The sequence below is a fragment of the Nyctereutes procyonoides genome, unplaced genomic scaffold (assembly GCF_905146905.1).
Source record: "Nyctereutes procyonoides isolate TBG_1078 unplaced genomic scaffold, NYPRO_anot_genome, whole genome shotgun sequence".
NCBI classification, from domain to species: Eukaryota; Metazoa; Chordata; class Mammalia; order Carnivora; family Canidae; genus Nyctereutes; species Nyctereutes procyonoides.
In genome coordinates this window covers 3,499,100-3,765,660 of record NW_026575137.1, presented here as the reverse complement: position 1 = coordinate 3,765,660, position 266,561 = coordinate 3,499,100, and the positions used below count along the sequence as shown (strand labels likewise).

Below are 266,561 nucleotides of genomic sequence, written 5' to 3'. Positions count from 1 at the left end.
TTTTCCCCTGTTGCTTATTTTCCCTCCCAAAATGTTCCTATTTTGGAAACTATCATCTCCACTTTCCTAGTCCCTCAGACTAAAATCTAAGAGTAAGTAGTAGTCCTTCCATTGTTTATTTGGTATCAACAGGTTCTTTTTCTTTCTCTAAATATTTCTAATTATTCTTTCTTTTCCAGTTCCAACGCTACACCTCATATGTATTTTCTGTTCAATTCAAATAAACATTCACTTTTTACTTAAAATCTCTGCTAATCACTGATCTACCTTCTCAATTCTTTTGTCAAGAGAAAAATCAGATCTTTCTACAATACCACTGTCAGTCCATTCAGGTTGTTTATAACAGAGTACCTGGGTAACTTATAAACAACAGAAATTTGTTTCTCGGGATGCCTGGATAGCTCAGCAGTTGAGCATCTCTCTTTGGCTCAGGGCGTGATCCCAGGGTCCCAAGATTGAGTCCCGCATCGGGCTTCTTATATGGAGCCTGTTTCTCCCTCTGCCTGTGTCTCTGCCTCTCTCTGTGTCTCTCATAAGTAAGTAAGTAAATAAATAAATAAATAAATAAATAAATAAATAAATAAATCTTAAAAAAAAAATTTGTTTCTTACAATTCTGGAGGCTAGGAAGTCCAGTATCATGGGCCAACATGGTAAAGTTAGGGCCCTCTTACTGGTTCATAGCAAGCTTCTTCTCACTGTGTCCTCACATGCAGCAAGAGCAAGGGATGCCTCTGGAGCCTCTTTTACAAGGGCACTAATCCCATTCAAGAGGGCAGAGCACCTGCTAAAGGCCCCACCTCCTAATACTTTCATTTTTGGGGTTAACATTTCAATATGTCAGTTGGTGGGGGGGGGGAACCACATTCAAATCATAGCAACCTCTTTTGACCATGTTATTTCTCTACTCAGGGACCTACGAGTCCCTCCTACCAATTAAATCTTTTTTATCCAAATTTAATTACCACTACCCCAAACATACCCTTCACTGCCACTGGTCTTCCTCCTTTTTCTGGATTACCTCCTACCTTTCTTCCTCTGGTATTTGTGCAGGCTGCCTGCCACAGTATGGAATGTTGTCTCTCCTCCATCACTTACCTCTTCCCTATACTTCCAGATCTCTCCCAGTTGCCTCTAAAAACAACCCATGATGGGGGATCCCTGGGTGGCGCAGCGGTTTAGCGCCTGCCTTTGGCCCAGGGCGCGATCCTGGAGACCCGGGATCGAATCCCACGTCGGGCTCCCGGTGCATGGAGCCTGCTTCTCCCTCTGCCTGTGTCTCTGCCTCTCTCTCTCACACTGTGTACCTATCATAAATAAATAAATAAATAAATAAATAAAAATTAAAAAAAAAAACAAAACAACCCATGATGGTGTAGTCTCAAAGGATTATCTTTATCTTTTACACTTTCAGGGAAGTACCACATAGTATAGCCCTCTATTGTTCTCAAATTTCTGCTTAACTATGAATTATTTCTGCTTGAATTATAACAAGGCAAAGACTAGTTCTTATGCTTTATTTGTATAAAGGCAGAAAAGCCCAGTTTTATAAAGGGAGAGAGAATATTGATCAGCAAATCATGGAAGTAAAATAAATACATAATCGACATAGAAAAGATTCTTGACTTCACTTGTGCTCAAAGGAATACAAATCAGAACAAAAATGGAATCACTTTATACCCATCATGAAAACAGATAATAATACCAAGTGCTGGTAGGTCTATCGGTTGGAGCTACTATTCTGGTAGTACTTAGCAAAATTCTGGCAGCAGACCTTGGAATTCGGCAGTACAACTTCAGAAAATGTATCCCAGAAAATTCTCAAGCAGTACCATCAGAGAAAATTCAAGAAGAAATGCATTGTTTATAGTACAAAGAGACTAGAGGCAACTCTGGTGTCTACACTGGGAAACAGATGAAATGAATATGATGTGTGGGCGTGTGGATGTGTTTTTAAGATGAAACTCTATCCAGCCATTAGAAGTAATGCATTAGACTTACACATAACAACACGGATAGCTCTTTAAGGGGGAAAAAAAACTTGCGTTTTTTTTTTTAAAGAAGAAAGAATGAGATCTTAAGTAATATGCGCATGTATTTTTATAAAGCCTATCTGATAAAAATTGTCAGGCACAAACCAGTAGCCCAACAAAGCCAAGTTTACAAACTTGCTACAAGAAGGGAGACTGCTCATCAGAGGAAACATGGGCGTCTAACCAAACTCTGAGAAGGACAGGGTTATTATAGGGTGTTTGGGGAAAGTAGATATTAGGGTAGAGTTTAAATGAAGTAATGTTTCAAATTAAAGCAAAACCGTAAAAAAAAAAAAAAAAAAGCAAAACCGTATGTAAGGGGGGGGTCAGCATCAGACCTGGGCCAACAAGCTGACTCAGGTCCTATTTCCTTGGAAACTACTCAGTTTAAAATAAATACAGACTGTTGTTGTCAGAAAACTCTTATCCGAAGTTATATACCTGACTGCTTTTCTGCATTGGAATTACTCCAATCCTTCAGGCAAAAGTAGAATGTTTCAGTCTTATTGATAAGATTTCAAACACCAACGTTTCTGACAGTTTTTTTTTTATTTTAGAGTATGAAGTTTCTCAACACCCATGTCCTTTTGTTAACAAAAGCAGTGTTTACAGGATCTCATTTAAAACATACACAAAACACTATATATCTTTCAAAAGTATATACATGTGTAAGGAACCATGTGAAATGCATTACAGATACTATTGAGGTGGAGAGAATGAAAGAAGCAATAGGAATATATGATGTAAGAAAAAAATAAAAACCAAAAGCATCAACAAGTAAGGGTAGTGTACAGTGACCTGAGGAGCATGATTCGCTCAATTCTGTGTTAAGTTTCAGTGATGGGTCTAGTAACAAACTAGTAGTGGGAACCCCATCAACACCAGGATCTTTCGTTTAGCCTTGGTTACTCCTGAGCTACACAGGTAGCCACTGTAACACAGCCACTACTTCATCTGCTTAACTAGTACCTTGACCTACCAATGAGACTTTTCTCCTGCCTGTAAGCAGGTCTCCATTAACCATTGCAGAGACTACTTACAAGAAGAGGGGGAGACACCATAGATGCTCATGCACAGAGAAAAAGCCATGTGGGACACAGTGAGAAGACAGCCATCTACAAGCCAAGAAGAGAGGCCTCAAGAGAAACCAAACCATCAGGCATCTTGAACTTGGACTTCCACATTCCAGAACTGTGAGAAAATACATTTCTGTTGTTAACTAACCAGTCTGTGGTATTCTGTTATGGCAGCCCTACCAGGCTAATATAGTACACATGGTTTCATGAACTGTGGTGGTAAAAACTGCTTGTTTGAGAAGTAGAAAAGGCCAGTGAGGGAGCACCTGGCTGGCTCAGTTAGTAGAGCATGTGACTCTTGATATCAGGGTTGTGAGTTCGAGCCCCATGTTGGGTGTAAGGATTACTTAAAAATAAAATCTCACAGGCACCTTGGTTAAGCTTGATGTTTTGATGTCAGGTCATCATGATCTCCAAAGTTGCAAGATTGAGACCTGTATCACACTGGGCATGGAGCCTGCTTCAGATTCTCTCTCTTCCTCTCCCTCTTTCCCTCCCCCCAGCACACATGCTCTATCTCTTTCTCTCTAAAAAAATAATAATAATACAATTAAAAATAAAATTTAAAAAAGGGGGACAGTGAAACAGATGAAGAGTACATTGTGGGGATTTAGAAGCCAGTGATAAGGTCAGTGGAGGTGTAAAATAATGGGTACTTAAGGGGACAATGAAGAAAAATATTGAGTTCCAGTGTTCAATTTTATCAGCTAATTTTTTAGGTTCATCACAAACAAGGAGTTCCTAGCATCTTAACTATGGAGAAGAACAGTAGTTGAAATCTGGATTTGTAACCACCATAGATGTTGGCCACACTTATCTTGACAAGTCTTAATAATTTCATTTTTCTTCATAAAACTCCCAGAGTATTATTATCTTTTAGTTCCTAACAGATACGAGGCCCAGGAACCACTTTTGATAATATAAATACCATACTTGGTTTAAATATGTGAAATATGTGAGGGGGAAGGTAGGCATATGGTAAAATATAGATGGGGAGACATTTTTTCCTATGAATTTCAAATTTTTAAGGTGTTTTCCTTTTCCATGATAGTAAAACGAACAGTGCATGTTCAATAAAAAGTAGCTGAGTGAATGAAATCTCCAAATTATTATTTTTTTATTTATTTATGATAGTCACAGAGAGAGAGAGAGAGGCAGAGACACAGGCAGAGGGAGAAGCAGGCTCCATGCACCGGAAGCCCGATGTGGGATTCGATCCCGGGTCTCCAGGATCGCGCCCTGGGCCAAAGGCAGGCGCCAAACCACTATGCCACCCAGGGATCCCGAAATCTCCAAATTAAATGTGACACTCCCTCCGTCCAGTACTAGAACAAGATCCAGCCTCCTTGAGTTTACCTTTATCACTCTGCCAGGCCTCAGTGTTATTGCTAAGATTTTTGCTTAAATAATTTGGCTTTATAATGCATAAACCTCTTCAGTTCTTCTTTTTTTTAATTAGTTTTTAAAATTTTAATTCCAGCATTGTTAACATACAGTGTTATATTATTTTCAGTTGTACAATATAGTGATTCAACACTTCCATATATTACTCAGTGCTCATCACAACAGGTAATTATTAATTTCCATCACCTACTTCATTCATCTTCCTCCCACCTCCCTTCTGGTAACAAGTTTGTTCTCTATAGTTAAGAATCTGTTTTTTAGGGGGTGCCCCAGGTGGCTCAATTGGTTAAGCATTTGACTTCAGTTTAGGTCATGATCTCAGGCTTCTTGAATTGAGCCCCTGAGTCAGGTTTCCCACTCATTGGGGCATCTGTTTGTCCCTTTCTGCCCCTTCCCCTACCACGTATTCTCTCTCTCTCTCTCTCTCTCTTTTTCTATCAAATAAATAAATAAAATCTTAAAAAAAAAACCAAGAATATGGTTTTTTGGTTTGTCTCTCTCTCTATTTCCTTTACTAATTTGTGTTGTTTCTTAAATTCCACATGAGTGAAATCATATGGTATTTGTCTTTCCCTCATATATTTTGCTTAGCATTATACTCTTGAGCTCCATTCATGTTTTTGCAAATGCAATATTTCATTCTTGTTTATGGCTGAGTAATATTCCACTATGTATATATACCACATTTTCTTTATACATTTATCAGCCAGTGGACACTTGGGCTGTTTCCATAATTTGACTATTGCAAATAATGCTGCAAAGAAACATGAAAGGTACACATATCACTTTGAATTAGCATTTTTTTTTCATTTTTGGGGGAAACACCCAGTAGTATGATTGCTGCATGATAAGGTAGTTCTGTTACTTTTTGAGGGGACTCTGTACTGTTTTTCACAGTGGCTATACCAGTTTGCATTCCCACCAATAACGTACAAAGGTTCTTTTTTCTCCACATCTTGGTCAACGCTTGTTGTTTCTTTTTTTTTATTTTTTTTATTTTTTATTTATTTATGATAGTCACAGAGAGAGAGGCAGAGACATAGGCAGAGGGAGAAGCAGGCTCCATGCACCGGGAGCCCGATATGGGATTCGATCCCGGGTCTCCAGGATTGCGCCCTGGGCCAAAGGCAGGCACCAAGCCGCTGCACCACCCAGGGATCCCAACACTTGTTGTTTCTTGTCAGAATTTTAACTATTCTGACAGGTGTGAGATATCTCATTGTAGTTTTAATTTGCATTTCCTTGCAGCCGAGTGATATTGAGCATTTTTTGCATTTCTATTGACTATATGTATGTCTTCTTGGGAGAAATTGTTCATGTCTTCTGCCCATTTTTAACTGGATTATTCATGTTTTGGGTGTTCAGTTGTATCAGTTCTTTATATATTTTGGATACTAACCCTTTATCAGGGTTGAAAATACCTTCTCCCATCCTCTTGGCAGCCTTTTAGTTTTGTTGACTGTTTCCTTTGTTGTGCAGAAGCTTTTTATTTTGATATAGTCCCAACAATTTATTTTTGCTTTTCTTTCCCTTGCCTCAGGAGACCTACTTAGATAGATGTTGCTATGGCCAATGTCAGAGATATTACTGCCTGTGCTCTCTTCTAGGAATTTTATGGCTTCAGGTCTCACATTTAGGTCTTTGATCCATTTTGAGTTTATTTTTGTGTGTGGTGTAAGAAAGTGATCAAATTTCATTCTTTTGCACGTAGCTGTCGAGCTTTCCCAACACCATTTGTTGAAAATACTTTTTCCCACTGTATGTTCTTTCCTACTTTGTCAGAGATTAATTGAACATATAAGTGTGACTTTATTTCTCGGCTTTATATTCTGTTCCATTGACATATGTGTCTATTTTTGTGACAGCACCATACCGCTTTGATTACTACAGCTTTGTAATATAACTTGAAGTCTGGAATTGTGGTACCTCCAGTTTTGTTTTTCTTTTTCAAGATTGCTTTGGGTCTTTGGGATCTCTTTGGTTCCATACAAATTTTCGGATTGTTTGTTCTAGTTCTGAGAAAAATGCTGTTGATAAAGATTTTATTTATTTATTTATTTATTTATTTATTTATTTATTTATTTATTTGAGACACAGAGACAGGCAGAGACATAGGCAGAGGGAGAAGCAGGTTCTCTGCAAGGAGCCTGATGTGGGACTCGATCCCAGGGTTCTGGGATCATGACCTGAGCCAAAGGCAGATGCTCAACCACTGAGCCACGTAGGTGTCCCTAATATAGACATTTTAACAATATTTGTTCTTCCAATCTAAGAGCATGGAATGTCTTTCCATTTCTTTGTGTCGTCTTCAATTTCTTTTATCCATGTTTTACATTATTCAGAGTACAAGTCATTCATGTCCTTGGTTGTTTATTCCTCGGTATTTTATTACAATCGGTGCAATTGTAAATGGGATTGCTTTCTTAATTTCTCTGCCGCTTCATTATTACTGTATAGAAATGCAGTAGATTTCTGTACATTGATTTTGTATCCTGTAACTTTCCTGAATTCATTTATTAGTTTTAGTAGTTTTTGGAGTTTTTATATAAGGTATCATGTCACCTGCAAATAGTGAAAGTTTTACTTCTTCCTTACCAATTTGGGTGTCTTTTCTTTTTGTTGTTTGACTGCTATAGCTAGGGTTTCCAGTGAATGAAAGTGGTGAGCATAGACATCCTTGTCATCTTCCTGATGTTAGGGGGAAAGCTCTCAGTTTTTCCCCATTGAGTATGATGTTCACTGTGAGTTTTTATACATGACCCTTATAATGTTGAGATATGTTCCCTTTAAACCTACTTTTTTGAGGGTTTTTATTATCAATAAATGTACTTTGTTAAATGCCTTTTCTGCATTTATTGAAATGATCATATGGTTTTTATCCTTTCTCTTATTGACGTGATATATCACGATCGATTTGCAAATACTGAAACACCTTTGCCTCCCAGGAATAAAGTTAACCTAATCATGGTTAATAATTTTTTGATGTATTGTTGGATTTGATTTGCTAATATTTTGTTGAAATTTTTGGATCTGCTGTATGTTCACGAGAAATATTGGCCTGTTGTTCTCTTTTTTGTGGTGTCTTTATCTGATTTTGGGATCAGGGTAATAATGCTGGCTTCATAGAATAAATTTAGAAGTTTTCCTTCCTCTTCTATTTTTTGGAATAGTTTGAGAAGAATAGATATTAACTCTTCATTAAATGTTTGGTAGAATTTGCCTGTGAAGCCATCTGGTCTTGAACTTCTGTTTGTTGGGAGGTTTTTGTTTTGTTTTGTTTTGTTTTTTTATTCAATTTCATTGCTGGCAACCGCTGTGTTCAAACTCTCTGTTTCTTCCTGCTTCAGTTTTGGTAAACTATATGTTTCTAGGAATTTATCCATTTCTTCTAGGTTGTCCACTTTGTTATATAATTTTTCATATTCTCCAATATTCTCCTATAATCTACCATATTTCTGTGGTGTTGGTTGGTTCTTCTGTTTCATCAGTGATTTTGTTTGAGTGCTCTCTCTTTCTCTCTCTCTCTCTCTGATTTGTTTTGTTTTTTGTTTGTTTGAGGAGTCTGGCTAGAGGTTTATCTATTTTGTTGATGTTTTCAAGGAATCAGTTCCTGGTTACTTTTGTTCTATTGTTTTTTTAAGTTTCTATATAATTTATGCTCTAATTTTCATTATTTCCTTCGTTTGGCTGGTTTTGGGTTTTGTTTGTTTGGGTTTTTTTTTTTTTCTATCTCCTTTAGGTGTAAGGTTAGGTTGTTTTGAGATTTTTCGTGCTTCTTGAAGTAGGCCTGTATTGCTATCAACTTTTCTCTTAGAACCATTTTTGCTGCATCCCAAAGATTTCTGACTGTTGTGTTTTTATTTTCATTTGTTTCTATGTAATTTTTTATCTCTTCTTTGATTTTTTTCTTGATCATTCATTGTTTAGTAGCATATTATTTAACCTTCATGTATTTGTGCTCTTTCTAGATTTTTTTTCCTTGTGGTTGATTTCTACTTTTGTAGCATTGTGGTTAGAAAAAGTGCATGGTGGGATGCCTGGGTGGCTCAGCAGTTGAGCGTCTGCCTTCCCAGGAACTGGGATCAGGTCCTGCATCGGGCCCCCTATGAGGAGCCTGCTTCTGCCTCTACCTATGTCTCTGCCTCTCTCGCTCTGTGTCTCTCATGAATAAATAAATAAATCTTTTTTTTTTAAAGTGCATAGTATGACTTAAGTCTTTTTGAATTTATTGAGATTTGTTTCGTGACCTAATATATGATCTATTCTGGATAATTCTGTGTACCTATGAAAAGAATATGTATTCTGCTGGTTTGGGATGAAGTGTTCTAAATATATCTGTTAAATCCGTCTGTCCGGTATGTCACTCAAAGCTACAGTTTTCCCTGTTGACTTTCTGTTAGGATTATCTGTCCATTAATGTAAGTAGAGTGTTAAAGTCCCCTACTATTATTGCATTACCGTCAATTAGTATCCTTATATATATATTTTCTAAAGATTCTATTTGTTTGACAGAGAGAGTATGCACAAGGAGGGTATCTCTGTGGGCTGTTTTTTGTGCTGTCTCTTTAGGGGAGACTTCCTAACACTCTTTGGGCTCTCCCAGAGCCAAGCCCGTTGATTTTTTTTTTTTTTAATTCCAGGCTGTAAGTCCCACTGGTTGTAAAAACTCATGAAATTCCACCTCTCTCACTTTCAAAGACAGTATTATGGACTCTTGTCTTCCCTGTGTGGGATCCCTAATGTGATAGTCTTTTTCTCACACTTCTTTGTACCACCAGCTCCTTCCCATGGCCATGATCCCCTTGGCTCCCAAACCATGCCTCAGCCCATTCTACCTTCTTTGATGTGGCCTCTTCTATGTCTTTAGTTGTGGAGTTTGTTCTGCCAGTTTTAGGGTCATTTTGTCAATTATTTATGCTGATGTAAGTGTTATCTAGTTGTATCTGTGGGATAGGCAAGCTTAGGGTCCTCCTACTCCACCATCTTCCCAGACTCCTAGAACTTCAGGTCTTATTCGTCTATATTCTTTTCACTCGTCTCAGTTGTCTCAGTTGAGGATTTATAAATTCCCAGGAAGTGCTCATTCAGATTTTCTTTTTCTCACCCAGATCCCTTCAAAATGGCAGGGTTTATCCTCTAATATCCTATACTCGATTTCAAGTCACACTAAGTCTCACTACTATTGACAAAACTCTATTGGTACGGAACACCCACTTAACCTCATCCCTGATCTCTCCAAGGGCATGCTGTTTCCTGTGCGTTATCTGTATTTGTAATGCAGCCCAGTTTCCACTTGTTATGATGTGGGTTAGCATTGAAATCCTTCCCTCCCGGACCTCTCTCCCCCACCCGTCTCCTTACCTAAACAGTGTGCTTTCCAGCAAATGTAAACTAAATTTAGCATTAACTTAAACAAAACAGTTGCTCCATTACTATTTTCTGAACACATACTAAGGCATTTGAATATGCCTAATAAAAATTCCAATTTTGAATTTTATGTGTCCTACCACATGGTGACCTTAAAATGAACAAGTAAAAAACAACTATTTAGAACAAGATATTTTTCTTTATAATAGGTGAGTGGACAAGAAACAATTATCGTACACATAAATACCTGCCCCCAACTCCCAAAAATGAAATTAAGATGAAATTTCTCCCATGCTAAGGTACTAAATAGGCTCAAAATAATAATAATAGCTAACACATAGCATTAACTATGTGCCAACTATTGTTCTAAGTCTGGTACCACTACTAAATCATTTAATCTTCTTAACAATCTTACAAAGCCATTATTATTTTATCATTTTCATCATTTTCCAGACAAGGAAAATGAGACTTAGTAATCATTAACTTGCCCTGGGTCACCAAGAGTGCAAAGATTTCCAAAGTCAGGTTATTAGAAAGGACTCCTCATATTCCACAGAGCCATATTCCATATTCATACTCCCATACTAATATTTATACTCACACTCATACTATTTTTTCTTAAAGACAAATGGACACAATACAGCAAGAGAAAGAGCCCATGCAAGCTCTGAGAGGTCTGAATGGCATCCCATGATCAAGGTCCCAGCATCCTTAGTTACATAAGGATCTGACCACATTCTGTTTCAGGATTGAACCATCAATATCTATGCAAGGAATCTAGGTTACAAGAGAGCTCAAAACTGTATTTCCTAGTGGAGGTCATAAGCCCCTCTAGCCACATAATGAAGGCAGGCTGACTAATCATTTAGGCCACTAGAAAACCTTAAGCAAAGACCAACTCCGGGGGTCACCAGAGGAGTTTAGCATTTGAAATATCACATCATAAATCCCACCACCTTTGTCTTTTTTTTTAAAGATTTATTTATTTACTCATGAGAGACACAGACAGAGAGAGAGAGAGGCAGAGACACAGGCAGAGGGAGAAGCAGGCTCCATGCAGGGAGCCCGATATAGGACTCGATCCCAGGTCTCCAGGATCAGGCCCTGAGCTGAATGCAGGCGCTAAACCACTGAGCCACCCAGGCATCCCACCACCCTTATCTTAACCCAAATTCAAAAACCACACATCCAGGGATCCCCAGAGATAAAGATTGAATTTTTCCCTACCACTTTTTCTTTTTTTCCTCTACCACTACTAACCCCCATATCTCTCTTCTCTGGATCCCTGATAGAGCCATGTTCATTAGTCATTTGACTAGTCAACAAGTAGTCTGTTGGCTAATTGATGGTGCATAGAATATGAAAATTCTTCCTCAACTCCCACCCAGGTCTGACCTCAGTAATCGATTGTCAAAGATATGGTCCAAAATGGGCTGGTTAAAAGGGATGTATCCCTAAAAGATCCCCAGAAAAGGAAGAAGAAAGCAAGGAGTCACTCAGCAGAAGCTCTACACTTTATAAACATTACATTGTTAAAGTAGTAAAGCAACATCTTTTTACAAAGGAACTTTTTTCTGTGGGCCCATGTGTTTATTCAACAAGCAGTTTCCTGACTTCCTGAAGCCATCTTCAAGTATGATTTGCTCAAAATTGATTATTTGCTTCAAGTATTATTTGTTCTTATATTATTTTCATTTGTAGCCCTCAAAATTCTGCACAGCCTATAAGGTGTCCACTAGTCCTAAAAAATGCCCAGCTCTGCTTTACATTATTAGGCTGTATCAATGTGTTTCTGCTAACTAAAATTATGTGACTTAAAATAATAATCAAGATTCTGTAGGTTGCCAGTTTGGGCTGGGTTCAACAGGTGGTTTTTCGGGTCTTTAGTCAGCTGCTGAATTGGCTAGGGGCTGCTCGTCTAGAAGTCTCAGATGGGTTGGCTGTGTCATTCAGGTAGTCTCCTATCTTCTGAAAGGCTAGCTGCGGTTCGGAGGCTGCCCAGGGTTTCAAGAGAGAGAAGATCAAAGTAAGCACATTTTTTGAGGTCTAGGCTTAGAATTGGCACATCTGCCATATTCTATTAGCTAAGTCACAAGACCAGATGCAAGGGCCAGAGTAATAAAAACCACCTCTTGGGAAGACTGCAAAGTCACATTGCTGAAGTGGTGGTGGGGACAGAAAGGGGAGGAATTGTGGCCATTTTTACCATCACCCAGACAGGATATTACCAGATAAAATACAGAAATTCCAGGTAATGAGTAATGTTTTATTTATAGGTATGACCCATGTCATATTTAGGACCTATCTATACTAAAAAATTATTTATTATTTATCTGCAATTCAAATTTAATTTGATGCCTGTATTTTTGTTTGCTAAATCTGGCAATCCTACACGTAGAACCATGTCAAAGATAAATAAAACCTTTCTTTACCCAAAAAGAGAGAACTTCGAGATGCCTGGCTGGCTCAGACAATAGAGCATGTGACTTTTAATCTCAGGGTCGTGAGTTTAAGTTCTATGTTGGGTGTGGAGCCTACTTGAAAGAGAGACAGAACTTAGAATTTGAAATTACTGTTAAAGTGTACAACTATGAGCAGCCCAGGTGGCTTAGCCGTTTAGCCCCGCTTTCAGCCCAGGGCCTGATCCTGAAGACCTTGGATCAGGTCCCACGTCAGGCTCCCTGCATGGAGTCTGCTTCCCCCTCTGCCTGTGTCTCTGCCTCTGTGTGTGTGTCTCTCATTAATAAATAAATAAAATCTTTTTAAAAATAAAAATAAAAAAATAAAGTTTACAACTATATCAAATGTATTATAATGAGCCATAAATTCTACATATACCCACATAAAAAGAATAATTTGGCACCCCCTCCATATTCTAGGAACCATCTTTTGTGAAACACTAATAAAGAACCCTAAAAAATATATATAACAAACTGTTTCATTTCAGTTATGCATTAGATGATAAACTGCTACATAGAATACCAACAAGAGAAGAGTCTGTACTTTCTGTAATTTGGGCTGTTCCATATTTATAATAATTATTTTCCTGTCCAAAGAGGAATTTTTTAAAATCTTTGGAAGATATTAATCATTATCCTGTTCTGGAATTTATTATATCTAATCAAAGTAAAGATACCTGAAATTCATGCTTTAAGTACCTTACCCATACACTGTAGTAAAATTTGATGTTTTCCTCCATGAGTTTTTATGACTGGCTATATTTTTCCTACTATAACTTTTGTGACTAAAAATGACAGTGCAAAGGTCAAATAAATGTGCATCGTTAAGCAATACAACCTGACATTTCTAGACAATAACTGCTCAGATGAGGAAAGGGAACCCTACCTGAAAGGTCACAGCCCCTCTTACTGTCCCTTTGTAGCCCTAGTCATCTCTGCCTACTGCACACAATGACTGATACAAATTTACGAGGACTCGATCTGCTGGAAACTCTAAGCAATATGAAATTTAATGCACAGTGCATGCTAAGGGTTATTAACCAGGCTTGTGATGCAGTTTCTTGCATCCAGCTTTAAATAAATCAAGCTCTGTTGTTTATGCTAGAATCTTATTAGACTTGAAAGGGAATTTAGAGATTACTACTCCAAGCCCCATTAATACAAAACACAAAACAAAATCCTGTGCCCAGGATCACACCACAGTGTGACAGAACCCAAGGACAAAGACACCACATTGTTTTTCAAACATGAAGATCATGGACTAATTTGATAAAAGTAGCATCCACCTGAAGAAGGAGTTTTACAAATAAATATATTTCTCAAAATTTCATGGGGCAAAATGACAGTAAAATCTGCCAGTTAAGGGACATATTTATATTCCAAATTTGAGAAGAAAGCTCAAACTTAGCTGACACTTCAGAAAGGGACTAACCACAGATTTCACTAACAAAGGAATGTGAGAAATTAACAGAGTTGGAATTTTGACATCCATTTGTAAGTGTAGAGAGTTGGTTGTGAAATACAAGTGTTACTACAAACGCATAGTCCTCTCCCTGTGCCAACAATGTCCGCAGTCCACACTGCTTTCTGACTTCAAGCCATAGACAATGTCAATTTCTTGATCTGCAGTTTCTTTTTTTTTCTTTCTGCTGCTTTCTCTACATTAGAAAACCCTAAGTAACCTTCAAATCTCAATGAAATTCTAAACCACCTATTAAGCTTTCCAATATCTCCCCAGTGTTCTGACTGCCTCCCACAATGAGATGAAAATCTCCCCACTCAGGGCTCCTGGATGGCTCAGTCGTTTGGGTGTCTGACTTCTTGACTTCAGCTCAGGTCATGTTATCAGGGTCTTGAGATGGAGCCCAGCATTGGACTCCCGACTCAGAGGGGAGCCTGCTTCTCTTTTTCCAACTCCCCTTGGTTGTGCTCTAATAAATATATCAAATCTTTAAAAAAAAAGAAAAAGAAAAAAAAAACCTCCCCACTCTAAACTTCAACATTTTCTCAGGGCAGGGGGGTGGGGGTGAGTGGGTGACGGGCACTGAGGGGGACAATTGATGGGATGAGCACTGGGTGTTATTCTGTATGTTGGTAAATTGAACACCAATAAAAAATTAATTTATTAAAAAAAAAACATTTTCTCATATGAACTAATTTCTATCATTACGTATGCTCTAACACATACCTTATTCATTCGGGGTTTTTTCTATGTCAATTAGGGAGCACCTACGAGATGCCAAGTTTTCCTCCAGGCTCAGGATGCAGCAATGAACAAAAAACAAAAACCCCAACTTCCTGGAACTGACATGATAGTGGGCAAAGACGACAAGAAACACGGTACCTAAAACTTAAGCAGGAAAGAGGAATAGCTGGTATTGGGGAAAGACGTACAATTTTAAACAAAGTGATCAGCAAACATCTGACTTGGGTGATGCTTGAATGAAGACCTGAAGAAGGTGAGGGAGCAAAGCTTACAAGTGACTAGGGAGAGTTCTTCAGGAAGGGGCAAGAGCAAGTGCAGAAGACCTGAGCCAGGGGTATGCCAGGCATATTCATGTAAGAGCAAGAAAACCTGTATGGTTGGAACAGAGTGGCCAAGGCAGACAGCAGTAGAAAAGAAGTCTAGAAAAGGAGCAGGAGCTTTTGAAAATTCATAGGATTAGTAACTTGAAGGTAAATGATGGAGAATGATTTGTTGAAGTGGTGGTACTATATAGGAAGTGAGCTGTAACGTGGGTTGTTATTAGAAAACAGGATACTTGAGATTAGGAAAGGGTTTGTTATGGGTTATAAGGTCTAGGGTATGCCTTTAAGAGTGAGGGCTGAGGTAAAGTGAAGAATAAGATTATTACAGAGGGAAAGTGATCTAATCTAATGATAAGAGATTCAAAGCTGGAGGTTTTTTGTTGTTGTTGTTGTTTTTTAAAGCTAGAGGTTTTTAGGAGGAGGGAAAGGTTATCTAAGGCAGAAGGGAAGACCAAGGAGGATACTTAACCCTGCCTCCAAGCCCCATGGTAGACCAGTAAGAGAAAATAACTACTTGAGAGGACTGCAAAGGAAGGAAGGTCCTTAGAAAGAGCTAGGTTTTAATTAGAATAAAAATGCACTGATATAACACTATGCTAATGAATGACCCGGTTCCTAAGGGCAGAGTGGCAGGGTTTGGGCAGTTGCAGAGAAGTGGGGTGTGGTTAGGATATGGATTGTACAGAGGAGCCAGAGATGGGTTAGAGTGAGGAAGTTCATGATCTAAGCTTCTTATAAGGACTGGCAGGTCCTGGTGGTCCTAGGACAGCAGTGGGGAGAAAGGAGTGCTGTGGAAGGAGGAGAAGGAGGAGCATCTTGCCAGAGATGTTCAGGATCCCCCTCTGTACTCTTGGCTACAGGTGTCTGAGGCATAAGGGACAGTCTTACTTTAAGGACAAAGGGCCGCCTTACCTTGCTTATTCTTTTTTTTTATTATTATTTTAGCATTATATACTCTCCTTTCCCATATTAGATCATAAACTCTTTGAAGTTAAGAAATTTTACTCAATTTGATGTTGCCTGTCGATTGCCATAACTAAGCTACTCAATAAAATATGTTCAAAAACAAGTGAGTACCTCTTACTGGATGGAAGGAGTGGTTGAAAAAGACAAATTATTTCCTACTCAGTTTTCTAAGAACTCTCTAGAGCTCCCCAATTCCTGATATTCTTCCAAGTCCAGTCTTAGAAGTCCAAGTACTGTTGCAAAATCTGGTGTGCTGTGTCTGCTTGCAAAAAGGCCAAAGACATATGCTAAACCACTGAGCCACCCGGGGGTCCCAATGTTGAGTTTTAAATTTACATTTGTATACAAGGAGTTCTTTATAGGGGCACCTGGGTGGCTCAGTGGCTGAATGCTTGCTTTTGGCTCACCTTCCCATCCCAGGGTCCTCCCCCGCAGGGAGCCTGCTTCTCCCTCTGCCTCTCTATTCTGTGCTTCTCATGAATAAATAAATAAAATCTTAAAAAAAAAAAAAGAAACGAAAAGGCCAAAGATATCATGGCCTCCCTTTCTCTGCTGTAAGAAGTAAAAATTCTGCTTATGATGATATTTGTCTCATTGATCACTTCTTTGAGAGGAGATAATAGCCAAGCCAGAGTAAAATTCTCCAGGGATACTACAACCTGCTGTGAGTTTTCTGGGGTATGTGGCCAACACTCACATGGCCATGCTTTGTGACAAATGACACCAGTCATGGTCTTGCTTCAAGCAAGGTTTTAGCAATCCTGGGGATCAACATCACCACAAGGTGCAAGCCAGACTCTAAACCTGATTGATAAGAAACGGGCTTCACAGATGATTTGATGTGGAGTCAGGGTCGTGGCAGGAAAAGCACAGGATTCAGAAACTGACCCAGAATCAGATTTTTAGCAATATGTGACCAAACAGGTGAGTCTCTACCATAAGGTGACCACCACTGACTCCCTCATCAGGGCCTCACCAAGGCAAAGCCACTGTGGCCAGGCCCAAGTTTGACAACAGACATCCACTTGTCTGATCTAAAATACAAGGCCCTCCAGTTTTTCAAGAACATAAATCTGATCACATCATTCTTTTGCTTACATTGATTCAGTGGCATTCCATTACCTTTAGCCTCAGCCTGAACTCCTTTGTATGCCCCAGAGGTCCTGCAGGATATAAACTCAACCAATCACTCCACTTCGTCTCTCCACTCTTCTACCACTTTCCCTACACAATTTATATTCCAGCATACTTTAAGTTCTTTCCATTCCTAAAATATTCAAGTCTATACTTGCTGTTGACCTAACACTTTCATAAATGCTTTTAACTCTCTTCACCCAGCTAACTTTAAGGTCTTAGCTTAAATGGCACATCTTCAGGCAAGTGCTTTTTGCCAGCTACATGGGTTATGTCTCTCTAATTACTCATTTAATGTTTTCTCTCCACCCTCTCCCCCCAGTCCATTATGTCTATGAAGACATCAGCTTTGGGCATCTAGGTTACCACGGTGTTCCCAAGGCCTTGACCAATGACTGCAACATAACAGAAGCAATTTTAAGAACAAACACACAAATAAGGTGGGTATACTACTGTCCTGCTTAACACAACTAATTAAGTGTGAGTGCCTTATTTTTCAGGCCATCCAGCTATAAACTGAGAACCTTTCCCTTACTGCACCTAGAAATATTTCTTGAATGCATTCAGTATGTTTTAAATGAGTAAATCCCACAAAATAATTTTAAAAACCCAAACTGTTCAATTCAGTAAAATATGAACCCAGGCACCCTAAAATACTATATTCACTTTATTTCTATTTTTTTTCTACTGGTTTTGATAACATTTAGAGAAAGGATAAATAAAAACAAGGCACTATCATTTCACATTAAGAAATAACTTTATCTGCCAGGAATTCAAATGGGAGATATATTTAACATGAATTCATATATTAGTAACTTATACACTTATTATCAAGTATGACATTATTAAAGCACAAAACAGTCTCTTGCAATTTCAGTCAAACATCTGGCCTCCCTTATATGTCACTCCCATGACTACCAACCGCACACAAATGAAAGTAGGAAAAATTTATTGAAGATGGCTTCCCAGGAAAGTTATAAAATGAAAAAGGCAAAATATATGAAATAAAGCATAAACAACAATGGGGCCCAGAATTTACTCTGGAAAGGCTGCCTAAGGCACTTTCAAAAAAACAACTGTGGTGGTAAATCCCTGATCTGACTTTGAAAACTTATGATCTTAAAAATTTCATTTCAAAGCACAAGGTGACATGGCCAAGCTAATTGGTTTATTATTTTCTCAGTAAAGGCATATGTGAGAAATATTATGTCTGTCCAGGACACTGTCACCCCAATATGTGTTTGTAATACAGCTGATTATATAAGGTGTGAAAGTCAACTTGTTTTGTTTTTTTAATGCATTTTAAGAACTAATGACACTTGAATGAATGGTGGCACAATAGGGAAAAAGACTATTTTTTTTACATAAAACAATATTAAATCATTATGTGATAAAGTGAAATGGTAAGATTTTAAGAATTTTACAAAATAACTTAGAAATTGTAAATGTTTTTATTCAAAACTGCAAAAAAGGCATCAATTGTCCTCATTTACTGGAATCACAATTCTTATGAATAATAGCATCTACTGATGACCCTGATCAAGAATGAATTTTTTAAAATTAATTTAAAAATTGGAATGTTTCTGGTTAAAACCAGAATACAAAATTATGAAGACCAAAATAATTTGACAATGGAAACAGAAGTACTGTTACTTGGCTAATGAAAACAATGAAGCTCCTGCCCAATGGTTTCCAAGTGCCCAATACAGGTGACTCAGTGCTGTCAGGAGCTGGTTAAGGAGAGTGAGGAGGCCCAGTGAGTAGGGCTCTGGACCCTGCTCTGGACCTAGAGAAGCTCTACTTCTATCTGTTATACCATACATTGAGAATGTGTGTATATCATTTTTTTAAGGCTTCAATGTGTTAAAAAAAAATCCTGAAAACCACAGCTATATATATATACCTATATATATATAAATATATGCTGTTTCCAAGCATACAAAGAGAATTGAAATCAGGACATCTGAGACAACAAAGGTCCAAACTACTGAAAGAATGATCAGTTTTCTTCTCACTTAACTAATGTTAAAATGACTTGTCAACTGAGATATGCCATCGAATAACAGACTCCTAGTTAGGTACCTTCAAGTTAATAGTACATATACAGAGGCTAGCTAGCTAGGTTGGAAAGTGGAAACTGCTCACACAAACGAAGCTAGAACAGCAAGCAGGTCTTCTCTTAGCCTGACCGTGGCAAGTTCCCAAGAAGCCAAAGTTCTTCATGGCTGAGAGCTCATCTCCTTTAGACATTTCAGAGAACAAGCAATATGAGCTGTGATACAAGTTTTCAGTAAGACTGAAAGGCATGTCAGCAAGGCACTGATGCATCCACTTAAGGCTATATATGATAAACACACAATTTTTAACGTTGTTAGAGATGATTGGCCAACATATGAATATGCGTCGTACTTGGCACACAGGTCCTTCGATAAAATTTTAGAAGAGATTTTTTTAAGTTATGACAGGTTTTATGCTTAATACATACATTTTGGGCTTAGGAAATAATATATAATTAAAACGCAAAATTTGATTTTGATTACTACATAACCACTATCATAAGTTTAAAAATCAGACTAAAAATGTTACTTAAAAAAAGGAAGAAAATGTCTAAATGAATGTGTACCAATGTACAAATCAATGTGTGAGAGCTAAGTAAGGAAAATATAAAAATTAGGTTTTTCTTAAATAAGTATTTCATTAGTTAAAAGGAAATAGATTCTGAATTTCCCTTTATATATTTGGTCCTCATAGCTTTCCTGGACAAAGCAGTCCTAACCATTTTAGCAAACTCCAATTAAAATACTCTAATAATGTTGAATCTAGGACAGCCCATCATCTATGCAGATACAGAATCCTGAATGTCACATACAGTAAATGAAAAGGTCAAATCTGACCATGTTTACAGTATTCCAAAATGAAAATAAAAGATCCAGAAAGGCAAATAAAAATGGCTTACTTATATGAGGTTCCTTTTACTTGTTGATTGTACATTTTAAGAACTGGATATGTGCCTTCCCTTCTCATTCAGTATTTTTTAAGAAGTCCTAAGTGAATGCATACTATTTTGTAAACTACAATATCTAAAGTGCAGCAAAATTCAGGCAAAAGGGAACAGTTTCATCCCATGGAAAGGCACTGAATACAGGTATAGGAACAAATTCAATATCATCTAATTTAAGAAGTTCTTGTCATCGAGTATGATTATGTTGGCTTGTAAAACATATATTGCCTAGAACAAAGGACAGCAACCTATAAATCACGTCCCAGCAATTTTCCAGTCTATTGAAAAACATTCAAAAACAGTATTTTCACCATATTAAATAACCACAACTACCAAATCAACTTTTCTCACACGAGTTTCTGATCTCCATAGTGTCACTGCAAGTCACTAAAATCACTGCATTGATTGAGCAAAGATTAACTTAGCACTTTCCTCAAAAAAAAAAAAAAGGAATAAAAATGTTTTAAATAGATATAATCCATAGAGAACTAGGTTTACATAAAAAATGCTGGGAATGAAAAGAAAAGCATGTAAAATAACAGATTCATGATTCAGGGTGGAAGAGGAATCCACTGCTCCATACAAAAGAATTCTGCTCAGGCAGCCATAGCTCCTTTCATTTCTTAGCTGGGTTCTTGGGAGGAAGGAGTTTATATGTGTTGAAGTAGCCCACCACCTGCTGGGGGATCTCTGCCAAGACACACTGAGCAAGTGCTTCTTTTGGAGCCTTATGAAAAACAAAATCAAAATGACTTTATTAGTAACCAAATTTTTACTGGCATTTTGATACCAGACTAAGAATACCTCACCAGTCAGTAAAAAGCAGTAATTCCCAATTCCTAGGCTTGTATCTTGTCTTAGGAACAGTCTATGAAACACAAAATAAGCTAAGTAACTAATATTCCTTATGAGTGTTTTATTACTCCCACTTACATTTATCAAGTCCTTTTTGGTGCCAGCATTTGGGCATTTGATAATTACTTTTTTCTAGTTTTTGAATTTTTAAAATTTTTTATTTAAATTCAATTTACCAACATATAGTATAACATTCAGTGCTCATCTCATCATGTGCCCTCCTTAATGCTTGTCATCTAGTTACCCTATCCCCCACCTACCTCCCCTTCTGCAACCTTTTGTTTCAAGAGTTAGGAGTTTCCCATGGTTTGTCTTCCTCTCTAATATTCTTTTTGTTATTTAACTTTTGAATGTGGGTCTTTCATTCACTTGGTATTAATTTTTTAACTTTTTATTTTGAAATAATTACAGATTCATAGGAAATTGCAAAAATAATAGAGTATTCACACAGTTTCTTCCAAAGGTAATATATAACTATAGTATAATATCAAAACCAAAAAACTGACAATGGGACAGTTCACAGACCTTATTCAGATTTTACCAGTTTTACTTTACATGCACTCACTTGCATGTGTCTATGTATTATTTTATGTAATTTTATCATCTGGGTAGATCTGTATAACCATTACCACAACCAAGATACAGAACTGTTTCATCATCACAAGGATTCCTAACATTAACACTTTTAATCACCTTCCCTCATGTTCATACATTGGCTGGTGGGAATGTAAAAAAGCATAACCATAATGGAAAAGTTCAATAGTTTCTTTAATAACTAAACATGCAGTAATCTTATGTCCCAGCAACTGCACTTCTGGGTATTTATCCTAGGGAAATAAAAATCTATCCTCACACAAAAACCTGTACATGAGTGTTTATAGCAGCTTTGCATATGACAGACAAAAACTGGAAACAATTAAAAGATGTCCTTCAATGGATGAATGGTTAACATCTACACCATGGATTATTCCCCAGGAATAGGAAGAAACACAGGCCACAATCCTGCAGAAAATTATGCTGAGTGGGGGGGGGAGCCAATCCTAACATTTCTATAGTATTCTTAAAATGACAAAATTATAGAAATGAAGAACAGATTAGCAGTTGCCAGGGGTTTAAGGGGGAAGTGGAAGGGAAGTGGGTGTGGCTATAAAAGCGCAACAGGAGGAGTCCTGAGATGATGACCCTTGATTGTATCAATGTCTATATCCTGGTAATGGTTTTGTGCTATAGTTTTACAAGATGTTGCCAGTGGAGCAAACTGGGTGAGACAAAGTCCTGAGAGATTTTCATCAAATCAACTTCCAGTTGGGCAAATTCATCATATACCTATATAGAGTTTTTCTGTTGTTACAGACATAGGTAAAGATAAAAGGTATTTTAAAACATTCATAGCAACACCATTTATAGCAATTTATCATACAGACTGCAAGAGGCATGCAAGTATACAACCTGAAGCAAAACTTCAAAACCTCATCAGGGCTCTTCAAACCCAAACTCCATACATCCTCTAACCCCAGACACCTACTCAACTACTTGGTTATGGATTTAGTAAGGGTGTGTTCAAACTCCTTAGTGTGCATGAAAAATAAGGAGAATGGTACTCACGTTCTGGAACTGTCTGAAAGGCACAAACTGGACGATGTCTCGGATGGCTACCTCCCCTGACGGGGAGCGGAGACTTCCACCATCACCATCCAGAAACTCCATGGCACTGAAGTCAGCACCTCCTACTCCAACAATGATGATTGACATAGGAAGCTTGGCAGCGTTAACTATAGCTTGTCTGGTCTCATCAAGGTCTGTTATCACACCATCAGTAATGATTAAGAGCACAAAATATTGCTGCCAAGAAAGAAAATTATATCCACTGAGCAGGTTGAGCTCCCAAACAATAAAAGTAATTGTTAAAAACACCTCCAGCTTGATGACTCATTCAGTCTCTTTCTTGCTCATTTTCCTTGCTAGTCTCTACCCAGGATACCATCTACATAAAATGTTCTAACATTCTCTAATGACAAGGAAATTTATTAAAACAAAAATTGCAGGTTCATTAAAAGTGCAATAGACCACAAAATGGTATTGGCATAAATATACAGAGGCAAGACACCTAAATGTCAAAGACTAAACTTTTAGTGAGCATAGGAATAAACATTTCAACATAAGTATTAACTATGTTAAAGTATTGATCAAGGAAGTTAGTTGCAATGCTTTCTAAAAAGTCAAATATGGGAGAAGTAAAATTGTTTATCAAACTAAAGTTCACTTCTTAAAAAATGGAGATGGGTTAAGGCAGGGAAATCTTTCTCTCAATTCTGTCATTTCTGATAAACAGTTTTGGAGAACAGTAAAATGTTACATAAGTGACTCCATCTTTTGGGTCATTTGAATCTAGAATGGAAATAAGTTTGATAACAGAGCTAACGTGCTGTTTACTCTGCCCCAGGCACTGTGCACTTATATGAACTCTTATTTTACCTTTCAGCAATCATATGAAGTTACTTTTGGGTATAAAAAGCTATGAGGCTAAGAGAGATTTTGGTATCTGGGTCCAACAGGTAATGGTTATCTAATCCAAATCTTTGTAGTACAGTAAGTAATTTTTCATCAGCAACTGAAACTATAAAAATCCTCAACCTTAATTTGTTAAGTCTACTTTCAAAAAGGAAGATGTTAGTCCTTTCTTTTTAGTAAAACAATAGGTTTTCTTTAATTAATTTAGGTTTTCTTTAATTTCTTTAATTTCTTTAATAGAAAGAAAATTAATTCAGGAGTGCCTGAGTGGCTCAGTCGGTTAAGGGTCTGCCTTCGGCTCAGGTCATGCTCCGGTGTCCTGGAATTGAGCTCCACATTGGGCTCCATGCTCAGTGAGGAGCCTGCTTCTCCTTTCTGCTTGTGCTCTCTCGCACTCTCTCTCACTCTCTCTCTCTTTCTCAAGTAAATAAATAAAATATTTTTTAAAAAAATAATTCAAATGGCTGAAAAAAGACTCATGAGTGTAAGGGTAATTTTTGTTGTCTTGCTTTTAATGATCACTGATTTAACAACATCAGTTGTTACTTCCAAACCAAGGATAGCTTCATTATTACTTCATGTTCTTTGTATCTCAGTAGACCAAATAAATGGAAATATGGCACCAGAAGCAACTACCAATCCACATTTTCTCCTTGTCAACCCCAGCACCAGAGCACTTACAGAAGCTGTTTGTTGTTGGGTGGCTGCAGCAGCAAACCTGGCCACATGATTTATGATTGGAGAAAAATTAGTGGGTCCATAGAGTTTTATCTGAGGAAGGCAGGCCCGATATGCCTCTACAATGCCTTGGATTCCTAGACAGAAAAAGCAGCATTAAAAATTCTCAAACACAATTTAATTGTTCATTGTTTACCACCCAGCCTAATTACATCTTTGTATGTATGTATGTATGTAATAGACATATATGCTCTATGTGTGTATATATATATATATATATTGCTCTAAATAGTTAAAAATTCTATATTCAAGAGTTCCTCTTAAACCATGTATTACAAAACTTCATAGCTATACTCCACTGCAAAAACCTATAAATGCTATCCCTCTTCCAATAAAAAGACATTTATTTTCATCTCAGCCAAATTATTCATTAATCTATAGTAGAGCTGTTATAGTGCTTAATTTTTGTGTTTTAGGCATAAGATTCTAATGGAAAAAAAATCATGAAAAAGATGCCGTATTACACAACTGACAATAAAAGGTAAGAAAAAGTTACTGACTAAATGGAAAAACTTTTGCATATGTGGCCAAAAATCCTACAAAATCAGATGGCTATAAACCTAATGTTAATTGTAGTCAAGAGTTTACTCCATAACTTAGTATGCATGGTATGATAAACTGTATAGTTCTAAACATTCACTTCCAGGCTATGTATTACATCTTGCTGCAGAAATACTAATGTCTTGTTTGTTTATGCCATACAACCTGGGCCCGTGGGGATGTTTTTATGGTACAAGATTGGGCAGGGCCGTTCGACTAGCTTTGACCAAGCTTGTAAACGGACATGACAATGGACATGACACTCATGTCTAAGTTAAGAACCACTTGCCTGTTTTCACCAGCAATCTTGCTCTTTCCCTCTGCAAAGGGAGAAGCACATCCCAGATAAGGTCCTGGATCCCAGAATGAGAAGCATAGACCAGACTAGCCACATGTGAAGGGATATATAGATGAGCAAGAAATAAACTATTGCTGTTATAAATCACTGAGACTTAGACTGTTTATTATATCAGCACAACTTAGTGGAAGTTGAATGGCATTCCTGGTAAAAGCACTGCTGGTGAAGCTTTAATGTGACATATGCACCTGTTGAATCTACCCCTTACATTAGAATGTCCAGGTTGCAGGTAAGACACTAGAAATCCTCAAAAACTTCTTCCATAACACTTGTTGAGATAGTCAAGGCCATCTGCCTCAAAAGATTTTTAATGGGGGCACCTGGGTGGCCCAGTGGCTGAGCATCTGCCTTTGGCTCAGGTGATCCCGGGGTCCTGGGATCGAGTCCCACATCGGGCTCCCCACAGGGAGCCTGCTTCTCCCTCTGCCTATGTCTCTGCCTCTCTTTGTATCTCTAATGAATAAGTAAATAAAATCTTAAAAAGAAAGGTTTTTTAATGTAAACTAAAACAAGTCTCTTACTTAAAACATATCCAACAGAACAGAGATCAACAAGGAAAAGAAGTATATACTTGATTTAAAAGTTTCACAAGACCAACTCTCTTAACATTTAAGAGTTCTAACTAACTCCTCTCACTCATTTTGAACTTAGGAATAAGTCTTTTGGTCAGTCCAGTAGGAACAAAAATAATGTTAACATCAGCCAGCAGCAGGATCTTACTGCAATGATACATACTGTAGAAAATTTGAGTCCCCAGAGCAATAATATCCTTTCATTTTTATCATCTCAGCTTTCTTTTCAATATGAAGATATATAAACTATTAATTAAATTTCTTGATAAACATCACTTGTCTTCAGTCCCTCCACTAAAATTAAGTTATGCCAAAATCCTTCCTTTGCATTAAAGGAACAAGTGAGACATGTTACTTCCGGGCAACTAAACTCAATGCTTAATTAAAAAGGGGGAATTCAGCTTCCTTGCCTTAAAATAAGGTTGTATTTTTTTCAGTACAGTATGTCCCGTCTAAAACCAAACGGATTCTTTTCTTCAGACTATAAACCAAAAGTTGAAAAGCTGCACTTAATGGCAGCCCGAAGATGGGCTCATTTTATTCAGAGTAAATGAACTTCTAAAATGAATTATCATACAATATAAGTTATTCATATTTATTGACAAGAAATGAAATGTAATTACACCAAACTTCAAAAATTATTCCAATTTCATCATAAGCACGAAACACAGTTCTTGAAAAGAAATGCTATTCCCAATTTCAAATGGATAGGGATAAAAAGGTGACAACGGGCCACTGAGGTTACATAAAAGGAATACTGAATTAGTATGGCAAAAGTGTCCTGGAAAAACAAGAAAACTCTAATATAAACTACTCCCAACAAAGTGTTCATGCTCTTCTGTCTTATGAATGTTGTTCATGAATTTTAAAGATAAGAAAAGAGCACCTTCTTTTGTTAGAAATCTAAACATTCTGTAATTGTCAACAGGACCCTTTGTAGAAAATTAGCTTATTGTCTACAATTTTATGCCTCTGCCCCTACTTCCCTGTCCTCCTTCAAACTGTTCAGTTTTCTATCATTTTGTGGGACATCTGGCATTTTAGATTGATTGCTCAATGGAGTAAAAAGGAAAGCGGTCTTGCGTATTTAAGGTATATAATAAAAAAAAAAAAGAAATGAAACAAATGCCAGCCTCCTGCTATCTGTACAGAGGAAAGCCACTGTAGGAGTTTAATTCTTTTTTCCTTTAGCCCACTCAGATGTCATCTGAGTAACAAGTAATTTGATGCTGGACATTTTTTCCCTTGTAGAGAGTGACTGTTACTCTGAGAAAATCTTTATACATCTGATACTGGATTACTCATTTTATTGAAGGTTTGAATTAAAATAAGATGTGAAAATAATGATTATTTTTATTGATCTTTTTCAAGATTGAGAATATTCTTGTTCTATTAAATCTCTTAAAGTAGAACTTAGCCCACAATCATCATGATAGATTTGCACCATTAGTATCTTTACCACTCAAACCACCAACCTCGTATAATTCTTCTACTTTATACAACAGAAAGTTAAATATGTCACGAAAAGAAAACTAGGGAGGGAATCTGAGTAAACCACGAGGAAAAAAAAAAAAAACAAGTAACAACACTATTAAGGTGTTCAGTATAAAATCTTTCTGTTTATTTTTTAGCTTACCATTACAGTAGGGATTGGATGGATTAAAATTCATTGGAAATTCGTGTGAAACCTGTCAAAAGATGAAAGGAGTGATGAAGGCCTGTTTCACTTTTGTGGGAGGCATATTTAAAATGAGATTTCCTCTTACCTGCCACTGAGGAGGTATCTGAGCTCCAAAACCAAAAGCTGGAAACATTTTATCACTAAAAAGAAAATTTGTAAAAACTGAAATATCATTGTTTTGTTTTGTTTTTAGATTATTGTTTTCAAAATAGAAAGTTTTACCTTTACTCTTCATAAAACCAATAGATTTTTTTTTAAATTCAAAATCTTAGGAAAATATAAATATTAAACCCAAAATAACCACCAAAGAGAACCAATGTTAATATTTGGCAATAATCATTCTAAGTATTTTTCTGTGCAAGGAGGGAGAAAAATATCTCTCTACATATATTTATAAAACTGGAGTTTATATTCATATTTTTAACATGCTATTTTCCACTTATATATCATACATCATTTTGCTGAATAAAATGTAGATAAATCCATAAAGCTCTAAAAACCACAAGTTCATTGGCTTATAGCAAACTCATTTGGCAAAAAAGCCTGACCTCAACTGATAAGAAGCTACTTATAGCTTTTATTCATGCCACTGAATATGAATATCCATACATTTGGCCAGAGAAACATGGTACAAATGCCACATATAAAATTCTCACATTTTTTGTATCAAAATGTGTTAATATTTGGCCCCAAAGGATTATGGACCTGAATATATAACATCATGTGTGGCTGCCAAGTACTCTACTGTATGGATATTCTCCCCCAACCTATAAACATCCACTATTTTGCTATTATAAAACTCTGTAATGAACATAATAATTTTTCTGCTAGGATATTCTTTTTATATTAATTCTTAATGATTCTTTTTGCATTGAGGATAGAACCTAAGTCAGACACATCAGGAGTATTTTTTCCCAGGTTGTGGTCTGCCTTTAACTTTGTTTAAAATAAATTTCCTTTTATAGTTTTCAATATTAATGAATGTGAACAAATAAAATTTCTTTCATGATTTCTGCCTCTGCTGCCTTGCTTAGCCTTCTTCACTGCAAGATATAAACATTTCACACATACTTATTCCTAGAACATTTACGGTTTAATTTTTTTTAAGATTTTATTTATTTATTCATGAGAGACACAAAGACAGGCAGACAGGCAGAGGGAGAAGCAGACTCCCTGTGGAGAGCCCGATGTGGGAGTCGATCCCAGTGTCCCAGGGTCATGCCCTGAGCAGAAGACAGAGACTCAACCACTGTACCACCCAGGCGCCCTCAAGGTTTAATTTTGATATCAAACTTCTAATTCATCTGGAAAGTATTTTGGAGTAGAATATGAAACAGAACCTGTTACTCTCCACCTGTATCAATTCTCTCCCTTAATAATGGAACACCCGAGCTGGAGACCACATTAGCTCTATTCCAGCCCCTCTGGGCTGCATGTGGCCAGGTGGCATCTAGATTCTAGTCAAGGAAATTTGAGTAGAACTAGTCACCCAGCAACTTCTGAATCATGCCCCTAGGTGGGAATGCACACGTACTCCCTCCCAGTTGCCTTTCTCCTCCTCCCACTCAACTAGACAAGATGAGAAGCATAGCAGCTGCTGTGGACACAGGGTTGGAATCTGTGAGTTGACAATGATAGAACTGCCCTATCAGTCCTGTACTATCTCTAGACTTGCAACATGAAAGAGAAATAAACTTCTATTTTGATAAATGCACTTTGTTTTTGAGTATCCATTCCAGCAGTTTATCTGTACCATATACAATACAAAATAGTATCCTAACAGGAGCACCTGGCTGGCTCAGTCGGTGCAGCGTGTGACTCTTGATCTCAACTTTGTGAGCTTGAGCCCCATGTTGGGTGTAGAGATTACTTAAAAATAAAATCTTAAAAGAAAAAAATAGTATCTTAACATATACAGGTATGAGTTAGGGATCCAAATTTACTTCTTGTCTAGTTTAGCAGCTGTGACAACTTTTCTCCCCTAAAATGTCATCTCTATCATATACTAAGTTAACTTACACATTAGGGTCTATTTCAAGACTTCTTGCTTTGTTCTACTGGTCAGGTAATATTAATTAATGTAGATTTAAGATAAGTTTTAATTTCTGCTGGGAAAAAACTCCCCTTATTTCTTTTTTCTTTTTCTGAAAAATTTCTTGGCTATTCTAACTCGTTTTTCCCTCTAGAAAATGTTAAAAATCATTTTAGCATGATTTGATTACAATTTTGATTAGAATTGATTAATTCTGGGAGAAATTTTATATCTTACATTATTATGACACTTGCCTACCTAGAATCGTGGTTATCTCTCCATTTAAACGAATCTCCTTCCTTGTCCCTTAGTACAATTTTGTTGTCTTCCCTCAATAAAGATCCTAGACCTCTTATTGAATTCATTCTCATTTTTTATTGCATTATGAATTGAGATATTGTATCTGCCATAATTTCTTGAACTGGTTATTGCTGGCTAGTGAGAAATTGCTGATTTTTTTAAATTTTATGTATCCGACCACCCTTCTGAACTCTCACTACTTTCTAGTATTTTTTTGCTTGATTATTTTAGGTTTTGAATTCATTCCTTATAGGTTTGCTAGAACTTATGTTGAAATTGTCTTGGCCTGCTGCATTTGTGAGGAGTGGCTCTTTGACTAAGCCATTCCATTCCTTCCATTTTTCCAGGTCTATTCAGGCTTCCTGCCTCTTTGAGGCAACTTTGCTAATTTAAGCTTTAAGGCTTAAAAGCTTAAAACTTTAAAGCTTCCCACCCCCCAAAATCATCCTTGAATCCAGGTTTTCCAATGTAATAACAAAGTTTTACATAGTATTAACTTTTAATTAACTGAATTTATGCTTATAATCTCTGTCTCATTACTAATATTCTTTCTATGCATGTTTTCTCTTTCTTGGGGATTGAGGTTCGCAAGATTTGCCTGAGTTTTGTTGAACTTGCAAAGAATCCTCTCTTCATTGAATTTATTAATTTAGTTGGAGGGAGAGGAGGTTAAACTTTTCAAGTTCCTACTTTCAGTGCATAGAGGAAATACAGCACAGTACATCAAGTTCTTTTTTTTTTTTTTTTTTTTAAGATTTTATTTATTCATTCAGGAGAGACACAAAGAGAGAGAGAGAGGCAGAGACACAGGCACAGGGAGAAGCAGGCTCCATGAAGGGAGCCTGACAGGGGACTCCATCCCGGGACTCCAGGATCAGGCCCTGGGCTGAAGGCGGCGCTAAACCACTGAGCCACCCGGGCTGCCCATCAAGTTCATAATAAAGCTTGGAGAGCATGTCTCCAGCAGATAGCCCAGGCTCAATTCTCTGCCAGTTACCAGTTCAGTGCTGGACAAGTTACCTAACTCTCTATCCCTCAATTTTCCCATCTGTACACTATAGAAAATAATGGATGATAATAGTACCTATGTCACAGCAAAGTATGAGGATTACATGAGTGTCACATAAAAACTATATTAAGGGCAGCCCGGGTGGCTCAGCGGTTTAGCACCACCTTCAACCTAGGGTGTGATCCTGGAGTCCCGAGATCCAGTCCCACGTTGGGCTCCCTGCATGGAGCCTTCTTCTCCCTCTCCCTGTGTCTCTGCCTCTCTCTCTGTGTCTCTCATTAATAAATAAATAAAATCTTTTAAAAAAACTATATTAAATTGTGCCTGACACATAATAGCTAATACATAGATAGATCCTGCCATTATTGTTATTTTTCTTCCTATTCTTTTATTTTATTGAAATGCTAGTTCATTTATATTCAATTTTTATTGTTTAAAAATAAAAGCATGTAAAGTCAGAAGTTGTCTTCAATAAAGATAGGACTGCACTGTATATTAACTACCTAAAATTCAAATTAAAAAGAAAAAGATAGGATCATGTATAGTCTCGTTGCTCCTTATTTCTAGATAGTTTGTTATTATACTTCAATTTCCTCTTCAATCAACTTAAGATTTTTTTATGTCCATATGGTAAATTGTATTTAGTTACCCTTTTGTTATTAACTTCTAGGTGGCAGGCTGATAAAGCAACCCTGTAAATTTTTTATTTTTTATATAAGCCCCATTATAATTGATACTTTAAATTTTTAATTATATTTCTATTTTCATTTGAAAATACTCTGTTATCAAACATGTCAATGGTTATATTTTCATTTTGGATTATGTAACAAAGTATTATATAAAATCATTTTTTATTATATTTAATGATTTTGCCTTAAATACTAGGCTGATAATGAAATTACCACCTTTGCTTTAGATTTGTTTGCATTTGCCTGAAAAGTTTACCTTTTTATTTTTTATTTTTATTTTTATTTTTTTTTAAGTTTACCTTTCTAAATGTCATAGCACACTAATGAAAAGCTCCATCAATATCTGAAAGGGCTTTTATCATAAATAGGCAAAGACAAGTGAAAATTCACACTGTGCTCTAAGAGATCCAGAAAATTTTTTTTTTAATTTTTCTTATTTATTAATGAGAGACACACAGAGAGAGGCAGAGACACAGGCAGAGGGAGAAGCAGGCTCCTCACAGGACCCCAGTATCAACCCTGAACCAAGGCAGACATTCAACCACTGAGCCACTCAGGCATCCCCAGAACAAAAATTATTAATGCAACTTTTTTTCTATTGTTTGGCAAACCTTCAAGAGGGCCTATTTAATCTATTCAAAAATCCATACACTGAGAACCTATTCAAAATATTTTACAGCAATTAGGTCAAGTTATCTTTCAGCACTTGTTCAAAGTGGCCATTAAGAAAATAATTTGAAGGGTTCCGGGGTGAATTAGTTGGTTAAGTGTCCAACTCTTGATTTTTGCTCAGGTCATGATCTCAAGGTTGAGACATCCAGTCAGGCATGGTGTTTCATGCTCAGCAGGGAATCTGCTTGGGATTCTCTCCCTTGGCCTCTTCCCCGTCCCTCACCCTGCTTGTGTTCTCTCTCCCTCCCTCTTTCTGTCTCTCAAATAAATAAATCTAAAAAAAAAAAAAGGAGAAAACAAAATAATTTGACAGTGGCTGCCAAAAAATAGACACATTAATAAACAGTGTCTATGAGTATTTACACAATGTGTCATCTGGACTTCAATCACACATATAACTTATCCCTAATAAGTAAACCCCAAGGAAACTAAATCAAAGAAACAAGTCTTGTTGACTCCAGTCAGCTGTTAAATAAACAAGCTATATATAACACATTATAACTGATCACAGCTAAAGATAAGAGGTCAAAAATAAACACTAAGACTGTCACAAAGAGAAAACTAGAAAAGATAACACAAAGGAAATGTTAGGGAGAAAGTTACCCCCACCACACTCCTTCCCCTTCCCCCAGTCAACCCCAGCAGCTTTATCATCACCAACTATATCAGAGTACTAGCAGGTGAAACAGAAACTACCCTTTCTGGGGAGTTAAGAAAACAAGTATTTTAGTCATACTCACGCATCATAATCTTGAATGACCAGTCCCACAGACCAGATAGCAGTCAAATACTCATTAACACCATTGGGGCTGATGTAATGAAGGGAGTCAGGAGACCTTGGGTCACCATTAGAGCCAGTGAAGTCCACTCCCACCTGCCAAATAACAATCACAGCCCTTACTAAGGAGAAGCCCTACACTCAATGTCTAGGAGACAGATAAAAACATTCATTCCAGAGCTGGGTGCTGCCATTTCCTAACAAATGCCTGGGGCTACCAGTATTTCCACAGACAATTAAACAATTGAAGCTACAGTCTGAAACAACCTAATATTCCTATTTTTTGTAGATGTCTCAAATCCATGAATTATTACACCCATGACTTTAGACACAGGGCTTGTTTTGTAGGTTGACTAATGCTTTCTATAATTTAAATTACTCCAGGACATATCTGCTTTCCATCAAAAGGAACAGAATTTATTAACAAAGTTGAAAGCTTCATAATGAACTTAGACAAACTAAGGAGACCATAACTAAACAGACTGTGTAAATTCCAAAGTCAGTTTTACAGGAAAAGAAAGAACACTATAAAATGGTAGGAAAAAGTAACATGTTACAGCCTACTTTGAAAAAGTCAGTATTACTTACAGTGAAATTCAGCTGACATCCTCCCATGATATAGTCAAGGAATGTGCATTCCACTGTGATCTAAAAACAAATAGCAAACTTTAAAATTAAAAAAATCTCTTGCTGGGGGTACCTGGGTGGCTCAGTGGTTGAACATCTGCCTTTGGCTCAGGGTGTGATCCTGGGGTCCTAGGATCAAGTTCCACACTGGGCTCCCCGCAGGGAGCCTGCTTCTCCCTCTGCCTATGTCTCTCCCTCTCTGTGTCTCTCATTAATAGGTAAATAAAATCTTTAAAAAAAAAAAAAATCTCTTACTAGGGTACCTGGGTGGCTCAGTCAGGAACATCTGACACTTGGGTTTTGGCTCAGGTCATACTGGGTCATGGAATCGAGCCCTGCATCTGGCTCTTGCACTTAGCAAGGAGTTTGCTTGGGATTCTCTCTCTCTCTCTCCTTCTGCCTATCCCCCTCCCAATAAATAAATATATCTTTAAAAAAAATACAAATCTCTTACTATACAAGAGATAAAAAGAGCTCTCGGGCATATATTTTTAACAGTTAGAAACTGAAAAGAACATGATATAAACTCATAGAAACTGCCCTACCATTTGAGTTTAAGATACCCCTGCCCCTACTTGTCATGAATCTATAAGATTTACTTTGAGATAATTAAAGATTAGAATTTTTTTAAAAGATTTATTTATTTGAAAGAGAGAGAGCATGAGCTGGGGGAGAGGCAGAGGGAGAGAGAAGCAGACTCACCATCAAACAGGGAACTCAAATCAGGGCTGGATCTCATGACCCCGATATCATGACCTGAGCATAAATCAAGAGTCCGTCAACCACCTGAGCCACCCTAAGATTAGAATATTAATGGATAAAGGTGAAATATACTCACTTTAAGTTTTGAGAAACTAGTAATAATGAGTCTAATATGTTGAGATCTTTAACAAGCAAAATAATCAAGATTTTAAAAAACAAAACAAAACCATTAATTTACTGTAAGAAATCTGAATTTTTCCCTCTATTTATAATATCTTAACTTGAAATTATGACCAGGATAGATGCACTGCATCAGGTCATTTCCACTAATGCCCTGGGAAAATACCATGATGTTTCACATTTCCTAAAATAAGGAAAAAACTTCAATATTCTTTGTCTTTTCCCAAAAAGTTGTCAAACCTTAGAAACAAAGTTATTCACAGATTTCTTTACTCTTCCCGACTATCTTCTTTCCCCTAAAGGTGTCCAGATGGTCATACGATTTTCAACTGCCCAAAATTCAATTTACATTTTCTAAGGAAAAAGCTTTAATATTCTTTGTTGGTTTAATATATACCTATTGAAAAAAAAACTTGAAATATGATCTCATTATACTATAAATGGTTAACATCAACTAACCTCACACTGTTTCACACTGATAACACCTGAATTCTTGTAGCTTTTCTTCTTTTGTCTCTTTTTTTCATTTATGCATTCAAATTCCACCTGTAGGAAGAAAAGACACAATGTTAATTCTTCCTAGTAATATAAAAAATGTGAATTCAAATAAATGGTTTTTTCCTCTTGGAATCAAAACATCTGCTGATGTAAGTCTGTTGGTAAAATACAATTTTGAAACAATTACATAATAGATTAACTATGTGAAATATTTATCACTGAAATTTCCACAAAGCATTCCTAAAATTGTATACATGTTTAAATAGTTCCTAAGTATAAATTTTTGCCTCTATAGATGATTTCCTTGCAAATGTTCCAAGTAGTATTCTTCCTTTTTTATAATAAGGGAAATAAAATATTACTCTGAGCCATTTCTTTCAGAAAGAACAAAAATATGCTGCTTAGAAAAGAAGGAAAAAAACTACCATCATAAAACAGAAATATATGGAGCCTAACTGTATGGTAAAATATGCAAAGATCACCTCTTTCCACTGAGAATATTTTTAGGAATAGAACTACCCCAAATAGAAGGATCTTCTTTTCCACCTCCTAGCCACCTGTCCATCTGTAAGGCTTGGCTCAAGCTGCTCTCCTCTATAACATCAACTATTATTCCAATCTTCTGTGTCCATTCATCTTCTTAAACTTCTACCACCATATAAAATTTAGTTACATACTTTGTGTTATTCTCAATTGTTTCGTTAGTTTTGTTTCACACCTAGGATATAATCACCTACAAATTATACTTTCAAATACTTTGAAATATACTTTCTCTATGTTGCCTAATAACAACATAAGAGATACTCAATGAATACTTGATAAGTCAGTCACCTTTTCTAATTAATAGAAAGTAACTTATATACTTTAGGCAGAGTCATTGTTAATTTTCTAAGAATCAAACATTAAAAGGTATAATAGATATAATGATAAAAAACAAAATTATGTTAAACAATTCTTTGGTAGTTCAGGATCCTGCCAGAGTCTCAGTCATCATCATAGATGTTAACAATTGAATATTTGAGATGCAGGAAAGGCCTAAAGAGAATTCTCATTGGTAAAAGGCTTTATTACTTCATTTCATTTATTCCCAGTTCTACTGAGTGTCTACCAAGTGGCAGGCACTATTCCAGGCACTGAAAACACAGATTATATGGCCCTGCCTTTGAAAAACAAGAATGGGTAAATGTTACTGCAGCAGCAGTAAAAGCCCCATTCTGTCATGGAAAAGGGAAGGATCAAGATAGCTAGATTGAGAAAAACTCTACAGGACCTATAAAGTATTACAAAGTTAGTTGTTCATTCATTATCTTCTAAAAGCAGGTCAGCTCAGGTCATGATCCCAGAAGTCCTGGGATCAAGCCCTACGTAGGCTCCCTGCTCAGCAGGGAATCTGCTTCTCCCTCTCCCTGCTTATGTTCTCTCTCTTTCAAATAAATAAATATCTTATTTTTCTTAAGATTTTATTTATTTATTCATGAGAGACACAGAGAGGCAGAGACATAGGCAGAGGGAGAGGCAGGTTCCTCTCAGGAAGCCTGATACAGGACTTGATCCCCGAACCCAGGATCACACCCTGAGCGCAAGGCAGATGCTCAACCGCTGAGCCACCCAGGTGTCCCAAATAAAATCTTCTAAAAAAATAAAATAAAACTCATTTTCCCCATTACTTAAACTAAATGGCTTGTTTATTTATTTGGTATTTAAATTTTGATCTAAAACTATCATTATCTTGTCTTAGATTACCTCATTTACATGACAAGGTAAAAAAGACCTCATCTAACTATAACTTCTTATCTCTTAAACCCCATGTTTGCATTTGCAAAAGGAAAGGCCGTATACATGAACATTATGCAGGTCTCTAAGCATGTAATAAATAATTCCTATTATCCTATTATAAGCAAGCTATAAAGAGAATTAACAGCTTATCCCATCCAAACTAGAAAGGAAATAAGATGGGAGAAATTGATGTTTTATTCTACTCATAAAATGCTCTGAAATACTTTTTAGCCACCTCAGCTTTAGAGGCAGAAAAGTTTCAGAAGCACCCTTAGGAATATGTTGGGATGCTAAATAATAAACTGAATGTAGTTAAGGCACATGAATGATCTTAACAAAATTAGTGCCACTAAATGGAGGCTTAATATTACATAATTTGAAATACCATAATTATGCTTTTATCCTTCGCCTTGGTGAAAACAGAAGAGCCAGAGGCAGATTGTAAAAGCCTATCCAGAAGGAACATAAATGTACACAGTTCAAGCCCAGGTATATTTACCTAATGTTGTAGAACTTAATTATTATGACCGATGAAATGCCAAATGCTTTATTTTTATTTTTTATTTTTTAAAGATTTTATTTATGTATTCATGAGAGACATAGAGAAAGGGGCAGAGACACAGGCAGAGGGAAAAGAAGGCTCCCTACAGGGAGCCTGATGCGGGACTCAGACCCTGAGATCATATACCCTGACCCTCAACCATTGAGCCACCCAGGTATTCCAATGCCAAATGCTTTAAAACTAGGGATTTTTTCTTTCTTTCTTTCTTTCTTTCTTTCTTTCTTTCTTTCTTTCTTTCTTTTCTTTCTTTCTTTCTTTTTAAGATTTTTATTTATTTATTTGAGAGAGAAAGTGAGCAAGTGAGCATGAGCAGAGGGATGGACAGAGACTGAGGCAGAGGGAAGCAAGACTTTTCACTGAACAGGGAACCCAATGTGGGGCTTGATCCCAGGACCCCGAGATAATGACCCAAATGGAAGGCAGATGCTTAACCAACTGAGCCACCCAAGTGCTCCCAAACTAGAGATTTTCAATCAAACCCTATATATGTTGTCTGAAACCAGAGGAAACCAAACCTCTATTTATAAATGTAAACTTATGCTCCAAGCATGAATTTTGGATCATCCAATTACTACACAAATAAAATCCACAGATTTCAGAAAAGTTTGTAACAGAGTAAAAACACGGCAAGCTGTTTGCTATACCAAGGGGGAAAAAACAAAATAATAAATACATGGCCAAACAGTAAAGTACCTTCAATGACAAAGATGCAACTTACAGGTGAGTTTCTGGAGGCTTCTTTCAGTTTTGTCATGGTGGTTTGAAATGTTCCAATGAGATCATGTGACCCATCATTATCATAATCATAGCACTCTACCTAGATGAAGTATAATAAATATGTATAAAAATCAACATCATTTTGTTTAAAAGGATTGGCTGCAATAAATGGGACTTACCAAGAAATGCCCATTTGATTAAAATTAGTGAAAATGTTGAATATGCAGTTCTACTTGGAGAAGTAGTAACTAACTTCCTGGAGGAGTAATACTGAAACACTTTCAAACCCCAGCTATTTGTGGAGTGGGGCTCTAAGATAGATCACAGGCAGATGAAAAATAAAAATAGTTTAAATTCTATATTAAGCAGTTTCCAGTTCATCTATCATGCTCTTTATAAGAGCTGATAACATCAAGAGCTGATAACATCAAAATGGAATTACACGTTCTTTCTCATCCAATTCTTTACTTGTTATCACTGTCATCATCTGCAGAAAGAAAGGAAGTCACTATCCTAGACAGCTAAAACTTGTATAATTAAATCCTAGATAATTTAGAAATATGGCAAATGTATTTCATTAGTTGCAATCTGGTAAGACTAGGCCTATATTCAGAGTTAGACATGATGAAGTAAGATTTGCATCCTTCTGAGAATCACAGGTTGTAGAATGAAAACTAAAGTTCAAGGAAAAGAGTACTTAATCCAGTGAGGAAGTATCTAGCCTGGGTCATATTAATTTTATTTCCATGTAAGACAGGGTGAATTCTATTCCTTTCTATGGCTCTCATGTAATGATTGTTCTTTCTTAAAGCAGGCATTAGAGAGTTGTCTAATGCACATCAAGTATTTGATGTGCATCTAGTTTTGATATTGCCAAACTGACAGCATAGCCAGAGGGTAAATATTCACAAGAATACCTGATTATTCACTGTTATGAGAATATTAAGGTGGTGTGAACTGTTAGCAAACAGAGGTGTTCACTGTGATCATTTGAATAACCAACCTTTTAATAGGGCTTTGTAATTTCAGAACAGATTATCTCATTTCCACAAACATTTATTATGTGTACTGCACACATTATCTACTTAGGCTTGAGAAGTAGGCAAAGGAATTAAATAGTGTTAGAAGATGATATATTTTATTTGTTAACTAATATAGGTTTTTTTTTTTTAATATAGGTATGTAAAGCTGTGCTAAGGACACTTTTGAACTCTTCTAGAGATTTAAAACAAAAGCCAATAACTGAGAGTATTTGCCAAGAGAGTACCTCTTACAAAGTTATATTAATTGCCAAATTAAAATGCTTAGGGTTTATGTGTTCATCCAGCAGAGTGATTTATTTTCTTCCCACAGTTCTATGAGAAGTGAAATGAGTGCCTATCATAACAGGAAGTGCTTCATTCCTTACTAATATTTTCATTACGATTCCAGGAAGACTAAAATTCAGACAATCAATAAAGATAAGATCTAGAAATTGCAATTTTGAGTAACTTTAAAGATTTTTATTTGTTATAAACACTCTGGTCACTGACCAATTATGACAGTTTGTTTCTTGCCTTATATATCTGATATTTAATTTTTAAACCAAAGCCCCTTTATCTGACTCTTCAGAGAGGAGTGAGGGGAAAAGAAAATTAATGATCTCACTAATTTTTTTCCAGAGAAAGTAAAATTAAGATAAAGCCAAAAGCAATTTTAATATTTTCATGATTTCACTTTTTAATAGATGTTTTTTAATTATGGAAAATAGAACTTGATTTTTTTTTTTTTTTTTAAGTAAGCTCTACAGCCAACATGGGGCTTAAACTCACCACCCTGGAATCAAGAGTAGCATGTTCTATAACTGAGCCAGCCAGGTGCCCCAGAACTGCATTTTAGATTTGCTTTCAGGAAACTCCAACTTATATCTAAGACGAGATCAAGCTTTGATAAGGCCAATTTTATTTTTTAAAGAAGCATATAAACACCTAAATTCTTCATATATTTAGACTGCCTGAGACTTCAGGGAATATAAAAAGATATTTAAGCTGTAATTTCTGATAGCTCACTATAATTAATATATATGAAAAACTCACTGTTGCCACATTGAAGGGAAACATTTGGCACTAAAAGATGTGACATTTATAATGATGGCATATGTTCAGATATAGTTTGAAGTAAATGATATAATGATTTGTGTAATTTAATTTCTCTTCTCAAAAATTCAAAAACTAATACTATTGGCTGTTATAACAAAAGTATCAGCAGTGCTTGTGAAATTGAAATATATGCATATATACATACGCACATATGTATATATGTAAAAGAATGCACACACCACACAATACTATATTCACTAAGGCATTCTCATTTTAGGCAAGGTGGCAGCATGCATGATTATTTCTTTTACTCACTTGATCTTATGGAAATAATAATACATGCTGGAGTGATAACACTGGCACATTCACACAGCAGCAAAGAAATTATTGATGATCCTGACTCTATTCTCCGCTCTAAAACTCATTACCACACCTCTAAACAATTTCCAAACACCAAGAGAATCACACATGTATGACTTTATGATATTGCAAAGAAATATAGAACTAAAGAAATAAAGACAGTCATGATGTGGTAAACCAAGTTGTGTATAGTTAAAAGAAACTGAGAAACTTTTAAGAACAAAAGACATTCATCAGGAAAGCTCAGAAAATCAGTTTACTTACTATAATAAAATAGCCCTGTAAGCATGCCACTGTGTGCAAAAAAAGTTTAAAAAACATTGTTTCATTGTTAACGTATTATTACAAGCAATCAGTTATGGTTTAGGCATTTCTTTTCCCCAGCCTTTCCTGTTTCTCAGATCTATTAAGATTTTCTTTTAATGTGAAAAGCAAAAGTTCTAGATTTAGTTTAACAATAGAAATTAGTTTTTAAAACTATTGTTCTACATTTATTTTTTACCTAAATTTTCACTGCTGTTTGAAATACCACATAAATCATACTTACATTGATCTTTCAAGTTCTCTGCCAACTTAGGACAAATTTTTATGTATCTAAGAAATGAAACCATTGTCAATCTAATAGCATCTATGCTATGTATAATGGCTTATAAAACTTACACTTTAATTTAATCTTTCTCTTTTTTTGTAATATAGACATTATTTTCTCTGTTGTATAAGGGAAGAAGTAGATGATCTGCCCAAGATCCCTTATCTGGTTGAAGGCCTAAGTCAAAACTTGGACAATAGCCTCACATGAAATCATGTGTTCTGTGCCATCACCTTTCCTGTTTTTATTGTATTCATTATCAAAGGGGGTGGGGGGAACACTTTGGTTAGTTGACATCTAAACACAAGAAGACGCTTCTATCTGGAATTTTATGTAAAGAGACTCTAGTATGTGTCTTTAAAATAAGAAATATTTTCCAATAAATGGCTATAAATTAAAACATTAAAAAAAATTCCTAAACACCTGCTACTTCCTGTTCCCATTCTGCTTTCCTAACACTTTATACTAAAGTCATCTAGAAGTATTAAATGAAAAATACCTTGCTCTGAAAATAAGCGATGGAAAATGCCACCACTATTTTCCTCTGCTGCTGAGGGCAGGAAGATGCTCTGGTTTTTAGTTAAAGTAACGTCTGCTTTTATCTTTAAGGGACACTCAAAGGCAAAGAGTGCAGTTAAAGGTTCCTATTTGCAGAGCAAAGAAATCTTATTCAAAGGAGGGAAGATTTAAATTGGACATTTTATTTTTAACAATGAAGAGTAAAATGAAAATCACAATGTTTGATTAAGCATTAGACCAACAGATCAAACATGTCTACCCATTCAAACTGACCATTTACTTACCAGAGACATTTCTTTTAATATTCCTAAATACAAATAAAATTCAATCCTTACAGGTATCTGTTATATCATTTATTTTTATTAAATATTATCTGTTCAACTAGTTTTATGAAAGAAAATGCATATATATATGTTATATATATATGTATATATAGCATATATATAACTTTAAATCACCTTGATCGTTTTATCCATATCTCCGTAACACAGGGAGTTAAGAGAGATTTTAAAAGGTCTCCAAACAGGATTCAAGTTATTTTTAATAACCTGTAAAATGAAGATTCAAAGACTAGTTAGAAAAACATTTAGTTCCTTAACATTTTGCTCTTCCTTTTCCTACATTCTGGATACACTCTTACCAATCATCCTTTACCTTTTTGCCCAATCAACTTTTTCAATGAAAAACTATCTAGAACAATTATTATACAACTGTTAGGAAAAAATGTGATAGATACATTCTGAGAAAAGAAACTATTTGGAAATATATTTCACCCATTACAAGGTACACCTAAAACTACTGATTGTTGATTTTGTTGGAAACCAGGGTTTTCATTGCAGGACACAGAAGATTCAAATTTGGAGTTAGAAAGGATGAGAAAGAACCTGGCTGGGTTGGACTTGAAGAAATAGTCTAAATTCATGATTAAATATTTTCATAAATATATATACACATAATAAACATATACATAAATACACGATTCCCAACTATGTCCACTGAAAAGGCCTAAATGAAACAACATGTCAATACTATTAAGTACATCTAGCACTACTCTCTTACAGGAATAGGGTTCCAAGAGAAAGAGCTCATTCCAGACCTGAGACAAGGTGACTATAAAATGACCTGAGAATATACTTTAACATAAAGTAAGAGACTAAAAAAATAAAATAAAATAATAAAGTAAGAGACTGCGGGGCACCTGGCTGGCCCAAGAGCTGAGCATGTGAGTGAGTAAGTGAAAAAGGAAAAACATGCATACAGATATGACTAGTTGGTAAATCTAGGTGAAGGATACAAGGGTATACATTTTAATGCTTTTTACAGGGTTTTAAATTTTTCAATATAAAAATTTTACTAATAGTTAATCTTGGTATCTCCTTCTCATAAAAAGAAAAAAAAATGAGTATGCTGATCTTGTATCTCTGGCCATATATATCTGAACTCAAGTTGATTTTTTTTTCAAATTGATATTTTTATAAACAATTTTTAAAAATTAAGATTACTACAATTCCAACGGAAATCTCAACCCTACTTTTTCAAATTCAGATATTCACCTCTGTTCGATGAACCATTAGCCAGTTTCCATCAGATGTCTGTTTGTGGAATTCCAGGTATGGATCTGACTTTCCAAATAGATCCTACATTTAAAAAAAGTTAATTATTCTCCTCTGAAACCATGTGAAACCACATATTATTCATGTTACATATCAGCAATACCTGAAGCCTAACTCCGTAGTACAGATATATATGCAGAACAGTAGTAAATACAAATCCCATTACCTTCCTCATGAACTTACAAACTTGCTGAAGCGAGGCATTTGTGATAGATGCTCATAATCCTGTGTATCAGGACTTTACTTCTCAAAAAAAAACCCTGAGAACATGGCTTTTAAATATAGTGAACAATAGGACCCATAATCAATAAAATATGTCTTAGACTTTTTTTTTAGATTCTATTTATTTATTCATGATAGACATAGAGAAAGAGAGAGAGGCAGAGACACAGGCAGAGGGAGAAGCAGGCTCCCTGCAGGGAGCCCGACAAGGGACTCGATCCCGGGTCTCCAGGATTACACCCTGGGCCAAAGGCAGGCACTGAACCACTGAGCCACCCAGGGATCCCCTGGACTTGTTTTCATTATTAACGGTATTCATTTGTATGGCATTGAATAGTTTGATATAAATGACATTTCAAACATTATTTGTACTGACTCCATGAGGGACAGAGCAGTTATCAGCAATAAAATGGATTCAGAGGGGTTAAATCACTTTGCCAAGATCACACATCGAATGAATTCCTGGATCAGAGTCTTGACTTTGTATCTTATCCTTCTATGTCCAATACTCTTCCACCAATTCCACACATTTCTTTACACACACAAGGGAGTAGAGGTAAGTATGTGAAATGCATAACAGAATTATTTGAAGGGTACAAAGTATATCTTCTTTTTCCTCTGTAATTCACACCACACCCGTATAATGCTGCAGCACAGTGAGTGCTCAAAAATGCCCTTATCAGCATCCTCAACACAAACACACACAAATATACACACCTACACACACTTACACGGAAATTAAAATTCTGGAAGAATGACCAAATCAATTCCAAAGGTCAAACTCAAGTAGTGAAATTATAAATGATTTTGTTTTCCCATTTTTGTTTGCCTTCCTTTTGAAATTTCCACACTCCTTAGAATTTTATTTGTCAAAATGAATTCCTGTTACCTGTTAATTCCATAGTAATATATGTAGCTATGCCCCTGAATTGAAGATTTTTTTGAGTCCTAAATTAAACTCAGTATTAAAGTAAGAACTAAGATAATGTTATTTCCCTCCTGAGCAGTTCAATGTCAAGCAAATAATACATTTGGTACAAAAATATAAACACAGGGCAGAGGGGAGGAAGCCGGGGTGGCTCAGTTGGTTAGAAGTCTGACTTTGGTTCAGATTATGATCTCAGAGTCCTGTGATTAAGCCCCATGTCAGGCTCCTCACTCAGTGGGGAGTCTGCTTCTCCCTCTCCCTCTGCCTCTCCTCCTCCTCGTGCTCTCTCTCTCTCAAATAAATAAAATCTTTTAAAAAAAATACATAAACACAGGGGTACCTGGCTAGCTTAGTTAGGAGACCACAGGACTTTTGATATTGGGTCATGAGTTTGAGCTCCATTTGGCTGTAGAGATTATATACACACACACAAAGGCTATGCAGAACTTTACAAAAAAAATTTTTTTTGGAGATTTTATTTGAGAGAGAGAGAGTACAGAAGCAGAAAGAGAAGCAGACTTCCCACTGAGCAGAGAGCTTGACGTAGGGCTCAATCCCAGGACCCTGAGATCATGACCTCAACCGAAGGCAGGTGCTTAACCAACTAAGCCACCCAGGCACCCCAGAACTTAAGAAGAATCTTAAGAATCAAAATAATAAGCCCCTACGTGAACCATTTTATAAAAATAGCAGCACTATACACAGGGAAGTTAACTTTCTAAAAACTAATGTACCCTGTCTGACCTATCTTAGAAATAAACCTATGAAAAAAAAGCAGGATATCATTATTACCATTCTGAAAGGTCACACAACAAATCTTCTCTGAAAGTTCATTAAGAAGTCAGTAGTAGAAATAAAATAAGAATTAAACGTTCCTGGGGTGCCTGCTTGGCTCAGTCAGTTAAGCATCTACCTTTGGCTCGGGTCATGATCCCACAGTCCTGGGATTGATACCTGTGTCAGGCTTTCTGCTTGGAGCCTGCTTCTCCTTCTCATTCGGCCTACTTGTGCTCACTTACTTTCTCTCTCTCTCTCTCTCTCTCTCCCTCTCTCTCTCTCTCTCCCTGTCAAATAAATAAATAAATAAAGTCTTAAAAAAAAAGAATTAAAAGTTCCTGATTCAGACCCCCAGAGCATATTAAGTGAAAGAAGCAAGGTGGAGAAAAGTATATATGTGCATATATAGAGAATATACATATATGTGTGTGTGTGTGTGTGTGTATGAAAGTATATGTCTGGAGGCACACAGGAGGCTTAGGCAGTTAAGCAACAGACTCTTGCTTTCGGCTCAGCTCATGATGTCAGGGTTGTGAGATGGAGCCCCAAGTTGGGCTCCCATTGAATGGAGCCTGCCTAACATTCTCTCTCTGCCTGTCCCTCACCCCTGCACACTCCCCGCCCCACTAGTGCATGCACATGGACACACAGGCACTCTCTCTCCCTCTCTCTTGCTCACTAAAAAAAAGTATATGTATGTAGTATGCTACAGATACCCAAGGGCTGATGGTGGGGAATATAAATACAAATACATACACACATACATATCTATCTATTAGATATATCAATATACACATACATATATGTATAGATACACAGACATACAAATACACATACAAATACATACACAGACATAAAAAATTATTATTATTATTATTATTATTCCTTTTTTTAAGGAAATTGAAAAATTAAACCAGGGATGCCTGGGTGGCTCAGTGGTTGAGCATCTGCCTTCAGCTCAGGGCATGATCCCGGTCTGGGGATCGAGTCCCGCATCGGGCTCCCTGTGAGAAGCCTGCTTCTCCCTCTGTCTATGTCTCTGCCTCTCTCTCTGTTTGTCTCTCATGAATAAATAAATAAAATCTTAAAAAAAAAAAAGAAAAATTAAACCATAAAATATAAATTTTAAAGCATTATTACCTATAGGGGAAAAGGAAGAAAAAACAGAGTGTACAGAGAAAGAAGCTAAATATCTTGAATATATCTTGTTTTATAAATTTGGCTTTGGAACCACATAAATCTTCTACATAATTATAAAACAAAGTTAAATTTTCTAAAATTGCAAACAATCCCTAAATATCAAAAGCAAAATTCAAATGTGTCATTGTGATAGAATAATTACTAAAAGATTTCTTTAAAACACAAGAATTTGAACACACAACCCAAGTGGAACATAAAACCCTAAAGACAAAAAATTTCAAAGAAGGGTGCCTAGCTCGCATAATCAGTAGAGCATGTGACTCTTGATCTCAGAGAAGTGAGTTAGAGCTCCACACTGGATGTAGAGATTGCATAAATGAATAAATAAAACTAAAAAAGAAAAAGAATTTCAAAGAAAGCTCAATCTGTTTTCAGTAAAATTGTTGTTAATTATAATATGGATATTTTTATTGTGAAACTCTGTAAATTGTAAAAGACAAAACAGATAAGTAAATATGTCAACATCCTTAGGAACAGAGATTTTCAGCCTAAGAGAAGGGAGTTAAGGCCCTGTAATTCTATATTTGAACAGGAAATAGTTGTACAAATTTATGATTTAGTTCTTCTTTAAAAAAAAAAAGTCTTTTCTCTAATTGTCTACTAAAAAGCCTTAGAAATAGTAAGTGGCAATAACCAACAATAAGCACCCCTAGCACCAGACTGATCTCTACATAACAATTTCCACTAAAATATAATCAGTCTCTTTTTAATCTGCCAGTCTGGAGCAGAAATTAGATAAAGTAAGCCTGAAACATCTTGTCATGCCACAGAGCAAGGAAGCTATCCAAAGGCTCCTGGAGACGTGCCAATTGTTTTCAGGAACAAACTTAACGAGGTTCCCATAGGCTAAAGTTAAGATAATTTAAGCATCAATAAGAGTTCACTGATAAAGAGCTCATAGCAACACTAAAAATAAAAAACAACAAACGAAAAAAAACCCCACATTGTCACATTTAGAGGATGATAGGCAACCGACTTATTCTGTGAAATGGTGTATATGAAGGAAAATAATCATTTTAATTTGCTTCCTGTACAATCATATCTCAGAAAAATAAATACCTAACATGGGTAAGAATACTTTAATCTATAGAAGTATCCTCATTAATAAATGAAGAAGCAATGATACCATGAGAATCTCATGATTTAACAGACTCTTTAACACATTTAAAAAAATAAAAAATAAAATAAAATAAAATAAAATAACACATTTAGATAGTATAATTATAATTATACTATAATTATCATCAGTGTTCACTAACATCCCAAAAAGAACTCAACAATGTGAGCCTCCTGATGTAAACACATGCCACCACCTACTGAATTGTTGCCTTACCTACAATTCAAAATACCATCAGATCATTTCTCTAAATTCAGTTACCAGCTTACAGAAATCAGGAAATAAAGGTAGAGAGAGGAATATGAATACTTGTGGTATCATTTAACAATCAGCTATATGCAATGTTACAACTTCTATGGGACAACGGAGTCCATTTCTTTATTGAATAAGTTCCATGATGGACGAAAGGATGGATGGGATGAAAGGAGGAAATGTGAGGGAATAAAGGAGAGAGGGAGGGAGGAAGTAAAAGAAAGGAGGGAACTTACGGTTTAAAGAAGACTTGAAACATATTAACCAATTATACTGTTTAAAGAACCTTTGGAGATACACCAAAATATTTACAGAATAAATGATATGATGTCTGGGAGGAGCGAAGGTAGATAGAGGTGGAGATGAAGCAAAATTGGCCATGATTTATAAGTGTTGAAGATGGATGATGGGGACATACAGGGTTTTTTAAAGACTATTCTATTTTTGTATGTTTAAATTTTTCAAAAAAAAAAAAAGTCCCTGGCTACTAATCTGTTTGCAAATTGAATTGTAAGGTAAATGTAAATGACAAAAAAAAAAAAAAATTTGGTTTATGTGATTAAATAAAAAATCAAGGAATTATTCTAATTCATGCTATATACTAAATTGTTGTGTTATTATTGTGTTGTGTTGTGAATTCATTCCTCATTTAAAAAAAATATTGACTTTTGGAAGCAAAGAAGAAAACCCAATAGAGCATGGAATTTCTATTTCTTTCCTTAAGGTAATCCAACAACACTCTCTCAAATGCCTTTTACAATAACAATACTTTTAATAACTCCTCTCTTAAGCTAGACAATCCCTTTGATAACATCTAGAGGAAAGAGGTAAAAGAAGATGGCTTCTGCTTAAACGTACATAGAAAAGAATTTGGAAGTAACTAAATACTCTAAGTGATGCTTAGATGATGGAGTTCATAATACTAATTGCATTATTATTTGTTTCAAAAAGGAATCAAGGTGAGGCAAAACATGATATCCTTGTGGAAATGTGTATCAACTACTCACCTTATTGTCGAGTTTTCTTGCCTCCATTTCAAACAAGACCACTCTGTTATCCTTTATTTCCTCAGCTGAAATCTAAGAGTACATAAGGTAAGTAAAAGACCATATGTTTTAGGAGCTCTGATAAACTCAGAAGTACTGACTTATTCTGTTATCTGATAATAGATACAGTCTGTACTAATATAGATTTTTAAATCTTTGATAAAAAAATAGTACCATCCAGAAAGACTGATCATTATTTATTTTAATTATATAAAATAAATATTTTCTCAAAATATGCCAAATCTGTATTATACAACTTACTTTTCAAATGTTGTTGCCCCAAATGGATCTTCACCATTCCATTGAAAAATCAAAGCCCTGAAAGACTGCATGACCCTACCTAAAGCTCTCCTAAAGTAAATCATACCTAGAGAACACTTTAAATTGAAATAACAGATCGACATTTTTCATCCAATGTAACTGAAAATCTTATTCTACTTAAAAATTCCAGGCTATCATTACCCTAAGGGCAATAAAACTAACTACTGTAATGTTCTGTCTCACAGAAGTCATCACCCCAAAGACACTTAACATTCTTATGCCTCCGGAGATTTAAACTAGGGCAAAATAGTTGCTTAGGGAAATGCCCTGAGAGTGACGATAACCCTCAAACATGACTCTCTCAGGGAGCCAGCCTTCCATTCTCAGACAAAGCTAAAGTTAGTAACTATTGCTCGAGGCAGTGATAATCTGGACAGAAACTCTAGAAGATAATTACTTTATCCTATTATTTAAAGATACTTATTTAAAGTATGGCATTATATAATTTGAAATCTAAAACAGTATAAAGCACATATTCATTTGCCTAGGACCAGTAATTAGCAATTGAAAAATCTGAATGGAAGATGGGCAGGAGAGTGCAAGCACAAAAAAAGATAGTTAAGAGTTGAGAGGTTCAGGGGTGCCTGGTTGGCTCAGTTGCAAGAACATGTGACTCTTGATCTGGGGGTCATGAGTTCTAGCCCCACATTTAAGTTATTATTTAAATAACTAAATTAAAACTTAAAAAAAGAAAGAGTTGAGAGGTTTAGCGGGCATAGCATAATATAAGATCCGTTTGGAATGAAGTCCATTATGCAGTTTCTTTGCTATTGGAGGAACTGTGTTTGTTTTGGAGAGGCTCAAATTAATCCATTCAGATGATTAAGCCATTTCTAACTTGGGAGTTTACAGTTCCGTGTGGAGAGAGAGGCAAGCATCACCAAGGTGCACCTGATTCCAAGGGCAATTTAAAAGACTCAAAGAAGGAATTCCCACATCGCATTTTTCTCCTTCTTTTTGACCCAACACATTTCTCATTTGTTATCATTATAGGTCAAGTACAGATGAAGGGCAGCATTTGGGATCAAATGATAAAGCGTAGCTATATAATATTTGTCTGCTTTGCATAGTTTCAGCATGTCCTATTATGCTAAAATCTTTTCAGGCAAAAGACCAGTATCTTATTGTTTACCGTGATGCTCCCTTTCCCCGCAGGTCTGCCATTTTTAAGCACCAGTGGTCGAGTTAGCTTCTTACTGGAAACAATCTGTTAAAATTGAAAAGTGATACAAAGAGCTATTTCACTTCACCATGTGAATTTTTAAGCTGAATGATTTCAAAAACAGTTGAGAATGAAGTTGATTTAAAGTCATTAGAAATGGAAACATTAAATCCATGCCTTAAGGATTTAGAGATTATAAAACACATCTACATATTTAAAACCCACTGGAGGGACGCCTGGGTGACTCAGTGGTTGAATGACTGCCTTTGTCTCAGGAGCTGATCCCGGGGTCCCCGCATCAAGTCCCGCATCGGGCTCCCCAAGGAGCCTGCTTCTTCCTCTGCCTATGTCTCTGCCTCTCTCTCTGTCTCTCATGAATAAATAATCTTTTAAAAAATAAATTAAATAAATAAATAAATAAAACCCACTGGAAAAGATTTCCAGGGAGCCAGTCCTGGCAGATATTATCTCCCCAACCTCTAGTTTCTTTATCAACTACTTCAAAGTTCAACTTCTTCCCTGTAATGGACAAAGAGGGACAAGTTCTCTTCATATATACCAATCACTGAGCTAAAAAACCCTGTAGGGAAGAGGTGGGCCTGAGAACACTCAATAAATGGGATTCAATTGTTCAACTGACACAGAACTTGAATATATAACCCCCACAAAATATCATTTTATTTTTTTTAAAGATAGATGCATCAAAGTTTTAGAAAACTGATCAGCTTCAGCTTCATATTGTCCTTGAGACATAGGAAATACCCCAAACAATTCACTGAAAAGTAAACAAATCTCAGCAAGAAGTGTCACCCACTGAAAAAACAAGGACTCCTCCTGAGGCCTTCCCAGCTCTATTACAAATGGTCATGACCTCTCTTGATTTTTTTTTTAAGATTTTGTTTATGTATTTATTTGAGAGAGAGAGCACATATGAGCCAGGGGGGTAGGAGGGGTGAGGGGGGGAAAGGAGCGGAGGGAGAGGGACAAGCAGACTCCCGACTGAGCAGGACCTCAGGACCCTGAGACCACAACCTAAGCTGCAATTAGGAGTCTGAGCCACCCAGGTGCTCTACGATTTCTCTTTGGAAGTCAGACTCTGAGAAAGGAGCAAAATGGTAAACCTACAGATACAACTCTCCCCTGATCAAATCTGCCATATAGGAAAAACAGATAATTAAGCAACTATGCATGGACCTTGGATGCGAAGGTAGAAACAGTAGAGACTACCATGGTGAGCACAGGGTGGTTCTCCAAACTACTCAAGGGAGTCAGAGGAGGCTTACTGGGGAGGAAGGCTTACACTGAGGTATCTGAGGTTGAGGAAGAGCAAGCCAGGTAAAGGGGCAGTGCTGGGCCATCAGGGATCTAGAGGGACCAGTCACGTTAGTTAGAATATCAGAGAAGCTACTGTTACTTTGAAAGCATTTATTACTTAAACATAAGAACAAAATTGTAGGGGTGCTTGGGTGGTTCAGTCAGGTAAGCCTCTGACTCTTGATTTTGGCTCAGGTCATGACCTCAGCATCCTGAGACTGAGCCTGGCATCAGTCTGCTTGACCCTCTCCCTTCCCTCTGTCTCTCTGTCACTCTCTGTGCTCTCTCTCTCTCTCTCTCTCTCTCAAATAAATAGTAAATAAAATTTAAAAAAAATTTTTTTTAAAAGAACAAAATTGTACTAAAATCTGTAAATAGTACACAAAGCAGCTAGAACAATAGTATTACTTATTGAAATGTCAAATGAAACACTCCTAACTCAAAAGAATTAATGAGCTTTGCCAAAAATACGTCCTTGCCCTTGTGAAAAATAAGATAAATTCTATAATGTTCAAACCAAACATACTAATATATGATTCAGGTCTTTAAAGTGATTACATACTTTTCAACTCTAAAAATTAATGAGCACTTATAAAAAATCACCCAATTCTCTAGTTAAAATTTAGATACAATATACTGCAGTAGCTAGTTATACTCACTTGTCCAAGGGTACATTCAAATTCTCCTAAGAAGTCATCATCACTCAGCGCTACGGTTTTGTTGTCAATGTCATAAATCCCAAATTTCAATTTCTGAACCACTTCGAAGTAGTAGTCAATAATAAATGTCTTGGAAAATGTGGGATTCAAGCAATTCTTAATCCTTTCTGTGCGATCAACCTATACTCACCCCCAAAACAAAAAATTTATTCAGGTCAAAGTGCATTTACATTTTAGCATCTTTATGTACTACAGGAAACTATATATAAGCATAACAGCTAAAGAAAGTTTCTATATGTAGATGAAAAATTCCACAGTCAAGGAAGACAAACATGCCCCCAAAAAACTGCATTAACAGATGAAATGTTTTCATTATTTTTTAACAGTTTTAACAAGTGCTTCACATTATCAAAAGAGCAATTCAGACTGCTTTTCACCTACAGTATTTAACATTACCTCATACCACTGTTGACCACTTGTATTCAAAAATAACACACATAAAGGGTCCGACTTTGACCCTACATCCATATCCAAAAGATTGTCACAGGAAACATTCAGCTCCACCTTCGTAACGCATTGGGCAGCCATCTCTGGAGCTGTGAGAAAGCCAAGGAAATGAGAAAGCTCATGAAATGGTGCCTTTAAGAAGTACATACGGTCCCACTGAAATAGCTGAATTCTTAGGACAGACTGTCAAAATAGGATCATGGAGTAAACTTGCTAGAATAAGACCGTTAGGATGTGCCTCCTGGCAATTCAGGTGGCTATTACCCCATCCTAGTATTTAGTCAGATTCTCTTGCTGGGATGAAACTCATTTACTGTATAAAAATAAAATGCAGCTTTCAAAATGGCCAATAGAACATATTATTCTTTTTTTCACTTCACTATAAGTTTTACCATTCAGAAAAAGTTCAAGTATATTCTTGATCTTTCACATAAAGGTAAATACTGTATTCAGCTGAATAACAAAATGAATTAAACTTCAACCTTTATTTTATTTTTATCTGTTTATTTAACAAGATACTGAGTGAGATATTTTATTTTCAAAGAATTTCGGGGGCACCTGGCTGGCTTAGTTGGTGGAGCATGAGACTCTTGATCTCAGGTTGTGGGTTCAAGCCCTGCATTGGGTATAGAGATTACTTAAAAATAAAATCTTAAAAAAAAGTTCATCTAAGATTCAAACCTGGGGAATAAAAGACCCGAAGGACTCCCTAATTCCCCCCCACACACACCATCTCCCTACATTTTACAGCCATGGTTCTCAATCTTGGCTGCTTATTGGAATCAACCGCAGAGTTTTCAAAGCCACTGATGCCAGAGTCCCACACAAAGAGATTTAACTGGTTTAGGGTGCAACCTGGGCATCAGCTCCTTGGATGACTCTAATTTGTAGACAAGGTTGGCAAACCCAGTCTCCCAGAGAGCATCTAATGAATAGGCATGGCTCATGCTTCCTGAAGACTTGCTAAGAAATACCACAGTTAGCCTAACTTTCACACATCCCCCCTCACTCCAATCTCCATTCAATATATGAAAACGACCAGGGACAAAGTAGAGTACTTGGGAGCTGGCCTTGAGAGTCGATATATCGAGGGTGAGGGAAAGAAAGGAATTGCACATGTAACCAAAAAGAGGACACAGGCATTGCATTTCTCAGCTGAAAGTCCACTTAGCCAGCTAACAGTCCAGTGGAGGTTGATGGTGGTAGGACAGGTTCTCAAGGTAGGAAGATAACTCCTCCCTTGAGCAGTCAGGGTGGCTTATCACCACCTTCAGCCCAGAGCGTGATCCTGGAGACCGAGGATCGAGTCCTACATCAGGCTCCCTGCATGGAGTCTGCTTCTCCCTCTGCCTGTGTCTCTGCCTCTCTGTCTCTGTCTCTCATAAATAAATAAAATCTTTAAAAGAAGAAGAAGGAGGAGGAGGAGGAGAAGGAGGAAGAGGAGGAGGAGGAGGAGGAGGAGGAGGAGGAGGTAACCCCTCCCCTAGAGCTGCTGGTAACATCCTTAGAATATGGAGTATTTAATGCCCTTGACCTCCACTTTGAGATGAGCTGAAATTCTGGGACAACAGGAACAAATCCATTCATGATCCTGTTATGTTTAAATAGGGTATCTGTGCTGTACAAAATGACTAATCAGGTCTGAAATGACAAGGATTACTATGAGAAGAGCCCTTTGGCAATGTCAATAACAACTCATGTCTCAGGGAAATTCTTTAATTACTCTAATGGACTCTCTAAAAATCATAGCAATACTCAAAGTGTGGCAAAAATCAATACCAGCATTTAATATTCCTAAGTTAAAGGAGAATGAGACATATAAGGTAGGTTTCATACACTTAGTAGCTAGAGATTTCTCTTAAAACCAATGTTACGTGTGTGTATCTCCACTTGGGAAGAGAATTATTCTTTAATAAGCAACAAAATTCACAAATTCCCGATTTGTCTACTAAATATCCTACTCAGGTATTTTGTAAAACTAAAACTACTATAAATTCAGATTTCTTTGTTTTGCCACTTTACATTGTCCAAATTATTAAGTGCCAAAATACACAATGCTGACAATATGTGCCAAAGTTATAAAGATCAAGGAGAAATCACTGAAGCAGACAGAGGAGAATTAGCAGTACTAAGAGTGTGTGGGTGAGACTGACATTCCCTGGGCTTTGAAGGATTCCATTAGGTGAAGAGAGAGCACAGCACAGAGGTAGAAAAACCAAGACATGAGAAGGCATAGAGAGGACACCTCATCATGTGTCTCAGAAGTGAGGATCCACACATTGGGGGAAACCAAACTGGACAGGAAGAGAGACAAGTTTGGAGTCCTAAGAGCCAGGCTGAAGAACTCAGGCGAGTGGGTAAGAAGGTGCTAGGGAAAGTTCTCAAACTGGGAATAGGATGAAATGGCTTCTTTTTAAATGTCACTTGTGTCAGGACACCTGGATGGCTTGGTCAGTTAAGCGTCAAACTCTTGATGTCAGCTCAGGTCTTTGCTCCTTCCTCTTCATCGCCTCATTTGACAAGCTCTGGAATCAGACAGCTGAGTTCTCCTCTGGGCCCCACCACTGACCTAATGATGTGTGACCTCAGGAGAGAGTCTTAACTTCCCTATAACACCTCGGTTTCCTCATCTGCAAAATGAAAATAACCAGAAAGCCCTCAAAGTGCCAAGGATGGGGAGAATTCAACAGAAAATATATATCTATGTGTGAAGTCAGTCTCAAAGCAAAGAGGCACAACACATCAGAGGAGCATTATTTTTTCCCCTAACAATGCCCATACAAGAGCTACAAAAACAACATGCCAGACACACCTCATTATTTAGTAAATTGTTGACAGTTACATTACTACATCACTGTTAAGACACAAATTTCCTCCATTAACAGCATTCCCCCATGAAAATGACTCTGAATGCAACCTCATTTTTTTCTAGAAACTCATTATGGCTGAATGACAAATTGAAGAAATTACATAAACAATCAGGTCTGGAACCTTGTTAATAGCAACATTCATGAAGATGCTCTTTTCATTTCCTCTCATTGTCATCATCCAGCACATGATATACAATTTAAAAAGAGCTTTAGAGTATTCTTTTATGATGGAAGAAACTAAAGCAAATGTTTTGTACCCTTTCAGTATGGAAAATAGGAGATTTGGCTGGGATAAGTGGGCAGAAGAATGTGTGTGCACAACTAAAGAATGATTCTATGTATTTTACTACTCAAAAAGCAGGATGAGAGAGAAGACAGAAAGAGCCTCTAGGAATGGATAGTACCTTATTACTACACAGATTATTTATTGGAGAATTTCTATAATACAAATAACCCCTGGAAATACTAAACCTATCAACCATTCTCCCTAGTCTCCATAGTCACCCTAATTTTCCTGAATCAACATTATATAACACAGACAGTTCAGACGAATTAAAAATTAAGACCCAATCACTGAAGTTGGGCTAAATGTATGAAATTTAAGGCATATATATAGTCACTCCTATGCCAGAGCTGAAAATTCTTGTCTCGTGTGCTTTCTCTTTTCCCATCTTCCCTTAAAGGTATTCCTTACATCTACTCAGTAAAGCAGATTTTGCCTAGAATCTGCAAATCTCTCTCAACTATGGAGGTATAGAACCTTCTCTATACCCATGGTCACAGCTACTTCAGATCTTCTGTAGCTCTACCTGCCTACTTAATGGTCTCCAGATAGGCACTCTCACTGCCAACCTCTCTACTCATATCATGATTTTATCACTTCTGATTAAAAAAAAAAAAATCGGGGAACCTGGGTGGCTCAGTCGATTAAGCATCTGCCTTCCACTCAGGTCATAATCCCAGAGTCCTGGGATGGAGCCCAGCATTGGGCTCCCTGCTCAGTGGGGAATCTGCTTCTCCCTCTGCCCCTCCCCACTTGTGCTCACTTGCATGTGCTCTCTCTCTCAAATAAATAAAATATTTAAAAAAATAAAATAAACAGGGCAGCCTGGGTGGCTCAGCTGTTTAGCTCTGCCTTTAGCCCAAGGCCTGATCCTGGAGACTTGGGAAGAGTCCCACATCGGGCTCCCTGCATGGGGCCTGCTTCTCCTTCTGCCTGTGTCTCTGCCGCTCTCTCTCTCTGTGTGTGTGTGTGTGTGTGTGTCTCATGAATAAATAAATAAAATCTTTAAAAATAAAAATAAAATAAAATAAAATAAATTTTAAAAAATCATTACTGGCTACCCAGGGTCTACATTAGTCCAATGAGCTATACCTGGAATTCATGGCTCTGTCTACATCTGCCCCCAGCCTGCCCATCTAAGTTCCTCAAGATCCACTTTAAATGACACTTTCTCCATAAAGCTGTTGCTGATACTCCCCTGGTGCAGTTATGGTACTAACAATATTTTCTTTAAACTATCGTTACTTGTATGCATGGCTCATCACCCTTTCTATCTACTGTGAGCTGACAGGGACCTGTGCTTTACTGCTTCCTCTTCACCCTGAAGCACAACATCTGGCACAGGTTTTTCATGGCCGGAACAGCAGTAACTCTGGAGTCAGTATGCTTGATTCAAATTTACCTTCTCATCATATATTTGGGTGTGTTAACTTTACCAAATTATCAGTCTGAATCTCAATTTCCTCATCTATAAAATAGGGATAAAAAAATTACCTGACAATTGTAGATTTGTAGGGCACTCAGCATTTTTAGATAGCCTACAAATTGTAGCAATTGTTAATTTATTAACTACTCAAATATTTTAATTGATAGTGCCAGCATCAATGGCTTATTATTCAATATTAAGACAAAAGCACCTTTCTCATTCTTGTTTATAAAGAACTTCTCAGAAAAATAATAAAAGAATGTCTGGAATTTACAAAAATTAATCTGCCAAGCAGGCTGCCTTTACTATAGATAAGTGCTAATTTCCCTAAATCCCCTCAGAAGAGTTTGTTTACCTGAGGTACTGCATAGTTGTTGCATGAGGGAAGGGGGGCCAGAGCCAGTGACGGTGACTCATTATTTGTCATAGAACAATTGGGAGGGAGAAGTCAGTGCCCAGCCACCAAAGTCTTTTTACTAAACTTCACTCTTTAGCAACTAAATGAAGAGGCTGGCAACATTACAAAGTTCTCAAAGGTTCCTTCTGGTTCGTATACCATGATTCACTAACCGCTGCTATTCGTAGTGCATCCTGCATGGCTTTCACTGAATTCGAGCAGGGTAACCTTGGGGCAACTGGAATGGTGCCCAGCAACATCAGCAGTACACACCCTTATGCAGTGTTTCAAACTGTGTGGCTCGGAACAGCAAAGGTGTCCTGCTCGACCTCCCTCCAAAAAAATGGGGGAAGGGTAGTAACAGGGCAGTAAATTTAAGAGCCTCCACTACTTGGAGGTCCCAGGTCAAATCAACAAGTGTTTACATTAAGAGGTTATAGATGGCACCCATTATCATGCTAAGGACAGTGGGGGCATGATACAGCAATAGAAGACCTTGGAACTCATTATAACCACATCGGGGTGATCCATTCATTTAACAATTATTTAATGAGAATCTTCTATTTTTTTTTTAATCTTCTATATGTTCTAAATGGGGTAGGGGAAGAATGCAAAGCAAAAGCAAAATACCTAGGTATCTAAGCATACACAGAAATAACACACAACAATATAAAACTGTGTGGTGCAGAGAGGAAAGAATCAAAGTGCCCTCGGAGCTGGAGAAGAAATCTAGAGCTTTCTTTTTCTTTTTTTTTTTTTTAAGATTTTATTGATTTATTTGACAGAGAGAGAGCACAAGCAGGTGGAGCAGCAGGCAGAGGGAGAGGGAGAAGCAGGCTCCCCATTGAGGAGAGAGAGCCTGAGGTGGGGCTGAATACCAGGACCCTGGGATCATGACCTGAGCCAAAGGCAAAAGCTTAACCAACTGAGCCACCCAGGTGCCCCAAGATTTCTATTTTTACAGAGGATTAAAACTATACTCCATTATAAAGGAATTTTTTTTAAGAATTTATTTATTCATTCATGAGAGAGAGAGAGAGAGAGAGAGAGAGAGAGAGAGAGAGGCAAAGACACAGGCAGAGGGAGAAGCAGGCTCCACGCAGGGAGCCCAATGTGGGACTCGATCCCAGGTCTCCAGGATCATGCCCTGAGCCTAAGGCAGGCACCAAACTGCTGAGTCACCCAGGGATCCCCATTATAAAGGAATTTATATTCATGTTGTCACTTGCTACTGAATTTTTTTTACTTAAACTTAAAGCTAGAGAGTGGGAGAAGGGAAAATGGAAACAAAGAGTTAATAAACATACAAGGCTAGATAATTTCTGGTTTTTGCTTTCTACAATATTCTCAAAATGCTTCCAAACAATATATTATCTTCTGAACTTTACCAAAAAATCCTAGTAAACTGGGCAGGACAAGCATTAATACTATATGGCTAGAGATCAATACACCAGAGCTATGACTATAATATCTGGATTGCCCGAGACTATGTCAAATAATATTCAGCACATTGTTAACTTTCAAAACAATACATAGTGTCTATTAGAAAAAATAACAATAATTGGCCCCAATGTTTAAATTACTTGCCCAAAATAAATAAGTTACTAAGTAGCAAGGCCAGGACAAGAACCCAGATTTGTTTCCTATCATGCCAAAATGTCCCGAGAGCACCAAAGCCTGTACTTAATCATTACTTAGTATAATAGCAACATTCTCTAATTAATTTCCCTATAGCTTTTTAATTAGTATATCAAATGTAAATATTCAGCCTGACACAAATTAATGAATATGATCTCATAAAATTAGAAAATCAATATTGAGGCTACTACTATGATCATCTTTCTTTAAACAAAGGTAACCCAGAATAAACAGTAGTGGCCAAACAAGGACGCCTGCGTGGCTCAGTCGTTGAGCATCTGCCTTCGGCTCAGGTCATGATCCTGGGATCCTGGGATGGAGTCTCTGCATCAGGCTCCCTGCAGGGAGCCTGCTTCTCCCTCTGCCTTTGTCTCTACCTCTCTCTGTATCTCTCATGAATAAATAAATGAAATCTTAAAAAAAAAAAAAAAAAAAAGTAGCAGCCAAACAGTGGAAGAACTGGAATGGTTTGTATTTCTATCACAGCAGTTCCTCTTCAAGACAGCCCATTATACTGTGAATGACTTAAGGCTAAGAAAGCATTTTCTTCCTGCTGGAGTCTCCACATACACAGATCTACATGGGGGCCACAGGATCTCAGGAGGTGGCAACATTAATTCTCAGGAATATACCACACTTAATACCCAGTGAAAACTTAACGTTAAAGGAATGTACAGTAAGCCTGCCTTGTATTTATTAAGAAAGTGATGCCCACATTTTTTTTCTTAATCCCTGCAATGGAATACTAGAAATGGGGATAGAGAATTAGAATTAGGCCAAGCATTAAAGCACACAAACAGAGAAAAGGGCACGTTTTCTTTTTAATGAGCAAAGGGACCAATAGGGTCACTGGACCAGGAGTGGGAAAAATAGTGTAAGTTCTGTGTCAGTCACACCACATGTGAGCAAGGGCTGTATGGCTCTAGGTATCAGGTTTTTCAATTGTTAACTCTAAGAGTTGAGCCAATCCCTTTTTTTTCTCATTAATTTTGTTTTATTTGAGAGAAAGAACATGAGAGAGAGAGTGTGTGTGCATGAGCAGGGGGAGGAGTAGAGGGAGAAGCAGGCTCCCCAATGAGCAGGGAGCCCGATGTGGGACTCGATTCCAGGACCCTGAGATCTTGACCTGAGCCAAGGCAGATGCTTAACTAACTGAGCCACCCAGGCCCCCTGAGCCAATCCCTTTAAGTAACTTCCAAAGCCTCTTCTAGTTAATGTTCTGTGACTAATTTAATTACAGTGAGTACAGAATTTGTTTAGGAAGTAGTACTGAAAGAGTAGAAAAAATTTTTTTTAAAAGTAATAGCAGAAAATGTATAAGAACCAAAAAGAGAAATGGAAGGAAAAGAATAAAATTTCCAAATTCAGCTTCCATCTCCCACTACTGAAGAGCTGTACCCGAAAAAATATATATATTTAGATACTTTCCCACCGGTTAGGTACTTTTCTATCATCATTAAATATTCTATCCTCAGATGACTTGAAAAATAATACACATCAACAAACAAAACACAGGGCCCAATCTATTCGGTACCCGCAGCATAATAAGGAAGCGAGTTTTACTATCATCCATGGAATCACACATTATTTAACTCCCAGCTCATATCACAGAAAATTCCTATGATTATATATTGATCTGTTTTATGATTAATAGCAGGTTATAGGGTTTACTTTACATGTGTTTCAGATTAGACCACTTTACTAATCCCTTGGCTGCTTTATACACATTTTGGAAATGTTGCTGATTATATCATCAAGCCTATCAAATGAACAGTTCACAGTAGGTGCACTGAGTGAGGTGTTAATAAAAGCTAGAAGCAGTTGTAACATCTCAATATTGCTTCGCTTTCGAAGCATGCATCTTGGCAAAATTAGCTACAAAGTAATTATCTACAAAGTGAATCATCTTTTACCAAAAATGGCGTTGATAAAAATCAGAACTATATCCTCTAGCAGGAATTTCCAGGATGCTCAGTTGAAAAATGTTAAATGTGTAAGGACTCAGTAAAGCTTCTGGCAGTTTGGATATTATATAAAGGCATATCAACCTGCTGAGACTGATGTCCCTTGGTGTTTTTAAGAGCTTTAAGAACACCTCACCTTGGGATCCCTGGGTGGCTCAGCGGTTTAGCACCTGCCTTAGGCCCAGGGCGTGATCCTGCAGTCCTGGGACTGAGTCTCATGTCGGGCTCCCTGCATGGAGCCTGCTTCTCCCTCTGCCTGTGTCTGTTCCTCTCTCTCTCTCTCTCTGTCTCTCTTGAATAAATAAATAAAATCTTAAAAAAAAAAAAAAAAAAAAAGAACTCCTCACCTTCCTAGATGTTGGGGCAGCCATCAGAACGTCTCACCTGGCCCTACTATCCAACTATGCCCAAGTCTAAAAGCACGCTTTCTAAAACTCAGCTCCCTTCCTCTCTTCTTAGCTGGACACCTACAATATTGAATTGGGCAAGATGGGCATTTCACATTTTGTCACTGTATGCTCCTTTCTAGCTCATGGTGAACACAGACACAAAAATTCTTTCAGTTTAAAGCTGGAACAACTACAACTACTTCATTCTCAAGATTTAAGCTGGTACGCTAAGCAGGGGCACCTGGCTGGCTCAGTCAAGTAGAGCATGTAACTCTTGATCTTGGGGTTGTGAGTGCAAACTCCGCGATGGATATAGAGATTACTTAAAAATAAAATCTTAAAAAAAAATCCGCATGTTGAGCAAGGATTGTTGAAATGTTTATACATTTCCTGGTTTCAAGAATATTCCGTTTATGGTTACTTGGCACATAAACTTCAACTGGTTTCAACTTTCTGGCAATCCTCTATTTCCCAACCACAAACAGTTTAATGATACTATTCATCCATTCAACACGTATTTATAGAGTATCTACTGTGTGTCAGGTCCTTTCCTGAGGTGTTAAGAGAACAATGAACAAAACAAATATCCGACCCTGAGGTTATACTATAGGGAGAAAGACAATAAAAAAGATAAGAAAAGGAGGGGGGGGGGCCCTGGTTGGATCAGTCGGTAGAGCGTTGGACTCTTGACCTCCGGGTCATGAGTTCAAGTCCCATGTTAGGCATAGAACCTACTTTAAAAAAAAAAAAAAGGTAAGTAAAAAAAAATAAAATAAAATAATAAGGTAAGTAATCAACCTAATGGATTATATAAGCCTGAAATGGTGAATGCCTAAGATGGGGAAGCCAATCTCTTTTGAACAATATATATTATGTGATATTTGATGCACAGAAAAGAATGTATGTAACATGCATGAGTTATAAAGTACAACAATCAATTAAATATCTGTAAAACTACCACTCATCTTAGAATCTTTGAATATCTATGTCAAGAGTCAGTCAAGTTTTTCAGTAAAGGAAAAAACAAGTAAATATGTTAGTTCTGTCTGGTCAAGAGGTCACATTCATGGTCTCGGTCACAACTTACTCAATCTGCTCTGGTAGAATGTAAGTGGTCACAGACTTGATGGGGATAGCAGTATTCTAATAAAACTTAATTTACAAAAACAAGGAGTGGGCTGGATTTGGCCCATAGGCTGGAGTTTGCTGACCCTTAATCTCAGCCAAAGACTCTGAAGTGTTGGAATCACAGACTCTTAGAACATTGGAATCATAGGCTATTTGACCCAAGGAATCCTACAGTGTTAGTTTCAGACTATTTGAATTACAGGATTCTAGAATGTCACACTAGAACCTCAGAGTGTTAGAGGTACAGTGCCTCAGTTGTTAGATGTTACAATTTTGCATATGGTCTGGACATTAGTCAAGGAGTTCCAGCCCTTAGATGACCAGTATGCTACTGAGCATTTGAAATGTGGTACCTCTGAGATGATGTGAGCATGATTTCCAAGACTGGTATGAAAAAGAAATGTGAGATCTCTCAATAACTTTTTAGATTAACCACATATTTAAATGATAATATTTTAAGTATATTTGCTTAAATAAAATATATCACTAAAAATGTTTTTAAAAGATAAGTTAGTGAAATATATAGCATGCTAGGTGTTAAAGTGCTAAAGAAAAAAAATAAGCACGGGAGGGGAGAATTGAAGGTGGGGTATAATTCTAGATATTTTATAAGCTTATCCTGACAACACAATCGGAAATTACTTGCTTTGATTTTCGCTTCTTTTTAAAAAATCCAGACCCCTAAACAGATGAAAATGTGACCAACAAGTTCCTCTTTACAGTTGCAGATACCTATTTTAACATGTACTACCACCTTAGAGGCATAGCAAACTAAAGCTCAGAAAATTGAAGTAGCCTGATGACAATGCATATTGCAATCATGCTGTGCTTTGGTAATTTTCACAGGAACCAGACATTGTACACTCAATTAGTAAGAGGACATTTCAAAATGATTTGCTGAAATGAATATGTATTATCTCTTCTTTTTTTCATGGGAAAACTGTATTAATATGCTATCTATCTAACTTATGTTGGTAAATTTGACCATTACACTGATTTTAATGTTTGTTTGTTTTTTTAAATATGATTGCAATCGGGGCACCTGGGTGGCTCAGTTAGTTAAGTGTCTACCTTCCGCTTAGATCATGATCTCAGGGTCCTGGGATCAAGCCCCTTGTTGGGGGGGGGGGTCCCTGCTCAGCAGGGAACACGCTTCTCCCTCTCCGCCCCACTTGTGCTCTCTCAATAAATAAATAAATAAATAAATAAATAAATAAATAAATAAATAAAATATTTTTTAAAAATATGATTGCAAAAAAAAATGATTGCACACTGATAAGCTGTTATATACTAAAAGAATACAGCTTCTCCAAAAGAACCTCAATATTCTTCTACTAGCTTCTTCAAATTTAAGCCAGCATAATCAACTTAAATGTAGTTATTGTCATTTTACCAAATGTATATATAATGACTGGTTTTGATTATGTCAGAAACTTTAAAAATGTAGTTAAATAAAATCTATGATACTTTTTAGGTGCTCATTTAAACCTCTTCTCAGCCAATCTTTCAACAGATCTTGAATCACATACTCACTACCTAATTATTTGTTGGACTTTAACCTGACTAGCAATCCTTATAATATAAATAAGAACACAAAGGAAAAACACATTGGTAGGAAGGAAGCTAACCTTGTAGGGTAAAGGTAATAGTGGGTACATTAAAGGAATGTCCAAGTTTGGGCTCCTCCAACTTGCTGAGTACTCTCAGTAGATGGTGTCATTGATTTTTGCTAAAAGATACATCTCAGAGAGTATGTTTTTGATGATCAGTGGTGGCTCATTACAGATCTTTGAAGGTCAAAATGTTATTTAGTCATATTTCAGATCCAACACTTTCTTAGTTTTGCTGACAGGCATACTTTCCAGGATAACAAATCACGGACAAAACCAATTTTTTTTTTAAAAAAAAGGTGAAAAGAAAACTCTAAAAATAGTAGAAAAAAAGCATAGCAATAGCAATAGAACTGAGAAAAAAAGGGGGGCAAGGAAAATTATGTCTAAAGCTATCCCAAGAATTGATAGGAGCTAGGATACAGTATGACCTGGGTATCTGAACAGATGCTGCAAAGGAAATATTCAGGACCACAGTGATAGCATTGAAAAGAGAATATAAAACAATATTTGAATGTGTGTAGTTATAAGGTGCCTTAAATTTATGTGGACATCAAGACCATTGTCTATAAAGTGTTTACAGTTATAAATGAAATTAGGACAGGTATCATTATACAACCATTAAAATACAAAGAATCCTTTTGTTTCCTCTATCCTGAAAATTCTTCTCCCTCTCTATTCTTCAGGGGGTAGGTCTGAGAGAAGAAATCCTGAAAGAGAACTGTACACTTCATTCTGAGATTTGTGCCAGCATATTTTAGTCTATGAAGTGCTGAAATTCAGCTCCCCCTCACATCCAAAGTGTCTCCTCATGGTCCAGGCCCAAAAACTTGTTTCCTTGAATATTTTCAGCCCAGAGTGGGATACATTTTCCCAAAACACCAGCCAAAAGGAACTGCCTTTAAAAATATCTCAGAAAGGCAAAAAAAAAAAAAAAAAAAAAGTGGCCCTGGGTACCACACATTCAACTACAGGTTTCACTATAATTGCCATCATATAGGTCTTCTGTCCTCAATTCTCCTTTCTGATCCTTTCCTGCTTCTCTCTACCTGTGCTCTATGCCTACGCAAGTTTAGTTTGGCTCTGACTGGCAGCACTCAGAGCAGGAGTTTGCTGAAACCCAATAAATGACAACAGCAGGATGTACGTAGCTATACCCAGCTTACCACTAACTCTTGTGGCAGGCATTTTGTTGAGTGTTACATAAAAACCCTATGACATAGGATGTATTTTATCTGTATTTCACAAATGCAGAAAACAGGCCCTAAAAGGTTAAGTAACCTGCCCAAGGTCACACAGCTAACAAATGTCAAAGCATAAATTGGAAACCGAGGCATCTGTCTTATCCCAAACAGTAGTGTTCTTTACTTTTAGCCATAAAGCCTCTGCCCTAAAATCATACAGAGACCTGGATTCCAAGACGAATGCTAGCCTAATCAGCACTCGTGTGATTTAGTAAGTCATTTAATCTGAGATCCAGGTGTGCAACAGAAGAACAATGACCACCCAAGTTTGCGGTTGTGAGCATTCAATGAGCTAACCAATATAAAATTTGCCTAGTGCAGTGCCTGTGGGTCATGGTAACCCCAAAATTGCCTTATTGAATCCGGCATTCCCTCTATTTGACTCTCTGATTTGTTGAGGCAGCCACAGACGGGTAGCACCAAGGGTAAGCAGAAGTCGTGGATAACCATCCAAGCGCAACCTTAATGGTCGGTGCTGCGGGGCTCCCAAGGCTCCGGCCCTGCGCACCCGCGCACTGCGCCTCCTCCACGCCCCCGGCTGTAGGGAGCCGGACCGCAATGGGAGCTGTAGATATCCCTCCCCACGCCCTTCTGCCCCGCTACGAAACTGAGCGTTACCCCCCCGCCCCCGAGCTCCTCCTGGAACCCCGGCTGCTCCGAAGCTGCCCGCGCCTCCCCGCGCTCGGTGACCCAGTCCCTCCCCCTCCGGGTGGTGCGGCTCTCGGGGCCCGTCTCCCTCCCCGGGGCCGCAGGCCCGACCCTCCCCGGGCGCCGCCTGCCCAGGTGCGCGGACGCCAGGCCCGAGCTCCGCCTCCCCCGGGCCGCGGACTTTGCAAGCTGGAGCTCGAGCGTCCCGGGCCCGGGGTGCGCGTCCACGCCAGGGCCGAGCGGGCCCAGCCGCCCCGGCGCGGCTCTCTTCCTCCCCCGGGGACCTGAGGGGCGCCGGGCCCCGCCACGCCGGCCCGGAGCAGAAGGACGCCCGCACTCACATCCGGCTCTCAGGGCCGTAGACCAGGGAGGGGTGGAGACCAGCAGCCGGAGTCCACAGGGTGGCCGGGGCGCGGGGACTCAGGAACCCGGGGCCGAACGGGCGGAGGGGCGGGGCCGGCGAGGGGCGGGGCCTGTGGGGGCGAGGGGCGGGGCTGCGGTGTAGCCCCGCCCACCAGGGGGCCAAGGGCCTCCCGGGAACCGCCGACTCTGATCTGCAGCTCGGCCGACTGATGGATGATTATTCAAGGCTCCTAAGGAGATCGCTTGCGTATTCAAAACCCCAAGCTGGTTTTAGGCATTAAAATGAGTTGCTTGGTGCACCAAAATAAATGTAAGAGGGACAAAAGAATTAAAATATTTGAGAAAATGTATGCCACTATCCGACCCAGGGAAATTCAGCAGGAGACTAACTAAAGTGAAATGCAAGCTGCTAACCGTTCTAACTTAGAGCGCTTGCCTTTGGCTCAGGTTATGATCCCGGGATCTGGGATCGAGTCCCCCATGGGGCTCCCTGCATGGAGCCTGCTTCTCCCTCTGCCTGTGTCTCTGCCTCTCTCTCTCTCTGTCTTTCATGAATAAATAAATACATCTTAAAATAAAATAAATAAAATAAAATAAAATAAATATTTGAGAAAATGTATGCCACTATCTGACCCAGGGAAATTCAGCATGAGACTATCTAAAGTGAAAGGCAAGCTGCTAACCGTTCTAACTTAGAGCGCTTTCAGTGTGCACAACTACTCGAATCATTTTACATCCGAGTTTCATTTAATTCTCACAATTTGGGATGCCAGGGTAGCTCAGTGGTTGGCTCTGCCTATGGCCCAGGGCGTGATCCCAGAGTCCCAGGATCCAGTCCCACGTTGGGCTCCTTGCATGGAGCTGACTTCTCCTCCCACTGCCTCTGTGTCTCTCTGCCTCTCTCTGTGTCTCTCATGAATAAATAAATAAAATCTTTTAAAAAAAAATTCTCACAATTTTGTGACGAAGTTAGTGCCATTAACCACATTTCCCAAATAAAACTGATGAACTTGAAATGTGGTAGCTGAGCAATTTGGTCTACTTGCCTGAAGTCACAGATTCTATGTAAAATAACTTCAAAGCCTCCTACTTGACTGCTACTTGATGCTGCCTGCAACTAAGGAAACTACTGATGAAAATATCGCTACACTTGAGTACTGGAAGTTGAAAACTTCTACAAGGAAAACAGGGACAAAATCAATAGGCAAACACATGGGAAAAAGTATTTGCCACAAACCTGAGAGTCAAAGGAAGGGTTAGAATCTTAATCTAAATAGATGTTTAAAACGTAGGTAAATGAGCAAAAGGTATATTCTTTTTTAAATTGCAGAAGACATGAAAAATGAAACAAATGAAGAGATATAGACCTTCTGGAGTTAAAAAAAATACTTTTAATCCAAAAAATTCAAACAAAACACTTCAAAATAATTCTATCAGCACAAGGGAAGATTCATATTTATTGAACACTTTCTGAGTGACTATTATGGGCCAAGCATTGTTCTAGACTTGTGATTAGTGACAGACAGAAGTGTCTATTCTAAAAGGAGAACAAATAATAAGTTATTAAAAACAAATGTGATGATTTCAGATAACCATAAGCACCATGAGGAAAGTAATACAGGGTAAATGATAGAAAAGGGCTTGCGGATAATGGTAGCTTTTGCTTTGGGGTTTTTTTTTTTTTTTTTTAAGATCTTATTTTTAAGATCTTTTCTCACCATGGAATTCAAACTTACAACCTCAAGATCAATAGCCATGTGCTCTACTAACTGAGCCAGCTATTTTCCCAAATGGGCGCTTTTGTAGACTGGGGATGAGGAAGAGTCTCTCTAAGGCAGTGCTATTTGATTAAAACCTGAAAAATAGGGACACCTGTGTGGCTCAGTGGTGGAGCGTCTGCCTTTGGCTCAGGGCATGATCCCAGAGAACCAAGATCGAGTCCCATATTGGGCTTCCTGCATAGAACCTGCTTCTCCCTCTGCCTGTGTCTCTACCCCTCTCTCTCTGTGTCTCTCACGAATAAATAAAACCTTTAAAAAAAAAACTGAAAAATAAGGAAGAGTAAGCCATAAAAGATCTGAGATCAGGGGAATGATAGCAAAGACAAAGACTTAGCAAATTGCAGAGACAGAAACAAGGCCTTTGTGGTTGGAGGACACTGGGGAGAAGTGTGTCTCCGCACTAATAAGTAAAGAGAAGTACTTTATTTTGTTTTTACTAAAGGTTGTAAAAACAACTTTTTGTTTTACTTTTAATTCCGACTTTACATTTAAGTAAAAGTCCGCAGACACCACAAACTTAGTTTCAAGTTTCAGAATTTCAAGACTGCATACCCATATCCATACCTGAATGTTGGTTCCTTTAAAATAGGAAAGAAAGAAGTAGAGACAAGGAATGGTTTTGAACTTTCAGTACCCAGTATACAATCTCTTATTTATTTATTTATTTATTTATTTATTTATTTATTTATTTATTTATTTATTTTGCAATCTCTCATTTAGATACATAGTGCCATAGCTATTCAACATGTTCGTTTATTCTCTTCAAATCACAGTCTAGATTCTATTCTGCTTTTGCTCTTATTCACCCAACCATTTATCAATCATGTATTGAATGCATAGTATGTATCAGGAATAACAAGATTCTATAAACAAAGAACAAATAGGCTGGCTCAGTTGGTTAAGCATCTAACTTCAGCTCACATTATGATCTCCAGGTCCTGGGATGGAGCCCTGGGTTGGGCTCCCTTCTCAGTGGGGAGTCTACTTGTCCTTCTGCCCCTCCTCCAGCTTATGCTTTATCTCTCTCCCATATAAATAAATAAAATATTTAAAGAGAAAAAAAAAGAACAAATAAGTATGGGACTCAACACCAGGTGGATATTTAAAGGATATTAAATGAATGAGATAGTGATAAAATACTCTCCTAGGTGTTCTTCTACTTCACTGGCTGTTCTATTTACTTCTTTTGCTTTTTTGATTCTCATATTCCGAGTTTTTATAATAGAGTGCCCCCGGAGGGCTTAGTTCTTGAACTTTCCTTTTTTCTTTCTTTTTTAAAAAAGATTTTACTTATTTATTTGAGAGAGAGCAAGAAATATCAGGGGGAGGGGCAGAGGAAGGAGAAGCAGACTCCCCGCTGAGCAAGGAGCCCAAGATGGGGCTCAATCCTGAGCCAAAGGCAGATGCTTAATCAACTAAGCCACCCAGGTGCCTTGAACTTTTCTTTTTTCTATCTTCACTCACATCCTTAGTTACCTCATCTGGTATTACAGCTTTGAAATCCATCTACAGGGATGTCTAGGTGGCTCAGCAGTTGAGTGTCTGCCTTCAGCTCAGGGCGTGATCTCAGGGACCTGGGACTGAGTCCCGCATAGGGCTTCCTGTGAGGAGCCTGCTTCTCCCTCTGCCTGTGTCTCTGCCTCTCTCTGTGTGTCTCTCATGAATAAATAAATAAAATCTTAAAAAAAATGAAATCCATCTACATTCTGAAGGCTACCGACCTTCCAAACCCTAAAATACCAGATTCCAACTCCATACTCTAAATAGTTGGATGTTGTATTAGCGATCAACTGCTATTCGATTATACCAAATTTAGTGGCATAAAACTAAACAGTCATTATTATCTGTCATAGCTTCTGTGATTCAAGAAGTTAGGAGTGGCTCAGCTGGGCAATTCTGGCTCCTTATCTCTCATATTGCAGTCAGGTATTAGGCAGGGTAGCAGTCATCTTGAGAATCCATTTCCAAGGTGGCTTACTCACATGAGCACCGATGCCCTTTGTTGGTGGGGGAGCCTCAGGTCCTTTCCATGCAGGCCTCTCAAGAGCATGGCTCTGAGCCAGAGCATGGCTGCTGGCTTCCCCTAGGGCAAACAATCCAAGAAATCAATGCAGAAGCTCAATGAAATTATGCCAGCCTCAGAAATCACACACCATCACTTTTGCAGTATTCTATTGGTCAAACACACCAGCCTAGATTTAATGTAGGAGGGGATTCCACAAAGGAGTAAATCCAGGAGGTAAGGCTCATTGAACCACCTTGGAGGCTGGCTGACATAGATGTCAGATAAGCTTTTCAAGGGGTGCCTGGGTGGCTCAGCAGTTGAGCACCTGCCTTCTGCTGAGGTCCTGAGCCTGGGCCCTGGGATAGAGTCCTGCATGGGGCTCCCCATGGGGAGCCTGCTTCTCCCTCTGCCTATGTCTGTGCCTCTCTCTCTCTCTGTCTCTTATCAATCAATAAAATCTTAAAAAAATAAAAGAGCTTTTCGAATCTTTTTTTTTTTTTTTGGTTTTATTTATTTATTCAGGAGACACGCAGAGAGAGAGAGAGAGGGAGGGAGAGAGAGAGAGAGACAGTACTTAGTATTCATGGAAAATGCCACTTGCCTTACCAATCCAGGCATTTGCACTTTCCTTTATCTCTACATGAAATGCTTGGCCCTCACTTATCTTCCTGGTTCAGTCCTTCTTCCTTGGATCTTTATTCAAATGTCTCCTTCAGGTCTTCTGTGGCCACTCTCTGCTTAAAACTACAGTATCTACACAGAAATATGCCCTGTACCTCTTTCTGTTTTATCTTCCTCATTAACATTTATCATTATCTAGTACATCTTTTACTTATTTATTTTTGCTTACTGTGTTTCCCCAGCTGAAATATATACTCCACTAGGAAGTTGTTCATTCATATCTAGAAGAGTACCAGGTGTGTTATAGACCTGCAACACACACTTGTTGAAGGAATGAAGAAATTGGACTAGGCCCAGAAATAGGCAAAAAACAAACATGTCACTGAGTTTACAGTAGAGCAAAAGCACACATTACCAATTCTTATTGACTCTACCTCCACAATACACTCCAGGGCAGCCTGGGTGGCTCAGCGGTTAAGCCCTGCCTTCAGCCCAGGGTGTGATCCTGGAGACCTGGGACTGAGTCCCACGTCAGGCTCCCTGCATGGAGCCTGCTTCTCCCTCTGCCTGTGTCTCTGCCTCTCTTTCTCTCTGTGTCTCATGAATAAATAAATAAAATCTTAAAAAAAGTACACTCCAGATTAACAAATAATCACAAATATACATATGACATTACAAAACAAACTTAGAGCCATAAAGAAAATGAAAGTATAGTAGGGGGAGTCAAGAAAAGTTTTTCTGAGGAAGACACATTTGGCCTGAGATCTGAAAGATGAATAGAGACGTACCTGGCTGGCTCATCTGGTAGACATGATATTCTTGATGTCAGAGTTGTGAGTTTAAGCCCCACGTTATAGTATTCAATTTCAATTTCCTGAATTTAATAATTGTACTGGTCTAAATAAGAGAATGTCTTTGTTTCTAGACACAAAGAGTCGTGATATATATAATCTACTCTCAAAAGATTTAACAACAAAACATAATAATTGGAGTATAATATAGGTACTACATAAATGCAACCTATTTTTAAAAAAACTATGACGGTCTTCCCTTATTGCCCATAAAAAAAAAAATCACATAATCTAGATAGTGCATACTCCATTTGCAGCTTGTGTTTTCACCCACATCAATCCTGAAGTAGGATTGAAACCTCTTCATTCCTTCTACAAATATTCTGCTCTGGTGGATGGTATCAATCTTACTAAATCTGAGGGGAAGCCAAGGGTTTTGTTCCATACATCCCATGGAAAACAAGGGCATCACCTTTTTCTCAAGAGGCCTCCTCTCCCTGTTTTTGTTTTTGTTTTTGTTTTTGTTTCCCTGATGTGAAATATTGGGGTTTGGAGCAAATAACTAAGAAAGAATTATTGAGATGACTTCAGTGCAAAAAAGGTGGTTTTCTTAAAGCAGGACCTGTGGGCAAAGTGCTCTGGGGTTGTAAGTAGTTGCTGATCATACTTTAAAATTGGGAGGGGGATCCCTGGGTGGCTCAGTGGTTTAGCGCCTGCCTTTGGCTCAGGGCCTGATCCTGGAGACCCGGGATGGAGTCCCACGTGGGGCTCCCTGCATGGAGCCTGCTTCTCCCTCCTCCTGTGTCTCTGCCTCTCTCTCTCTCTCTCTCTCTCTCTCTCTCTCTCTCTCTCTCTCTCTGTGCCTCATGAATGAATAGATAAATGGAACCTTTAAAAATAAAGTTGTGAGGGCGTTTTGGGATAGGGTAAAAGTCTCTAGGGAATTTGGAAGCAAGGTTTCCAAGACCTTGAAGGGCTATCATTATTTAGAAAAAGGTCATTTACGACTGTCCAGTAAAACCTCAGTCATGATGTGTATCAGTGCACTACAAGGAGGATAATTGCTGACATTTATCTTGCAGGGTGGGGAGTAGAGATAAAGGAAATTTCCCCAGGGATTTTTAGTGTCCTAGAGGTTGGGCTAATGTCAAACTACGGTTGCCCGAGGAAGCTAAGGCTTTTTTTTTTTTTTTTTTTTTTTAAGATTTTATTTATTTATTCATGAGAGACACACACAGAGAGAGAGAGAGGCGGAGACACAGGCAGAGGGAGAAGCAGGCCCCACGCAGGGAGCCGGGCGCGGCCTCGATCCCTGGGCCGCTGAGCCGCTGAGCCCCCCCGGGCTGCCCCGCTGAGCCTTCTTTGAGGAAGGTGCTTGTCCATGGGCTGTAGGCTATTATGGGAAATTTTATTATTATTATTTTTTCTTCTGCCTTTTTTTTCCACATCATTCTCTACTAAGGCCAGCCTGGACTTCACTGTCTTTCTCTACTCTGGTTTCTCCGCCCCCCCCCCCCCCGAACGCCTCCTCCAATCTCTCCATCTCTTTCTTTCTATGGAACGGTTAATTGTTCCAAGTCTTTTTTTTTTTTTTCCAAAAAGGACCCTTTATTATTATTATTACTCCGATGTTTGAAGGCGAGCAGAGAATTCTAAATAAACAGGTCATGTTTTTCTTGCACACTCAAATGATCGCATCTGAGAACTTTCCATCCTGGCGGTTGATCCCACGGCAAAGCCACGACAGCGCCGACCCCGCAAGGCAGGAGCAGAACCGGGGCATCCCCGGAGGGAGCGGTCCCCGGGCCCGAGGTCACTGCGCGCTGCGCGCAGGCGCGGAAGAGCCGCCAAGGCCCCGCCCACCGCGTCCGTCCCTCCCCTGAACCTGGGGACCGGAAATTGCGTAGCGGAAGAGGCGTGGCAGGAAGGGGAGGGAGTCGTGGTTTCCTCCGGAAGTGCCTGAGCGGCCTTCGCTGTGCGTCGTTCCACAACGGCCTCGCGTGAGGGCCGCGAGTTGTACGTCATGGCGCTGGCCGCGCGGCTCTGGCGCTTTGTGCCTTTGGCCCGTGGCGTCTTCCCGGGACCGCGGCTCTCGAGGGCTGTTGCTGGCGGCCGCGGACGTGGCTGTGGTCGGCGACTCCGAGGCCCTGAGGTAACTCCGCAGTCCTGACTCCCGCTCCCCTCGCTGCTGACTGGGCCCCGGTCGCGGCCTCCTCAGCCGGGCGGCTCCGTAACGGAGCCAGGAGCTCAGGGCCAGGTGTCCCTGGAGCGCTCCAGGTGGCTGCAGAGGAGTGAGTCCCCCCCCACCCCACCCCCCACCCCCGAGAATCTGGGAATCCTGCTTGTCCTTCCTGTGAGAAAACAGCACCCCAGAGGGAGAAACACCTGGACCGCCGCGAAAATGTTTACTTTCGGCCCCTGCGGCTCTCGGTCTACCAGGCTTTGAAGAGGTTGTGGTGGGATTTTTGGAAATTACTGCGACTTAAAACAGAGATTTTTGTGCTTATTTAGGTTTTTTAAAATTTTTTTTTTTTTTTTTTTAGTTCTTTGTTATATCTGCATAATGTTAAGGAAGGATGCTGGGTTGTCGTCCCAGGTTCGCCTGTCTCTGTTAGACCGTTCGTGGGCCTTGGTTTACCTGTCCAGGAAAGGGCACTGGAGAGAGACGGTGGGCAGTGATGCATAGGGTAATATTATCGGGACTAGGTGTTTATTTTGAACCCTAAAAGACAACATTTTTGACTGCTATATTCGAGGTTGTGGGGGGCTGTTAAGGGTAATAAAAGGTAGTAAGGCTTGATCGTTATCCTCCCAAAATGCTTATAGGCTGATGGGGAGACGTTAAAAGATATAGGCAGAGGGGTGGGAGGAATACTAAGTGTGAAACTAGCCGGGAGCCCTGTGTGGTTCAGTGGTTGAGCGTCAGCCTTCAGCCCAGGGCGTGACCCTGGAGACCTGGGATCGAGTCTCCGGGTCGGGCTCCCTGCATGGAGCCTGCTTCTCCCTCTGCCTGTGTCTCTGCCTCTCTCTCTCTCTGTGTCTCTCATGAATAAATACATAAAATCTTAAAAAAAAAAAAAAAAACAAAAACATTAGCCTCAACTTCCCAACTCAGAGCGTTTGGTGAGGTAAAAGTTCGATTTTATGGAGTCACCGTTGTGTCGATAATAGGCATAACAGACGCCTTAACCATAACCAGGCATTGCATTAAGTGTTATCTAATCTCCATTTTCATCCTACGAAGTGAGAACTGTTACTTTATCTTTTTTTTTTTTTTTTTTACAAAGAAGAAACTGAAGTAGTACGGTTAAACAACGTATCCAAGTCACACAGCTAGCAATACAATCAATACCTTGGATTTGATGGCAGGTAGGGTATCTACAGCGCCCATGTGTTGCATATAGCCAGTCACCTGTGCTACAAACCTGAAAACCAGAGAAGATAGGAAAGGGTAGAAAAATCAGTATCAAGAGGGACTAGAACGATTTTTTTTTAAAAGATTTTATTTACTTACTCCAGAGAAAGAGGCAGAGGCAGAGGGAGGATCAGGCTCCATGCAGGGAGCCCCACATGGGACTCGATCCCGGAATCCGGGGGTCACGCCCTGAGCAGAAGGCAGAGGCTCAACCGCTGAGCCACCCAGGTGTCCCTAGAAAGATTCTTAAGTAATAAAACTCTAAGCCAAAGGCAATAAGAAAAATTCTTCCCTAGATAAATTGAAATGTTTTGGAACTAATTATTACCGATTTTCCAGCTTCTCATGCATTTTTGTAGCCCTCATCGTTTGTTTCTCTTTTTCCTAGACTTTTCTCTTAGCAAGATGTCAGTAAGTTGAGTTGGAGATATTTTCCAGGAGTTTGATGAGATTGGGGGCTACTTCTGAGTGGCTGAGGTTTCACTTTTCTCTTTCTATATGTGATCTATGTTACAAAACACTATTGGGAACACTTATTTTTCAACAGATTTGTACCAGGTGCTTACTGTGAACAAGGCTCTGTTCTAAGCTCTGGAGACAGAAACACTTTTCTTCATTGATCTTACAGATTAGAAGGAAAGGTAGTCAATTGAGTAAATGTAATTAATGCAAAGAGTTGGGGAAAGAAGCAAAGTTATACCTAACCTGATCTTGAAGGAAGGGGAAGAGTGTGAGCCAGAGATGAGATACAAAGAATGATTGGATGTTAACAAGTAATGGGAAAATGAAGACAAAAGATATTCCAGTAGAGAGTAACATGATAGAGACCTTGAGGTAAGAAAAAGTGTTTTTTTTTTTTTTTTTGAGGACCTGAAATTATGACTGGAACTTGAAGTGGGAGAATAAACTGATACAAACCAAGGCTGAAAAATCAGGCAGGTACCAGTTTATTAATCTCTTACTGCATAGCAAAGTATTGCACGACTTAATGGTTTAAAACAGCAGACATAATCTCGTTGTTCCTTTGGGTTATGGAATCCAGGTGACGCTTAGCTGGGTGCCTCTGGCAGCAGGTTTCTCAAATGGATTGAATCAAGGTATTGAGCTGCTGAGGATTCCACTGGAGGGCTCAGTGGAGAGGTAGCTTTGCTGAGGTGGTCGTAGGCAGGCATTTGCATTACCTCGGGAGGCTTCCCCAAAGGGCTGCCCAGAGACACCGCAGCTTCCGCTGGGGCTGGCCGGGCAGTGCAAGGAAACGCGGGGCAGTGCAAGGAAACGCCGGAGAGAATGGGTGTCAAGGAGGTTGCAGTTTTTGTAACCTAAGTAGAAGTAACGACCTTTCACTTTTGCATATTCTGTTTCTTAGCCAGTAAAATCCGCCTTACATCTAAGGGAAGGGGATTACTCAAAAGGAGTGAAGATTAGAAGTACAGAGGGGGAAATCTTTCTTCCCAGGGTCCTTCTAGCTGGTTTAGGAATAAACTGACATGAGGCAACAGGAACAAAAAAACCAAAGATTAATTATGTATGCACGGAGGTCCACTAATGAAATTAAGACTGAAAGAAATGGCCAAGGCAGGCAGTTTTTTATACACTTTTAGACAGATAGATTTGTGAGAAATTGGCAGGATAAAGAAAACAGTTTTGGGAGTTTTAATTAGTAAGGAATTTTAAGCAGAGTTTAGACTGAAATACTAGATTTGCAGTAAGTTTTGTTTCTACTGCTTTTTAGGATTTTTTTTTTAAGATTTTATTTATTTATTCATGACAGACACAGGGAGAGAGAGAGAGGCAGAGACACAGGCAGAGGGAGAAGCAGGCTCCATACAGGGAACCCGACGTGGGACTTGATCCTGGGTCTCCAGGATCACACCCTGGGCTCAAGGTGGCGCTAAACCACTGAGCCACCAGGGCTACCCTGCTTTTTAGGTTTTAAAGCCCCCAACTCTGGTGTGATAAGGATGTTCTTTTAGTTCTTAGTACAGGGAAGGGCACCTGGGTGGCTCAGAGGTTGAGCATCTGCTTTTGGCTCAGGGCGTGATCCCGGAGGCTTGGGATCGAGTTTCACAGGCTCCTAGTGGGGAACCTGCTTCTCCCCCTGCCTGTGTCTCTGCCTCTCTCTCTCTCTCTCTGTGTTTCTCTCATGAGTAAATAAATAAAATCTTAAAAAACAACAACAACCCTATCTCACTTCTTAGTACAGGGAAGGTAATTTTTCATGGGAGAAATTTATTTCTGGGAGATTTATTTCTGTTTTCAGGGGTTCAGAGGAGGGTCTGCATGTCTTTTCACAGCATTTTCCCAAATAGCTGCAATTCAGAATAGTCAGTATACCATTGTGGTACGTTTTGGGCCAAACTGCCCTGGGCCCCAACAGAAGGAAGGAATCATTTGGGACCATTTTAATTAACTTATCTATATCTCTCTATATATTTTTAAAGATTTTATTTATTCTCTCATGAATAAATGAGGCAAGACATAGGAAGAGGGAGAAGCAGGCTCCATGCAGGGAGCCTGATGTGGGACTCAATCCCCAGACTCCAGGATCACATCCTGGGCGGAAGGCAGGTGCTCAGCTGCTGAGCCACCCTGGTGTCCCCTTATTTATATATTTTTAAATTGAGAAATAATTGACATGTAACATAATTTTGGGGTGTACGACACAATGATACAGTATTTGTACATATTGCCAAATGATATGATTTGTTTACTTTACAATAAGTAAACATCCATCTGTTTTTTTCTCCTGATGAGAACTTTTAAGATTTACTCTTAGCAACTTCCAGATATACATACAGTATTATTAACTGCAGTTATCATGCTGTACAGGACATCCTAGGACTTATTTTATAACTGAAAGTTTATACTTTTTGACCACCTTCACCCATTTAACCAACCCCCTTCTCCTCCCTCTCCACCTTTGGCAGCAACCAAAGGGGCTCTATTTATAAGTTTGGATTTTGTTTGATTCCACAATGAGATCATCCTGCATTTGTCTTTCTTGTCAGACATATTTCACTTAGTATAATGCCCTCAAAGTCCCTTCATGTTGTCACAGATGGCAAGATTTCATTCTTTTTATGGCTGAAAAATACTCCATTGTATGTGTATGTACATAGCACTTTGTTTTATGCATTCATGGATGGACACACATGTTGCTTCTGTGCCTTGGAAACTGTAAATCATACTGCAGTGAACATGAGAATGCATATATCTTTCTGAGTTAGTATTTTTATTTCCTTTGGATAAACACCCAGTAGAATTGCTGGGTCATATGTGGTAGTTCTATTTTTAAGTTTTTGATTAACCACCACGTTCTTTTCTGCAGTTTACCTTCCCACCCAACAGTGCACAAGGATTCCTCTTCACATTCTCACCAACATTAGTTATTTCTTGTCTTTTTGGCAATACCATTCTAACAAGTACGAGGCGGTATCTCATTGTGGTTTTGATTTGCCTTTCCCTGATGCTGAGTGATGTTGAGCATCCTTCTGTGTGTCCTTTGGTCATCTGTATGTCATCTGGAGAAATATTTGTTCATGTCTTCTGCCCATATTTAAATTGGATTGTTTTTTGGGTCTAAGTTCTTCATATATTTTAGATACTTTTTATCAGTTAATGTTTGAAATATCTTTTTCCATTCAGTAGATTGTCTTTAGTTGGTTGTTGGTTGTTCCCTTTGCTGTGCAGAAGTTTTATATTTTGATGTAGTCTCAATAGTTTATTTTTGCTTTTGTTTCCCTTGCCTCAGGAGATATATCAGGAAAAATGATGTTATGGCTGATGTCAGAGAAATAGCTGCCTGTGCTCTATTCTAAGATTTTTATGGTTTCAGGTCTCACATTTAGGTCCTTAGTCCATTTTGAGTTTATTTTTTTGTATGGTGCAAGAAAATGGTCCAGTTTCATTCTTTGCATCTATTGAAATGATCATATGGTTTTTGTCCTTTCTCTTATTGATGGATGTATCATGTTGGTTGATTTGCAAATATTGAACAGCCCTTGCATCCCTGGAATACATTTCACTTGATTGCGGTGAATGATTTTTTTTTTAATGTATTTTGTATTTGGATTGCTAATGTTTTGTTGAGGATTTTTGCATCTATGTTCACCAGAAATATTAGCCTGGGGTTTTCTTTGGTGGTGTGTTTATCTAATTTTGGTATCAGGGTAGTAACGCTGGCTTCATGGAATGAATGTGGAAGTTTTCCTTGTATTTTTTGGAAAAGTTTGAGAAAAATATGTGGTAACTCTTCTCTAAATGTTGGGTAGAATTCACCAATGATTCCATCTGGTCTTGGACTCTTTTATTTTGAAAGTTTTTTGATTAGTACTTCAGTTTCATTGCTGGTAATCCATCTGTTTAAATTTCATCCTCATGCAGTTTTGGGAGATTATATCCATTTCTTCTGGGTTGTCCAGTTTGTTGGCATGTGATTTTTCATAATCTTTTATAATCCTTTGTATTTCTAAGATGTCAGTTATTTCTCCTCTTTCATTTTTTTAAAAAAATATTTTATTTATTTATTTATGAGAGAGACACAGAGAGAGGCAGAGACGCAGGCAGAGAGAGAAGCAGGCTTTTTGCAGGGAGCCAGATGTGGGACTCGATCCTGGGACTCCAGGATTACACTCTGTGCCTAAGGCAGGCGCTCAACCCCTTAGCCACACAGGCATCCCATCTCCTCTTTCATTTCTGATTTTGTTTATTTGACTCCTTTCTCTCTTTTGATGAGTCTAGCTAAAGGTTTATCAATTTTGTTGAACTTTGAAAGAAGCAGCTCCTGGTTTCATTGATCTGTTTTTTTTTTTTTTAGTTTCTATATAATTTATTTCTGCTCTGCTTATTCTTTCCTTCCTTCTGAGTTTGTTTCTTTTGTTGTTGTTGTTCTTGTTTTTCTATCTCCTTTAGATGTAAGATTAGGTTGCTTCCTTGAGATTTTTCATACTTTTTGTGGTAGGTCTGTATTGCTATAAACTTCTTCTTAGAATTGCTTTTGCTGCAATCCAAAGATTTTGGACTGTTGTGTTTTCATTTTCATTTGTCCCTACGTGTTTTTAAAAATTTTTCTTTGATTCCCTGGTTGACCCATTCATTGTTTAGTAACATATTATTTTACCTTCACATATTTGTGCTCTTTCCAGAATTATTTGTTCGTTTATTTTTGTGGTTGTTTTCTAGTTTCATAACATTGTGGTCAGAAAAGATGCATGGTGTAACTTTGATATTTTTGAAATTGTTGAGACTTGTTTTGTAACCTAAATGTGATCTGTTCTGGATAATGTTTTGTGTGCCCTTGAAAATAATCTGTATTCTGCTGTTTTAGGATGGAATGTTCTGGATATATCTGTCAAATCTTTGAAGTATGCCATTCAAAGCCACTGTTTTCTTGTTGATTTTCTGTTCGGATAATCTGTCCATTGACATTAGTGGGGTGTTAAAGTCTCCTACCATTATTGCATTACCATCAATTAGTGTGTGTGTGTGTGTGTGTGTGTATATATATATTATATATATGATTCTATTTATTTGACAAAGCACATGCACAAGGAGGGGAAGCAGCAGACAGAGGGAGAAGCAGGCTCCCCATGGAGTGCCTGATCCCAGAACCCTGGAATCATGACCTGAACCAAAGGCAGGTGCTTAACTGATTGAGTTACTCAGGTGCCTCAGTTCCTTTATACTTTTATTAACTGTTTTATGTACTTGGGTGTTCCCATGGTGCATAAATATTTACAGTTGTTATGTCTTGTTGGATTGTCCCTACTGATTATATGGTGTCCATCTTTGTTTCTTGTTATAGTCTTTGTTTTAGTCAATTTTGTTTGATAGATGTATTGCTACTCCATCTTTTTTTTTAACATCCATTTGCCCAATTAGTGTTTTCTCCATCCCCTCACTTTAAATCTGCATGTCTTTAGGTCCGAAATGTGTCCTTTATAGGCAGCATGTAGATGGGTCTTGTTTTTTTATCCATTCTGTCATTCTCTGTCTTTAGATTGGAGTGTTTAAGGCCATTTACACTTTTGATTATTGGTAGGCATGTATTTGTTGCCATTCTGTTACTTGTTTTGTGATTCCTTTTGTAGTTTTTCCCTGATCCTTTCTTCTCTTGCTGTCTTCTTTCATGGTTTTTGTGTTATATTTGGATTTCTTTCTCTTTATATTTTGCATTTCACTGGTTTTTGATTTGTGTTTATCATTGGGTTTGTATATTACATCATCTGTTTACAGAAGTCTAAGTTGATGGTCGTGTGAGGTTGAACCCATTCTTTACTTCTCTTGCCACATTTTAGGTATATGGCATCTTAATTCAGTTCCTTTAATTTTGTGAGTCCCTTGACTGATTTCTACAGATATATGTATTTTTAACTACTTTTGGGCTTCTTACTTACTCATTGTCTTTTCACTCCCAGCTCCCTTTAACATTCCCTGTAGGGCTGGTTTAGTGGTCATGAACTCCTTTAGCTTTTGTATAGGAAACTTTTTTCTCTTCTTGTATTCTGAATGATAGCCTTACTAGATAGAGTGTTCTATGTTGCATATTTGCCCTGTTGAGCACTAACTCTTTTTCAAGCAAAACAGTTTTTACGGTGTTGTTATGGTTGCTGGGGTAATGGGAAGAGATAAATGCATTATTTTATATATTTTTTAAATTAATATTTGTATACGGGATTGCTGAAATGAAGCTTCCTGTTACTGAGATGGATGGAATCAGTCATTCCAAGAACTATAAGCCCAAACCTACTGTAGAAACAAATATTTACTTCTTTAAATGTTTCTTGGTATGGATGCTTAGGTGGCTCAGCGATTGCGCATCTGCCTTTGACTCAGGGCATAATCCTGGGGTTCCAGATCGAGTCCTGCATCAGGCTCCTTGTGGGGAGCCTTCTTCTCCCTCTGCCTGTGTCTCTGCCTCTCTCTGTGTGTCTCTTATGAATAAATGAGATAAATAAATAAATAATAATAAATGAGATAAGTAAATAATCTTTAAAAAAAAAACTGTTTCTTGGCAGACTCTTCATAATGTGAGGTTGCTCCCAAGATTGTATGATTATTTTTTTTCTCTCGTTCCCCCCCCTCCCCCTCTTATTTCCAGTGTGGGCAATACTAGAGAACCTATAGCATCTTCCCATTCCCATGTGGAACAGGAAACCCACATACTAATTAATCTTCAATTTTTTCTTTTTCTTTTCTTTTTTTTTTTTTTAAGATTTTATTTATTCCTGAGAGACACACAGAGAGAGGCAGAGACACAGGCAGAGGGAGAAGCGGGCTCCTTTCAGGGAGCCCAACATGGGACTTGATCCCTGATCCCTGGGATCACGCCCTGAGCCAAAGGCAGATAGATACTCGACACTGAACCACCCAGGCGTCCCAGTTTTTTTTTTTTTTTTTTCAAGCAGGCATGAATCTGATGCCTTTTTCCATGACAGAATATTTTCTTAAAAAAAGTTAGTAGTCTACTTTAAGTTCAGAGCCACTTGAGTTAGAATGTATTCTTTTTTTTTTTTTAATTTTTTTGTTTTTTTATTTATTTATGATAGGCACACAGTGAGAGAGAGAGAGGCAGAGACACAGGCAGAGGGAGAAGCAGGCTCCATACACTGGGAGCCCGACGTGGGATTCGATCCCGGGTCTCCAGGATCACGCCCTGGGCCAAAGGCAGGCGCCAAACCGCTGCGCCACCCAGGGATCCCTAGAATGTATTCTAAAGCTTTTTATTTTATTTTTTTAAAGACTTTATTTATTTATTTATGAGTGACAGAAAGAGGGGGGCAGGGGCAGAGACACAGGCAGAGGGAGAAGCAGGCTCTGTGCAGGGAGCCCGACATGGGACTTGATCCTGGGTCTCCAGGGTCACACCCTGGGCTGCAGGCAGCGCCAAACTGCTGCGCCACCGGGGCTGCCCTCTAAAGCTTTTTAAAGTTTATTTCTTTATTGAAGTAATTTGTACACCCAATGTGGGGCTTGAACTCATGACCCCAAGATCAAGAGTCCCATGCTTCTCTGAGTCAGCCAGGCACCCCTAGAGTTCATTCTAAAGCTTTATATTTTTACACTCCCTTCCACTATTTGTGTTTTTAATGTTATGATTTATTTTTTTTTATTTTATCTATGCATTCACAGATTATTGAACTTATTATTTTTACTTTCATGCTTTAACCTTCTTACTAGCTTTGTAAATGATAAACCCAGCACCTTTGTGTCATTAGCTTATTCTGGATTTTACTATATTTGCCTTTACTAATGAGATTTATACAGTTGACCCTTGAACGATGCAGGAGTTAGGGGCAGCAACTTCCCCATGCAGATGAAAATCTGCATATAACTTTGAGTGTACGAAAACTTGATTACTACTAGCTTATTAGGAAGCCTTAATGATAATATAAAGGATTGATTACCATATAATTTGTATGTGTTCTTATAATTCTTATAACTTTCTTATATTCTTACTATATTTTTTTTAATTTTTTAATTTATGATAGTCACAGAGAGAGAGAGAGAGAGAGGGAGAGGGAGGCAGAGACATAGGCAGAGGGAGAAGCAGGCTCCATGCACCAGGAGCCCGATGTGGGATTCGATCCCTGGTCTCCAGGATCGTGCCCTGGGCCAAAGGCAGGCGCCAAACCACTGTGCCACCCAGGGATCCCTATTTTTACTATATTCTTAAAGTAAGCTGGAGGAAAGAGAATGTTATTAAGGAAATTATAAAGAAGAGAAAATATTGCTGCCTGGGTGGCTCAGTTGAGTGTCCGAATCTTGATTTTGGCTTAGGTCATGATCTTGTGGTTGTGAGATTGAGTCCTGTGTTTGGCTCCACACTCAGAGGGGAGTCTGCTTGAGATTCTCTTTTCCTCTCCCTTTGCCCCTCCCTCCATTCCAGCACTAGCACCTATGTGGTCTCTCTCTTGAAATAAGTAAATCTTTAAAAATATATGTATTTGTGGTACCATACTGTAAAAAAATGTGAGTGTAGGGATGCCTGGTTGGCTCAGTGGTTGAGTGTCTGCCTTTGGCTCAGGTCATGATCCTGAGGTCAGGCTCCCTGATGGGCAAGGAGACTACTTCTCGCTTGCCTCTATCTCTGCCCCTCTCTGTGTGTCTCACATGAATAAATAAAATCTTTAAAAGAAAAAAAAAGTATAGGTGGACCCGTACAGTTGAAACCTATGTTGTTCAAGAATCAGTTGTACTCTCATGTTTTCCTGTTACTAATTAGCACCCTTTTGTTTCAGATTAAAGAAATCTTAAGATTTCCTGTAAGGCTGGTCTTGTGATGAACTTAACTTTGGTTTTGCTTCTCTGGAAAACCCTTTATCTCTCCTTCAATTCTGAAGGTCACCTTTGCTGGGTATTCTTGGTTGGCATTTTTTTTTTCTCCTAGCACTTTGAATACATAGTGCCACTTTCTTCTGGCTTACAGTTTCTTCTGAAATAGTGTTTGCATTCTTGTGTGTAGGGGTTTCCTTTGTATGTAACAAGTTGCTTTCTTCTTGCCATTTTTAAGATTTGTAAATTATAATGTGTCTAACTGTGGTCTCTTTGGGCTCATCTTACTTGTAACTTTCTTGATCTGGTTATCTGTTTCCTTCCCCAGGTTAGTGACATTTTCAGCCTTTTTATTTTCAGGTAAGTTTTCTATCCCTTTCTCTCTCTCCTCCTTCTGGGATACCTGTAATATGAATGTTGGTCTACTTGGTGTTGTCTCATATGTCTCTTAAGCTGTCTTCACTCTTTTTCATTTCTTTTTGCTTTTTTGCTGTGCTGATTGGATGAGTTCCACTGCCCTGTCTTGGAGCTCATGTATGCTTTTGTTCCACTGCATCATCTAGTCTGCTGTTGAATCCCTCACTTATAATTTTCAGTGCAGTTATTGTATTTTTCAGCACTGTGACTTCTGTTTGGTACTTTCTTGTATTTTATGTCTCTTTTTCAAAATTTTTCACTTTCTTCATTCTTCTTAGCTTGGTAAGCATCCTAAGACCATTATTTGGACTCTTAGGTAATTCCTTTATTTCTGTTTCATAAAGATCTTTTTCTGAGGTTCTATCTTGATCTTTTATTTGTAGCATAATTCCTTTTTTTTTCTTGACTCTTTTGAGTTTTTTTTTAATTTTTATTTATTTATGATAGTCACAGAGAGAGAGAGAGAGAGAGAGAGAGAGAGGCAGAGACACAGGCAGAGGGAGAAGCAGGCTCCATGCACCGGGAGCCCGACGTGGGATTCGATCCCGGGTCTCCAGGACCGCGCCCTGGGCCAAAGGCAGGCGCCAAACCGCTGCGCCACTCAGGGATCCCTCTTTTGAGGTTTTTATATGCATTAGTGAAAACAGCTATCTCTCATTCTTGAAGGAATGGCTTCTGTAGGAGAGGAGTCTTATGCTCAACCCTGTCTTAGCTCTTGGCTTTGTCTCAGACCTTTGTGATTGTCCAAGCAGCTTTATTCGTAATGGCTCCCAGTAGGTGAGGGTGTGCCAAGACCAGTCAGTGTCCTAAGGGGGGCAAGGATCTCAGTCAATACTTCTATCCAGACTGATTGGAAGCCAGACACTTAGGCAGCAGGTTTTAAAATACGCAAATATTCCTGAAAAGGGGAAGACTGGGGAGTTGGGCGTTCTCTCTGCTCCCTTCACATTGAACCCTGAGGTGACAGCCTGTTAAGAACTGTACCTTTGTGTACTACCATTCCGTTGAACCCATGAACACAAGGCCTGCCGACCCCCCGGCTATTGCAGGATGTTTGCTCTGTGTTGCAGCCACAGATGCCTGCACAAGCTGGTTTCTTCAAGACACCGACAGATGGGGCCTGGAGCACAGCAGAGGGAAAGAGTGATGATTGCACCCATCCCCTGTGTTTTCTGGAGAGAATTATTGTAGGCACCTAGATGTGTGTTAAATTAGATGCTTGCCCCTCTGGCTGAAGTTTTAAGATAAGTGAATGAGCCTCTTTCACGGGAAGTGTGGGCACTTCTTAATTGGTTGCCTCTGTGCTGGGCTTTGGGATGAGTGAATCTGCACAAACACTTTAAGAACTGATTTGGGGTTCCCTGTAGCCTTGTAGGCCTCATAGACATGGGCCCCAATTATTTTCTGACTCACATGTTTGGAGGCTTGTCTTTTGGGTGCCATTCTTAAAAGTTGGGGTGCCTGAGGTGGGGTTCAAATGCTTTTCTCCTGGGGTACCTGGGTGGCTCAGTTGGTTAGGCATCTGACTCTTAATCTTAGCTCAGGTCTTGACTCAGGGTCATGAGCTACACTGGGCCAGGAGCCTACTGGAAAAAAAAACACACACAAAAACCCTTCACTCTTCAAGGAGAAGCTTGGGGTTTTGAATTCCCTCCTGATTGTGGGTCACCATACCACAGGTGGGGTTTACACCAAGATTTTGTCTCAGTTCTATTCATTTTGCTGTGGTTTTTTTTTTTTTTTTTTCCCCCTGTTGGTGTAATGTGAAGGAATCATTCAGCTAGTTTTGGGGTTTCTTTTAGAGGAAATTGTTTGGCATATAGCTATAGATTTGGTGTGTCCATGAGAAGTTGTGTGTTCAGGATCCTCCCACATTGCCATCTTGAACCAGATCCATTAGAGGCCATTTTAGAGGCTGCTTACCACAACCATAAGATTCAGAAAAACTTACAAACAATGTTAAGTATTTCTGATTTTATTCTAAAGATTACAGGAAAACATGGAAAAGTGTTTTTTTTTCTAAGCTTTTTTAATTTGAGAGAGTGAGAAAATGAGCAAGGGGGAGGATCAGAGGGTGAGGAAGAAGCAGCTCTCTGCTGAGCAACGAGTCTGATGAAGGGCTCGATCCCAGGACCCTGAGATCATGATCTGAGCCGAAGGCAGATGCTTAAGGGATTGAGCCACCCAGGTACCTCGAAAACATGAAAAAGTCTTAAACAGGGAAATCATTTTATCAGATTTATGTTAAAAAAGTAACTTTGGGGTCAAGAATGGATAGATTATAGAGTGGATGCTATTGACCAGATAAGCAGTGATTGGAATAGCACCATAAAAAAATGTGAAATGAAAATATTTATGAATATAAGTGGATGCATTTAAAGTATTAAGGTTGTAAACTGGGACGCCTGGGTGGCTCAGCAGTTGAGCGTCTGCCTTCAGCTCAGGTCGTGATCCCTGGGTCCTGGGATCAAGTCCCACATCAGGCTCCCTGGAGAGTCTCCTTCTCCCTCTGCCTATGTCTCTGCCTTTCTCTCCATGTCTCTCATGAGTAAGTAAATAAAATCTTTAAAATATAAATATTGTAACTGATAACATGGTAGGGGTTGAAAGTACTTTATAGCAGGACTAGAAGAAGGCCTAGTCTTACTGTGGATGAATTCTAACATTTAAGAAGAGAAGGAACTAACAGGGAATTAGAAGGAAAACTAGGAGATGGTAGGGACACATTCCTTTCCATTTAATGATGAGTTTGTATTTTGGAATTCCTTCTGGCTTGAACTTAGTATTATCAGTGTTGAAGAAAAGGCCTAAGAGATAGCTTACTTCTTTGGTTTAACAAATATTTTTTGAGAATTCATTGTTGTAGAGTATTGGAGGTGCAAAGTAAAGCTACTCATTCTAGCTCTCTTGGACAGTTTCACAAGTTGTTAATATTCTTTAAAGGTCACTGAATCCTGATTCTTTCAATTGATTTTTTTAGTTCCAGAAACATGATTTTCTGACAGATGAGCAGAAAGCTGCTTTACATTAACCAAACTAGTAAGAGTTTCACCCTTACTGTCATTTTATTAATTTACAATAAGAAATATAAATGTCAGCTGCCCAACAGTGTATTTTCTCCTCTCTCAGAAAGCCAGAATATTGTTTATTGAGTACATCAGCAAGGAAGTTGAACACTGTGAATGTGTAACTTCTCGAGGTAAAATAGTCTGTGCAAACTTTTCTTTTTTTTTTTTTTATTTTTTTATTTATTCATAAGAGACAGAGAGAGAGAGGCAGAGACAGGCAGAGAGAGAAGTAGGCTCCCTGCAGGGCGTCCAATGTGGGACTGGATCCCAGAACTCCAGGATCATGCTCTGAGCTGAAGGCAGAAGCTTAAACGCTGAGCCACCTAGGCATCCCAGTGTGCCAACTTTTTTACCATGTGATGTGGCCATAAGTCAGGAGACTTATGAAATCTTAGTCTTTTTCTTGTAAGTACCACCATCACTGTTTACCTGCACCCCCGTACCCTCTGCCCTTAACCCCGTATTGCTGCTTCTTGGTAATGTGAATACACTAAAAAAAATGTTAAAGTTATGACTATGTCAGACTCAGTTTTCCTACTTTGCTGTTGGTTTGTTTTGAATCCATTTGTATGGAGTATCTTGAATATTCATGCCCAAGGAAGTAAATAAAGCATTCAGCAAATTGGAATATGTTGGATTCCTCATTCTTTTCCTAGATCCTTATGATAAGTTAAATATGGGTCAGATGTGAGTCCTGAGAGAGAATTGAGAATGGGTACAAGGTTATTTGTTTTTTTTAACTTAAACAACTAGAAGAATAGAGTTGGGAAAATTGTGAGGTTGGAAAATTTGAGGGAAACAGTAGCTGTTTTGGCTAATAAATATGAGAGGCCTGTTGTACTTCATGTAGAGATGGTAATTAAGCTGTTGGATATATGATTCTGAAGTTGAGAGGAGTCATACAGGCTTCATATTAAATTTATGTGTTTTTGGCACATTGATGGTATTTAAAGAAATGAGATCACCAAAATGGTACAAGTAGAGAAAAGGTCTGGGATGAAGGCCAAAACACACCTGGCCAATGAGGAACCAACCAAAGAAAAGGAGCAGTTGTTGAAATCGGAGAAAATAAATGATAGTACTGTTCCAAAAGCCAAGTGAAAAGTGTTTCAAGAGTGAGAGAACACAGCAAGTGCTGAGGAAAGGGGCTGGGTGAATTGCAAAGGAGCATGGGGAAAAGGGGGAAGGGGTTGCAGGTATCTTTGATTGTGGTGATAGTGATGGTTACATGGGTTCATATGCATGCCTTAATGAATTTTACATGCTATGTATGTGCAATTTATAGTATGTCACTTTTGTCTCAATAAAACTTTAAAAGAAATTAACCATCTATTCATAATTTTAAAAAATAAAGAGAAAGTGATCAGCTGTCAAATATTGTCAATAGGTCAAGGAAGCTGAGAATTCAGAATTGACTATAGGAAGTAACTATGTCCTTGGTAACCCTAACTAGAATACCATCAGTGGAGGTGTGGGGATAAAAGTGATTTGTGTGCGTTCAAGAGTGAATGAGAAGAGAGGAGTGAAGACAGTACAGACAACTTTTTAAAAGTTTTGCTTAAAAGACAAGTTAGAAAATGAGACTTAAGGGAGAAGTGAATTAAAGATAAAGCTCTTTGTTTTTAAGAGAAAAACAACTTAAAAGATAGTATGGCTTGTTTTTATACCAGTGGGGATGAAACAAGAGAAAAGAGAATAACTGTTGTAGGAAGGAATTATTGGAGTGATTTCCATATACTTCTCCTTTGCCAGTGGTCTTGAGAATACTGACCATCATAATGAGAACTAATTTATAAGTCTGTTTGGATATGCTCTTTGTTTTATTCATTGTTTATTTAGAAAGCTTGGGTTTTATAAATCACTTTTGAAGATAACTTTAAATCCATGTACATTTTTAATGTGTAGTAATCATAACTGGTATTTTTCATCTTGTCTGTTCATAAGATTAATACTTATTATATATTACTATCTCATATTTTATTTCTAAGTTACAATATGAATGTCTCCTCATAAAATGTTTATCTTACATTCAGCACTTAGTATGACTGTGATTTTTAGATAAGTTACTACTGTTAGCCTTAGCTGTTGTTAAGAATCTTTTAACAGGATATGCTTTCCCTGTAATGTAACTATGTAATGTAACTAGTTTTACTGAAGGATTTGATAAATTTTGAGCCTCCAGTATTCTTAGGATTGATTGTTTTGGGGGGGTAGGAGAAAATCGGTGTGATTTTCTTAATGTAATTTTTGCTTGGAGTAGCTATTCCTTTGCATTTTGTGTTTGATAACTCTGACCATAATTGTTTCCATAGGTGATGGGAAATCTGGGAGCTTTCAAAAGAAGCCTTTTATTCTCAGCCTTACCTTATTTGGGTTTTGAAGCATATCAACTATTTTCCCAGGCTGTGGTGGTTCATGCCACAGCCAAAGGTAAGCCTAAGCTAAACATATGAACTACTTAGAATTACTTATGTTTGTTATATTTGTTGGTAACTTTAAGTTATTTTTGAGTAAGTAATGAAACTAACATAGGCTCTATTCCTACTTTGCTCTGTTTGTCAATGAATCTGATAATACATATCTGTGTATGTGTATATCTCTGTGTGTGGATATAGCTCTGTGTGTAGATATATATCTTTGTGTATGTAATTTCTTCTAGCAGCTAGAGCTCCTTCAGTGAGAAATACTCTGTTCATACTTTATAGTTTTATGGGACCCTTGGGGTAGGAGTTTTTTTTAGATTTTTAAGGGGTTGAGGGATAATGGGAGAGGGTTACACCACAGAGAGTATATCTGTGCCTTATGACATAATAATTCTTTTGTTTCCTTAATTCCGAGGTAATATACTCGTCTTGATATAGTTAAGAAAGGTTCAGTTTCTTTGAGGTAGAAGTATTTTATTTACAAACAAAATGCGATTTAGTACTAAATATCAAATAACAAGGGTGCCTAGGTGGCTCAGTCAGTTAAGCACCTGTCTGCCTTTTGCTCAGGTCATGATGTCAGGTTTCTGGGATTGATGGCTTCCAGCTCCCTGCTCAGTGAGGAGTCTGCCTCTCCTTCTGCCCCTCTCTGCTGTTCGTGCTGTCTCCCACTCTCTCAAAATAAATCTTTAAAACAAAACAAAATGTCAAATAACTGATTAAAAAAGTAGAAAAACTATATCAGATTTCTTATTTGGCATTTTGGCATATTATAGATAAGTAAGTATATCAAGACTTGCCATATTTAAAAAAATTAAACTAATTGTGTGTGTTGACAGAGCCAAAATTTCAGTATATTAAAGAAAAATTTTTAATTTTGGGGTTAAACTTTTTGTTTTTCTTAGTCCCCACCTTTCAGTCATTAAGAAGTGGCTGGAAAAAGAAGCAGAGATTTCATTTTGAGTAGATATTCTTATTAAAATTGTGATAGATGAAGAATTTGAGAGTATTAGGTAAAAATTATTAGTTATTAAAAAACGACATTGATTTCAATTTCCCATGGATATTCTTGTCTTTAAAAGAGCAGATCATTGAGAATTGCTATGTTTTTGTTTTATCTTTCCTTTTTTTTAAATGTATAATTTTTATGAAGGATAAAGTAGAAGAGTTGATTCTTTAGACTTGTCACCTAACTTCAGTTCTCACAGCAACCTTGTAAAGTAAGGACAAACTGTATTATGAAACAATAATAATAAATTTTTAAAATGTATCCCTGAGATATGTGCCCAGTGGTTGTAGTTTTAATATTTTATTTTATTTTTTTTTAAATTTTTATTTATTTATGATAGGCACACAGTGAGAGAGAGAGAGGCAGAGACACAGGCAGAGGGAGAAGCAGGCTCCATGCACCGGAGCCCGACGTGGGATTCGATCCTGGGTCTCCAGGATCGCGCCCTGGGCCAAAGGCAGGCGCCAAACCGCTGCGCCACCCAGGGATCCCTTAATATTTTAATATTTTTCTGTGTGTGTATGTGTGTTCCGTAACAGTGTATACATTATATAGATTTTTTTTAATGTAAACTCTACAGCCAACGGGGGCTGGAACTTAGGACCAGGAGATCCACGAGTTATTGTTTCTTGGCCTCTTGGCTAAGATGAAGTGGGAGATCCCAGAGTTGGGAACTCTAATGACTGAGCCAACTAGGGTCCATCCATTACAGTATTAACTTTTAAAAAGAAGCTCATGGTTTTAATTCTTTAAAGTTAAAGTGTGAGAGCAGAGATTAGAACTCTAACCAATTTTTTTGGTCTGTCACATTTAGTTCCAGTGTGCCTTAGCACCATTTCCTTACAGAAATGAGTGCAAAGGTGTAGGCCCCACTGAGCAACAAAATGTGACACTCTGAAAGGAAAAACTGAAATTAACTTTAGCTTTCATGGTAATAGTCCATTTTTTCAAAAGTGCCTTTATTTAAAATTATTGCATATTCAGTAAATTGAAAAACATTTTAAGATGCTGGACCCTTGGGGGTGGGGTGGCTGCATGAGCTGAGTGTGGTCTCACCTAGCTGCAGTAGTGAGCTGTGTGGGGTAGTGTATTGAACTTTCAACTATTTCCTTACTTTGGGATTCAAATAACTTTAATGTGGCTTTCCTCCATTCCCTTCCTTCACCTGTTGGGTGAGCAGCTATGATCTGAGGTGGGGGAGTCCTGCAGGCAAGCCAGAGACTAGGCCCTCTAGGAGTGAATGTCTTTTGCCTAGGGATGGCTCTGCATTCCTGCCAGGTAACGTGCATCCCCCTCAGGGAGAGTTGATCCTTCATCCCTGTCTCCAAGATGGCAGCTGTGAGGTGCAAACTGATTAAGAATTTCACTTCGAAGGAGACCATTCATCACAATAAGATCTCTCTTATAGGAACTGAATCAGTTGGCATGGCATGTGCTATCAGTATCGTATTAAAAGGCTTGAGTGATGAACTTGCCTTTGTGGATGTTGATGAATGCAAACTGAAGGGTGAGACAAGGGATGTTCAACATGGAAGCTCTTTCATGAAAATGCCAGATATTGTTTTCAACAAAGATGACCATGTCACTGCAAAACCCAGCCTAGTGATTATCACAGCAGGTGCACACTCAGGGAAAGGAGAGACACATCTTGATGTAGTCCAGAGAAATGTGTCCATCTTTAAATTAATGATTTCCAACATTACCCAGTGTAGTCCTCAGTGCAAAATGATAATTGTTCCCAATCCAGTGGATATCTTAACTTATGTAACTTGGAAGTTGAATGCCTTTTCCCAAAACCGTATTATTGGAAGTGACTGTAATCTGGACGCTACCCGTTTCCATTTCTTTGTTGGGCAGAGACTTATTAGTATCCACTCAGAAAGCTGTCATGGTTGGGTCCTTGGAGAGCATAGAGACTCAAGTGTACCTGAGTGGAGTGGAGTTAACATTGCTGGTATCCCCTTGAAGGATCTGAATTCAGATATATGAATGGATAAAGATCCTGAGCCCTGAGAAAATGTCCAGAAAGAAATGATAACCTGTGGCTATGAGATGGTTAAAATGAAAGGGTATACTAATGGGCTGGTGGCCTATCTATAGCTGATTTAACGGAAAGCATTTTGAAGAATCTTAGGAAAATGCATCCAGTTTCCACTATAACTAAGGGCCTCTGTAGAATAAATGAAGTATTCCTTATTGTCCCTTATATGCTGGGATAGAATGGTATTGCAAACCTTACTAAGATAAAGCTGATCCCTGAAGAGGAAGTCTATTTGAGAAAGAGTGCAGAAAGACTTTGGGAAATTCAGGAAGAGATCAAGCTTTAAAGTTGTTTAAAGCCACCATTTTGAAGTTATTGAAGGAGAGTAGATGTAGGATTGTATATTAAACTTTTGAATAAACTTGAATTTGTGTGTGTGTGTAGTAGTTGCTATATGTGTGTGTGTGTTGTAGTAGTAGCAGCAGCTACTTGGTCAAAAAGAATGCATGATGTATGTATTTAATGTGTTATAGAAATTCTGGTTCTTTTCCTTTTCCTTTTTTTTTTTTTTTTAAAAGACTTCATTCATTCATTCTTCAGATACAGAGAGAGAGGCAGAGACAGGCGGAGGGAGAAGCAGGCTCCCTGCAGGAAGCCCAATGTGGGACTTGATCCTGGGACCTGGGATCATGCCCTGTGCCAAAGGCAGATAGATGTTCAGCTGCTGAGCCATCCAGGCATCCCGAAATTCTGATTCTTTTCATCCAGTACATACTAATTCTTTCATTCTGGCTGGCTTATATATATGTTCATTTGTATGCTATTTAAAAAAAAGTTGTAACTTTATAAATGTAAAAATAAAAGTTTATACAATAACTCTAATGTTCCAGTCCTAACTCCAAATGAAACCTTGATCCGGCCTTAAAATATAGCATTTTAATTAATATTCCAAGGTATAACTTAATCTGAAAACTAAATTTTCTTTATTACAGATTTTTTTTAAAATTTTTATTTATTTATGATAGTCACACAGAGAGAGAGAGAGGCAGAGACACAGGCAGAGGGAGAAGCAGGCTCCATGCACCGGAGCCCGACATGGGATTCGATCCCGGGTCTCCAGGATCGCGTCCTGGGCCAAAGGCAGGCGCCAAACCGCTGCGCCACCCAGGGATCCCTATAGATTTTTTTTATTATAGATTTTAATGAAAATTGTCTTATATTGTAGAATCCTTCCTGTGTTTTCAAGCATATTTGGAGCACTTCGAAAGTTAATACAAAGAACAGGGTGTGGATATATGTTTAGCCTCCTTTGATTCTCTTTAGCTTTATTTTCCTAAATGTTGCTTTATAATTAGTTGATTGGCATGTTCATCATAATTTGTGCAGCTAGGCCATAGACCTTGAAAAAACATCAAATTTCTTTTTTAAAAACTTTATTTTTTTGACAGAGGGAGAGCATGCACACAAGAAGGGGCAGCAGGAGAGGAAGGAGCAGTCTTCCCACTGAATAAGGATCCTGATGTGAAACTTGATCCCAGTACTCTGGGACCATGACCTGAGCTGAAGGCAGATGCCCAGCCAACTGAGCCACCTAGATGCCCTGAAAAAACATCAATTATTGATAAAATAGAGAGATGAGGTTTTATTTTAACTTGGAAAATGATCTGTTTCTATAAAACTATAATCAGTCATTACAAGTTTTACTTTGTCATATATCTTTCCCTTCTATTTGCTATACTCTGATCTTTATTTTTCATACTTTTTAGGAAATGGTCTTCAGATAATTCCACTCATCAAAAACTGCTCAATTCTCTTTAGAGCTGCTTCATGCTCATTGAGGCCAGTTTAAAAAATTTTTTCCTCCTCTGTTTGTTTACTGGGATACAATCATATACTAAATCATGTTTTTAGAAATTAAAGGCATTTAATTTATTTTTTGACATTTCAGTTGGAATGGGATTGTGGGACTCTTTTTTAAAATGGTAACATCTGTATTTATCACAGGATAGGACAAATACCTACTTGTCAACCATAATTGAAGAATTCCAGTAAATAGTTTCTCATTATTTCTCTAAAATAGACAAAAGTTAAGGTCCCTCAAGATATGCTAATACAGTCACATTACTGTTTTGTGTGTGTGAAGGTTCACTTGTAAAATGCCTAAAAGATAATTACAAGTGGCCCATCTTAAATAAGGATTCTTCATATAAGCACTTCAGTTGTCTCTTTCATATACTTTGATTCCTCTTTGATGAATCCACAGAACTGAGGTCAGTGCTCCTTCATCTGTATTCCTTTGTATTACTACAGAACATCTTTATCTTTATTTATTTAAGATTTTATTTATTTATTCATGAGAGACAGAGAGAGAGAGAGAGAGAGACAGAGGCAGAGACACAGGCAGAGGGAGAAGTAGGCTCCCTGCAGTGAGCCCGACGTGGGACTGGATCCTGGGTCTCCAGGATCAGGCCCTGGGCTGAAGGCGGTGCTAAATTGCTGAGCCACCCGGGCTGCCCACTACAGAGCATCTTTAGAGGCATTGCTTCCACTGCTGGGACATAGTATTGTTGGTATGAAAAATTTGCCTAAAATGTTGATGATGTTGCTACTCAGCCTTCTAGCATCCAGAAAAATCCTAGAGTATCTGGGAAATCTAGATTCTTCTTCTTCTTTTTTTTAAGATTTTATTTATTTATTCATGAGAGATCCAGAGAGAGAGAGAGAGACATAGGCAGAGGGAGGAGAAGCAGGCTCCATGCAGCAACCCAGTGCGGGACTCGATCCTGGAACTCCAGGACCATGTCTTGGGCCAAAGGCAGATGCTCAACCACTGAGCCACCCACGGGTCCCTAGATACTCGTTTTCTACTTTATAATTTCTGTAAGGAGAAAGTACTTCTACTTCCCAGAAGTAGAACTATTTTGCTTGTTTTGAGGGTAGAGTATTTCGTTTGTCCAGATAGGTCTCACGTGGCAAGAGTATACTTAGCAAGAAAAACTAGAAAACCAAAGTTTACTAGCTTATGTCATATCAATGATATTTTTAAAAATTTCAAGGATTATGATTTTGTACATACTCCTTTTAGGCTAAATTTAGATTTTATTGTACATTTGAGTTAATATCTCATCTTGGGATATTCATTATTAAGTTGAGAAGTAATTGACTTTAAAAGTTTAGTCTATTTCATACAATATGGTCTCTTTATGTTAGTAACAGCTTATTTTTAAATATTTTCAGGAAAAGTACAGAGCATTAAACAAGTAAAAACCCACACAACTGATTTGCAGATATGAGTGGTCTACATGTTTCCAACCTAGTGCCTATGTGAGTCTGTAGTATCAGAGTAAGTGCACTTTTTTCTTGTAAATTGCACACTGCATGATTTTAGAAATGTATCCCTAAGAAACAAGAAAGAAATACATATTTAGAGCCTGGATATGATAGTTAATGGACCTATACTGTGTAATAAAAAAGTAGATAAGTGATTTAAGAAGTTAAGAAAGACTAGTACACACAAAAATGTACACACACTAGTACATTAAATTATTCACTTAATTTCTACAGTTTTCTTTTAATTACATGGGTGATGAGATACAGCATTCCTAGATCATGTTAAGGACAGTAATCCCAGTCTTCTCAGAAAAGGCTGAGCAAAATCATGGATAGAATTAAAAGTAACTTTGTTATTTACACATAGCATGTATACATTCAAATATGCCAGGTCAGTATATTTAATACTATAGAAGTTTTCTGTCACAGAGCTGTCACAGATTACCACAAATTTAGCAGCCTAAAACAACATAAACTTATTGTTTTATAGTTCTGTAGTTCAGAAGTCCAAAATGGGTCCCACTGGATTAAAATCAACACATTGGTAGATCTGTGTTCCAGGCTCTAGGGGAGAATCACTTTCGGAGAATCACTTTCCTTGTTTTCAGCTTCTAGAGGTTTTCTACATTCCTAAGCTGAAGACTCCTTTCCTCGGCTGAAGACCCCTTTTGTCCATATTTCAAGCCAGGAATCATTTCACTCTGCCCTTACTTTCATTGTTAACCTTCTTTGAGTTTATTCTTCTAACTTTGTCTTCCACTTTTAAGGACTCTTACGATTATATTGGGCCCCCTGGCTAATCCGAGGTCATTTCCTGTTTTAAGGTTAGCTGATGAATAGCCTTAGTTCTAGTTACAGACTTAATTCCCTTTTGCCAAATGTACAGATTCTAGGGACTAAGATGTAGACATTTTTATGGCCATTATTCTGCCTACCACACATATTGACTAAGAATGCTAAGGATCACTAATTTTTCTTAAGGATCTTTGAGTTGTTGGGGCACCTGGCCGGCTCAGTTAGTGTAGAGCATGAAACTCTTGATCTCAGAGTTGTAAGTTTGAGCCCCAGGTTGGGTGTAGAAATTACTTAAAAAAAAAAAATTTTTTTTTTTTTTAAAGATAATATTGATTCATGAGAGACACAGAGAGAGGCAGAGACACAGGCAGAGGGAGAAGCAGACTCCATGCGGGGGCCCCGATGTGGGACTTGATCCCGGAGCCCTGGGATCATGCTCTGAGCCGAAGGCAGACGCTCAGCCACTGAGCCACCCAGGCATCTTGAAAAAATAAAATCTTAAAACAAAAATCTTTGGGTTCTTATACCTTAATTTGGAGAATCAGCCACTGGTAAAAATATAGGATAAAATGGAAGCAAACTTAGGAAAATTAAACAGCCATATGTATATTGAACTATGGCATTGAATGATTGAATGAAGTAGGAATAAGGAAGAATTTGCTATTGTCATTCATTTTTTTCTTAAACTATTTTTATAATTACATTATGATGTTAACTTGGTAAAAAATACTTCACTTTACATAGGTGTGTCAAATTCAAGAGATTTTTTTTCTGGTCTAGATTTTAATTTTTCATAAATTAAAAAAAACGCTCAAATATGCTATTATCAATTAAAGCATAGTAAGGTAAATAATAAATTTGATTGTATTGAAATGTTGTTGGCTTGTATGTAAGACTAGGTAATATAGTACCCTTATAGAAGATAATTAAATATGTATGTTCCTTATTAATAATTGGAATATCCTGAAATTCAAGCTTGCTGGTTTTTTTTTTTTTCAGGAAATAGATTTTTTTTTAGAGCAACACACTGTCTATAAGGTTTATATATTTTGTAGTAATGTATAAACTAGTTAATGAATTGATTGGAGCAGATTGGCAGTGAGGTAAGTTTCAGATTCTCTGTATATTTAAATTCATCTAAGGTTTTGATGGCAAATTTGACTTTTTTCCATAACAGTGTCTTTATAAGTTAGGTCATAAAGAGAATCTAGTGAAACAGTGTGGTGTAGTCCATGCAAATTAATAATGTTCAGTGCTGGAAGTGGATGTTCTCATTTTCTGTAATAGATAGTACTTAGCAACAAAGAATTTGTGTGTGTGGAGACTAAGGGTACTATAAATTCCTCACAGGAAATTGCTTTCTTCATTTTAAAAAAATGTATCCTATTTAGTCAGTTCCACAATGTTTTCTAATCTTTTTATTTTCTGTGGTTTCAGTAAATCACTTACTGTGATAGCTTCATACTTACCTCTACTACACTTACATCTAGAAACTTCAGAATTTCTGATCTTCTTTTAGAGATGATTTTTATATCTAATTTGTTTTGCTTAAATATGAAAATGTTTCTTAGAATTGTTGCTGCTGGTTTGGGAAGCCCTACTTTATTTTGTCTTTTTTTCATTTTTAGTTTTCGGAGTTGAAGAAATTCTTGAACAAGCAGACTACCTATATGAGAGTGGAGAAACAGAAAAACTTTATCAATTGCTTACCCAGTATAAGGAAAGGTAGGCAATCTATGATAGGCCTGGGTTTGCAGTTTCCTCAGAATTTTTGTTATTTAACAATTAAAATAATTCATGGTGCTTGAAATTTTTATAATTTTTTAAAGTTTTTATTGCAAAATTATATTTCTTACAGTTTATAGTATGATGTTTCCTTTTTAAAAATTTTATTTTTTTAATTTAATTTTTTTTAAAGATTTTATTTATTCATCAGAGTCACAGAGAGAGAGGGAGAGACATAGGTAGAGGGAGACGTAGGCTTCGTGCAAGGAGCCCAACATGAGACTTGATCCCAGGACCCCAGGATCACACCCTGAGCTGAAGGCAGACACTCAACTGCTGAGCCAAAATTAAATTGGATTCCAATTTAATTTTTTTAAAGATTTTGAGAGAGCGCATACACACAAGCAGGGGGAGCAGCAGGCAGAGGGAAAGGAAGAAGCAGACTCCCCAGTAAGAGAGCCCTATGTGGGGCTCCATCCTAGGACCCTGGGATTATGGGCTAAGCTGGAGGCGGCCTTGACTGACCGCCTCCCAGGTGCCCCTGTACTGTAGTATGATGTTTCTTGCAGTAAATGATTCACAAGTGCTACGTGTATCTCATTGATTTAGAAAAGGTGATTCTCCATACTCATTTTAGTAGAATGTTGAATTATTCCATTTTGTTATTTTGCTTTGGATCATATATGGTAGTCATTGAATATATGGTTGCTTCCTCTATTTGTATACTTCTCATTTTTTAAGTCAGTTTTCTTATTGGCATAAGATGTAAGTGAATTAGGATTTTTGTATGCCATCATTGAATAGTATCTGTGTATCACTTTATTTTTTTAAAAAAAGATTTTACTTATTTATTCACAAGAGACACAGAGGCAGAGACACAGGCAGAGGGAGAAACAGGCTCCATACAGGGAGCCTGACGTGGGACTCGATCCTGGGACTCCAGGATCACGCTCTGGGCCCAAGGCAGGTGCTTAACCGCTGAGCCACCCAGGTGTCCCTGTGTATCACTTTAGAAGCAGTTTTTTAGAGAAACTAAAAATACCTCTTTTTTCTATTTTTAGTATTAGATTACATGTTTAGTTCATAGTATCAATATGCAGTCAGTTTTTGGGAGGATGCTGGAAGGAGATTGTAAAATAGGTTTAATAAAGGCTAAATTGGTATTTTCAGATCACAAAACTATCTAATCTGCTAAACTAAAAATATTGAGTCATTTTCAGCTATCTTTCTTAGATTCCCAAGACCACTTCTCTCTTCACGACCTATCAATTTTACTTCCTAAATATCTATAGAATCCACTTTTTCTTCTCCATTTTCGCTTACTTATTGTAGCATGTTTGACATTTTCTGGTCATTTCAGTAATTACTTGAAAAGTAAACTGTAAGATAGTTACTCCATCTTTATTTAATTATAAATATACTATTGCTACCTTTAATTTCAAAATTTTATGTGAATACTGTTTTTTTGTTAAGAAATACGTAATGGGGAGATGGATTCCTGGGTGGCTCAGCGGTTTGGCACCTGCCTTTGGCCCAGGGCACGATCCTGGAGTCCCGGGATCAAGTCCCACATCGGGCTCCCGGCATGAGCCTGCTTCTCCCTCCTCCTGTGTCTCTGCTTCCCCCCCCCCCCCCGTCATGAATAAATAAAAAAATAAAAATACGTAATGGGCTTAAAGGCAAACATTTAATAAAAAGGATAAAGAGTTTAATCTTTTAAAAATATGTCTAACTCTTAACTGTGATTACTATTTTATTGACCTTTTCTTGTTTTATGTAAGTATATTCATATGGATATTCTTCAAGGAGTCCAGTGCTCTTACTTGAAATATTCCATACTTCATGGCATGGATAACACATTCAAACATGAGATTTATTTTGAGATTCTGTTATATTCAATCATTTATTTATTAACACATACTTATCATATACCTATTGTGTGCCAGATACTATATTTGAGGCTAGGGATATAGCAGTTTTCTTTTTTTAAAGCATGACCTGGTCTCTACAGATTATGTATTTTGTGGTATGGTCTGAACCAGTTAGTGAGTTGTCTGAAGTGCCAGTACACTCAAGCATCAAGTAGATGTTAAATTTTGTAGTGCAAGTGTTTAGAGAATTCAGATACAAAGATACTTTCTAAGGAAGCTAGTATTTTGGAGAATATAGGAAAGTGAATATTTATGTACAATATTGGATATCTTATAGGAAATTTTAGCAAAGAAAGTTTGTATGTGAAAGAATATAACATTATGAATAATGGCTTTTGATACTGCTATATCTTCATTGACCGGAAAGATTATCATGTATTCATTAGTGATGTGACCTTTAACAAATTTTATATGTGAGCTAAAATGGTTATTTTATATTTATTTCAAATTAGTGAAGATGCAGAGTTACTGTGGCGATTGGCACGTGCATCACGTGATATAGCTCAGCTTAGTGAAACCTCAGAAGAGGAGAAAAAACTCTTGGTCTATGAAGCTCTAGAGTATGCAAAAAGAGCACTAGAAAAAAATGAATCCAGTTTTGCAGCTCATAAGGTGAGGTGCTTAAAAGTAATGAAACTTACCATCTGGGGGGTACATTGGTCTGTACTTTACCTGTTATTCCTTTTTACACAGGAAAGAAGAAAATTTGTCTATTTTAAAGAACTAGGGAAGAGATCTATAACATTTTTCAAAAAGATGTTTTTTTCTTTGTATTCTTGAGCATTTATTCTAACTTTATTAATGTGCTGATAAATTCAAAAAGATGTTTTTTTCTTTGTATTCTTGAGCATTTATTCTAACTTTATTAATGTGCTGATAAATTATTTTTGTGAACGCTTATTTTTAAAGTAAAAGCGTTAGTAGTTTCATGAATTACCTATGTCTTTCTTCCTAGTATTATAAGAACTTAACAAATGTTACTCATTTTCCTCACATTATATTTCTGTTTTAGGTAGAGGTGAGGATAGAGCAGCTGGATAGCTGAGACCTAGTATAACTTTCACATGTAACTCTGCTAGTTTCTAAATTTCCTAACTGGTTTAATGTTTTAGTGGACACTGGGGAGACACCTGGGGACATTACTGGTATTTTGGATTAGGACATCACTTTATGATGTTGGACTGTCCTCACTAGAGCTGCTAAGTCATTGTGACAATCAAATTTCACCTCCACCCATTTTCAAATGCTCCTTTTAGAGGGTCCAGTCTCTGTCAACACCCCACTAATACTGATTTATATTAATAAATATGGATTCCTTAACTTTGTTTTCTTTTATAGCCCATCTTTGCCATACATGAAAAGAATGTTCATTTAGCTATTATTGGGAGTCTTATATAATGTCATTCAAATCAAGTTGGTTGATAGTGTTGTTCAAGTCTTTTGTATCCTTAAAAAAGCAGATTTTCTATCTGCAAGTTCTAGAAATTATTGGGAGAGGCACGTTGAAATGTCCAAGTGTAATTGTAGCTTTGTCTCTTTGCAATTTTATTAATTTTACAGCATGTATTTTAAAGTTTATATTAGAATATAAGCATTTTGGATTACTATATTTTCTTGATGCACTGACCTCTTTATCATTGTAAAGTGATCCCGTTTATCTTTGAAATACTCTTGGTTTTATAGTCTTTGTCTGGTATTAACATAGCAACTCTTGTTTTCTTTTGATGAATGCTAGCATGTTATATCCTTTTCTGTCCTTTTATCTCTACACGTAGTTGTAAACAAGTGATTAAGTTTTGCTTTTATTTTTACTTATATATTTCACACTAGGTAAAATTCATCATTAGTACATGTACACTTCAGTGGTTTTAGCATTTTTCCCTGTGTTGTGCAACCATCAGCACTAATTCCAGAATATCTCTGTTACCTCAAAAACAAACCCTTTACCTACTACCAGTTTAGTTTCTTTGATTGCTTGTGCTTTTGGTGTCATATCTAAAAAACACCACGGATTTTCACTTATGTTAGTTTCTAAGAGTTTTCTATTTTTTAGCTGTTATATTTAGGTCTTTTATCTTTAAGAGTTAGCTTTTATACATCGTGAGGTAGGAGTTCAAGGTCATTCTTTTGCATGTAAATATCCAGTTATCCTAGCACTATTTGTTAAAAAATCAGTTGAACATAAATGTATGAGTTTATTTTTGAATTCTCAATTCTATTTCTTTGGTCTGTGTGTAGGACCTGTTGATCTTTGTAATAGTATCCCAATGTCTTGATTATTATAGCTTTGTGGTAAGTTTTGAAATAAGGAACTGAGTCTTCCAGCTGTTCTTTTTCAAGATTGTTTTGACTATTCTGAGGTCCTTTAATTTCCGTATGTATTTTAGGATCAGCTTACAAATTTCTGCAAAGAAGCCAGTTGGGTTTTTGATAAGGATTACATTGAATCTGTAGGTTAGTTTTGGGGAGTATTGCCATCTTAACAGCATTGTATCTTCCAGCCCATAGATACATGTTATGTATCCATTTATTTAGATCTTTTTCTTCTTTCAGCAGTGCTTTATAATTTTCAGTGTTCAAGTCTTGTGCTTCTTTGGCTAAATTTATTCTTTAAGTATTTTATTCTTTTGGATGCTATTGGAATCTTATTTTCATATTGTTCATTGCTAGTGTATAGGAGTGCAACTGATATTTGTATATTGATTTTATATCCTGTAGCTTTGCTGAATTCATTTATTGGTTCTAGTTGTTCTGTAGATTAGTTTTTTTCCCTATATATGATCATGTCATTTATAAATAAACCATCTATTGATAGTTTTTCTTTTCCAATCTGGACACCTATTATTTTTCATCTTGCTCAATTTCCTAAAACTTCAGTACAATGTTGAGTAGAAGTGGCAAGAGTGAATATTTTTGTCTTGTTCCTGTTTATAGGAGGGGAGCTATTAGGCTTTCACCATTTACTGTGATTACTATATGGGTTTTCTATAGATTATCAGATTGAGAAAGTTCTCTTGTATTCCTAGTTTGTTGTTTTTATCATGAAAGGGTGTTGGGTTTTGTAAGATGCTTTTTTCCTGTGTCTGTTGAGATGGTCATGTTGGTTTTCCCCCATTCATCATTGTATTAATGTGGTATCTTATATCAGTTGATTTTCATATGGTTAACCAACCTTATATTTTGGGATAAGTCCCACTTGGTCATGCTGTCTAATCCTATTCATATACTGCTGAATTCAACTTGCTATTATTCTGTTGAGGAATTTTGCATCATAAGAGAAACTACTCTTTAGTTCTCCTTTTTCTTTTTCTCTGGTTTTATTGAGAAAGAATTGATGTACATTGCTGTGTAAGTTTAAGCATACAGCACAGTGGTTTGCTTTGCATACTATTGTGAAATGATTACCACAATAGGTAAAGCTGATATTGGTCTTGTAATATAGATGCGATAAAAAAGGAAAGAGAAAAAAAATTTTTTTTCCTCATGATGAGAACCCTTAGGGTTTATTTACACTCTTACAAACTTTCCTATGTAACATATATCAGTGTTAGCTATAGTCTTCATGTTGTACATTACATCCATAGCACAGTTCACCCTTGAACAACATGAGAAGGGTGTTGACCTCTGGGCAGTTTGAAATCCACATACAACTTTGACTTCCCAAAAACATAGCTACTAAATACCTGGTGACTGGAACCTTTAATGATAACAAATAATCTATACATATTTTGTATGTTATATGGCTTATGTACTGTATTCTTAAATAACAGAAAAGAGAATATTACTAAAAAATGGTAAGGAAGAGAAAGATTTACAGTATATTTTCAAAAATCCATGTATAAATGGATCTGTACAGTTTAAATTTGTGTTGTTCAACTGTATTTATTTATCTTATAACTGGAAGTTTGTACCTCTTGACCACCTTCCTTTAATTCCCCCTTTTCTCACTCTCTGCCTCTGGTAACCACAAGTCTTATGATTGTTTTTATTTTTTTGTTTAAGATTCTACGTGTGAGTGAGATCATACGGTATTTTTATTTCACTTAGCATAATGCCTTTAGAGTCCCTCCATGTTGTTGTAAATGGCAGGATTTCCTTGTTTTTCTATGGTTGAATAATAAATTTTGTTGTGTGTATGTATGCACACCACTACTGCTTTATCATCTGTTGATCTCTACTTAGGTTGTTTCCATTTATGGCTCTTGCAAATGCTGCTATGAACATGGAGGTGCAGGTATCTTTTCAAGTAGGTGTTTTCTTTTTTTTTTTTAATAAATTCCCAAGTGTAACTGCTGGATCATATGGTAACTCTATTTTTAATTTTTTGAGGATTGGCTGTACCAATTTAGAATCCCAACAGTGCATAAGGGTTTCCTTTTTTCCACATCCATTCATCTCTCTTTGATGATGGGCATTCATTCTAACAGGTGTGAGGCGATACTTTGTTGCTGTTTTAATTTGCATTTCCTTAATGACCAGTGATGTTGAGCATCTTTTGTAGGCCTTTCATATATCTTCTTTGGAGAAATGTCTATTTAGGTCCTCTGCCCATTTTTTAGTTGTGTTATTTTGTTTGATTGTTTTGTTTTGTTTTGTTTTTGCTATTCTATGTAATTGTTTGAATTATAATTCAGATATTAATCCTTTATTAGATATAGTGTTTGCAAATACTTTCTCCCATTTGGTAGGCCTTTTCATTTTGTTGATGGTTTCTTTACCTGTGCTGAAGCTTTTTAGTTTGATGTAGTTCCACTTGTTTATTTTTTATTTTGTTGCCTGTGCTTTAGATGTCATATCCAAAAAATTGTTACCAAGAACCATGTCAAGAACCTTTATTCATCTTTTCTTCTAGGAGTTTCATAGTTTTGGATCCTACATTTAAGCCTTTAACTCATTTTGAGTTAATTTTTATGAGCGGTATAAGATGTGTCCAGTTTTATTCCTTTACATGTGAATACCCAATAATCCCAGTGCCATTTTCATAGTTTGTCCTTTCTTATTTTTTTTTTTATAAATTAATTTTTATTGGTGTTCAATTTACCAACATACAGAATAACACCCAGTGCTCATCCCGTCAAGTGTCCCCCTCCGTGCCCGTCACCCATTCACCCCCACCCCCCGCCCTCCTCCCCTTCCACCACCCCTAGTTCATTTCCCAGAGTTAGAAGTCTTTATGTTCTGTGTCCCTTTCTGATATCTCCCACACATTTCTTCTCCCTTCCCTTATATTCCCCTTCACTATTATTCATATTCCCCAAATGAGTGAGAACATACACTGTTTGTCCTTCTCCGATTGACTTACTTCACTCAGCATAATACCCTCCAGTTCCATCCACGTTGAAGCAAATGGTGAGTATTTGTCGTTTCTAATGGCTGAGTAATATTCCATTGTATACATAAACCACATCTTCTTTATCCATTCATCTTTCGATGGGCACCGAGGCTCCTTCCACAGTTTGGCTATTGTGGACATGGCTGCTAGAAACATCGGGGTGCAGGTGCCCCGGCGTTTCATTGCATCTGAATCTTCGGGGTAAATCCCTAACAGTGCAATTGCTGGGTCGTAGGGCAGGTCTATTTTTAACTCTTTGAGGACCCTCCACACAGTTTTCCAGAGTGGCTGCACCAGTTCACATTCCCACCAACAGTGTAAGAGGGTTCCCTTTTCTCCGCATCCTCTCCAACATTTGTTGTTTCCTGCCTTATTAATTTTCCCCATTCTCACTGGTGTGAGGTGGTATCTCATTGTGGTTTTGATTTGTATTTCCCTGATGGCAAGTGATGCAGAGCATTTTCTCATGTGCATGTTGGCCATGTCTATGTCTTCCTCTGTGAGATTTCTCTTCATGTCTTTTGCCCATTTCATGATTGGATTGTTTGTTTCTTTGGTGTTGAGTTTAAGAAGTTCTTTATAGATTTTGGAAACTAGCCCTTTATCTGATGTTATTTGCAAATATCTTCTCCCATTCTGTAGGTTGTCTTTGAGTTTTGTTGACTGTATCTTTTGCTGTGCAAAAGCTTCTTATCTTGATGAAGTCCCAATAGTTCATTTTTGCTTTTGTTTCTTTTGTTTTCGTGGATGTATCTTGCAAGAAGTTACTGTGGCCAAGTTCAAAAAGGGTGTTGCCTGTGTTCTCCTCTAGGATTTTGATGGAGTCTTGTCTCACATTTAAATCTTTCATCCATTTTGAGTTTATCTTTGTGTATGGTGCAAGAGAGTGGTCTAGTTTCATTCTTCTGCATGTGGATGACCAATTTTCCCAGCACCATTTATTGAAGAGACTGTCTTTCTTCCAGTGGATCGTCTTTCCTCCTTTGTCGAATATTAGTTGACCATAAAGTTCAGGGTCCATTTCTGGGTTCTCTATTCTGTTCCATTGGTCTATGTGTCTGTTTTTGTGCCAGTACCACACTGTCTTGATGACCACAGCTTTGTAGTACAACCTGAAATCTGGCATTGTGATGCCCCCAGCTATGGTTTTCTTTTTTAAAATTCCCCTGGCTATTCGGAGTCTTTTCTGATTCCACACAAATCTTAAAATAATTTGTTCTAAGTCTCTGAAGAAAGTCCATGGTATTTTGATAGGGAGTGCATTGAACGTGTAAATTGCCCTGGGTAGCATTGACATTTTCACAATATTAATTCTGCCAATCCATGAGCATGGAATATTTTTCCATCTCTTTGTGTCTTCCTCAATTTCTTTCAGAAGTGTTCTATAGTTTTTAGGGTATAGATCCTTTACCTCTTTGGTTAGGTTTATTCCTAGGTATCTTATGCTTTTGGGTGCAATTGTAAATGGGATTGACTCCTTAATTTCTCTTTCTTCAGTCTCATTGTTAGTGTATAGGAATGCCATTGATTTCTGGGCATTGATTTTGTATCCTGCCACGCTACCAAATTGCTGTATGAGTTCTAGCAATCTTGGGGTGGAGGCTTTTGGGTTTTCTATGTAGAGTATCATGTCATCGGCGAAGAGGGAGAGTTTGACTTCTTCTTTGCCAATTTGAATGCCTTTAATGTCTTTTTGTTGTCTGATTGCTGAGGCTAGGACTTCCAATACTATGTTGAATAGCAGTGGTGAGAGTGGACATCCCTGTCTTGTTCCTGATCTTAGGGGAAAGGCTCCCAGTGCTTCCCCATTGAGAATGATATTTGCTGTGGGCTTTTCGTAGATGGCTTTTAAGATATCGAGGAAAGTTCCCTCTATCCCTACACTCTGAAGAGTTTTGATCAGGAATGGATGCTGTATTTTGTCAAATGCTTTCTCTGCATCTAATGAGAGGATCATATGGTTCTTGGTTTTTCTCTTGCTGATATGATGAATCACATTGATTGTTTTACGAGTGTTGAACCAGCCTTGTGTCCCGGGGATAAATCCTACTTGGTCATGGTGAATAATTTTCTTAATGTGTTGTTGGATCCTATTGGCTAGTATCTTGTTGAGAATTTTTGCATCCATGTTCATCAGGGATATTGGTCTGTAATTCTCCTTTTTGGTGGGGTCTTTGTCTGGTTTTGGAATTAAGGTGATGCTGGCCTCATAGAATGAATTTGGAAGTACTCCATCTCTTTCTATCTTTCCAAACAGCTTTAGTAGAATAGGTATGATTTCTTCTTTAAACGTTGGATAGAATTCCCCTGGGAAGCCATCTGGCCCTGGACTCTTGTGTCTTGGGAGGTTTTTGATGACTTCCTCAATTTCCTCCCTGGTTATTGGCCTGTTCAGGTTTTCTATTTCTTCCTGCTCCAGTTTTGGTAGTTTGTGGCTTTCCAGGAATGCGTCCATTTCTTCTAGATTGCCTAATTTATTGGCGTAGAGCTGTTCATAATATGTTTTTAAAATCGTTTGTATTTCCTTGGTGTTGGTAGTGATCTCTCCTTTCTCATTCATGATTTTATTAATTTGAGTCTTCTCTCCCTTCTTTTTAATAAGGTTGGCTAATGGTTTATCTATCTTATTAATTCTTTCAAAGAACCAACTCCTGGTTCTATTGATCTGTTCCACAGTTCTTCTGGTCTCAATTTCGTTGATTTCTGCTCGAATTTTAATTAACTCTCTTCTTCTGCTGGGCGTCGGGTCGATTTGCTGCTTCTTCTCTAGCTCCTTTATGTGTAAGGTTAGCTTTTGTATTTGAGTTCTTTCCAGTTTTTGAATGGATGCTTGTATTGCGATGTATTTCCCCCTCAGGACTGCTTTTGCTGCATCCCAAAGATTTTGAACAGTTGTATCTTCATTCTCATTAGTTTCCATGAATCTTTTTAATTCTTCCTTAATTTCCTGGTTGACCCTTTTATCTTTTAGCAGGATGGTCCTTAACCTCCACGTGTTTGAGGTCCTTCCAAACTTCTTCTTGTGATTGAGTTCTAATTTCAAGGCTTATGGTCTGAGAATATGCAGGGGAGGATCCCAATCTTTTGGTATCGGTTCAGACCCGATTTGTGACCCAGTATGTGGTCTATTCTGGAAAAAGTTCCATGTGCACTTGAGAAGAATGTGTATTCAGTTGAGTTTGGATGTAAAGTTCTGTAGATATCTGTGAAATCTATCTGGTCCAGTGTATCATTTAAAGCTCTCGTTTCTTTGGAGATGTTGTGTTTAGAAGACCTATCAAGGGTAGAAAGAGCTAGATTGAAGTCACCAAGTATAAGTGTATTATTATCTAAGTATTTCTTCACTTTGGTTAATAATTCGTTTAAGTATTTGGCAGCTCCCACATTCGGGGCATATATATTGAGGATTGTTAAGTCCTCTTGTTGGATAGATCCTTTAAGTATGATATAGTGTCCCTCTTCGTCTCTCACTACTGTCTTCGGAGTGAATTTTAGTTTATCTGATATAAGGATGGCTACCCCTGCTTTCTTTTGAGAACCATTTGAATGGTAAATGGTTCTCCAACCTTTTATTTTCAGGTTGTAGGTGTCCTTCTGTCTAAAATGAGTCTCTTGTAGACAGCAAATAGATGGGTCCTGCTTTTTTATCCAGTCTGAAACCCTGCGCCTTTTGATGGGGTCATTAAGCCCGTTCACGTTCAGAGTTACTATTGACAGATATGAGTTTAGTGTCATCATGATATCTATTTAGTCCTTGTTTTTGTGGATTGTTCCACTGAACTTCTTCTTAAAGGGGAATTTTAAGAGTCCCCCTTAAAATTTCTTGCAGAGCTGGTTTGGAGGTCACATATTCTTTCAGTTCCTGCCTGTCTTGGAAGCTCTTTATCTCTCCTTCCATTTTGAATGAGAGCCTTGCTGGATAAAGTATTCTTGGTTGCATGTTCTTCTCATTTAGGACCCTGAATATATCCTGCCAGCCCTTTCTGGCCTGCCACGTCTCTGTGGAGAGGTCTGCTGTTACCCTAATATTCCTCCCCATGAAAGTCAGGGACTTCTTGTCTCTTGCTGCTTTAAGGATCTTCTCTTTATCTTTGGAATTTGCAAGCTTCACTATTAGATGTCGAGGTGTTGAATGGTTTTTATTGATTTTAGGGGGGGATCTCTCTATTTCCTGGATCTGAATGCCTGTTTCCCTTCCGAGATTGGGAAAGTTTTCAGCTAGGATTTGTTCAAATACATATTCTCCCCTCTGTCCCTTTCGGTGCCCTCGGGAATCCCAATTAAACGTAGGTTTTTCTTCCTTAGGGTGTCATTTAATTCCCTTAATCTGTCTTCATGGTCCTTTAATTGTCTCTTTTTTCCTCAGTTTCCCTCTTTGCCATTAACTTGTCTTCTATGTCACTCACTCGTTCTTCCACCTCGTTAACCCTCGTCGTTAGGACTTCTAGTTTGGATTGCATCTCATTCAGTTGATTTTTAATTTCTGCCTGATTGGATCTAAATTCTGCAGTCATGAAGTCTCGTGAGTCCTTAATGCTTTTTTCTAGAGCCACCAATAGCTGTATAATAGTGCTTCTGAATTGGCTTTCTGACATTGAATTGTAATCCAGATTTTGTAGCTCTGTGGGAGAGAGGGCTGTTTCTGATTCTTTCTTTTGAGGTGAGGTTTTCCTTCTAGTCATTTTGCTCAGTGCGGAGTGGCCAAAAACAAGTTGTATTGGGAAAAGGAGAGAAAGAGAGAGAAGGAAAGAAAAGAGAAAAAGAAAAAAAAAAAAAGAAAAGAAAAAGGAAAGAAGAAAAAGGGAAAGAAAAAGAAAGAAAGGTGAAAAAAAAAGGGGGTGGGGGAAGCAATCAGAAATCAAAAAGAAAAGAAAAAAGAAAAAAAGAAAAAAAAACACGGGGAGTATTTCTGTAGATTTTAAGTCCCTTGACTTCCCCTGGAACTGGTCCGTCCAGCTGGTCTTCTGGGGGAGGGGCCTGTTGGGCTGATTTTCAGGTGTTAGCACTTGGGGGAGCTGCTCTGCCCCTGCCTGCTGCAGGGCTCAGCGGGGGTTGTTTACCCCGTGAGGTCTCAGGAGGAACAGTCGCAGTTGCTATGGCAACTCTGGAAGCCTGGATTCAGCCTCCGCAGGAACTACGGGGCTCGGGTCTCTCGGTTCTCCGTCTGCAGGGCCTGGAGGCTCCGGGGCGGGGCCGCTGATCTGCTCAGCTCGGGGCAGGAGCGTCCTTGCTGTCCTGGGCCCTCCCGGCCTCTGCCTGTCCCGGGGGAGGCCGGATCCTGGGCTGTGTCCCGGCGCCCTGTGCTCCGGGGCCTGCGTTGTTGGATTCGCGCTCCCGCCCTGCAGCTCCCTCCCTGGAGCCGCCGCCCGAGCCCCTCCGAACTGCTCCGGTGCGCGCTGCAGCCCTTAGGGAGCTCGGAGCGGAGCACTCTCCTGCACTCGCAGGTGTCTGTTAGTGTCCCCGGGAGCCCGAGGGCATCCCCGCTCTCCTGGGTCCTGCTCCAACTCCCTGCGGGCCCCTTTCCACCCACCCGGGAAGGTTGGTGCAGCTCCTGCTCCTCCGGGACGGGCTCTCCTGTCCTGGGGACACTCGCCCCGGCCTCAGCCCAGCTCCTCGCGGGGCCCCTCCCCCTCGGAGGCCTTTTGTTCCTTTATTTCTTTTACACCCCCCCCCCCCCCCCCCCCCGTCTTCCTACCTTGATAGAAGCGAGGACTCTTCTCACTGTAGCATTCCAGCTGGTCTCTCTTTAAATCTCAGGCCGAATTCGTAGATTTTCAGGATGATTTGAAGGTTATCTAGGTAATTTGTTGGGGACAGGTGATTTGGGGACCCTACTCTTCCGCCATCTTGCCCCTTCTCCTCAGTTTGTCCTTTCTTAGTTGAATATTCTTAGTTCCCTTGTCAGATATTAGTTGTCTGTATATTCTTGGGTTTACTTCTGGATTCTCGGTTCTGTTCCACTAGTCTTTGTTTTTATGTCACTGTCATGCTGTTTTAATGACTACAGCTTTATAGAATAGCTTGTTCTTCTTTCTCAGGATTTTGTTGACTATTCTGCATCTTTTGTGGTTCCCTATAAATTTTAGGTATGTTTTTTTCTACTTCTGTGAAAAATGCCATTGGTATCTTCATAGGGGTTGCATTGAATCTGTAGATGGCTTTTGGTAGTATTGCTATTGTAGCAATATTAATTCTTCCAGTCCATGAATGTAGGCTTCCTTTCCACTTATTTATATTTGATTTCTTTCATCATTGTCTTGCATTTTTCAGGAGAGAAATTTTCACCTTCTTAAATAACTTACTTCTACTTGATTATTTTTGATCTTTTTAAAAATTGGATGTTTCTTTTTCAGAAAATTTGTTAGAAAAAAAAATTTGTTAGGTTATAGAATTGCTACTGATTTTTGCATGTTAATTTTATATCCTACAGCTTCACTAAATCCATCTAATCAAATGGCTTTTTAGTTGAGTCTTTAGGACATTCTGTATATAAAATCATGTCATGTGCAAATAGACATTTTTTTTCTTGCCTGATTGCTCTCGATAGGACTTCAAGTACTAGGTTGAATAGGAATGGTAAGAGTGAGTACCCTTGTCTTGTTCTTAAAGGAGGTTTTCAACTTTTCATCATTGAGTATGATGGATGTTACCTACGGATTTATCACATATGGTCTTCATTATGTTGAGATATGTTCCTTCCATCTCTAATTCAACTTTTTGGAGTTTTTATCATGAATGAATGTTGAGTTTTGTCTATGTTTAATATTTGCTGAATTTGGTTTAGTATTTTATTGAGAATTTCTGCAACTATATTAGGTTTCTTTTATTGTGATGTTTTGTGATGGTTTTGATATCAGAGTAACACTGGTGTCATAGAACACTTAAGAAATGTTCACTGTTTTTCTATTTTTGGGGGAGAGTTAAGAGAAGTGTGGTGTTAATTCTCTTCTAACATTTGGTAGAATTTGCCATTGAAGCCATCTGGTCCTGGTATTCACTTTGTTGAAAGTTCTTTTGATTACTAACTCTGTAATATTACTTATTATTCATTTATTCAGATTTTTTTTGTTCTTAAGTCAGTTTGTTGTTTCTAGGAATTTTTTCACATTTGCTAGGTCACTTAATCTGTTGCCATACAGTTATTTTGCTATTCCCTTATAATCTTTTATTCCTAGGTTTATTACTGAGGTTAGTAGTAATGTATGTCTTCTTTGATTCATGATTTTAGTAATTTTTCTTTTTATGTCTAGGTAATGGTTCATAAATGTTGATCCTTTCAGAGAATTAACTTGGTTTTGCTACTCTTCTCCATTTTACCTATATTTTATTTAATTCTGGGAATGCCTGAGTGGCTCAGCAGTTTGGCGTCTGCCTTCGGCCCAGGGCATGATCCCAGAGTCCCAGGATCGAGTCCCACATTGGGCTCCCTGCATGAAGCCTGCTTCTCCCTCTGCCTACGTCTCTGCCTCTGTGTGTGTGTGTGTCTTAAGAATAAATAAATCTTTTAAGAAAATTATTTATTTCCACTCTAATCTTTATTATTCCTTGTTTCTACTTACTTGGCTTCGTTTTCTCTTTTTTGTAGTTTCTTAAGGCCAGGTTATTGACGTGATCTTTCTTTAAGGTAGCCATTTATAGTCATAAGTTTCCTTCTGAATACAACTTTGCTGAATCCCACAAATTTTGTTAGGTTGTGCTATTTTTGTTCTTCTCAATGAATTTTTAAATTTTTTGGTGATTTTTAAAAATTTGACTCATTAGTTATTTAGGAATATGTTTTTTTTTTTTTTTTTAAATATTTATTTGAGAGAGCAAAGATAGGGAAGGGGAAGAGGGAGAGAGAGAATCTCAAGCAGACTCTCTGCTGAGCATGAAGGCTGCCTTGGGGCTGGATCTCACAACTTTGAGATTGTGACCTGAGCTGAAACCAAGAGTCAGATGCTTAATCAACTAAGCTACCCTAGGAATGTGTTGTTTTAATTTCCACATAATTGTGAATTATCCAAATTTCCTTCTTTAATAAAATATTTTCATTTCACGGTGGTCAGAACGTACTCTGGTTTCTGTCTTATAAAATTTGAGACTTTTTTACATCTTAATATGTTGTCTTTGAAATTTCCAACTATGTAGTTGAATTGTCTTTTCCTACCTTCAAGTCTGTTAGTTTTTGCTTTATTTATTCTGGGGCTCTGTTGTTAGGTGTATATCTGTTTTTAATTGTTATATGTTAATAATGTGTTTCTTTGTCTCTCATGTAATAATTTTGGCCTTAAAGTGTATTTTGTGTCTGATTACCTAATTCTAATTAATACCTAATACCACTTCAGCTCTCTTGTGAGTATGAAACCATACTCATGATATGATTTATGCATGATAAAATTCCCCCTTTTTACTTTAAATCTGTATACCTCTGAATCTAAATTTTATTATAGACAATATATACTTGAATCATGCATTTTAATACATTCTGCTAATCTCTGCCCCTTAGAGGGTTTAACCCATTCACATGTAATTGACAAAAATAAATTCTTTTGTAATTCTGCTATTTGTTTTCAATCTTTTGTTTCTCGAGCCCTCCATTAGTGTCCTTTAGTATTTTATTTTTAAAGATTTTATTTATTCATGAGAGAGACAGAGGCAGAGACATAGGCAGAGGGAGAAGCAGGCTCCCCATGAGGAATGTGATGTGGGACTTGAACCCAGGACCCTGGAATCCCAACCAGAGCCAAAGACTCAACCACTGAGTCACCCAGGCATCCCTGGGTTTATTTTGTTGTACAATTTTAATTCCCTTGTTATTTTTTGTACTATATAATTTGAGTTATACTCTTGTGGTTATCCTGAGGAAATCTAATAACATAATTTGTAACAACCAAGTTCAAAATTGGATGTCAACTTAATTTCAATAGTATACCAACTTTGCTCTTATGTATCTCTGTTCCCATCCCCTTATTGTGACCAAATCAGCTGGCATTTTGATCTGGACTTCCCAGCCTCCAGAAATTGTGAGTAATACATTTCTATTGTTTTAGCTACCTACCTTAGTATTTTGTTCTAGCAGCAGAAGCCCGCTAAGACAGATGTCTATGGTACTTATTTGGCTGTTAATCTTATTGAGGACCCTTTGTACATGACAAGTCACTTCTTTCCTGCTGCTTTCAAGGTTATCCCTTTGTTTTTATCTTTGAATTTGATTATGCTATTTCTAGTTTGGATCTCTTTGAATTTATCTTACTTGCAGTCGTTTGTTTTCATCAAAGTAGAGAAGCCCTTGGCATTTATGTTTTAAAATATTCATTCTACCTCTTTATCTCGTCTCCTCTCCTAAGAGACTCCTCTTATGTGTATTTTGGTAGGTTCTGAGGTGTGTTCATTTTTCTTCATTCTTTGTACTTTCTGTTCCTCATACTGTGTAATATTAATTGACTATTATCTTCAAGTTAATCTAATTCTTCTGCCTGTTTACAACCACCATGGAGTCCTCAATTCAGTGTGAATTTTTAATTTCATTTATCATACTTTTCAACTCTAAAAACCTCTTTGGTTCCATTTTTTAATTTATGTCTTAATAATTCTCAATTTGATATAATATTGTTCTCATAGTATTCTTTAGCTCTTTAGACGTATTTTTTAGTTGAACATAATAGAAAATCTAGGATGTCCAGCATCTGGGCTTCTTCATGCATAATTTTGATTGATTTTTTTCCTCCCGTGTGTGTTATACTTTATTTTTTGCATACTGTGTAATTTTTTGCCAGAAAACTGGACATGTTGACTATTATAATATGGTAAAAGTGGAAATCAGACTCCCTCCTTTCTCAGAATTTGTTGTTGCTGTGGCTAGTATTTGTTTTTTCTTTTTAAGATTTTATTGTTAAGTAATCATCGTACCCATTGTGGGGCTCAAACTCACAACCCTGAAATCAAGAGTCACATGCTCTACTAAGTCAGACAGGCCCCCTCTATTCTTTTTCTTTAGTGACTTTTCTGAATAAATTCTGTAAAATCTGTATTCTTTGTCATGTATAGCCACTGAAGTTTCTGTTCTATTAGCTTAGTGGTCAGGTAATGATTGGACAGACATTTTATAAAATGCCTGGAACCAAAATCTTTCCCAGTCTTGGTCAAGGGCTCTGTGTCTATGTTGGGACATACCTTTAACACTTAGCTGGGCAGGGTAAACTGTACCTTAGTTTTCACTTCCTGTTTGTGAAGAGACTTAAGGTCAGCAGGTGGTAAGTTTAGGGCGTTCTCAGATCTTTTCTAAGCATGCATGCATTTTTGAGCATATATGTCTTTTGATTTTCAGGGATATTTTGGAGCCCCCCTCCCCCAAATGCTTTGCCATTTAATTTGGTAACAATAATTCACATTTCACTCTGCTTTCAAAGCATGACATTTGAAGTCTTCCTTTGACATGTGCATTGGTAATAAAAAATAAAATGTCAGGGTATGGCAGTATGTGTGGCACTCAAGAAGCTGTCAGGTTATAACTCTATCACTGTGATTCACAGGGTATGGAGTGTCAGTGGGAATCTCTTTCAATATCACATATGATCTCATATCACAATTCAACCCTACCGTTATTGAGCAAAAGCAGCCATAATCAATGCATAAGTGATGAGCATGATTGTGTTCTAGTAAAGCTTTATTTTTGGGCACTGCAATTTGAAATGAACATAATTTTCATGTCATGAAATATTCTTGAAGCTTTTCAGAGCCCTTAGGGACAGCTTTCCCTAGTCTTTTATCTCAAGGTTTTCATTAGTGTATTTGCTGGAGACAGCAGGAGTCTAAGATATTAGTCTGTAGATTATTCAGCAAATGTCCTCTGCCTCCCCCTCTTCCCCTGAAGCAACTTTATCACTAGGGCCTTTTCAAGTTAGGTGTAATGTGTACAAGGCCAGTCTTCCAGGGAGCCACCTAATGGATTAGAACAAATAAATACAGTTCTCCGTGAATGAGATCTGTTCTGTTCCGTCTGGTACTTGGAATGGAGGGCTATTTACACAGCTCCTTCTGAGATTGGGAATGTGGGATAGGACTGAAGTAAGATAAAACAGCACAAAATTCACTCTTCTCACTAGGAATTAATCTGTTGCTTTGAATAAGCATCCCTACCCAGGTCATGGTAAGCTTTAGGTTAATTTTAGACTCCCCAAAAAAAAACATTGATTCTGATAATTGTTGCTCATTTTTATTCATTGCTTTTATGGAGGAGAATTCAGAGTTCTTTACTTGCCTTTTTCACTTATGTCACTCTGAGTCTTGCTTAATTTTAATCCAGTTGGCAATCTGCCTTTCACTTGGGGTGTTTGGAGGACCATTTGCAGTTAATGTGATTAATGTTTTTGGTTTTTAATTTCCTGACTTTCTATTTTCTGTTTGTTTCATCTGTTCTCATTTTCTTCTTTTTCCGCTGCCTTTTGTATTGGTCATTTTTTGGATTACATTTTACTTAGGTGATTGACTAAATGGCTATAACTATATTATGTTGTTTCAGTGGTTGCTTTAACTTTATGTGTTGCTAATAACTGCTCTTTGTGCTGTTACTCTATCTTTGACATATGTTAAAAATCTCAGAATACTGCCAATCTAATCAGGGAAGAATGTTTAGGATTTATGCATAAGCTTATGTTTGCTTTGCATATAGTGAGATATGTAAGAAAAAAGGTGATGTTGTCCGGAGTATGTGGGAGATAATCAGAACACCAAATCTGAAACCCTGTGATCTGGATTTGGCAGCTGGGTAACTCCTAGTGGAGAGTAAGTGGAGCATCACCTATAGAGGTGTGTACGTGGATACACATCTATGTCTGCTTTAAGTTATACTTTTGAAATTTCAATAAACCTAAGATTTTGACGGAGAATAAATTTAAACAGAAGTTTGTTTTAGTTAAAATCTTTCTGGTTATAGTTATTAAAACCCTACACAGATAAACAAAAACAAGGAAGGTGTTTTTTTTATAAGGAACTTACTGTCTTTCACAGAACCTAAAGGGAGGGTGCTTTGGGTGCAGGAAAAACTGGGCCTTATTTCTGAGGCTTCATTATTTTTCTTCTTTGCTGTTACCTGCAAATCTTTCTCTCTACAGATTTTTTTTTTCCTCATTCTGTCTTGTAACTTTCTTTAGCACTTGAGTTTATGAAGCTTGGATATTTTGGATTTAGTGCTTTAGGGATGAAAGAAAGATTGTCTCAGTTTTAGGTGTGTTGTCCCAACTGTAGCTATAGGGACAAAGTCACAGTTAACAAATGTGGCTCTTATTACTCAACAGTGCAGATGGAAAGATGAGGCAGCTTGCAGAAAAGAGGATGAGGAAATAAAATGATATTCAATTGCAAATTTTTCTAAATTTATACTCAGGTCATAAACATGTATCATTATCTCCCCATTGTGTTGATGACTTAGAGATTCTGTTCTTTACCTTGTATTATAGTTTTCTATAAACATGTCCTGTACTTGAGTTCCTTAGGGCCATGTCTACTTTTCTTTGTATATGACAGTATATTTAATACAGTTTTTAGACTAAGTTTTTGTTGAATGAGAATGACTACTGAGGAATATTCATTTTTTACCTTTTATTGAGGGGAATATTAGTAGAGTATTATTCTTATGTGTTTTTTTCTTGTTTTTAGTGGTATGCAATCTGTATTAGTGATGTTGGAGATTATGAAGGCATCAAGGCTAAAATTGCAAATGCCTACGTTATCAAGGAGCATTTTGAGGTACTGATGAATTTTAAAAGTCATTAGTTTAACATATTTCTGTTTCACTTATCTATTGCTGTATAGCAAACCACCTAAAAACTTAGAAGTCTAAAGCAGTGGCAGCTTATTTTTCAAAATTTTGTGGGTTAACTATGTAGTGGTGCTCTGATCTGTCTGGTGTAGCTGAGGTCATTTAGCCTCATTCACCTCTCTTTTTAGCTGGGATGGATGGAACGCACAAGATGGCCTCTTATGTGACGGTTTCTCTCTACTTTTCTTTGTATTATTTAGTAGTCTGGCTCAGGCTTCTTTATAGCATGGTAGCTGGCTTCCAAGAATAAGCATTCCAAGATAAAATTCCAGCGTGCAAACTTTACCAGGCCTCCATTTTGCATTACACTTGGTAACTAAACAAGTCGTGGCCAAGATAAGCGGGAACTATACAAAGTCCTGAATACTCAAGTGGTGTGGTGTAAAATCTAACACAAGTGGCAAACCACTCTCAGTAGTAATGGTATTGTTTACAATTATTATCTCTGTGTATTTTGTTTTAATATTTTCCCCTAAAGTTACTTATAGTAAGCTTTTCTTAAATGCCAGATATTCTCCAGGAGTTTATTTCATGATGTGCCATACACACAAAACTCCTGAAAAAAGGCCACTAAAAATTCAGCATATTTATTTCTCTTTTGATATTGTAGACCATCTCAAAAATACAAAGGAAGAGAATATGATAGAAACATTCATAGGGAGACTGCTAGATAAGCTAATGGCCTTCCTGAATTTTGTGGTTATAGTCTCAGTTCCTATTTTACACAATGGGCTGGGCATCAGGAGACCTTTTAATTCAGGCATCAATAGTATATATACAGATATACAGACACATGTATGTGTGTTTATGTGTATACATATATTTTTTTCAATTTAATATGCAACAATTTTCACATTTTAAGACCTTTGAAATCAGAATGCAGTATAATCAGTAATATCTTATAATAGGCAGTACTTTTTTTCTTTTTAGTGATACATATAATAATGATGTGTAGTAACTTTCATGGTCTTAGATTCTGTGAAATGTCATAATTTGCTCAGTGGGCATTAAATAAATTGCCTAAATTATTCTGTGCCCTAGTATGTAGAAATATATGACAAATATCTTCCAATATAAATAATGAAAAATTGCAGAGGCTATATTAATGGAAACAGGCTATAGATAATTTTTTTAAAATTAGTGTTTTGCAGATTACAAATGTGTATGTGTTGATTATATTTTTTTAAAATGATAATGGTATTTACATACTAAGAAGATCATTTATAATATTATTTCTAATTTGATTATTATGTCTAAACCCATAGGAATTACTATCCTTGGATTGTTGTCAACATTTTAAGTAATCTCTTCACTCAGTGTGGGGCTCGAACACAGTCCACCAACTGGGAACCAGCCAGGCACCTCTAACTTTGGATTGTTTTTGAGAACAAACTAATGGCAGGAAGAACTATAAAAGAAAGGGTTTGCTTGAGAGTAGTCCCTCTCAACCCATCCCATAAGAAAATTAAATTCCCTAAGGCATCCTTGCATGTTATGAATTCTAATTCTCTCCCTTGCATCTAGAATGGTACTAGCTCTATACCATTCTTGGTAGATTGGAGAAAATAGTTATTCATATAATTTTTTTATAGGGCTTAATTTTCTAGTGGAACTCCATTTAAGAAAGGTTTCTTAGTGTCTAAGTTATGTATACTTTAAAACATATTTTGCTATAAATCATATCACTATTATTTGATGGAAAACTAAAATAGTCAGTGCTCTTACCCATACTAATGAAGCAAGATTTCTGCTAAGTCCTATCTAGTTATTAGCCTTATTCTAGCTATTGCCTCTATTATTGCTAACATTAATCAATGTCAATAATAAATTGGTACTTTTGAAAAGTAAAATTAATGATGTCGATTATAGAAGATATTACTGTGTTAAGTACCTCCTATTACTTGCTCATTTAATTTTCACCACTATTCTATAATGTAGGTAATAGTACTCTATCAATTTTATAAAACAGCAAACTCAGGAATGGCAAGAAGAGAGAACTTGCCACACTAAAAAAGTTAGAAGTCACTGGAGCTGTAATTGGAACACTGGTAGTCTGGTTTTTAGGGCCACACTGGTAATTAATACAAATATTTTAAAATGTGTATCTCACACATTACTGACTGAAAGTGAAAATGTAGATTCACAGGAAAACCTAAGATGGGAGGTCTCGATCTTTTTAAAAGGGTCTTTAATTTTTAACATTAATCAGATTTTTCTGAGTGGCTTTCAACAAATAATGGAAAAAGGAGAAGTAGTTGCTTTAAAGTTCTGTAGTTTATGCTTTTTTTATACATTTATACATAGGACTTTCATATAGTAAATAGAAATTAGGGAGACATTATCAATGTATTTTACATTATGCATAGTTATTTTACTAATAAATGCTGTGAATGAGTAATATTTATTTTTCCTTTGTTAAGTACAGATGGTGAAGTTGAACAAAATGTACATATAGGAAGCGACTGTAAAATTATTATGTACTTTGTCCTTTTGGGAAAGAATAGTTTAATCCATTATTCATATAGGTCTTGCCAAAAAAGCATCTCCTTATTTTTCCTCTAATCTAGAAGAAACGTTGAGAAGAGATTATTGTTTTCAAAATTAGATTCATTTACAAATTTCATGTTTTTTTCTCATACTGATAAACCCTTTAGTTGCTGAACTTAACTCTAATACAAGTTATTATCAGTGTACTGAAATGAATTTAACCACATTAAAGAATGAAGAAGAAAAAAGTTGGTACTATATAAGAACTGAAATGCAGAGCTGCCAAAAAATTTTTTTTTAACCCTGACTTTTTTCAGCAAACATAGTACTACTTATTTGTGTTTAGAAAACAATTATGATTGACTTTCTCATTTCTTATTAGAAAGCAATTGAACTGAATCCAAAAGATGCTACCTCAATTCACCTTATGGGTATTTGGTAAGAACATTTCCTTAAATAAGTATTTCAGTGGTAGTATGATCTTATTTTGTTTTGTTTTTTTTTTTTTTTAATCTTATTTTGTAGTATATAAAACCAGATGTACTTAAGAAGTATTTGGTATCATGAGTCTTTACTTCATTTATATTCACTAGCAGCTGTGATATATTGTTAGAGAATACTAAATTTGATTGTGATCATATTATTGTTATTCAGATCTTTTAGAAATATATATTAAAATGAAAAAGGCAGTAAAACTTTTTGCTGGACCTTGAAATTCCCTTTGTTGGGAAAGAATGTTCTAACTTACCAGGCTAACTGAAATTGGATTAATCTAACTATATAGCAATACGGTTCAATGCCCTTAGAGGGTCTTTGCGATCTTCAAGGATTGTCAGATACAGCCTGATTCATCTGAGGAATCATATAATCTGATTTTCAGTATCTTTCCATTTGTCTAGTGTATAACATTGATTTAAGAAGCTTTCTTGAGACAGGTTTGCCACTGTTTTCCTCGGGTATAGTCTGCAGACCTGAATTTTTTTGTCTTGTAAGAGTTGTAAATGGCCTTATATCAGACTCTTTAAAAGGAGTTACATATCCTTTGGGAGAAAGGAGTGTATTAAACTAACAAGATGCTTACTGCGGATTAATAATAATGGGAGACAGTCACTAAGTGAGATGCTAGGGAGTAAAGATAAATAGAGTCAGTGTTTACTTCAGTGAGTTCAGACCCTTGTCAGAGATCCAGCACTTCTTTCCCTCCCTATAGCAGAAAGTTGTCAAGACCTTTGGATGTTAATCATTTGCCTCACTCCTATATAGGCAGACTTAAATTGTTGTTTGCCATTGTTTTTTATATATACATCATGTTTAGTTTTGTCATTTTTTTTTTTTAACTTCTCTGAGTTAGTTTTTCTTACATAAAAAAAACAGGGGTAATGATCTTACCTCATGTAGTCATTGTAAGGAGCGGGTAAGAGATAATCACTGAGCACCTGAAGCAGAGTAAGCACTTAGTGATGAATGATACATATTGTGTTATCATTACTAGTAGTGGTGCTTACTAATGTTTAATCACAGAACACACTGTAATTGATGGATCGATACAAGTCAGTGTCTAGTCATTCAGTGGGAATATTAACCTACTGGCTATTACGCAGAGTGCAAATTGTTTGAACGTACAACAGGAGAAGATAATTTTATATCAGTTAAGATGCTTAGTTTTCTGAAAGAGAAAAAGTACAATTGAGATATGTATGTTATTTCTCTCTAGGTGTTATACATTTGCTGAAATGCCTTGGTATCAAAGAAGAATTGCTAAAATGCTGTTTGCAACTCCTCCTAGTTCCACCTATGAGGAGGTAGTGTGCTGTCCTTTGTTAAGTTAGTACTGATTTCTTAACTGCAGTGCATTCTACAGTGTCAGGATCTGGAGCTCTGATCAGTGAGGCATTTGAGCACATTTCTAACCATCCAGTGCAACTGCCTTATTATCACAAAGGCTTAATACTTATTACCTATGACTGGTGAGTGTTTTTTTTTTTTTTTTTAATTTAGGTTAGTGGCTGATGATTTGGTATATTGTCAGCTATAATACCCCATGGCTAAAATCTACCATTGTTTTCTGTTTGAAATCTGTACCATATAAAAGTCATAAAATAGGATAAGAAATTCAGATATTCCTCAGCTTGTCTTAGGTACATGTTCAACACACTAACAGTCATTTACCTGGAAAATCATGTATTTGTATAGCTAAAGGAAGAATAAGTACAACTTTTTGAGAAAGTGGGGTTGAAGGACTCATAACTCTCATATTTTTTTTTCCCCTTTTTAAAAAAATCTCATTAGAGAGTTCAAGAACGAGCAGAACCAGGGAGAGTGGCAGGCTCCTCACCGAGCAGGGAGCCTGAAGCAGGACTTGATCCCAGGACTCTAGGATCATGACCTGAGCCGAAGGCAGATGCCTAACCAACTGAGCCTCCCAGGTGCCCCTCATATTTTCAAGGCCTTTTGCTTTTCTTGTTGAAAATAAAATTTGAAAGGGATTTCTGGTCAGACACTTTGCGTTAACTTATTGAATTGCTAAAATTTTTAGAGTAAGGAAATAATGCCATTGAAAAAGCTTTCCTATGGGATGCCTGGGTGGCTCAGCAGTTGAGTGTCTGCCTTTGGCTTAGGATGTGATCCTGGGGTCCTGGGATTGAGTTCCATGTCGAGCTCCCAGAACAGAGCCTGCTTCTCCCTCTCTGCCTGTGTCTCTGCCTCTCTCTCTCTCTGTGGCTCTCATGAATACATAAATAAAATGTTAAAAAAAAAAAAAACTTTCCTAGTACTTGTATCATGACAAGGAGCTGTTTTTTCTGCTGGGAGTCTATGGTATAGAATTTGATATAAAAATATTTAGTTGCATTATTAGAACACAGTTGGGAAATATATATTATTATTAAAAAGAATGTATCCTAAGAAAAATCTAGTCAACTCTCCTATAATAAATTAGTTATGTTTCTAGGAAATTGATACAGTATTAAAATGGTTTAAATAGTACAAAAAGAGCTAATAGTTTCAGGTTCACAATAACATTTAATGTTGGAATTCAATAACAAAGGACTTTAAAAAAATGTATTGGTACAACCTATATATTAAATGTAGCTTTTGATTTTATCAAGTTTTTATGGATTATAACTATTATGACTTCAAAAGAGAAAGAACAGAGTAACTGAGTTGCATATAATGTTCTTTCCTCTCTGCACTTGATGCTGGTTTCGTACAAGTTCTAAACAGCAATCAAGTTATTACTAGAAGTGATGCATATACTGTAATCTGTGCTCTGATGATTTCATAATGTTCAATTTTGCTATGTTAACTTTCACTCTTAATAAATTGATCTTTAAGATGTTTTAATTTACTTCCTGACTTTTGAGAAAATGTTTTTTTAGTATTGATTCTGTTCTAACTCATTTCATTATGTTTGGGCTCTTTATGTTTTTAACAGGCCTTAGGCTACTTTCACAGGGCGGAGCAAGGTAACATTTTTCTATTTCACATACTAGTATAGTTAAAATTCTGTGAATGCTTTATGCACGATAGCAATTTTTAAAACAAAAATTTTACTTATTGTGATAACGCTACTTTTTGTGTTAGACATTATCAAGCAGTTTTTAGTCTTTATTCAGTAAAGATCACCAGAATAAGAATTAGGCTGCTACTGAATTGAGAGCTACAGTTCTGGAATGGTTGTTTAATTGATAGGATTCAACTTTCCTTTTTGAGAGGAGGCTTTGATGGGTTAACTGTCTTATTCAAGATTATACAGCTGATTAGAAACATTTATTTAAATGTTTAAAAAATTTTGGAGGTATATTTGACATTAGTTTCGGGTGTACAGCATAAGAATTCAGTATTTGCATATGTTCTAAAATGATTATAATAAGTCTAGCTTATTATAAAATAAGGTTATAGCTTATAATATAAGCTATTATAAAAAAAATCTTTGATTTTTTTTCCAAGATTTACTCTCTCTTCAGAAAGCATTTAAATGAGAAATCTTTTTAAACCAGACCAGTTTTTGTTTTGCTGCAAATACTGTCTTTTATGAAGTGTCCTGTCACTCTTGCTTTGAAGAAATGGCCAGCCTGCAAAACGGACACTAGTCCATCCTAAGTTCATCCTTTTTAATAGTAATCGCACAAACTAGGGGAGTAAAGGACATAAGCTTATGTTACTAGATATACCAGGAAAAAACCATTGCAATTCTATTTCTATAAAATTAGAAAAAAAAATAAAGACAGTGTATTAGAGAGCCTACTCATAGAGACTTGTTCAAATGCTTTTAGGATAGCAAAGCATTTTTTTAAAAAAAATCATTTCTTCTAAAGAATTGTGTCTGAATGTTAGTAATATATTAATTCTGATTTGCTGTTATTGCCTTCACTGATTACCTGTTGTGATAGTAGTTTTGTAGATCAGGAATATGAATCTGGGAATAAAGTTTCCTCAAAGGGACCTAGAAGCACAATTGCAAAGTAAAAATAGAGCCTTAGAGGATTAAGGGTCTGGGTGTTGAGAAAAACATGGTCAGTAACTCCAGTCATCCTCCAGGTTTTACCCTATAGGTCAGTTCCAAATGGCGGCCTTTCTTTATGGGCCATATCTGGTCAGGAGCTCCTCCTAGGTTCTTAAGTACCCGTAACTTCTCCCATCATGACCCTTATATTCCATGGTCTGAGTATTTGTTGACACGTCTAAGACTAAATTCAGGATGATGCAGACTTTGTTGTTTTGCTCACAATTTGTATCCTCATTGCTTAGACGAAAGCTATCAAATTTGTTGAATGACTGGGTAAACAAATTAATGAGTCCCAAGGAAATCTTAAGTACATCTACACAACATCTCATAAATATGTTCAAATAAAAGAAGTAGAACAGTTTTAGGTTAAAGGAGCAAATGGAGTTAACCATAAATTATATCCAGGAAAAAGTATGATTTAAATATGGAAAGTCCCAGGTTGATAGGAGGATCTGTACTAAAGAATTAATGAAGCTAGTGAGACAGTCCCATGCTTTCATTGGCTTTTTGTTGTTTTCCCTCAGCCAAAAATGTTCTCCATTTTTCTGTTAAAATCCTATTCAGTTTCCAAGTCAGCCCAGATGTAACCTATTAAAGTTAGTTGCTTTTCTCTTTGGTTTCTCATAGCACTTTAAAATGTATATACCTGTCAAAGCATTCCTTTCATTCTTCTGTTACATTTAGTTATGCTCATTTGTCTCTCCTCTTCATTATAAATTCCAAAAGAACAAAGTCTTTGTTAAATTTATATCTAAGTATAACTTACATTCAGTAAATGTTAATCAAATGTATGTATGGACACTTGACCCTCGAACGAGGAGGTAAGGGGTGCCTACCCCTTGCATAGTTGAAAATCTGCATATAACTTTTGACTCCCTTAAAAGTCAACTAAATAGTCTTACTATTGACCAGAAGCCAGTCTGATAACAGTTTTTTAAATATATTTTGTATGTTCCAAGTATTATATACTATATTCCAACAATACAATAAGCTTGAGGAAATAAAATGTTAAGAATAAGAGAAAATACCATTACAGTATTTTACTGTATTTATTGAGAAAAATCTTGCATATATTTGGACCTGCGCAGTTCAAAACTGTGTTGTTCAAGGGTCAGCTGTACATATATCATCATGATTTCTTTCATTCATTCATTCATTCATTCAGGAAATATATTGGATGCATGTTATGTTCTAGGTACTATTCTAGGTACCTAGGGTATAGCAGGGAGCCAAAGACATCAATAAAAACATCTGTCTTTATAGAGCATACATTCTATCAAGCACCTCAGTTTCTCATCTATTAAATGGAGTACTTCCTTTACATTTCTCATTTTAGTACAATTTTATAATAGGATGCCTAGCACATAGTGGACACCGAATAAATGTACTTTACCAATATTTCTTTGAGATCAGAATAGTTGAAAAGAGGATTCTAGTTAGCCTAATCTTTTATTGACCACACAAATTTTTTATTGGAATTTAGACTGAAAAAATTAAGCCTTTAAAAATAAGAGCAATTCTGTTTCATCTGAGATAAATTTTTCTTTCTTATGTACAGTGGATCCAAACTTCTACAGCAAAAACTTGCTTCTTTTAGGAAAGACATATTTGAAGTTACACAATAAAAAGCTTGCTGCCTTCTGGCTAATGAAAGCCAAGGACTATCCAGCACACACAGAGGAGGATAAACAGGTAAAATATCGCCAATAAATTAAGGCAGATAAATTAAGGCACTGTTAAATAAAGGTGAATTAAGAACTTATTTAAAAACATAATTTGTCTACATGTATAATGTAGTGTTTGTTTCAAATTGAATTCATTAACGTTTCTATTAATTTCCATATAGCAAGTGGTTAGTTACTATTCAACAGATGTTTTGAATTACTTGCTGTCTTATTCCTGTTTGACACATACGACAGATCAAATAAGTTTCTAAAATAAAAGGCAAGGGATGTGTACTAATTTGGAAGAGCTCTCTAAGAGTCTTACCTATAGTCACTGTTCAGTTTTATTCTTCAAAAGTGCTATCCTGGTTTTTTGGGAACTCTTAGAAACCACAGCCCACTTTATGAACTTAGATTTTGCAAGTTGGTATCAAGGCTGTACTATTTATAACCTGTATTTTTCCATTTTAGATACAGACAGAAGCTGCCCAGTTGCTCACAGGTTTCAGTGACAAGAACTGAGAATTTTTCAGAGAAGAAAGCACATGAAATATCTAAGAAACATTGCCTTTTCATCAAATTACAAAGTTAATACATAAACCATAACTGTTCTATAGCTGTTTCCTCAGTTCCTTTAATGTGACCATTTGACAGATTAAATATACAAAACTCTAAGTTTCTTCACAGACAAGACACAAGAAATAATTACAGTAAGAGTGGTAGAGACCTCTCCCTGGCTCAGAGGCAGAGATATTGCACATTTAGGACACCAGCAGTACAAAGTGGTGTAGGATTTCTAAGGAGGATGGATCACATCAGAATGGGAGATCAAGAAAAGAGAGCTTTGTGGAAGAGGTTTCATTTGGGGAATGCATTGTCAAATTGGACTGATGCAAAGTTGAGATCTTGCAGAGAAGGTGCAGTGAAAATAGGTTAGGATGTTGAGGGTTCTTGGTATAAAGTAGTAAAATGATGGCTCTTGGAAACAACCTGTATAAGGAAAAAACTTAAGTCAGGAGAGGACAGAAAATGGAGTGATTTTTTTTTTTTTTAATGGGACATAGTCTCATAAGTGGAGCACTGATTTTGTCTAGATAAAGCCCAGATTCTCTGCCCTAATATGGTGATAGGAACACGGAACTCAACGGTGAAATAGAAAGTAAGAGGTTTTAAATAGGACAGTATTACTTGAGGCTGGGATGCCACCACTGCAGAACTGTTCTAGAAAAAGGATTGTCTTGGATGTCACTTAGATAAGAGTACATGGCATAGGTGGGTTTTCCCCCAAATGATTTGACAGTTGTTAACAGTGACCTACACGGGTGTGGGCTGTTTCTGTGTCATCATGTATATTTTCAAACAAAAAGGAAAACTGAAAGTCCTGGACTCTATATACCCATCTTCAATTGCTAATCTTGGGCTGTATTTTACTGGTTGTGTGTGTGTGTGTGTGTGTGTGTGTATGTGTATTTCTAAACTTTTGAAATTTATTATAGGCAACATACTTCCTCCCTAAAGACTTCAGCACATGTTATCTCAAAATAAGGGCATCCTTCAAATAAACCCATTATCACAACAAAAAGTTAACAGTAATTCTTTAATATCCTCTTACAATATCCAGCCATATTCATATTTTCTAAAATATCCTAGGATGCCTTACAGTTTTGAAAAACCAGGCTCCAGTTAATCACATATTGTATTTGATTTTCTGCCTTAGTTTTAAGAAATCTAGAGCTGTTCTCCCATTTTTTTTTTCTTACCCCATCATTCATGGACTTTTTGAAGAGGCCAGTCCAGTTGTCTTAGACTAGACTGTCCTTCATTCCACATTTGCCTTACCCTCTTTTGAGAACCACTGTTCCATCTTATATTCAGTGACTTTAATTATATGTATATTAGATCTTCTTTGCCTGATTATTAAATTACTTCTCTGATTTTTCTTTTGACCTTTTTGGTTCATTTCTTGGCTCTTTCAATTTGTTTTCCATGTTCCTTATTTTTGTTTTCTTCTTCATATTTTGTCTTCACTTCTGAGATGTTTTTCTTCCATTTTTTTTCCCCCAATTTCAGTCAGCAAAGATTTCAGTTTGTTTAGTTTGTCCAGTTCTGAGATTCTAAATTTTTTTAAAGATTTTATTTATTTATTAATGAGAGACACACAGAGCGGCAGAGACACAGGTAGAAGGAGAAGTGGGCTTCATGCAGGGAGCCAGAGGCGGGACTCAATCCTGGGTCTCCAGGATCACTTCTTGGGCCGAAGGCGGTACTAACCTGCTAAGCCACCTGGGCTGCCCAGTTTCTAAATTTCTAATTTGGATTTCTCTGGTGTCTGTAGTTACTTACATTTAATTCATATTAGTATATTGTGTTAATGTTTTTTGTTTTGAACATTTTTTATCTGAAATTTTCTCATTTTCAGTTTTCTCTTACAGTGACTTTTAATATTTTCTGGAGGTGTGATTGTGTATGTGTGCGTGTTGTTACCAGTGGTACCAAGGAATCAAATGGGAGGTTAAGGGTTTGGATGTGTTCAAGAATAACCTCTATAAAGTAGTTTTTGTGAAATGATCTTTCAGTAATAAAGCTATCTTCTGATATTTCATAGTGCTTTAAAAGAGGCTTTTTTTTTTTTTTTGCTTTGAAATCATAGATTCATAGGAAGTTCGGGGGGGGGGGGGAAGGTAGAAATCATTTTTCAAAAGGTAGAGGTCCTGGATGTCTACAGTACAGTATCAAAACCAGGTAACTGGTATGGGCCATAGATCTTATTCAGATTTTAATTCTAAATGCTCTCTCTCATTTATGTGTGTTCTATGTAATTTTGTCACATGCAGTTTTTTGTTTTTTTTTTTTAAGATTTTGAGAGAAATGGCACAAGCCAGGGGGAGTGGGGAGGGAGGAGAACCAGACTCCTGGCTGAGCAGGGGGTCTGATGTGCGGCTCCGTCCCAGGACTCCAGGGTCAGGACTTGAGCTGAAGGCAGACTTGACTGAGCCACCCGGGTGCCCCACCTGCAGGTTTCTTTTTTAACTGCCGCTACACTCAAGACAACCATTCCACCAACTGCTCAAACTCCCTGGTCAGTGCTATCCCTGCAGGGTCACACTCTTCCACTCGCCCTCTCTACCACCGTCCCTAGTCCTGGCGTCTGCTCTAGAATGTTATGTAAATGGAAGAGAATATGTAGCCTTTTGAGAACTGGCCTTTTCGTTGGAACAGAATTCCTTTCAGACCCTCTGAATCTCATCAGTAGTTGAGTGGTCTGTACTCCTGACACTATTGCCCTGCGTTCGTGTACCGTTTACTTAACCATTCACTGAAGGGCATTTAGGCTGTTTCCAGTCTTTGATTCCTGTGAACATCAGGTACAAGTTTTACCAACACCTAGGAGTGCAGTTGCCGGGTCCTAATTTTTGGGGCTATTACCTTCCCTTTTTTCCCCTTAAACTAAGGAATAGGTCCCCTCTCCACGACGTACATTCCTAAGATTCTGAGGGTGTGTACTTTGATTCTTGGCATCTCCTCATTCACAGGGAGACCTACTGCTTCTGGGAACGAACCCTAAGGGCCCCATTATTCTCCTTCCTGTGCAGTCCCGTTTAACTGGTGTGTGTTGCGGATGTGACTGCTAGTTTGAGACGCTTACCCCCCCTCGCATGTGAACCGAGTTTATAGCATTCTCTCTTCTAAACATATTACAGACATGGGCTATGGGTGACGGGTGAAGCACCTCACCTTGTGAACAAGTTCCCTTTTCAGGATTGAGAATAAATCTGGATTTGGAAAGTGGCTACTCTAGAAAATCCGAAAGCTTTCCGTTAACTTCTTAGGAAAGTTTTCCCAACCGAATGGTTAAATCATAGCCTGTGAACTAGCTTATGTGGCCTTCATAAAAATGAAGATATTTTCTTATCTGTAAAATAAGCATCATTACAACAGAGGGCAAACCCCAATCTTACAGAGTTGTAAGGATGAAAGAATGCACAGAGGACTTACAGTAAATACTTCTTCTAAATGCTATTATCTGTGTTCTTAGTTGAGATTTGGGGGAGAGAATTTGGAATTCAGGAGATGCCACTTTTTGAGTCGTACGTTTTTGCTACTATATTGCTATTATATTATTTGAGGAATATTCTTTGATTTCCTGTGGTGTTCACCATACAACCTATTTTGGACCGTGTGTGCCTGGGCATTATTGGGAAGAAAAACTAGGAGGAGTGGATTACTCTGGCAAGGGCCATGGGATTATTTTAACAAATGCCCTGGTCTGACCCATTGCACTGCTCAGAACAGTGAACTGTGTTGTCCTAGGAGTGAGGAATATACACTCGGTACAAAGGAGCTTCAAAAAGTAGAAGGCTCCTGATAAGGTCTGGGTTTTCCCCTGGAGACAGACCAATTCCCCATTTTTACCTCATCTGGCTCTTTAAATTCAGAGATTGAGAAAACTGGGGAGTGTTTTTAAGACAACCTTTGTCCTCTCATCTACATGTTTCAGTGAGGAGACTTCGGACTTCTGCAGTATCCGCAGGGTGCAGCAAACCTCCAGACTCAAGTCTAACAGGCTTACGGAGGCGGCGGTAAGAAGGAACCGCAACTGGCCAGCAAGTCCCCGTGAGGACTCCTCACACAGCAGCAGTCTGTAGCGGAGCGTGCACCCAGCTCCCAGCTCAGGGACCTCATAAGGGACATCAGTTATGGGTTTCCTCTGGGAAATCCAAAGGCACGGTTTATTATCCAGAGTCTGGAGAGTTCCCAGTCCAGGGTCATTTTTAACGGAAGCAGTGTTGCTAAACGGTATTTTGACCCTTATCACTAGTTTTCACCCCTATCAGCCCATCTAGTTTTAAAGACAGCAGGCAGGTGATGAACGAGGAGGCGTGGTAAAAGGTTTCCTCAACTCTGCTTTAAACTGCCCAGGAAGCACTCAAAAGCCACGTATAGCTGCTTTCCTGGGAAGACAGACAACTGGTCTGACTGAGCCTGTGTTGTGCCTGTGACCCATTCGCTGGGCTTCCTTTGGTGGTGGTGGCCGTGGGGAGTTGGGTGTCGCTGAAATGAAGGAACAATAAGAGTCTGTTTCCGAGCCTCATTCTCTTGCCTGTGTCTTCGTTTCAGACACAGTGAGCCTGTCTAGCCCAGCACAGGACAAGGATGGGAAAAGCGAGAAGGTGAGAGGTGGCCCACATTTTGGTTTCTCTCATAGCCACTGAATATACGAATCAAGACAATAGACCCTGCCTGGAGGCCTGGATTCTGTCCTTGGGGTGGAAAGGTAGAGGCCCTGGGCTCTTCTGAACAGGCTTCCTCAGGAAGCTGCCTTGGTCTGTGTGGGCTGTGCGTGGCCTCCACGGGCGAACAGCAAGTTCTTACCTGAAGTGAGGAGAGGGGACCAGCAGCCCGAGAGCCTCCCGTCTTCAGGCAGGTCTGCTAAGTGGCATTCTCACACTGTCCCTGCCACTGAATGGTGTTCATCAACAACCTCGGTCATGTCATGGCAAAATGCATTGAGTAGTGGTGCTTTCTACGGTGTAACTTAAGTAGCCTTTTTGAAGGCTGGTCACCTCTATCACATGATGTCATATACGTTAGTATTTGTTTTTAATCCTTTATGCTTCAAAATAGCCCAGTGTCAGATTAGGATTTGGGAAAAGAGTCTATTCAACATAGTGGATCACTGCCTTTATTTCATCTTTACTACGAACTTTGAATAGAAGTGCAGAACACAATCTAATATGTAGAAAAATAAAATTTTGGCAAAACAAAAACTGTTTAGGGAAATTGTATACTAGTATTTTCCACATGTACTTAGTCAAATATGTTACAGAAAACATTTTAAGATGTCTGTTCATGGTTATAAAAATTTTTTTAACTTACCGAAATTTACACTGCATATTGAAATGATATAAATGGAAATTTAAATTTTTGTTATTAACAAGGAAGCCCAATTTGCTAAAATAGCATTAATAACATTCACACCAGATTTTAATTTGTTATATATCTTTGTAATTCAGCAAATGCCCTTGATAATGAAAAATTAAAAAGTTATTAGGACAAAAATAATGATCTATGTAAAAAGGGGGCTGGGACCAAGAGATCTTTTAATATGCTTGTATAATTCAGATCATAAACTTTTCATGAATTTAAGAGGAATGAAGATATATGAACACTAATAGAAAATAAATTTGAGTGTTCAAATGCTTATACAACTCCTCAGTCCATCTGGTTTTATAAAACCAAAACTCAACGCAAAAGCGAAAATGTTCATTCATATTACCTTATTATATGTTCCTAAGTATCAAACTGCGTCAATTTATTCTGAATTAAAGAACATCACAGACTTAAAAGTACATGAGTACCTGATTTTTTGACTCCACAAATACCTAGCATCCCAAAGTAACATGTAAACAAGCCTCTTTGCTGCTTCATGAATTCTTTGCAATCTCTAGAATGAACTAAATGGCATTGGATCTAGTGTACGACTTACATGTGCTTTATGGTTTCATTCATTACTTTGTTAGTGATGTAGCAAAGAGGGAAAATTTTCAACTATTGTATTTATTTAAAACAAATGGACAGGTCCAAATGCCTGTCTTCAGAAAAGCCAGCAGCATTTTTTTTTTTTTAACATACTCAAAGTAAGATGTGGCCTAAGCCCTTAATACCTTCCTGAACAGCCATGCAAAGTAAACACCCGCAGGAGGTGTTACATAAGGGAGAAGGTCATGAAGCAATTTGTACTTTGTCCTCTGGATAATAGAAACAAGGTAAAGCAAATCCAGATTATTTCTGAATGAACGGCTGTCCTGCTTAATATACTCGGAGCTCTATAAAACTAGAGCCACAATCATATATGCTTATATAGATATATACTTATTTTTAATAAAGTCTCTTGCTTGCTTCAAAATTTAAGGATGGTCTTTTTCCTGGTCAGTCACTTCAAGGGAACAATAAATAAAGTAGAAAAGGATGGACTGTTTTGCATATTTCTGTGGAAGAACGGAAAACATTTATACTTTGAGAGGTTCAGAAAATTCACTGTACAGAATGAACAGATTATATACACTATCTGTGCAATTTTTCTTGGCTGGGGTATTTAAATGCAAGAGCTCCTCCAAGACAAGAAGCCACATTCATTCTTGTCCAAATCCCTCTGTCTCTTCTATTGCAAAAAGAAGTTTTTCCTTTAGTTGTTCATAACTCTTATATGGTGGTAGATCCAAGCGATTAAAACTGAACAAAAACAAAAACAGATGTGTTTTCAATAAAACAGACTAAAAATTTCTAATACAATAATTCTTAAAGCACATTTGCAAAACTAAATGGATAGTGGAAGTTACAAAGATTTTGCCAGAAGTATTCTAACCATTCACTACTCTATTACCATATACAGACTTCTTATGGCGAGCTACTGAAATGAAAACATTCATAAAAGTATACTTTTTTTTGACATTTCCCAGAGAAAGTTGTAATTATTAGTTATCACAACTCCCCATAACTTCTGGGTTTTTAAGATTCTTTCATTTCTTTCATTCACTTACCAGTTATTAAGAATCTATTAGATGTATTTCCAGGAGCTGGTGATGCAGAGTGATAAACTACAGTCCCTAATCCTCAGGAGTTTACTTACATTTTGGGGTGGAGAGAGCCAATAAATACACACTTTTTGTCTTTCCATTCCTGCCAGACTCCAAGGAATTCTCTGTGCTGCAGCTGGACTGGACACACTAAATGTCTAGTGAAATAGCTCTAATGTAGTTAAGGCTGTTCTCATGTTCATTTCTCATATGGAAGGTTACCGATTATCCAGGTTCCCTCCTACAGCTCCCATCTGCCCTCACCCCAACTCCCAGGTAAGAGTCCGGAAACCTAATAATCAAGAACCTTTGGAAACAAGGCAGCCAATTAAAATGGTGTTTTCCTCAGACTGTTATTCTCTTAAATATATTAAATGGTAGTCATTTAAGCAGCCCATGTACCCCTCCCTGCTTCACGGTACACTGAGCAGAGCTCAAGAGAAGAATCTTTCAGTGGACTCCTACATACTTAGACCACCTGTTCCTTTCTAGCTCTTAACATCTTTCACGTAGAGTCGTCGTCAGATTCAGTCATCCTCCTGAATCTCTGGCCTTCGTTCACTCCCAGATACTTCCTCTTTGCTGTGCCCGCTTAGCACACATACTAAAAATGGAACAATGAGATTAGCGGGGCCCCTGCATAGGGATGACAGGCAAACTCGTTAAGTGTTTCATTTAAAAAACGAAAACAAAAAAGGCCAATCATGCTTCTGATTAGTATGGATTAAAGGTACGGGGCCAGGAAGCTGCCTGGGCTCTGGGAGTTCATGTTCTCCAAGCGCCACACACTCCTCTGTCTTGTGACATGTTCTTACGGCTCTCATGATCTGGAATACTTTTTCTGCCCGTGAAAATAATATGCACTAAGAATCAGTCCAGATGCTACAACTTTTGGACTACAAATAATTCTCCTTGAGCATCTTAGACATAATTTACTCTGTATTATGATTGATTGATTTCTTCCATTAGATTCTAAAACCCATGAGGGGCAGTCTGCTCTGCTCTCCTAACATTGACGCATTTAGTAAAATGAGGAGTTGAACTACCTAAGACAGTGGATTACTTGAAAACGTCCCAAACATGGTTCTGTTTAAGACATTAGCCAAAGGATGAGACTATACCAAAATCTATTTGTCTTTTATTGAGCACTTATTACGTGGATTTCAGAATAATGTTTTACATTTAGCTTTGTTCTAGTTCCAGCTTTGAGTCAAATTTCTACTTCTATTGATCGATAAGAAGGGAAGACACTGATAACTTAGTTCCACTGGACTAAGGGAACAGTACCCCGCTGGCTTGTACCACTTGACAGCCCGAGGAACCCCTGCTCCAAAAGTCGCCACCTCAGTAAGTAAAGCTTTGGGCGTGAGAGCAGCACTCCACCTGAGGATCAACACCACTTTCACCACAGACAGTAGCACTGCTTACCTTAGTCACTACTAAAAACGATTATCTCTGGATCAACTGCGTTCCGCTGACCTGAATTAAATCCCCACCTCTTCCCTGTCCTCCACCTCAGATCTTCTAAACTTCTGTTTTCTGATTTGCAGTTTTCTACGGTCTGAAGAACTCCTCTCTTGCCTTAACTACAAATCCAGCTAGTCTGAAACATACCATTTCCCTGTGGCCAATCAACAAAACTTCTCTCCTCTGAGGCACACACGATCTAGCCAAACAACCTTCTTTCTCAACTTTTTTATCCTCTGTTGACCTCATGGTCCTATTCGTTAGTCACTGAAAGCTTTGGCACCTGGTTTGTGTCTTCCTCCCATTCACTTGGATGATACCCAACACCCATGCATGGCCTCCCAGTTCTCCGTTTCAGCGACCTGTTCTTCTACTGGTTACTGACTTCAAGATAACACTTTGAACCTTGTCATCACCAGGAAAGAAAATTTCTAATTAAAAACTCTTATTTTGTTTTTCCAGCTTCCTTCAATTGAAATGGCAATCTGTTAGCCCCTATGTTTCTCACCACCCGTGCCTGTCCTCACTCTTCTATCCTTACTTTGTACTTAATCCACAGCCCAGCCCTGTAACATAGGACTACCTTGCAAATACTTTTAAATCCTTGTCTCTCCCACTTTAGAACCTACTAATCAAAGCTCGAACACTTCATGAATTCAGCCCTCTAGTTTTTCATTCCTTGGGCCTTAACAGCTGAAAATTACTGGAAGGAAGACTCCTACAGTGAGACAGACTGGCGTTACTTTATAAAGATCCTAGAGGGCAATCCAATATTGCGCAGCATTCTCAGCCATATTTCTCTGGTAAATACTTGCCTACTCTGACAGCTCATTCTTTCTCCTCAAAAGTTTTTACTTTTTTTCATTCTTAGCCAGTGACCTCACCCTGTACCTCGAGAAAACAGAAACCAATAGTGATTAACTCTATAGTTTCTATATGTCGGCAAATCGAACTCCAATAAAAAAAATGCAAAAAAAAAAAAAAACCCTCTACAGTTTAAAGTCCACCTTTTCTTTTTCTATTACAATAAAGGAAGTGTTTGCTTTTATTAGAGGCCAATTCCTTAATTCGTACTCAGCATTCCAATTCTTTTCATCTTTCTTGAACTATCTCCTTTGGTTATGAACTCTCCCCTGCCTCAACAATTCTCTTTTGGATTCATCAATTTAGGCTGGTGTTCTCAAATTTTTTTAGTTTATGATCCCTTTTCACACTTTAAAATATTGAGAATCCCAAAGAGCTTTGTTTATATCAATTATGTTTGATATTTACTGTAATAGAAGTTAAAATTGAGAAAATCCTTTTGAAATAAACTTATTTTTATGAAAGGAAAAAGACTTTTCAAAAAATAATACAAAGAGTGACCTTGTTTTATATTTTTGCACATCTTTTTAATGTCTAGCTTAATGGAAGATACTCAGTTTCTGCTATGTGTGCATTTATTTTGTTGCACTATATGAAGTTTATGAAAATTTGTCCCTAAACAGATATGCAGTTAGAAAACAGAGATGTACTCCAGTCATCTCATTTTTTTCAGGTAGCTGCTATTATTCTTAGATATTACGTTTGACAAAGTAACACATAATATGGGCTCTGACATCATATCAGAGAACTTTTTCCACCTTTTTATGTAAAATCCAGTGGTTTATCTTGTACTTTGAATAGATCTTTTACCCATGCATGGGTTTGTAACATCATGCATTGGTCATTTCAAAATAATGGTTCACCAAGTTATAAAGTATTTCCAAATGTTGACAGTTAATTACGTAATAGAAAGAAAAGATCACATTTGTTAATAATACCACCAATATCAGATAAGTCCGGGAAGCTTTCAAGCTCATGGTGGTTGGTCTATACAGGTTTTCCCAAATTTTAATTTTTGCTTGAAACCTCAACTTTCATCGTTGCCTACAAATGCTATCAGTTGTTTTCCCTGAAGTGATAAGCTACTAATAACTTCACTACTTTTCAAGAAAATGTCTGCCAGGTAAACAGTTTTTACTTGAAAGGTAGGACTGGCAAACAATGTTTCATTAAAAAAGCAAGCTGGTTCAGCTTTCAGATCAACTGCCAAAGAGCCTTCCCCTCAAGACAACCACAATTCTCTGGTGTGTGTAAGTGCTTCATGCAGGCTTCCCATTTTGTCTTACAGAACATTAAAAAGATACTCAAGCATCAAGATCTAATCACTCTTCACTTCTTCGTAAAGAATAATCTTAAAAGAGACTGGCTCCCCCACCCCCTTTTTCTGTAAACCGCAGGGGTGAGATGCTAAAGAATGGAGATGGCATTTTGTGCCACTCCTTGATTTGTGCTGAGGCACAGCATTTTTACCCACTATTGCTTCTGCACCATAAGTTCAAGTGTCAAAATAATAAAAAGGCAAATAAATAACTGCTTAGTGTGAAAGCGGTTCTGACCTCCTGAAAGAACCACATACCACCTAAGCAATGCTCAGCTTTTGCCTGAATGACTCTTAACACTGCTGTTAACTAATCTCCCAGACTTCAGTCTTGAATCTAATTCCTCCTCTGTTGCCTGAGTGGTTTTTCCTGAATCTCATTAGTTGCTATTTAAAGCTCTTCAAAGGCTTCTAACTGCCCTTAGAGTGAAATCCAAGTTCCTTTAACAACCTACAAGGCCCTACATAATTTAGTGCCTGCTTACATTTCAAAAATTTTTACCCTTCTCTCCCCTCATTCACTAAATTCCAGTCATACCAGTCATCTTTAATTTCCCTGAAAAGCAATTTCTTACTTCAAGGTCTATGGAAATGTCTCTGTACAAAGAATGCACTTTTCCTGTTTGTTCCCGCAGTATGCTATTTATCAAACCCAAACGTTGTTTCTGAGAAATCTCCCTGACCACACAATCTAGAGGAGGTTCCCTTCAGTTTTTTATAGCATCTTCTTTATTTCCTTTGAAGGGCCTTCTTAGTTTTCAACTAGTTGATTTGTCATTTGTGTTCCCTTCCCCTAATGGAGTGCAAACTTCATAAAAGGCAGGGAGCACTTCAATCTTCTTTATACATAGTAGTTGGGTTTTTTTTTTTTTTCATAGTAGTTGTTCTAAAGAACTGTTTAATCAATGGATACATTTCTCAGTATATTAACCAAGCATAGAAATCATTCCAAAGTGTTCAGTTACAGAATGCCATATTAGTCTGTTCTAAAAACTGAAATTCTAGCTACTTTAATGAATAAGAACTTATACTGGGTCTTACATATTAAAGATTCTCTGACTTTCACCTTCCTATTTAGGATTCTTGAACTTACCATGTGTGGCTTCTTGGTAACCAGGTGTCTTTGCCAACTTTTTCAATGCAAAATTTTTGAGGCCCATTACTTCCTAAACCAGGAAAATAAGACAAAATTTATCTGGTCCTTTAAACTTTTTGGTTTTAACAACTACTTATATAACAGAATATGTCACATAGTCCTATGACTAATATGGAATAAAATGTAAATCACTTCTGCCTAGAGAAGCTTCTTATTGCTGCAGAAATCCAGCAATACAATTTGAATCAGTGGAAAAAGAAGTAGCTCTAAAGAATTTTGCTCCCTTCACAATCACCCTAAGGAGCAAAAGCACTGGCCAGCCAGACTATGTAAGCAGCTTCATTTCTGTCTTATAAATGTACTTGGTATTAATTATTAGTCTTTCTTCTCGTAGATGCCCTAGAAAGAGCACAGAAGAATACTCCTTAGATTCAAGTCTGGTTTAGGTCTAAACGCCATTATTATCACAAAACTATCTACAGAGAAACTGTAGTAAAACTGCATTTACCCATGAGCTCAGCAAATCCTCCTAGAGGTAACCGGCAGGTTCCAGTGACAAACTGTAATAGTCGCATCCTCACTTCATTGTCTGTCTCCTTCACAAACTGTGTAACAAAACCAAATTTACTTTAATATAAAATAATCTAATAATTAAAATAGTAGACACTTACTTAAATTATTTAAATTTCCTCAAGAATTTATTAAGGCGAGGCATATGTGAAGTACATTATGAATCTTCAGTTAATCCTCACGAGTACACCACTGGTGGGCTACTACTCTTCTTACGTCCACCTCACAGAGAGGGAAATGGGAGGCTTCAAAAGGTCCTACCACTGAGAGGTAACCAGGACAGATGCCGTTTCGCTACGACAGCAGTCACCTAGTGAGGGCTGCTGCCCAGCTGTGCCCTATGCTCTTGGTGTGTTTAGCTCCTGCACCAGGACAAGGACACAGGTACCATCCTTGGCATCCCCAGTGTACATGCAGGCAAACAACAGACACCTGGAGATAAAACACTTGGTCTTTCTCAAACTGCTGCTAAGCGGCAGAACACTTGAACTCCGGTCTCCTGAGCTCTAACCCATTATCCTGACCCGAGTCAACTTACCCTCCTTCTCCTTATAAGCTACCAAAAACTAACGAACACTTCAAATCGCCACTCTCAACAGTTTGCGGTATTTTCTCCCACTAGAACTATTTTCTCGACTCCTCAGATTCTGCATACTTGAAAACTTAAACTATGCATTTTGTTAGACTATTTAGTTCATTTACTATCTTTTCAAAGAGGGATGCAAATGTGTAATGTGGTGGAATATAGATTTGAATTGGTCTGAGTATCCGTAGCAGAAGGCAGGGGAACTTACGGAGCAGTCTGAGAGCAGAAGTGCATCTTAGAAGACAAAATTTACGAAAAGTAAACAAAAATATACTTTGGGTAAGGGGAAGACAAAAAGTGCTAATATAAGACCAAAAACATTTCTGCACAGAACTGTGTTAGGGTACACATTTCATCAAGACACAAGAAACAGAGTTTATTACCACGTCTGGCATAAACCAACTCTTTTCCTAAAACAAACCCAATCTGGAAAACACAACTACTCATTTGGATTCACATGGCCCAAAGTTCAAGCTCCTCAGGTACAGACACAAATGTTCAAGGAAAAGTCCAAGAATATGAAGAGAGAAGAAGCTAATAAAGAGCCTAGAAAGATTATAAATACCCACATAGGTTCTGTAAGTGATGCAATTCAGGTATTTTAGGCTTGAAAATGGACTTATTCCTACTTTTTATTTTATTCATTTATTATTTTTTGTAAACTCTATGCCTGACCCTGATCAAGAGTCACATACTCTCACCAAATGAGCCAGCCAGGCATCCTTTGTTTAAAAGGTACAGCATCAAGAGCAGCTCTCACACCTTGCGACCAGTTTTTTCTCTACCTTTTCAGAGATGATGTATTGGTATACAGTTGACCCTTGAACAACGCAGGGGTTAGAGGCGCTGACCCCTACCCCGTGCAGTTGAAATCTCAGGAAAATCCACATACAACTTTTGACTCCCCAAAACTTAATTAATGACCTATTATTGCTGACCAGAAGCCATACTGATGAACAACACATATTCTGTATATGTATTATATACTATATTCTTACAGTAAAATATGCTAGAGAAAAAAAAATGTTACTAAGAAAATCATAAGGAAAATACATTTATAGTACTGTGCTGTAAAAAATCCATGTATAAGTAGCTGGCACAATTCAAACCCTTGTTGTTCAGGAATCGGCTGTTCCAGCATACATTTTGAATATACAGAATATAAATTTTCCTTTTAGCCCAATAGCATATTATATACACCTTCCTCTTCCCTTAAAATTGTACTGAAACATCTCATTCTCCAATATTTCTGTTAATTTCCATTAAAAAAGTAAAAGAATGATTACAATGTACAGAATTACAGAACAGTTATATAATTTATATACTTAGTCCCCTCCCAATGGTCATTTAGGTATTTTAAGTCTCTGTTAGTATACCAATAGTAGTGCAATAAATAATCTATCTAGTATGTGCCATTTTGCATATGTTGAAGTATACCTATAAATTTCTAGAAGTTTCTACACTTCTTTAAATTGTTAATAAATAAATGACATATCCTTATGAGTATTAAACAAAATCTCAGGCTTAGTTTTCATCTGAAAATGACAGTTCAGCATACATAAACTACAAGTTCAGTCACTAAATTGCTCAAATAAATCTCAATTAGTGGATTTTTGTGAAGAATATCCTTGGGCCTAGAGATTTGAAATTCTCAAACACACAAAATCTAATAAAGTGTGCTTCAAGATTAGCATGCAGCATTTGGATAAGCCCACCCTACTACAGTTTAAGCTAAAACACCAACAAAAGAAAGGAAGTAAGGGAAGGAAAGAAAAAAAAGGAAGTCCTTCTTGGGCATTATCCTTTAGACTACCCTAATTCCCTAGCATATATATTATCACACCCGAGGAATTAAGTATCTACATTGACTTTCTCATTAAAAAAACATACTAGTGGGGCCCTTGGAGGGGGCAGGGCTCAGATGGTTAAGCACCTGACTCTTGATCTCAGCTCAGGTCTTGGTCTCAGGGACGTTGAGTTCAAGCCCCACACGGGCTTAAAAAGCACACAAAAAACAAAACATACTCCCTCATTTACTTCTAGAATTAAGTAGAATTTATAAACTACTTTGATACTACCAGAAAAAACATGCTATGCCTGCAAATATTACCATTAAATTACTACTTAAAGAAGAGTCCATCATTCATTTTCCCACTTAGGAAAGACCATCAAAATAAGCAATGGAAACTCCTTTAACAAATGTTCACATATTCAACTTCTGATTTTATAATTCAAAGACTAAAAACCAAGTCCAAAGGCAGTGTCAATTTTAAAAATGAACTGTTTTTTAAACCACTGTCTCACGAGAAAACATTTTCTTTGAACCCTTTGTTTTAGAAAGATAAAAAAAGCAAATACCTGCCAAAACCAAATGATTTGCTTGCTGTTTCTTGTATAATGTCGATAAACAGTATTTCTCTGCCAATCTGCCAAATCAACTTCCTGCATGCCACACAACATAACCTGGGAAATGAGCACAGCAGCAGGTTACAGTGCAGACTTAGTGAAGAGAAGAACTATGTGACTGGTATTTGCTAATGAATACCTGTGCACATGCTGAATTACGTGAACAGCTAGGTACATGACAACTAATCACAGTAGGCACATCCAACAAAATCTGTAACAATTTAGAATAAGGATTCTTTGATACTTACCTTTTTTGTGTTTAATGAACTCAAACTGAAAGCATTTAGACATACTATTCTTCAAGAAAAACATTAGCTATGCTGAAAGAATCCTTTAGTTTAAAAAAAATCCAAATTATTATTATATTTCAAACATGTATTTCTGGTTCTTTTTTCTTTTTAATCTATGCGATCTTCTCTATTTAAAGTTAAAAATACACTAATTCCAGTGGGTGAGGAGATGGGGTAACTGGGTGACAGTTACTAAGGAGGAGGGCACTTGATGGGATGAGCAACTGGGTGTTATACTATATGTTGGCAAATTGAATTTAAACAAAAACAAATAAAAATATATACGAATTCCTGTTACTAATTCTTCCAGACTTTGGGAATAAAATATTCTATGTGAAATTTTCAAGTAAGCCCAGTACACCACATATGGGATGAAAGCTAATTTTGGCATAATAAGATAGTCTAATACTTACTTACTTCTTCATAAATCAACTTTGAGCTACAATTTATACGCAATGACATGAATGTATTTTAAGTATAGAGTTAGATGAGTTTTGACAGATATATACACCTATGTAACCACCACCACAATCAAGATGAAGAATATTCCCATTAGGTCCCATTTGTAGTCAAAAACACCATCCTCATCTTTGGCTCAATGTCATCAATGATATCATCACAGATTAAATTTTTGAGAATGCTACACACACACACACACACACACACACACACACCATTTTTCTGTTATCTCCACCCTCTGGCTCCCCACATCAACACAATGTTTATGAGATTCATCCACATTGTTGTGGGTACCATATTTCTTTCATGTTGCTAGGTGGTATTTCATTATGTGACTATACAACAATTTACTTATCCCATTTACTTCTTAATGGTCATTTAGAAGTTACTTCAAGTTTCTGGCTTTGATAAAGTTGTGATGAACATTTATGGAAAAATCTTTGTATGAATAGGTATTTTATTTCACTCGAGTAAATACCTAATAGTGGAACTGCTAGGGCACCAGAGGCTCATGTGTATCACATTGTAAGAATCCTCTAACATTATCCCAAAGTGGTATTTCATTTAGTTTTAATTCACATTTCCCCAGTAATGAATGAAGTTTCATGTGTTTACCTGCCATCATAGCTTCCTTTGTAAAGTGAGTCTTCCCCCATTCTACAAAATTTGTCTTTTTACTAAGCTGTAAGAGTATATGAATATACATATATATATATATATATAACACAAAATATGATGTGTGGCTAATTGTTTTGTGTTCTTCCTAAAAACTTGTGCCCATACTAAGATTTTTCTTTTTCCAGCTTTCATATTTATATTTTAAATTAATCTTTCTTAAGGCTAAAGTGAGGATCAAGGTTAATTTTCTAACATGGACATTTAGTTGATGCAGCATCATTTGTTTAAAAGACTTTTTCTCTTTCCCCACTGAAAAATATTAGCACTTCTGTTGAAAATCAATTGATAATATATATGTGTGGGTCTATTTCTGGACTCTCTTCTGTTCCACTGATATATTTGTGTATCCTTTCAAAAATACCATACTATCTTAATTATTATGGCTTAATAATAATTTCTGAAATCAAGTAGTGAACAACCTCCAAGTTTTCCTTTTTCAAAATTAATTGTTTTAGCTTATCTACCACCTTCGCATTTCCTTGTAATTTTAGAATCAGCCTGTCAATTTCTACAAAAACTTTTCTTGGGATGCTGATTGGGATGGTGTTGAATATACAGATAAATTAGGAGAGAAGTGACATTTTATAATGTTGAGTCTTCCAATACATAACATGATGTATTTCTCCATTTATTAAAGTTCTCTTTAATTTTTCTGAGCAATGTTTTGTGTTTTTAAGTATAGAGTTCTTGCATGCCCTTGGTTAAATTTATTTTTTGAGTGCTTTAATAAAAAAAACCAAAAAAAAAAAAAAAACAAAACAAACAAACAAAAAAACCTTACGATTTCAATTTCCAAGTGTTGCTGGCACACAGAAGATATACACTTGATTTTTAAATTATTGGCCTTCTTCTATCTTATACTCTTGCTAAATTCACAGTTACTTCTAGTAGGGTTTTTTTGTTTTTTGTTTTTTTTTGGTAGGTTCCTTAGGATTTTCTAAGTTGACAATCATGTTACCATGAATAAAGGCCATTTTACTTCTTTGCTTTTTATTTCTACTTTTGCCTCCCTGCACTGGCTGGGCTATCTAGTACAACGGGGCAATATAAAGGATGAGAGTAGACATCTTTGCCCCTGTTCCCAATCTCAACATGAAATATTCATGGTATCACCATATAGGATGATGTCAGGGTTGTATCTTTTTTTGTTGATACCCTTTAACAAACTGAGAAAGTTGCCTTCTATTTCTAGTGTAATGAGAATTTTTACAAAGAATGATTATTACATTATCTTGAACAGATTTTAACTTGTAAAGGGGCATGACTATGAATAATCATTACTTCACATAATGGTATGCATGCCCCTTATCGTGATATACATGGTTAAGAGATATGGAAGTAAAAGAAAAAGACTAGGAATAAAACTCAACATAAAGCAAAACAACAACAAAAAAGATCTGTATTTTCTCACAGCACTACTATGAGCTAAAGGCATCAGTAACCAATAAGGGCTTTAGTGTCCTTATGCATAAAAGGAAATTATCATATGGCCCAGCTATTTCACAGGGCCATGTGTGAGACAACTGTAAACTCTACCAAGGGTATATAAAAAAGTATGCACCTATTCACCTCCTTTCAGATCTACTATCTTGGTTTCATCTGTGCTCTAATGGTAGGACTCTGGCTGTAACATCCCTCTTTCACTTGGTGGGCCTCAAAAATAGGGGCTCTTAAGGGGGGTATGGAATATTTTAGGTGTATGCACTTTGAAGACACAAAATTATTTAATTTTTTTCAGATTCTTTAATGAAGTCTATGATTAAAAGAAAGATTAACAGTACTCTAAAAAATATCTAACCATTCTTTTCCTCTGATGTGTTTCTACTAATCTAACAGCCCTGCCTATGTTCTAACCTATATGGGGAAAGAAGACTTGAGGAATTCACCATAACTAATCATTTGAGAAATATGAACCAAAAACCACAATGGGATATCACCGTATACCCATCAGGGTTAGCTACTGAAACAAAGCAGAAAATAAATAAAAATAAAAAATAAAGGGCAAAGATGTGAAGAAATTGGAACTCTCGCATACTTTTGGTGGGAATATAACCCAGTTCAGCCACTGTAGAAAGCAGTGTGGGAGTTCCTCAAATAATTAAATATATAAAAAATAATAATAATAATTAAATATATAATTACTTTATGATCCAGCAAGACTACTGCTGGGTGTATATCCTAAAGAGGTATCTATGTATCCATATTTGTAGCAGTATTATTCATCAAAACCAAACAAAGCAAACCAAATATCACTGATAAATGGATAAACAAAACGTGGTATGTACGTACAATGGAATATTATTCAGCCCTAAAAAGGAAAGAAAATTTTATACATGCTACAATAGCAATAAACTATGAGGACGTTATTTTCAGTGAAATAAGCCAGTCACAGTAAGACAAATACTACATGATTTCACTTATAGGAGACACCAAGAGTAGTCAAACTCATACTAAGTAGAACAGTGGGGCCAGAGTAGAAATGGGGAGTGGTTTAATGGATACAGAATTTCAGTTTTGCAAAATGAAAAAAGCCTCGAGATTGGCTGCACAATAATGTGAATATACTTAACATTATTGAATTGTACACTTAAAAATGTTTAAAATGATAAATTTTGTTATGTGTATTTTACTCTCTCCCATCCCCCTTCAAAAGAATTTCTAATATACTTCTAACAAGTCTAAATACAGTTACGGTGACTAAGAATTATGACCTAAAAAACTGATCTTTGGGGCAACTTCACTAGTAAACCAGGGTTTCATGAAGTCCCCCAAGTTATTAGGAAGGTTGCATTCACCTTGAGGACCCCTAATAGCAGGCACTGATTAATGATTCTGTGCCCATGACATTATCATGACACTTAAGACCACCATCCCATGCTGGGATTTCAATACCCCCCTCACCCCTGACATGAATGAGAGGATTCAAGATTGTGCCATGTCATTTAAAAATGCGTGGACATCCTTCTGTGGAAGCACAAAAACAGTCCATCCTCCCAGTAACATTTCCTAAATAGCATAATAAAAGAGCCTAACCTCCAATTCTTTTTCATCAAAGTACTGAAGCCACTGAAGAGGGACAACTTCATTGAAACCATCAAGGAAAGCTTTGGTCTGTTCCTGCACTCCTCGAGAAAAACGCCACTCTGTCATTAAACTGAAAATAAAGACAGCATTTAAAAATAGTTAATTTGTTATGTGAGGTAAATGCTTAGAAACAAAGTACTTCTGAAATTCCTTTTTCCAAATATACTATATATAACACATATATATGTGATGTGTGTATGTAAGTAGTTTAAGAGTTAACGTGCTTCTCCATGAGGAAATCAGTTCTAGCACATCAGCAGCTAAAAAGGATGCTTTTTCTTTTTTTTAAGATTGTATTTATTTATTCATTCATGAGAGACAGAAAGAGAAAGAGAGAGACAGAGACACAGGCAGAGGGAGAAGCAGGCTCCATGCAGGGAGCCCGATGTGGGGCTCGATCCCGGGTCTCCAGGATCAGGCCCCAGGCTGAAGGTGGCGCTAAACCACTGACCCACCCAGGGATCCCCAAGGATGCTTTTCAAAATAGGACGTTCTCTGTCAATAACACAGCCACATTTGAGCACTTCTTTCCTGTTCGTGGGTAGACAAAGAATACCAAATATCGTGTGCTAACACAGTAAGGGAAAGGCTCCTCATTCTACAGGTTTTCCTTCCAGCCAAGCATTTGCCAAGGAAGACTTGAGAAGGCTTAAAGCTGGAGAATTGGTTCTTTCCATGCTATTACAGAGAACGCGAAGATTTCCTAACAGGATAGAAAAAAATCGTATGTAAGATGAAAATAAAAATATTCTGAGGCGACATATCAAGCAGATGTAGAGGAGGAAGTATAATAAAAAAGAAGGAAGAGAATCTGTACGGTGCTGCAGGATCTCCACAAAGGACCCCTCTGACAGTAGATGGGTCTGGAGGTCTCTGTGGAGGAACAGCGCAGGACTAGTGATGGGGAGAAGCTGCCGATACCAGCAGATAAAAGGAAAGGCCATTTACCCACATTGGGTCCCAGAGGAAGCTGGTCTTCTCTGCTGAGGCAAACCTTTCATCCTTGCTGCCTCTACAGCTGTTCATCAATGACTTGCCCTCTTTTGCCCATGCCCTCAACTCTACCTTCCCACCTCACTTCCCACTTGCCCACATGGGTGCTAGACTATTACTTTCCAAAACCCTTCCTTCAACCCAGTGTTTTTATGTTTTTTTAATGTTTTATTTATTTATTCATGGGAGACACAGAGAGAGAGAGGCAGAAACATAGGAAGAGGGAGAAGCAGGCTCCCTCCCATCAGTGGAGCCTGATGTGAGACTCAATCCCAGGACCCCGGGATCATGACCTGAGCCAAAGGCAGACGCTCAACCACTGAGCCATGCAGGTGACCCCCAGTGTTTCTTCTTAACTATTCTCTCTCTCTTTACTACCACTCCTAATAAAAGTTTATACTTCACTGTCTCCACTTCTCACCTCCTATTCACCCAAATTTTTTTTTTAATTTATTTTACTTTATTTATGATAGGCACACAGTGAGAGGGAGAGAGGCAGAGACACAGGCAGAGGGAGAAACAGGCTCCATGCACCGGGAGCCCGACGTGGGACTCGATCCCGGGTCTCCAGGATCGCGCCCTGGGCCAAAGGCAGGTGCTAAACCGCTGCGCCACCCAGGGATCCCCTCACCCAAATTTGAAACCACTGTAATGGTCTGGGGCTTTCAACATCTCTTCTAGGGGGAAAAAAAACCCTTTCTTCACAAATATCACCAAAGAACTCTAATTGCCAAGCCCCAGGCCCTCTTCAAAATCACTCCTGTGCATGAACGTCCTGTAACACTGGGCACTGGCATTCGCAAGCCGACTTTAGTTTTTCCCTGGTCTGGCAAAACCACCATTCCTGATCTGATCTAACTCTGGCTATTTCTTAATTTCCTTCAATGCTTTCACTGTTCCATAGATGTTGGTATCACTGCGATCTCTGCCTTCTTTTCTTTTAACTACCTAAACATGATATCATTAATTACCTAAACTCTTAATCATCACAGAAAAGCCAGTCATTCTTGAGTTCCCAAATCCTGATTTCCTCCTAAGATACTAAGATATAAAGTCCTCCTTCCTTGGATATCCTGCTAACACATGCAACTGTTAACCAATCCAGACACCTCAAATATTTCATTTGCTAGTATTTTCCTCATTATATGTAACTGATCTTTGAACCTGAACTAATCTATTCCTATAACATCCTTAAAAAATCCATTCCTTCATTTATGTCTACTGTGTCCTATTTCAGGTCTATGATACTCAACCACAAGAAGAATGAAAGAGCCTCTTACCTATGTTCTGATCTCTAACCACTCTCTTCCATCCATCTATCCCCTCCCAGGTCATCCTCCACAAAGATACCAGAATTAGCCTTCCAAAAACAATTCTCATCACCTCATCTTGGTTTTGGTTAGTTTTTCATGACTCATATTAGAGCAAATTCCAGGTTTCTTAGACATAAGAATTTCCTTAGACTAATATACAATCTGGCTACCACTTGAGGCTCCTAGCTAGCCACTATTTCTCACCATGATACTATTACCACAGTGCTGTGGTTGTAGATTCTCAGGATAAACTAATCCCTTTAATACCTCAATTCCTCTGCTCCAAGGGGATCCCTGGGTGGCTCAGCGGTTTAGCACCTGCCTTCGGCCCAGAGCGTGATCCTGGAGTCCCAGGATGAGTCCCATATCGGGCTCCCTGCATGGAGCCTGCTTCTCCCTCTGCCTATGTCTCTGTCTCTCTCTCTGTGTGTCTCTCAGGAATAAATAAAATCTTAAAAAAAAAAATTCCTCTGCTCCTGCTATTTCCCTCCCCCCAAAACTCTCCATCTACCAGGCAAGCTCCCATTTGTCTTTTCAGACCTAACATACGCAATGTCCTATGAAGAACTTTCCTCAGTTCTCCCAACAGAATCAATGACTTCCTTCTCACTCTGGATTCCGACAGCACTTCATACATCTTTCTACCATTCATTTACTCATAGATTCATGGAGGTCCTACTCTGTACACTAGAAACAAAATATCACAATTTAAAAAGAAGAGTAGTCTCACATAATAGCATAAAGTCTCACATAAAGAGCAAGATTAAAATACAAGATTAAAAAGTCTGTTACGGTTTCAGAGACTGAAACGAAATTATCCAAAAATTGTTTATATTCAGGATTAGATATTAACTTTTTATAACAGGTGTTATATAGATAAGACTTTAGAAAACAGTGATCACCTTAACACAATACATAAAATTCAAAGTAGTGAACTAAATATGAACTTCATATGATGAAATTGTATTTAATCTGTTTTCGTTATTTGAAAATATCGACAGTATTTTTAAAAATGCTTCAGTTACGCTATTAACTAACTACTGTTGGATCCTGTGGAAAGTTTAAGGCTTAAGTACAGAAAGCCCAGTGCCTTATGAACCATCCTTATAAATATGTTTTCAAAATGTAAATGGCTATATTGTTTTTGCCAGTAAGAGTAATAAATGCTTACTGCATGACAAATAAGCAAAACAGAAATGTCAGAGAATACAAATATATACAAAGAAGAAAATCAGTCATTGGCTTAACTCCAATTGGACAACAGTAGTTTAGCAGAAAAATAGGAAGCCAGAGGCCTAGAATGCCACATAGAATGGCTGCATTTACTTAATAAACAGGGAGACACTAAGGATGTGAAATTCAAAGGCCATAGCAACTTATGGGTTAAAAAGAGAAAAAAAGATAATTATGACCTTCTGGGAAAGCAACACACCAATATCTATTAAAGAGTCTTTGACTGAATTCTCTCACTTCAGAAATCTATCCCACAAAGACAAAAAGCAGCAGGTATACAGAGTTATGCTTAAGGAAGTTTTGTGTTGCCTTTGTAGTAGCCCAAACTGGACACAACCTGAATGATACCTACTAGCAAAAATGACAGATGGATATATCATAATTAATCTAGCTATTAGAAAATGTGTTAGATCTCTCCTTACTGATGTGGAGGATGGAATAACCAAGCTAGACAGTAACATGTATGATATGATCCCATTTTTTAAACAAATATCAAGAACAACATAAAAATTTGAGACAAAGGTGACACTGAGAATCCAAGCCTGAAAGAGCATAAAAATGATAGTACCATCAACAGAGACAGGTCAAGTGAGGCAATAGAAAAACAAATTGAGAATTTTGATTTTGACGTGTTGAGGAGTTGGCAAACTGTGGCCCATGGGCCCACTCCAGCCTGTCATCAGTTTTTTATACACAGCATGTGAGCTAAGAATAGTCTTTACTTTTTAAAAATGGCTGAGAAAATATTGAAAGAATATCTCATGATTTGAAATCACATTTCAGAGTCCTCAGTAGTTTTCCTGGAACATAGCTACAAGTATCTCTTCATATTCTATGTGCTTTTGTGCTGCAATAGCAGAGTGGAGTAGTTCCGAGAGAGACTGTATGTGGCTCACAAGCCTGAAATATTTACTATCTGGTTCTATTCTGGAAAGGTATGGATTTACCTTGCTGGCAAATGGAAATTACACCTTAAGTATCTGAAGATACTACCTTAATAGAAAACTGAAGCCACGGTAGCAGGCTATGTAGAGAAGCAGGTTGAATAAAGAACCTGGGAAAAGCATGCATAGCTATGAAATTGGGGTTTAGGTAACCATCATTACAGAAAATGTGAAGAAAATTTCTATGGTGCAGGATCATGGAATTCAAGAAAATAAAGGGTTTCAAAACAGGGGCTTGGCAGGTCCTATGAAAAGAGTTAAGTTAAAAAGGAAAAGTGAGCTGGAAGAGGAATGAGCATCAGGCTGCTGGTCAGAGCCTGGGCTTCAGGCTGGGCTTTGCTAAACAACCTGAAAGAGCACCCTGGGTGCTTCACCTAGAAATAAAAAAGCTTCACAGTCTTTGCAAAGCCCTTTTAAGCCCCACTATTCTATAATTTTTGATCTGGACAAAGGTAGAATGCATACAGCACGTGGGAGTGGGAAAATGAAGGTCACCATTTATTCCTTTATTTCAAGAACACTGGTACTATTGAGAAGAACTTAAATAAATGTACATTAGAGACAAGAGAAGTTATTTTTTTTAAGAGAAGTTATTTTAGTACATTTGAATTTTTGAGCATGTTTATAAACAGACCAAGATGGAGTAGAGCGCAAATGCAAAAAAGGATAAGCGAAAGGGGGAATGAATGCGGGAACAGCTTCCCAGAGGAGTGAACATGGGATAAAATTAAAGGTACAGACAGATGAGTTAGTTCTGACATGCTCTAGAAGTTCTAGAGATTCAGGTCAATCAGGTGTATCACCTTACCCAATATATTCATCTTTGTTCTCCTCAGTCACCAGGATATTGGAACCTCCCAGCTTCAGGTCATGTGAAGTAACCTTTCCCAAAATTTCCATGTCAACAGAAAAGTACATTTCTAAGCCACATTCTTCAATGTTGTTGTCTCTAGGTGATACAAATATACATTGATTAATTAATGTATCTAATTTGGCTTTAAGAAAATGCCTTATTGAAAGATAAATCTTCAAACCTTATCCAGATAAGGGAGTTATAAAATTCAGTATCAATAGATTCCAAATCCTTAATAGTCAGTTTTTTACTTAGCATACGCTTGTAGAATGGTAAAGAGAAACCAGTATCAATAAACTTCCCATGAAAAAGTGCCTGCCAAGAGAAATAAAAATTTTTACTTAAAAATTTATAAAACAACAATTTTCTTATTTAGAGCACAATGATAACAGAGAAAATGTGAGGCTTCACAGGCCAAAATAAGCACTTAAATAAGCAACCGGCATAAATCATGAAAACCAAAATATTACATGAAATGTATTAAGTATGAAACACAAAATACAAAGTTAAATGACTTCAAACACTTAGCTCTATCACATTCTATCAATAACTGTCAACGAGGACGGTAAAGGAACAAAACCCCCACTCTTTCTAGGATGTTTTATAAATTACCTACCTGGATGCAGAAATAGAGGAAAAAACCTCAGGGCTCCTGTGCATACATCAGCAAGACAAGACCCCTCCTTCTACTCCTTTCTGACCACAGTTGCTTAAGAGATTTGCAGGACTAACTCCATTTGCCTTCACTGTTGCTCACAACAGCCAACACAGGAAGTGCCAGACCCTCTCAGCACCCCAACTCTCACCACCAATTGCCCATCCATTTCAAAATCCAATTCCATTTCTCACACCTCCCCTCACTCCCAAAACCATCTCTATGATTTGCCCTTTGAAGTTTGTAATCCATCATTAACAAAATACCCCAGATACTCAACTTGTTCGTTGAAGATCCTTTAGCACCTTGATTTAACAAACCTCTGGCACTTTTCTGAGGACTTGTTTCCCCTCAAGTCCTCCCAAAGGGGTGCTGTTTCTCTCCCATCCCCTTCATGTCACCACACCTGGAAGTAGGGCATTACTAATGCCTACTCATTACTAATTCCTACTACTCAAATGTGCCCGTCTTCCAACTCATGGCTTCATACTGCCATTAGTGGCTCACCACCCTCACCCTCACGTTGCTGTCATCAACTGTAGATCTCTGGGTTTCTCCTTGTTACTCCCTCAATGACGTGTTCTTCTACACTACCATCATAATTTTGGACATTTCAACCTCTAAACATTCTTGACATCAATGACCTTAGATACTGTTACTAGCAAGAACTGTTTTCCTTCACAAACTCAATTTGAACCACACCTAATTTTCTAGCTCACTGCCTTTTGCAATTTTTGACTCCACTGGAATCTAAAGAATACATGGAACCTTATCACTGTTTCTCAGCTTCTCAAAAAAGTTATTTCTCCCCTTATTCAGTTTTGACTCCATCATCAATCATTAAAATTACTCTCTTGTATACCTTCAAACCCAGCCTCTCCTCAATGAATTTCTGGCAAAATCCAAAGCCCAGCTAAACACAACCCTTAACCTACTCCATGCCTGTGCCTAGGTACTGGAACATGCTAGAAATGCACATACAACCATGCTGACTAGTTCATGACCAACAATCTCCAGTGGGAGCTTGGTGGGAGCCTGATAATCATTATTTCCCCACTGCAGTCACTCTCCTGGGTGACTATTTCATTCCTCAAATAGTTCTTTTCTCTACTTCTTACTCTGAGCTAATGGTCTTGCTTTTTCTCTTACTCAAGATCACTGCTCCTGTACTCCCTATCTCTTTGACCTCATCAAATTCTTTTTTCTTACTTAATCATGATTATCTGCATGTAAATATTTTATTCTCCTCCCATTCTCGATTCCATATCTATTTCTAGATACTACCCAATTTCCCTATCATCCTTTACAGCAAACTTCCTTAAAATATTTGTTTATGGGATCCCTGGGTGGCGCAGCGGTTTGGCGCCTGCCTTTGGCCCAGGGCGCGATCCTGGAGACCCGGGATCGAATCCCACATCGGGCTTCTGGTGCATGGAGCCTGCTTCTCCCTCTGCCTGTGTCTCTGCCTCTCTCTCTCTCTCTGTGACTATCATAAATAAATAAAAATTAAAAAAAATATATTTGTTTATATTTGTCATCTCCATTTCTCTTTCCATTCTCTCTGGATTTCCCTCCCACCAATCAACTGTTCCTCTCTACTGCTCCTGAATATCTTTCCGCTGGCCAAATCAAATGGTTACTTCTAAGATCTCATCTTGCTCACCATACCAGCACTCTGGACAGGGCTGGTCATCTTCCTTCGTCTTCTAGCAACTGTTCTTGTTTGTTTGATTCTCCTACCTCCTCTGCCTCAGCTCTTTTGCTGGTTCCTTCCCATCTCCTTGACTTACTTGCAAATGTCCTTAAATTTCTTCTCTGTCTACTCTTATTCCTTAAATAATCACATAGCCCTAACCTAGCTAGATACCCCCTCATTGCCAGACTTTTATACTCAACTACCTATTATATATCTCCATTTGGAGGTTAGACCTACATTTTTTCCAAATTTGAATTTTGATTTTTCCGAACCCCAAAAATGTGCTCTTGCCACAACCCTGCCACCTTATAATACAGCAAATGCAACCAGACACACAGGCCATAAATTTTGGTGCCATACTTGACTCTCTCACGCTGTGAATTTAAGCCGTCTGAAAGTTCTGTTAGCTCCAGAATCCAAACCACTTCTCCCTACCTCCTTTGCTATATTACTCAAGTCCAAGACACTATCACCTCTCACCTGGATTGTGGCAAATGGTCTCTCTGCTTCCACTGTTGCTTTCCTCTGCCCCTAATTAGTCTCTTTTCTACACAGCAGCAAGTAGACTTAGTAAACCCATCTCTGGCCAAATTCTTTCTCAAATACTCTGTTCCATGCATACTATTTTTTAATCAAAAATGTAATTTCACTTTGGAACTTTTTTCTTGCTGTTCCTTCTGCCTAGAAAGTCATTCTCCAAGATATATGCATCATTCAATCCCTTGCTTTCACATTTCTCTTTATGTGCTACCCCTCAGAGAGGTTTCCTCTAATCATGCCATATAAAAAAGTAACCACTCCTTTTCCCTCAGCACATACTTATGTATTATTCTGTCTCCCTCTAATAGAATTTAGATACTGAGAGCAGGGACTACGTCTTTTCTTCATGGTTTCCTCTATGTCATACTATGATGCCATAGTAGGTGCTCAATAAATATTTGCAGAGTGAATAAACATAAAATGTACAAATAAACACAAATATTTCTGAAAAGAGAATAGTCCCACAAGAGCTTCTGCAAAGTTCTGAAAACTCCCAAAATATCAGTCAGGTGCAATTGTTATACAACTCAGATTTTCCTTTTATACAGAAAAAGTCACGCTGTAATCAAGCTTTATCTATAAAATCAAAGGACTTTTAATAGCTAAGCAGCTACATTAATAATCCTCATATTCCCAATCTTGATTTCATACAGGTACTCAAAAAATATACTGTTCCTCTTTCTAGGCAAATTTCCTTGGTAACAAAATTTAAATATACACAATCGAGGACAACATGGATCATTTTTTTAAGTCCTCCCTAAAATATTTTTGAAATAAGCAAGTTTGAATAAATGAATAAATAAATAAATAAATAAAGGAAAATTAGGACTCACCATAGCAATAAAGCGACCAATAAAACAGAAGTATGAGAGATGGTCTGGATTAATGGTTGATGCTGGATTTATTTGTAGACAATAGTTGTTCTTGCCAGCATACTCAAATAAGCAATACATGGGGTTCAAAACTTCATGTGAAAGCAAGAAAAACCATTCTCTAAAAGAAAGTAAGATTATTTTTTAGCATTCATACATACATGAATTTAAAAACATCTTAAATATACCCATGCACATATCATATCTCTGCTCAACAGCCTTTAACAACTTCACTGCCCAATTCCTCAGTGCTCCAGTTAAGTCTTCCTATGATCTGACCCTCCATCCAGTCACCTGCAGTTCCTGTGATGCCAAACCACAAACTCAGTGCCACTCATAGATATCATGCTTCTGTCTATGCTGTAACTTTCATTTGAGTATGTCTCCTCAGTGTCAGCTCAGCCTGGTTAGGTCCCACTTTTGCTTTCAGTCAACTTATACATATCCTGCTTCAACAATTTTTTGAAGCAACTTTCAGCATATTGATTTGTATCAATCACTGAATACTTTGTGGTATTGTTATAACAACCACAATATTCTTCATCTTCCCATACATGCATGACCTGCCCATCCACTAGACTAGAAGCTCCTCAAAAGGAAAAGCCATGTCTTCATATATATTTTTGTATCCTTAACTCACAGGCATTCTAGGATCTATATGCAATAGGTTTTAGTAAGTATTTGTTGGTGATACTGACATAGAAAGCATTACTGCTACAAAAGTTTAAATTTATTGCCAATGTATTACAAATGGAACTAAAATTAAAAACACGAAATCTTTCAATGTGATAAGCATACTCTAACTTATTACCACCTATGCTGCCTCATTTATCAAAGTCGAATACATGAAATCCAACTAGATAAAAGATTAATAATTCATAACACAAAATAAATCCAATCTGCAAGACTCCCTTTAAAAGAAATTATTTCTAAAGCAGGGTTCCAAGCTCAAATGCTTATAGTGACCATCAGTAAGTGGTTTCCTTCTCTACACAGGCCTCATATTCTCTACTTAACCACAACCCGTCATTCTTCATTGTATTCCTGATAAAAGTTATTACCACTTTTAAGGAAGAATTCTTTCTAGGCAGATAATCATTGTCCTTAGATGACAGGGCAGTGGTGGGCACAGAGTGAAATGAAAAAGAATGTATCTAACCTACAGAGCTGAATCAGCTACTGAGATTCAGCCAATTGATGTCATGTGAGAAGGTGGGAATGTGGGTCTAAGGTTTTTAAAGAGAAGCCAGAAATCTTGATTCTTAAGCATAATCTAGTGATTTTCTTTAATGCTGTCAAATAATTGAAAAAATTTAAAAATCACAATGGGAGACATTATTAGGCAGGCCAGATCTAGCCTGGAAACCCATTTACAAAAAGCTTTTCTTTATAAAGCTTTAAAAATACAATCTCAGAAACTGCCTAATAGGTAGAGAAGGGAGTCTCTCCCTATAAAAAAATCAACTAAGAAATGACAAAACACCAATTAACCAAACTTAATTCAGTCCCAATATAGCAGTTGAACCACGTGACTTCCCACTGGGACAAGGTTGAGGTAAGACATGCCCCCCAGGGAAAGGATTGACAGGTCTGTGAGAATGTGTTTAGACACACACACAAAAAAATAGAAATAAACTTTCTAGTTGCTGCAAATCACTTTTAGCAAACAGCAGCCCAGAGAAAATGGAATATGTTCAAAAGAAGAATGCCTATAACATGGTATCTGACCTATATATCTTGACACTAAAAGAAAAGAAGGAAAAATTCTAACTAACAAGAGGTGGAAGAGTTCATTTTCAACATATCCTTTCCTATATTCTCAAATAAACTAAAGAGAGGTTAGAAAATTATGAGACAACAGATGAGCTAGCAGAGCCTAGAGAAGAAAATGAAGAAAACAGTAAAGCCACTAATGAAGAAAAATCACATTAGAAGCAACAAAATGTAGGGCAGTACTGCATACAGTGACATGAGGATAGGTTTGAGAAAATTGAAACAAAGTGGAAAAGCACACAGATAAAAATAATCAGAGAAAAGATGACAGACATGTAAGACTGACAAAGAAGATTCCACATACCCATGACTGATGTTCCTGAAGAAAAATGGAACAAATGGAACAGAAAAAATTTTCAAAGACATAATAGAAGAAAATTTCCCTTAAAATAAGAAAGATTTTAATATGTTCCTAAGAAAAGATATAAAACAATCAATAATGAAATTAATGAACTTCAAGGAAAAGGACTGTGTAGGCACCCAAAGAAAGAGTTTCCTACAAGGGGCTGTCCTTCCACTGCATAGTGTTGTTAACATTCAGTGCTAGAAGACCGTGAAGCAATGTCTACAGAGGAGTAGAGAAACTGGAGTTGCATAAGAAATTTGCATCTAGTGAAGTTGTTTATATACAAAAGCAACAGAAAATACATTTTCAAACATGCAAAACTAAAGGAGTATATCACCCTTGTGAACTCCTAAATAAATTAAAACTAATACCCGAATCAAAATTAAGAATTTGGGAATAAGAAAATCATGGTATGGAATAACTGGATATGTGCATTTAAACCTTCAAAACATAAAACTAAACCCAAATAGTTGAGGTAACTATGAGTGCAGACAAGTGTATGAATGTTATAAAATCAGACAGTAAAAATAGTATATTTCATTTCTAAGATATACCTATTTTTTAATGTCTGAACATTTCTGAATTGAGATAAATCACAACAGATGTGATATGAACATTTACTGTGATAGGTAGTGTTTCTTTTCTGAAAAAGCTTAGTAATACGTTGAAGGAGAAAATATGTTAATTAACCAAACCTCTGATAATTGCACATATATGGTCCCACCTATCTCTTTTTGCCTGCTGTACTAAAATTATGATTTTTGTAATTCTGTACACTTTTGAAATACTAGTTTAAAAAGATTTGTTCCTATGAAAAGCAGGTTTAATTCTTTTAAAAGATTTAATGAAAGTGTTCCGCTTAAAAATAACCTTGTCAAATTAGGTGTGGGCAAAGCAAAAAAGTTGTTCATTAAAAAAAAAGGATTTCCCACTCTTATTGCTTCACATTTCCCACTGTTAACAATCTATTTAATGAATGTGAAAAACTATTCTCACAAGGGCTCAGATTGGATTAAAACACAAACATAAAATCAACATATACTGTTACAATAGCAATAATTAAGATCCATTAATTTTGGTATCTGCATACAATGTAATATTATGCAACCATTAAATGAGAGAAGTATTAGTGTCATAAAATAAAGGAGAGTATTAATAGCTCCATACAGGCTATGAAAAGATGTCCATGAGATATAAAACGATAAAATGAAGTTGCCATATTGTACATGTTGTATGATCAACTCGGTTTCAAAGAAAAAAAAAAACAGCAAATATATACTATATCACACATACATACAAATTTATATATATGCAAAGAAAATGTATAGGATAAACAAGATAGTAGTAACAGTTACCTCTAGAATTGTGCTAATAATTTAACTTTTGTTTTTAAAAATAACTGGATTGCTACTGAAAAAAAAGTATCTTTTCAAGAATACACCCAATGCATACAATGGAGACATACTTATTTCAAAGCAAATGTGCGTTTATTTTACCTTGCTAGACCACCATAATCAAGTCCTTCTTCTCCTCTAAATATTACATATAATCGCCTTCTCAAGTCATAGGGTTTTAATGCCATAATCTAAAACAAAAACATGGATACTTAAGCACTCATACAGCACAAGTTTCTTCCAAAACAATTCAATTTAAATTTAATCTCCACTTCCAAAATAACACATTTCCTTATCTTGTACAATGCCTTTAACTCAAGAGATAAACTGGTATGTTCCACAAACTAGTAGAGATGTACCTTACTCTATTAAACTTTCTGTGATTTACCTTCTAAAATATCTTTCCCCTCTTTTAGTATTAAACGGTAGTTCTACTTTGGATCAGTGGCAACAGAGGAAGAGTGACACAGAAAGCTTTTAAGTTTAGAAAATACTCCTTCCCCTGTCATGCCCCAAATTACCAGAATCTTGTAAAAGGTGACTTATACTTTTTTAACTGGCAACATCTGATAAGAAGCAAAGAGCTTGTTCTGGGTCCTGCTTATACCACATATTCCATTTCTCAGTAGGAAAGGGACTCAGTCAGCTAAAGCAAAGAATTATTTATACAATACCCATATCCAATTTCCATAGTCCTTAATGCCTTACATTGGATTACTAGCAAACAGGTTTTACTTCTGGATAACAATTAACTACTTCCACCACACATCTGTCAAAACCAAAGCCAAGACTGATGTTCGTGTGACGGCACAGCTCACCAGCAGGACTTTGCCTCATAGGCAGTCATGCACATCAAATAGACCATCATTCTCCCCACACCAGAGGACAAGGCAAAATAAAGTCTTTCGTGACTTGGATGTACAACTTACTACAATAAAGCTCAAACTACAATAAAGCTCAAGAACTTAGAGCAAGCTAAGAATTAAGTCCAACCAAAAAAAAGTTTTGATAATAGCTACATTAAGTATCTTGCCCAAATTCCAACAGCTAGTAAAATTAAACTAGAATTTAAACATCTCTGACTTTAGAATGCTGCTATTTTGGCTTGTTTATGTACAAGTCCCTGTGTACATGTACACACAGGGGGCTTTCAATTCATCACTGTAATACTTCTGGGAGAGGAATGAGAAGGCTTTTATGAAAAATTCTCCACATCATCAGAAAAAAATTTAATATGTTGATATTTTCTCTTTATATATCCTGTAGATGATTCAGGAAAGGCAGACATATTACAATCATGTATTCATTCACCAAATGTTTACTGAATACCTGCTTTATGCAAGACACTATTCTAGGTACTGAGCATAACAGCAGTAAGTGAGGTAGTTTGTGCTCCCATGGAGCTTACCTTCTAGTAAGGGAAACAAATAAAATGGGTCAAGTGGTGCTAAGTGTTATTGAAAGAATAAAGTAGCATAAATGGCTAGAATGGGACTATGAGGGAGGTGAGCAGGGACTGCCATCTTAACTACTGAGCTCAGACAAGATCTCTCTAAGACCATAACCTTTAAACAAACCTACAAGAGGTAAGAATGAACATTAGGGTTACTGAAGAATACTTAAATGGAACAGAGTATCTATACTGATTCATTTTAATCTGGTAGTATTATCAAGACTTGTTTGAGTTAATAAAATCTCAAAAAATTTAGTGTCAAAATGTATCAACTTGTTCCAGAAGCTGTTTAAGCTTTATTTAAAATGGACATAATGATAAGAGCTATTTCAAAGGGATGTTGTGATAATGAATTAAAGGATAAATATAAGATGCCAGGGCCAAGCACTGGCAATCACTCAATACATGATGGGGTTTATTAGGACAATTATTATAATGGACACTCAGTAACTGGCAGTCATGGTTTAAAATTTTTAAACCCTAACTCCCTTTATATATATAGAATATAACTGAACAAGTTGTATTGTTTATTCTGATAAAATCTTCCTTACCTGTTGGAAGGAATCTTCGAACAGTGTCTGCCGGGACACATTGATCTTTACGTGACTGGGTAGTGCATTAGACTAAAAACAAAAATAACGTCATGATATCATGTAAGCTGTAGTATATATATAGTATAAAGATAAGACTAAATTATTATGAATATAAGATTTATTTACCACTGTAGTACCTGGCACAAATAACGGAAGTGAGCAAGTTTCCATCTAAAGCTGCGTTCATAAGCAATCTGTGGACCACCTTTAGTTCTGAAGAAAAAAAAAAAGAAACCAAATATTAATTCAAAATAAAATTAGATATATAATATTAAGTATGAAAATGGAGTATACCAGAGTCCTACAAATGACCACAGGAAAGTTATTTGCTAGGAAAGAAGATACATTTAATGGGCCAAGAGGCTTGAGCAATAAGAACACACATACAGTGAGAAGTATGTATGGATGGGTCTTTTGTAAAGATGTAAAGAAGATTCTGGACACATTCTGAAGTTGAGGTAGGTCGAAATGTATTGTGCCAAATGCTCCTAAATCAAGTGAGACAGAACAGCAACCAACCCCTGGATTAACCATTAGCAATGTGGAGGTCAGTGGTGCCCTTAACAAGTTCAGGGTTAGTGGAACTTCCTTGTGGTCTGTTTGAAAGAGAAATTAGAAACAGCAATGTACAGACAATGCTTTCAGGGCAGCAATAGAAATGAGTTTTCACTGAATTAATTTGAAAAATGAAAAGCTGTGTTTTGCTTATTTTTCATCTAGGAGAAATAGCAGCTGATGAGAATCATTCAATAGAGGAAGAGAACCTGATGATGGAGTACAGAAAGATGATAATTGTTGGGGCAATTAAATGGGAAAGGGAGGGAAAGATCTGGAGTGCCAGCAAAGGGATGGGCCTTTGATAGGAACAAAGATAGTTCATCTATAGGATCAAGAGGGAAGACATGCTGGTAGGTGGGCAGGTGTGACAGTAGGAATTTGCAACAAAACAAAACCAAAAACCCCTTTTATTGTTGCTTCTATCTTCTAAGTGATGCAAAGAAATCACACCTAAGAATGAGGATGAAGGTGAATCTAAGATATTTTTAAGATATTTAAGATATTTTAAAGGATATTTTTATCTGGAAAATTCAGATTTGTTGACTTCTCATTCCTTCACACTACAGTAGCATGATGTGGCAGTTATGAACACAATACTCTGTGAATAGACTGCCTTGGTCTGAAATCAGCTCCATTCCTTTCTGTCTGATTTTGAACAAGTTAGTTATGCTCCCTAAACCTCAGTTTCTGCACTGAAAAAGGGAAAATAGTATTATCAACCTCAAAGGGTTGTTGAGAAATAAAATGAGCTAGTTTCTACAAGTGCTTAGAGCAATCCTCTGCATACAGCAATCACTAGATAAATATCTGCTATTGTTATTATTACCACATTATGCACTACAAATTCATTCTGTAGTAACGTAAAGCAAAGATAGGTATACTGGGCTATTACTTACATAGGTTTTCTTGATCCACAAAGTACAAATCTGTTGCTAAACTTGAGGCTACCTCATTAAACATTTAAGAATTTCAGGTTTTTCACTTACACGGATGATTTTCCATTGCGAGGATCTTTGAATGTTGTTGTTCTTGTATTATGATCAACAAAGTACCTAACACCTTCCCGAGTATACCTAATTTCCCAGCCTTCTGGCAGGGGTTCTTCATTCTGTAAGCTAAAAGACAAAGTTACAATCACAAGGTGAACATTTTCTATGCACTAAAGACATCTGAATCAAGGTTTATTTGATTCTACGTATAAATATATGTAAGATGACTTAAATAAAGCCTTAGTACACACATACCCTTGAGTTCTTGGATCTTCCCACTGGGTTGTTTTTGTGTTATGATTCACAAAGTAAACCCTGTCGGTTGAATCCACTCTTTTTTCTAAAAAAATAAAGTGAGCATAGCATTTAATGACTATTTACTATCTATACCTTCATATATTTTTACCATCAACATATCAGCTTACCCCAGCCTGGTGGCAAAGGCCCGTATGGGTCATTTTCTGCAGCTAACATTGAAGCCTGATTGGAGAAAGGATTGGAAGGAAAAAAAATACTTTAATATAAAAGCAGAGGTAAACTAATAAACACTTGGTAGAACATTTTTATACCAATTTTCTAAAAAATATGATAAAGGAATGTGAATATAGTCATTTCAAGATACAAAGTACATTTTAAAATGTCATGAGTTAAAAGGAGTCACTCAGTTGATAAGATCATTAGTTTTTCTAAGATGATTTAGAAATAATGACATCAATATTTTAATTGCTTAGCCCTTCTATAATAATCTATTAGGAGTAAACAGAGAGTAGAGCTACAGAAAACTGTGTTTAAATGAAAAATATTGTTTGTTTAAAAGTGCAACAAATTCTCTTTAAAACAAATGCCCATTAATAAAAACAAACCAACATTAAAATCCAGTATCATCTTTATACAAATAAATTTTTATCTTAATATTAATATCTTTTATATATTCATACATAAAGTCATTCAGGCTTAGATATATTATAACCCAGAAATATAGTCAAAAGAAAATGTAAATATAAAAATCATCACCTGAAAAATTAAAGCTTAATGAAAAAGGATATGCATCTTGATAAATATTTTATAACCTTACAACAGATACTGTTAATTTTACCCAATATCCATTTCCCACACTTCCTTCTTGGCACTCAAACCACTGTTTTGTTCCAGGAAGCAATGTGTCCATCTAATAATTCCATTCCCAGCCTTCCTCACAGCTGGGTTGGTATAATGACCAGTTCTAACCAGTGAGTAATGGCACAAGTCCCTGGTAAGGGCATCCCTTTCTGAGTAAAAAGGCAGGGCTTGCAAGGGCTTCTCACTCCTCTTTCCCTTTCTTCTTGCCTACACTGGGTAATGAAGCCCAAAGGACAGCAAATCTTATGACTGAAGTAAGAAGGATGAAGCATGGTAATGATGCACAAAGAATTGCCAGGTGGCATTACTGAGCCAATGTAACTGTTAGCCCTGGGCTTTTACCCCAGACTTGTGCTATACTTAGATAATTACACCTCAACCTATTTAAGGATGTCCTATACAGGAGAACACACTTTTTTTTTTTTAAGATTTATTTATTTATTCATGAGAGACACAGAGAGAGAGGCAGAGACACAGGCAGAGGGAGAGGCAGGCTCCATGCAGGAAGCCCGATGTGGGACTCGATCCCGGGTCTCCAGGATCACGCCCTGAGCCAAAGGCAGATCCTCAACCACTAAGCCACCCAGGCATCTCGGAGAACACACTTCTAATATATCCCTATGACCTAATTCTTGACCCAAAGTTTTCATGTATACAGCTAAGTTGGTCAGATTTTCAGATTGCATTAGATTTTTTGGACAAAACTATCTCTAATCCCAGGAATACCTCTGGTAGGCCAAACATATGAAAGTGTTGATGGGAATCAGAATAGCTGGAAAATGGCAAGACTGGTCTTAAGTAAAATAACTGATTTAAAGCAAAAAATGATTATTATTAAAGGCAAAGGACTGGGGACTAGCAAAGACAAATTATTTTAGAAATTACTTATGAAACTAGCACTTAATAAAGACAAAAACTATACTTCTGTTAGTAAACTAGAATTTAAAAAACTTAGAAGTGTGTATGTATATCAGAAATACTTATTATTTATTAAAGAGAAAATAAAAAATACCTTGCAATGTAGTCTATAACGTTTAAAAATCACCAAAGTAGAAAAGAGAAAATGCCTGGAGGAAAGAGTTGTACTGACATCTTAAAATCTGCTATTACCGAATAGAGGTATCGCTGGTTGAACTGTTGCATAGCTCCCTGCAGCTGATTCCGCTGAGACTGCCATTGCTCAAAGTTTCTAACAGACTCCATGGTAGGCCGCTGCCAGGTCGTTGTTCTGGTGTTATGATCCACATAATAAACTCTGCCACGATCATCAACTCTTCTTTCCCAACTACCACAAACAAAATAAGCATTAATAAACATTAAACAAGAATGTCTTAATATTAGAAACTGGCAAGTACTGAGTTAACAGTTCACTCATATAACTTAAAAAGTGAGACATGACAACATAATTTTAAATACTGACATTCTTCAGAAAAATTCTGAACATGTAACTTGCTTTTTTTTTTTTAGCTAAATTGCCTTCCCATTCTACTATTACATGATTTCTAAGAACTGTCCAAAAAAGGAGCCTAAGACAGAACAATCTTAGTATCAATCTGCCCTCTCTCTTTTTCTTGTTAAGAAGTTACTGCATGCTTACTGGATAGCTAGCAATCTCGCCCCTTTAGCCACTGCCTAAATTCAGGGCTGTAACTCAACCCTTACAGGTCTTTAACATTCCTGCTGTTATGTGGCTGCTGCACACAAGCACAGGTTCAACCGTGTCATTCTACCTAGCACAGCTCTCCAGCACAGCATAAAAATGAACCCATTCACTATTTCAGTCTCATCTCCCCTAAGATCTTTCAAGGGACCCACATAAGAGCCAAATCAACTACCTGCTGGGCCCAAATATATCATATTTCATGTTGTCATCTCTTTGAATATTCCCTTAAGACAAAATTCCCTTCCTTATTTTGCCATCAACTGGAGTTCTCCCCATTCTCCCAGGTTCAGTTAACCAACCTTAAGTCAATTTGTGCTATTAACTTATATAGCTTGTTTGAGAAACGAGACAAGCCTAGGGTTCTCCTACCCTGCCCCCATCTCAGCTCCCTTGCCAACACTTCTTCTCTGTGCCATTAAACCATACAATGATTTAAAAATCCTTTCAGCAACACATCTCAGAAAAATAACATTTCTTGTTTTGAATTTTCTGGACTTTGTGTTTTATATTGGTGGACTTTAACTTACATTTGGAAGGACATATATTCTGAGTAGCAAAGACAATAAGGAAAATATTTCAGGCACAGACACTATTTGAGGAGAATATAAGTAATTCCACTAGCTATCAGCACAATATATAAAAAAAAAGTTATGAAATATAAGAACACAAAGGAAAAGGATCTGTTTGTGAATTTTTGTGAAAGACAGCCTAACAGAATGAATTTATTTAGCATGTAATAGAAATCTTTTTGTGCATTTAAGACCCTCTATCATTTTAGCCATAATGTAATAATACAATTTCACTTGTAGTAATCTTTTAGGTCGTAACTTTGAACTACTCTAACATCTCTTATGTCAATAAATCTCATGAAATAACAAAGCTTAGATCACTATCTTTGGAGAACCATACACATACATTTTTCTCAATAGGCCTTTCATTCCTTAAAAAATAATGACAAGCACTAAATTTGGACCAAAATTCTACAATTACTCTCAGTAACTCATGCCAGTGCTTGACAATCTCTTGAGGAAGCCACTTCAGACTAACTGTAGAAGAGATACGATATAACAAATCTCCTTTACTGAAGTTGCCATTCACAAAAGTAAAGGAAGGAAATATAACATGCACAATGAAAGAATCGTGTTATGTTTTAATAACTAAATTTCAGAAATCACATGTATAATAAAACACAACTGGAGATGCATAAAGATGCCACATTACCCTGGAGGTAAAGGTTGAGGCCTCTCCCATGTAGTCGTTCGAGTGTTATGATCCACATAATAAGTTCTACCATGAGGATCTTTTCTCTGTTCCCACCTTTAATAAAAATGCAAATACAAAAGTAGAAGATAATAAACTAAGACAATTTGAAAAAATCATTCCATCTTAGAATCAGGAAAATTACCGGTTTTTACTTCAAAAGGTTATATATACACACACACATATAAAAGTTTCTTTTCCCAATTATCAGTGTCTTTTAAGTTCTTAATTATCCATTTTTTTTATTAACAGTTTTGGAAACTCAGTAAATACAGTTAGCAAATGAGTATAAAGTAAAAATAAGTCTGCTTCTCCCTCTTTCTCTGCCCGCCCCCCGCCCCCCGCTGGTGTGCTCTCTAATAAATAATATTTTAAAAAAATGAAAAACACAAATTTAACCAAAAGTAGAGGAAATTTCAGCCTAATATCACACTCAATGTTAATGAGGTAATATTCACTTTTGCCTGCAATTTCAAAAATATATCTCTAAAAGATTTTTAGAAAAAAAAAAGATTTTTAGCTGAAACTGCATTAAAGAAATAAGTGGGGACACTGCTCCAAAAAATTTCTTCTATATGCAAACAGTGTCTTTTTGAATATAACTATCTTCCTCTTGCTTCTGGTAAAACTCCTGAGTTTATGGGCATCCCAATTTCATCTTTTTTCTGTTCTAAAAGACTCTCAACTTCTTATTTTCCCTACTCTTGTTTTCTCCTCTGTGACTCCTGTTTCTTCTTCTCCATTCTTTCCGTAATATGGTATAGAAAAAAATGATAAATATAAAATATAAAAACCTGATTATTTCTGATGTTAGCATTCTTGTTTTCAATTAAAAGTAGAATAAATGGAAGTATTTTTCTCCCTCTTAAATAAACTCAGGAACTCAATTTAATTTGATTCCTTTCGGATTAGAGAGGCCTTTAATTATTAAGCTCTTTTTTGTTTCTTAAGAGTTACTTTTTTGAGAGAGAGAGAGAGAGAGAGAGAAAAAGAATACCAAGCAGACTTCCTGCTGTGCATGGAGCCCAACATAGGGCTCAATCTCACCTGAGATCATGACCTGAGTGAAATCCAAGAGTTGGACACTCAACCAACTGGGTCACTCAGGCACCCCTAAATTTTCTTACACGATGATTACACATATTAAGGCTATTGGCTAAGCAAGGTACACACATACTTTTAAAAGACGTGCAAAAAAAATTAATAGTTTGCTTAAGCTGCATCCAATAAATATAAGTCACAAAATGCCTCAATAATAGCTATGAACAAAAGTGCTGAAGTTCACAACTGACTCAGGATCATGTAAGTTCTTAAACTTATCTATTAAAAAATTACTATCGCTCTCTTCCCTTCTGTGGCCATTGCTGAAGCACCGGCAGTCAAAATGAAATTCAAACCCTTTGTGACTTTTGATTAGAGCAAGAACTAAACAAGACATTTTTTCTCTTTTTTTTCAAACAAGACATTCCAATGCACCTTCCCACATTTGGAAGAAGATTATGTCTTCCTCTCTTTCCAAAGAGCTGAGACAGAAGTACAATGACTGATCCATGCCCAACCAAAAGGATGATGAAGTAGAGGTTGTGCGAGGACACTATAAAGGCCTGCAAGCTAGCAAAGTAGTCCAGGTGTACAGGAAGAAATATGTCATCTACACTGAACAAGTATAGTGAGTGGTACAGTGAGTGAAGGTGAATGGCACAACTGTCTATGTGGGCATTCACCCTAGCAAAGTGGTTATCACTAGACTAAAACTGGACAAAGACTGCAAAGAGATCCTTGAACAAAGCTAAAGCTCACCAAGTTCGGAAAGACAAAGGGCAAGTAGAAGGAAGAAACAAGTGAAAAGATGCAGCAATAAAATAATCATATATGACTTCATTAAATAAAAAACTGTTAAACTGAAAAACAAAATAAAACAAAACACTGTTGTTTAAAATCTTACACTGCAACAGCCATGCTACCCTGCACTACAAAAATTTAGGTATTTTTTTTTTTACAAAAAAGCATTTCAGATTTTCAGATTTTATTTGCTTTTATTTTATTGCTTTTATTTTTTTTATAATAAAAAAACCCTGAATTCATCTTTTTCTGTTCTATCTCAAAGACTTTCAACCTCTTATTTTCCCTACTGTTTTCTCATATTTGCTTTTACATAATAAAAGTTCATGGGAAGGCAGGATTCAAATATGAAATTTTATTTTTAAAACATTTCAGGAATATTTGCAATACATATCAATCACCAATTGATATGTATGAAAGCTCAACAGCCCAAAACAAATATCTTCAAAATGTATGAAGTTTCAAGAACCTCCTGATAATGGTATTTATGCTATTTTTAGGTATTCCTGTAATCAGTCCTCGGATTTTTGTTGCAATTCTGCAGCAGAATTTCCAGGTTTCCATCCTTTCTTTACAAATACTCTTTACCATGTTTAATTTAGGTTTAATTTTTATCAAAGTTATATACATTTTCACATAGTTTTATACCTACCTAGTTATATAGTTATACATATCTTCATACATACAGACTACGGGGCTCACTATAAAAAACAATGCCTGCTGTCCCCTTACTTCATTTTCCTTTCCACAAAGGCAACACTTTCAACTGTTTTAGCCAATTTTTTTAGTATTTATCTGTTTTCATATTAATAAGCTTACTTTATTTTATATTTGATTTCAAATATATATTGATTTCTCACTGTGAAAGGTGAAGCTGTTAGTCTCCGTCTTGCAAACATATATATGCATATACACTCTGTTAACACTCACCCTCTGTTGACCATTCCAAACACACACATATATTCCATGTCTTTCCCTTATAAAACCCTCCTGACAACTGAGTCATGGAACCTAACATGTCTTTTGTCTCCTTTCTTCCCATTTCCTTATTTTCTATGTATTTCTTAAACTCCAAATACTTTTCTAGCTGCATAAATGTTCTCTCAAACTATTCAGAGTCATCAGGTATTTATTAATCACAGTTGTCTCCCAATGAGCTGCTGGTCTTGCCAGGCCAACTGGGAAGCCCACAATGCCTGCCATTTTGGCCTTCCTTTCACCACCATCCTCCTGGTGATTCCTTTCATTCCCTTTCCATCAAGACACCTAAGATCTGGAGCCTGTGTCTTTCACATTCAGTAGCTAATTTTAGAGAAAGATGAGTCCTGGTAGCTTCCTAAGAAAGAATACATGGGAAACAAACTTTGAAAACCAAGGATGTCTGAAAATATATTTATTCTATGCACACACTCTACAGTGTGGCTGATTACAGAAATCTAGATTGTGTTTAATTTCCCTCAACTTTGAGTTGGCCTAATAACTTCTTGTGCTGATTCTGAGAACTCTAATACTATTCTGATAAGTATGAGATCTGCTTTAATTCTCTTTTAAAAATCTTTGGGAATGTTTAAAAATTTTTTTTTTTTGGCCCCAACATACCTAAAATTTTCACAACACGGCATCTTAAAACAGATTCATTTTCACTCATTATCCTGAGTTTTGCTCAGCCCCCCACCCCCGCTTCTTAAAAAGATTTATTTATTCATAAGAGACACAGAGAGAGAAAGAGAGAGAGAGAGAGTCAGAGACATAGGCAGAGGGAGAAGCAGGCTCTCCACAGGGAGTCTGATGCGGGACTTGATCCCAGGACCCCAGGATCACACCCTGAGTCAAAGGCAGACGCTCAACCACTGAGCGACCCAGGTGTCATTGCTGAGCCCCTTTAATAAGAAAATCCATATCCTTCCCTCATGTTTGAGTTTTTATTAAGGATGTCCTCCCACTTTCTCTTTTTCTGGAACTTTTCTCATCAGACCCTTTGAACTAATACTCTACATTTTCTATTTTATTTCTTTTATAAATCTTTTTGTTCAATTTTCTGGGTAATTTCTTTACTTTTATGAGCCAAAATTTCCACTGAATTAGATTTCTAAGAGCTCTTGGTTCTCTGAGTACTCTGTATTTACAACATCTCTTTCGTTTTTTTTTCAATAATAAATTTATTTTTTATTGGTGTTCAATTTGCCAACATACAGAATAACACCCAGTGCTCATCCCGTCAAGTGCCCCCTTCAGTGCCCATCACCCATTCACCCCCACCCCCCACCCTCCTCCCCTTCCACCACCCCTAGTTCGTTTCCCAGAGTTAGGAGTCTTTATGTTCTGTCTCCCTTTCTGATATTTCCCACCCATTTCTTCTCCCTTCCCTTCTATTCCCTTTCACTATTATTTATATTCCCCAAATGAATGAGACCATATAATGTTTGTCCTTCTCCAACTGACTTACTTCACTCAGCATAATGCCCTCCAGTTCCATCCACATTGAAGCAAATGGTGGGTATTTGTCATTTCTAATGGCTGAGTAATATTCCATTGTATACATAAACCACATCTTCGTTATCCATTCATCTTTCGATGGACACCGAGGCTCCTTCCACAGTTTGGCTATTGTGGACATTGCTGCTAGAAACATCGGGGTGCAGGTGCCCGGCGTTTCATTGCATCTGAATCTTTGGGGTAAATCCCCAACAGTGCAATTGCTGGGTCGTAGGGCAGGTCTATTTTTAACTCTTTGAGGAACCTCCACACAGATTTCCAGAGTGGCTGCACCAGTTCACATTCCCACCAACAGTGTAAGAGGGTTCCGTTTTCTCCACATCCTCTCCAACATTTGTGGTTTCCTGCCTTGTTAATTTTCCCCATTCTCACTGGTGTGAGGTGGGATCTCATTGTGGTTTTGATTTGTATTTCCCTGATGGCAAGTGATGCAGAGCATTTTCTCATGTGCTTGTTGGCCATGTCTATGTCTTCCTCTGTGAGATTTCTATTCATGTCTTTTGCCCATTTCATGATTGGATTGTTTGTTTCTTTGCTGTTGAGTTTAATATGTTCTTTATACATCTTGGAAACTAGCCCTTTATCTGATAGGTCATTTGCAAATATCTTCTCCCATTCTGTAGGTTGTCTTTTAGTTTTGTGGACTGTATCCTTTGCTGTGCAAAAGCTTCTTATCTTGATGAAGTCCCAATAGTTCATTTTTGCTTTTGTTTCTTTTGCCTTCATGGATGTATCTTGCAAGAAGTTACTGTGGCCGAGTTCAAAAAGGCTGTTGCCTGTGTTCTCCTCTAGGATTTTGATGGAATCTTGTCTCACATTTAGATCTTTCATCCATTTTGAGTTTATCTCTGTGTATGGTGAAAGAGAGTGGTCTCGTTTCATTCTTCTGCATGTGGATGTCCAATTTTCCCAGGACCATTTATTGAAGAGACTGTGTTTCTTCCAGTGGATAGTCTTTCCCCCTTTATCGAATATTAGTTGACCATAAAGTTCAAGGTCCACTTCTGGATTTTCTATTCTGTTCCATTGATCTATGTGTGTCTGTTTTTGTGCCAGGACCACACTGTCTTGATGAGCACAGCTTTGTGGTACAACCTGAAATCTGGCATTGTGATGCCCCCAGCTATGGTTTTCTTTTTTAAAATTCCCCTGGCTCTTCGGGGTCTTTTCTGATTCCACACAAATCTTAAAATAATTTGTTCTAAGTCTCTGAAGAAAGTCCATGGTATTTTGATAGGGATTGCATTAAACGTGTAAATTGCCCTGGGTAACATTGACATTTTCACAATATTAATTCTGCCAATCCATGAGCATGGAATATTTTTCCATCTCTTTTGTGTCTTCCTCAATTTCTTTCAGAAGTGTTCTGTAGTTTTTAGGGTATAGATCCTTTACCTCTTTAGTTAGGTTTATTCCTAGGTATCTTATGCTTTTGGGTGCAATTGTAAATGGGATGGATTCCTTAATTTCTCTTTCTTCAGTCTCATTGTTAATGTATAGAAATGCCACTGACTTCTGGGCATTGATTTTGTATCGTGCCATGCTGCCAAATTGCTGTATGAGTTCTAGCAATCTTGGGGTGGAGGCTTTTGGGTTTTCTATGTAGAGTATCATGTCATCGGCGAAGAGGGAGAGATTTGACTTCTTCTTTGCCAATTTGAATGCCTTTAATGTCTTTTTGTTGTCTGATTGCTGAGGCTAGGACTTCCAGTACTATGTTGAATAGCAGTGTGAGAGTGGACATCCCTGTCTTGTTCCTGATCTTAGGGGAAAGGCTCCCAGTGCTTCCCCATTGAGAATGATATTTGCTGTGGGCTTTTCGTAGATGGCTTTTAAGATGTTGAGGAATGTTCCCTCTATTGCTACACTCTGAAGATTTTTGATCAGGAATGGATGCTGTATTTTGTCAAATGCTTTCTCTGCACCTAATGAGAGGATCATATGGTTCTTGGTTTTTCTCTTGCTGATATGATGAATCACATTGATTGTTTTATGAGTGTTGAACCAGCCTTGTGTCCCGGGGATAAATCCTACTTGGTCATGGTGAATAATGTTCTTAATGTACTGTTGGATCCTATTGGCTAGTATCTTGTTGAGAATTTTTGCATCCATGTTCATCGGGGATATTGGTCTATAATTCTCCTTTTTGGTGGGGTCTTTGTCTGGTTTTGGAATTAAGGTGATGCTGGCCTCATAGAACGAATTTGGAAGTACTCCATCTCTTTCTATCTTTCCAAACAGCTTTAGTAGAACAGGTATGGCTTCTTCTTTAAACATTTGATAGAATTCCCCTGGGAAGCCATCTGGCCCTGGACTTTTGTGTCTTGGGAGGTTTTTGATGACTGCTTCAATTTCCTCCCTGGTTATTGGCCCGTTCAGGTTTTCTATTTCTTCCTGTTCCAGTTTTGGTAGTTTGTGGCTTTCCAGAAATGTGTCCATTTCTTTTAGATTGCCTAATTTATTGGCATATACCTGTTCATAATATGTTTTTAAAATCGTTTGTATTTCCTTGGTGTTGGTAGTGATCTCTCCTTTCTCATTCATGATTTTATTAATTTGAGTCTTCTCTCTCTTCTTTTTAATAAGGCTGGCTAATGGTTTATCTACCTTATTAATTCTTTCAAAGAACCAACTCCTGGTTTTGTTGATCTGTTCCACAGTTCTTCTGGTCTCGATTTCATTGAGTTCTGCTCAAATCTTTATTAACTCTCTTCTTCTGCTGGGTGTAGGATCTACTTGCTGTTTTTTCTCTAGCTCCTTTAGGTGCAAGGTTAGCTTTTGTATTTGATTCTTTCCAGTTTTTGGATGGATGCTTGTATTGCAATGTATTTCCCCCTCAGGACTGCTTTTGCTGTATCCCAAAGATTTTGAACGGTTGTATCTTCATTCTCATTAGTTTCCATGAATCTTTTTAATTCTTCCTTAATTTCCTGGTTGACCCTTTCATCTTTTAGCAAGATAGTCCTTAATCTCCATGTGTTTGAAGTCCTTCCAAACTTCTTGTTGTGATTTAGTTCTAATTTCAAGGCATTATGGTCTGAGAATATGCAGGGGATGATCCCAATCTTTTGGTATCGGTTCAGACCTGATTCGTGACCCAGTATGTGGTGTATTCTGGAGGAAATTCCATGTGCAGTTGAGAAGGATGTGTATTCAGTTGAGTTTGGATGTAAAGTTCTGTAGATATCTGTGAAACCCATCTGGTCCAGTGTATCATTTAAAGCTCTCGTTTCTTTGGAGATGTTGTGTTTAGAAGACCTATTGAGTGTAGAAAGTGCTAGATTGAAGTCACCAAGTATAAGTGTATTATTATCTAAGTATGTCTTAATTTTGGTTATTAATTAATTGATATATTTGGCAGCTCCCACATTCGGGGCATACATATTGAGGATTGTTAAGTCCTCTTGTTGGATAGATCCCTTAAGTATGAGATAGTGTCCCTCTTCATCTCTCACTACAGTCTTCGGGGTAAATTTTAGTTTATCTGATATAAGGATGGCTACCCCTGCTTTCTTTTGAGGACCATTCGAATGGTCAATGGTTCTCCAATCTTTTATTTTCAGGCTGTAGGTGTCCTTCTGTCTAAAATGAGTCTCTTGTAGACAGCAAATAGATGGGTCCTGCTTTTTTATCCAGTCTGAAACCCTGCGCCTTTTGATGGGGTCATTAAGCCCGTTCATGTTCAGAGTTACTATTGAAAGGTACGAATTTAGTGTCATCATGATATCTATTCAGTCCCTGTTTTTGTGGATTGTTCCATTGGACTTCTTCTTAAAGGGGATTTTGAGAGTCCTCCTTAAAATTTCTTGCAGAGCTGGTTTGGAGGTCACATATTCTTTCAGTTCCTGCCTGTCTTGGAAGCTCTTTATCTCTCCTTCCATTTTGAATGAGAGCCTTGCTGGATAAAGTATTCTTGGTTGCATGTTTTTCTCATTTAGGACCCTGAATAAATCCTGCCAGCCCTCTCTGGCCAGCCAGGTCTTTGTGGAGAGGTCTGCTTACCCTAATACTCCTCCCCATAAAAGTCAGGGATTTCTTGTCTCTTGCTGCTTTAAGGATCTTCTCTTTATCTTTGGAATTTGCAAGCTTCACTATTAAATGTCGAGGTGTTGAACGGTTTTTATTGATTTTAGGAGGGGATCTCTCTATCTCCTGGATCTGAATGCCTGTTTCTCTTCCCAAATTAGGAAAGTTTTCAGCTATGATTTGTTCAAATACATATTCTGGCCCTCTGGCCCTTTCAGCGCCCTCGGGAACCCCAATTAAACGTAGGTTTTTCTTCCTCAGGCTGTCATTTATTTCCCTTAATCTATCCTCATGGTCTTTTAATTGTCTCTTTTTTCCTCAGTTTCCCCCTTTGCCATCAACTTGTCTTCTATGTCACTCACTCGTTCTTCCACCTCGTTAACCCTCGTCGTTAGGACTTCTAGTTTGGATTGCATCTCATTCAATTGATTTTTAATTTCTGCCTGATTAGATCTAAATTCTGCCGTCATGAAGTCTCTTGAGTCCTTTATGCTTTTTTCTAGAGCCACCAGTAGCTGTATAAGAGTGCTTCTGAATTGGGTTTCTGACATTGAATTGTAATCCTGATTCTGTAACTCTGTGGGAAAGAGGACTGTTTCTGATTCTTTTGAGGTGAGGTTTTTCTTCTAGTCATTTTGCTCACTGCAGAGTGGCCAAAAGCAAGTTGTATTGGGAAAAGGAGAAAAAGAGAGGAGAGAAAGAAGGAAAGAAAGGAGAAAAAGAAAAAAGGAAAAATGAAGAAAAAAAGAAAAAAAAGAAGAAAACAGAAAAAGAAAGGAAGGAAAAAAGGGGTGGGGAAGCAAACAGAAATCAAAAAGCAAAACAAACAAAAAAACAAACAACCAACATGGGGGAGTATCCTGATTCTGTATACTGTAAGTTCCTTGACTTCCCTTGGAACTTTCCAGTGCTGCTTGGTCAGTAATTTGTTTTTCCCCTGTCCGTCTAGCTGGTCTTCTGAGGGAGGGGCCTGTTGTGCTGATTTTCAGGTGTTCATACTTCGGGGAGCTGCTCTGCCCCCTGCCTGGTGTAGGGCTCAGTGAGTAATGTTTATCCTGTTTATCTGGTGAGGCCACTGTGAGGCTCAGTGGGGGCTGTTTACCCTGTGAGGCCCCAGGAGGAACAACCACAGTGGCGTGGCCAGCCCTGGAGCCCTGGATTCAGCTTCCCCAGTAACTTCGTGGAGCTCTCTGTCTGCAGGGGCGGGGATGCTCCGGGGGCGGGGCCGCTGATCTGTTCTGCTTGGGGCAGGAGTGTCCTTGCAGTCCTGTGCCCTCCTGGCTTCTGCCTGTCCCGGGGGAGGCCGGATCCTGGGCTGTGTCCCTGGCGCCCTGTGCTCCCAGGCCTGCGCTGTTGGATTCGTGATCCCAGCCGCACAGCCCCCTCTCCGTGGAGCCGCCACCTGAGCCCCTACGAGCTCCTGGGGCCACGCAGCCCCCTCCAGGCGGAGCCTCTTCCTCTGCTGGAGCCGCATCCAAGCTGCTCCCGGGGCAGCGCAGCCCCGGAGCCTCCGCCCGAGCCCCTCGGAGCTGCTCCCGGGTCCAGCCGTGTGTGCGCTGCAGCCCTTAGGGAGCTCCGCGCACTCTCCTGGGCACGCAGGTGTCTGTTAGTGTCCCAGGGAGCCTGAGGGCATCGCCGCCCTCCTGGGATCCTGCTCTAACTCCCTGCGAGAGCCTTTCTGCCCCGGGAAGATTGGTGAAGCTCCTGTTTCTCCGAGATGGGGCTTTCCTGTCCTGGGGGCACTCGTGAGGCCCCTCCCCCTTGGATGCCTTTTGTTTCTTTACTCCCCCCCCCCCCCCCCCCCCCCCCGCCTTCCTACCTTGATAGAAGCGTGAACTCTTCTCACTATAGCATTTCAGCTGTTCTCTCTTTAAATCTCAGGCTGAATTCGTAGATTTTCAGGATGATTTGAAGGTTATCTAGGTAATTTGGTGGGGACAGGTGACTTGGGGACCCTACTCTTCCGCCATCTTGCCCCTCCCCCTCTTTCGTTAAGTTTTATCTACTCTTATGTCTCTGAGCTTATTAAAACTGACTGGGACCTTAGTGTGCCTGGGTGTAGATTCTGGGATTGATTGAAGGAGCACAGAATGAGGCTATTTCCTTGGAGAACAGAGACCAGTATTTTTAGTCTTTTTTAGGGTGAGGGGTTTCAATAAAAGTTCCAATCTGGGTAGAAAGATAAAATCCTATTGTCAATATTCTGGGATTTGGGTAGGTAAGAATGCTGTAGGTTGGAAAACTTACTTAAAACTTTATTCACTTACTCATCTCCTAAAGGTTCATTTATGTCCCGATTTAGCACAGTCCTTGCCTTTAAGTGTGCCTGGTGTCCCCAAGTGCAGAAAACTTCCAGAGAAAACACCTGTAGGCAGGGTAGTAGTCCTAGCTGCAGGGAGGGAAATTACGGATTCATTTCTCAAAGTGACTTTCAATCTTGCAGCTTATAGTGTCATCTTCACCAACACTTCCCACTCTATCTGATGCTACCAATTCCTGACCCTTTTGGAGTGCCAACGTGGAGATCAGGCTTGTCTCCTTCCCAGGCCAGAATTTAGCTCCCCTAGGTTTGCTAGGTCAGCTCTACTCAATCATCTTCCAGATGACCACAACCTCATGAGAACCTGCATAGAAGCACCCAGCTAAGCCACTTCCAGATTCCTAATCCTCAAAAACCACTTAAGATGATATGGCTTTGTTGTTTTAACTGCTAAATTTGGGGATAATTTGTTACACAGCAATAATACACAAGGAAATACTACAAAACCATTCAACTCTTGATCTCAGCCCTTGTCTTGATCTCAGGGCTGTGAGTTCAGGCCCCATGCTGGGCTCCATACTGGGTGTGGAGTCTACTTAAAATTAATTAAGGCAAAATAACATATTTAGACCACAAGCTTCATGAAGGTTGAGCTTTAAGTCTGTACTGCTTATCATGTATTAACAGCAAAAAGCCCAGTGCCTGCCACAGAAGAGGTGCTTAAATAAATATTTACTAAATATTTGCTCAATGTGTGAATCTACTTGTATTGATATTGACATATGACAAAGTTTTAAAAAACACTACTAGGTATTTAACGCAATGACTACAAAAATACTGATTTAAGGGGTGCCTGGGTGGCTGAGTCTGTTAAGCATCTTGACCTTGGTTCAGATCATGACTTCACAGACGTGAGATCAAGCCCCACACTGGGCTCCGTACTGGACTTGAGTCTGCTTGGGATTTTCTCTCTCCTCCTCTGCCTCATCCACCACTCACATCCTAAAATTAGTAAATAAATAAACTGATTCGAAGGGATACATGCATCTTGATGTTTATAGCAGCATTATCAACAATAACCAAATAATGGAAAGAGCCTAAATGCCCACCAAACAATGAATGGATAAAGAAAAGGTGGTATATCTACACATTGGAATATTACTCAGTCATCAAATACAGTGAAATCTTGACATTTGTAACAATGTGGATGGAGCTACAGGGTATTATGCTAAGTGAAATAAGTCAATCAGAGAAAGACAAATACTACATGATGCCACTCAGAGGCGGAATTTAAGAAACAAAACAGATGAACACAGTGGGGGGGAAAACAACAGTCAAACCAGAAAACACTCCCAACTACAGAGAACAAACTGATGATTACTAGAGCAGAAGATGGGGAGAAAGGGGAGAAAATGAGGTGGATGGATTAAATGGCTGATGGGCGTTAAAAGGGCACTTGTGATAAGCACTGGGTGTTATATTTACATGATGAATCACTACATTCTCACCTGAAACTAATATTATACTGTATGTTAACTGGAACTTAAATAAAAACTTGAAAAATAATTTTAAAAAAGATAAAAAGTGACTGAAAAACACTATAGAGTATGATCCCATTTTCTTAAAATTATTCTATGGTGCATCCAAAACAGTAATTTATATAGCTACTCGGTAACCTCTTCACCTGCTTCTATCTTTCCTCAAAAAACCTGTCACTATTTGGCATTACTGCAGAGGTTGTGTATGCAAGGCCCTAGCTGGTCAGCCTGCTGTTACACATACTTCACAGCAGCAGAATCTTGGGCTCTCTTGATCCTCTGAACACCCAGGGCCTAGAATAAACTCTGACACAAAGAAACTCTTATATATTTACTGGTGGAACAATATATAGACACAATCTCTGAGTGTTTGTGTCTTACGTAAATGTTTTACTTGGTCATGTCTTAGCTTGCGATCAGAAACACATTACAGTATTAGGGGAAAAAAATAAACATACCCAAGTATTTCATCTATATAATGGGCTATGAAACCTTGTTCTAGTTTTATCTCAGATAAGCTGCAAATATTCCCAATTTAACATTCATGAATATTTATTCAGCATGCCCTCATGTTCTAAGCATAATGCAAGCCATTAATTCTTTGTTTTAAAGGGGGGAGGGGCAGAGGGAGATGGAACCTTAGGCAGGTTCCACAACCAGCATGGAGCCCAAAGCTGGGCTCAATCTCATGACCCTGAGATCATCACCTGAACCAAAATCAAGATTCAGATGCTTAACTGACTGAGCCAGCCAGGCACACTGGCCACTTGTTCTTAATTTTTCCAAAACAGGGGTTCATTTTTAAATTCTAGTGTTTTTGCTAACAGAATTTACCTCTCTCCCAACTTTTTCTGTAAAGTACCAAATAGTAAATATTTTTGGCTGTATGGGTGAAAAGGCAAAATCAGTAATACCATGTAGGTACAAAAAGTCCTGTCATGCCCCATACCTCATTTTCCTAGCAGCTGGTCCAAGGGGAGGCAACTTACTAAGCTATCACTCCCAAAGTGAGATTCTACCTTTTGAGGCAGGACAGTTACTACAAGTGAATCCCCAATGTGTACGTGGTGCCCAAGGCCTTCCGTAGCAATGACAGAGGAAGGTACTGGTATAGGGAAGGGGTTGTGCAGAGCAAAGCATGATGCTCTGGATTGGTTTGGGTGACTCACAGTGGTAGCCAGCTAGAGCTGTACCCATGAGTTCTACAGAAGTGGTGGGCTAGAACTGGCAAGAGATCAGAATATCCCAGTGGCGGAAATTCATGAATACTTCCCCATACGTGCAAATTACCTGGCCAAATGACGAAATTTCACATGAATTCTTTAATTTCATGGATAGAAGTGCTAATTTATAACTGCCACACATCACTTTAACCATAATACTCTCCTTTCTAGTATTTAGGTTTTAGTCTGTCTCTCTAGGACATTATATATAAATTTTCAAAACTTACTATTGAACGAAGATCTTGCTTTAAAAACAGTAAATGTGGAAAAATTTGGTGAAATATATTACAATAAAAATAAAAGAATTTAGGGCAGCCTGGGTGGCTCAGCGGTTTAGCACCGCCTTCAGCCCAGGGTGTGATCCTGGAGACCCGGGATCGAGTCCCACATCAGGCTCCCTGCATGGAGCCTGCTTCTCCCTCTGCCTATGTCTCTGCCTCTCTCTCTGTGTGTGCATGTCTCTCATGAATAACTAAATAAAATCTTTTAAAAATAAAAAATAAAAATTTAGTTACTAAATGAGTAACTACTGGTTTCAAAACTTGGATAATGGGATAGATAGTAAGACCTGTCTTCTCCTAAACCACAATGAATGGTTACCTCATTCTCTCCTGTACTGCTAACCTCTATGTCCACGAACTCTTGCCCATCAGAAACTCACTAACCATTAAGTCTCTCCCATTTAAACAAACAAACAAACTTTAAAGTCTCTCCCATTTTATAAAATAAAAACTAATCCTCAGTTTTGTATCTCCTCTTGGGCATTTCTACCAACCAAATATTCCTTTCTCTGTGTGTTCACAGGTAAAAAGTTTTATATACCAGCTCTCTTTAAAAGTTTTCTAAACATATCTACCCCACCCATTCACTCTATCACACAGCATTCTGAATACAGCTCCATTTCCCAGTAACTGCTTTGTCAAAGGTCAACAATAAATAATCTCTTTGTTGTTAAATTCAAGCGGTGCCTTTCAGTTCTTTTCTTACTTGAATTTTTTAGTAGTTTTTGACTTTGTTAGCCATTTCCTCAGAAGGTTTTTACAAGCTACAACCTTTGCCCAGTTGCTTACTCACTCAAAATCATTTAATCGAGCACTACTTCACTTACTTAACAAATATTTATTGAGTGCCTGCTATGTGGCAGACACAGTTTTGGGCATCAGAATATAGAAATGGACAAATAAAGCCCTTTCCAGTCCAGTGGAGAGAAAACTGACAAGACACAAATACATGTCACTTGGTGATTTAAATGTTATAAAGAAAAATAATATAAGTTATGCTGATTAGAAGAACCCTACTCAAAAGTGTTCACACTGATTCCATTTATATTAAGTTCTTTAACAGGGAAAATTGACCTAAAATCTATAGTGGAAAAAAATCAGAACAGTGACTGACTGAAAAAGGTACTTAGAGAACTTTCTGGGGTGATAATAATATTTAGTATCTTGATAAGGGTGTGGGTTAACCCATGTATGCATTTGTCAAAACTCATCAAAATAGTGTCTTATGCATTTCCTTCTATGTAAATTTTACCTAGAAAACTTTAAGCAAATATTGAACTCTAATGATATGCAAGCTGAAGTACTGAAGGTCAAGTACTGATGTCTGCAACCCACTAAAATGCATTTAAAAATTAGATGGAGAGATGCCTGGGTGGCTCAGGGGTTTAGCGCTGGCCCTTGGCCCAAGGTGTGATCCTGGAGTCCTGGGATCAAGTCCCAGGTCGGGCTCCATGCATGGAGCTTGCTCCTCCCTCTGCCTGTGTCTCTGCCTCCCTCATTTTCTCTCTCTTTCTCCTCTCTCTCTCTGTCTCTCATAAATAAATAAATTAAAAAAAAAACTTTTAAAAGAATAAAATAAACATAAAAGTTAGATGGATAGAGAGATGAAGAGACAGGAGATCAGCAAACAGTAAAATGTCAATTACAAAATCTAGTGGTACATATAGGTGTGTTCACTGTCAAGTTCTTCTAATTTTCAGGCATGTTTGTAAATTTTCCTAGCAAAAGGCTGGAGAAAAATAAGGCAGGGTCAGGGGATGGATGCAGAGGGGCCTGATTTAAATAGGGGGAATCAGAAAAGGCCTCTGGAGTAAGCTAACATTTGAGCAGAGACCTGAATGAGTCATGCAGGTATCAGAGGAGTAACATTCCACACAAAAGTCTAGGCAAATGCAAAGGTCTCTGGGTGAGATAATGCTTGGCCTAATACTCAAATGTCCTCTCCAGACTGGAATACTCTTCTCTCAGAACATTCGTGATTCCAGGCACCGTGATTCCACTAGTAGTTAGCTAAATAACTGAGCAAGTTACAAAGACAGGAAACAAGGAACTAAGAAACTTCTGAGGAAAGAGAGAGAAGATCATGTAAATTTGAAAACTGCTAACTCAGACAGTTACACAAAAAGAGTACTGCCTAAGCCAGAAGAATCAACTTTGGTTCCACTGTTCTATCCTTCAACCACCTCACAACTAACTACCAGGACACATCTTTTTTTTTTTTTTTTTTTAAGATTTTATTTATTTATTCATGAGACACACAGAGAGAGAGGCAGAGAGGCAGAGACACAGGCAGAGTCAGGAGAAGCAGGTTCCATGCAGGGAGCCTGATGTGGGGCTTGATCCCAGAACTCCGGGGTCACATCCTGAGCCAAAGGCAGATGCTCAACTGCTGAGCCACCAGGCGTCCCGACCAGGACACATCTTATCACCACTCCAAGAGAACAGCATCCACCTTAGTGCTGGCTATTTTTTCATCTGGATTAGTAACTTCTAAACTTTTCTTTTTTAAAAATATTTATTTATTTATGATAGACATAGAGAAAGAGAGAGGCAGATATACAGGAGGAGGGAGAAGCAGGCTCCATGCTGGGAGCCCGACGTGGGACTCGATCCCAGGACTCCAGGATCGCGCCCTGCGCCAAAGGCAGGCGCCAAACCACTGAGCCACCCAGGGATCCCCAGACTTTTCTTTTTTAAAAGCATCTTTTCTTTTAAAATCAAAAGAAATAATCTTTAATGATTTTATTTGAGAGAGAGAGAGAGAGAGAAAGACAATGAGAGAGAGAGTGCACGAGTTGGAGTGAGGAGCAGAGGGAGAAGGAAAAGCAGACTCTACACTGAGCAAAGAGCCCTACAAGGGGCTCAATCCCAGAATCCTGAGATCATGACTTGAGCTGAAAACAAGAGTGGGACACTTAACTGACTGTGCCACCCAGGAGCCCCTGCTTCTAAACTTTTTTTGATGACAGCTACAGAATAAGAAATGTGGTTTACATAAACATCTCTTTATGTACTAGATTGCTATTTACAGAGATTTTATATACGCAAACACCCACCAGAAAAATAAACTTTCTGGAAACGACGTTTACTCTCACTACAACTGACAGTCTTCAGTATTTTCTATTCCAGTCAATACTGATTTATTTCAATTATATGTTTCAAATGCTGGTCACAATCTACAAATGAGGTGCAAACTTGCAATTTGAAAATCACTTATCCAGGTTACTACAAAAGTCTCCTAACACAACATATCTGGTGGCTACAGGCATACTGAAGCATTTATTCGGCCCCATAGAATTAAGTTTATGTTCTTACTACCATTTTAAATCATAATGGCTGCTTCTCTCATTTATAAACCATTTTGTTTGCTATCCTAATTTGTCTCCTTGACTCCTAATCTGTCTACACCACAGTTAGAATGAATGACCTAACTAAAATGCAAACAGGGCTATACTACGATCCTGCTTAAAAGTCATTAATGTTTATTCATGGTTTTCAGGAAAATACTCCCACACTCTCAGAGAACTATACAAAATTCTTCATAGGACTGTTTAGTCTTCAGTACATATGTCAATTCCTCAAATGCTGAACTCAAGCTGTAACAAAATACTATTTCCTGAGTTCCACTTACACATTTTTATGGATGCTAGAGATCTGAACATGCAATTGGCTCTACTGAGAATGAAGCCTTCCTTCTACCACTGGTGGCTACATTATTGCTCTACTAACTCCTAACCCTCTTTTAGAAATCTGTGTAAGGATCATCTCCTTCGGAAAGTATTTTCTGATCTCAATAGTGTAGGCTACTCTCCTGAAAGACCTCTGTATATGTTCCCATCCACAGCTTGCTAAACGTACCTCTAGCCCAGCCTTAACTGTCCAGTATAGTTGCTCCTTATTTATCTTTACCCTCCATCAGACCATGAGGTTCTTTTTTTTTCTTTTTAAAGATTTATTTATTTATTCATGAAAGACTCGACCCCAGGATCACGCCCTGAGTCAAAAGCAGACACTCAACTGCTGAGCCACCCAGGTGCCCCCAGATCATGAGGTTCTTCACAGCTTTTGAATATGTATGTGTCGCAGTGGCAGACTCATGAAACTAGGATAAATGACTAAGTTACCAAAACAGAAAACAAAGAGACAATGAGAGATTTTTGAGAGAAAAAGGTAGATACTGTAAAGTCTACAACGCTGGTAAGTAAACAAGTGGGGATTTCCAGCAAGTAGCTGAAAATAAGCTCAGAAAAAGGTCTGGCCTGGACATAGAGATTTAATAGTTACAGTGATGGGAGAGTATGAGTGCCAACAGAGGAAGAACACGTGGCCAGAAGACCAAAGGCCGAAAAGGGCTGAAACGACTATAGGCAGTGGGCAGAATCAGATGAGCCAGCAAAGAGCACTGAAAAACCAGTTCAGGAAATAATATGGGGCCATGAGCAAAATGACTGTAATGAAAAACTGAGGGCAGTAAGGTAAGACCTCTAGAAGTACAGTTTCAACAGCTCCAAAGGGAACCATTCTAACTGCTGCTGTGTAAGAAAGCACTGCATCCATACTTCTACTATACCATAGTCAAACTGTACCACATATATGTTTACAAGTCTAAGTCACTATAAATAAGCTTTTTGAAGTCAGAGATAATGAATGACTCATATCATTAGTAACTCATATTAGTATCATTAGAGCCAAGCAGAGTAAAAAAAAACCTGTTATATAAATCTGGGAGACATGACCAAATGGAATACACACACAGAATAACCCTTTAAAGAAAATCTCAGGAAGCTGAATATTTTCAGTGAGAAATTTAAAAGAGATTAGGAATTATTAAGCAGTAACAAAAAACTGAGTTTGCAATAGAGCTATTAGCAGGGTTAGGTGACTTTTCCAGCACTCAGTGCTGAGAAAAAGGATGGCTAGCTATGCTGGGCCTGGGGAGCAGACCATAAAGGAAGCTAGGGAAGTGAGGTAATTATGTAGTGTTACCCAGTCTTATCTAACAGTAAAAATAAACCAAGAATCAAATCAAGAATGTCTTGCAAATTAACACAAGGTTTTTTCTTTTCCCTTCACACTGCACATGCTTCATAAGTAATTGTTCCCTGTTTTAAAAAGTACTTGATTTGTGGCAAATAAATTGTATCAGATTCCAACTTTGATTTCAAATTACTAACCAATGCAAAAATTTTATATATAAATTCAACAGACGTATTACCAAAAAGCTGCTATTCAAATCTAAGTGAAACTTATAAAAAATATATTTAACATACCCTGATGGCAAAGTTTCTGTGCTGGTATTTCCAGACTGTTGCCGTACAGGTTCCACACACCCATCTGGCTGTCTTAATTTGGCTGCCTCAAAAGCAGAATTATTTCCAGAATTAGAGGCAGCAGGGTCTAAAGTACTTCTAGCTTCAGATCCAAATGCTGCACTGTTAGAAAGAATACATTCATTGTTTTCTGAGGAAGCCAGTATTTCTTGAACTGGAGGATCTTCAACAGTAGTATTAGTGCAATTTGAAGACAAGGCGGTTTCTTCAGATACTATTGCAGTACCCATTACGGAAGCATTATCAGTTGGTGCAGATGAGGATGATTCTCCATTAACTGAAAAGAGAAAAATCAGTAAGATGAACTACCAAGGAATGACAAAGCAAACAACTCACTAGGTACACTTATTTAGTACTTAATTCACCATGAGTACTCTATCAGGTACTGATGAAAATAAAATTAGATTGTATTTTTTCCTGCTCACATTTTAGAGATGAACATGTAAATTAAAGGATACAGTTGACCCTGGAGCAACACAGATTTGAATTACGCAGGTCCATGTATTTGCAGATTTTTTCCAATACAGTATAAATCTTCTTTATGATTTTAACATTTTCTTTATCTTACTGTATTGTAATAAGGCAGAATATAATATACAAAATAAGTGTTAACTGACTTTATGTTACCGGTAAGGCTTCAAGGTCAACAATAGGCTATTAGTAGTTACATTTGTGGGAGGAATCCAAAGTGATACAAAGACTTTCAATTGGCTGGGTGGGAGGTGGTTGGGGGGTATATGATGTTGGTATTCCAAATCCCCTCTTGCTCAAGGGTCAACTGTGTGTGTGTGTATATACCTAGTAATAACCTTAAGGAAAAGAAAAACCAACATGAGTATAACATATCTTTCCTCCAAATGATCAATTTTGAAAGTCTGCATGGTTTATATAAAAACTTTAAATGATCCCTTTTAATCTCCCTTTTCATATGCAAATAGTAGCTAATATCAAAAATGCTAATAGGGGAAATACAATGGCATTAATGAAGATAGTACTACAGGGGACTGCCAAAAAAGATGCAGAAATTCATTCTACGCTTTCTGAAGAATGACTCAGTACTGGCATCCACTAATACAGTTGTCTTAATATTCATTTTAAATGTGATTGATGAATTTCAATTATGTATCCCTATTAAAGTAAGTCAAGTTAAAACTAGAAGGAGAACAGATTATTGACCAAAACCTATTAGAAAATTCCACATAAAATTCTAACTGAAATAGGGAGAGGGAGACTTAATTAAGAGTAATAGAATCTTCAGGTAGATTTTTAAAGAAGGAAAAAGACTTAAATAGTAGAAAGGAAATGTACTATTAAAGGAATCAAACTAATTACAAAAAACCCCCAAAAACCAAGAGAATGAATCAAGTTCTGTCCAAATATGGGGGAGAGAATGGCTTTGGAGGAAAAAAAATACAAGAAAGAAAATATTTACAGTTACCCCATACCAAACACTGTTAGATAACATAGAGAAATGAAAAAAAAATGTTCATAGACTAAATTCTGGTGTCCCGCATATGATTTTCACTTAAAAAATTATCTCATTTAGTATTTATTCTTCAACAGTGCATAAATTAATGTCCAAAAATGGAAAAGCTTAGCAGTATTCTTTTCAAAGCAAAATAACACCAAATGGGAAAAGAATAAAAGAAGTTAACAGTCATAAACCTTTATGCATACTAAAACACAGTACAGTACACAAAACACAAACTGTTAGAGAAAGAAAATAAAATACTAAGTAACACCATTCATTCAAGGCAGAAACTTCTCTCCTATAATAATTCAACAGCAAGTGCTCTCAGCACTTCTCTCCATTGTACCACTACCTCCTGCTCCATCATTTCTTGCTTTCAATACTGGCAACAACCTCCTAATTTTAGTCTGCTTGCTTTTTCTTTTGTCTAACTACAACCCATTTTCCAAATGACAGTCCAAAGAAATCTTTTTCAAAACATTTAACAGATTTTTTCACTATCCTAATTGGATACACCAGTGGATTCCCATTACTACCAGAATAAATTCTAAACTCTTTACCACGGCCTATGATGAAATTAATCTGCTCCACGGCTACCCCTGATTTCTCACAATGGTTTCCTTCTGTTCCTTGCATACAGTAAACTCCTTCCCACTCAGAAATGTGCACTTACAGTTCCCATGGTATCAGAGTATCTCATGACTGGCTTTTTCTCATCATTTGGAGTACATGCTCAATTACATCTTCAAAATGCAATTGAGGCAGTGCTTGAGTACCTTATTTAATGCTGTTCTGACTAGCCCCTAACCTGTTTAGTTTCTCATGTTCTGAAATCATTTTATGTATTTGTTATTTTTTTTCATTATTAAGTTCAGAGTGTGAACTTAATTGTATTCACTCTTGTATTCATCAACTGTTAGAAAATTCTTGGCACATGAAAACAATAAATATTTGCTAAATCAATAAATTAAAGACAAATCAGAGAGGTAGAAATAAACTGAACATACTTCTTTCAAAACTATGCAGATTAAAGAGTTTAGTAGAAATATTAATTAAGTGTATGAAGGATTTGATAACACATCTGACTTAAATTACAGTTAGAGATAGGTAGCTTTGAGTTTCCACTATATACATTTTCCATCCAAACACCTCTTAAGAACTTTTAGAAAACCTGAGATGTAAAACACCAAAGGAAAATCCCCAATTATACAATGAGACCATATTCTAACTACAATAAACAGAAACAAGCAATAAAATACAGTTTATTAAAATGTTTACTGAAAGTCTGACATAATCTGTTTAAGGGTTATCTTAATTGGTCTTTACAGTACAATGCTGAGACAGGTAACAACATTATTCCCATTTTACCAGTGAAAAAAATGATATTTTTATGTCTATAAAAATGGTAGCTCTCCCCCAATCCACAATCAATTTGCTTAGAAGAGAAATTAAATAATACTGAGTTGAAAAATAATCAATCATGAAATTATAAACTTTAGGGAAATTAACAGCAATGAAAACACTTGTATCAAGTGCTACTGTCTAGCCGAAGTATCTAAGGATATAAGAAAGAATGGCAATAAATGAGCTTAGCAATCAATTCCAGAGCCAGGCAGGAAAAATGGTAAAAGGAATTAAAAGACCAATAAAACAGATCAGAATTTCCTAACTTACTTGATAAGAATCAGCTGGGATCTCATTGAAAATACAGATCTTAGTTCCTATCCTAGACTTAACTGAACTTCTATGGGAAATCTCTAAGAGTCTGGGAATCTGTTATTTTTAACAAATGCTTCAGATGAATTCTTACCAGTAAAGTTAGAGAAGCCATGAAGTGTACCTTTCTGGGTTTTATAAAGAAAAATATATGTTAGAACCACTTTATAAGTCTCAAATATATTAACTAAGGGCACCTGGCTGGCTCAGTTGGTAGAGCATGTGACTCTTGATCTCTTGAGCCCCACCCTGAGTGTGGAAATGCTTTAAAAAAAAAAAAAGCTATTTTTTGAAATACATTAACTATGTCAAGAGAAAGAAAAACTGAAAAGACTCATCACCTGGCTGGCTCAGTCAGTGGGGCAAGTGACTCTTGATTTCAGAGGTGTTGAATACAAGCCCCACATTGGGTGGAGAGATTACTTTAAAAATCTTTAAAAAGAAAGTAAAAAAGAGAAAGAAAAAGTCACCACATAGATATGGAAAAGGTGATGAAAGATCTAATATTATTCCACGAAAGAGCACAAGACTCCCTTAAGTTTTCTCAGAAAATTCTATAAACCCTTCAATGAACAGATCATCCTGTGTTATTTAAAGTGGCATAGTACATTAGGGAAGAAAAAGAAAAATGGAGTTTCTTAATTTATTCTGTGAGGATAATATAACCCTAAAGTTGAAACTAAATAAAAGATGGCTCAACATTAGGAAATTATATTAGGAAGTCGGACTGTGCAAACATTTAAAAAAGTAGTATGACTATTTTCAATCCAAACCAAAAAGCTTTCAATAAAACCATGATAAAACACTTTAAAAAAGGAATCAAGAAAAATTAGTAAACAATCTAGATTACCCATCAGAAACCCACAGTAAGCATCATATATGAACTGTAAGACATTAGAAGAATTTCCATTAAGGTCAGAAACAAATTAAAATCAGGAACAAAACAAGGAAGATCACAATCACCATTCCAATATTACTGCTTACTTTGACAATGCATTAAGACAAGAAAAAAGTGAAAAATATTGGAAATAAAAAGATAAAACTCATTCACAGAGGGTAAGCTTATTTCAAACACTCATGAGAATAAACTAAAAAACTCAGTACCGATTAAAACATTTTAGCACAATGACCCTATATAAGTTCAACATTAAAATTACCCTCAAGACCTATCTAAACAAACCAGAAAACATTACTAAGAGACATTTTAAAACAAAATGGATGGAGAGAGACATAAAACACCTCTGGATGGAAGATTCAACACTGTTAAAAATAATAATAATAAACTCTCCTTAATATGCAAATACAGGTAAGGAAGCAGAGCAAGAGGAAAATATCACTTATTGCTGGTGGGAAAACAAAAGGGTGCAGCCACTTTGGAAGACAGTTTTGCAGTTTCTTACAAAAATAAGCATACTCTTACTATATAATCCAGCAGCCATGGTCCTCAATCCAGTTAAGTTGAAAAAAACTGCACATGTATGTTTATATCAGCTATATTTATAATTGCCAAAAGCTGGAAGCCACCAAGATGCTTCAAGGTTAATGGATAAGCAAATTTAGATATATCCATACAATGGAATATTATTCGGCAGTATGAGAAATGAGATGTCAAGCTACAAAAAGATATTGAGGAGCCTTAAATGCATACTACTAAGTCAAAGAAAGCTCCAAACATCTGATGTCCTGAAAAAGGCCAAACTATAGAGATAGTGAAAAGATCACTGGTTGCTAGGAATATGGGAAAAAGGAAAAACAGGTAGAGAGCATGGGGGAGTTTGAGAATGGTAAAACAATCCCTTATGATACTGTACTGGTGAGTGCAGTACAACATGTCATGTACTGGTGAGTATATGACAACATGCATTTCTCTTCTTTTCATTTATTTTATTTTTGAAGTAGGCCCCATGCCCAGCGTGGAGCCCAACACGGGGCTCACAACCCTGAGATCAAGAGTCAGGCGCTTAACTCACTGAGCCACCCAGGCGCCCCAACAACATGCATTTCTTAAATCTCACAGAAACCATATAACACAAGGGGTGAGCCTTGATGAAAACTATGGACTACAGTTAATAGTAATGTATTTATACTGGTTCATTAATTGTAACAAATATACCACAGTAATGCAAAATGTTAATAATGGGAAATTCTGGGCAGGGTAGGATGGCATATCTTTAACTGGAGAGATTATTATAGATAGATGATAGATAGATAGATAGATAGATAGATAGATAGATAGATAGATGTATATATCAGTGGTTCTCAACTGGAAACAAATTTGTCCCCCACTCCAAAGACATTTTTACAATGTCTGAAGCTATGTTTGGTTGTCACAACTAGGGGAAAGAGAGGATGTTACTGGCATCTAGTAGGTATAGGTCAGGAATGTACAATACACAGGACAGCCATCCACAATAAAGAATTTCTGGCCCAAGATGTCAACAGTGCCTAAATTGAGAGACTCTGATGTGTATGTACCCAGCCACCAAGCAGCGTCCTGTAAAATCAACATCTATCTATGGTAGCTGCGAAATAAACATCTGTTAACATGATATAAGGATGTCTGAAGGAAAATGGAAGGCAGAGAGAGAAAGAGGAGTGAGGTCAGGATCATAGGGTCTTTGCTCATGAAAGAATATGGAGAATTATATGTAAGCTAGTATTTAAAATGTGTGACAGGTAGGGTAGTAGAAGTTTATGCAAAGAAACATTTCCTTCTTTATAGATAAAAGACCACACCCATGGACTTGGGGTGATTTATGTATTTATTTAATCTATTTATCTATCTCTATTTATTTATTCAGAGAGCACATGTCCGGGCAGAGGGAGGGACAGAGGGAGACAAGTCCAAGCAGACTACATTCTGAGTACAGAGCTCAATGAAGGGCTTGATCCCAGGACCCGGAGACCGTGATCCAAGTGCAAATCCAGAGTCAGATGCTCAACTAACTGAACCACCCAGGTGCCACTCACTGACTTGGTTTCTTAATGAATGTATCCCAATCCTTAATTCAGCCATTATGACATGTGGGTTACAAGACATATCTGCCTACTTTGTTTAATCCTTGAGAAGTTTCTCTTGTGCTTTATGATATGTACATCTCAAAGCACCATGCATTTGCCCTTACTGTAACTATTCAAATAAAGTAGAAAAAGGCAGAAATACTGGAGTATTTGCGTATCATTCTTACTCCTTTTTAAAAGTGTGACATGAAGAACTACTTCTATATATAAGCACTTTAAGTTTCTTTAAAGTCTATTCACACTTGGAAGAAGTGGGTGGCTATGAAGGAGGTAGTGTTCGAGTGGGCCTTTGGCGATGGTGCGGTTCTGTATCTTGACTGCAGTGGCAGCTACATGATGCCAGACATGAGAAAACTACACAGAACTATATACACACACACAACACAGGTGTAACTGGTGAAATGTTTTGTCAATGCCAATTTCCTGATTTTGAAATTGTATGGACAATTTAACTGGAGAGATTACAAACTGTATCAAGATACAGAACCATACAAACTGCCTATTTTAGCCTAAAATAATTAATATTTATAGCAACTAACTTATCAAATGGACCTTCTTAATCAAAACTTTGTCAAATGATGGGGCAGCCCTGGTGGCTCAGTGGTTTAGCGCCTCCTTCAGCCCAGGGCATTATCCTGGAGACCCGGGATCGAGTACCACATCAGGCTCCCTGCATGGAGCCTGCTTCTCCTTCTGCCTGTGTCTCTGCCTCTTTCTCTCTCTCCGTGTCTCTCATGAATTAATTAATTAATTAAAATAAATAAAATTAAAAAAAGAAAACTTTGTCAAATGAACAGGAGAGAGAGAAAAAATCTCCCCGCAAAGCTCTCTTGTATAATACTGTCTCTGGTAGAATGAAATTATTTGTCTTAAAATTCCTTAGCACAGGCCCACAATCCCTTATCTGAAACCCAGGGGGCAAAGTATATTCCAGAATCTGTCACTTTTCAGAACTTAGGAAATTAATATGGCACATATATTGAATATTACAGTAGTATGTGAGAAGGCTTGGGAGCTACACACTGTAATTACACAATAATATTTTTGTGGCAAAATGCAGAGGTACACTAATCATGATGAAATATAAATACCTTCAAATCAGTTCTAGTCGTTTTGCCATCAAAGTTGTTTACCAAAACATCCTTTTGGTTTTAAAGATTTTAGTATGGGATTAAAACATGTAATGAGTTATACACTGAATATGCACACTCCTACCCATACTCCCACTCCAACATGAAAACTGACTTTTAAAGTTCTTGGTTAGAAAAATAAATACCATATTTGCACTAATGCCTTAAAGATTACCCCACTCCTTGAGAAGTACCTGAATTCATCCTCCTTCTAAAGGATGACAGATCACACAAAAAAACATTAGCAGAGTGGTTGCTACCAACAGAAGAGATTCCGGAAGTCTCTGTAAACCAGCCAATAGAATGATGACACAGGGGACTGTTTTGTCAGATGTCACCAACATTTATCAGAAGAGGTTAAAAACAATCACTAAGCTGGATGAGGGAGTATTATCTGAAGCCCATCAGAGTATAAAAGATGAATGTTATGACTTTGAGACACTATAAAAATCACACACAACACAGTGAACAGAGAGGCAGAGGGCAGAGAGTTGAAAGAGGTAGGGTCAGTCAAGGTGGATGTCAGTTATAGCTCTTCTACTCCCTAACTGTGATCTCTGTGCCTCAGGTCCTCCCAGGAAAAAGGGAAAGATCTTAGTATCTATTTCAATTTATTATGGTGAAAGTTAAATCAGTAAACAGACATTCAGTATTTAGAACATTGATAGCACAAACATTAGCTATTATGATTATCCTATGTTTCCTAGTAGTTACTGTGAATGTTGTGGGAATTACTTATAATGGAGCCTTCAATTCTAGTTCCCCTTGTGTTTTACTGTCACCCTGAAATTTTGGGCAAGGACAAATAAGAGAAGAACGTGGGAAGCGAATTTGCTCCCAATGGGAAGGGCCTATAAAGTACCTGACAAGCTGTGGAGTATAAATAAGAGATCCTGCAGGGAGAGCCTTAGTAAGTCCTCTTCCCTTTTGCATCAACATCTGAATATACTCAAACATTAAACCACGCAACTATCTACTGGTCAGTGGATACTTTCACCAATCTACTCAAACAACTAAGTATTTTAGAAAGAAAAGCTAACACACCAAATTCCAGAGTTTAAATGGAGGATGATGACAAGAATGATACAGAATAATGGATATAAGCCTTTCTGAAATAAGCATTCATCATTCTTATACTTTTCATGAATTAGGAGCGAACTTAATAAATAACTGCCCCTTTATCTAATTATTTCCAAAAATATCTGTGGCATGAAGCCTAAGAATCTAACTAACATATAAGAACATGCTTAGTGAAATGTACTGTTATTTCTAAGCTAAATATATATTTGGAATATCCTACTAAATAATCTAGAAAAATTCAAATTATTAGAAAATATTTCAGGTATTGTGATCGTTACATTCCTATCATAAAACTGAAGATTAAGAAAGATTGTGCAGTAAAAAGTGTAGGCACAGGTACATAAAGTTTAATTTAGTTTTCATTTAAACAATGAGTCATAAATCACCATGCTTACCAGTGTCATTGGCAGGCTCAGATGTGAGTGGTTTTGGAGCTGGTGCATTTTTGGGTCTGGCAGCAACCTGAGACGGAGATGAAGGCGTGTTGTCTCCATTAACTACATATGAACAGCATGCGTTTTGAGCTAGAGTGCTTGTGGGTACATGATTATCTATTCCATTGGTACCTTCAACAGCCAACCTTAAAAAAAAAGATGCTTTTCTTTAATAAGTACAATTAACTTTCCATTAAAATTGTCGTAGGAAAGCTTTACCAAATTCTTAATATTTAAGCAAAGTGATAGGTAGAAAGAGTAATGAAAAAAAGATATAGCATACTTTTATTACATTAAAATTTAAATTACTTTCATTTCCAAGTGTATCCACACTAGCAGATATCTGTACACTCAGGTATATACACATACTAAATCAAAATGAATCCATTTTGATCAAGTCATACATTTTAAATATTTAAAGTCTAAGTATCTTTATATTAAAATGGTCTAGGGGATCCCTAGGTGGCTCAGTGGTTTGGTGCCTGCCTTAGGCCCAGGGCGTGGTCCTGGAGTCCCGGAATAGAGTCCCGCATCAGGCTCCCTGTGTGGAGACTGCTTCTCCCTCTGCCTGTGTCTCTGCCCCACCCCCCACTCACTCACTCTCTCTCTCTCTCTCTCTCTCTCTCTCTCTGTGTGTGTTTCTCATGAATAAATGAATAACATCTAAAAAAAATGCTCTAAAAGTATTTTAAAAAGCTTATGGAACTTTTAAAAATCATTTCCAACCTACTGTAATTTTATTGAATACTGAAAAATAAGGTGAAAAGGTCTTCAAATACTGATTACACATTACAATGTACTGGCATTAAACTAAGGGGTACATGATAATCAGAAAACATAATTATTATATTGCAGAGTTACAAAAATTTATAGCACATGAACTGCAAATAAATAATTCTACAACTGCCAAAGTTTTTAAATCTTACTGGCAGTGGATAGGGAGTTAGATGATGTCACATATGTTAACAGGAGAGTTTTTCCAAATATACAGGCCACCCTGTATGTGCCCTCCACAAAGCAGTCTTAATGTTTTTTAAAATATATAAAAATCAGATCATGTCCCTAAGCCCTGCCCATCTATTTGTAATCTATTTCTCTTCAACTTCCTCCTTGCTTACCTTGCAGCAAATATACTATGTATCAATTTTAGAGAATACGAAAACATGCTGTAAAATCTTCAAATGTTAATTACAAATTATTATACACAGATAGTAATATTATAATGACTACAAGATAATCCAAAAAAAGGTTAAATATTATATTCTAGAGTTGGAAGAACTTGTAGAGCATAAATTAACAAAAGATAAACTCAAGGTCTTTGCAATTGCTGTCCTCTGTCTAGAATAAGGCTCTCCTGTCAGAACTCTGCACGGATAGCACATTTTTGGCTTTTTAATTGTAGCTCAAATGGCACTTCTTCAGAGAGGATTCCCCTGACATCTCTCTTTAAAACAGGCTCCATTCCATTCCTGTCATCTTGTCCTATTTCAATGACTTCATAGTTCTTATCACTATCGCCAATTACCTACTTTATTTCTTCACTTGTTTACTATCTACCTTCATCCCACCAGAATGCACTTTCACAGGAACAGGGCCAGGACTGTTAGTGGTTAGACTAGTGTCTGGCACTTAATAAATATCTTATGAAAAATGAATAAATGAATGAATGCCACTCTCCTTTCCTTTGTCACCTATATATTTTGAACGAGATGTCTTCAGGAAGAAGTTTGTACAAGTGAAGTTTGAAGGAAGCTCCTAAGTGATTCTTCTGGTTTGCACAGCCCTCCCCAGCCACTAAGCAAGAATCAGTGATCCAGGAGTTTAAGCATAAGAACTCACTTGAAGTTCTCCTGGAGCTGTAGATCTAATCTTTCATTCAAAATGTCTTACTATCTCTATGCAATAAACACCATTAGGTTATAGACTGGTGGTGATTCAAGCTCCTTTACCCATCTAAAATTGTATTTCAAAGATTATAAAAACAGGGACGCCTGGGTAGCTCAGTGGTTGAATGTCTTTGGCTCAGGGCATGATCCCAGCCGGGGTTCTGGGATTGAGTCCTGCACTGGGTTTCCCCACAGGGAGCCTGCTTCTCCTTTTGCCTATGTCTCTGCCTCTCTCTGTCTCTCTCATGAATACATAAATAAAATCTTTAAAAAAAATTTTTAATCTACCTAATTGTACCCTCCTAGTTCTTAATTTTCTCATATGTAAGCCAAATATATATTCAGAAGATATAGTTATCTGTTCAAATGTTCTATGAGAATCATTTGTCATTTTAGGAGTAATGATGTTAGTAATTCTGTGTATTACTAGAAGCAACACTTTGTCATATGCCAGCATGGTTTTTTTTAAAAGATTTATGTATTTATTTGAGAGACAGGGAGAGTATAAGCACGTACACAAATGGGAGGGGCAAAGGGAGAGGAAGAGAGAATCTCAAGAATCTCAAGACTAACATGGGGCTTGATCTCACAACCCTGAGGTCATGACCTGAGCTGAAACCAAGAGTCAGAGGCTCAACTGAGCAAGCCACCCAGGCACCCCTACCAGCATGTTTTTTTCAAATTAACAAGTCAATTTTACAGCAATATACTTTTATATTTTCAGGGATTCACTTCATTACATTTGACCTATTATATGTTTTATTCTAATTTAAAATATTCTAAGTAGAAAGCTTTTATTAATTGTCATCAAACATGAATGCAAGGCAGCTTGGAGATGGCAGGGTGACTTCTGAGGAAAGACCACTATCTGTGAAGCATGTATCTTATAGTGATCTACAGGAAGCTGCCAATTCATATCGTAAAAAGAATCCATTTTCCCACATTTGAGTCTATTTATTGATAAAATATGCCTAAGTACAGATTTTAAGAAGCCATTTCCAATAAAAAAAAAATGAAGAACTGATACATGTCTCAACATGAACCTTAGACTAAGTAAAACAGTCAGTAATAGAAGGTGACATATTGTATGATTCTATTTCTACGAAATGGCCAGAATAGGCATAGCCACTGGGACAAAAAGTAGATTAGCAGCTGCCAGAATCTGGGAGGAGAAAGGAATGAGGAGAAACAGCTCATGAGTAAAGCATCTCTTTTTAAGGCTGATGAGAATTTCTGAAATTAGATAGTAGTGATAGTTACAGCCAAATCTACTGAGATATAGACTTTAAAAAACAGTAAACCTTTTGGTATGTGTGTTGTATCTCAATGAAGTTATTTCTTTAAAAATTACTTTTATAAGAATTCAAAGAAATGACCTGTTTAGTTAGAAACTTTTAAATTGTATAGCAAACTCTAAACTAAACATTATATATAAAATCTAAAACTTCATATATGGGAAATGTTACATTATTTTGCCACAAATACTAAAATAAGATAATCTACCTGGAGGTTGGTCTTGCTGAAGGCTCTCCATTTTCATGTAAGGCATCACCATTTTGCTGTATTTCTACTGAACAACAAGAAAGCAAGCAAGCAGGTTTTTATATACTTCTTGCTGGATTTTTTTTCCCCTTCAAATTTTAAAATCACGTAAAGTTATCTTACTGGTTGGAGATGAGCTGCAGTTTGTTAGATTTTCTTGTTCAATCGTCAGTCCATCGAGCACAACTGTTAATTCACCAGTTTGGACTATGCCATTCTTGTTTTCCAAAGAAAGTTTTAATTGTTCTTTTACTCTTTCCACTAGAAAAAAAAAATCTTAAGTTAAAAGCTTCTGCCATATACAAAATTATGTGTAAGAAATCAAAACTACATATAAGAGTCACTCTAGTTCAGTACCTGATTGCTACATGTAGAAAGAATTATCTACACTTTTGGGTCCCCAGGTGCCTCAGTTGGTTAAGCATCTGCCTTCAGCTCAGGTCACAATCCCAGGGTCTTGGGATCGAGTCCAGCATTGGACTCCCTGCTCAGTTAGGGGGTCTGCTTCTCTCTCTGTCCTCTCTCCCTCTGCCCTATACCCCTAAACCCCCACTCATGCTGGTGCTGTCCCTCTCAGGAATAAATAAAATCTTTAAAAAAGAATTTTTTTTCATTTTTAAAAATTATTTTCATTTTTATCAGTGGACTCTTCTATACTGCACCAGGCTTCCTCCCTTTCACACCAAGTTAAAAAACTCCTTGCCCCTCACCCATGCTTTCATTGTCATCTTTAATTGCTCCTCTGCACTGTATAAAGCACAGAGAACATATAAATATAGGCAGATAATAAGCACAACAATTACCTAAACTTGCCCTTCAGCCCATAAGACTTGTGGTTAAGGCAAAATTTCTGCATGGGCATCAGGTGGTCTGGTTACTGATTCCAGCTCTGAAACTTACAGTATTTTGAGTAACTAGTCAATCTGAATAAAAAAGCCTCAGTTACAGTCATTATAAAATGGGAGATAATTAAGACATCAAACTAAAGGGACTGTCATAAGGCCCAAATGCAAAACCACATAGAAAGTTCTTAGTACCATGCTTGACACACTTTAAGCACTCAATAAATGGTAAATACTATGATAATATTTATTATTTTTTTCATAGAAGATCACAAATATTTCCTTCCTGTTATCAGGATATCAGGTAAAGCTGAAATTCTTGCATTTGTAGGTTTTTTTTCCATACTTTTATATTTTGCCTAGTCTCTAATTGTTTTTATTAATATATTTTTGTGATGTGGAGTGAAAATGAGGTTTACGATGTGTAAAGTTTGGGGTAGGTAATCTCTAAGTCTTCTTCTATTATGTGGTTCTTAAATTTTTGGCAAATAATTCTTACTTAAACTCAAGGTCATTTTGTTTTGACTTTTACCCCAAGAAACACATTAAGTTTTTAGTGATCCCTTTACTACCCAAAATGAAGCCAATTACTTCAGCCTGATATTTACTGGCTCTCTGCAGCTTTTGGAACCATAGAAAGTAGTTTTTCTTAGATAATGTCCTTGACTTTGGTCTTTCATATATTTAACAAATTTGGGTGTTTTCTCCCTCATTTATCAAATGTCCAGCATAAGCATACTTATTATCCAAATACAGAAAAGACCAAAAAAACAAATCTGGAATCACTAGAATCACTGGACAGAGAAATTCTTTGCCTAAAATTTTGTTATCTTTTTCTCTATAGCTGTTTTTGTTCTATTTTTGTCTTTGGTGTCATGCATTTCACTTGATGAAAGCCTGACTTTCTCTTTATCATCTTGGTTGGAATATTATGGACCTTAGAATTTATTTTTCATGAGTATTCAAACACAGCCATTATTCTCCTCTACTCCACCTTCTTCTGCAGGGGTTAGTAAACTGGTTGCAGGCCAAATCTGGCCTGTTACCTGTTTTCGTGAATAGTTTATTTGAAGACAGTCACGTTGATTCATTTATTATATATCTTCTATGGCTGTTTTCCCACTACAATGGAAGAGCTGAATAGATACAACAAAGACTATATGACCCGCAAAGCTTAAATAAATATTTACTATCCTGGCATTTACAGGAAACTTTTGCCAACCCTTGCTTATGGTGCCTTCTTACAATTTATCTTTGATGGTGAGTTCATTTTCTGATATTAGACTAAGGGTAATCTTTGGGCTTTGGTACAGTCGGGGACTCTTTCTAATTTTGTCAATGGCTTGAGGGCACCCCCAAAAATCTGGACTACAGGAGTCCAAGCTCAGCTCCCCAATCTGGTTAGTCACAAGCTCAGTATCCTGAATCTGCTATCAGCATCATTCACTATTCTAACTCCAGATTGTAAGATCTTCCTTGCCTTGATTTATTTATCTGTTTATTTTTTGGAAAAAAGGGGGGCCTTGAAGATCACTTTGCCTCCTTGCAAAAATCATTAGTCACAAAAATGCATTCTATCCAGGATATAATTGTTCTGCAGTGAGAGATTGTTTATGGTATCTAGTCTTTCACAATTCTGAACGTGGAAAATTGGGATATAACATTTCTAGGTCATAAAATTGGGAGGACTATCATGTAAATAATTCCCATCTACAAGTGCATGTATGTATGTTGGTAAGGGGAATGAGAGTATTATTCTAACAGTTTAGACGAAGCAACTCAGACATATTCATCTATTTAGTACATAAATGCCTAATGTGTTCCAGATACTGAAGTCTCCAAAAGAGGAGAAATTGTATCCGTCTAATTTAGTAATATATCCTCAGTATCTGACTGAAGGTAGGTGCTTAATTACTGTTTAAAATAAATTATTAAGATAGGACTGTCTTTAGGAAACTTTTAAGGCAGAATCTGATTTTTCTTTCTAGACTTCTTTCTTAGTTCTAAGAGGACAAAGGAACAATCTGAGACTGAAAAGCTAGGTATATGACTAGATAATTTATCCTTCTATCACTGATTTGTTGAAAACATACACTCTGTCCGAAAAGAAAACAAAAGATCTTCAGAAATCTTGTTTTTTTATGGTGTTTCACATATTTAGGTTTAAATCAATCATATTCTGAAGCCATTTTTAAAAGTTGCTTGTATACTGTATTATCTATTGCTAAGTAACAAACTTTTCTAAAGTTTAGTCATTAAAAATAACAATAATCATTTATTACTGCTCAGTTTCTATGAGCCAGAAATTTGGGAGGGGCGAGAAAATACACTTAAATGGTGGGTCATACACACAGCTAATAAGCTGGTGCTGAGAGCTGAGAGGAGGCCTCAGCTCCTCTCCATTTAGGTGTTTCTACAGGGCTTCTTGAGTCTTCGCTATGGTGACTTCTGAGTACATAATCCAAGAGACTAAGGCAAAAGTTGAAATGTCTTTTATGATCAAGTCTTGGAGGTCCGATACCATTACTTCTATCATATTCTGTCACAGGCCATCTCTGATTCAATGTGGCAGGGACCACACAGGGTACAAACACCAGAAGGTAGGAATGCCTGGGGTAGTTTTTGAGGTTGGCCAACATATGTATGATTATAACAGAATTTTAGAAACAAAACAAGTATACTGGGTTACAAACCATGACAGTGCTAAGAATAACCAGGTGTTTTAAATGCCAAGTCTTTCAGTTATATCACACTACGAGTCAATATGCAATACTCACAAAGTGCCCATTTCCTAACATGTAACAAAACTAAGAAGAATTTATAAAAGAAATTGAAAATAAAGTAATAATTGTGTAGGAAGATAACTGAAATATAGGGATCGAAAAACATTCTGAGTCTATAAAAAAAATAAAATAAAATAAAAAAACATTCTGAGTCTAAAAAATGGAAGATGGATAAACCTTAATGATAGAAGAAAATATTAAATGCCTATCAATCAAATTTAAAAAAAGTGGCCAATGATTGAGAAAAAAGAGCTCCTATAAATCAGTGAGAAAACAAGGGAAAACCAATAAAAAAAAAAAGGTACAAAGAATATAGGACAATCACAAATGGGGGCACTTGAGTGGCTCAGTCAATTAAGCATTTGTTTTCAGCTCAGGTCATGATCCCAGGATCCTGGGATCAAGCTCCACATTGAGCTCCCTGTTCAGAGGGAGTCTGCTTCACCCTCTCCCTCTTCTTCTGCCTGTGCTATCTCTTTCAAATAAATAAATAAAATCTTAAAAAACAAAAGAACCACCACAAATGATAAAATATAGATGATCAATAAATATGACTTTTTTAATTATTTAAGAAATGCTCTGATAAAAACAATCTATTTTAAAAATCTATTAGTATGACAAATATTTATAAATGGGCATTCATATGCTTCACTGTGTGTACAAATTAGTCACATTTCAGGAAGGCAATGAGACAGCTATGCATAGGTGGAGGCTTCAAACTGCTCATTTTCTCTGACCTAGTAATCTCAATCCTAAAAATCTTTCTGAAGAATAGAAATGCATTTATATAACTGGATATGAGAATACTATTTATTCAAAAGCTTGGTTTTAACATATCTTAGACTGTGCTGATACTAAGTGAAAAGAGAACTTAAGTCTTAGCAAATTAAATCAGTTAAGTAAGACTAAAGCAAATTTTTAAATAAAATAAAATTTGACTTAGGCTCTGTCCTCTGTCATAAATGACATATTTCTCTGAGAAATGGTAGGTATCTTCCCTACCATTAGATGTAGAGACATAATTTTCAAATTATCTGATTACTGTAAATTACTTGGGACATAATTCAATTTAAAGTGAACTTAATGGATTTCAAAATGCTTTCCTTGATAAAAGCTAAGTTCTCAATTCTACTAACACCATAAAAAAACCCAGGGTAGTCCCCAGTGTTTGACTGGCAGCCATCGGACTTCTCTCTCGGGTATTTAAAGTAGCCCTGTCAATTTCAAAACTGAAATACAAAACGAAGTTCTATACACACTCTGCTGTGAGACTAGCTACACTACTCTTAAACACTTTTCACCCATGAATGGTGACAAAGATTTTTTCCTTAAACAAACTCAAGCTCTTCTGAGCCATTTTCTTAACTAGGCCTCAACCCTCACCTACCTATATATCTATAAACACTCAGCACAAAGACCTCATCCACCACCTCCTCCCCTCACATTAAAAAAACCTGAACATACATTAACAGAGTTGTAACAACTCAAGGATAACTAGAGCCCCACTTAAAGTGCCTGCCTGAGAAAATTCAGGGTTGCTAAAAAATTCAATGTTTGTTCCAGTCTATACCCATGAGAGGCCCCTGACTACTCCATCTTGGAGCACCTACTTAAAAAAGGCTTAAAATGGTGAGAATCCTTCCTCTGTCCCTTTGACATGTACAGTCAATCCTTGAACAATGCAGGGTTCAGGGGCACTGACTCCCAGTGGAACTAAAAATCCCCCTCTAACTTTTGACCCCCCCCCCAATTTAATTAATAGCCTGCTAACCAGAAACCTTACTGATAATAGAAAGTCAGTGAGCACATATTTAAAATGCTATATGTATTATATACTCTATCTTTTAATAAATTAAGCTAGAAAAAAGAAAAGTATTATTAAGAAAACCATAAGGAAGAGAAAATGTATTTATATTGTAGTGTAAAAAATCCACACATAAGTGGATCCGCATTGTCCAAACCTGTGTTGGAAAGGGTCAAGTGTATATGTTATCTCCTATAACTTAGGAGTGTATTTATTAAGGACCTGAAAGCCACTCCTCTGAAACGTAATCATCAGGAAGGACAAGGCCTAGGACACACAGTCTATATGGGAGAACAGAATTCTTTTTTTTTTTAATTTTTTTTAATTTATTTTATTTATTTATTATAGTCACACAGAGGGAGAGAGAGAGAAGCAGGCTCCATGCACCGGGAGCCCAACGTGGGATTTGATCCCGGGTCTCCAGGATCACGCCCTGGGCCAAAGGCAGGCGCTAAACCGCTGTGCCACCCAGGGATCCCCGGGAGAACAGAATTCTAACTAGCAAGAAAAAAACTTGCCTACTCACATTTATTCCAATCAACCCTAATTTTTCACTTCCCTGACTTAGCTTCCACCCACACCCACCCACCTCTATACCAATAGAAGTTGAGTTCAGATCAAGCTGAATCCTCTTCCTTATTGCAATAGTATATTATTGATTAAAGTTTGTCCTTACCATTTTAACTAGTATCAGACTTTATCTTTAATAATAGAGGGATTTTTCCTTTGCAGTCTAAGAAATAGTGGGATTGAGAGAAAGAATCTCAGATATCAGTATCCTAGGCTGATGACATACCACGTATCTCTGCAGAGTCAATTAAACAACTTCCACAATTTAGAATGGCATTCAAGTGATCTGAAGACATAACTAAAGGGTGGAGTGTAAATGAGGGCTTAAATCTACATAAGATCTGAGAAAATATATTAGAGGATTACATGAGTAAAAGCTTTGGACATTATCCAACTAGGCTATGACAAGAGAAAAATGAAGGTTAAGGACTAGAAGGCTTGCTGGGATTTAAATGTGAAGAAATGAAAGAATTTCCCAGTAGGCTGCTGTTGGATTTTTTTTCGGAAAATGGATGATTTTATGTTGGTTTAGTTGTGGGTTTTATTTAATGCTGCAACAACTCACATGACACCCTGAAGGCTAACGAAGTAAATATCTTCAAAACTGGGAGAAATATCTATTCAAACGAATTATGCCTCCACCCTTACCTCATATATATCAGGAGATAGGATAGTAAAAACATGAATTTATGAAAAGAAAATGTCAGGGCCTTGAGTATAGGAAGAAATTAGCCTCATAAATTTGAAGAGGGACAATGTTCAAGTGCCACGGCAACAGGCTAAATCAAAAGCAACAAATAATTTAATCAATTATAAGTGTATTTTTAAATTCTACAAGGCTGTCTAGAACTACATTAACTTTCTATTGTTCTAATTAAAATTAAAAGCTAAGGATCAGAAAACCAGTGTTCTACTCAAAACTCTGCAATTACTTCTGTTCTTGAGCAAGCCACTTACATTAAAAGTTATTTAATAAATAGTCATTCTTTTACCTTTAAAGTACTATGATTCACAAGCTTTAACTTTAAAAATTAAGTTACTTATCTTGTTATAGGCTGAGTTATATCCCCCACTCTCCCATTCCAATGTTTAAGTCCTAACCCTTGGTACCTTAGAAAGTGACTCTATTTGGGAATAGCATCTTTAAAAAGGTATTTAATTTAAAAGGAGGTTTCTAGGGTGCCTCTCATACAATAATGATTGATGTCCTTTTAAGAGGAGGAAAATTTTGATACAGACATATGCATAGAGGGAAGACCATGTGAAAATACATGGCCATCTACACGCCAAAAAGAGAAGAGTTCTCTGAAGACACCAACTCTGTTAATACCTTGATTTCAGCCTTCTAGCTGCCAGAATTGCAAAAAAAAAAAAAAAAAAAAAAAAAAAAAGTACATTTCTGTTTTTTTGTTTTTTCATTTCTGTTGTTTAAGGCACTCAGTCTTTGGTATCTGGGTATGGCAGCCCTAGCAAACTAATGTAACTTTCAATTATTCAAAACAAAATATGGACTGCCTAGAGTGTATAGGATGCTACTACTAGCATTTCTGAAGCCATCAACTTCAGAAATGTAGGACTGTTTACAAAATTTATTTTTCCTCTAAGCATATTCGGCTCAATTAAATTATAAGAGATAATTTCAAGTTTATACAATTTATAAGTTTTCTTTCAAAGAATATTGACATTCTTACAAAATTATTTTGGCACAATCTTTGTAGGGAAGATAACTAGAATCTTTATATGAAGGTTCAATATATTCTAATATAACAAAATAGGAAACAATCTAGATAGCAATGACAGAAGCATGGTTAAATAAATTACAGTATGTGATAAAATACGAAATTACTAAGTTAGCTTGCAAAGAATACCACTGAAAGATACAGGGAAATGTACATAAGATAACATTAAGAAAGCCAAGCAGTATATAAAACTGAATAAAGTCCCAAAAGTTACACTAATATACACACAAACAAAATTCATCAAACTGTTAGCACTTACTATCTCTGGGTTCAGTTATGAGAAATAAGTATGTGTACTAAAAAAGAGGTGCTGGGACGCTTGGGTGGCTCAGGTCGTGATCCCAGGGTCCTAGGATTGAGTCCTGCATCAGGCTGCAAATGATATGATACTACACACAAAACTAAGGACTCCACCAAAAAACTACCAGAATATATTAATGCAATAAAGTTGAAGGATACAAAATTAATATACAGAAATCTGTTGCATTTCTATACACTAATAAAGAAGTAGCAGAAAGAGATATCTGGAGAACAATTCCATTTACAGTTGCACCAAAAAGAATAAAATAACCAGGAATAAACTTAACCAAGGAAGTAAAAAAGACTGATCATGTGAAAACCATAAAACATTGGTGAAAGAATTGAAGATGACACAAATGGAAAGACAAACCATGCTCAGGGATTGAAAAAATTAATACTGTTAAAATGTCCCTACTACCCAATCTACAGATTTAACGTAATCCCTATCAAAATATCAATAGTATTTTCACAGAACTAAAACAGCCTTAAAATTTGTATAGAACCACAAAATCTGTATGGAATCCTAAATAGGTAAAGCAATTTTGAAAAAGAACAAAGCTCAGAGGTATCACAATCACAGACTTCAAGATATACTACAACGCTATAATAATCATAGCAGTATGGCTCTGGCACAAAAATAGACATATAGACCAATGGAACAGAATAGGAAGCCCACAAATAAACCCATGCTTATATGGTCAATTAATCTACGACCAAGGAGACAAGAATATACGAAAGAAAAGACAGTCTCTTTAATAATGGTGCTGGATGGAACACCTGGGTGGCTCAGCTGTTAAAGCATCTACCTTCAGCTCAGGGTGTGATACTAGAGTCCTGAGATCGAGTCCCACATTGGGCTCCCTGCATGGAGCCTGCTTCTCCCTCTGCCTGTCTCTGCCTCTCTCTCTCTGTCTCTCATGAATAAATATATAAAATCTTAAAAAAAATAGTGCTGGAAAAGCTGGACAACTATATGCATAAGAATGAAACTGAACCACTTTATTATACCACACACAAAAAATAAACTCAAAATGAATTAAAGACCCACATGTGAGACCTGAGACCATAAAACTCCCAGAAGAAAACATAGGTTACAGTAATTGCTTTGACACTGGCCTTAGCAATATTTTTTTTAGAAAGGTCTTTTCAGGCAAGAGAAATAAAAGCAAAAGTAAACTATTGGGAGTACATCAAAATAAAAAGCTTTTGCACAGCTAAGAAATAATCAACAAAACAATCTACTAACTGGGAGAAGATATTTGCAAATGATATATTCAGTGAGGGATTGATATCCAGAATATATTAAAAACTTACACAACTTAACACCTAAAAAAATAATAATAATAATCTGATTTAAAATGGCCAGACGACCTAAACAGACATTTTTCCAAAGAAAATGTACAGATAGCCAACACACACATATAAAGATGCTTAGTATCACTAATCGTTAGGGAAATACAAAGCAAAACCACAATGAGATATCTCCTTAGACCTGTCAGAATGGCTTTAACAACAATAACAAGAAATAACAAGTGTTCCAAGGATTTGGTAAAAAAAAGGAACCCTTGTGTAATGCTGTGGGAATATAAATTGATGCAGCTGCTGTGGAAAACAATATGAAGTTTCATCACGAAATTTAAAAACAGAGTTACCATATGATCCAGTAATACTATGACTGGGCATTTACCCAAAGAAAATGAAAACACTAACTCAAAAAGATACATGCACCCCTATGCTTATTGTAGTATTAGTTGCAACAGCCAAGATATAGAAACAACCTGTGTCCATCAGTAGATGAATAGACAAAGAAAATGTGGTATATATACAACAGAATATTACTCAGCCATAAAAAAAGAATGAGATCTTGCTATCTGTGACAACATGGATAGATCTAGAGGGTAGTATGCTAAGTGAAACAAGTCAAAGAAAAACACCATATAATTTCATTTACATGTGGAATCTAAAAAACAAAACAAAACAAAAAAAAGAAGAAACCGACCCATAGATACGGAGAACAAATTGATGGCTGTTGGTGGTGGGGGAGCTGGGCAAAAATGAGTGAAGGAGAGTGGGAGGCACATGCTCCCAGTTATGGAATGAATAAGTCACTGGCAAAAAAAAAAAAAGCATAGGGAATATAGTCAGTGGTACTGTAATAGCATTGTATGGTGACAGATGGTAGATACGCTTGTGGTGAGTACAGTATAATGTATAGAGTTGTTAAAATACTATGTTGTACACCTGAAACTAATGTAATATTGTATGTCAACTATACTTCTATACACACACACACAAAAGAGGTCCCATGCAAATGTTTAATTAAGTCCAGTGCAGAAATAGGATATAAATTGGTTAAACCAAACCTTTAGTTCTGAAATAACAGAAGTTAACTGACGTATTACTCTTTACACCAATAATGCTTTATATAAAGCCAAGAAAAAAGTACAAATCCAACCACCATCAGACCAGGAAAGGTATTATATGTTTACAAGACCTTATTTCTATAACCAAGATGAACTGCATGAACAGAAGCTATGGCATAGCAGAGAATTAAACTTTAACTGCTTCAAAAGAACATTTTTTTAAAAAAATCTGTATACATTACAGTTAGTACAGCTTTTACATTTTCTTGACCCATTAACTCCTTATGTCCAAAAACTACATCAAAAACAGATTTTTAAGTTACAAGTGGATTTTTGTTAAAAACAGAAAAAAACCCTCAGAAAAACCAAATTATTTAAAACATTAGCATTTTAACCTGTGACTCAGAATATCTCTTAGGAATGAGAAAATTTCGAAGAATAAGATGAACAGAAAGATTTGCATATTTGAGCAGGGGCACTGGTTTTAGTGAAACTTCCTAAATGTCAAATAACATGAGACTAGTTCAATCATAAACTAGAACTGTGGCTTTTAATCTTCTTTGGATCACACAATATTTTGAGAACTTGCTAACAGCAACGAACTCTCATTCCAGAATTATAAACATAGGTATACTCCTCAATTTTTGTATACAATGATAGTAGATTTACAAATAATTGAAGCTTAAACCATGTTACCCAGGCTAGAAAAATGGAGTATCATGGAAACCTATTCATATTAAATTGTTAAATGAGGGTCACCCAGGTGCCTCAGTCAGTTAAGTATCTGCCTTCAGCTCAGGTCAAAATCCCAGGGTCCTGGGATCAAGCCCATGTCAGGCTCCCTGCTCAGCGGGAGGATCTGCTTTTCCCTCTCCCCTGCTCACTCACTATCTCTTTCTCTCAAATAAATAAAATCCTTTTTTTAAAAAAGATTGTATTTTTTTATTCATGAGAGACACAGAGGGGGAGAGGCAGAGACACAGGCAGAAGGAGAAGCAGGCTCCAAGCAGGGAGCCCGATATGGGACTCAATCCCGCGCCTCGGAAATCACGCCCTGAGCCAAAAACAGACACTCAACCACTGAGCTACTCAAGTGTCTCTCAAATAAATAAAATCTTAAAACAAAAAACAAAAAACTTGTTAAATGAAAAAAGCAGGGGATAAATCAGTAGATGCAAAGAAAAAAAATGTTTATATCTATGAAAAGGAAAAAGACAAGAGACCAAGTTATTGGAGTGGTTATCCTTGGATAGTAGAATTACAGGTACTTTATATTCCTCTGTAATTTTGTATACTCTGTATTTTCTATAATAAACTAGTTATATAATGAGAAAAGTTTAAGGTAGAATTTTGTACAAATTATCAACCAAATTTCAAAGTAGTCTTAGATTATGATCATTTTTTCAAGTTTTAAAGTATATAATAAATAACAAATCACTGATGATCACTGATAAAAGGATGACTGAGATCATTTTGTAAATCTGTTAAGAAGGAGAAAGGCCAGATTAAGTATTTCCTATTTCATACGGCACCACAAACTTAAAAGCAATCATAGGCAAAAACTAAAGTTCTCTTTTGTAAATACAAAACTATTTTTTGCTTCTGTACTTTGGGATACTTTGAAAGGCATCTACTTTTTTCCCCAATTACTTATTTATTTATTCATGAAAGACACAGAGGGAGAGGCAGAGACACAGGCAGAGGGAGAAGCAGGCTCCCTCTGGGGAGCCTGATGCAGGACTCCATCCCAGGACCCCCAGGACCACGACTGGAGCCAAAGGCAAACGCTTAAACACTGAGCCACACAGGTGTCCCTGAAACATATCTAAAATAAATTTTTAAAGAAACAAAGATTAGAACAAAAACTTACATTTTCTATTGTGCATTAACAGAGCTTGTTTCAGATCTATTGTTGCTCTTCCTAATAAAGCATCTGCTTTTAAAGTATAATGACTCCAAACTCGAAATTCCAACGTAGTCTGTGGGGTCACATTTCTGTAAGGGTAAAATTATAACAAAAATATAGATAGAGTAGACATTTACTTCAATAATTTTTAAAAAGCCATGAATTGAGTTTGAGAAAAAAATATTGTATGGAACAGTAAAGATGAATTATAAATAAAAACTATTATTTACTTTCAAGTACATTAGGACTTCAATAACTAGATAAGAATTTTTGTAATTACCAAACCAAACACCAGCAATAGATGAAGCATCTTGTTGAGATTTCACAGTAACACAAATACTTCTATTTGAACAAATTCCTAAATATTTAACACAACTGATGGTGTTATTTTTAATAATTTTATTACATACAAATTTGTAACATTATGTTTCAGATATGACAAAATTAACAGTGATTTTCTGCCCTATTAATTTTCATAAGACAATAACAGAAAATATGGCTGTATGGAATAGTTCAGTTAAAGCAAAAAGCAAGAATTATTATGCTTTTCCTCTAAAGAAAATGAGATTAACCAAAAATATTTTCTTATTTAAAATTGTCTAGTCACACTGGAAAATGATACTACTTAACTTTGAAATTATTCTACAACAATAGAACAAATATAAAAACATCCTAAGAAGCATACTCCCCCTTTTGAAAATTCTGCATTCTCTATACAAGGTACTTACACGGTTATCTGTTCATCCCATTTTGGATTGGAAGAACTACTGGATTTTGCTGTTTTCTTAATTTCTCCATCTACAACTACTTCTGTATATATTGCTGTTCCAAACCAGTTCTTTTTTCTTTTTAGTTTGGCACTAGAAACTAACAGAAACATGATAATCGTTAGTGAATATATATAGACAAAAAGTAGCACTTTGTAGTAATAAATCAATAAAAATGGAACTGTGCTTCTTAGGCACTCTAACTCTCTTTATTGGAAATGGAGAAATAATACAAAAGGACCATTGATAATGCCTGAGAACCACTTGAATTTTTAACAATTTAACTGAAAAACAATTTACATACCATATAATTTACCCATTTAATCTGTACAATTCAGTGGTTTTAATATATTCAGAGTTGTGCAACCATCACCATAAGCAACATTAAAAACATATTCATCACCCCAAAAAGAAACCCCACATAAACAGTCACCATATTTCCTCCTAGTGCCTCCCCTCCCTCAGCCCTAGGTGACTACTAATTACCCCCTGTCTGTAGATTTGCTTATTCTGGATGTTTCACAGAAATGGATTTATAAAACATATGGCCTTTTGTGACTGGCTCCTTTCAATTACCATGCTTTCAAGCTTCATCCATGTTATATTGTAGCATGTATCAGAGTACTTCATTCCTTTTACTGACAAGTAATATTCCACTATATGGGTATACTTTCTATTTACCGATTCATCAGTTGATAGAGAGATCTGGGTTGTTTCTATCTTTTGTCTATTGTGAATAATACTGCCACAAACATTTTTGCACAAAGTTTTTGTGTGTACATACATATGTTTTCATTTCTCTTGGCCTATAGTATAGCTAGGAGTGGAACTGTTGGGTCATATGAGAACTCTGTTGAATAATGCCAGACTGTTTTCCAAAGTGGCTGTACCATTTTACATTCCCACCAGCAGGGTAAAAGGGTTCCAATTTCTTCACATCTTTGCCAATCATTTCAATTTAATACCGAACTGCATCAAACGTCAAGAGAAAGGTAAGTATTTTCAGATTCAACATACCTATTAACCTCTCTGCCAGGTAGTGTTTCATACTTGCCTATTGAAAATTATATAAACTTTGGCAATTTTTAAAAAATGCTTTACCAAGAAAGTTGGTCTCCAATAAAAGGGGAAGTATTTGCTTTTTCAAGTATTTTCAAGTAAAAAATCTCAAAAAGTCATTTAAGAAGTTCATCATAACCCTTCACAGAAAATTAATTTTATATAAAATCTACCTGATTTGAATATAAGGGAAGGGAGAAGAAATGTGTGGGAAATATCAGAAAGGGACACAGAACATAAAGACTCCTAACTCTGGGAAACGAACTAGGGGTGGTGGAAGGGGAGGAGGGCAGGGGGTGGGGGTGAATGGGTGACGGGCACTAAGGGGGACACTTGACGGGATGAGCACTGGGTGGTATTCTGTATGTTGGTAAATTGAACACCAATAAAAATTAATTTATTAAAAAAAATAATAATAAATAAAATAAAATAAAATAAAATAAAATCTACCTGATTTGGAGGAAGATCTGTTTAATTTAGGCTACACAATTAATTTTAAATAATTTTTGCAACTACTAATTCAAATTAGGAATACAAATTTTCAGGGCAAAGTACTGACTACTAAGCAGTAATAATAACTTATCAAGATCACCCCATCCTGTATTACCTATGAATACTATGGGTCTGAGAAAGGGGAATGACCTGCCCCGTCCATGTCATACCTCTATCAGATGTTAAAGATATAAATGTAAGCTAATGTAGGCTTCTATTCTACTATGAAAGAATAGTAACATTAATAGCCACATGAAAAAAAAATCACTGAAATATGAAGTGATAAATGCTGCAGCAGAAGTATTTGAAATACAGTAAAGTCTTCAAGTAATTTTTTTTTTGAGAGGAAAAAAAGAGAGAGAGAGGGTAGGGGAGAGAGGGAGAAAAAAAAATCTTAAGTAGGCCCCAGGCCCAGCATGGAGCCTGACGCAGAACTTGATAGATCTCATGACCCTGAGATCTAGACCTGAGCTGTAATCAGAGTCAGATGTTTAACTGACTGAGCTACTCAGGCACCCTAGAGTCTTCAATTAGTATCTGAAGAATAGCAAAAGAGACTCAAAGGAAAATACTGTATTTAAGGATTGGCAACATAAAACAAAGAGTAAGTATTCAGGGGATCCCTGGGTGGCGCAGCGGTTTGGCTCCTGCCTTTGGCCCAGGGCGCGATCCTGGAGACCCAGGATCAAATCCCACATCGGGCTCCCGGTGCACGGAGCCTGCTTCTCCCTCTGCCTATGTCTCTGCCTCTCTCTCTCTCTCTGTGACTATCATAAATAAAAATAAAAAAAAAATTAAAAAAAAAAACAAACAAAGAGTATTCAGTGTTCTACCTCATGTGTTACAATCGAGGTTTTGGCAAAATTCACTCCCATCCTTCTCTGTTTCAAACTGCTCTAAGTTCAACACCACTGAAGTAACACAGAAGGCACAGACACCTCCTTCCCAAAAAATCCCCCAACCACGATTCCTCATTCCAAATTAAAGAGTCATTTCCTCAAAATATGCAGGTCTTTCAAAACACTAGAAGAAGGGGAAAGCAGTACTGCATGGTAGTTAAAATCACAGTGGTTAAAATCTTTTCAACAAATGGTGCCATACAACTGGACGCCCACATGCAAAAAAATTAATTTAAGCACAAACCCAAAGTCCTTCACAAGAAATAACTCAAAATTATCACAGACCTAAGTGTAAAACACAAAACTATAAAACTCAGAGAAGGTGAGAAAACCTAGATGACCTTGGTTATAGCAATGCTTTTAAAAACACAACACCAAAGCCACGATCCATGAAAGAAAACTGATAAATTGTATTTCATTAATGTTAAAAATTTCTGCACTACAAAAGACAATGTCAAGAGAATATGAAGACATATCATAGACTGGGAGAAAATATATGCAAAAGACATATGATAAAAAACTAGTACCCCAAATATACACAGAACTCTTAAGACTCAACAGTAAGAAAACCATCTGATTTTTTAAAAAGATTTTGAGAGAGCCAAATGAGAGAGAACATGAGCAAGGGGAGGGAGAAGGAGAACCAGATACCTCACTGAGCAGGCAGCCCAATGTGGGGCTTGATCCCAAGACTCTGGGACCATGACCCGAGCTGAAGGCAGATGCTCATCTGAGGGAGGCACTCAGGCACACTCCAAAAACCTGATTTTTAAAAAATGGTCCGAAGACCTTAATAGACACCTCACCAAAAAAATATTATGGAGAGCAAATAAGCATATGAAAAGCTGTTCAACATCATACGTTATCAGAAACAAACAAAACAACCATAAGATACCACTACATACCTATTAGAATGGCCAGATCCCTTCAAATGTACCTCGATTTAACAACTTTACTCCAGAGCTATGTAAATGCTTTCTTTACATGTAATAAACAAAACTAAACAAAAATAAGTGAAAGCAATAAACCTGATTATGCAGCTGACAGTAACCAAATGGGAAACTACTTTAAGTTACTTTGAAATGTAGTATTCTGACTATACATCCTAAGAGGGTGGGTGGGTGGGGGGGAGCTCTCAAAGAAATCTTAAACTGCAACGAGTGGGCCATTGTTTTTAGTAATTTATTTTATCTTTTTAAGATTTTATTTATTTATTCATGAGAGAGAGAGAGACAAAGACAGACAGAGAGAGAGAGAGAGAGAGAAAGGGAGGGAGAAGCAGGCTCCATGCAGGGAGCCTGATATGGGACTCGATCCCAGGACTCCAGGATCATGCTCTGAGCCGAAGGCAGGCGCTACACCACTGAGTCACCCAGGAATCCCGTTTTTAGTAATTTTAATGTTGCCAATCCCTGTGTGTGTTAGGATAAAACAGATACATTACTATCATTTGGGATTAAGATTTTTGGGTTAAAAGAAACAGAAATATAAAGACAAATAAAGTAAAAATATCTTCTTTCTACTTTCAGTGGAACAGGGTAAAAATCTTCTTTCTACTTTCAGTGGAACACAGTACTTAGAGATTACACATGAACTCAGGATTTATTTTTTGCTTTCTAAGACAATAAACATGTCCTAGCTCTGGTCACTGAAAACTCCGAGAAACAACTGACCTCACAGCAATAAGAACCACAGGAATTAGAGAGTATCTTTTCCTACTCTGGTTTTAATTCCGCCCCTCCTGAGGCAAATGTTACTTCTAATGTTCTAAGCACAGAGCTGCATACACATACCTTCCTTTTTCACATCCACATGGTTGTATACTATGCACACTACTCTACACCTTTCATTTAACAGTATTATCTTAAAACTTGGATCCTTTGGGTACATATATTTATTTTATTTCATTGTCTAACTAGGATTCCACTGCCTGTCTTTTGGAATTACAAACTCTCTCCCTTCCCCACCTCGCCCCTGCCCCTCCAATATATATTTTACCTCCAGGAATTTTTTATCTTACAGATATTTATATTGTTTATATATAATGAATGAATTATCTGAAGTCTCCTAACCAAGGCAAATGTTGTTTTCCTCTCCTTCTAATGCTTTCTGCTGCCAATATAATTTGAAATGAATTCTCAAACAAACCTGTCTCAACACTACATAGTAAATTTTTGGAGAATCAGGGCCTTATGTTTTCATACACATAATTCCACTTAAATTTTTGCTCAATGACTGGATGACTGAATAGATGAAAAAAGGCCTTCAGCATCCTTCTCCATCTTAATAACCATTTAAGAACCAATTCAAACATGCTTATTCTAATATCCAAATTCTCTCACCACCAGAGAGGATGTATCTTCTCTGCATCCAGCACAGGTTCAATAAATATTTACTGAATAAATAAAAGTACTTTTAGAAAATTTCTACCTTTAAGGCCTATTGCAACAAATACACCAAGTATGAATCCAGGAGAAAAGATACTTGAGGAATTTGATGAATTAGGTATTTTTAAAAAGTTTCGTCAGGGAATCACTATTTTAAGTTATTATGAAAATAACTTACCAGTTACCTGTAACTGTGACCTTCCACTGTGGTTATTACTAGTATCAGACCGTGGTGAAGCAGTGGCCATGTCCCAATATTCAGCTTAAGCCTATTAAAAAGTTAATTTATTCATGTGTTAGACAAGAGTGTAACTTTCAATATGATTAAAACTGAATCAATTTAGAAATCAAACCTAAATATTTTCAACTCATCAAATGACATATTCATAGTTGACTTCCATTTAAAATTAAAACTCAGCACTATAAGCATTACAGAAGAATATGGCCAATAAACCGTATCTGGGTCAATTTGAACAAAATAAATGATGACACTACGAATCCAGTGTTGATTTACAAACAAAACATACAATTTTTTTTATATGTTATACACTTCATTTATTTACTTGCTTACTTATCCGAACTATCCTAAGTAAACTGTCCCTTCATCTTTTAATACTCCGGTGTATATTTCATAATAAAAATACTCTCTTAAATAACAACAGAACAATGATCAAATTCAGGAATTTAATACATTACTATTATCTTTTATATAGTTTATATTATATAATTTTATCAACTGTTCCAAACAAGACATTTTATCATAATTTTTTCACCACAGTACCTAGGTCAGATTTATATATTGCATTAGTTATCATGTCCTCTGGAAATCTTACCGGTTTCTTTTTATACGTAATTTTTTTCATGTTCTGCTTCATTTTTCCACTTCAGCTTTTACTTTTTAAATAAAATACAAAGCCAAGCAACTTCGGCTTTTTTCTGCATGACAAATATTTTAAAGCTAAAACTTCTAACCATGCTTAACCTACTAAAGGATGAAGTGGAACATTCTGGTCAAGATTGAGAAATACTTTTGAATATAATGTTTATCTTGTTTTTCCCTCTTTGTAGTACTTTCTATGCTCCTTTTAGATCCTTCCCCAAATTCAGGAATCTAATACTCTAAAATCATTATACTTTCTTATTTGTTGTTGCATATATTATGTGTCTGTACATATGCAAAGATATGTATAAAAAGATAATATAAACAGTTACATACTATTTGGTTAACTAATTCTGGTTAGTATATATTTACAGATTCTGAGATTTCATTCAGGCCAATGCTGTCAATCTGCAGAGGAGAAAACGGACTCAAGAATTACATCACCTGTAGGTACATCAGCTGTTCATGTGCATGTGAGAAAACCAATGGGAAAAGAAGCTTTAGACAATCAATGGACAAGGAAGAAAATCAATAGAAATGGAAGGTTTTCAATTTCAAGCAGCTGGTATACTAAACATTTTAAAAGGTCCTCCTGCTTCAGTGTAAAAGATCCTGGGTAAACTAAAACCAGTGTAGTTTCCGAACATTACTATGTTCTCAAGAAGTATAAGAAACCATCAAACTTGCTCCCATCCCATCTAACAGTAGCAAAAAAAAAAAAAAAAAAAAAAAAAAAGAAGTTCTTTTTTTAACGGAATTGAAACAGAAGAGGACTGTGAGTATTAAGTAAAACCATTTTTTAAATTACAGTATTGCCCTGGGTGTGCATGTTGATAGTAGCACTGGGATCAAGAGATAAAACACTGGGCCTGCTGCAAGGTAATGGAGTGGAGACTCCCACATAAAGCAAGGGTCCAAGTCAGACATAATCTGTAACACAACAGAAGCATATACATATGCTTGCAGGAAAGCACCCTAATTTATGCCACTGGGATTATCTAAAATAAAGAGTAACCAATTATGAGCCTGAGGTTTAAAAAAAAAAATCAAACTTATAATAAAACAAGCCACTATGAGCAGGAACAAAAAATAATAATTTCTGATCCTACATGGATTTTACATACTATGATTATTAAGTATAAATTTTTAAAAATTTGGTTTTAGCAATAAATGATAAAACCTAGTCAAGCAAAAAGAAAAATGGCACTGAATATCTGAAAAAGAAACAGCATATAAAAAAAAAGAAACAGCATGTTTTAACTTTTAGAATAGTTTCAGATTTACAAAAAAGTTGTGAGGAGGGTTCTCATACACCCCAGCTTCCCCTATTAACATCTCACAGGAGTATGCCACATTTGTCATAATTAGTGAGCCAATATCAATATATTAAATTCCAGTCTTTTCAGATTAGATAGAACTTAAGATAGAATCAGCATATTTGAATATAAATCTGAAGAAGTCATTTATAAGTAGTACTGAAACAAACAGACAGAAAAAAAAAAAAGAGGCTAAAAGACATGAGGCTAACTGGACATAAATTTCTACTCAACATCCCCAGAAATGAAAAAAGATGAAGTCATACTAGGAGAGAAAATGACTTAATTTTACACAAACAATGAAAGACATTTATCCACAATTCTAAGAAATACATTGTGTTATGTGTGTGTAAATAAAAGAGGTGGGATAAACAAAGACATTCACACATGGCCACAGAGCAGTGAAATTGCAAGACACCAAAAAGGGACCATGATACAAAAAAAAAAAAAAAACAGCCAGAGAAGAGACTGCACACAAGAAAAGAGAATAATGTGACAGTAGACTTTTCAACAGAAACAATGAAGGCATAGAAGGTAGAGAACAAACTTATTTACAAAGAACTGAGACAAAAATTATTCAACCACCAAAACTCTCTTTGGGGAATATGGAAGGCATTAAGACATTGCCAAAAACACCAAAGGAGAGTTTATCAACAGGAGACCTTTACTTTAAGAAAACCTAAATAATGTGTTTCATAAATTAATAAAATTACCACGAAGAATGCTATAAGAGGCAAGAAGGGAAACATGAGTGAAGAAACTGGTAAGCATACAAATAAATCTAAAAAAATATTGTCTGAATAAAATAGCAACATCTCATTACGGTATTTAAACAAACCATTAATATATGGAACAAAGAAACAGAAGCATATAGGGAGTAGGGCAGGGGAGAAAAGGAAAGGAATTAATTATATAAATCCTTGCATCGTTCAGTAGTGGAATTATAATCTGGTTTTAGACTATATCGCATTCACAACAGAATTTCAAGAATAATAATAAAAGAATAGAAATGAAATTTCCAAGCTAGTAGAGTAGAAAAGAATTTTAAAAAACCAACAACTCAATCCAAAAAAAGTCTAGACAGGAAAAAAAAAGAGCATAAGTAACCAAAACTAACAGAAAGCACAAAGTAAGAGAGTCCAAACACAGAAAACAATTAGAATACAGAAATAATCATAACAAATGGATAAATTCAAAAGGTAAGAAACACCTACCAAGCAAAGATACTGACAGGATGAAAGCAAAATATGGAAAAGAACATACTAGACAAAAACTAAAAGAAAGCTGAAATTAGTTGTAATAGCAGACAAACAGCATTCTTAGGAGAACAAAGAGAATGCGCAGCACCGGTGGCGCAGCAGTTTGGTGCTGCCTGCAGCCTGGGGTGTGATCCTGGAGATCCGGGATAGAGTCCCATGTCGGGCTCTCTGCATGGAGCCTGCTCCTCTGTGTGTGTGTGTGTGTGTGTGTGTGTGTGTGTGTGTGTGTGTGTGAATAAATAAAATCTTAAAAAAAAAGGAGAAGAGAATTATTCAAGGTTCAAATAAGTAGACCTAAAACTATAAATCTGCATGCTTAAAAGAAAATGCTCCCCAACATAGTGGCCTCAGCAAAAAAGACAGGGAAGACTATTTTCCTAACAGACTTCCTGGATAAGGATGGCAGCAGAAACATCTCTGTCCCCCAACCAGTAAGCTGGAATGATCTGGAAAATGTCTCAACCACTTGGAACACTAATGATGGCAGCATGTATAAGGCACCTCCACCTGACCACTGCACCACAGGCTGCCTGGCAACCTACTATCAACGAAGCCCTCTTCTCAAAATGCTACTCTGTGTTGCTTCTCTAGGGAACATAACTTGTAATGTGACAGAAGTCTCATTAAGGAATTCTTCAGAGGATTAAATATCAGTGCAGTGCATTTACCATTTGAATCCAGCAAGCCAGAGGTTGAAAGGTTTTGACTGCGCAGAGTTTGAGAACCTGCCTTTCTTATTCAGTGCTCTAAGCCTCAATAAAGAGTCTCTGGTTAACAAAATTCCAATCTTGATCAAGCTCAATACAAAGACATGGATGCTCATTCTTTTGGCTGAGCATGAAATCAAGATTCTCAGAAAATATCCAACAGACAGCCTAGATGACTATCTACCTAGAAGAGGCGACGATAGCTCTGAAGGCAAACATCGTGATCATTATGGAGAACAGGACTGTTATGAAGACTAACATAGCAGAGACTATGATTGAGGCTATGACTCCAGGATAAACAGCAGCAAAGTGTATGTGGTAGAGGGTACAATATGGATGATGACTATAGAGGAAGTGGGACCACAAGGAAAACAAATATGATAAACATGATGTTCAGTTGAGGGGCTCCAAAGATGATTATTCTGGGGGTGATTACAGATGTGATGACAGAAGTCCCTCCCAAAGAACCAAACTGAATCTAAAGCTTCATTCAGAGTACTCTCAAGGAAGATGACCACTTGGCTGGCACTTCCCAGTCTAGTCAAGCAGCCTCGATGTTTGGAGCAGCAAGGCCTACTGACCCAGCTATAAAAGAACAAGAAGTAGAAAAGCAGCTACAGAAGAAGGAGAAATCAAAACATCAGCTAGATGAACCAGAACTAGAATGACGGCCTTAGGAGAGACACATACTGACAAAGTGAAAAAACTGAGGAACAAGAATGGTCAAGGACAGGAAGTTTATCACCTCAAACTGGGACCTCAGCTGTATCAGAAGTCAGAGCAGAGCACGAAGGAGAGAAAGTGAGAAGTCTGAAAAATGAAATAGTACAGCAGAAGACTGCCACTCTCCAACTTCTAATCCTCCCAAACCTGGTCAGCTGCTAAAGGTAATCCCTTCCACTAAGAGGCAATGCTTGGGTAAAGTGAAGTGCTAATTCTTATCCTTGATCTCAGAGTTCAAACAGAACAACAATCTCTTACAAGGATTGCGGGGGGGAGGGGTGCGGGGGGAGTAGCTCCAGCTCAACCATCTCAGGAAGGATCAACTTGGAAAGAAACAAACTAGATGGGGCAAATGTCCAAAAAGTAGAAGCGAGAAGGCCAGCATAACCCAAGATATGAAGGGAATAAACACTAATGGAAGGATTCTGAAAGGAAACATGGCGAAAAGGATCAAAATTCCAAATCTGGGGATGGCTGGGTGGCTCACTCAGTTAAGTGTCTGACTCTTAATCTTGGCTCAGTTCTTGCTCTCATGGTCATGAGTTTGTGCCCCGAGTTGGGCTCCACACTAGGCATGTGGAGCCTACTTAAAAAAAAAAAAAAAAAAAAAAATCCAAATCTGCACCTGAGCCAGACACCTGAAGAATTCAGCCTGTAAATTCAGTACTGTAAGTATGCTGCTCTTCCAACTGACGGGTAAGATTGAAATGAGAGGGAAGATTTTACAGAATAGACCTCACATCCTGCACTTTTTCCTATTTTCTTGTGACCCTGAAGCATTCCTGAGAAAACCAAGTATCTATCTAGACAAGACAAAATATCCAGACCAGTTCACCATCTGTTGGCAAGGGAAAAACGCCTCAAAGGATTTTTAGTATGGGAAGAAACTGACAAATTGTCATTGCTGTGTGTGGTTCCAAAACACTTCAATTTTTCATAGGTCAAATAGACCTGAAAATAAAAATAAAAACAAAACGATGAACAAGTGGGTCTTAAACATAAACAGAATCTTATACCCAACTATTAGAAAATAAACATTCTCCTCAAGCATAAATGAGACATACATTCGAAAACTAATACATATTAGGACATAATGAAAATATCACTAAATTTCAAAGAGTATGTATCATGTTGTTCCCAGGCACTGACTATATATAATTAACTTAAAAAAAAAAAAACAACAGTACTATGGGGTGCCTGGGTGGCTCATCTGGTCAAGCATCTGCCTATCCACTCAGGTCATGATCCCGGGGTCCTAAGATGGATCCTTGAATTGGGTTCCCTGCTCATCAGAGTCTGCTTCTCTGTTTCCCTCTGTCCCTTCCCCCTTCTTGTGCATGCACATGCATGCATATGTGCTCTCATAATTTTTTTTTAAAAGTCAGTAATAAGATAAATTTTAAAAACACATGTATAAAACAAAAACTTCTAAATATTTCATGAGTCAGAAGAAACCATGCTGAAAATTAAAAAAAAAAAATACTAAGAACTGAATGATAACAAATATACCATATAAAATTTTGTGGGATACAATAAAAGTTAACTTAGAGGCAAATCTACAGCCTTAAAGACTTATACTAGGAAAAAGAAGAAAGGCTGAAAATTAGATAACAGGTAAATTTGTTAAGATAGAAATAAACAGAGTAAATCCCCAAGAAGTACAGAATAATATAGAAAAGAAACTAATGAATTAGGAAAGAAGTAACAAAAGGATTAACACAAAGAGTGCCCATGTGGCTCAGTTCATTGAGCATCCAACTCTTGATTTCAGCTAGGGTCGTCATCTTGGGGTCATAGGATTGAATCCTGCACTGGGCTCCATGCTCAGTGCAGAGTCAGCTTGGGTTTCTCTCTCTCCCTCTCTCTTTGCCCTTTCCTCTGCTCTCTCTCTCTCTGTCTCTCTCTCTCACTCACACACACACACACACACACACACACACACACACACACACACTGGTGCTCTCTCTCTAAAATAAAATCTTTAAAAAAGAGAAGTGATTAGTAAAGTTAGAATTCTTAGAAAAGACTAAAACAAATAAATGCCTAGCAAAACTAATGAAGGGTAAATAAAAAACAAAACAGAGCCCCAAAGGAGACCAAAGACATCCTGTGTAACAGATGTAACAAAGCAGACCTGAGGGAAAAAAGGACAACCAAATAGTACTGAAATTGTCTATGTGGAAAAATTCAATTGGATCCTCACATCATATACAAAATCACTTCAAGATGGACTAGTGATGTACATATGAAAGGCAAACTTTAAAATTTTTAAGAAATTAAGAGCAGAAAACTACTGTTTTATACCATCCCAGAAAAGAAGGATATCTTAAGCATATCAACCAAAAAGGAAAAGTGTGAATATTTTGACTAGGTGGAAACCAAAGACTTCTGTTTATCATAAAACATAAGAAAGCAAACTAAAAAGATAAGCTACAAACTGGAATATATTTACAAAACATAAAACTGATTAAAGATTAGTATTTAAACTATATGAGAAGGGTGTCTGGGTGGCTCATTCGGTTAAGAGTCTGCCTTTGGCTCAGGTCATGATCCCAGAGTTCGGGGATCTAGCTCTGAGGTATGCTCCCTGCTGAGCAAGCAGTTTGGTTCTCCTTCTCAACCTCTGCTCCTCCTCCTGCTTGTGCTTTCTCTCTCTTGCTCACTCTCAAATAAATAAAATCTTTAAAAATAAGATAAACTATATGAGAACCTCTACAAAAAACAGGATAAAAACAACTTAAGTAGTCAAATGGGCAAAAAAACCTGAACAGGACTTTTATACTATAAGGAAACTTGTAAGGCCAATTCATATATAAAAAGATGCAGAATCTCATTATTCATCAGTGAAATACAAGACCACATGAGATGTTATTTTTAAACTCACTAGAAAAATAAACTCACTAGAATGATAAAAACTAGAAACATTAACAGTACAAAATAATGGCCAAACCCCCCCCCCCCCACAACCACCACCACCATCACAACAAACCTAGACGTAAAGATGGTGGCTCTTACACACTGCAACTAGGTGTTTAAATTTGTTAAATCCTTCTGGTAGGTGTTAAAACTAGTATAATTGCTGGAAAATAATCTGATGTCACATGATATTGAAGATTTGCATGTCCTTCAAGGAGCAATTCTAGGTACATACTACAGGCATTTTTTACTTGTATGCCAAATGTAAGCATACTTAAAAATAACAACAAAAGGAAAAAATACTCAAATGTCCACTGGTAGAAAAATGGTTAATGAATTAGGCTAACTCATACAATGGAACATTATACAGCAGTAAGAATGAATGAACTACAGCTATAGGCAACAACAGGAAAGAACTATATAGCTGTAAGCAACAACATGAATGGGTCTTAGAAATATAATAGTGAATGAAAAAAATACAAATGGAGTTCTGAGTATTAATATTTTCCTCCCGTTCAGTCCCACCTCTAGGATTTAACATTCTACACTGAGATCATCAAGAAATGTTTCCAACTCTCAAACACAAAGAAGAAAGAAATGAATTCTTATGGCGGTTATCGTGACTTCATCTTTTCCTATGCATTTCCTTTGAAAACACAATTCCATGATTGAGAAAGAGATTCAGAAACATAGAGACATTGTGAATCCTGAGTCTCAAATGCTTATACAATCAACAAACTGAATGAAACCCATTGAAGAAATGCTGAGGTCCAAAGGGCAATCAAATGACAAAGTGTCACTCTTCCAAGGAGTACACTCTGAATATAATGGAAACATTTCTGCACAAACTAAGGAAATTAGTGTATGGAATTATTTCTGCTATATTTCTAAACTCCAGATAAAGCATTTTATTTTGTATGTGACACAGCAACATAGTCCAAAAGTAATTCACCACCACTGTTCTGTTGTAAATTCAAATGTGCACACTGAAATTTTTCTATGTATTCTTTTAAGATACTTGAAGGTTTTCTTTGGAATGTATAAAGATTTGTAAAATAGGTTTTTCTCTATAATAAAATATAGTCTGTGCCAAGTTTACAAAATCTATAAACAGAACAATTATTAAATTCAAAACAAAAAAATACATTTGTGGTAATACCATTTTAAAAAGAGGTTAAAAAAATTCAGAAAAGCAATTACTTCAGGTGTTGGGGAAAGACAGGAACATACAGTTACAGAGGTGCTCACAGGCAGCTTCTTCAACTGTGTTGGTACTGACCTAGTTCGTAATTGGTTGGTGCCCAAATGTTTGTTTTTATTATTAACTTCCATATGTTACACATTACTGGCAGGTTCAAATTATAGAATTTTTAAAAATTTCAAGAACGCATGGAAGGCAAGGAAGTAGATAAAGTGTAGATCACTAATTCATCAAGTGTGATGGTAAGAGAGTATGCCTACAGCCTGCAAAAGAAAAGAAGGAAAGGACATAGCTTTCACACAGATGATGTGATTAGTCTTCAAAGAAAAAGATACTCTTTCTCTAAACAATGGATGAAGGATCTAAGGAAAGGTAAGAGGGCAGCCCTGGTGGCTCAGTGGTTTAGTGCCGCCTTTGCCCCTGGGATGTGATCCTGGAGACCCGGGACTGAGTCCCACATCGGGCTCCCTGCATGGAGCCTGCTTCTCCCTCTGCCTGTATCTCTGCCTCCCTCTCTCTCTCTCTCTCTCTCTCTCTCTCTCATGAATAAATAAAATCTTTTTTTTTTTAAAAGGAAAGGTAAAGATACTAAGTCATTTGGAGGTATATTAAAAGGAAATTGAGGAGCTTTATTAGTCAGTTAGAAAGGTGAGAATAAAGAAGATAAACAGGCATATGATTATTTTAAGTAGATACTAATAATGATTAGTATCTGCAAATTTAAACAGCAAAATATGGCAGGGATGGTTCAAAAATGGTACCATTTTGTTTTCAAAGGAAAGAAACAAAGGCAATAAAATAATCAAATCCAACATACAATTAGTTCCCACACTTCATTTAATAACATAAAGTTGCAGGACACTTAAAATACAATGTACTACTATATATATATTCTTTAATCTGGCATTATAATAACGATGTATGAGTAGGGAGGTATTCTCATCTGACAGATGAGGAGATTATGCCTCAAAAGTGTTCAAAGTTTACAGTCATATTTTTTATGACAATGTAGTCTAGAGAGGTATAATTAACTACAAATATATGGAGTTTGAGTGTTAAATATAGTCTTAGTTGAAAAAGAAGTTGCTCATCACTTACTATGTACCAGGAACTGTGCTAGACACTGGGGATATAAAGATGAGTAAGACACGATTCCTTCTTTCAAGGAGCTCATAGTCTAGTGAGGAGACAAACCTGTAAACAAATAAACAGCTTTCAGCGTTACAGTTACTAAAACAGATGTAAAATGTAAAGCAGTACATCTGAGGCACACAAGAAAAAGTGGATAATCCAAACTACAGGAATCAGGAAAGGGTTCACAGAGGATAATCAACCTTTGAATGAACAGTGTCTTCAACTATAATTCTTTGAGAAAACTACAGAAAACATAGAACATTCAGAGAACTATTGGAATGGCTGGAAAATGGAAGGTAAGGATAGTGTCAAGTGATGAGGGTGACAGAGTAATCTAAATTGTAGAGGATCCTATGGAATTGTTTATATGGTATTCGAAATATACCGAGAGTAGTAGTTTAAAGTTTATCATAAAGGTAACTGACAGACACCAATGGGTTTCAATACTGAGAATCACATTTGAGAAGAATAACTGGCAACAGTGGGGTTAGATTTAAAATTCTGAATTTATCTAAACCAGAGCAGGTAGTGTGAGGGAAAAAAAAAACTCAGGATATAGAAAAGATCTTTGACCAGATGGTTTGGGGACAAGCTGAGGGTTAGAAAGGAGGAGGATTCTGAACTAAAATTTCCTACTTCACTATCTGAGTGGATGAAGGTGCTATAACCAGGACAGTGAACAGCAGAGGAAGAACAAACTGTGGGAGACAATACAGTACAAAGTTTAAGAGCCAACTCTGCAGCCATACTACTTTGATTTAATCACCTATTCTTCCACTTAACAGCTGTGTGACGAACTATGGCAAAAGGAAAAAACAAAGTCTAAGTTTTAACAAACTTTTGAGCAAATTATTCATTCAAATGAATATGTCAAAAATTATGCCCAGAGAATATGGCCAGTTATATGTAAGCTGATTATGTCCAGCTCAACCCTTCAAAAATGCCACAGAATTGTATAAGAGTTTATTATTATTCAACTGCAAAGAACACTCCTGAATGTAGAAAATAAACTATGCTTCCAGTCCTGCAAGGTTATAGGCCTACTGAACCCTCACTTAGAAGATGTATCTTAATTGCCTGCTTACTTCAAGATGGCTTGCTTAACTAAAGAAGACTTTTACTTTCAGAAGCAAAATTTAAGAAAAAAGAATAAGTCTGATCCATTTTGCATGCTATGTGTAAAGAATCAAGGCTTGAAAACCCCAGAAAGCTACTGTCACATACCTATCTGCCTGGATCAATTAATAAACACACTTAACTGGCTGCCTTGTCTGTAAAGTGGGCATGGCAAGGACCCAAAAATGGTAGAAGACAAAGTCTCAACTTCAATACTTAGTCTAGTTTTAAAGGCGGTATTAAACACTTCAGTAACAAGATAGGATGGTACATAGGTGCTAGAGATATTTCATCTAATGAATGTAGAACCTGAAGGTTGGAAAGCCTGCATTTAAGCAAAGTTATTACATCAATTGTCCAAAATTTAAAACTCAATGAAAGTGGCCAATTTATGGATGAAAAAAGCAGCTTTCCTGCCCCTAAAGTAGCCAAGATTTAACAACTCTAAAACAGAAAATAAGTGTTTCATAAAAGCACAGACTACAGAATAGGGGATTTAATTTTAATAATACAGGAATATTACTTTTACAATATCTTTACAAAAGATATTGTTGATAATTTCAATTCATTTATAAATTGAAGTAACAGTAAACAAGAGGGTGACTCATACTGATTTGCCAGGACCATACAGGTTTTAATTCTGCTCGATGGGAAACCTCTTGCTTCAGGGCACACCAGGGTAAACTTAGTAAACAGTATGAGGGCTCTAATTGTGTAGACACTTTTCTGAAGTACCTCAAAGAGATTTTTCTTGTGGAATCCTGTTATAATAAAGCATAATCTGGTTAAATTTTATATTTCTGTATAACCTAAATATTCAGAAAGGAAAAATCAACTTTACAGGGAGTACAACTCATCAGTGGACTTCAATATCACACCACTTGGACTATGTGTTGGGACAAAGGAAGAGGAAGGAGCAAGAGGCTTTCTCAATACCTAGTGTCTTTTAGCCCTCAGAACTGCTTGCTTTTACCCAACTCCAAATAATCAGCACTGTGGTCTCCCAAGGATCCAAAGGCATTTCCAACTTCTTGAATAACTTGTTAATACTCAGGTCCACACCACTATCCTCAGTCCAGTCTCCGCATCAATGTCAACAACTCCCCGGCCTTGTATCCTGCTGGCCAATCTCATTCCACTGACCAGCAAGGCTGACTCCCTGCTCCACCAGCGCATGCTCCCTTTATAATCTGTCCACTTAATTCAGTGTCTCCAGTCCCTCCAGCTTCTCTTTGTCCTATCAGCACCTAGTAGCAATATCATCACTACTGTTTTCATAGTACTTCCCAGTTTCAAAATTTCACATACCTTTCTGTTTGGGATAGAAGCTAGCAAATTTCTTAAAAAAGTTCACTTGCCCACACTGACCTGTCTGTGTAAGTATCACTGATTCTCTTAAATGCAAAACAAGTGCCACCATGATTACACACACACACACACACACACACACACACACAACCACTTTTAATCTCTGCCATTCTGTGACTTATAAAGCACTTGCAGTATCTACCAGACAAAGGGCAAATGAAGATGGGCATCTACAGGTACTTTGTCACTTCTGACTATAGTTTGGGCATTTATATTAATCTAAAAATACCTATTTAATCACAGGCTCTAATGAACTCACCTTTCCTCTACTCTTCTATGCTTTGAATCAAATTTTTTTAAATATTTTATTTATTTATTCATGAGAGACAGAGAGAGAGAGAGAGAGAGAGAGGGAGAGAGAGAGAGAGAGAGAGGCACAGATACAGGCAGAGGGAGAAGCAGGCTCCATGCAGGGGGCCCGACATGGGACTTGATCCTGGGTCTCCAGGATCATGCCCTGGGCCGAAGGCAGGCGCTAAACCACTGAGCCACCCAGGGATCCCCACTTTCAGTCAATTTTAAAGTTTGTCTTAGTGAACTATTATTATGACATGTCACAGGAGGAGCACAGAAAGGGTTTTTTTTTTTAAATGAGAAAAAATGTATTTATCTTCAAAATGCCAAATTTCCTAAATCACTACTTCCAACTCTTATTATTTATCTCCATCCAATTTCAGATTTTCAACCAGAGGAGGAAAATACATTAATTTTCTCCAAACCTTATGGGTCTGTTTTTACACATCCTCCAATTTTTACCTCTGCTTTTCCAGCAACACAAATCTAGGCCTCTTTTGACTTTTTTCTTCCAAATATGTCTCACATCTCCCCTTTCATAAATTCTTTCTATTTTTTAATCTCACTTTCCTGTGTCCAGTGAGTTAATATTCAACTGTAGCTTTCATTTTTAACTGTTATTCCTCTCAAACAATTATACAGAAAACCTGCTTTGCCATAAACTGATTTGAAAATTTTCCTCTCATTAATGTTACCTGCTGCCACCTCAAGCTAGGAATCAAAAATAAATTAAAAAATCTTACATGTGAACTCCTTGCTCTCAAAATTATTCTATGACCAATCTAAACACTGGTTATATAGTTCATATAAACTTCCTTCTCTTCCTCAAATCAATAAACATTCATTCACACTGTCAGTGTATATCCTTACTGAGGTAGCCAAAAGCCTTGCTGAATTTAACCTATACTTCCTCAAATTACCATGGCACACACCCTAATGAACTGCTGCCCATTAATTTCCAGAATTTACTTTCTCATTGCTCTTCACATAAAATTCATTCTATTTACAGAAAGCTATGTCCAATAGCTAGTCAAGCTATTTAACTCCATTCTCTTTCTTATTCTAGTTAGTTCTAATCAAGTTACTTCTAGAGTCTGGTTACTTCAAATTTCATCTACTTCCTTGCCTTCAAATCAGTCTTGCGTCACACTTAGCAAGATTCCAGTCACAGCACAATCATGATCACAGTAACTTAACTTGTTTTTCTTATTAAGGTGCTTGCCGTCCATTGATGAGAAAGTTACAAAATAGTTACCTATCCAAAGCAAAACTAACCACCTATCCTTTCAAACAAAATGTGTTTCATATAAACTTCCAACCAGCAAAACGTATAGGGTCTTCTGGTCTAAACAGAATGCAAGTTTCCTCCAAAAAAAGTAATAAATAATTAATAACAGGACTTGGCAGGGTCTAGAGGCTCAACTAGCAATAATGATGACATACTGAAGTAAAGTCCAGTTCAGAGGATCAAAGAGACAAGATATTTATATTCTGAACTGACAGAGTGCCAGGTTTTGCTCTTAGACAAGTCAGAGGTTAACAATTTAAAAAAATTACACTTACTGCAAACTTAATGTAAGACTCTAAACATCCAGTAACGTTTGAAGTTACAAGAAACAGAAGTCAAGCTCTGTCAACAACTAAACTGTCATTTATAGAAGCCTTTCAGTCTGTTTGGTGGTCCAATTATTTCTAATGAGGAGGGGGAAGTAAACTACTGAAAATAAGAAAATATCATTTGCCAAAGTCTAGTTTGAATTTGGATTTGAATTTCTACTCTCACATTTACGAAGAAGCAGTGTAAGAGTGGTTAAGAGTGTAAATTCTGCAGCCAGACTGCCTAGATCCTGGCTCATTTGACTAGTATGTTCAACTTTTGGCAAGCTCCTTTACCTCACAGTGCCTGAGTTTGTAAATCTATAAAATGAAAAGGCACCTACTTTATGAGTTAATGAGTTAATACTGACGAAGTGCTAACAAAAGTACCTAGCACACAATAAACTACATATTAAGCATTTCTTTTAACAATTTTTCTGAATTCTTTCAGCATATACACACACACACATACACTAGACATGTTTTCAGGTAATGTGTTAAACAGAAGGAACACAAAAATCACCTGAGATATCCTCTTCATCCTCAGCAAGTTTATAATATAGCAGTGGAAACAGACAAGGAAATCAGTAGCTTTAAGCTCATTGACAGGGTTGTGCAGAGTACTAAAGAAGTACAAAAGAGGAGCACCTAAATTAGATTTGGTGGGAAGAGGTGAAGAAATGTCAGGAATAGTTTCTTTTTAAAAAGATTTTATTTATTTGAAAGAAAGGGAAAGACAGAGAGTCCAAGTGAGGTATGATGGCTGGATCCTGAGCTGAAGGCAGACCCTTTAACCAACTGAGCCACCCAAGCATCCCAGGAAAGGCTTTTGAGAGATGGTAACAGTAAGACAGGTAAAAAGAGAAAACTGTCCACTGGACAATATAGATGTTAGGAGGCCCTTAGCAGGGGCAATTTTAATACAATGGTAAGACCAGAAGTCAATGGCTTAGGAAATCATTATTTAGATGTGTGACTGTAAAGGAAAAGACAGATACAGACTTCAAGGGAGGTATTCATGAGTTTGTTTGTGATGGAAGATGGAAGAGACTTGAACATATTTTCAGACAGGAAGGAGCTGAAGTCATAGAAGAAATGATTACTATGACAAGATTTCTGAGAGGGCAGAGCTAGTTGACATTTAACAGAGGTACAGACATAAATAGTTCACACAGGCTAAACAAAGAAAAGAATGGATGAGAATACAGATATCTCTGAAAGTGAGAAGAAAGTTAAAGAGGTTTTACCTACCAATTTCCTCTCCGAAGGAAGCAATCTTTGAGGCACTGGGAATACAATGGTCAATAAAAATAGACAACATTCCCTGTTTTAACAGCCATATGGTTAGGTAAGGAATTTGAGAGCGAGTGAAGACTTTTGGGTCCAGGAGAGTAGCAGCACCAATCTCCACAGACATGTGAATTTTTTTCCACTTCATTTTTAATAGTTTATGTTTAGAAGCAATGACACTAATTGTTAGAGCCGCTTAGAGCACAGGTTCCAGAAGAGAAAAGGGCATACTCTAGCTACAGTCAAACTAGTCCTGGTTATTCAAATATATCATATATACACACACTTTCTGCCACCTTCATTCATTAAAATTCAGCTAGAGAAAATAAGATAATTGGTATTCTCCAGAAAAGCTCTTTACTCAAGGCTCACTAATGACACTATTTCTAATCCACTACCAGTTTCCCCAACCTGGCTGCCTGTCAGAATCATCTGGGGAACCATGCTGGGGGCCCACAGGGATTCTTACAGAAATATTTGGGTACTCTCGACCCTCATCTACCTAATTTCTAATCATTCCTCATGATTCAGTTCAAGTGTCATTTCTCCAATTTTGGACTAGTTAACTGCTACATGTTTCACAGCACTAAAACCATGTTTATTTCTCTCCCTTATTACACAGTAAATTTCTTTTATTATAACTCATCTTTATAATTCCAGCCCCTAGCCTACTTACTTAACACTCAATAAATTTATGATAAAAAAGAAGATTCACAATTAATAAAACATTAACCCTGTAGAATTAGTTAGGGTGGTTAGGTTAAAAAAAAAAACATATAGTACAGAACTAAAATTTTAAAATGTTAAAAAGAAAATCCTGGAAGATCTTATAAGCCACCTATATCCTATCTTCATCCTAATTCTAGCCACCAAGTCCATGTCCACCCTACCAATGTGATTTCATTGTCACAACCCACAGTAACAGCACAATACAAAAATATTCAATATAAAAGTAAAAGCATAAATGTTACCTGAAGTGCTTACTTGACTTATTAAATACTTAAACATCCCAAAGTACATAAACAAGAGAAAGCTGAAGTTTCAAGTTTAAACTTAAAAACTTCTAGCCCTAACTAAATATTCAAAATAATTCAGAAGTCATATGCTAATCCTCAAATTATGTATCAATTGGACTCTAAAGTCTGGGGGAAATATGGCTGCTTAGAATACAGTACAAATCTTTTCACAGAAATGTTATAAATAGTGGTAAGATAACAAGACCAAGCCACAATAGCCTACCAGACTCAAAAGAGCTGAACCACTGTACTGTACAAGGAAATCTATTGTTTTACAGAGATGTTTCTGAGCTTCCACAAATACTTATCTGGGTGAATATGCACTGTTCCTGCCAAAATCAAAGAAATTCCAAAATAAATTTCTGACACTGAGAAAAAGTACCAACATCATTTTGCATAGTGCCTGGCACACAGTAAATACTCAAAAAACTACAGCTATTTTTATTTTATATTTGTATTTTATTTTTATCAGAATCCTTGTTTTCTACCTTTTGTGTTCTTCAAAATAGTTTTATTTTTCTCACTGGATCTGCATTTTGGACTGTAAACTCCGAGAGTGCTGGACAAATCTTCACTATTATATCTACCCTGCCTATCACAAAGCCTGGCACAGAGGAGTGTTTAATACTTGCTTGCTAATGAAGGTTAATTAATAACAACCGAATCTCAAAAACAAGTAACCCCAGGCTTAAAGCCAAGTATAGTCTTATGTAATTTTTAGGTCCTCTTTTAAATGAACTACTGTACTTCTCAAATTGATTTTTTTCCCTTTAAAATTATCAAAATGAAAAATTAAGTGTAAAAATTCATGTAGAAAATATTCCTCTGAGTCACCAACTTAGAAAACACCGCTCAAGGCAACAGCCTCACTAAAAATGGCATAGCGAGACAGGGCATCTAAATTTCTCTGGGCCTTGGTAATCCTATTAAAATGTTAGAGCACAGAACATATTGAGATTTTCTAGCTTACAACTGCTTGTCTAAAAACACTGCATATTTCATGAAAACATAAAAGAGTAACAATCATCCAGAATCTTTGCACCAACCCAACCCACAACTGTTTTCATTTTTATAGTATTATTTTCCTCCAATAAGCTGCTGCTTCTTTTTTATTTTTATTTTTTACAAAGTTGCAATCCAAGTATACAAATCATTTTGTTTTCTACTCCCATCCCCATTTACAGTAAGAACTGCCTATTTCAAACTTGACTGAACCCTTGGCCAACATCAGAGAAAGCTTGTAGTAGTAAAACAGTCGTAGAAAAATGTTGGCACTTTTCTAGAAGGCCACAAGATGGGGATATTGCTCCATAAAACACACCTTTAAAAATATATAATTAAATACATTATACCAATTTCCCCCAAAATAAAATGAACACTTTTCCTCTGCTGGAAGTAGGTATATAAAAATGTTTGTACCTTGTTTACTAGAAAACATTAGTGAGGACAAAGACAATCACAAAAATTAGCAGTAATTATTCTAATTAAGCTAAACAGTGACCCTTAAAAATAAAACAAACACAGGACTTTGGCAATATTATTGTATTTTTAATCACACTAATCTTTCCTTTTTTCCTTGCTCCATTCTCTTGCTCCTCAGGTCATAATAAAACAGTGAAGCACATTTTCACTTCTGCACTGGCTAACTTTATTTTTCATAATTATTCTTAATTTAGGGAGATGATTCCTATTTTTCTGTTTTTAAAAGAACTGACACTAAGATTTATTTACATCAAAAAGGAAAACTACACCAAAATGAAATCAGTAATGAGAATGAGATAATTTCTTTTCTAATTTGCAATAATTCCTGTTTCTTATAAAATGCAGTAATATGTCTACAATAGCAAAATACTAAAACTTTTCAAGCAAAACATTTTTGTATTTGATCATTTTTCCCCATGCCTTCATGGATATCAGTAGGAAACAGGTTTCCCACTCCTGTGCCACATTACTCAATTAACAAAATAAAATTCAAATAACACTGAACATCTTGAAACTTAAGTTCCAAACTTTCACTATCAACTTAAAGTAATAAAAAGAACTGTGTAAATACTTCCTAAGCATAAGTCTAAGATGACAGAGTGTAACTACCTGGGATCATCTGCACTTATGTGGGGTGTATAAGTGGCTCAGAAAGATAATCAGTCTATGTTTCTATAATCTAAATCATGTCTCTAACTCCAAAACTAGTAAGAACACAGTGACTATCTATTGGACTATTGTCTCTTATTGTCAGTCACACTAAAAAAACAAAAAACAAAAAACAAACAAACTAATGTTTTCAATTACCCTGCAGTCAATTATTCCTACTGACAAAAGAAGAAATTAAGTTTTAGGAATTTAAACTGCCTAGGGCCTTAAGACTAGTGAAAGTCAGGATTTTGAACCCAGATCTCCTTGGCTCAAAGCCAACGTTCTTTTTACTATGTTTCACTACATAAACTGAATATAAAAAACAAAATACTAAGCAAAATCTATGCCTTAAACCGAGCATTCTGCTGTATCAGTCTGATAGTACTATTCTCTTATTCTACCACTTAAAGATTAAGCAACTTCATAGTATGGTGGTTTGTGGAGCTTTTAAGCTAGTCATTAAAAATGCTTTTGCTAAAAATTAAGAAAGAAGAAGTAATCTAAAAAAGATAATATGTAAAACATAAATACACTAACAATGAAAGATTACCTAATACCTTAGTATTGGGATCATGATTCATAAATTCTGGGGAAAATAATCCAGGGCACATAACATTTTTATTTTTACAAGGATCAAACTTAATATAATTATATTATGCACAATCTCATATTTCAAAATGACATGAACATTTCCATAAATAATTGGTTGTTTGTTTCAAAGTATGGTATTTTAATGGTATATTTGCTTTCCAGACTTTTTTCCCTTCAATCCAGTAAAATACACAGTATCTGCTACATCTCATGAAAGTTTAGAGCCGAAGCTGAGAGGTGATTAAGAGACTTACTTAAGGACACAAAGCTTCTTAATTTAAGGCCAAACCCAGGCCTTGCTGATGAGGCTACCGCTCTTCTGCATTGCACAGCTCACTAGGGTATCATGACCCAAAGTGAAGTTCACGCCAAAACATTTCCTGATTGTTTCCTAATACATTAAAGATTCTAATTTACTAGTATTTAAGTAGCCATGGAAATTTACAAATTTACAAATTCTTCAATTCCAAAGTGCCAATTTCTAATGTGAGAAGAACATGTTGGAGTAACGTAATATAGAGAACGTCATTTAAAGTCAGATAGACCCTAGGTCCAAACTTCAACTCTATTATTTGTATATATTTAATCTCTCGGAGTCTCAGTTTTCTCACCTGTAAAATGAGGATACAAACACAATTTTGAGGAGGGGAAAGGAAGTGTTAACATCAACTCTAGGAAATGGGAATTGTTTCTAGAATCTGGACTAAAGAAGGTATGCGATGAGTATTCATTTCCTAACATTATCCCATCACTACTGCCTCTCTAGCCACACTATCAACAGGTAGAGACACTCCAGTATTTTTTATTTTTTTTTTTACCATCCTTCCACAGTTGTAGAGGAGAGCAGGTTAAGAAAAGCATTTCAGTCACATGGTCATGCTGCAAAATGATATGTAGCAAAACCCCCCCATATCTGCAGTAAGTAAGGACCAGATCAAAGTAAGACTTAAGCACTTAAGAGGAATATAGTACTGCTAAATGTTTGTTATAAATACAAAATTTCGGGGTTTTAAAGCTACTCACGTAACTGAAACACAATGTTAATTTACTATTTACAAATATTCTTCCTAAGAATTTTAAAGGAGGCTGCCAGAATAAACATTCGTCAGATATCCCCACTCTCAGAGAAAAATATCAGAATCCAAAACACATAGAAAATATACAAAATGAGAAAATCAACTAAACAGCTAAAACTTTACTCCTGGAATAATGTAATTCTTCTCAAGTTTAAAATACAGTACATATACAAGGCTATAAATTTAAAACCCAGAAAGCTATAAAAACATAAAGTTACTTCATAACTCATTTGGTGGCAAAAACTAAACTGACCTGGACTCATTTAACAGCAAAATCTAACTGAATGTGTTGCTTTTTACTGTCTTATTTATCCATACTCTAACATCTGCCAAAGAAAGTACAGGGTGCTACCCTACATTTCATTGGAGTTTTACCTAACATGGTATGTGGATTGGATTACATTTCCAAATTAAAAAACAAAATAAATTCTGAAACACATCTGACATCACCAACGTATTATGAACCCATTCCAGTGAATATTTTTTTAAACAGTTCTTTTTTTTTAATTTTTTTTATTTATTTATGATAGTCACACAGAGAGAGAGAGAGAGGCAGAGACACAGGCAGAGGGAGAAGCAGGCTCCATGCACCGGGAGCCCGACGTGGGATTCGATCCCGGGTCTCCAGGATCGTGCTCTGGGCCAAAGGCGGGCGCCAAACCGCTGCGCCACCCAGGGATCCCTCATTCCAGTGAATATTTACTTAATTCTAAGTGACAGGTTTAAGTCACACAATAAATCTATGAATTACGTATTATTACTACTACTTTACATATGAATACCTAGTTTACGTATGATAAAATCAGGGCTTAATCCAAGGTTAATTTGACCAAAATCACTTAGCCCATAAAGAAGTGTGAGAACTCAAATCTAGGTCTGTCTTAATTTAAGGCCTAAGCAATTCAAAAGTCAACACTTTAAAGGAAACTTAAATCACAAAGAAAGTTTAAATAAGTTACTATTACCAAAACTTTTAACCTAGAACAATGAAATTCCTGAGTAAAATGTACACTTTCCATCCTAGGTATTCACATCCAAACACTGACACCATACATCACCACACTTCATAGGACAAAAAGAGATGAGTTTACTGTTGTTTTTCTCTCCAAAGCGCTAGCCACAAAGTCAGTGAAAACAAACACAAAAGTAGTACGTTCCTCAAACAAATGCCAACTAATCCCTTCCACTTGAATTTAGAAAGAATCATGGATCTGACTTTTTTTTTTAACCACAAAATGTACTAAATACCATACAAATATGGTTGATATAAACATAGGTCAAGTTTTTCTCCAGAAACAGCCCAAACTTAAAGATCTCTCGTTTCATCAGATATGCTCACTGGACTGAGAAAGGTTTAAGTGACACAAACCCAGGCTATCATCATCACTGTCCTAAGCAAAAGTTAGAGAAAATAAGCATCAACCCTTCTTCTTAATTGATCAATTTAAAACTTAAGTCTTTTCTCAAAATATTGTTCCCAAGCCAAAGCCCTTAAACTAAGCAACAGGTTTTCCCCACAAAAGACAGATTATGGTTCCCATCCAACCTACTTTCTACCCAAAGGAACAAATTCTAAAGCAGATACACTTCAATGAGAATCTCTATTTTGAGTAGATTATTTAGCAAAGTGAAAAGCAATCAGAGGATCTGATAATCACAATATCTAATTTAACTGTTTCAGCAGGCATTCTTTTAAGAAGAAATATCTTTACTCAAAAGAATTTTTTCTTTTGTAGAATGGGGAAATTTTTTTGAACAAGGAAGCCTGATGGATACCTCTTGCAGGGTTACTCCTTCTGCCTATTCCTTACATAATCACCCAATATCAGGTTTCTATAGTTTGTCTGGATCAAGTCCTTGGCAATTATCTTAAGCCTCTTTAAACATCTGAAAGGTTCAGATGTTAAGCTCTCTTTGTTTACATTATATATATTTATGTGTGTTTACAGAACACTACTTAAAAAACAGACTCACTAGAACCCCAAATTACTGATTCAGTTTCTACCAGCAAGTCTCTAATATGTATAAAATCATCAAAGATATTTGTTAAAAACGAAGATTCCTGAGCTCCACTCTATCAAGGACTATAACATAGCTCTCAAAAAGTATTCAGGCATCTTGCTGTTTAACAACTATCCCAGATGACTGTGATGCAGAGGCTGCACACTGACAAACACTGTTCTATACTGTAATTCATCTAATGATGGTGTTAGCAATTTCTTGTTCCCAAATTGCACAGCCAAACCATTACCAGCTGATAGACTGCCAGCCATACTGAGTCAGTATCCTTCTTAGACTCATTCCTAACCTTTTAGCACCTATTTTTTAAGGTAAGAGGGGAGATGAGACATGCAACTCTGATCATGCCAAAGCTAAGCTACAACTATCTATCTCTGAGTTAAAATGAGTGGCTCACAGAAAAAGTGGATTACTTGTCTGAATTTTAACTCACTAATAATAATGAAGTGCAATAAAAATGATTTAAGAGCTGTTTACGTCCCAGAGACCAGCTTTCCTGCTTTACAAACATTATTTCAATTAATCCTTACAAAAATCCAGTAAGAATATTCTCTACATTTTACAGAAGAAACTGAAGCAACACTGCTATTAAGTCCACTCTGCCTGACTTTAAAGCTACAGCTCTTAACACATGCCAGAATGCCTTTAATTCTTAAACTTTAAAAGTGCAGTGATCTAGTTTATTACTTCTTGGTAAAGTATGTCCTAATTTATACAGAACACGTTCATTTAACTAATTCTCCTCACAATGAGCACAAAAAGTAGTGCAACTTGGCAAGCAGAGGCTAATACATGACCGGAGTATCCTACTTCAAGTCAGTACTCAACAGTTTGCTTCCACACATACTATTCAATCATAATTACGGAGATACTAGACAGCTATCAAAAGAACTTGTTTTCCTTAGTTAAATAAAAAAGCTATCACATCCACAATTCTGTTAATGCTAGTACATTTTAAACTACCTTGTAACTACCATGTAACTCAGGGCAGGGCAGAGTCACAAAGAAACACCTTAAGGTAATTCTATCTGTCCCCTTCTTTGTGCCCTAGCCTTTCCTATTTATATAAATCCTGTTTCTCAGTACATTCAATTACCGAGCTCCTCTCCACAATAGCCAACATACTATTTTCAGAAATTTGAAAGACATTTGCACTAGAATGCAGGAGTTCATTTCTCAGTATGAAGAGAAATGCTTCATATGAAGCATATATATGAAATGCTTCAAATCTACTAAATTCTTTAAATAAAATATATTGATTCATTATTCCCCTCAGAAGATATAATGTAATAATAATGTAACATTCATCTTCTTCATTCCACAGTTAGCCATAACACTACATAGTAGATAACTCGGAAAAAAAAAACTAAGATAAACTGATAAAGATAAGTGATGAAGATAAAGTGAGAGAAACGCAGCTAAGCAATCAATGAATACCTGTTCCTGGTAAGGATGAGCATTACTTTTATGCTTTACATGTCCCGGAGGAAAGAGAAGTTCCATCCCAGTCTCCACAAGGAAAGAGTATTATTCTCTCCTCTTTAACGACTCCTCTCCAAGGAGGAGGGCTCATCCTAACCTTTTTCCAAGACACTGCAAAGAGAAAATAGTATTTGTGAGGCACTAGGTTGCTCAAGGCTTGTCAAGGCCAGAGTGACTGGCCAAGGAGCTCTGCTACCCTGAGTGTCATATCTAATCACAAGGGCTAAGGGGATGGGTCTCTCCCCACCTGTAGCAGCCACTGTATAGTGTGCTGAGTTGGGAGACTTGGGTAAATCACTGCTTCAGGGCAGGCTGGGCTCTGGGTCATGCACTTTTTAGATTCTGCCCCCAAGTAAAGCAAGTCAATCCTGCCCCATTATGGTAGCATTCATGGTGAAATCCCAGAGATCCAAAATTTTCTTTTCTACCCAAGGACAGTGCCAGCTACTTCCATCTGTATAATAAGCAAAATATGCTATTATTTGCATTTCAGACTCCACTTTCTCTCCGACGGGCCTGGACTCAAAGTACCAAAAGTACTAGGCAGCTTAAATCTCAGTTACATAAACAGTCTTCCAGGCGCCCTATTTTGGTATAATACACCTATCTGTCTTAATCTTGGGATTCACATACTTGTCTAGTCCTTTTCCCTTGAATCTGGGATGGATCTGTGAATTGCTTTAACCAACAGAATGTGGCAGAAATGATGCTATGCCAAGCCTATGCCTTAGGAAGGCCTGGGTCCTTCTTTTGTACTGTTTTGCATCTTAAGCCACTATGTAAGGCCAGCCACACTGGTGGAAAGGCCACTTAGGAAGCAGGTCCCTGAAACTTTAAGAAATATGAAAAAGAAAGAAAGAAAAGAAAAGAAAAGAAAAGAAAAGAAAAGAAAAGGAGAGAGAAGATCATCTCCCAGCTGAACTGCCAGCTGAATGTACCCTTTAGAGTGACCACCAGCAAAACCTAAACTGCTCAAATGAGCCCAGCCCAGGATAGCAAAACTATAAGCAAATAAGATGATTGTTTTAAGTCATTTAGTGTTAGGGTTGTTAAAGAGCAGTAAGTGACCAAAACAATGTTTACCTGGTTCCTTGCGTTTTGGCATAATTTGTTCAAAACCCAGAGTAAAGGAGAAAAGTAAAGAATTATAACCCCAAACATTCATACAATCTCACAAGATAAAACTCTTAGGCCCTTCTTAATGTTAGTGACCCCACTAAACTGAGTTCCAAGAGGACAGGCTTCCTGTTTGTCCTCTTAGCACTGTACTCCAGCACCTAGCACAATACCTGGCATGTAATAGGTACAGGCTGTGTTATGAACAAACAATAAGTTTAAGGAATGTCAAGACAAATGTTAGTCTTCCTTATAACTTAGGAGTTATCTGGCATATGGTTTTATATAATAAGCTCCAAGAGCTGTTTAATAATGTGAATTTGAAGTATATACTAAGAGCTTTTTAATGGCAAATCTTTTTTTAATGATAAAGCTTTTTATCATGATAAAAAGCTATCACTATCATGTGACAGTAAAAATCATGATACATACTTTCAGAAATCACATCCTGATTTATACACTCCAAAAATGCAAATTTCCATAGACGAGGCTTTTATAATGGGAGAACAAACTTCATCAGTAAAAGCAGCTGAATTAAAATCAACAAATTTCCAGAAGGAAATTGATACCTACATTTCACTAATGTACTTTTTTAGACAAGAAATCAACTTTTGCTCTTTCGTTGACAGGAGGATAACTATTTTGATAAATACTTATAAATTTCAAAATTACCCATCAACAGCCACTGCAATGAGGTTATCATTCTATTTAACACAAAGGAAAAAGTAGACAAGTTCAGATTTACATAGTACAAAAGTTTAACACAGATTTCAAACTCTTCATATATAGCCTTCAGTTATATTTCCATTCTAGATGAAGAGTTAGGAAGAAAAAAATTTACTGGCCTAGGAACAAAAATATGGGTCTTAGTTCTAGTTCTAATTTTAGCCACTTACTAGTCATATACTCGGAATTTTTTTCCAACTTCTTTGAGCATCAGTGTATTCATCTAAAAAAGCAATGATTATCTCCTGACACACCTACTGCTCAGGTGTCATAAAAATCAAATAATACAGTCTATATAACCATTATGGAAAAATATCAAATGCTATACAAATAAAAGATATGATCCTCTTCTTAATGTCAGCAAAGAGTAGAAAAATCATCTATGTACGTGCTTTTGCTAGACATTTTCCCTCCATTAAGTATTAGCAACTAGTTCCTTCAACACTACTATAAAGGCCAATTTGTTGTTTTTTCCACTCCTTGTTATTACATCATATTTTTATAGAAAGAGTAAAAAAGACCCCAGTCTTTCTAATAATTATGGAATCAAAGTTTCTAGAGCTACAAAAGATACTAAATAATAATTTTCTCAGGTTCCCTATCAGGAATATAATCTTATAGGTGGAGAAAAGTTAATTATTTACTAATCAAATTATGCTTTAATCATACTGGGGAGAGTTAGCTCCTTAATCTGATGAAGAAATGCACTGAGTAGGACCCCACACTTCATTTCTTTTGTAAAGTGTCCATTTTTACTTGATAAGTATGAATGAAGTGAAAGGAATATTTTTTAAGTAAGGCATAAGTGAACGTTAAGAAGATAGAATAAAGATAAAAGTTCTTAAGATTTCATATATCACTTCCCCTCTTTCCCCCAAACCCAAACTAAGATACAAAGGAAATAAAAAAGTGATTGGTCCAATATTGCTATCTGCTCTCCTCCACATGGAAAACAAGAACAGTACAGATAGTACAATAAAAATCAAAGTCTCAAGAACTACAAAATGTTAAAAACTGAAAGGAACCTCCAGGATCACTTAGTCTTACTGATGAGGTCACTTAAAGGTAGTAACTATATGCAACTGATGGTAAATTATACATCTTCTAACAAGAAAGAAAACCATCAGTGTCAATCAGTTCCTAGTTCCATTTTTCACCTGCTAACTGAAACACTCAGGGCAAATCATTTAACCTCTTAGGCTAGTCTGTTATATAATAGCAAATAACAGTACCAATTCTTGGTAAACTGTAAACCACAACACAAAGTAGAGATATTGTATTTAAGTGTATATAAAGTATGTCTCTACAGTAGGGGTTATCAGTAAATGGAAGAATTTGAAAATTCTATGGTTTTCAAAAGCCTCCAGTAATCCTGAGAGCTGCTCCTAGCCCAAACTACTGACCCACAGGTTCCATAGGTGAGCTTCAGGTGAGTTCATGGACTTCCCTAAAATTATATACAGAAAGCACAGGTGCATATGGAAATTTTCCATGCCAGATTTTTTTTAGTTTCACCAAGGATTAGCAATCACCAAAAGGCTAATAATTACCCCTGTAAAGTAACGTACATCTGCCGAAGATAAAGCTTCCGCGGATACTGTTCAAAATGGTACCATTATTTTCCCAACCTGTGTCAGAATCTGTTATTTTTACTTTCTTCATTTTTTTTCTCTGACCATCAAATTCTGTCCTTTCCATTCCTAATATTCCAGCCTTAGTTCAGACCCTCATTACCTATGGGTATTACCAGCAATCAAGGTCTTTCTACCTCTAGATTTCTACTTCAATTCACACTACCAAATTAATCCTCTGAAAACAGTATTTTAAGTTTTTCATTCGCAACTCAAAAAATCATCTGTAAAACCCCCCCAAACCTATTATATCCAAGGTCATTAGCCCAGCCTTAAAAGCAATCATAAACCGGTTCAAACTTTTACTTCGTTTTATCAGCCTTTATGTTAGTACAAATACTTTATGTTTCACCCAAATATAATTGTTTCCCTCTCCCCAAACATATGAACTCTGTGCTCTAATTTCTTAGTCCCTTTTCTCTGCTTGGATGACTTTTCTTGGTTTATCAAAAGTCACAGTCACCCTTCAAAACAAAGATTTCAAAAGCCAGAAGCTCTATGGATTAACCCTTCTTACCTCACCTTGCCAAGTAAGATGTGAGCTCTTCCTCTTCTGAATTTGAATTCTATATGAAACGTAAGGATGTATTAAAAGATAAAGGAGGCATTTGTTATAGTCCTACCTGCCTAACTATTCTGGGAAGGCAGAAACTGCTGTAATCCTTCATATTACTCCATCTACCTCACACAATCATGCAGGAGATGCTTAATAATTGTGCAAGGAAGTGAAGGAAATTTCAGCCTTCGTGGGGCAAACAGCAAAGATCACTATCTCTCTGAAGGCAGAGAACTTATTTGTGACATCCTCTATCATGCCAGGATTCTAAAAAACATAACCCCACTGCCCTTTAAGTCTTGGCGTTAGATGTCTTATAAACAGTTCTGTATTTTAAGGGAAAAGCTATGTGAAAACATCAATAAGCTACATACCAAGTAACTATTCTACATACTTTTTACACTTCTCAGTGTGAGTAGCTCCCAACACTCGGCCAGGAATTTTTCAGTTCAAAAAATATTAACTGTTTACAAGAAGTGATAATTTGCAGTCCCAACTAATATCTACTTTACGGCCAAAGCAAAGTCACCTAAGAGAATGCCTTTATTTTTATTTTTTAAAGGTGCATTTTGCTTGTATCATCCACAGAGCCTTAGCGAGACAGGTCAACTGGATTCCTACAGAAGGATGAGCGCTTGCAGAAACCCGCATACATTGTACAGCAGGTACTTCAGGTTAAAAAAAAAAAAAAAACACAAAACAAAAAACACCAAAGGGGGAGAAAAAGAGAACTTTGGACATTATTTTCCACTCTGACCAGTAGCTTTTTAAAGCCGAAACTCAAAATCTTTTTTTTTTTTTTTTTTTTTTGCACAGTAGCCTACACACACAAAAAAAGATAAAAACTCACCAAGCAGAAAAAGTCACACCAAGCCCCTGGAAAATATTTTATCCTGGAATAGTAAGAATGTCAAAATAAAAGATACTCGTCTTGGGTAGGGAAGATTTCCCTGTAATTACGGGAGCAAAGGACGCTCAACTAACTCCAGACGATGGAGTCAAGGAAGGACTGAGGATCCTTCGGAAGTTGTAAAAAAAAAAGAACAAAAAACAAAAAACAAACAAACAAACAAAAAAAACAATGGACAAACTACAAAATCAAAACCTTTTTTTTTTTTTTTTTTTAAAGATGAAAGGAGAAGGTCCAGGTCACTGAGGAGATAAGGAGTAAAAACTGCAAGGTCACTGGGACCTACCAGGTCACACAAAGGTGGAGGTGGGGGTTGTGTTGGGGTGTGTGGGGGGGGCACTGCAGAGTCAGGGAAGAACCCGGAGGGATCAAAACACGTCAGGAAAATAAAAACGCCTTTTTGTACGGCCGGGAGTCTTGCGATGGAAGTCAGGGCAGCGGCTGCAAGTCCACGCGCGGGGATGGTTTCGGAGGGGTGCTGCGGGGGGAGGACGAGGAGGCGGACGGAACGCTGAGGGGAGGCTGAGGGAGCCTCAGGACGGCGGCTGCAGAGTCACGGAGACACTTGGCTCCTCCGGGATCCTCTGCTCGGGCCTGCGCCGGGGCCAACGCGGGGCAAGCCCCGTGACCCCACCCCAGAAAACTCCGGGGCCCCCGGGCCGGGGGAGGCGGCCGGCGCGGCGCGGACGGTCGGCAGCCGCCCCTCAGAGGCTCCGGCCCGGGGGCCGCCGCGCCCGCCCCCCCGCGCCCCCCGCGCCCCCCGCCGCGGCGTCCTTACCCGGCGCAAAGCCGTCGGCTCCCGGCGGTCGGGCGGCCACTCCAGCGGCGGGGCGCCCTCACCCTTCCGCGCCCAAGATCGCCATCTCGCAGCAGGCGCGGCGGCGGCGGCGGCGGCGGCGGCGGCAGCCACCCAGGCGTCGGCCCCGGCAGCCCAGGCCGCCTGCAGCCTCTTGGAACCCGCTCGCCGCGCTCGGCGACACCCGACCCTCCCCCCACCCCCACCCCGGCCGCGCGCCGCCCCCGGCAGACCCCACACCTCCCGCCTCAGGAGCGCGCCGCGTGCTCGCGTCACCGGCGCCGCGCCGCGAGCGCGCGCCTACGCCGCGGCCGCCTCAGAGCCCCCCTCCCCCCACGCCGGGACCCGGAACCCGGGCTTCCCGCGAGCATGCGCAGCGAGGGCGCCCCCGCGAGGATGCTTTCGGAAAACTCCGCTCCTCCGGGGCTGCGGAGCGCGGTCGAGGAGAGCTGGAGGGCCAGCCAATGGGAGGAGGGGGGCGGGGCCCAAACCTGTGGAGGGGGCGGGGCCACCGCTGAGATTTGGGAAGAGGCCTTTGGGAGCGGGAGGTGGGTGCTGCTGACCCTGCTTTCCCGTCCCGGACAGGGGCAGCGCGGGTGAGCGACCTCGGGTCAGGGCCCCCGGCGCTGGCCTTCTCATCTCGAGTGCTTTACTTCAAAAGTAGGCTGTTAATAAATACTCCTTGACCTGAGGATCTGACCTAGAATCCCATTGCAAGAGTAAATACTACTGCATTTGACAGGTGGCCACAGAAGACTTCCGCTTTATTCTCATTAGTCACCAAAACGTTCGCCCCATAGCGCTACGGTGATAAAACTGGTACTGAGCAGGTACAGGTGTCCGTGCAGCAAATTCGCACGGTGCCGCCGTGAAAAATAGTACATTCTCCCCATTTAGAAAAACGAGTTAACTAAGTCTCTAGAAGTACTGTTGGTTCTGTGCGTTGCTTTTAGAAGGCCGCCCTGCAAATAGAAGTCAGTGGTGACCACATAACTCACCAGATGACTGGTCTTCTACTTCAGAAATGAGAAAGGCCCTCAAGCATGGGTTTCTACAATTTTGGCCCACCCGCCTCACCCAAGCCCCATAAATTACCTACATCCACACCCGAGCCTATTGGTTTTCCTTCTGACTCCAAGGCTGGGTGTCTGCTTCTCTCCAAAGAGGACCTCTTTACTGTCCATTCCCTCCTGTGCCCCCTCAGCATGATGATGTTTTAATTGTGTTCTGTCTTAAATTTCTCCTCGACTTTAAAACCTCTCTCTAGTTCTCCCTCTTTTCCCATCCTAATTAAGCTCTTGAAAAAGCTATGTACCAAGAAGAGCATCAACGCCCCGTGAAGAATTGTAAGATTAAATAATAACTCTGATTGAAGGAATGTACCTTCTCTTCCTCTCCCTTCCATTAGTTTCTACACTCCGAATTGATACCAGGGCCCAACGCAGGCCATATCCACCACGATTATTCTAAAATACACATGTGAGTGTGTCGCTTCACTGTTTAAAATCTTTCATTGGCTCTTCAGAGCTTTCAAGAGAAGGATTAACATGATCTTCCAGGCTTCTTTACTGTCGCATGATAGGTCCCTCTGTCTTTGGGGTTTAGAGCTCTGTCTTCAGTGTTCCCCTGATTGCGTTCACTGATCTCTGCTTAAATGAGTACTGTTTTCCTCTAACCTCTTCCTCACTGTTTTGTTTGTCCGCTCTCATTAAAAATGAGTTCAAAAACATGCTTAGAAGTGCACTCTCAGATATCACGCACACATACCCAGCAGAGGTCTGCTTGCCATCTCCAGAATGCCTACAGGCCTCCTTCCACTTCCTACTCACTTTCAGTTCCCCTCTGAGTCCTCAGAAGCTCCTAATAGTCACCAAGGCCCCTAAATTTGCAGTCAATGTTGAGCCAACTTTTCATTATTAAATATTTCCTTGGTTTCAAACAAATACTATTATAAATGTCTTTTTTATAAATCATTGTCTGTATCCTTACTTACTGCCTAAGTTTAAATCCTTAAAAGTAATCAGAAGTATAAATAATTTTAGCCCTTTTGAAACATATTGGCAGGTTGCCTTCCAGAAAGAACATAGGCTTAGGTGTCAGGTTGCGTGGACCACCATGCAAAATGCAGCTCTGCTACCCAAGAAGGCCATATTCAAACTTTTGTGGGTTCCCAGATGCCTTTACCTTTGTGGGCCTCTTCCTCCATAAAATAATATTAAAAACTAAAGACAAACATATTAATACTATACATGAAAATATTTTCTTCAGCCTTTCCCTTCTGATTTTAAAAGAAATTAAAACATTTTTATGGGCTACCTAAAAACATTTTTATGGTAGCCTGAGCCACTGTGCCTACTGACAATTGGATAAGTCAATTTTGCTGCCACCTGCAAACTAGGATATTTGGCCAAATTCCTTAATCTAACAGTGCCTAACCAGAAAATTGGTATGATGCTACTACATGATATTGCAGTGAAAAGCAAATGAGTTGCTACAAATAAAATACCAAGAATTATGTGGCACATAATAAATTGCTTTTGTTATATTGTTATTATCAATTTTCCCACAGCACTGTTGGAGAGTATATGATTATCCTTCACTGTGCCAACTCATCATGGTATATTTTCATATGAGCAAACGTGGTATCCTGCCATTAGTCCATTGTTCATTTTCTTATTTCTTTTATTCACAGAAAGACAACCTATATATAGTATGGATATTGATCCCAGATGAAATGATTGGCCTTTTCCATTTTTGTTTTCTTCTATTATTTTATGCTTCATAAGTCCTTTCCCATCCTGAGATCATATGGATATCTGTCTTTATTTTTTTTTCTATTTAGTAATTTCACTTTTGTCATTAAATAATTTAATCCCTTCAGATTTATTTTGGAAACATGATCTATTTTTTATTTTCTCTACATAGTCTTTGATCTTCCCTAGCTTGTTTGTTAAAGAATCCTTCTACAGCTATTATGATTTTAAAATCTGCCCACAAATTTATTCATAGTCCTTCATTTAAAAAGTAGAGTCTAATTCTCTTCCAAGTGAATGTGAGTTGGACTTAGTGACTTGCTTCTAATGAGTACAATATAGCAGAAGTGACAGACTGTCACTTCCAAGGGATCTTAAAAAGGTATTATGGCTCTTCCCTACTTTCTTTCAGATCACTTGCTCTGGGGAAGGCAGTTACCATGTCATGAGGACATGTCAGGTAACTTTATCAGATGCCCACATGGCAAGGAACAGAATATCCTGCCAAATAACAGCAAGGATCTGAGCTTCCTGCCAATCTCCATGTGATTGAGCCATTTTAGAAGCAGTTTCTCTAGTCCCGGTCAGGCATTTAGATGATGCAGACATTTTGATTTCAACCACATTAGAAAAGTTCAATCAGATCCCCCAACCAAGTCACTCTGAAATACCTGACCCATAGTAATGGTGAGATAATGCATGTTTATTGTTTTGAGCCACCAAATTTGGGAGAGAATTTTGTTATGCAGCAATAGATAACAAATACACTAACCCAGTAGTTTTCAACTAGGGACAATTTTGCATTCATGGGGACATTTGGCAATGTTGTAAGACGTTTTTGTTGGTCACAACTGGTGGAGGGAGAGATTTCCATTGCCATCTTGTGGGTAGAGACCAGAGAGCGCTAAATATCTTTCAGTACCCAAGATAGTACACACACACCTCCAGCAATAAAGAATTATCAGATTCAAATGGCAATATGGTGCCCAAGGTGAGAAATCTCTCATTAACTTGTTTTCCCTGCACCTTAAAATTTCCCTCTTTCACATATACTTATGAAAGAAGTGGGTTTGCTTCATATCTTTTGTTCATTTGGGTGCTGCTTCACCTTGTTTTAACCCTGGTTCTAGGCTTTCTGCTTTCTACCACTGGATACTAATTTTACTTTTTCAAGGATATGGCATAAATGGACTCATTCACTATGTACTTCTTTGTGTCTAGCTTCTTTGGCTCAGCATATTTTAGAGGTTTGCTCATATTGTGTGTAGCAATGTTCCTTCTTTACCGTTTACCACTATTCTATTGTATGGATTTGCCAAATTTTTTAAATGTTTGTTCTATTCATGGACATTTTGTTTATTTCCAGTTTTTGGTTATTGTGACTAAAGATTCCATGACTATGTGGTTAAAAATATTTGTGTTGACATATGTTTTTATTTTCTTGGGTAAATAACACCTAGGAGTGGAATTTCTGGGTCATATGCTAAGTATATATTTAACCTTAAAAGAATCACCAACCTGCTTTCCAAAGTGGTTGTACCATTTTACATTCCCACCAGCAATGTATGTTCTGGATGTTCCATTTCCTTTTTAACGCTTGGTAATGTCACTCCTTTCTGATCTTAGCCATTATCATGGATGTGTACTGGTAAGTCATGGTGTTGTCTCTTCTATTCCCCTGATAACTAATGATGTTGAGCATCTTTTCATTTGCTTATGGATCATTTGTATATTTTCTTTGATGAGGTTTCTGCTCAAATCTCTTCCCCGTTTCACATTGTTTTTGTCTCTTCTATGTGTAGTTCTATATACCAATCCTTCATGAGATATATATTTATAAAATCTTTTCTCCCAGTTTATGGGTTACCAGGGTGGTCAAACTATGTGTATAAGCATATATAAACTATATGTCTATCCAAGATGAACCCCATTGATCTTGGCCTCCTGGTATCAACACTTTTATAGAGCCCCCCGCCCTCCATATGACTGACCTGTGTGACCAGGAAATTGTAGAAGTGATGGTATGTGACTTCTGAGGCTAGATCATAAGAGATTGCAGCATCCATCTTGCCCTCCTGGAGTGCTTGTTCTAGAGAAAGCCAGCCTTTGGAAAGACCCATACAGATAGAAACTGAGGCCTGTTGATAAACAGCTAATAGCCAATTGCCAGCTATGGGTGGCACCTTGGAAGTGGATCCTCCAGCCTCTGACAAGCTTTCAGATGACTGCAATCTCAAGTGACACTCCAAGCCAGAAATGGCCAGCCACACAAGTCATAGATTCTTGATCCACAGAAACTATGAGAGATAATAAATGTTTTTGTTTTCAGCCGCTATGTTCTGAAGGCATTTTTTACACAGCAACAGATAAACTTGTATTTTCATTTTGTTAACAATGTCTTTTAAAAAACAGAAGTTTCTGATGAAGTTCAGCTTACCAATTCTTTGTTTTGTGACTTATGCTTTCTGTGACATATTTAAGAAATTTTACCTACTCCAGGATAAGGAAGATTTTTTAAAAATCTTTCTTCTTGAATTTTATTTTTAGCTTTTTTATTTGGGTCTATATGACATTTAAGATCAATTTTTGTATATGGTATGAGGAAAGAGTCAATGTTAATTTTTTCCAAATAGATATACAGTTGTTTCAAGACCATTTGTTGAAAACATAATTCTTGCCCATTGGAATATTTTGGCAAGTTTAGTAAAAAGTTTCAGGACTATTTCAGGACTCTCTATTCCATTTCATTTAACTATGTGTCTGTCTTTATGCAAATATCACACTATTGATTACTGTAACTTTAGAAAGTTTTGAAAATCAGGAAGTGTAAATATTCCAAGTTTGTTCTTTTTCTCACAATAATTTTGACTCTTCCAGATTCTTTGTGTTTCCATGTGAATGTTAGAATTAACTCATTAGTTTTTATTTTTAAAAACATACCTGCAGGGATTTGCTTGGGATTGTGAATATGTAGATCAATTTAGGAAGAATTGACCTCTTAACAATATTTAGTCTTCAAATCCCCAGACTAGATCTCAGTTTATTTAGTAGCCTCTAAATTCTCTTCGCAATTTTTGTGTTTTTTATAGTGTTGGTGTTGCATATTACTTATCCTTAAGTATTTCACACTTTTGATACTATTATAAATGTCATTTTTAATTTCATTTTCTAATGTCTGAGAGATAGTATATTTAAATTGATTTTGAGGGTAGCCCGGGTGGCTCAGCGGTTTAGTGCTGCCTTCAGCCCAGGATGTGATCCCTGAGACCCAGGATCGAGTCCCATGTCCGGCTCCCTGCATGGAGTCTGCTTCTCCCTGTGCCTGTCTCTGCCTTTCTCTCTCTGTGTCTCTCATGAATAAAGAAATAAAATCTTTTAAAAATAAATAAATAAATAAATAAATAAATAAATAAATAAATAAATAAATAAATAAATAGATTTTGAATATTGGCCTTGTAGTCTGAGATTTGCTAATGAATTAATTAGTTCTACTAATACTATATAGATTTCTTTTTTTAAAATTTCGTTTATTTATTCATGACTATATAGATTTCTTGAGAGTTTGCATGTACACAGTCATGTCTTTGCAAATAAGGAGTTTTACTTTTTATTTTCCATTCTGTATGCTTTTATTTCCTTTTCTTTCTTTATTACACTGACTAGAACATTTAGCACAGTGCTGAACAGAAGGAAGGAAGGAAATCCTTGCCTTGCTCCTGGTTTTAAGGAAATCAGTGTTTACCATTAAGTATGATGTTATTTATCCATAGATTGTTTTTTGTATATGCCCTTTACCAGGTTGAGGAAGTTCCCTTCTTTTCCTATTTGCTGAGAGTTCTTATCATGAATGAATATTAAATTTTATCAAATTCTTTAGGTGGGAGCATCCGTTGAGATAAACTTTTGATAGATTCATCTTTATATGAACTCATCTTGATATGATGGATTAAATTGATTGATTTTCAAATGTTAAAACAACCTTCCATTCTTGAAATAAACCACACTTGACCATGGTGTATTACACATTTTATGTATTGCTAGGTTTCATATGTTAAATTTTAAAAGATTTTAAGGAACCTAAGTTCATAAAGGATATTAGTGTACTTTTTTTGTAATGTTTTTGTCTGGGTCTGTTTTCAGCGTAAGGCTGGCCTAACAAATAAGCTTGGAACTGTAGCCCCCTTATCTATTTATGAAGGAAGTTGTGTAAGATTTTTATTATTTATTTCTTATATTTTTAAAAGATTTTACCAGTGAAGCTATCTAGGGTAGGAGTTTTCTTTTTGTGACAGTTTAAATTTTGAATGTAATTTGTTTGTAGATAAAATACAATTTAAGTTTTCTTATCTTCTTGTGCTGGTCTTGGTATTTGTGTCTTTCAAGATATTTTTCCATTTCATTTGCCAGATTTATTGGCCTAAAATTATTCATAATATTCCCTTATTATTCTTTAATATTTGTAGGACTGTAATGATGTCTTATCTTTTATTCCCAATATTTGTACTTTATGTCTTCTTTTTCACTTCATCAGTTTAGTTAAAGGTCTTTTAGTCTGACTGATCTCTTCAAAGCATAAGCTTTGATTTCATTAACTTTTCCATTTTCTTTTTTTAAATTTTAGCTTTCATCTTTATTATTGCCACATTTAGATTTATTTGGACTTATTTGCTCTTTCTTTTAAAGTGTACATTATTCTTTGAGAACTTACCTTTTTTTAAGTTTTTATTTTTACTTTTCTTAGTAATCTCTACCCCCAACATAAGGTTCAAACTCAGACCCTGGATCAAGAGTTGCATATTCTTCCAACTAAGCCAGCCAGGCAGCAGGGGACATTACTTCTTTTCTAGAATAAGCATTTAATGAGCACAAATTTCCTTCTGATCAGTGTTTTAGATTAATTCTCTGAATTTTGATATATTTTATTTTTGTCATTCCTAAACATTTTCTGATATTTCATGTGATTCCTTCTTTGACCCATGAAGTTTTAGGAGATATGTTGCATAATTTTTCAAATATTTGGGAATTTACCAGATATCTTTTTGTCCTTATTTTCTAATTTAATTCCATAATGGACAGAGAACATGTTCTATTATTTCTATCATTTTAAATTATTGATACTTCTTCTGTCCCCCAGCTTCTAGGTGAATTTTTCATTTGCATGTGAATAGTGTATTTTCTGCTGTTGCTGGGGAGAATGAAAATTGTTCTATAGATGGTTATTAGATCAAGTTGAATGATTATATTTTTCAAGCCTTCTATAGCTTTACCGAATTTCATCTACTTGCTCTATCAATTACTAAGAGGAATATTGAAGTCTCTAACTGTAATTGTGGATACACCATTTTGCCCTTCTGTCAGCAATTCATTTAGTATTTTAAAAGTCTATTATTAGGTGTATACACAGTTCGGATTGTTTTATCTTCTTTATCAGTAGAAAATTTCCCTCTTAATCTACCCCAGCTTTCTTATGACTAATGTTTGTATAGTATTGTTTTCCACATTTTACCTTTAATATAACTGTGTCTTTATGTTTTAAAGTAGTTTTGTTGTAAGCAGCATTGTTTGAAACTTGATTTTCTTTATCCAGTCAGGAAAATCTTTGCCTTTTAATTGAAATGTTCAGACCATTTAAATTTAATGATTATTGGTACAATTAGTTTCACATTTATTTGGCTTTTAAAATTTCTTCTATTTTTCTACCATCTCTTCTTACTTCTTTTTCTTTTTCTCTTTTTTTTTCTGCATTGTAATGGATTAGATGAATGTTTTAAAAAAAAGATTTCTTTATTCTGGGATGCCTTGGTGGCTCAGCTGTTGAGTGTCTGCCTTTGACCCAGGGCCTGATCCTGGGGTCCCAGGATCAAGTCCCATGTTGGGCTCCCTGTATGGAGACTGCTTCTCTCTCTGCCTATGTCTCTGCCTCTGTGTGTGTGTATTTCTCATGAATAAATAAATAAAATCTTAAAAAAAAAGATTTCTTTATTCACCTTAGAAAAAGAGAGAGCACGACCAGAAGGAGCAGAAAGAGGGAGAGAGAACCCCAAGCAGACCCTGCACAAAGTGCAGAGCTCATGTGTGGCTTGATCCCATGATCATGAGATCACGATCTCAGCTGAAACCAAGTCAGATACTTTACTGACTGACCCACCCTGGTGCCCCTAGATGAGTATTTTTTAATGTACTATTTTATTATCTTCACTACTGACTTATTAACTATAGCTCTTGGTAGTCTTTTAGTGTTTGTTTTAAGGCTTATAGAATGCATCTTTAACTTACACAGTCTAACTCCAAATAATGTTATACCACTCTTTATTTATTTATTTATTTATTTATTTATTTATTTGTTTATTTTATTTATTTGAAAGAGAGAGAGAGAGCATGAGCAGGGGGTAGGGGGAGAGGGAGCGGGAGAAGCAGACACCCTGCTGAGCAGGGAGCCCACTGTAGGGCTTAATCCCAGGAACCCAGTATCATGACTCGAACCAAAGGCAGACAACTGCCTGACTAACTGACTGAGCCACTCAGGGACTCTTATACTGCTTCATATTTAATGTAAGAACCTTATGGTACTTAAACTTCTCCCTACCTTTTCTTGGTGCTGTTGTGGTCATAAGTTTAGTTCTGCTCATTAAATCCTCTATAATACATTAGCATGTTTAAAGAATCATTCTTTTAAAAAAGAAAAAAAAATTTATATTTACCCATATATATATATTTCCAATGATATTCATTTCTTTATATAGCTCTGGATTACAAATTGACTTCAATTTCCTTCAGCCTGAAACTCTCCCTTTAATATTTCTTACAGTAAAGTTCCTTTGATAATAATTATCTTACATTTTATTTGTCCAAACAAGTTTTATTTCACTTTCATTTTAAAGGAATTTTTTTTGCAAGGTAAAGAATTCTACTTTAATTTTTTTTTTCTTCAGCTCTTTAAAGATGTTGTATTTTGTCCTCTGGCCTGTAGTTTCTGATGAAAGTCTGAAATAATTTAAAATTTTTGCTTCTCTGTAGTAATATGCCTTTTTATTGTTATTATTGGAGGTATTTTGCTCCCATTTTGTTTTTATTGTTTCCTTTGAAATATTTTTTTATCAATGGTTTTGAGCAATTTGATTATTATGTATCTTTATGTGATTTATCCTCCATGAGATTCATTGAGCTTCTTGAATTTGTGGGTTTATATGCTTTATTATAATTAGAAAAGTTTGGGCTGTTGTTTTTCAAATGCTTTTTTCCTACCTCCTGTTGATATCTCTTCCTTCTGGGGCTCTAATTACAGGTATTCTATTTAAACATATATGACATATATTACATCCTTGCTGTTTAATTTTTTCCCCATAGGTCACTGAAGCTCTGTTTTTGTTGTTGATATTTTAATTTGTTGTTAGAGACTTTTTTTTCATTTGCACTTCAGTTTGGATGATTTCTATTGTCATCTTAAATTTTACATTTCTTTTGTAGTAACTAATCTACTGTTAAGACCATCTAGAAAATTTCCCATTTCAGATATTATACTTTTCAACCCTAGAAAGTACATTTGATATTTTAAAAATATTATCTCTGTCTTCATTATATTTGTTTTTCCTTTAAATTCTAGAATATTTTTTAAAAATATTTTATTTATTTATTTGACAGAAACAGTGAACATAAGCAGAGGGAGTAGCAAGCAGAAGGAGAGGGAAAAGAGGCTCCCCGCTGAGCAGTGACCTTCCCCCTCAACACCTGATATTCAATCCCAGACCCTGGGATCAGGACCTGAGCCAAAGATTGACATGTAACCAACTGAGCCATCCAGATCATGTTTATAATGACTCTGATCATTCTTGCCTGCTAATTCCATCATTTATATTACTTTACAGGCTTATTTCTATTGACAGAGTATTTTTCTGGTGTGAGAAATATGTTTATGCTTTTTTGCATGTCTAGTAATTTTTTTATTGCATGCTGGACATTGTCAGTGTGGGCTTGCTGAGTACTGGTTTGTTTTTTAAGAATGCTAACCTTCGAAACTTAGTCTTACTAGCTAAATTACTTGATAATCAGCTAGATTCTTTTGAGTTTTGTTTTTAAGCCTTTTTTTTTTTTTGTCTGTGAGCTGATTTAGAGTAGATTGTACCCTGGATATTCAATAAGGCTCATAGAATCTGGCTGGTCAGACTCAAATATCTCCAAGCTGTTTGTGAACTTTGAAAATTATTCACTTTATAGCTTGCTGGTCCTTTTTTGGTCCAGCCTTGAAGAGTTTCACCTTATGCATGTGTTGATTGTATTCAATAGCAGTTTCAAGGAGTCCACTAGACAGGATTCAATATCTTTTCTTCATGCTGCTTTCTTCTCTTCAGTGCTCCACTCCACAAACTCCAGTAATCTTCCCAAACTGTATTTTCTGTCTCTTCAACTCAGGGGGTTAAATTCACCTAAAATTCATTCAATCTTTCTCTAACACCACCCCTGAAGCAGTACAATTCCTAAGCATAAGATGTTCAGTCTAGAGTAATGTTCTGGGACCCCAGAAGTTCCATCCATGTTAGTTTTTGGTCCTCCAAGACTAGTAGAATAATCTCATAAGGTGGAGTGAGCTTGGTACTCAGTCTACTGGGGCCATGAAGACTCCAATGCCTTCACTTTTGATGAAGTGGTCACACTGGTCATTTCACCAGTGTGATTTACACACTCTTAAATCTTTTTATAATCCAGAACATGGATATTAGGTCAGTCTCACACAAGCATACATTTCCATGTATGCATGCATACATATACAAACACATGTATGCACACATGTACTCATCAAGGACAAAATTTATAATCAAAGACTATAAATAAACAACTAAAGCATTAATTTAGTAAGAGTGATTAACAATTTTTGAGAATTTATTATGAGCCAGGAACTGTAAAAACAAATACAAAAAATAAAAAACAGTTTATCTGTTTTAAATGCATTATCTCATTTTCCTCTTATGAAGTATGAACCTTAGAGAATTCGGATAATTTGTACAAAGTCTTACATCCAGTAACAGATGAAATCAAACTTGAGTACAGGCAGTCTAGTGCTAGAGGAGGAGTTGGTAAGCTATGGGCTACAAACTGACACCCATTTTTTTGTAAGTAAAATTCTATATCACGACAGGAAGCACATGCTCATTTGCTTTTTGTATTGTCTCTGGCTACTTTTGAGCTACAATAGCAGAGTTGAGTAGTTGCAACATAGACTGTATGGCATAGAAAGCCTAAACTATTTATTAAGTAGCTCTCTGCAGAATAAGTTTTCTGACCCTAGTTTTAAAACACAAATAAATTACTCCATAATTTCAAGGCCGTCTACCTTGCTATCTTAAGGTAGTTTTTCATGTCATTTTGCTGACCATGTAAAGTCTCTTCATTCATTTTCTCTGCCTTCAAAGTATATTTTTCAGTATACCAAAAAATAGCCCATCACTAAGATGTATGCCCCTCGCTTTAAAAATGGCTGTCTCCATTGTTTAGAATGAAAAGTTTTTAAGAGCAGATGTTTTGTCTACTATGTTCATTACTGTATCCTCAGTGTCTAAGACAGGGCCTAGCATAGAGTAGGTCCTAAGCTGTATAACTCTTAATGATAATACCTTGACTATACAAGTTATTATCTGATTAGGTAAGACTTTATCCCTGTCTAGCTAAACCTATAATAAAAGACGGGTTCTTTCCTTCATTTATGCTTTCTTTTCCCACTGATTCATAATGCCACCTTTAAAAATTATTATTATTAGCACAGGCTGAATTACTACATGTACTAGTTAACCCAGTTGTCAGTTAAGGTTGGCCTACCCTTTGATATTTAAATAAAGTTGGCTCCAACCCCTTAGTCAGCATTCTATGAGAAGTCCATCTCCCTCTTACAAATTATCTGAATCTTCAAGAGACTATATCCACATGATTTCTTCTGGCTTTGTGAATCAACTTCTATTTAACTTCTGCTTTTACACAAAGCTCATCTCACATGGCTGGCCACTTCTCTGCTTCACACTAGACATGAATTTCAAGATTATTTTTCTTGGATTCCTTCTCACTACCCCCACCCCCTCAAAAAAGAAAAGCTCACTCAAGAAAGTTATTCTCTGTGTGTAGCATTCTTCATTGACAGTTAGAGGGAGACAAAGGGGATTTTCATGCAGCAATGCAAACAATTTAAAATTATCTTAAGAATCACAAAATTCAAAAAAAAAAAGAATCACAAAATTCTTCTACTGACACTAATATTACACTATATGTTAACTAACTGGAATTTAAATAAAAACTTAAAAAAGAAAAATTAAATAAATAAAATTGATCTTAAAAACTCCCTGCTGTCAAAAAGCCTTCAGCCAATCTACAGCCAGGAATTTCTCACTGGCCACCTCTCTCCACAAGCATGTGATTTTTCCTCTGTTCACTCTCTTTTCATACAAATCTTTCATTTTGGGGCAGAGTAGTTTATCTATCTCTCTGTTACATTATCTTCTTCCAGTCTAGGTCACTAGGCTCTCACCTTTTACTGTGTGCAATATATTGAGATATCTTTCTCCACAAAAGGATTTCTTTCCCAAGAGAAATTCTAGTATGAAATGTTAAAATTAGTTTTTTTCATTCCATTAAATGATAATCTATTTCTGGACCATCTTCTCTTCCTTTTATCTATCTTTCTATTTTTGCAGCCATTAGTATCATACTTTTTTTTTTTTTAGTTTACTTATGATAGTCACAGAGAGAGAGAGAGAGAGGCAGAGACACAGGCAGAGGGAGAAGCAGGCTCCATGCACCGGGAGCCCGATGTGGGATTCGATCCCGGGTCTCCAGGATTGCGCCCCCGGCCAAAGACAGGCGCCAAACCGCCGCGCCACCCAGGGATCCAAGTATCATACTTTTTTTTTTTTAAAACTTTTTTTTTTTATTATTTATGATAGTCACACAGAGAGAGAGAGAGAGAGAGGCAGAGACACAGGCAGAGGGAGGAATAGGCCCCCTGCAAGGAGCCCGATGTGGGACTCGATCCCAGGTCAGGGGATCAGGACCTGAGCCAAAGGCAGACACTCAACTGCTGAGCCATCCAGGCGTCCCCCAAATGTTTAACAACTGATAAAGCATAAGCATGAACCAAATGAACTGAACAATCATAACAAAGGCCTGACACAGGTCATAGGTTATAACCATAAGAGTGTATGTAGAGTCTGCCTTTAAGGGAAATATTCTTCATTATTCTTACTTTTCAAAATTTCTAATTTTTTTCTCACATGATTTTTATGTTATATTTGTCATTTTGTCTAATTAAAAAAATAATCATCGGGATTGCAGTTGGGATTGCACTAAACTTATGGATTAATTTGAAAACAACAACAAAACATTCTCCTGATCTCTGGGACAGGGAGAGGGGCTGAAGGTTGAATCAACTGCCAATGACCAATGATTTAATCAGTCATTTCTACATAATGAAGCCCAAGGAACAAGGATTGGAGAACTTCTGGGTTGTTGAACACATGAAGACTTGCAGAGAGTGGCACACCTGAAGAGGGCATGGAAGCTCCACGCCCCTTCCCGTATACCTTGCCCTATGCATCTCTTCCATTTGGCAATTCATGAGATATATTCTTTTATAATAAACTGGTAAATGTTTTTCAAAGTTCTGTGAGCCATTCTAGCATATTTATCGAACCCAAAGAGGAAATCACGGGAACCTCCAATCTCTAGCCAGTAGGTTAGAAAAACAGGTGACAACCTGGACCTGTGACTGACACCTATAGAGAAACAGGGGGCAGTCTTATATGACTCATCTCATAATCTATGGGATCTGATGCTATCTCCAGGTAGATAACTAAAGAATTGAGTTAAATTGTCAGATATCCTGCCAGTGTCCCCTGAGAATTGGAGAATTGCTTAGTGTTGAAAATAAAACACACACTAGAATTTTATAAACAGGTTTCCTTGTAGTGATATATCTTTGCATTACTGGATTCATCTTTTCTCGTTTGTAGTGTTTTTATATTAAACAGTGTACTGAGAGCTCTTTACATTAGGCTACCTTCCTTTGAGAGGCCACAAAGTGCATGAAATATGTATAGCTTCAACTGAGGGATTCATTTTTACCCAAAAACACTGACACTGGACAATAGCTGAGCAGAACAATGATGGGTTCTGGAGCCAAAGATATTCATTTAAAAATTAGCCTGTAGCTTAAGACATGGCCTGGAATAAAGGCTTTGCCAACGCCCTCCTGAAAGATGATGGCAGTATTAGACACTCAGAGAGATACAGGTAACAGAATGACATGGAAACAGAGTCTTTATGGAAAGAAATAGTAACAGAAGTCAAGAGGTAAAAGTAAAAACAGGTAGTGGGAAATGGCAGTGAGATCAGAACAGTCACTGGAAGCAGGGATGAGTTCAGCCATATGGGAGAGAACCTATCTGGCTATAATATTTCGTGTGTGTGTGTGTGTGTGTGCATATATGCACGTGCACACTATTTTTGTAGATTACATATTTTTCTGTTACATCCTACTTCTTTCTTTAGTGGACCTTCATTATTATCTGTCTTAACAGTTTTACTTTGCTGGATTTCACAAAATCACTTGTAATTTATAGTTGCTATTATTGCATAGTTTTCCTTTACCTATATTTGATGAGACTATATCAGATGGAGAATATATTTTTAATAATCTGTAGCTTTGTGAAACTGAATGCCAAATTTCAAATAAAATTCAAAACTTTAAACCAATGTAGTATATTTCTTAGGGAACTTTACTTCCTAAACTATCCAGAATTCATTACATGGAAATATCATGCAATTTTTCTTGCACAGGTTTTTAAAATTTAGGATCATGGTAGATTTCAGGGATCCAGGTTGATTGTGTTAATGACCCCACTTAATGACTTCTTTGAATCCACCATATTTTTCCTATGACTTTAAAGTTCCATCTCACTCTGACTCTATGCTTGGGCATGTGACTTGTTTTGGTCAATAGGATGTTAGCTAACATGACACAAACCTAGACTTTATAGAAAGGTGCATATGCTTTTCTGTTGCCTTCTTGTATGATTGGGTCTACTCACTATTCCCCTGTGCTATGCCATGAGAACATGCCCAGCTGGCCTGCAGGAAGGTTGTAGCAGACATGTGGAACAGGGTTAAGTTGTTTCAGACATCTGAGTTAGGGCCATCCTGGTTCAGCCAGTTGCCAGCCAGCCCTCAGATACATAAGGAAATCCAGATGAGATCAGAAGAAGCTTCCAGATAAACCTCTCCAATGTCAACAACCTGTAGTGAATGAGATAAATGTTTATTATAAGACGATGGTTTTGGATGGCTTGGTATGAAACATTATTGTGGCAACAAATAATACAGAGATACCAACATATTAATTAATCAATGAGGGGACCTCGCTATGTACCTGAGGTACCAAGTCAGAGATAATATTCACAGATGGTGGATATTTTCATATATTCATAGCTCTTTTTGTATTCTAATCTTCTGTCTCTGGAAAAACTCATTTATTACCCCAGGACAGGTAGTGGTACAGAGAATGTTCCCCTGTAGCACTTCAGCAGCGTCTTAGACACTAGACTTGCCAAAAAAGAAGTGTAACTTTGCTTATTATGCAGCCTTTTGGTACTTGAAGTGTTAAGAAGATAAATGGAATTTATGTGATCAGGATGGTAAAGATACATTACATTCTCTGCCTCAAATTCTCATGTGGGTTTAGGTTGTTAGTGAAAAGTGAGAATGTAATCAGGTGTGTGAATGCTTGTAGCTATGATTTTTCCTGATGACTAGTAGATTGTAGAATGTCTTTTAAAGACATCTTGGAAACACACTCTGTCAGGTGAAGTCCTATTAGATATATTAGATAGATACAGGTTTCTAAATAGAAAATAGGAGTTTCAGCTCTAGTTAACAAACATTTATTGATCATTTATTATGTACTAGCCATCATAAATACAAAATCAGTGAAAACTAGCCTCTGCCCTAGAAACACTTAGAGTTCGGAAAAGAGACAGACAAATCATGACAGACAAATAAATGCTGTTGTAAGTACAATGAAGGGTCATGCACACAAAGATGGTTGAGGGGGTATCAGGTGGTGGGTAGGGGCTGTATTTGACTAAGAAATTTAAAGGATAAGTGGAAAGAGTTCCAGCAAGCGCAAAGCATGAACAATGATCTGGAGTGTAGAACAGTATCAGTTATAGAGGAAATCACAGAACATAATATGGGCTTGAAGTTACATATATGTAACCAAAATACATATGTATGCCAAAATAAATCAAAGACTTCTTAGATATTTCCCTGTGTTATCAAATATGCAATTATTTTTAGTAATAGAGATTTTTGTTTTATTTTACATATTGGAAAAATGATCTTTGTGCCTTTTAGTACCTTCCACCTATCTGTAAACTCCATATGGACAGAGCACAAATTTATCTTACTCCTCTGCATTGCAGCACCTAGTACAGTGCCTGACATTTCATACACATTCAGTAAATATTTGTTGAACAAATTACTGAATTTTTGAACCTGTCAGCCTTTGCCAAAATTCAACAGAAATTTATGTTTTAAATTACTCTTTTTAATTTACTCATAGAGTAATTTTCTTGAATAATTTGTCTTTCCTAGTTATCTTCAATAAAAGCTTAATCTTCTGTTTTATAACTCTCCCTATTTTGGGATTTTAAAATATATGCAACCATTAGTATTGTTTTTCTCCCTATATACTCATCTATGTATTCATCCAAGATACACTTATTGAATACTTGATTATGTGCCAGCATTGTGCTACACCCCAGGGTAGAGTAGTAACAAGTCAGACTTGGTCTGAGCCTCAGTGGAACTTATTTTCCAGTATAAGGAAAACAGACCAGTATTACATAAATAATTTACAAGCACACTGGATGTTACATACAAAATTGAATAGTTTTAGGAGAGTGTTTATTTATTTATTTTTTTAAAAAGTTTTATTTATTTATTCATGAAAGATACAGAGAGAGAGAGGCAGAGAGAGAGAAGCAGGCTCCATGCAGGGAGCCCGACGCAGGACTCAATCCTGAGTCTCCAGGATCATGCCCTGGGCTGAAGACAGGCGCCAAACCACTGAGCAACCCAGGTGTCCCTAGGAGAGTGTTTAACAGCTTCTTTTAGCTTTTATTCAATATGGATTACTGATGATTATATGTAATGATAATACAGCATGTTTACTCTATCATATTTTTAGTTTGTGGTCTCTACTTTCTGTTTTGCTATGCCATAATTATAATTACTATGTGGTACATAGAAAATACACTATAAACATCACTTGATTGAATGAATGAAAGAATAAATGAATTTTATTACAGCCCAGATCCATAGTTTATTGGCTTAATTTCTGTGCAAAATGAGGTTATTAGTCAAATCTATTGAGTTATCTGATTTTAGTCAACAAATATTCATTAAAAAGTTCATGTAAGTCATGTGGCAGAGGTGGGGGATTGGAAGAAGAATAAAGTTTCCTGTCCTTACAGAAATTGCAATTCAGACAAACAAGACAATAGCACATGAGAAGCTAATCATTTAGCACAAGAAAACATAGGTATCATATATCTTTCAGACAAAGTACTATGCTTGGTAATGTGAAGAATACTATGACTCCCAGTTACTTATAATTTAGCTGAGGAGACAAGACAAATATATTTACAATGAAAATAATGCCAAACAAAAAATGATACATTCTGGTGCTCAAGGTAATGAATCTCAGGACTGCAGTGGATGGAAATCTTTCAAAGGGTTGGCATGTTTTCTCTCAGCCAAACGTTAGAACAGTTACGCCAAACTGAGGTGTGTGAACTTCAGAGGAGCACCAGGCAATCCATTGTAGTTTGAGAAGAAAATGTTAAAACTTCTACTTATTTAAAAAGAAACTAGTTCTTAGTAACCTTTAACAAAAAAGATTGACAACAGGCCATCATAGTCTGTAGCCTGTAGATGTCTGATATTAGGATTTAACATGGTATCACATGGGAGGAAAGGAGTGGGAATTGCATTTCCCAGAACAAAAGGCACCTCCTTCCATTTCTTTTTCATGAGGCATAGTGGGTTATCTGGGCTGCTTTAAGTTCTAACTAAACTAACCTTCATGAAATAGACAAATGACTCAAAAAATCCTCCAAAGGAACAGCAGATAAAATTAATAATACAAGCACAATTGGACTAAAAAGAAAATCTTAGCTGTGACGCTTTTCTTTGTGAACATGCTTTTTGGCAATTACAGTATTAAACAAGATTTATTCAGATATAACCAAAAGTTCCCTCCTCTCAGATTCAAAGTTATGATGAAACTGTTTGAAGTCCGGATTTTTTGTGTTGTTATTATTAATGAAGATCCTCATGTCATATA

General features: G+C 37.1%; 3 protein-coding genes and 3 pseudogenes across 11 annotated transcripts; 4 read left to right on the top strand and 2 right to left on the bottom strand.

The window, feature by feature from the left end:
* Positions 1 to 17,705: 17,705 nt before the first annotated feature.
* CPNE3 (copine 3) lies at positions 17,706 to 66,474 on the bottom strand. The gene is made up of 16 exons (XM_055303428.1): positions 66,368 to 66,474; positions 52,379 to 52,518; positions 51,923 to 52,102; positions 49,920 to 49,994; positions 48,428 to 48,499; positions 42,865 to 42,948; positions 41,770 to 41,859; positions 37,767 to 37,865; positions 34,672 to 34,758; positions 33,292 to 33,351; positions 32,666 to 32,799; positions 27,309 to 27,363; positions 27,179 to 27,230; positions 24,016 to 24,149; positions 22,429 to 22,665; positions 17,706 to 20,695 (listed from the first exon to the last, which is right to left on the bottom strand). The coding sequence occupies exons 2-16, from the start codon at positions 52,508 to 52,510 to the stop codon at positions 20,585 to 20,587; spliced, it is 1,602 nt and encodes a 533-aa protein (XP_055159403.1). The 5' UTR covers positions 52,511 to 52,518; positions 66,368 to 66,474; the 3' UTR covers positions 17,706 to 20,584.
* Positions 66,475 to 73,523: 7,049 nt separating this feature from the next.
* RMDN1 (regulator of microtubule dynamics 1) lies at positions 73,524 to 128,360 on the top strand. 4 transcript variants are annotated; one of them, XM_055303380.1, is made up of 11 exons: positions 73,614 to 73,739; positions 75,870 to 75,937; positions 90,073 to 90,190; positions 98,927 to 99,023; positions 101,407 to 101,566; positions 118,926 to 119,015; positions 121,958 to 122,013; positions 123,290 to 123,377; positions 125,009 to 125,039; positions 127,641 to 127,774; positions 128,218 to 128,360. In XM_055303380.1, the coding sequence occupies exons 3-11, from the start codon at positions 90,076 to 90,078 to the stop codon at positions 128,266 to 128,268; spliced, it is 822 nt and encodes a 273-aa protein (XP_055159355.1). In that variant the 5' UTR covers positions 73,614 to 73,739; positions 75,870 to 75,937; positions 90,073 to 90,075; the 3' UTR covers positions 128,269 to 128,360. The 4 variants fall into 4 exon arrangements, 3 of the variants coding, with proteins under 3 accessions (XP_055159354.1, XP_055159356.1, XP_055159355.1); XM_055303379.1 differs by lacking the exon at positions 75,870 to 75,937 and having other exon boundaries at positions 73,524 to 73,739; XR_008661594.1 differs by lacking the exons at positions 75,870 to 75,937; positions 128,218 to 128,360 and having other exon boundaries at positions 73,524 to 73,739; positions 123,290 to 123,542; positions 127,641 to 127,746.
* Positions 92,245 to 93,634, top strand: LOC129495697 (L-lactate dehydrogenase A-like 6A; annotated as a pseudogene).
* WWP1 (WW domain containing E3 ubiquitin protein ligase 1) lies at positions 128,306 to 247,603 on the bottom strand. 6 transcript variants are annotated; one of them, XM_055303372.1, is made up of 25 exons: positions 247,410 to 247,603; positions 227,676 to 227,771; positions 217,754 to 217,844; positions 212,700 to 212,838; positions 211,936 to 212,060; positions 199,788 to 199,925; positions 199,626 to 199,692; positions 196,198 to 196,382; positions 187,325 to 187,661; positions 168,350 to 168,445; positions 166,576 to 166,750; positions 164,772 to 164,826; positions 164,602 to 164,686; positions 164,344 to 164,472; positions 162,937 to 163,012; positions 162,758 to 162,829; positions 160,856 to 160,944; positions 157,202 to 157,361; positions 153,659 to 153,792; positions 153,433 to 153,573; positions 148,091 to 148,211; positions 143,583 to 143,687; positions 140,577 to 140,673; positions 140,066 to 140,138; positions 128,306 to 128,736 (listed from the first exon to the last, which is right to left on the bottom strand). In XM_055303372.1, the coding sequence occupies exons 3-25, from the start codon at positions 217,821 to 217,823 to the stop codon at positions 128,562 to 128,564; spliced, it is 2,844 nt and encodes a 947-aa protein (XP_055159347.1). In that variant the 5' UTR covers positions 217,824 to 217,844; positions 227,676 to 227,771; positions 247,410 to 247,603; the 3' UTR covers positions 128,306 to 128,561. The 6 variants fall into 6 exon arrangements, with proteins under 6 accessions (XP_055159347.1, XP_055159348.1, XP_055159351.1 ...); XM_055303373.1 differs by lacking the exon at positions 247,410 to 247,603 and adding an exon at positions 241,648 to 241,664; XM_055303376.1 differs by having other exon boundaries at positions 128,506 to 128,736; positions 199,626 to 199,689.
* LOC129495823 (U6 spliceosomal RNA) lies at positions 135,908 to 136,004 on the top strand (annotated as a pseudogene).
* Positions 169,773 to 170,249, top strand: LOC129495699 (60S ribosomal protein L26-like; annotated as a pseudogene).
* Positions 247,604 to 266,561: the final 18,958 nt, after the last annotated feature.

Bases quoted from the DNA above. Each gene is read 5' to 3' on its own strand.
- WWP1 (XM_055303372.1), bottom strand. From the start codon at position 217,823: ATGGCCACTGCTTCACCACGGTCTGATACTAGTAATAACCACAGTGGA. The intron at 196,383-199,625 runs GTAGATTATCTT...TTTTTTTTTAAG, and splicing joins TCAGCAAGACCAACCTCCAG to GTTGGCTGTTGAAGGTACCA. The intron at 164,687-164,771 runs GTAAGCTGATAT...TTATTTTTTTAG, and splicing joins GCCTTTGCCACCAGGCTGGG to AAAAAAGAGTGGATTCAACC.
- RMDN1 (XM_055303379.1), top strand. From the start codon at position 73,611: ATGGCGCTGGCCGCGCGGCTCTGGCGCTTTGTGCCTTTGGCCCGTGGC. The intron at 90,191-98,926 runs GTAAGCCTAAGC...TTTCATTTTTAG, and splicing joins GGTTCATGCCACAGCCAAAG to TTTTCGGAGTTGAAGAAATT. The intron at 127,775-128,217 runs GTAAAATATCGC...TTTCCATTTTAG, and splicing joins ACACAGAGGAGGATAAACAG to ATACAGACAGAAGCTGCCCA.
- CPNE3 (XM_055303428.1), bottom strand. From the start codon at position 52,510: ATGGCTGCCCAATGCGTTACGAAGGTGGAGCTGAATGTTTCCTGTGAC. The intron at 52,103-52,378 runs GTAATGTTAAAT...GGGTGAGTATAG, and splicing joins GTGGTCAACAGTGGTATGAG to GTTGATCGCACAGAAAGGAT. The intron at 24,150-27,178 runs GTAAGCTAAAAA...TTTTCTGTCTAG, and splicing joins ATCCAATCCCTACTGTAATG to GAATCCAAGGCATTGTAGAG.